The sequence below is a fragment of the Macrotis lagotis genome, chromosome 8, assembly GCF_037893015.1.
Source record: "Macrotis lagotis isolate mMagLag1 chromosome 8, bilby.v1.9.chrom.fasta, whole genome shotgun sequence".
Taxonomy (NCBI): Eukaryota; Metazoa; Chordata; class Mammalia; order Peramelemorphia; family Peramelidae; genus Macrotis; species Macrotis lagotis.
The window spans coordinates 9,732,966-10,014,363 of NC_133665.1; the positions used below are offsets into that span (position 1 = coordinate 9,732,966).

A 281,398-nucleotide genomic window follows, 5' to 3' on the forward strand; every position below is an offset into this window, starting at 1 on the left:
TTAGACTTTTCCTTCCTCATTACTCGCAACCTACAGGCTCCTTGGTTCATAGCAATGATGCTATAAGGCCTTGGTAGTGTATCAGAAACATAGAGTGACAATGCCTATTCAAACATAAACTAGGCCCTTTAAATTGAGAGTAGTTGATCATGCAAGCAGGCTTCAATAGTGGTTCTAAGTTATCCTGGCACAAAAGACAACAGAATTTCCTTCACAGTAGAGGAACTAACTATATAACTGATATTCTGTCATGGTGTTGAATCTAGTAACCCTTTAAAGCACTGATGAAGAAAGAGATTCAGAGGTGTTACTTGACTTTTCCAAGGCTATAATTCCATTCGATTCAATAAACATCTATTAAATACTTGCTATATGACAGCCAGAAACACAAAAACAAGGCTTCCTCAAGGAGCTTACATTCTACTGGAAAGGGGGGCTCCCAAGTGATACAACAAACATAAATATGAGTCAATACAGAACATATATATATATATATATATATATATATATATATATATATATACATATATATATATATATATATGTAATGATGACTAACCAGGCCCCTCCTCCCTGAAGACCAGCTTATATTTTAGCCCACCCCTAAAGTTCTCCAATACCTTTAAAAAGACCTGGGGGCATCTGAGCTTTCTACCATTAATTGTAGTTCCCATCTATAATATCCCCCCAATTTTAGGAAGACCCTTGCACTCTAGTTCCACTTAGTCATTTAACATATAATAGTTTACAGGGGTGGCTAGGTGGCGCAGTGGATAGAGCACCGGCCCTGGAATCAGGAGTACCTGAGTTCAAATCCAGCCTCAGACACTTAATAATTGCCTAGCTGTGTGGCCTTGGGCAAGCCACTTAACCTCCTTGAAAAAAAAAACTAAAAACAACAACAAAAAAAAAATAATAGTTTACAAAGGAATATTTGTTAAAAGATAAGAATAAACCTAAAACCGTCCCCTCCCCAAAGAACATATTATGCTCCTGGGAGCATAATCATCCCTATACCACTTCATACTCTAGGGAGAAGTTCACAGTTTAACTTAGCTCCTATATAACCCAGTCCTAAGTTACAAACCAAAGTCATTCTGACTTCTTATGGCTTCCCTATTGTTCTGGCTGTTTCAAATCAAGTCTTCAATCCTGCCTCCAAGATCACCATGATTCAAATCTGAAACTAGTGAGGATTTTATCACCTAAGCCTAGGAGCAAAAAAAGACAAAGAAATAAGACCCAAAGCAAATCCCAAGCTTTATTCTCAAGGGCTACAGGGTAAAAGGTAAAGAGGAGGGGAATATAACCCATATGTCTGAGGGACTTCTGAGTGGTGTTTAAAAAAGAAAATATGAGCTACAATGCTGAAAGATCTTACAGCTTCAATGTTGCTGAGATGGAAATGGGAAATTATAACTGGATAAAAGTAGGCAGTCTCTAGAATGATCATAAGGATTTGGAGAGGAAATCAATGCGAAGATTAGAAAAATTGGCAGTTCACTGAAAAGTGCAATGGAGTTGGGTATCAAGAGATCTGGGTTCTAAATCTACCACCAACTACCTGTGTAACTTTAGTAGTCAATCTTCACCTCAGTTTTCTCAACTTTATTTTTTTGGAGGCAATCAGAGCTAAGTGACTTGACATAGCTAGTAAATATCAGAAGCTGAATTTGAATCAAGTCCTCCTGACTGCAGGGACCGTGCTCTATCCACTCTGCCACATAGCTGTCCCTCCTCAGTTTTAAATTAGGAATACTTGTCCCATTCTCAAGAATATTGTTGAAAAATAAAATGAGACACATATAAATTTGGAGTGGGTGGAGGGAATGGAGCCCTTAGGCACAGAGGATCATAGGTTTAGAGCTGGAGGGACCTTTCAGGAATCCAATCCCTTCATATTACTAATAACAAAAATAAGGGCCAGAGTCACACAGGGGCAGAAGCAGAATTTGAACACACGTTCTGACTCCAACCCCTGTGCTCTTTCCACTGTCACTTGCTAGTAGGGAAAAATCTTATTTTTCTTCCATTCAATTGTTTAATCTACTAGATAATACTTGGACTGACATTTTACTTGCTAGCCATGATAAACTGTATGTTATCCTTTTGTTGAGAAGCTACACTTATCTGTAACCTTAGACATTAGAAAAGGCAGTGTTGCTCCTTGTAGCTTGAGTCAGGTTCAAGTTGCATTTATTGATGTTCTGATGAGCAGTCTGCTACCCTCAAGTTTATTTGCTACTCATTTACTGCCTGCAACACCTCAAGTGAAGTAGCTTAGGTAGCTCCATGAATAGAGTGCTGAGCCTCAAGTCAGAAAGATCTGAATTCAAATCTAATCTCAGACATTTACTAGCTGTGTGACTCGGGGCAAATCCCTTAACCTATGTTTGTCTTAATCCAATGGAAAAGGAAATGCCAAACTATTCCAGTATCTTTGCCAAGAAAATACTTTGGATTCTATGGTTGGGGGTGGGGGGGAGGTCACAAGGATTCTGACACAACATTACTACAAGAACATTTTTTTTCTTTGATAGCAATATATTTGGCGAGGTTCAAGAAGTAATTTGGGCTGGGGCGGCTAGGTGGCACAGTGGATAAAGCACAGGCCCAGGAGTCAGGAGTACCTGGGTTCAAACCCAACCTCAGACACTTAATCATTACCTAGCTGTGTGGCCTTGGGCAAGCCACTTAACCCCATTTGCCTTGCAAAAAAAAAAAAGCAGTAATTTGGGCAAATCACTTAACTCTATTGCCCCACAAAAACAGAAATAAAAAAAGGAAAAGAAAATAAATTGGGCAACTAGGTGATGTAGTGGATAGTGCACTAGCCCTAGAATCAGGAGGTCCTTAGTTAAAATCTGTTCTCAAATGCTTGATACTTACTAGTTCTGTGACCTTGGGCAGTCACTTAACCCCACTGCTCTACCATACCAGAGCTATGCATTGGTTTTAGAGTACACAATTGATTTTCACTATGAATTGGGTTTTTTGTGGGGGGTGGGGATATTTTTGTGGAGAAAGAGGAAGAAATGTTGCCCTGAATTTCTCAGTGAAATTTCTTATAAATCTCTAGGCATACTGAAAATGTTCATTTAATGAACACTAGTACTTAACAGAGGACTTGGTTCATAATAAGCATTTAATGATTTTTTGACTGTCTCCAACCCTCCTAAAACACACACACTATCATTATCATAACTACTATGATCTGGCTTTCTCAAATTCAACACTGGACAAAAATGTAAAGTGGAACTTTGTTTTGGGTCTGCCTCCATCTCATTTGGACTCTCTACCCCCTTTGAGGTGCTAAATGTTGCCCAATGGCTTCCCAAATTGTTTGTACATTGGAACCTAAATCTCATTAGCAAAACACCATGATCAACAGATTTCTTGATTCCTCCCTACCCTCACTCTCATCAAAACTGAACCATCTAATTTTTTGTTGTTGTTGCTGTAGATGAGTGACACTATTTAGGGTTTTCTTGGCAAAGATACTAGAATGGGTTGTCATTTCATTCTCCAGTTCACATGACGAAACTAAGATAAACAGGGTTAAGTGGCTTGCTCAGAGTCACATAGCTAGTTTGAAGCTGAATTGAACTCATGAGGATGAATCTTCCTGATTTCAAGTACTAATCAGTTCTTCAATAAACTTTAAGTATACCCTATGTGTGTATACACACACACACACACACACACACACACACACACACACACACACACACACACACAGACTGTATTTGGCACTGGAAAATACAAAGACAAAAATACAACTTCCAAACCCCCCAGAACATACATTTTAATAAGTAACAATATATAATCTTCCTAGGTAACAACTGCATTTTAATAGAATCCACAAAACCTTAGAAGTAAGCAGTATCTGAGGATTTTAGATCCAATCAGTAGGTACAATGGGAAAGGAATTTTGGAAGCATTTCATCATCCCTCAAGCCATTCTAGGTATAGGTGACTGCCTCATTTGCTTATGTGCAAGGCTGATTATATCTTTGGGTTCTTTCACTTGATTTATAGAAGCAAATGTCCTTCTAACAGTATATTATAAATTATGGAGGCATAAAGAGCTTAAAGACTTTACTAAAGATGATAGTGATAGCCCCCTCTCTGCCAGTGTCATAAACAATAAATATTTAAAGTGTAAAGTTTAAGGAGCACTAAACCAATAATAAGAGGCAGTAGTTATATAGCATTCTAAAGATTTCAAAGAGCTTTACAACTAACATCTCATTTTATCTTCAAAACAACCCTAGAATATAGATACTATTAATTTCCTCATTTTATGGAGAGTAGTAAGTGATTTGTTCAGGGTCACACAGCTCATAAATATCTTTGAACTAGTGGGTGGATTTGAACTCAGGTCTTCCTAAGCCCAAGCCTAGTGTACTATTCACTGTGCCATCTTACTGCCCCATATTATTATAACCACTTCCTTAATAGAGATTCAGATTCTTCTGTCCCTGTCATCAACTTACCATTTGATCTTTAATATGCCTCCATACTGTTTGATCTTTAATGTGCTTCCATTTATCCAGATGGTAACTGAACGTGATAACCTATTTCTAGAACTTTAAGGATTACTTACATAAAGTCTTTGAATATTTGATAAGGAAATAATTGCACAAGATAAGTTCTCCTCAGAAAATAATGAATGACATTCCATGCTAGATCTCTGGATCATATCACCACAAGATGGCAATACAACTTCAGAAATAAGTAGTGATCTCTATAGAAAAGTCTCTCTACCTTATTCACATTCTGAATCTTTGACCATCACTGCCATATTTCCTTTAATAATTTTAATGCTCAAAGTATGACCTGTGAGTTACCTCAGGGGGATCTATAACTTCATCCTGTAGAATTGTTTATCATAATCATAACTTTATTTTCCAGATTCTTTGCCGGATCTTAGATGTGGAAGTGACTTTGTAATCTTTCAATTTAATCTCCTCCTTTTAGATGAGGAGGATTGAGGGGGAGAAGAGGAAAAGAGAAAATAGACAATGCCTTGTCTAAGTTAATTTAGCAATTTAGTGGGGAAATTAGAACTCAGTTCTCTGGAGGGGCGGTGTGGAGTGGAGAAGTGGATGGAATGCTAGATTCTGACCCTAACACTTTTGTATAATCCTAGACAAGTAACAACTTCTCAGTACTATAGTGTCTTCATCTGTAAAATGAGAGTGAGCCTCAATGACCTCCAAGGTCATTTAATATATTATATTATCCTGAGTTCAAATCTGAACTCTGCAATTTGTCTCTTAATAGCTGTGTGTGACCTTAGACAAGTCACTTAACCTTGATTGCCTCTCATCCAAGGCCATCTCCAATAGTTCTGATTCATATCTGGCCACTGGACCCAGATGGCTCTGGAGGAGAAAGTGAGGCTGGTGACATAACATAGTCCCTCTCACTCAAATCCAGTCCATGTGCTTGTGCATCACCTCCCTGATGTCATGGTCTTCTTCAAGACAGAAGGACAAGCATCATTCTTATTACATGGTCTTGACTACTAAACCATTGCTCTTTCCAAAACAGTGTGCTGCTTTCACCCTCTGCTGATGCCATGTCTCTCTTATTCTGTCTACACTGCACGCTGTGAACCATGACTTGCTTAGATATTGATTCTGAATGGTTCTAGATTCAACATTCTCTTCACCATATCTACTCCCACAGCCACCAATGAAGCAATCTAAGGCCCTTAGTTGAGGATGTGACTAGTTCTTGATCCTAGAGAGTACTCCAAATTCAATTAATTCCATTGTTTCTCTTCAAGAAAGACAAGAGGCAAGGAGGTCAGCTAGTATCCAGAGCTAGGAGCCATAGGTTCAAAACCTTGATTTGACAATTATTACTGTATATAGACGAGAGTGACTGCAATCCTATAAGACTCAGTTTTTCATGTTTTTAATGAATATTATAATGCTTACACTTCCAAAGGAAGTCAAAAACAGAAAGACACCCAATATTGCAAAATATTACTAATAACATTCTATTTTGGTAGCAAAGATTATAAACAAAATTGATACTATCAACTGAGGAACCACAGTAAATTAGGTTAAATAAATAAGTCAGGCAATTAACACAAGCATGCATTACAGATATTGGTACATAATGGAATACTACTGCTTGAAAGGGTAATGATCAATGGGATCATTGATGGGAATGTGGGAGAACTGGGACACTAATGCATTGTTGGTGGAGTTGTGAATTGATCCAACTTTTCTGGAGAAAAATTTGAAATGTTGCTCAAAGGGCAATAAAACTGCATACCCTTTGATCAGCAGTATCACTAATTGGGTCTGTATCCTGAAGAGATCATGAAAAGGGGTAAAAATCCCACATGTACAATTCATAGCAGCTCTTTTTGTAGTGACAAAGAATTGGAAATTGAGGAGATGCCCATCAATTGGGGAATGATTGAACAAATTGTGGTATATGTATGTGATGGAGCACTATTGTTCTATGAAAAATCAAAAGGGATGGAAAAAAATCAAAAACTCCTGGAAAGACTTGTATGAATTGATGATGAGTGAGATGAGCAAAACCAGAAGTATATTATACATACTAACAACAGCATGGGATGATGATCTACCATGATGGACTTGTTCGTTTCAGTAGTACAATATTTTGTTCTCTGTTTTCTTTCTTCCTTTTGGATCTGATTCTTTTCTCACATGTTCACTATCAATCTATGTTTTTAGCATGGTTACAAATATAAAACCTATATCTGATTGCTTTATGTCAGAGGGAGGATGGAGAGAAGGGAGGGAGAAAAATTGTAAAACTCAAAACCTTGCAAAAATATTATTGGAGGCAGCTAGGTGGCACAGTGGATAAAGCATCAGTCCTGGAGTCAGGAGGACCTGAGTTCAAATCCTGCCTCAGACACTTAATAATTACCTAATTGTGTGACCTTGGGTAGGTCACTTAACACCATTGCCTTGCAAAAACAAAACAAAGGGAAAAAAAGAATGTTGAAAACTACCTTTACATGTAATTGAAAAAAAAAGGCAAATAGAGAAGTTTACATTTAATGTGAGCTACTAGAGTTCATTGAGTGGAAAATGACAATGGTAAATTCCCCAATTGACAAATGGTCAAAGGATATGCAAAGGCAATTTACAGATGAGGAGATATAAGCGATCCATAGTCATATGAAAAATTGCCCTAAATCATTACCTATAAGAGAAATGCAAATTAAAGCTTCTCTGAGGTACCACTTCACACCTCTCAGACTGGCCAACATGACCAGAAAGGACAATGATCATTGTTGGAAAGGTTGTGGGAAATCTGGGACACTGTTACACTGTTGGTGGAGCTGTGAACTCATCCAACCTTTCTGAAGAGCAATTTGGAATTATTCCCAAAGGACAATAAAAATGTGCATAACCTTTGATCCAGCAATACCATTACTGGGTCTATACCCTGAAGAGATGATGAAAAAGAGTAAAAAACATCAGTTATATGAAAATATTCATAGCAGTCCTATTTGTGGTGACAAAGAATTGGAAATCAAGTAAATATCCTTCAATTGGGGAATGGCTTAGCAAACTGTGTATTTGTATGTCATGGAACACTATTGTTCTATTAGAAATGGGGGGGGGGAGGATGGGAATTCAGGGAAGCATTGAGGGATTTGTATGAACTGATGCTGAGGGAGATGAGCAGAACCAGAAAAACGTACACCCTTGTTGGGAGCCAGGGTCTCTAAGATGTTTGACACAGTCGCAGAAAGAAGACTTACGGCAGTCACACTGCCTGATGGAACATTTCCTTCTTCAATATATATAGAGATTTCATGTATACCAATATTTATAGGTTTATTATTGATTACAATATTTACTCACCCTAATACTGGAATGACTATAAAGGAAGGATTTCAGAAAAATTCCTTGAATAAAACAGATTGTAAACTCTGTCCAGATTTAACAGGACTGCCTCTCTCTGAGGCATACAAAAGGCTTCAACATTATGAAATCTCTGGAAAACCCAACACTGGGAATTCCAAGGAGATGTCAGAATATACACAGGGAAAACAGATACAAGATAGGTCAGATAGAATTCCAGGAAAATTAATAGTTCTCCCCCCCCTTACCATACACAGGAATATATGAAAAAGATGATGAGAAAATAGTTAGTACAGGTGACCGATAATCTTAGTTTTATGGGAAAGAATAAAAAAGTCACAGAAACTGTGGCTTCTACCAACAAGGCCTGAAAGAAAAATTGGTTATTGTAAGAGTTAATGGATGGGTGAACAAGCATAAAGGCCTTCACTATAGATTGTTAAGGAAGTGTATCGAAAAACATTACCTACACAAAAAATATAAAAAACTTTCCATTAAAAGAATTGCTTAATTAAATAACTTTAAATGAATTAACAATTATACAATGTAGTAATAAATAAGGTAACAGACAGGTTAAGGTCATCATGGTCTGAGTAGGGATAAGAAATCAATTAACTATATGATTATTACTTAAACTTGTAATCACATGATAAAAACTTGTAACCATATGAACTATATGATTGATGATGAAAATTGTACACTCTTGTAACCAAGGAAATGATCTCAGCTTGCTTGTTTGCTTGAAACATTCATGATTCTGAAACTATAAAAATAAATACAAGCAACTGACAGTCAGTCAACCTGCTCCTGCCTTTACCCACTTGTTGACTCAACTCATTTCGCTGAATCTATCCCTCCTGTCAGGTTCCAAGGACCCCACAGAGGCTGGACCCCCACACACCCTAACAACAATATGGGGGTGATGATCAACCTTGATGGACTTGCTCATTCCATCAGTGCAACAATCAGGGGCAATTTGGGACTGTCTGCAATGGAGAATACCATCTGTATCCAGAGAAAGAACTGTGCAATTTGAACAAAGACCAAGGTCTATTACCTTTAATTTAGGGGAAAAAACTGATATCTTATTGTCTTGCTATCTCTTTTACTTTATGTTTTTTTCTTAAGGATATGATTTCTCTCTCATCACATTCAATTAGGATTAGTGTATTCCATGGAAACAATATGAAGACTGGCAAATTACCTTCTGTGGGGGATGGGGGAGGGAAGTTAGATTAGGGGAAAAATTGTAAAACTCAAAATAAATAAAATCTTTTTTTAAAATGACATGGTCAGACCTTTGCTAGTATAAAATCCTTTGGCAATTGTGTGAATAATAAATTGGAGAGGGAAGACAGGGAAAACATAGGAAGATTTTGCAAAAGTATAAACATAAAAAAGGAAAAGAAACTATTGTCTTTTTTAAAAAATATTTTATTTATTTATTTTTACAAGTGCATGCAATGATAAAAAGAACTTATCTCCACAAAAATATTTATGGCAGTTTTATTTTTGGTAGTAGCAAAGACCTGATAATCAAGGGTATGCCCATCAATTGGGAAATGGTCGAATAAGATGTGGTATATGATTATGATGGAATACTATTGTGCTATAAGAACTAACAAGCAGGTGGGTGGAGCCAAGATGGCAACAAGAGTGGATCCTCTCTTAGGTGCTCTTGCATAAAACTTAAAAACTAAGGACTCTAACTAAATTTTCAAGAGACAGAACCCACAGAGGGACCCAGTGAGGCAGTTCTCCAATGCAAGGTAACCTGGAAAAGAGCAGAAAGGCTCTGCTCCCCGGGATTGGAGGGGCTGCCCACCAGAGGGGTGGCCTGCCAGAGTGAAAGAACTTCAGCCTCCCGGAGGCAGCCCCAGGTTGCTGGGAGGCGGGGGCTCACAGCAGCAGGGCAGTTTCCTTGTCTATGCCCCGGGGAGCACCAAGCACAACTTGGGGGAACAGCGGGGGACCTCAGCCAGAGCAAACATGTGAAGTCCAGCCCTCAGGGCACACAGCAAGCAGCCCAGATCCAGAAACAGGAAGCAGAAGCTTGTAAGCAGGAGCCTCCAGGGCATGAGCCCATTGAGCTGAGGGATGGGAGTGAAGAGAGACTGCCGAGCTCTGTCCTCTGCCCCTGGAACAGGACTCTGGGGCTCTGACCACATTCAGATCCTGATTGCAATCTAGGCCCCCCATAGAACAGCAGGGCCCCCCCACCTCAGCCCCATGGCAGAGGGGGGGTGCTTATGGTCATTCACAGACCAGGAGGGAAGACAGAGCCTCACACACTGAGATCCTTGTGGGAGTGTCCCAAAAGCTCAGGAAGCACCCCAAAACCAGGCTCAGGCTGGGAAAATGAGTAAACAGAGAAAAAAAGAGGAACACCATTGAGAAATACTTTGCCTATGAGCCCAAGAAGGAACAAAACAATCAATCTGAAGATGAGGAAGCACAAGCTCCTGCATCTAAAGACTCCAAGAAAAACAGAAATTGGGCTCAGGCTATGACAGAGCTCAAAATAGACTTTGAAAATCAAATGAGGGAGTAAGAAGAAAAACTGGGAAAAGAAATGAGAGAGATGCAAGAAAAACATGAAAATGAAGTCAGCAGCTTAGTCAAGGAAATCCAAAAAAATGCTGAAGAAAATAGCATGCTAAAACCCAGCTTAGATCAAATGGATAAAACAGTTCAAAAAGTTATTGAGGAGAAGAATGCTTTAAAAAGCAGAATTGGACAGGTGGAAAAAGAGATAAGAAGGCTCTCTGAGGAAAACAAATCCTTCAGACAAAGAATAGAACTCAGGGAGATTGCTGAATTTACAGGAAATCAGGACTCAATACTTCAAAACCAAAAGAATGAAAAATTAGAAGAAAATGTGAAACATCTCATTGAAAAAGCACTGATACGGAAAACAGATTTAGGAAAGATACTTTAAAAATTATTGGGATACTTGAAAGTCATGATCAGGAAAAGAGCCTTGACATCATTTTCAAAGATTACTACAGGAAAATTGTCCTGATATCCTAGAAGCAGAGGGCAAAACAGAAATGGAGAGAATCCACCAATCTCCCCAAGAAAGAGATCCAAAAAAAAAAAAAAAAAAACAACCCCCAGGAATATTATAGCCAAGTTCCAGAACTCCCAAGTCAAAGAGAAAATATTACAAGCAGCCAGAGGACACAATTCAAATACCATGGAGCTGCAATCAGGATCTCACAAGACTTAGCAGCAACTACATTAAAAGCTCTCATAGGGCTTGGAATATAATATACCAGAAGGCAAAAGAGCTTAGAATGCAACTGAGAATCAACTACCCAACAAAACTGAATGTCCTCTTCCAGGGTAAAATATGGACTTTCAATGAACCAGGGCAATTTCAAATGTTCCTTTTGGAATGGCCAGAGCTGAACAGGAGGTTTGATCTTCAAATACAGGACTCAGGTGAAGCATAGAGAGTGGAGGAGAAGAGGAAAATATGAGGGACTTGATGATGAACTGCATGTATTCCTGTATAGAAAAATGACACTGATAATACTCATATGAACCTTCTCAGTTAATAGAGTAGGTAGAAGGAGATTTTATAGTTGAAGCACAGGAGAAAGCTGAATTTGAAGATAAAAATAGGGTGTAAAAATGGAGTCAATAGAAAAAAAGGGAAATGTAATGGGAGAAAGAAAAAGGAGAGGGGGGAATAGGCCAAGATATTTCATATAATAAGATTTTTCTTTATTACAATGAGCTATTGCAATGATATGAAAGGGGGGAAGGCAAGGGGGAATGAGGGAATCTTCGCTCTCATCAGAGGTGGCTAGGAAAGGAAACAGCACATATAGTCAGTGAGGTATAGACATCTGGAGTAAGAAAGAGAGGGAGGGGACAGGGGAAAGGGGTGGGGATGTGAATGAAGGAGGAGAGGATGGACCATGGGGGGAGAGTGGTCAGATATAATGCATTTTCTTTTTTACTTCTTGCAAGGGGCTGGGATTGGATGGCCTGTCCGGGACCATAGGGCCAGGTGGATGCTAGGCCTAAGGAGTGGTATGGGGGCTCAGGCCCTCTTGGCCCCAGGGCCAGGGATCTGTCTGCTGTACCACTCAGCTACCCTACAGCAGAGTCAGAGTGAAAGGAGAGAGAAAATATAGTACACGGTAGTGGAGAAATATGAAAGGAAGGAGTTGCAATCTGCAATGGCAATGGTGGGAAAATATGGAAGTAACTTCTGTGATGGACTTATCATAAAGAATGTGATCCACCTGCAACAGAGTTAGTGGTGCTGGAACACAGACTGAAGCACATTTATTATTATCGTTATTTTTTTTGGCAGGGTGCAGGGCAAATGGGGCTGGGTGGCCTGTCTGGGGCCACATAGCAGGGTGATCCTTGGGTGTCTGAGGCCGGATTTGGACCTAGGTGTTCCTGGCTCAAGGGCCAGTGCTCTGTCCACCACCCGGCCACCCCTACTATTATTACTATTTTATTTTATTTTGGGTCTTTTTTTTCTTTTTTTGGTTTTTGCTGGGCAGTAGGGTTGGGGTGGCTTGCATGTCACACAGCTGGGTGATTGTTGGGTGTACGGGGCCGGATTTGGGCTGGGGTGCTCCTAGCTCCAGGGCTAGTGCTCTGTCCACTGAGTCACCTGGCCATACCTACAATTATTACCATTATGTTTTTTATTTTGATTTTAATTTTTTTCTCTCCCCTTTACTTTATCACTCAAGCGAGTCTATATTTTTGGGGGGAGGGGGTATTTTGTTTATTCTTAAACAAGAATATTTTATTAATGTATAAAAAACATTATTTGTACAAAATGAGAATAAATAAATATTAAATAGAACAAAATAAATTTAAAAAAAGAACTAACAAGCAGGATGATTTAAGAAAAACCTGGAAAGACTTAATGAATTGTTACAAAGTGAAGTGAGAAGAACTAGGGGAACACTGTACATAGTAACAGCAATATTATACCATGAAGAACTATGAATGACTTCACTATTCTTGGCAATATGATGATCTAAGACAATCTCAAAGGATTCATGATAAAAGATGACCACTGCCTCTAGAGAAAAAATTGATATTATCTGAATACAGACTAAAGAATACTATTTTCACTGTTTTTCTTCCTTTCTTTTGAGTATTCTTGCACAAAATGACTAATTTTTCAATGTTTCATCATGACTATACATGTATAACATATCAGATTTCTTACTGTTTCAAGGAGAGAGGATGGAAGGAAGAGAATTTGGAACTCAAAGCTTAAAGTGCTAAAATTGTTTTTACATGTAATTGAGGGGAAAATAAACTATTATTCAAAAAATAGTATAAACATGAAGTGATGCAAGTCTGAAATAGAATGGCTGCTATTTGAGTAATGATAAAGGTATAAAGTCAAGAGTGTTCTGGGAGGTTTAAGGAGTGTAGAAAAATTTGCAATAGTCTCTATGGGGGAGGGGGGATAATGGGGAATCATTGAGAGAAAAAACTAAACAATTAAAATAAATGAATAAATAAATGAAATAATCGCCTTGCTTTGGAAAGATCCCACCCACTTCTGTTTAATAACAATATTTGGCAACTGATTGCATATGTAGCATAAAGGATGGTGAGGAAATTATAATGCCTAAGTTTACAATCTAGGATACTAGAAGGAAATAGTATACTTGTCAAAAATCAAAGAATTGGAGGGGAGGGGGAGATAATAAGGTCCATTCCAGACATGGTGAATTTGAAATGTCTTTGGGACGTCAATTTGGAAGTTGGAGTTTAGGAGATAGATTGGGGTTGGATATAGATCTGGGAGTCATTTGCTTAAATGTGATGATAAACTCATGGGAACTGATGTGCTTTCCAAGTGAGAGAATGTAGAGAGTATTTATTTTTAAAGGGTAAAAAAGACTTTAGTAAATTTAGATAACAGAAAAAGAAGATATATAGGGAGATTATAGATCAGAAGAGAGAAGGCTTGAGGAGGCAATTTGCTGCAGAACATAGGAGGGGATGGAATCAAGGGCATAAGTAGAGGATTTGGCCTCAATGAAGAGAAAGAACAGCTCAACTGATGCTAAAGTAAATGAGGAGAGAGTGGAACTTGATATCATGGGGTTTTGAGATAGAGAGAAGGAGCTAAGAGTAAGCTCACTGCAAATAGTAAAATATTATACAATTTTCTCATCTGAGAGATGAGGGCAGCAGTGAAGGTATGGGAGATTTAAAGAGATTAGAAAAAAATTACAATAGTCTCTATGGAGAGAATCATTGAGTGAAATAAAAGAATTGCCTTGCTTTGGTGAGATTCCCATCCATTTCTGTTTCAGTAACACTCTATCATGACCTTTCCTCCTCCCCCCAACCCCCTACTACTAATTACTCTCCTTTTTCTTCTTCCCTGTTCCAAAGGATTCATGCCTCAGAGTTTATTCAAAAGGATAAGAATAGTTTACAGAAAAAATAAAGAATAGAGTAGTTGATAATCAAAAGTACTCAAGAAGGAAAACTATCCAGTACAAATTTGTAAACTCTTTTCTAGTTAAAGCACTTCATACCTACATTGGTCTCCTGATCACCTAAACTAGGAGTTGACATTTCTTTTGCTCCTCACAGGCCTCTGACTCTGGAGTCAATGCAGGCTCACCTGTACACCTATATTCACTTTGACTTTCAGTTAACTTTTAATGATCTTTTTTGTCTTTCTCATTTGAGAAGAGCTAATTAAAAGTTCATATATTTTATCTCTTATGAGACTCACAACAATCCATACAAGCTTTTAGGGTAAAATATACCTATATTTTATCCAAGAAGGAATTAATAGCAATAGATAGATCTTTTATTGTGTTTATTATGAGCAAGAACACTTTGCTAATCACTAGGGATATAAATATAAATATAAGAAAGTGAGATGGTCATAGAGGCAACTAAGTGGTATAGCAGATAGAGTGCTGGGTCTTAAGTCAGGAAAATTAATCTTCCTGAGTTGAAATCTGGCTTCAGAAGTTTACTAGCTGTGTGACTCTGAGCATGTCACTTAAACCTGTTTTTGCCTTAGTTCCCTCATCTGAAAATAAGCCAGAAAAGGAAATGGCAAATCTTTCCAGGATCTTTTCCAAAAAAAAACTACAAATATGGTCAAATAGAGTCAGCCATGACTGAACAACAATACTTTCAAGGGGGTTACACTCTAATAGTTAAATAGTTAAAGAGTATTAGTCAGAGTTAGAAAATGGAAAGGGTTGTTGAGGGAAGTGGATACAGAGAAAGGAGGAAGGCAAAGAAGCTGATGGAGATGGAGTTTACCACAGAAGAAGTGAATATCACTACATGCAGAGATTCACCAATCAATTGAAACTCAGAGATCAAATTATTTTTCTCTTGCTCATCAATGACAAAACTAGGGTCTCAGGCCACAGATTTCTGACTCCAAGACCAATGAACTTTCCATAACACTATGGTGCATTTTGGACTTCTCTGTCAATAAACCCACAGGTCTGCCAACCTGAGTACCCAGTTTAATATAATAGTAGAAATTGTAGTAAAGTGTCAGTGGCTTTTATAGAGAAAAAGCTTATTGACATAGCTAGAAGGGACTTTGAAAGCAATTTAATCCCACCCCTGAGCTAAAATAGGAGAAACTAAGGTCCAGAAAAGGATTGGTCAACACCTCAAAGCTAACTGGTGGCTTTTCCAGAGTTGTATTTTTTTTAATTTTTTTATTTATTTTGAGTTATATAATTTCCCCCCCTAAGCTTCCCTCCCTCCCCTCCCCCCACAGAAGGCAGTTTTGTTAGTCTTCACAATGTTTTCATGGTATACACTGATCTAAGTTGAATGTGATGAGAGAGAAATCATATCCTAAAGGAAGAAAAATAAAGTATAAGAGATAGCAGAATTACATAGTAAGATGATGGGGTTTCCCCCCGCCAAAATTAAAGGTCTTTGGTCTTTTTTGAAACTCTACGATTCTTTCTCTGGATCCAGAGGGTATTCTCCATCACAGATATCCCAAAATTATCCCTGATTGTTGTACTGATGGAATGAGCAAGTCCATCAAGGTTGGTCATCACCCCCATGTTGCTGTTAGGGTGTACAATGTTTTTCTGGTTCTGCTCGTCTCGCTCAGCATCAGTTTATGCAAATCCTTCCAGGCTTCCCTGAATTCCCATCCCTCATAGTTTCTTTCTTTTTTTGGAAAGTGAAGTTTAATTTATTTTAACTATTATTGCAATAATTTTGTTATGAGTAAACATAAACCCCCCTCCCCCCCAATAAAATGAAAAACCTCAAGAATAGTGAGTGAGAGAGAGAGAAAAAAAATATACTTCAGTCTGTGTTCAGAGTCTAACGGCCCTGTCTCTGGGGTGAGTTGCTTTCTTTATCTTAAATCCACTAGAGAAGTTGCTTCAATATTTTTCCCATAGTTACCGTACCTCCACTCTATTCCTCCCCACTCTCATTTATTCTATTCTCTCTCTCTCCTTTCATCCTGGCCCCATCCAAAAGTGTGTTGTATCTGAGTACTCTCTCTCTCAATCTGCCCTCTCTTCCATCACCTATTCCCCCCTTCCCTCCCCCCATTCCTCCAATCCCATCCCTTTCTTCTCATTTTTCTCTAGTGTAAGATAGATTTCCTCACCCTATTAAGTATGTATATTATTCCCTCTCTGAGTCATTTCTGATGAGAATGAAGGCTCATTCATCCCCCCCTTGCCTTCCCCCTTTCCACTGCATTAAAAAAAAGCTTTTTTCTTGACTTTTATATGAAATTTATTAGCTTCTTCTTCATCTCCTTTCCCTTCCTCCCAGTACTGTCCTTTATCACCCATTCAATCCATCTTTTTACCATGTTATACCATCATATTCTGCTCCTTCCTGTGTCCTGTCTATATATGCTCCTTCTAACGGCACTTATAAATGAGAAAGTCTCTATGAGTTATCAATATATTCTTCCCAGGAATACAAACAGTTCAATAACATTAAGTTCCTCATAGTTAGTCCTTCTCATCTACCCCTTCTATGGTTCACCAGAGTCCTGTAATTGGAGATCAAACTTTCTGTTCAGCTCTGGTTGTTTCAATAGGAAAATTTAAAAGTTCCCTGTTTCATTGACTGTCCATCTTTTCCCCTAAAAGAGGATGTTCAGTTTTGCTGGGTGGTTGATTCTTGGTTGTAAACCAAGATCTTTTGCCTTCCAGAATATCATATTCCAATCCCTATGAGCCCTTAATGTAGATACTGCCAGATCCTGTGTAGTAATCCTGGCTATGGAGCCTCCATAGTTGAATTGTTTGTTTCTGGCAGTTTTTAGAATTTTCTCTTTGATTTGGGAGTTTCAGAATTTGGCTATAATATTCCTGGAAGTTTTTCTTTTGGGATGTCTTTCAAGAGGTGACTGGTGAATTCCCTCAATTTCTATTTTACCCTCTGCTTCTAGGATCTCAGGGCAATTGTATTATTTCTTGAAAAATGAAGTCTAGGCTCTTTTTCTGATCATGACTTTCAGATAGCCCAATAATTTTTAAATTATTTCTTCTGGATCTGTTTTTGAGGTTGGTTGTTTTTCCAATGAGATATTTCACATTTTCTTCTAATTTTTTTTCCTTTTTTTGGAAGAGTTTTATTTCTTCCTGATTTCTTGTGAAGTCATCAACTTCCTTTAGTTCCAAAAGGAGTTATTTTCTTTAGAGAACTTTTTTATCCCCTTTTCCAGCTGGCCAATTCTGCTTTTTTAAGTCATTCTTCTCCTCATTTGCTTTGTTTGTTTTGCTTTTTCCATTAGGCCTAAACTGGTAACATATTATTTTCTTCAGTATTTTTTTGTATTTCTTTCACCATGCTGTTGATTTGGTTTTCATGATTTTTCTGCATAGCTCTCATTTCTCCTCCCAATTTTCCCCTTAATTCCTTTTCAAAGTCTTTTTTGAGCTCATCCTTAGTCTGAGCCCATCTCATGTTTTTCTTGGAGGTTTTGGATATGGACGTTTCAATTTTGTCATCATCTGAGTATGTATTTTGATTTTCCATGGGACTAAAGTAATTCTCTAAGGTCAGATTCTTCTTTTTCAGTTGTTTATTCATTTCCTCAGCCCAAGACTAATTTACAGCATTTCCAAGACTTTGGAGTTTTGGTGGGGGACACCCCACTAGGGCCTTTATTCCTCCAAGATCTTATGCTCTCTTGCCTGTACTTTGATAAGTAGGTGATCCCCCCACCCCACCCCGGCACTTCCCTCTGCCTTGGACCTGTAAGGAGGAGTCCTGCTTGGCTACTTAGTATGGAAGCCCAAACTGCAACCTGGAACTGAGTGTGGGCAAACAGCAGAGTCCTACCCCAAGAGAGAGCAGAGAAATTTCTTCAGTCTTCCCTGACCCCCTTACCATCTCAGGGGTTGCAGGCTGCTCTCTCCAGATCTTCACTGCAGGTTCTGTGGCCAGTGATCCCTCATGCCACACTGATTCTGGTGTAGCAGAGTTCCTTCCCTGCTCCTTCAAGCTATTCAGGGGCTGTGCTGCAACCAGGTATTTTTCCAACTCCAGGTCCTAATGAAACACACATTTCCCACAGAACTTCTAAGTTATCTTGGACTAGGAAAACATATCACTCAGTCTTTCTCTGGATTCTGCCCCTCTAAATTTTGACTGTAGTCATAATCTGTTGGCTTTAGGAGTTTGGTGGGGAAGGAGTTCCTGGGAAATGCTGCCTTCGTGCCACCATCTTGGCTCCACCCCAAAGTTGCATTTTTTAATTATTATTACTTATAGAGGGCATTAAGGTCTTCAAAGCATTTTACATATAATCAGAGAGTATGGAGTATAGGCAAGAATCAATTGTTAAATTTTCATTCATTATGAACATTTAACTCTGGAAATCAGTAATCACTATAAATCAGAGTTTGATTTATTATTTTGCTGATTTTTCTATACTTAAGAAAGGGATAGGAAAAAATGTTAATCATATGTTGGGAGCCAGGGTCTCTAAGCTGTTTGACACAGACACGGCAAGAAGACTCAAAGCAGTCACACTTCCTGATGGAACAACATTTCCTTCTTCAATATATATATATAGGGATTCCATGTATACCCATATTTATAGGTCAATTATTGATTGCAAAACTTACTCGTCCTAATAGTGGAATGACTATAAAGGAAGGATTTCAGAGAAATTAAAATAGATTGTAAACTCTGTCCAAATTTTAACAGGATTGCCTCTCCCTGAGACATACAAAAGGCTTCAACATTATGAAATTTTTGGAAAATACAGCACTGAGAGTCCCAGGGAGACGTCAGAATATATACAGGGAAAACAGATACAAGATGGGTCAGATAGAATTCCGAGGAAACTAAAAGTTTTGCCCCCCTTACCATACACAGGAATATATGATAAAGATGGTAAGAGAATAGTTAGTATAGGTGACCAATATGTGAACTCTAACAGCCTTAGTTTATTGGGAAAGAATTAAAGTCATAGAAACTGTGGCATCTACCAACAAGGGCTGAAAGGAAAATTGGTTATTGAAGGAGTCAATGGACAGGTGGACAAACATAACTGCCCTCACTATAGGTTGTCAAGGGAGCATATCGAAAAACATTACACATGTGGCACAAAAACATAAAAGCATTCCATTAAACAAATTATATCAAAGATTATTATCAGGAAAATTCTGCTTAATTAATAACTTTACTATGCAGCAACAAACTAGGCAACAGACAGGTTGAGGTCATCACGGTCTGAGCAGGAACAAGAAAATTAACTACATGATTGATAATCACACTTGTAACCACTACATGATGAAACTTGTAACCATATGAACTATATGATTAATGATGAAAATTGTACACTTTTGTAACCAAGGAAATAATTTTAGTTTGCTTGTTTAATATGATTCTGAGACTATAAAAATAAATCCAAGCAGCTGATAGTCAGTCAACCTGCTCCTGCCTTTAATCCTGTGTTGACTCAACTCATTTCGCCGACTCTATCCCTCCTATCAGGTTCCAAGGACCCCACGGAGGCCGGACCCCCACAATCATATAGATTAAATTTAAAAGAGTATTGTAGGTACAGGGTTGAGTTTAGTTGTTTTTTTTTTCTTCTGAGAGATAGTTGTTAAGCATATGCCTACATGCAGTCCCATTTTATCCTTCCAAAAACCCTGTGAAGCAGGTGATTTTATATCCATTTTACAGATGAGGGAAGCAAGACTAACTTTCACAGTTAGTAAATGTCTAATGCCAGAGCTGAATTTACATTTCCTTAAATCTTAAGTCCTGTCTGTATACCATGCCACCCTGATCCAGATGTACTGAAAAGTTTTTGAAGTCATTACCTATAAGTAAAGTTCAGGATTTTTGAGTATTTCATCTCTTACTTTACCATATGATGTATAAATGACAAGTGGTTTTTATTATTCAAAAACTTCCCCCAAATAGGGGGTTGAGTCTTGATTTGGGCAATACAGTGAGGTAGATCCTTCCAGCAGGTGGCATCTGGAGCTTCCAAATGAGAGGAATGAAAACAATCTCACTGTGCTTTGATTTAAAATCAGTCTTGGTTAGAAAGCAAGCCACCTGGTCAATTTTGTTTTAAACTTTAATTTAACCTTAGCTACATGTGAAGGCCCCCATCCCATCTTCTTTGGACTCTATGCCAGAGTTGAGGGAGTGGTAACAGAAATGGGATATAACTCCATTCATATGTTTATATTCTATGACTAAAAATCAAGTGAAGGGATGGGACAGGAGGCAGGCAGTTCTTGTTGGGCTGCCAACCAAGTGTTTGACAGCATAGGTTAAAAACATCAATTTACTCATTTGCCTATTCCCACTGTGGGAGACAGATCTATATCCTCTTGATCTGGGTTCAGATTAGTAAACCCTCTTTTATAATCAGTTATTCATCATTCATTGGACAGAAAGAAAAGATTTAGGCTAAGTATATAGGAAAGAATGTAGATTCTGACTAGTCTACTAACAGGATATTCTTGAAACAGCTAGATACTTTTTACAGAAGTCAGAGAAAATCTGTCATAGTAGATAGGGAGGGGACTTCAAGGGGAAGAAGATCTGTGTTCAAGCTAGATGACCCCAGGTAATTCCTTTATATAAAAGACAGAGTTGATGCTTATCCACATTAATAGAAGTTCTTCACTAGGAGCTGTGGATATAAGTAAAGTCCTAAGTTCTTTTCAAAAATAAATAAATATTCTCTACTTTTTCATAATTCCTCAGAGCAATCCTTAGAGCAAACTTATAGCATAATATAGGAAAGAACACTGGAAGAGCAGTTTATTGGAGTGTCAGTAGGAAGACAGGAACACTAATGTTCTGTTGATGGAGTTCTGAAACGATTCAGTCATTCTGGAAACTAATTTAGAATTATACTCAAAAAGTCACTGAACTATGCATATTCTTTGACCTAGGAATACTATCAACAGGTCTATCCCACAAACAGATCAAAGAAAGAAAAAAGGACCCCCACATGTAAAAAAATTATTATAGCAGCTCTCTTTTTGTTGTAGCAAAAAAAATGAAAACAAATGGGCATACTCATCAACTGGAAAATGATTGAACAAATTATGGAATATGGATTGTATAAGAAATGATGGAAAGGACAGTTTTAGAGAAACCTGGGAAGACTTGTATGAATTAATGCAGAGGGAACTGAGCAGAACCTGGAGAACAATTTATAAATTTAAAACATTTTATCAAAAAAAAATTTTGAAAAACTTAACATCTCTGATCACTGCAACAATGGACAATGCCAGAAGACTGATTATGAAGCAATTAACCCACTAGCTGATAAAGCAGGGATAGATTTTAGGTGCAGAATGAAACATATAGAGTAGATATGGTCAATGTATGTATTTGTTTTGCTTGACTATGTTTATTTGTTACAAGTTTCATTTTTTGTTTTGTTTTCATTTAGTGGGAATAAAGAAGGTAACAAGCCATTACCAAAAACAACCACAAAAAAAAAAAAGAAAGAAAATATAGTCATTGAATTATTTAAAAGAAAATGCATAGAAGAGAACAGAAAGAAGTTCCAAAGGAACAGACAAGCAGGATAGCCTTGAAAGTAATGGAGAATATAATATGTACTTTTTAAAAAAAACAGACTGTGTGAAATCAAGATTTAAAGGGATATACAGTTGTTGTTTGGTCAATTGCTAATATGCAGCTCTTCATGATCCCATTTGGGGTTTTCTTGGTAAAGACAATGGAGTAGTTTGCCATTTCCTTTTCTGGTTCATTTATAAATGAGGAAACTGAGGTAAACAGGATTAAGTGAGTTGCCAAGATCTGGGAAGTGTCTAAAGTCAAATTTAAATTCAAGTCCTCCTGACTCCAGGGCCAGTGCTCTATCCACTGTATAACCTAGCTGCCTTGGGTGGTTGGAGTGGGATAGAGGTATGGTAGTAAAAAATGTACTCTCAAAAATGTACTCTTGACACACTTTAAATTTTAATCAATCTGCAATATTAACTTTTTTTTCTAATTTCTTGAGTCTGGAAAATCAACAAAAAATAAAGCAATCTCTGATCTATGTTATCTGTCAGTTTCCAGAGTGTAAAATCTCACAGTCACATTGAAAATGTAGCAATTGTTCTTCAGAAGCCAGTGTAAGCAGGCCCCAGAACCCTCCATTACTATCTTTTTCTATTCTAATTTGCAAAGAGGAATGCTCTTTCAGGGGAATGAGGACCCATGTTTAAGTGCAAAATTTTTTAAATAAAACATTGAATTTCAAATAAAAAAAACCCAAGGTCCAAGTCCTGATTTTGTCAAGTAACCTATTATTATTAATTAGCTTATCATATTATTATTAATAATATATTATATGATATGTTTGAACAAATCACATCATTTCTGAACTTCACTTTCCTCAACTATAAAATAAGTATAATAATGATATTTATGGTTCCTAGCACACAGGGATTATTTCAAAGATTTAATGAGATAATAATGGTATTCAAATTCACTTTATAAAGCTAAAAGCATGATACAAAAAAAGAAGTATCATGATACCAGCAAGTTGGAACTGCAGCTAATATGATTTCTTATTTTCTCATTCTCTGTTATCCCATTCCTTACTCCTTTTGGAATCTCTTTTGGAGGCTCACAAGAGAACTAGCCTCTCTGGAAATGTAATTCCTCTCTCATATATCCAACAATTCTTAGGGCCAAAATGACTTTCCAAAAAGGGGGAGCAGTGACAGTTGGCATGGTGTGAACTTAGCTGTATCTTATCTTCCTTTAAAAAGGAAAGTAACACTCAGGGAATTACCAGACAACTATTTGACTCAGCATCAGAAAAGATGATAAGAAAAGGTAGAGAGAGGAATTGGAAAAATACAAATGGAAAGGATTTTCTTTAACAATGTGGCATTTTTTTTTCACCATCAGTTCTACTACCACTAAGTAAGGTGCAAACCAGATGGTAAAATGGAGAGTAACTGATAAACCCAAAGATCCCCAAAACTAGGAGTAAGAACTCATTATTTGACAAAAACTGTTAGAAAACTAGAAAGTAGTCTGGCAAAAACTAGGCATACACCAACATCTCACACTATATATCAAGGGAAGTTCAAATTGGTTTTATGGTTTAGATATAAATGGTGATATCATTGGCAAATTAGTGGAGTTTAGAAGAAATTACCAAATTTCTGAGGCAGGTAAACTTGAGTTACTTTTCAGAGATCAAACATTTAAGAGTCTGAAGTCAAATTTGAATTTTGGTATTACTGACTCCAAATAAGTTCTCTTCAGGCATGTATGTACAATAATATTCTATGCACGCATACCAAATAAAAGATAGAGAGGATCACAGGAGGGAAAATGCATAATTTTGAGTTCATAAAATTAAAAGATTTTGCAAAGACAAAACCAATGCAGATAAAATTAGAAGAAAAGCAGGAAATAGGGGGAAATTTTGCAACAAGTTTTTTAATAAAGGTCTCATTTCTAAAGTATACATAAAACTGAATAAAATTTATAAAAATACAAGTCATTCTCCAATTGATAAGCAATCAGAATATTTTTTCCATTTTTCAGATGAGTAAATTGCAGAGAAATTATAGAGATACCAAAGAGGTTTCCCTTGTCCCCCTCTCAAAAATTAACAAACAATAAAAAACTCTCTCCCTTTTCTTTTCTGAATAGTAGTGGTCTCTACATCCTGAAGAAGTAGTCATCCAACTTCTGCTTTTTCTTTTCAATAAGGGAGCATTCATTATAAGATGAGCAGCCCATTACACTTTGGAGCAACTGTGATTGTTAGGAAGTTTTTCCTTATCTCTGATCCAAATCTTATGCTTTGCAGTTTATAAGTCAAACACAAAAACCTAATCTCATTTTTTTCTTGACAGTCCTTCAAATACAAGAATACAGCTATCATTCTTCTCTTCTTCCACTCATCCCACCCACTGTCTTCTGTAAAAATCTGCAGTTTCTTCAGACATTACTCTTATGACAAAGTCTTAGTCCTCTCATCATTCTGATCACCTTTCTCTGAACATACTGAACATAAAGTTATTCATGCATGTTAGAGGAGAAGAAAAAAAGAAAAGAAGGGAAGGAAGGGGAAGAAAGTAGAGAGGAAGGGAGAAGAGGGACTAGAGAAGAGAGGAAAGAGGAGAGAGAGGAGAGGAGAAAAGAAGAGAAGAGAGAAGGGAAAAGAGAAGGGAAGAGAAAAAATAGTCCAGTCAAAACAAAATACTTCAGAGATGATCGAAACAGTGCAAAGAATGATAGAAGTATAATCTCCCATGTTCTGACCTTGCTGCCTAGACTCTAGGTTAAAAAATTCTAAAGAATTCTTAATAGTTTTGTGTTATGGACCCTTTTGGTACTCTAGTAAAACTTTTAGACCTCTTCTAGAAAGATGTCTTTAAATTTATAAAATAAAACATAGAAAGGAAAAGAGAAGGCAGTTATTCAAATATACCTATATTCTCCATAAATTAAATGAGTTCACAAACCCCATGTTAAGATTCCTACTCTAAAATGTCATTTTCCTATGTAACTGTAGCACAGTGGACAGAGTGCTGGACCAGGAATCAGTAATACCTGAATTAAAATTTGACTTTAGATACTTAAATGGATGACCTCTGACAGGCCACTTAACTTTTGTCTCCCTTGGCTTTCTCACCTAAAAGTGGAGGTACTAATAGCACTAACCTCTCAGGGTTTTTGTAATGATCAAATGAGACAATATTTGTGAAATACTTTGTAGAATTTAAAACACTATATAAATGCTACCTATTATAATTCTTTTATTATCATCATCTTCATGATGCCAGGACACTGAACACTGCTAAGAATTCAGATCACTTCTACTCTCTATTTTGAAACAGGACAAACACATTAGCCTTCAAGTTTCTGTTAAGTCTCATTGTCTCCGAGAAAAGAGAAACTCAGTAAATGCGAAGGTCTTTTCTCAGTACAATGTGTTATCAGTAGTTATCCTACAAACTAATTTTTCTAAATGATACGTTTTGTTTAATATAGCAGATACATCCCTGAAACCAAGGCTACCTTTTTAACCTCAATATTCCTCTGCTAATGCTGTTTGGCTGTTTGGCAGAGTGCTGTGGGGGTACAAAAAAAAGCAATAATGCAGTCCTTCAAGAAGCTTAAATTCTAATGGAGGTGACAATATGCAAACAGCTATCTATACACACAATATACACAGTGTGTATGGAAAGTAATTTCAGAAGGAAGGCATTGGTAATGGAGGGTGGGGGAATGAGTGGAGCGGTACTGAAGTATGTCTCCTGTAGAAGAAGTTTTGAAGAAACTCAGTAATCTGAGTTTTGTAGAAGGATAGAAAGTGGAAGTAAGGAGAGAGAAGATCCCGGGCATAGGAAGGAAAGACATGAGTTCTTCTATAGGAACAATAGAACAACAGAAAATATAATTACTCTTAATCAAAGAGTATGTGGAGGGAAATAAAGTATATAAAACCTGGAAAGGTAGGAAGGGCAAGTTGCAATGAATCATAGAATTCCAACTCTAAAGAATTGATTTTTCAGGTCAAGCAAAAAGCAATAGAAATGTAATTGGTGGGTGTCAGTAGACTGCAACACATTATCAACTAAGATCTATGCAGGAAAGTATGACCAGAAAAGGAAGTGGACTTGTCATGTAGTGAAAGCAAAGGAGAAGAGATAGATGGCTTTCATCCTCTGTTGGTAAGCATGAAATTCATCATATGATAATAGAGGAAGACTTCCAGGATACTGGCTTGACCTTTGTGGAAAACTTAAAGAAAGATTCAATAAGTTCAATGCATATTATTTATTAAGTGTTTGCACTTTACAAAGCACTATAAGAGATATTAAACAATACACAAGAAAACAACAAAGTAATTCTTGCTCTAAAGGAATTTATATTTTATCCAAGGGTAGGGAGGATATAATATGTATAGAAATAATCCTATAAAATGCATTAAAAAGTTATTTCAAGAGAGAGATACTGATAATAATTTGTTAGGGTATAAAGAAAGCCTTTCTCAAAGAGATGGTTGCTGAAGTGGGCTTTGAAACAACCAAGTATTCTACAAAACAGAATTGAGGGAAAAAAAGTATATCCCAGACATGGATAATATTTGTATAGAGATATGGAGGTAGGATAATAACTGTCATGGAGTAGTTTGACTAGAATGGAGTATTTAGGAAATATGGAATAACTGGAAAGTTAAGTAGGAACCAAATAGTGAGGGAATATGTTTTTCCCCAAATAAGCAGTCAAATAGACAGACAGGAAGGTAGGCAGATGAGATAGAGAGAGAGAGAGAGAGAGAGAGAGAGAGAGAGAGAGAGAGAGAGAGAGAGAGAGAGAGAAACGAGAGAATGTAGGAGCTTACTGGCACTGTGCTAAGATCTAGAAATACAATTAAAAACATGGTAGACCATCTTTGCCCTCAGGGAGTTTACTTTCTAAAAGGGAAGACAGCACACCAAAGAGAGTGGTGGCCTGGAAGGGTATTTTACAGGAATGGTGACAGAGTTCATAAAGAAGTTCATCTACACACCATATCCAAGAATAGTTTCATAGTTGATACAATCCTGGTTAACAGTTCCAGAGATAGGGGGAATGGGGAAAGTAGAGAGGGAAGTCAGATAACTGACAAGGCTATGAAGAAGGTAGATGTAAAGTCAAGAATGAAATGATACATGACTGGGACTTTTCCTAAAATAATGGTCCAAGAGAGGCAGTCATCAATAAGGAGAGAAGGGCCTAGGGATTTTACCCTTAAAATACTGTTGGTAACTTTAAAGAAAGTAATTTTAGTAGAGTGGCAGAGTTCAAAGACAGTTTACAAGGAATTAAGTCATCTCCTTCCCAGGAGTTTGTCCCTAAAAGGGAGAAAGAAGGACAGTAATTTGAGGTTAAAGGAGAAAAGATATTGCCCTCATAGAAGACTTGTGACTTGCTTGCAGTGATCGCACTGGCCCTGGATTCAGGAGGACCTGAGTTCAAATTCAGCCTCAGATACTTAATAATCATCCTAGCTGCGTGACCTTGGGCAAATTACTTAACCCCATTGCCAGTCCACTAATTAAAAAAGAAATTAAACCAAAATACTGAAGTTTCACATCACACCTGGAAAATCAGTGAAGATGACAATAAAGGGGAATATTCCATGTTGGTGGGGTTGTGGGAAGACAGATACAGTTCATGGTTAGTAGAACTGAGATTCAGCAAAGCCTTTTTGAAAAGCAAATTAGAATTATTTTAATAAAATGACTAAAATATCCATTCTTTTTAACCTAGAGATTCCATTACTAGGTTTATATCCCCAAGTAGGTTTCTGATAAGAATTCCACATATATATTTATTCCACAAAATATTTATTTATTTATTTTAATTTATTTGCTTGCTTGTTTACTTATTTATTTATTTATAATTCCACATATGTATTTAGTCCACAAAATATTTATAGCAATTTTTTTGTGATATCAAAGAACTAGAGACACATAGATTGGGATAATGGATAAACAGATTGTGGCACATGATTGTAATGGAATACTATTGTATGAAAAGAAGATGGAACTACTTGCATGACCTTGTATAGAGGGAAGTAAACAAAGCCAAAATAACAATGTACAAAATAACTTAACAGAATTTTTACTGAGTCTGTTTCTAACCTGGGCAGAACAGAGCAGGCCAGACTCAGAGTACCCTTAAACAGGTAGCAGAATAATTAATTACTTTCATTAAAAAGGCCTGATTTGTAAATCATATTATTTCTCCTGATAGGAGCTCGATCTTACTGTTATGAAACTATACATATATACATATATATCTATCCATGTATCTTATCTATCTATCTATCTATCTATCTATCTATCTATCCAACTATAATCTTAAGTGGAAAGGGAAGAGGAGAAGATGGATCATAGAACAATCAGTATGGGGGCTTGAGTGATCTTCCCTAGACAAGTCCCCTGTAGGACAATACAACAATTACAACAGATATGAACATTTAGGTAGGACAACATAGGTGTCCTTGAGTCCCATGGGAATGACTAAGTTGATTGCATAGTAGTGGGAATGTATATAATTTTTACTTGGGTACAATACAGGATATACCGATTCACTTCAGTTAACACAAGCAAAAGAATGCAGGATTGTCAGGATTAAAACAAATTACTCTGGTTGGTTTATTTTCACTTTTTCCAGGGCCAGAACCTGCCTATGGAAAGGATCTCTAGAACTTAAATTATTATTATTATTATTATTATTAAGTTCATTACATATATCAATAAATATGAAAATCATAATTCTCTTAACTGACTACAATAATATAGATGAAAGAAAAACCACACTCAACAACAGCAACAACAAATGTGAAAGTTCTAAAAATTACAAAGAACAAGACTAATTCCAAAAGAAAAGTTATGAGATGTTCTGAGCTGTTACATCCTTAAATAGATGGTTTAGAGCTAATGGTTCCAGCTTCTATTCAGAGAGGAATGGTCTGTGACATGGTAGAATACCAAGGTTGATGAGATATTCCAAATGATGAGCTTTTCTAATGAGCTTAGGGCATGATGGAGAAGTGAGAGTATCATCTGCAGTCAGGTGAGAAATGCTAGTTCAGGTTAGTTATTAAAACAAAAATAAGGTCACACATCACAGAATATTTGCCCTAATACATTAGAATAAGCAACAAGGATACAGTGGAACTTATCTTCTCTAGATGTGGCCCCTCCTTATTTCCATCTGAAATGTATCTGTGTTCAGTAAGTCATCCAAATATGGTGACTCATGTGGATTCAGATACCCACCAAGTCAGAATGGTTTAAAACTATAAGAAAATGGGATTTTTTAAAATCCTCTCAACACAGAAACTGTGACAAGTAAGTGAGGGTCAGTCAGGTTGCATAAAGAGAGGAATCTGGGGTTAACAGATATTGCTGCAGGAAAATGCTGGTCCTATCACATGAATCCTTTGTATCAATTGGCCTTTCTTTGTGTATAAGAAATACATTCCTAATGCAGTGAATGCCTTGTATTCCCTACACATGGGGGCTCCTAGAAATCAGCCCAATTCCTAACTTTAAATCATTTCCTTCTTACCAGGCATAAAGATAAAGATGTATGGGGTTGAAAAGTGTGAGAAAAGAAAGCCTACCCCATCTCATTAGAGTCTAAACTCTCCCAGGACTGAACCTCATGACTTTATGCTTGAGATTAGAACAAAGATAACTCTTAGGGAGAAGGAATGAGTGCAATGCCCCAGTCCCAAGGACCCAGAATTTCTCTTAATGTTAGCTCTTTTGTTGTGGGAGCATGTTTTCTGCAAGTATTATTTGTTATTTACTTGTTTTGGGTTTGCTTATAGGGTAATTAGGAAGAAACTACCATAAACTGAAATTTCTTGTGAAATTTGTATTCTGGGCCAAATTTGTCATAAAGTATTCAGCATGGGGATGAAAGGGAAAAAAATTTTCAGCACTTAAAGAGTTAGACTAGAATTTCTGATGCTCCTGTGTTCTGTCTTTCTATGTTTCTGATTCCTTTAAAACCTTCCTACAATAAGAAGATGCAGTACCAGTCTACAGCAAAAACTGAACCACATACCAGGATGTTCCAAAGTTGGAGGAAATTTAGGAACAAGGCCTTTGTTTAGAACTTAGGTTAAAGTCAGCAGCTTTGGGCCTTTGAGGAGCTCCTTCTCCTCTTCCTTCTGATTTAATAGCTAGAGTACTGAACTTGGAGCCAAGAAGACCTAGGTTCAAATTCTGTCTCAGATTGGTGAAGGGAGACTAGAGTGATAGAGAGAGTAGGTCTAAATGTGGGAGTCCTTTACATAGAGATGATAACTGAATTCATGAGAGCTGGTGAGATGATTGAGGGAGGTCCTACTGTAGACTGAGCTTTCTGCACTTGACATTTGTATGATATACCAGGCAAATCAATGTCTCAATTTCCTTGATCCAGTAGCTGCTGGATTTGAAAGTCACTAAGTTTCCTTCCATCTCTAAATCTATAGTTCAGTGCTCCTGCCATTCCACAGCTGAGAGTCCTGGTTCTTTAGGCAATACAAAAGGAGGGTCAATGAGTGGGATATGGAAGTAGTGACAAAGCTAGAGTAGGTTGCAGTCTGATTGTGAGTATGTGAGTGAGGGGTAGGGAGAGAAAACATGAATGAGAGTCTGATCTAAGGAGGGGAAAAGGTGGAGACTGATGCACCAAGCTTAGGTATAACCTACGTACAGATAGGGGTGAAAGAATCAGCAGATTAAAACTCTGATCATAAGAGATTGGATATTTTCCTAAGGCAGGGAGGGGAAGAAGGGTGCAACTGGCTGGGGGAGGCAGCATGGTACACTGGAAAGTATGCTGAATTTAGGATGAAAGGACTTGGATTCAAACCTGTCTTACCTTAGGCAAATAGTTACTTCTCTAGGTGTGTTTCTTTCTCTAGAAATCGAAGGGGTTAGCTTCCTAGGCTTCTAAGGTTATCTGGCCTATAATTTGGGGACCATTGTGGTGGAGAGAACAGCCAGTCTGACTAGGGTGGGATATGGTGGGAGGCAGGGAGGGGCGACAGATCGGAGTGATTTTATGGGGGGGGGGGGGGAGAAATAAAAAGAAAACCTGTCTGGAATCTACCAGGGCAGGGCGGAGGACAGGTGGGAGCTGGTTAGGACCTGGGCTAGCAGAGGTGCACGAACCTCTCTTGCAGCTCTCTTTTTCTATGACATGTCTCCTCAGCAGCCTTGCTTCTTGGCTCCCCCCCGGGCCGGGCACTGGCCCGGAGGCTCCCCGGCTCCAGGCTGGACCTTGCCCCCAAGGCTGGCTCCCCCTGCATCCTCCTCCTCCTCCTTGCTCCTCCTCCCAGGGGGCGGCGGCCCGCAGCGGCCTTGCCCATTGGCCGTTGCCGGAGCGTGTTTTGCAGGCGCGGCAGTGATTGGCCGGGGCGGCGCGGCAGAACCGGGGAGCGGAGCCGCCGGGCCGGACTGGTGGGAGAGCAGCGCCCAGCGCCTGGCCCCGAGCCCCGAGCCTGTGGAGCCTGTCTGACCGTCCGGAGGCGGCAGCCCGGTGAGTGGGGGCGGGGGCCGGAGCACGGTCGTGGGGCCCGAGGGGCGCCGGGCGGAGCACGCGGGGAGTGCTCCTGGGAGAGGGGCAGGGCTCACCTAATGCAAGTGTCCCCCGCTCCCACCTCCGCCGCCAAGGAGACACCTCAGTCTGGGATGCGGACCCCGGAGATTCAAGAGGACTGTCCGGACAAAGGAGGGGCATGGACCCCGCCCCTCCGCGCCCCCACCCCCTCCGCGCCCCCACCGTCGGGAAAAGATGAAGTAACCCTTCCACATCTCAGATTGGTGGTCCTCCAGGGACGAGCCATGGGGTGGTCCCTCGGGGAGGGCAGGGTCACCGCCGCCCCCCACCTCCTACACACACACACACACACACACACACACACACACACACACACACACCCCATGGTGAAGACCCTACTCAGATCAGACCCTTACGTCCTCCTAGAAAGGAGAGGCAGAAGATTAGCATCATCACAGATGACAGGTTAGACCATCTCAGGAGCTAGCGGTCATCTCTGACGGTGTTGGAGGTACAAATAGAAGATCTGAACGTTCAACCTTAATACAGGTTCAGGACGCCCTCTATTTGGAGAGAAATTTTGATCCCCCCATCCCCAGATGTAAGAAATCAAGATGGAGACATGCATATCTCTTGACATTCTGCCTTAGAGATGGGATTAAAGTCCTTTCATTTTAGAGAAAGGGCCAGGCTCTCTCTCTCTCTCTCTCTCTCTCTCTCTCTCTCTCTCTCTCTCTCTCTCTCTCTCATGCTTACTTCCAAAAATACTGACTGCCCCCCCCAAAAAAGTGATAGATAATTCCTTAGAATTCCTTAGAATTTAATCCCAGTTTGCTTTCTAAGACTGCCCACCATGTTCCCTCTTGTGATAGATTTGGGATTTAATAGCAAAGCAAAAGAATTAATCCCAGTAAAGGACTGAGGTCACTTCCCAGAGAAGTAGAATCCAATCCAGGTGCTTTTCCCAATGGAGAAATGCCGGCTTCATCCTTGGGGAATTTCAGGAACAGAGCTGAAATGCTTGATTGTGGGAGGATGTTCTCTCAAGTCTGGCCAAGGCCTCCGGCCTGACTTCATTTCCATCCAGTGTTTTTGCTAGGTTCTAACTAGGAAATGTGATGTCGGTGGATATGATAGCAGAGGCCTGGCAGCAGGATAGAGACCGTACCCAGATGAAAGCAAGCAATTTCTTAAAAGGAGCTGCACCTGGCAGGGAGTGAAGGCAAGAAAGAAGGGAGGAAAGAGAGGTTTCCTAGAGCTGCTTTCCCAAGATAGGGGAGAAAAAACTTTTATCTGTTTTCAAAACAGTTCAGATTTAGGAGGGAGAGAATTCTAGGAAGTAGAAGATTTGTTTTGGGAGCCTAAGAAGTTGCCTTCTAACTGCAGATGATAGTCCTGAAGTTTTATTATTCTGCTTTGTTCCTTAGAATTTACCCCCTCCCCCTATTTTCTCTTGAATTCAGTGACCTGACTGTCTTTCCCATAGATGAACATAAAAGCAGGACCTCTATCCTTCCTTATTCTGATCTCTCTAATCCTTCCTTTCCTGCAGATATCTCTCCATACACTTTTTTTTTCCAGAAAAGGGGGAAAAAAGTAATCAGAACTCTGGAGCTTCCCAGAACTTCCCATCTTTTCAGGATGTATAGACTCAAGTCATACAAAGGGCTTGTATTCTCATGTCATTCCATTGCCTGTCTCCATGAGTTCAAGTGGTCCCGCTTGCATTCCCTCCTGATTTTCTATCCCTGACTTCCTAAAGAGCACAATTCCAATACCAAATCCTATGTGAGGCCTTTCTGGACCCCCCCACACACACGCCAAAAAAACCCACTATTCTTCTACTTCTTAAAATTACTTTGTATGTAATTTGTATTTACTTGTGAACATATTGTATTCTACTATTACCACCACCTCAAACTCCCTTTAATAGAATAAGCTTGTAAGAACTGTGACTGTATATATTTGGGGATTTTTTTTTTTGGTTTTGGGAAGTTTGTTTCTGTCTTATATAGTATGTGCTCAATAAATGAAAATTTATTTAAGGGGACAAACATAAACCAGAATCAGTAATGAAGTAATTTTGAATCATTGGAGAGTATGAGTATGGGGTTTGAGGCTCTCTCATCAGCAGGGAGATTAGATCATTTTGACCTAGAGCAGGAAGGAGAAGATAAGGAGTGTGAGTTTGGAGAGTGACCTTCTACAGCTTCCTATTACACTTTTTGTTGGATCTGTTAGAGAAAAGCTCCTTGAATTTGCTGATGGATGACCTAGATTATAATTGCTGAATTCAGAGTCAGGGTGGTGATTAACTCCTTTGAAAGCAGAGACTAGAGTGATCTCAGGATCTGAGAGCTGGAAAGAAATTTAGAGATCATCTACTAATCCAATCCCCTCATTTTATTGAGAGGAAACTGAAGCCCAGAGAGGGTAAATTACTTGGATTTTTTGACCTAGAACTCAGTGCCAAGATGAGGAACATGCAGTTCAGAGAGTGACCTATAGCTACAAAGGTCACATTTTGAGTATATAGAAAACTAGGATTGAAACCCAAGTATCTTGATTCTCCTAATGCTGTTGCTTGGGAGAATTTAGTCTTGGTCTCTATCGCAACTCTAAAGTAGAACCTTTCTATTCTTCCAAGAATTTGTGTGGCACTCTCATTCCTTTTGATATCCCAGAAGCCAATATGATCTTTCAATTGAAGCCTCATTTAAGATAAAGGGTGATTACAAAAACTACTGTTGCTTAGTTTTGCCACAGAGACCTTTGGTCTTCCTGTTTTCATTTCATTAGAATACTGTTGATCTCAGTTTGCATTCTACCTTAGTTACACAATAGACTTAGGCTAATACTATTCTCAGGTCTCTCTAAATCACCCCAGAAAGCACCCAACAGTGAAACTGTATACATTGGATGCCAAATAAGTGCTGTCAATGAGCTTCCTGAGTCTGACTTACTTACTCTGCACCCATTTTCCCAAGGAGGAATGTCATTACAACTCCATTTAGGGTTTAAATTAGAGTGACAGGGGCAATCCAAGCAGGGGTCAAAGATATATCGACTTAAGGCTAGAAGAAACCCGAGAGAACATCTAGTCAAACCCTCTCGTTTTATAGATGAGAAAAATGAAACTCAGAGAGAAGTGTTTTGCCCAAGGTCATACAGATGATGAGGGAAAGAGCTGGTAATCAAATTCAGGTCTTCAGGATCCAAATCCAGAGCTCTTTCCATCGCATTTCTTTTGCTGGGCCAGATGCTCAACCTCTAGAGAAAATACAAATCTCCTCCCAGGAAATTTTGTGACCTAAAAAGGGCTAGATGAGTTTGAGCCCAGTCACTACCAAAGACTTTCTCACATGATGGTAATCTGCTGTTTTGTCTAAGGTATGGGAATCTACTCAAAGACTTCTTAAAAGATCTGATTGAAATGGTGGCTAAAGTCTCCATAGCCTTTCCACTATTAATGCTTCCTTTCCCTGGACACCTGCCTGCCCTACTTCCAGGAAGGGATAGAAAAGGGGAAAGAAAGCTTAGTGAGCAGAAGCATTCTATTCTAGCAGCCCTAAAAGACTCGTTCAGCTGGCTGGATCAAGCCCCTTCCCATCCTAGCCAGGGAACAAGAGGTTGATCCCTGACCATTCAGGCCATTGTGTGTGGCTGATTTCATTTCAGAGCCACACTTGGATGTATTTGTCACCTTGGAGCCCAGCCCTTGTCCCTGGGGGACAAACGTGCTAGACGCAAATGACCCCATAAAACTTTTCTCTGCTGATTTGAGAGTGTCAAAGGACAGTGATTTGTATGGTCATTCCCTGTTTTGTAGAGAGAGGACACTCTCTTGAATGTAGAACTGGGACTTGTAAGGATTGTGACTGTATAGTTTTTTGTGGGGGGAGGAGGTTGGTATGTGGGATATTTTTTATTTGTTTATTTTATAATATACCCTATCTTTCATATAATAAATGTGAATTGAATTCAATTAAGGGGGAAAAGTCATGGACTTGAAATCAGGAAGATGTACACACTAGCCATGTATAACCCTAGTCAAATCATTGACCATCTGTGTCTCAGTTTCCTCATTTGTGAAAAGTCTTCCTGATTCTATCTACTCTGCCACCCAGTTGCTAGTAGAGCTAATAGAAATTCTGGAATTACAGATTTCTAAAGTTCCATCTAGTTCTAATTCTATGATAAATAATATTCCCAACTAGCTTCTAATAATTGGCATTTGCAGTGAGTATCATTCAAGGTTTGCAAAGTATTTTGCACCTATGAGATAGTATATTGATTTAAATCCTTTGATGTCATTTCATTTAACCCCACCCACTCCTATTTTTTTTCTTAAGAAAAATAACTAGATGACTATAGATAGAGCACTGACCCTGGAGTCAGGAGGACCTGAGTTTAAATTTGATCTTGATACTCAATCATCTTGAACAAGTCACTTAACCCTTTTGCCTTGCAAAAAAAAAACCTGCAAAGTGAAGCTCCCAAATTTCACAGAAACTGTTAGAATTCAGGTCCTTCAACTCCATATCTGATTCATTTGTCACTATACTCCTTTTACCTGAAAGGCATTCCTTTCTTTTTGTTCCTTTACTTGCTTGCTTATTGTTGTATGTTTTTATTTTGCAGGTAATATTTTATCTTTTGCCAATTAAAGGTAAAGATAGTTTTCACTGTTAATTTTTTATAGATTTTGAATTCCAATTTTTTTCCCTACCCTCCCTTCTAGCACTCTTCCCCAAAAATCAAGCAATCTGGTATACATGAGCAATTAATTGCAATCCCTTCTTATAGAAACTAATTGAATCTCTCCCTTCTTGTAAGAAATTACTTGAACACCATCTTCTCCATGACGTGATTCCTGACCTCTTCCAACTCCTTATGTTCTACTCTCAAACTACCTTATATTTAATCAGTGTGTAATTTGTTTTATTCACTTTATAGTCAAGATATTATATGTGTGTATGTTTGTGTGTATCTCTTACACTCCCTAGCTATACATGTTTATGCACATGTAGTACATACACGTGTGAGAAGCATTAGACACACATGTACATATACATGCATGTACATAAAAGCATTGGGTATGTGCTCACATATACATATATATATATCACATGTACTTGTCTTCAACATTCAAATGTTATAGTAGGAACTTAATAAATACTTGTTGGTTGGTTGATTGATTATCAAATCCCAGAAGCCCTAGAGAGTGATAGCCTTGTCTAAAGTGACCAGAACTATTATTTTGGAAAAAGCCTTCAGTCTATAGGAGCTAAATGCAGTCAGCCTTAAGAGTAGGGGTAGGACCTGCAAAAATATATAGCTAATTTTTGTTGTTATTGTCATTTTCAGTCATGTCTGACTCTTTGTGACCCTATTTTGAAGATACTAAGTGGTTTGCAGTTTCCTTCTCCAACTTATTTTACAGATAAGGGGAACTGAGGGAAAAGAGAGATAAGTGACTTAGCCAGGGTCTCACAGCTAGTAAGTGTCTGAGGCCAGATTTGAACTCATGAAAAAAAATCTTCCTGATTCTATCCACTCTTCTACCTAGCTACTGGTAGAGCTAATAAATTCTTCTTTTTAATTTTTTATTTAAATTTTTAAAAAATTTAAATTATTTAAAAGTTTTTAAATTTTAAATTTTTTATATTTTATTTTTTTAATTTTTTAAATTTTCTCATTAAATTTTATTTACTTAAAATTTAAAAAAAATTTACCACAGCTACATGTAAAAAACAAGTTTCCACATTTACTTCCAAAACCTTGAGTTCCAAATTCTCTCCCTTCCTCCCCACTCCCCCCATGGAGAAAGCAAGTTGCATGATATGGGTTAAAATTGTATAGCCACCAAACATATTACTCTAATAGTCTTGTTGTAAAAGTAAACATAATCCCCCCCCAACACACACACACACACACACACACACACACACACACACACACACACACAGAAAACCTCAAGAAAAATAAAGTGAGAAAAATGTGTTTCAGTCTGTATTCAGACATCAGCTCTTTCCTTGGGATGAACAGCATTCTTTATCATAAGTGCATTGGAGAAATTGCTTTAATATTTTTTCCACACAGCTGCTATTGCTAGCTTCATTGCCCTCCATTTTATTTCCCCCAACCCCATTCATTCTATTCTCTCTCTTCTTTCACCCTCTCCCCTCTCCAACTACCCTTTCTCATCATCTTCACTCTCTTCTATCACCTTCTAGCACCTTTACCCCTGTCTGCCTGTCCCCATTCTCCCCTGTCCATTCTTTTCTCACCCATTAATTCCATCTTTTTAATATTTTATACTTTCAAATTCAGCTCCCTCCTCTGTCTTGTCTATATATGTTCCTTCTAACTAATAAATGAGAAGGTTCGTAGACATTTTATTCCATCCCATGTAAGAATACAAACAGTTCAACAACATTAAGTCCCTAATGTTTCCCATACACCCTGTCTATACTTTACCTGAGTCCTTTACTTGAAGATCAGATTTTCTGTTCAGCTCTGGTTGTTTCATCAGGAAAGTTTGAAAGTTCAAAAGTTCCCCATTTCACTGAATGTCCATCTTTTCCACTGAAAGAGTATGTTCAATTTTGCTGGATAGTTGATTCTTGGTTGTAATCCTAGCTCTTTTGCTTTTCAAAATATCATATTCCAAGCCCTATGAACTCTTAATATAGATGTTGCTAATCTTGTATTACCCTGACATTAGCTCCATGATATTTGAATTGTTTCTTTCGAACTGCTTTTAATTTTTTCTCTTTGACTTGGGAGTTCTGAAATTTGACTATAATATTCCTGGAAGTTTTCATTTTGAGATGTCTTCCAGGAGGTGATTGATGGATCCTTTCAGTTTTACCCCTCTGCTTCTAGGATAGAAGGACAATTTTCCTGGATTATTTCTTTTTTCTTTTTAGTTTTTTAAAAAATAAGGCAATGGGGCTAAGTGACTTGCTCAAGGTCACACAGCTAAGTAATTATTAAGTGTCTGAATCCAGATTTGAACTCAGGTCCTCCTGATTAAAGGGATAGTGCTGTATCTATTAGGCCCTAGCTGCCCCTGGATTATTTCCTGAAAAATGAAATCTAGGCACTTTTTTTGTCATAACCTTCAAGTAGTCCAATAATTTTTAAATTATCTCTTCTGGATCTATTTTCCATGTCAGTTGTTTTTCCATTGAGATATTTCATTTTCTTCTAGTTTTTCATTCTTTTGGTTTTGTTTTATTGTTTCTTGATTTCTCACAAAGTCATCAGCTTCACTTAGCTCCATTCTACATTTGAAGGAATTATTTTCTTCAAAGAGCTTTTTTATCTCTTTTTCCTATCTGGCCAATTCTGCTTTTTAAGGCATTCTTCTCCTCACTGATCATTTGGAATGCTTTTTGCATTTGACCCAAACTGGTTTGTAAGATTTATTTTCTAAAGTATTTTTGTGTATATATCTTTCACCAAGCTGCTGACTTGATTTTCATGATTTTCCCACATCACTTTCGTTTCTATTCCCAATTTTTCTCTCCCTCCCTTACTTAATTTCCAAAATCTTTTTAGAGCTCTTCCATAGCATGAAATCAATTCATATTTTTCTTGGAGGCTTTGGATACAGAAACTTTGATTTTGTTATCTTCTGAATGTGTCTTTTGATCCTCCATAATAATTGTCTGTGGTTGTATTTTTTTCCTTCTGTTGTTTGCTCATTTCCTCAACCTATAACTTGATTTTAACTCTTTGTTAAAGTGAGACTCTGCTTCCAGGGTGGAAGACACAAGCTTTTGAAGGTTCTTGTAGCTGTTTTTAGGAATTCTCCCAGGACCCCAATTCCTTCAAGGTCATGTGAAAAACTCTGACTGCTCTCCTAGCCTGTGTTCTGGTCTGTAGATGACTACAAGCACTCCTTTCTGCCCTGGAACTGTGAGGAGCTCCTCCTTTTTCTGAGACTGGAGCCCCAGACTGCAACCTGGATCTGAGTATGGTCAAAGTCACAGAGTTCTGCTTCAAGGACAGCAAAAAGAACTCTGCTATCTCCCCCCACTTCCTTACCATTCTAGCCCAAGTGCTCTGGAGGCAGCAACAGGGTGGCTCTCTGCCAGCTGGCTCCCCAGGCTTGTCCGTCATCTCCTTGGGCCAGGGCTGTGCTGAGGCCTGAGCTAGACTAGGCTCCTGTCTCACTCTGGTATGGCAGAGTTTTCCCTGCTGACCTTCCAACTTCTACTTTGCATTCCCTAGACTGAGAGACCTGGAAACCTCCACCTCTGCCACTGACCCAGAAACCTCCACCTCTGCCTCTGACCCAGGTTGACTGTTCCTGGATAGCTAGAGCCAGTTTGTTCTGGTACAGTCTGGACTATACTGCAGACCCTTTCTAATCCTTATTCAATAGACCCTTCCTATGGATCTTCCAAGTTGTCTTGGGCTGGAAAATTGTTTCACTTAGTCTTCTTGTGGGTTCTGCCATTCTAGAATTTGATTAGAGTCATTATTTAATGGTATTTGGACTGGTCTGAGGGAAAGCTTGTGGGAGTTTCTGCCTTTACTCCACCATCTTGACTCCACTCTCCCAAGCTAGGAATCCTGAAAGAACCAACTGGCTTCTCTAGTCTTCATTCAGAATATAATTTTCCCATCCAGTTTAAACCACTGGCCCAGGGCATATTTTTTTTAATTGCATTCATCATTTCATCATTGAAAAGTATCTCAGTGTTGAAATATCTTTGGAGTTTCTATTTGAATTGATTTACCATAGGTCTCTATTTCTCCATCTTTGCCCAAAACTTTATTTGGGAAAAGATAAACCTTCCAGTTTACCCCCTTTGCCTTCAATGATAATAGCAATTTAAAAAACTTAACCATCATTCTAAGTGCTTTACAGATATTAACTTCTTTGATTCTCATAATCCTGGGAAATAGAGGCTATTATTATCCCCATTTTACAGTTGAGGAAAATGAGGCAGACAAAGATGAAGTGACTTGCCCAGAGTCACAGAGCTAATAAGTATAAGGAAGTAAGATTGTTACTAATCAGTAATGATTAAGCACCAAGTACTTGGTGCTGTGCTAAACACTTGTGATACAAATAAAAATAGGAAAAAAAGAAAGTCTCTGTTCTCAAAGAGTATACACTATAATAGGGAAAATAAAACACAAAAGGAAACTGAAAAGGCTAAGGGAAGAAGGTACCTGTTTTGGGGACATTGATGGAGAAGTACAAGGAAGTCCAGTAAAATGCATCTGGGAGGGATGGGAGGGGAGCAGGATGAAAAGAGGCTGACTTGAGCTCCCTCCTTAAAGGAAGGTTTGGGGGTTTGGGGCTCCACCCTCCAAATTAGAAGAGCAGAGGGTTCTGAGGAGATGTGAATATCAAGGCTGATTGGATCCTGCAAGATGATAGCATTTCCAGTGATGAGGTCCCTTGGGCATGATGACAATGGATATGGCCAAGGAAAGTCCAGTAGAGTGCAGCCAGGTGGGAAATTAAAGTAGAACTGAAGAAAAGGTAATGGACAGGTACCCCAAAGGCTTTTTCTACCTCATTGCCCAAAACATTGCCTTGGAATCTGGGAATTTCATAAATAACACCATAGCTAGAAGCAAATATTAAAGCTTTAAAGGGCTTTGCAAACACACCTTGTCTGTCCCCTTCATTTTTCAGACAAGGAAACAAAGACCATGAGAAATTAAGTGACTTACTTGTCACTTAATTAAGTGACAGAAATAAACCAGATTTCCAATTCCTTGTCCCATGCAATAAATCACTCTGTCACTCATCTAAGAAGCATTTTGTTTTAGATTCAAAAGCACAGCACAGTATAATGGAAAGAGTGTCGGAATCTGAGAACTGGTTAGTTCAAAACTTGTTATAGGATGATATCCGATCATATGATTTTGATGGTACCATGTAAGGCATCTGGGCTTTGTATCCTCATTAGCAAAAAAAAAGGAAGAACAATATTTGAACTACCTGTAATGAAAGAACTTTTCAAACTATAAAACAGTACACAAATGTGGGCTAGCTTTAGATTTCTAAGAAAAAGATTTCTAGTCTAATGCCTGCTAATGCTAGACAGATCCCAGTGATCAATACCTTTACATTTGACCACAAAATTCTTGTGGCTTTATAACACTCCTTGGAGAATATTTCTACGAACCAAGTTGCAGTAATAGGAGGTTTTCCAGCAGACTATCTTGGGCAGTAACTGAGAACATAGAGAACTGTGTCTTCCGGACCTCAATTCTTTATATGATAGTAACCAGCTCCTTCCACTCCTATATGAAAAATGCAAAAGACAAGAGACAGGAAGAGGAAAGAAAAGTTGATTAAGTCACACTCTACTAATTACTTTACTTGATCCTCCCAACAAACCTAGGATGGAGGTACTATTATGATCATCATTTTATAGTTAAGAAAACTGAAGCAAGTATAAGTGATTTTTCTTGAGTCAGATAGCCTCAAACAAAAGTGTCTGAAGCCAGATTTGAATTCAGGTTTGACCGGCTCTAGACCCTGTACTCTACCAGCTGTTGCTACCTGGCTGCCTCTAAGCTATAATTAATTGTGTGGGGGTTTTTTTTCAATTCAATAATAGGATTCAGAACTGAGAGAGACTTCATTGGTCAGAGGGTCCAAACTCCTCTATGTACAGATAAGGAAACTAAGCCTCAGAAAACTTAAGTGACTTTCTCAAGGTAATAGTAGCAAAACCAAATTCTAAACTCAGATCCTCTCACTTGAAATTTAACGTTCTTCCTGATGCCTTCTACCCATGAACGGGAGGAAAGTATTTGGGGGTGAAGAGCAAAGAACTGGAAAACTTTTTTCCTGGGACTGTCTCCTTTTCCTAAATAACATGCATCTTTCTGAGAGATCATTGTAGATATGTTTTTGTTTTCCTTAATTTGAGTCTAATGACCTTTCCCAAGTCTTAACTTTCACCCTTTATTTGAAACTCTCTGTTATAGATCACTGTCATGCACCTTATAAGCTTCATTATCTTAATTCTCCCCCTTATTATCCATTGTGATATTGTTCGATGCTCTTCTAAAAACAACTCTGCAGTGGCTTCTTGGGTCTGTCCTCTTTGGAAATTAGTTAATGATTGAGATCTGATTTGACTGGAGTTCAAGACCCTTGGCACTTAACTAAGACACCTTCCTGTAGGATATCTAAGGGCTTCCATCACTGCCCGAAGCTCCCTTTTAGAAGAATATAAATGCCTTGAGGATTGGAATTTTTATTCTTGTACCTTTCATACTTTGTATATAGTTGACACTTAAAATAAATACTCACTGATTTTGCATTGTTAATTCTGGTCTTTCTTTTTGAATCTCAAAGTAATTTATTCTCCCCTATATGAAATGCCCTCCAATTCTCTCTCTATTTCCTTGAAACCTGTTCATTCAGGTTCCACCTCCATATACTCTTTATTTACTTCCATATACCTTTTATTGATCAAACCACAGTGATCTCTACCACTGTTCTCTATGGGCCATTGCTAAGTAGTGAAAAAAGAGATTATTTGAATTCAAAGAACCTAGCTTTCTTAGTTGCTACCTATGTGATCTTAAGCAAGTAACTTTTCTTCTCTGGACCTCAGTTTCCCAATCCATAAATGGGATGGGTGGAGCTGACTAATCTCTAAAGATTCTCCAGATCTTCAGTCTTTATTTTCATTGCCTTCAATTGTTATCTTTTTCTTTGTATTTTTTGCATTTACCAACTATACTGTAAGACCATTGAGGGAAGGGATTATGCACTAAAATAATTGCTCATTAAATAACTGTTTATAACTGTCCCTGAAGGCAGCTATTAAAAATACAGGTGTTTTCTAGGCAGCATATCCCATGAAGCCACTATCAAGTGGATGAGGTGGAGAAAGAGAGCTGGTCTCTGCATTAGAAGAAACCAGAGTTCAAGTTCCATCTCTGATAGATACATTCTGTGTTACCTAGACTATTCATTTGACCTTCTCAGTACCTCCTAAGTGACTATATGTTGCAGAATAGTTGCCAATTTGCTACCTAGAGAGTGTTTTATTTCTGGGAGTTCTCTACCCTAATCAAATCATAGTTCTTTTTCTGTCCTCACCCCTCAAAAAAAAAAAAAAAAACTCTTAGCTAAGTTTAATTTATCAGTTCCTTTAGCAAAGGGCAAAATCCTGAGGGAAGGTAACAAAGGTCAACTCACTGGGAACCATATGAGGGCCCTTGAGTGTCAGAGAGCCTAGTCATAAAGTTTAGAATAGAGGACACAGAAAGGAACAAAGTGAATGCAGACTTAAGTTCACCTATGAGAATCCTAGATTGGCAAGTTTGGAAGGGCACTTAGATAAGATATGATCACTTCCAAACCCTATCATTTTGCAGATGAGAAAGCTAAGACTGAGAGAAATGAAAATATCCAACAAGTTAGCAGTATGATGTGGTGAGAAGAGACTTGAATTTTATGTCAGTACTGATACTCTCTGGTGATTTTAGGTAAAGAACTTTAATATCCTAGGTCATGTTTTCTTCAGCTACAAAATGAGAGTTTTACAATTTGAACTATATGGAGTTCTTGAGGTCCATAGATAAATTTCAAGGGATCTATGGCTTGGATGAAAATAATACATATTTTCTTTTAACTACTATCTAATTTGGCATTTTTTAGTACATTAATTCTGAGAGAAGGGCCAACTGTATTGCAAAATGGGGGTCCATAATGAAAACAAGATTAAGAACCCCAGAATCAGTTGATCTCAAAGGTTCTGATCAATTCCAAAGCCTGTAACCTTGAAAATTCAAATTCCCGACTCTTGGAAAAATTTATTTTCAACCATGCCATAATACTCTCTCTCCCAGTCAGCTATGGTAGTAGGGTTTTTTGTTCTATAAACTCCTGAATATCTTCATTTCTCAGGAAGGAAGATAAAAAAAATGATAATATGTTTGAATTACTTGAATTATTTATTTACCTAATGTTAGGAATTTCCATAGAAAACTAGTTGGGTTTTTTTCCTCCTGAGGGGTTATTGACAAATACATCCTTGGACTCTTAGCAATGAAGTAAGGGCTTAGAGAGACCCAGAGGTCTTGTTTTGTAGCAGAAGACTTCTAAACATCTGTTTTCTCTATGGAAGTCCTGCTAACAGCCTGGGATTTGGGGAGGGGAGGATTGGTATAGACCTATGATTGCGTAGATGCAGGAAACTCCTGCTGAGGAAATTCTATCTACCAAAGCAGAATGGCAATCAATGGTGGTGAAATGCTTAATCTTTGAGAGCTTCCTGTGGTTTAGCCTCACACAGCCAGTACGACAGAACTTGAACCCAGGTCTCCCTCTCTCCAAGGGGGCTGTCTATTCTATATGCTTCTTTAGGACTGCAAAAAGATACTTTTCCTGGATTAATTACATACATTCAAATGGAACTTCTTTGGTTACTGCTGTTGCCTTCAGCTCTCAATAGGTCTCCCAATTTTAAATCCCTAGTCCTGACTTTGCTCGAGATCCTTTCAAGGGACAAAGCTGAAAATTAGCAAACACGAGAAGCATTTGTACATATGAGTGATTGCATTGTTCCCTAGATTGTGTACAGGGAACATCTGGCACTTTTGCTTCAGGGCTTGATACACATAATCTTAGGTGGAGTTGAGACCAGTTCCATAAAATCATTTGGTTTCCATGTGCTTGACTCAAAAAAAAGTGGAAGGTAAATAAATTTTATAAGATACCCTCTTCAAGATAAATAGACTTTAGTTCTTCATTCTGCACTAAGAATGGTGTTTCAGTTAGTCTGTCAAGGTTTGAGACTAACTGACCTTAGGAAAACATCTGTTTCCTCCTCTCTAAAATGAAGAGGTTAGGTTATACCATGGATTCTTTTTTTTAAGTTATTTTATTTTTTCATTTATATGTAAAGATAGTTTTCAACATTCATCTTTCTGTAAGCTTTTGAGTTCCCCATTTTTCTGCCTTCTTCCTTTCCCTCCTCCCTCCCCATGACAGTGATTAATCTGATATAGGTTATACATGTGCAATCTTGTTTAACTAATATTTCCATACTAGACACATGAAAAAAGAATCACTACAAAAGGAAAAAATGAGGAAAAACCATAAAACAAGTTTTAAAAAGTGAAAATAAGTATGCCTTTGTCTACAACCAGATTCCATAGTTTTTTTTCCTATGGATGTAGATGGAATTTTTCATCACAAGTCTTTTTTTTCCTCCCATCATTATGTATTTTTTCCAGTTACACACAAAGTTAGCTTTCAACATTCATACTTTTGTAAGCTTTTGTGTTCCACATGTTTCTACCAGCCTCTCTTCTCTCCCCCACCTCCCCATTGTACCAAATAATCTACTATAGGTTGTACATATACAATCATCTTTAACATATTTTCATATTAGGGATGTTGTGAAAGAAGAATTAGAACAAAGGGGAGAAAAAAGATCTTGAGAGAGAAGCAACATAAAAGAAGTTTTAAAAAGTGAACATAGCATATTTTGCTCTGCATTCAGACTCCATAGCTTTTTCTGCAAATTTGTATGGCATTTTTCATAACAAGTCTCTTAGGATTGTCCTTAATCACTGAACCATTGAGAGGAGCTGCATCAAATATAGTTGTTCTTCTCACAATGCCATTGTTCATGTGTACAGTGCTCTCCTGGTTCCACTTACCTCTCTCAGTATCAGTTCATCCAAGTTTCTCCAGGCCCTTCTAAAGACTGTCTACTCATCACTTCTCACAGAAACACTAGCTGTGAAAATTGTCTTCCAGCCCTCTGCATGCCCTTTAATCTTGGCTACACTGGTTTCATCCATATTAAAAAAAAATCCCTTATCTTTACCCTGTTTGTACTTTTCTTTTTTCTTTCCCCTTATCCCTCCTCATCAATGTTTTCCTTTTGACTACTGCCTGTCTCAGACTATCCTTTCCCCTGTTTCTCTCATTACTTTCCTGTAGGATAGGATAAATTTCTAAACCCAGTTGGGAATGTATTTCATTTCCTCTTTAATCTGTAAGATTTTCTCCATGTTTTCACTCTCCTTATTTTCCCTCTACTATAAGAGGTCCTTCATCACAAGTCTTTTAGAACTGTCTTTGGCCATTGAACTTCTGAGAAGAACTGAGTCTATCAGAGTTGATCATCTCAGAGTTAAACCTTGGATTCTTTTTTTTTTTGCAAGGCAGTGGGGTTAAGTGAAGTGATTTATATACAGCTAGGTAATTATTATGTGTCTGAGACTGAATTTGAACTCAGGTTCTCCTGACTCCAGGGCTGGTGCTCTGTCTACTGTGCTGCTTAGTTGCCCTCTAGACCTTGGATTCTTAATCTTTTATGGATCTCTTATCACAGTAATGTTTTTAAATACATAAAATAAATAGAAATACAAAGGAAATAAATTTATATTGAAATAGTTGTTAACTTTCTTTCTGAAGAAATGATTTCATATCCCCCAGGTTAAGAACCCCTGAAATAGAGGATCTCCAAGATTTCTTCCCACTATGAATCCTACAAATGTGCATTTGCAGTGGGAAGAGCAGTGAAGTGCAAAGTTTACAACTGTGGACTCAAGCTGGGGTTAGGAAGATAGAAGACAAAGGAGGAGAGTAAAAACTTCAAATCCTGTCTCTGACATTATACTAGTTGTAGAACATCATAAAATTTTCTTACTATCTCTATTCCTCAATTTCCTTATCTGTAAAATGAGACGATTGAACATGTTGGCCTCTAAGATCCCTTCCAGAATAAGAATCTTTAGAATTAGTCCTGTTCTGTGACTCTTAATCTTTTTTATTACAAAGACTTCTTTTTAACATTTTAAACTCTTAGATTCCCACTGAACAATATATTCTCGTTGACTAAGAAAATATACAATATCAAAAAGCTACTAATAACTAATAATTTTAAATGAAGTTAACAATATTTATATTCTGTACATTTGAAAAAATTATATGGATATATAGAGACAAGGCAGTTTGATGGAGATGAGAATAGGAGGAAAGGAAGAGAACAAAATTTATTAAGAGCTTACTGTGTCCATATTAATGCTTTTAAAATATTATCTGATCTTGGACAGCTAGGTGGTACAGTGAATAGAGCACAAGCTCTGGAGGTGGACCTGAGTTCAAATCCAGCCTCTGACACATGATACTTAACTGTGTGACCTTGGGCAAGTCAATTAACCCCACTGCCTTGAAAATCACCTCCCCAAAATAAAATAAAATATTATCTGATCCTCTCAAGAATACTGGGAGGTAGGTGCTATTATTATTCCCATTTTACAATTGAGGAAACTGAGGTTGAATGATGTTAAATGACTTGCCCTAGGTAATACAACTAGTAAGTATCAGAGGTAGAATTTGAAGTCAACTCTTCCCTCTTCTTTATTCTTGGCCTAGGGTTCTATCACCTGTGTCCTGCCTCTGATAAATACTGCAGTATTTTGTTGAACAAATAATTTCACCCCTCTGTACATTTCATTCCAGGCAATGTACTAGGATTCCAAATTGCAGAGTAGTTGTCATGTGCATTAGTAAAGAGAGTTTGTTCATTTAGCGTTCCCTACATCAATGACATCATAGGTCTAGTTAACATACATGTGATAATATTCATATAAAATGTTATATAAATATATTTTTATATATTCTTATGTATTTAACTAGACCTGGAATATATTTGAGTGTGAAAACATTATTCAACCTAGAGAAGGTATGTTTGCTTGCTTGTTATACTGTTACACTATATATTTTGTCAGAGCTGGGTTAAGATGCTAGACCTTGATTTACTTGTGCATTTAACTCTCACAAAATTGGGAACCAGTGATGAAATTGAACTGCTGAAAGCCTAAAGAATTTAGCCACACAGCTACCAAGAGACAGAATCAAAATTTGAACCTTGATCTTGTGTCTACCAATTTCACCCTCTCTGATTTTAGCTTTGCTACTAACTTTTCCTGGCATTGGAAAAGGCATTTAACCTTTCTTTGTCTCAGTTTATCCATCAATCAAATAAAAATAATCTTCTCTGTCTTCTCTACCTACAGGGTTATTACTATTATATTACTTATTGTAATGTGAAACTGCTCTGGAGACATAAGGAGTGCTATGTGATGTGGACTAATAAAGCTTATATAACTTTATGATTACCACGCATATCTCATCCTTTATCCCATTTGATTCTCACGACAAACCCAGGAGGTAGGTATTACAAGCATCATTAACCCCATTTTACTGATGAGGAGGCTGCAGTGTCAGAGCCCAAGGTCATTTCTCCATTATTTCACCATTACTTCCAGTGACTCTTCTCCCTAATGGAGTCTTATGCTGTCACAAAGTAGAGTTAAACAAATATGTTTCATTCCATATCAACAGTACAGCATCTCTCAGACAAAAGGAGGGATTCATGTTTCACTGTCATTTCTCTGAAGTCATCCATCAATAAACACTTTATTAAATACCTGCTGTGTTTTTAGTACACTCTACTAAGCTCTGAGGGATACAAAGAGAGGCCAAAGACAACCCCTGCCCTCAAGGGGCTTAGCATTTAAAGTCATAATTGGTTGTTGCATTGATCAGAATTCCGAAGTCATTATTGGCATTTAGATGGATAGAGGATTAAACTTAAGAGTCAAGAAGACTGAGTTGTTTTCAGAGCATATGTGACCCTAGGAAAGTCTCTTAAGGTCTCTTAATAAGTTTCCTCGTCTGTAAAATGGGGATAGCAATAACACTTGTCCCAGAGTCGCTGTGAAGATCAAATGAGATAAAATATATGTAAGGTGCTTTTAAGAACTAAGCTATCCATTTAGTCTATGACTTCCTGCTTTGTTTTCAGTTCATTTCTATCTGGGAATCTTTCTATTACTACTAAGGTTTGCCAGTTCTGGCAAGAGTTCAGAATCACAGCCTTTCTGATATACCCTGGTATTCAAGCAGTACTTCAAGGGGTTCTCCCTTGATAGAATTATTTGTTTCTTTCCCCAGGATTTGACTTGCTGAAGCATAAAATTGTGGATGGAAAATTCTTATGGAAAGTTTTCAATGAGATTGGTTACCCTCATTTGGTTGCAGTCTTGTTTTTCTTCTGCCCAGTGACTAGTTAATTGATTTTCAGAGAAGGAAGAGACAATTGGGGAATGGGCAGACAAACAGCAGCACATCTTCAGTGATGCGTTTTTGGCTTCCTTTCCTGTGCACCCAAGGGAAGAATAAACTCATTTCTGAGACTTCAGTCCAATTCCAATGTAATCTTCCCACTCCAGAAATACCACCAAGAAGTAAGCCACTGATACTATCTGGGGTGTCTAGTGGCATTATAAAAACATCAGGTTTAAGAACCACAGTCTAGCTGCCCTTAAATTATTTTTATCTGTATCCCCAACTCATAGCACAATGCCTAATATATATAACAAGTACTTGATAAGAGTTTATTGATGGATTGAAAATTGATAGGCTGACTTCCTGCAGCTAGTTACTATCCTATAGTAATCTTGAGACCAGTTGGATCCTTGATGATGGATCCTTCTCCCTTTGAAGGTTGGGAGAGGGGCACTTAACAGTAACAGTAGGGAAGAAATATTATCCCACTTTGGTATGTGCTTCTACTATCTTCCTAGATCAGCAAGGAGACCTGACCCCTTGCTGCCCCATGGCTAGGGCAAGGCTTTACCTACTATCAGGTTTAAGGTTAAGAACATATATCCATGTGAAATAGATACCAAAAAGGTAGAGAGGAAATGCAAATAGCTCAATTGGGAAGAGAAATGGGCCCCATTTAGGGAGGCCAGCCCCCACTATAGGGCTGCTACCATGCAAGTGTCTGACTAAAGAGCTCAGGACATTGGCTATGGTAGAGAAAGGAGGAAACATGTTGAACTCTTGTAGTTTCTATGCCATTGGGCATGGCTCCATTGATCAGAAACCCTGAGACCTCTGAGAACTCTCAGTCTAGATTTGTTTTCCCAGTCTCTAAGAAGTCTGAATTCAGTAAAAATGTATTTTAATTTCCGCAACCATTTCTTGAGTAGCCACTATATATGCAAGGCATCATGCTTCCTTCTTCCTAATCCTTTACCCTTTTTAATTTTCCATTTGGCTGCCTTCTCCTTTCCTCCAGCAGTCCCACTTCACCCTCTATCTGGCAAGGAACCCCAAGACCCACAAACCATTAATAAGGGTAATAACAATCCTTTCCTTTTGTACTTTGATGCTTGAAGGATCCCCAATTTCATCCATTCCTTCAACAGACCTGTTCATACTTTCCTAACAATCAATATCCCAAAGAGGATCAACCCAACTCATTGGAGGCTTTTCCTGTATTCCTTCAATATGTAGCAGGGCAGCGGCTTAGGTTGTCCCTTGGTTGTCTCTCCTTCTTGAAAATAACTCCTCCTCTTCTCACCATTCATAACTTTGAGAATGACTTTTTCACCATTTCCCATAATGAAAACATGCTATAATGGGTTTATGCTTTTTTTCCTGTTTCTATTGTTATTTATAATTTTAATTCTTTTTGTACTGTTCTTAGCTATGATGGTCAAAACCTATATTTATGATTAAGATTAAGCTAAGCTGGGGCAACTAGGTGGCATAGTGGATAGTACTTTGAGGACTGGAGTCAGGAGGATCTGATTTCAAATTGAGCCTCAGACACTTAATAGTTGTATGACCTCGAGCAAGTCACTTTACTCTGATTGCCCAGAGGGCAGACCCACGCCTGAGGGAGGAGAACTAAACTGGCCCCAACCAAGAAGGATCTGAGTTTGAAGCTGCTTATTACACCCTAGATAAAATTCCTCTATCTAACCCCTTTCAACAATCAGTTTCTTCATTTGTAAAATGAGAGGTTTACAAATGTAAAATGAGAGTTAAGGGCAACTAGGTGATATAGTACATATCCCAGGGTCAGGATGACCTGAGTTCAAATTGGACCTCAAACTTACTAGCTGTGTTACCCTGGGCAAGTCACTTAACCCCATTTGCCTCAATTCCTTATCTGTAAAATAATTTGGAGAAATGACAAACCACTCCAGTATCTTAGTGATCCCAAATGACATCAGGAACAGTCAGACAAGACTGAAAAAAATGACTCAACAACAACAAAATGAGAGGGTAGGCTAAGTGCCTTTAAAGCGTCCTTCCACCCCATCATTCTGTCATGAGGATGATGATTTGACAAAGACCAAACTTCTTGGCATGGCATTGAGGCTTTCCACAATTTGATCTCAGAGTTAGTTTCTCACATGTTCTGTACTCCTGCAATATTATGCCAGATGCTTTTGCTTGAACACTTCACACTTCTACATTTGCTTTCATTCAACTCAACAGACATTTCTTAAGCAATTACAGGGTATGTGAAACAAGGATAAAAACTGAGGACACAAAAACCAAAACCTTCAGTCTTGAAGTGGGGATGAGAAGTACCCAGGAGGAGGCAGCATCAGAGATGAGCCTTGGAGGAAGCTAGAGATGCCAAAAGGCAGGATGTGTCTTCCAGGCAGGGGGGAGAAACTTATACAAATACAAAGAGATGGAATACCTGGTTGGACAAGAAGCAAATAGGCCAGTTTGTCTGGTACTAGGAGTATGTTTAACAACTGGTTCTCCTCCACTCCTCATCCCCAAAAATACTATTAAGTCTAATAATGCATTGGCATTTCTTCCATCACTTTAAGTTTAGACAATCAACAAAACAATCAAGCAAGACTGGTTTTTGTAGTTTTCCAAGGAATAAATGCTCACATTAAAAATTTAACAATTGACTGGAGCTATTCAAGCTGACTCTAACTATACCCATGGCTAGAACAAAACTATGTGGAATATCTAGAAAGTAAGATTAGAACCAGATAGTGAAAGGTTTTATGGACCAAACCTCTGAGGTATATACATTTTATCAGAGAGGGACTATGGAGCCACTAAAGACTTGTGAGCAAGGGAGTAATATATTCAGACCTCCGCAGAAAGATTATTTTGGCTTATAGAGAGTACACTAGAGAGTAGAGAGGCTAGAAGCAAGTTGAGCAATTAGGAAGCTGCTATAATAGTCTAGAAAGGCAGTTTGGTGGCACAGAAGATAAAGTGCTTCCTGACACTTACTGAATATATGATCCTGGGCAAATCACTTAACTCTGCCTCAGTTTCTTCATCTGTAAAAATGATCCTGGAGAAGGAAATGGCAAACCACTTCCATATCTCTGACAAGATGGAGTCACAGAGAGTCAGACATGATTGAAAATCAACAACAATGTAATCTTGACAAGAAGTGCTGATAGAATTGGAGAGGTGACCAATGGAAAAAAAAGGTTGATGAGAGAAAGAATTGTGGAGGGGTAATCCCTATGACTGGGAGAATGTCCTTTCTTCTATTTTTATTTCTGATTTTTGGTCTGTCCTTTATATCCACCCTCCTTGCCCCAAGTTGTTCTTGACCATCTGATGTCATAGCATTTTATGCTTCTTATAAATTTGTATTGTTATTTGCATTTCATCTCTCCATGAACATCATTATTTGTGTCATCATGTCCTATCAAAATATGAGGTCTTTGAAAGCAAGGACTCTTTTCCTTTTCTATTGTATGCATAATACTTAGCATAAAATAATGTTTCTGTTAGATAAATAATTTCATCAATGTGGGTAGTAAGTACTTTTTCATTTCTTTCTTGTAAATTATAGATTGTAAATTCTTTATTTTTTCATCTCCTTTAGCACCTAGTACAATTGTAGGTAGTGACAAGGGGAGTAGAATTTTTGTGGCTTGATGAGAGGAAGAATAAAACTTTAGTCTCTTTTCTCCCCACTCTTCTCCAACAGAATCTTTCATTCCTTCCAGAAGGGGAGATAGGAGGTTGAAGCCAGAGCTTACTGCTTTACTCCACTTTACTCTTTTCAAAGAGATAAGATTACTAGACTTGAAGAATATACATCTACTCCCTCAAATATTATTCAACTAGGGGATTTAATTGAGTTCCATCTAACTTTTTATGGCTTTGTCATTTCATAGAAATGAAGGCCCTAAGTTCTGTTTTCAAGACTTGATCTTTTTCATACCTAATACCAGTTCCACAATTAACACATATGGCAAATAGCAGAGAAATCCTTTTATCCAAATTATAACTAAAACAAAAATCAGAGAACATAAATATATATATATATATATATATATATATATACACACAGAGAGAGAGAGAGAGAGAGAGAGAGAGAGAGAGAGAGAGAGAGAATCTCCCATTGGGAGTGAGATAACTAAGCTTAACCAAGAGTGTATTTGATTTCACCCAGGGGAAAACTCCTGTTCCTCTCATGTCTTCCCAGTCTTTTCCTTTAGCAATCTGGTGGAGTTGACCTTTTTTTATCTTCTCTTTTGAAGCTGGAAACAGATTTAATGCTATGTGAAAAGATTCTTCCTTGGACAGTCCCCAAAGGGGTGCTGTCTGAAAACTGAAATTCTGACTTCTCATGAACTCTACCTCCTCCCTCACACAGGCCAGGGTCTTCATCTCCACCAATAGAGAGATGCATACCAATAGACTTTGAGAGAGACATGATATATTATTGATGATTTAAAAATGCATCTTGTGAATGAATGTTTAGGCCAGTATTCAAAATGTTTAGTCTAATCAGAATTTGTTACTGTGCACATAAAAAATAAATAATTAGTGGGTATAGAAGAGTATAACTGGGGTTCAGGTAACTACATTGTCTTAGAAATCTGTTCCAGTTTGACTTGACATGGTGTTTCAGTTTGGGAGAGAAGAAAGAGGGAGAGAGATAAAGAGACAGACAGAAAGATGAATAGAAGTAATGGCAGGGATTCAACATTATCCTCTTTGGAATTAATGCTCCAGTCCTTAGGGGACACACATTGTTACCCTCAAAGCAAAAGTTAGATTATTATTCTAGACATAGTCAAAACTAAAAATTTGTAGAGAATCAAACACAGCCTTAGATACTTTTTATGAGTTGGTAATTGTACCAGAGCCAGTCTACCAATGAGGCAGTGAGTAGTCTCTGATCTCTTCTACTTGTGTCAGAGACACACCCTGGTGACCGATTATTCTAAGGTCCTTGATTAAGATACAAGTCTGAGTTTTAAAAGAATAAAACCAATTCCATACAAATTGAAACAAAATCTAATTAAACTGCCCTTCACTCTCCCAAGACAGGACTCCCCAAAGCTGTTTTTAGCCCAGAAGATGGATGTGGTTTTCATGAATCTAGGCATCCATTTCCTCACCCACTTTGACATTCTCAATTTTTAAAGAAGTGAACTCATTAAGATTTTTTTTAAAAAGGCATTACAGAGCTCTAATAAAATAAATTTCCCTTATTCCCAGACCCACTCTGGTTTTCAGTATTATTGGGGTTGTGTAATACTTTGTAAGGTTTTTCTGAGACATGCAGAGGAATTGGAAAAATGGTTGCATTTTTTTCAATAGAAATTTGGGGAGGATGGGTTCTAGAGGTTCCTGCAGTAGAGAATTCTAGCAAGATATTGCTTTGACCAGAAAATATTTCAGGTGGTTCTGTTCAATGCCATATCTTTTCTAGTTCTTCTGATGATTTCACAGAGATATCTTCAATTAGGTTTTAGTCATACTGTGTTGAAGATTTCATAGCTCCTCAAGCTACCTGACAAATGGATGATGGACTAAAAAATGTAGAATGAATCATAATTTTGGGCATGAACAACATAGTAATTTGCTTTGCTTGATTATGCAAATTTGTTACAAGGGTTTTGTTTTGCTTTTGCTTTTCCCCAAAACTGGGAGAGGTAATAGGAAGACAAAGGAGATTTTTATTTGTTGAAAAAAAATTGCAATTTTAAAATACTTCGTAGCTTTTAATGATCTCCATTCAAGGAGGTTTACTATTGTTCTTTTTACTTTACAATTATTTTTTCAATTAACAAGCAATTAATATTTCTTCCTCTTGTCCTTCCCTTGTGAGAAAAAAAAGAAAAATAAAACTTTGTAACAGTCAAGTGAAGCAATTCCCATATTGACATGTCAAAAAAATATGCCTCATTATGTATATTTACCCATCCCTCTGTCAGAAGGTGGGAAGAAATATTCATCAGTGATTCTCTGGAATCATAATTGTTCACTGCATTGATAAGAATATTTAAGTTATTTGGTACTGTTTGTTTTTATGATGTTGTTGTTTAATGTTCTCCTGGTTCTGCTCACTTTACTTTGTAATAATTCATACGTGTCTTCCCAGGTTTTCCTGAAACCATACCCTTCTTCCTTTCTTATAGCACAATATCATATGTCATGACTTATTCAGCCATTCCCTAATTCATGGGCACTCCCATATTTTCTAATTCTTTGGACACACACACACACACACACACACACACACACACACACACACACAAATGAGCTGTTACAAAGATGTTTGTACATACAGGTCCTTTTCCTCTTTCTTTGATCTCCTTGGGATGTAGGTCTGATAAATAATATTATTGAGACAAAAGGCATGCAAAGTTTGGTAACTCCATGAGCATAGTTTCAAATTGTTTTCAAGAATGACTTAACCAGTTTTCAGCCCCATCAACATATAGTGCATTAATGTATCTGTTTTTTTACGACCCCTCCAATATATGTCATTTTCCTTTTTTTTGCCAATGCCAATCTGATGAGTTTGAGGTAAAAACTAAGTATTTAAATTCATTTTAATTTTTTCCCCCTCATGGATTCTTTTTGAAAATGGAAAAACCTTGGCCAGTCTCATCTAAATTTTCTCATACAGAAAAAATTTGTTGAATGATCTCTTCTCCGGAGTCATATTTATTAGATATATGATGATATGTGCAAGCACTTAATCATTTATTCATTATCACTTATCTCTCTTTATTAGATTTCTTATTTACCTTTTTAGCACCTGCTGGTAGTAGATGCTTCATAAAAGTTTATTAAATGAATGAATGCTTAGATCAGTATAGACTAATCAGGCTCATATTGTGAAGACCAGCTACAACCCATTTATATACATCCTCACCCTATAATTCTTGTTCATATCTTCCCACAAATATTCCATAAGGGAGTCATCCAACAAACCTTTCTTTTACTAGGTCCTTGTTTCTTAACCTTTCAAGTGTAGGGACTCCTTTTTATAATGTCAAAAAATGTCATGGACTCCACACAAAATATTAATTGTACTATTTAGTAGCTGTTGATAGTAAAAACTACATGTCCATTTATGGACCCCTTGCCACAATATTTCAGTACCATGGGTTGGGAATCACTGTTCTAGATCTTTAAACATTCTCTGACTCTTAGTTCACCCTTTTGTTATCTTTCAGGCACAAGATCTTAAATTCAAATCCAAAAGGGATCTCAAAGATTATCTAGTACCACCTCTCATTTTTGCAAATAATGAAGCTATGTCTAAGAGAAAGAAATTAAGTGATTTGCCCAAGGTGCCACACAAAATAACCAAACTTAGATTTGAACTCAGGTTCTCAGTCTAATCCAGTATATTATCTACTGTACCAAGCCAACCTACCTTCTTTTCAGATCACACAATTAAATTCCATTTGGCAAGCATGTTTTAAATGCCTGTAGGTGCCAGGTACTATCTTTGGAATGGGGAATACAAAAATTAAAAAAAAAACAGTACCTGCCCTTGAGAAGCATTCTACTAGATGTTACTTTTATATAATTGCTTATGGAAGTTATCATTGCTAATAAGATGAAACTACTTATACCCAATATTTTTCAGTCATCTGCAATTTTGATTCTTCAGAAATTCTGATTGATTTATGATTTGTAGCCATATAGCAACATTGGAAGAATATTATTGCTAAATAGATTGGTTGGCTTTTGTGGATAGAGATTCTCAAATCTCCAAAACCAGTGCCAATAGTCTTCATGGCATTAATAGCCCTCGGGGAGGCTCAGGCTTTTTGTATTTCAGCTTTTAGGCAGGAAAGAGAGTTAGGATACAAATTAAGGAGAGAATGAGGGTCCTCAGAACAAAAAATTTAAAAGAGAAAACTTGCCAAGCATCTTTTTTCCTTTAAACAGGACAAATTTCTTTGAAATGTAGGCCCTCTTTTCTTGGCATTCTTGAAATATAGCTCAAAGCCCAGAACCCCTGTCTATTCTATACTCATCAGAATGAAAAAGAGATTGGTTCTTAACAGTGGAGCAATTCAGAAGCAACACAGCCTATAGGTGTGTTCCTGGAGCTCTTTCTTCCCCTGGGATTTATGTGGTGACCTTGACAAAATTATTTCTCCTCTCTCTGTCTCCTCCCATATATGAAATGAGCAGAGTTATGACTCTGCTTGGATAAAAAGTACTCTGTTAAAATAAAATTCTGGGTAAATGCAACATTACCAGATTTAGTGAAAAAGAAAGTAGTGTTGTGCAGGAGATGATTTGGGGTTTATCGAGAAAGAGAGAGACAGAGAGACGGAGAGACAGAGAGAGACAGAGACAGAGAGAGACAGAGAGAGAAGAAAAGACTTCACCTAGATTTTAGTTCAGTGACTGGAGTGGGAAGCAGATGGACTTGACAGGCTTCAATAAGAAGTTTATGCCTTGCTTTAATTTTAGGTTTCTGCAGGAACCAAGTGATTGAGTTTCCTTCCCACTGCAGCATGACAGCCTTCTCATGAATTTGATCAAGCTTCTTTTCCCAGGACTTTATAGGCTCTGAACAACACCTAAGAATGGATGTAACCCATAGACCACAAACCCACTTCTATTGCAGACACAAGGTAGATTTGATATTTGTGCTCTCTGCATATTAAGAATTTTAAATGTCATCTTCTAATAGACCTTAGAGACTACTAAGTACAATCCCCTCATATATCACATGTAGAAACTGAGGCCCAGAGAGAAGGGTTAAGTGATTTGTGCATATACACAGAAAGTGTATGAGGTAGAATTTGAATTCAGGTCTCCCTGACTCCAAGTCTAACATTCTGCCTACTACACATCACCTAGCATTTTGCTACAAGCAGTCTCCTGTACCTGGAATTTACTTTCTCCTAATCTTTCCCTTTTATAAACTTTACCTCCCCGCTTCAAGACAGTCTGTAGAATTCTTATCCTGATCCCCTCAATTGTTAGTACTGCCCTCTTCCCTCCATATGAAATTACTTTATATCTACTTTGTACTTACTTTTGTAACATATTGCCGCCAGTAGGATGTGACTTTCTTGAGTGCAAGAGATTTTTTAATTTTTGTCTTGGTATCCCCAGTTCATGGTACAGAGTAGATGCTTAATGTTTGTTGAATAATTGAATGAATAAGAATGAATGAGACTCCTCTGACAATAAGCCCAGACAGAAAAAAAAAAACATGCTTTGTAAGAATTAGAAGAGACCTTAGATATAAATTCCTGTCGTCTCATTTTTGTACAAGGAAACTAAGGCCAAGAAAGATGAAATATTGTTCTATAGATAATTTACAGAAAGGCATAGACAAGAATTACTGTATTGTTGAAGGAATCATCCACTTCAGTGACATGAGGAACTGAGTCATCAAAGTATTGGTTTGCAACAATGCTTCTATCAAGTCTATTTTATACTAGTCTGTGAGATGCAAGAAGTCAAGGACTGTTTATCTCTATTTCATAGGACCATAGTTGTAGAATCAAAAGGTATATCAGAGCCTATCCACTCCAACATTTTTATTTTACAGATCAGGAAACTAAGACTTTGGGAAATAATGATTACCTAGGTTAGTGCCTTATCTGTAGTAGACATTGAGTAAGTGTTTTTCAAATGGATGAATGATTTTAATGCATATGAGTTGAATAATTCATCATCTATAGATATTCATCTTTCAGTTATTCGCATTAATGGAGATGGACAGTGAACTAGATCATCCAAGTCACTTGATAATGGAAAAAATTATATTTGAGTTTGGAATGCATGAATTATTTGATTCTTTTGGAGGAAGACTTGAGTAAGCTTTGAGTGGCACTCTGAGAGCCAGGAACTGGTCCCAAGGCAGGCACCTGAGCCTATTTTTCTTTCACTCTAAATATGATGGTACTCAGACCTTTTTTGTTCAAAGACTTCTTTGAAGACCTTTTTTTATTCATCCATGTGTGGTTGGCACTGGCACAAAAAAACCCCTCACCTAAATGCATAGGGAAACTGAGGATGTCTGACAGTTTTTCAAGTAGGTCAACATCTTACTTTAATTCAACAGTAAAAATTAGTAAGTGCTTACTGTGTTCAAGTTACTGTTGGTGCCTACCCATACAAGTATTTCTCAGACAAGTATACAAATAAATGATACTAGACAGAGTAAGATAAGTATAAAGGAGAAGTTCTGGGGAAAAAAACAGTCTGTAAGCAATATGAAGAGGCAGAAATCACTTAATGTAGTGCTATGTAAAGATCGTTGTCTTCTGAAGACAGGTCCTGTGTTCACCACTTCATTCTTACCATCTCTGTGACATAGTACAAGTCATTTGACTGCCTTGCCTTTGGTCCCAGTTTCCTCATCTGTCAGATCAGGAGTTGAACTATATACTTTCTGAGATTTCTTTTGAGATCTAGGATCATAAGAGTCTATGACCTGGGGTGCTTTGGGGAAGAAAGTCAGGAAAGTAGTGGAGGGAGTAGCATCAGAGTTAGACTTCAAAAGACAGAAACAGAGTTAAGCCAATAGATAGTAAGAGGAAACTATTCCAGGCCTGGAAGAAATCATGAGTCAAAGTACAGAATGGGAGATAAAGGCCAAGATAAGCAAAAGGGACAGAGAGTAATCCAATTTGCCTGAAATACTTGAAGGGAAGTAGTATAAGATAACACTAGGCATTTGGATTGCAGCCAGGTTATGAAGGACCTTGAATGTCAGCCTTGAAAATTTATACTTAAATATACTAAATTACTAACTATTTTAAGTTATTTTTCATCAGCATCAGAAATGGACATAAAGGCATTGTCTTATTAGAAACCAGCTCATGTGAGGGGCCTTTGTGGATGAACAGCACTGTTATCATTATTATAATTCAAGATTTTTTTTTAGATTTTTCAAGGAAATGGGGTTAAGTGGCTTGCCCAAGGCCACACAGCTAGGTAATTATTAAGTGTCTGAGGTCGGATTTGAACCCAGGTACTCCTGACTCCAAGGCCGGTGCTCTATTCACTGTACCACCTAGCCTCCCCTTATAATTCAAAAATATTAATGAAAGCACTGAGAGATGAAAAGTTAGGTGAGGAAGAGATGAAGTTGAGCTATGATTGATGACTTCTTATCCAAGAGGCTAATTGGGATGGTAGCAGTTACATATTCCCAGTTACCAAGTCAGTTCTGTGATACTAGGGCTGCTAGAGAGGCAAAATTTGAAAATACTGCCCTTTTCCCACCTTAGACATTCCCTCAAAGTCTACTACTTCCTTGCTGCTATACTGGATTGAAAGAATATTAAGATCCAGCAACATTCATAATTTGGGAACTTATGATCTTGTGAGAGAGAGGAGACATGTACACATTCAATTTAATTCATTTCAAATTAGCAAACATTTATTTTTTTAGAGAGATTTTATTTATTTTGAATTTTATAACTTTTCCCCTAATCTTGCTTCCCTCCCCCCCACCCCCCACAGAAGGCAGTCTGTAAGTCTTTACATTGTTTTCATGGTATGCATTGATGTGATGAGAGAGAAATCATATCCTTAAGGAAGAAACATAAAGTATGAAGTATAGCAAAATTATATAATAAATAACTTTTTTCTTTTTAAATTAAAGGTAATAGTCTTTAGTCTTTGTTCAAACTCTTTCTCTGGATACAGATGGCATTCTTTGTCACAGATACCCCAAAATTGTGCCTGATTATTGCACTGTTGGAATGACCAAGTCCATCAAGGTTGATCATCACCCCCATGTTGCTGTTAGGGTGTGCAATTTTCTTTTGATTCTGCTTATCTCTTAGCAAACATTTATTAAGCAACACCTATAAGTAAGGCACAATTCAAGATTGTAGGGATACAAAGTCAAAAATTAGACAATCCATATGTCCTCAAGGATCTTACATTCTATTAGAGAGATACAAGCATATATAAAAATAAGGACATAAATATATCACTTCATTTTCAACAAAACTAATTAAAAAGCATTTATTAAGAGTGTATAATATGGAAAGCTCTGTGCTAAGTTCTGGGAATACAAATACAAATCATGATTTTTCTTGTTCTCAAGGTGCTCACATTCTAATTGGAGAAAGAACCTATATAAGAGGTTTCAGCTGCAAGTCCCATGTTTTAAAGTGTACAAAAGCAAAGCAGATATTAAAGTATCTTTAATGTCTTTTCTGTTAATACAATCACATCTGTTTCTGGTGTTGCAATGTTGAGTCAGATGGCAGGGTTAAGAATTTTGGTGGTCACTGTGGCTGTTGAGAAAGCAAAGGACTAGAGTACTTGCAGGGGATTTCGTGTCTTATCTTCATAAGATAAGCTATTTCTGGGAATGATTGCCAATGAGGGCCTGGATAGAGAAGTAGGGCAGTGATCTGGGTAGTTGCTGCCCCTCCTGGGGTTCTTGAAGTACATACTCATTGATATCAACTGGTCAGCAGTTGTTCTTAGTATCAAGAAAAATGGACTCCTCCATAGTGATTGTGCTTAATTATGGCTACAAGGCTTAGAATGAAAGTAGGGATGGTACTTGGGGGGGGGGCATTTCTATTCTTAAGGTTCTTGAATTCTATACCTAGGGCCAACTCCGTTAGGGTCTGAGGAGAGGTGGCAGTTAAGGTGGTAACTTGCCTGGCATATACTACCTCCTTGGGAGTCTCTCCCTCTTGGTGCTTTGTTGTTTCAGTTAACCTAACTCACCTATCCAATAGATGACAGTCAACAGCTAGTGAGGATGACTGGTCCCTCATCCATAACAGTTACTTTCCAGGTACTGGGAAGAGTAGTCAGGAAGATCCTTGAGAGCTGTACCATTATGGAAGACAGGAATTCTACAAGGCATAAGTGAGGACAAAATAATTCCAGACATGGGGAGAAAGAATGTATATGGAACATCAAGTAATCTGGTTTGAGTGGAATAGTGAGTGTGTGAGGAGAGCAATATGAATGAAAGAAAAGTAGGAACCTGATTGATAGTCAAATGGTTGAAAGTTTTCAATTCCAGGCTGAGGAGATTATGTTTTATTCTACAGGCAACAAGAAGCTACTGAAGATTTTTGAATAAAGGGAGGGACATGATCAATTTTGTGTTTTAGGAATTTCAATTTGGCAACTGTGCAGAAGATGACAGTGTGAGAGAGAGTAGAGTTAGGGAGGCAAATAGGAATCTATTGCAAGGGGAGACATGATGGGTTCTGAACAAAAACAAAGATTATATTAGTGGAAAGAAATGTGAAGATATAATGGAGTTAGAAACACTAGAATTGGACAATATATTGAACATGGGAGTTGAAGGAAAGGGAAGGTAAAGGATGACTCTAAGGCTGTGGATCTGGGTAACTTGAAGAATAGTGGTGCCTGCAATAGAAATGGGACTGTTTGGAACAGGGAAGGATATAGGGGAAAATATAAGTGCTATTTTGGTTACATTGAATTTGAAATGCCAACAGAACAAGTTTGATGTTGGTCTGGAGCCCTGGGGAGAGAGAGACAAGGGATCTTCTATAAATTTGCAAGTCTTCTTCTGAGAGATGATCATTAAACCCATGGGAGCTGATGAGCTCAGTAAGGAAGATCATTTAACTACAATACGAGGCAGTACAGAATATGTGCCATACACATAGCTAGTAAATGCTTGCTTAGTGGGAAAAGTCCCTGAATTAAAAAGCAGAACTGATTTTGATCTCTGCTCTAACATTTATTAGCTATGTGACCTTGGGTAAGTCATGTAAGTCAGATGCTTTCTGAAACACCATCCCCCCATCAGTATAATAAACCAAAGAAGGCTTCATAGTCTGTCAGCAAGCATTTATTAAGTATCTGCTGTATACCAGATATTATACTAAATTCTGGGCATTACAAAGAAAAGCAAAAGTCTCTGCCCTTGAGGAGCTCACAGCCTAATGGAAAAGACTATATATTTGTTTGTGTGTGTGTGTGTGTGTGTGTGTGTGTGTGTAGCTAAATACAAACAAGATTCAGACAGGATAAACTGAAAGTAATCAACAAAAGAAAGGTTCAAGAATTACTTGGGACTGGGAAAGACTCCCCTTGGTAGACGGTGCAATTTTAGCAGGGACATGAAGGAAGCCAGGCAAGACTGGAGATTAAGACAAAAGGGAGAGTATTTGAGGTATGGGAAACAATTCTTGGAAATACACAGAGATGAGAAATGGAATGTCTTGAACAAAGAACAGCAAGAGGACTATTGTCATCACTGATACTTTCAAAAAGTATGCTTTGAAAAGTCCCAGGATAGCTAAAGTAATACTCAGCCACCAACCAGAACTCAGCAGTTTTATGAAGATTAAATGAGATAAAACAAATTTCCAAAAGGGGAATTGACTAACTCAGAAGTGATGAGCAACCCAACAGGAGAAGGCTTCAAGCTGCTGTTGGAAGAGTTAGGAATGTTGCATAGAGGATTTTTGTTCAGTTAAGGGTTGGATTGGATGGATTCTTCATACTCTGAGATTCCAGACTTCTGAGTGTCTTTAAAAGCACTTTATGAACTGTCAGGTGTTACACTGTAGCCATCTCACAACACTGTTTCTCTAGTAAGATTATATTAAAACATAACTCAATAAATGCTTGCAAGTTGGTTGACTGGTGGGCAGACTTTCTAATATTTAAAGAATACTATGAAACACCCTGATCTATGCTGCTTGCTGGTAGTTCCTATGAGATTTGGGAATAAGCGGATTTTTATCTTCTCTGAACTTCATCCAACTGTTATCATGCCTAACAGATGTTAATGTGCTGACTGGGACGTTGGCAGGAGAGATGATCAGACTTTTCTCAGAATAGAGATGTTTTGGGCAGCAGGTGTAACCATGAGCAGCAGGTATAATCATGTCAAGGTTCAATGGAACAAGAAGATACTTCCCAGATGTCCTGTGTGCCCACTAAAATGCTAGGGTAGATGAAAAAAAGTGAGAGAAGAGAAGTCTCTCCAATGAGATTGGCTTATTAGATTGGTTGGGATTAATGTCCATTACCCCAAGTGTCTGGTTACCCACAGTCTAGGTCCTGAGATGGTAGGGAAAAGAGGGAAGAGAATAATAATTTATATAGTGCCTACTCTGGACCAGGCTCTATGCCTGGCATATTGTAATAATTATACTATCATTTGAGCCTCACAGCAACCTTGGAAGGTAGGTATTATTATTTTTCTTTACAGTTGAAGAAACTGAGGAAAATAGAAGTTAAGTGACTTGCTCAGTCATACAACTAACTGATAGTGAGTGTCTAAGTCTAGATTTGAACACAAGTCTTCTGAACTCCAGGCCCACATAATCAAGTGCCACTAACTACCTCAGATGGCTGAAAATCAATAGCTAGTTATTACTTATACTGGCTGTCAGCTCAGGGAAGGTATCCTTGGATCATAAATTTAGAATTAGAATGAACCTTAAAGAAAGGCCTTTATATCTGACCACCTCATTTTACAGATAATAAAAATGAGACCTGGAGGTTAACTAATTTTCTCAGAGTTGCATAGCTAATAAATAATTGCCTAAGGAAGGATTCATTTTAAGTCTTTTTGATTCAAATCCAACAGTGTATCCATGTACTAGACAGGCAACTAGGCAAAATAGTGAATGGAGCCCTAGATTTAAAATAAGAAAGATCTGAATTCTAATCGGCCTTAGATAGTTATGAGCTGTAAAAACCCTAGAGAAGTCACTTTACCTCTCTCAGCCTTGGTTTCCTCATGAGGAATTGTGAGAATCAGATGAGATAATGTGTGAGATGCTTTGAGAGCCTAAAAGCTAGCTCTGATTATACCTTACTGCTTCCTTATCCTGTTGGTTCATAGTTCTTTCCAATAGGCAGCCTACTAGCTGGTAGTCCCAGACTCTCTCATGCTGAGTTTTTTGTTGGGGAAAAAAAAACCAAGCATATTCTAAAACCTGAATAAGGAAATGGTTGGGGATTTTTTTTCTTTTCTTTTTAAAGTAGGAAATAGAAAAGATGTACTGCTGAGCTCCCTATTGGAATTGGAACTGCCTGGCTGGCAGGCCACTGTGTGGGGGAGTGAGTGTTCCCACTGCTAAAGAGAGCATGAAGGAACAAGTGAACTTGGAGTTCTGCATCAGCTCTGCCTTCATTTGTCCCTCTCCCCCCTCTCTCCTTCACACACACACACACACACACACACACACACACACACACACACACACACAGAGGACCATCTCCCCTGTTCTCAAAAGAACTCCCAGTAGCTCAGAGCATCCTTCAAGGGAAAAGTCAGGTAAGGAGGAGCTATTGTCCTGGACTGATCTCCTGGTTAAAAAAAAAAAGAGGAGATAGATCATAGAATGATATCCTTAGAGACTTTAAAGATGATAAGTCTTATCTTATTCCATGTGGCATAATGAAGAATAAGAATTTGTAAGCAGAAGAATTGAATTTAAATTCTGCCTGAGACTGTTTCCTCATCTTTGAATAAGGAGTTGGACTAGAAAGCTTCTTCCAACCCCTGGATCTATGATACCAGTATCTCCTTTATTAGACTGTAAGATCTTTGAGGGTAGGAACTATCTTTTGCCTCTTTTTTGTATTATAATAAGCATAGCTGGTACATATTAAATGTTGATTGATTGGTTGATTTTTGAGTCTGCAAATACTTTCATGCCTTAGTTTCCTTCTCTGTAATATAGGGTTAATACTATGAGAAGCAACCATGGTATATGTTCTGCTGAAGGGTGTAGCCAAGATAGGCTATAGAATTTCCAATGAAGTACATTTGACTTTTTCTGGATGGTGGGGGAAAAGAAAAAGGGAAGAAACTTGGGGCTGGAGGTTATCTATTTTAATGTTTAAAGGCACCTTGGAGCCAAATCTGTCTAACTTCATCATTCCAGAAAGTCAAGGCATCCATGAAAAGAAAAATACAATCTAGAATTGAATTTCCATAGCTTACAAGACTGTGGAAGCAGGATACTGAAATGGTGGGGGCAGCATCAAGCTTCAGTATGCTCTCTGCTCCTTGTACAACCTCTGATTAACCTCCTTTAATGTTACCAATCACTTAACCTCTATTCCTTTCATTCTCCCCCTTTAAATTGGAATGTCAGTATTTGTCCTGATGATGTAAGGATAGATTTATATAAAAGGATAGGTTTATATAAAAGGATAGGTTTATATAAAAGCAAAGTGAGCTTTTCAAATAAGCAAATCTGTTTGAGCTCTCTTTTGTGGTTTCCTTGGATGGGCATTAGGTTGAAAATATGACCAAAAGCTGAAAACCAGAATTTTCCTAGCTGGCATATAATGGGTTTTTTTTTCAAAATTTAAAATCATGTATATACTCAAGAGTTTATATTTGTTTTCAAGGAGCATTCAGCTCAATGATTTCAATTCAGCACAGAAAAAGAACCTCAAATGCCAGGCTGAAGAGTTGTGACTTTATTCTATAGATTTTCCAGGAATGTCAGATTTTCTTTGAGAATGAACCAAGGTCCAAGAATTGTTTCTCTTTTCTTGTCTTGGGGAAACTTCTGGCCTCCATTCATATCCCCAGCTGGCTACTTCTCTTTCTCCTCACTCACCTGTCTTCCTCTGATATAGTTGAACCAAGAAAAAGGCAACTTGACGTGAATTTGAAATGCACTGAAGTTTAAATGGAACTGATTGAAATTCAACTTTAGACATTTCCTTCTGGGTCCTGAAATCTAATTTTAGCCAAAAAAAAGTTAATTCCCCTTTTTTTATGATCCACTTTGAAGCTTGTTTCTTATTTCCACACCTTTGGAAATTCAATTGAACACAGATCAATTTTCAAGTGCCTCTGGGGTTCTCTATTAACGCTGCATCAAGTTATTCAATAATTGTTTTCCTGTAATTAAATATCTAGACATTCTCACTGTGATCAGCTATTGCTTTCAAACATCTTCTTTTGTAGTCTCTTGGACTTGAGAGAGCTTGACTTCTTGGGGGGGGGGGCAGTTAAGTGGTCATTCCCCCACTCTCAGATTCACTGGATTGTAGGATCATAGATCAAAGATCTAAGTTTTTGTTGGTGCTATTTAGTCATAATCTCTTCATGATCCCATTTTGAGTATTAGAGACAAAGAAGTGGTTTGTCATTCCTTCTCCAGTTTATTTTATTTGTAAAAAAACAGAGACTAACAGAGTTAAGTGACTTGCCAGGGACACACACACAGCTAGAAAGGATCTGGGGCTAAATTTAAACTCAGGAAGAGGGGTCACTTAGCTGAGGTTCAAATCCAGTGTTTTTTTCCTATCATGGAAGTCTTGTACCCAAGTATGCAAATATTTGAGTGCCAATCTGCAGTCTTGTTTGTTTTTACCGTGAATTTCTCTTCTTTCCTACCTTTCTCTGAGTGATGCTGTACCAATCACCCTTACTTTGAGAGTTCTTGAATTTCATAAAACAGTTTTAAAATAAGGCATTTTTAAGTAGCCATTGCTATTATAACCACACACACACACACACACACACACACGCACGCACACGCACACACACGCACATGCACACATGGGCGCTTCTTACCCCCTCTTCCATAGTTTTTGCCTGATACTTCATATTTTCTAGCTGTTCATTTACTTATTTGTAAAATGAAGGCAGAGAGGTAGTACATAGTTGGATTGTAGATCAAAGAACTAGAAGAGTCCTTCAGGTGGTTCTCAAACTTTTTTTTTTAGGTTTTTGTAAGGCAAATAGGGTTAAGTGGCTTGCCCAAGGCCACACAGCTAGGTAATTATTAAGTGTCTGAGATCAGATTTGAACCCAGGTACTACTGACTCCAGGGCTGATTCTTTATCCACTACGCCACCTAGCTGCCCCTTCTCAATCTTTTTTGATTTTTTTTTTAATCTCAGGTTGAAGAATTGCCAATAGAGTGTAACCTCCTCATTTTATAGGCGAAAAAATAAACAGGTTATAAGATCATAGACTTTATTTAGTACAACAAAAGATCTCATAGACTTAGAAATGAAGAATGTTGGTTCTAGAGAGTTCAAATTTCAATTCTGCTGCTTACTATCTGTGTTACCCTGGACAAGTCACTTAATTTCTGTCTCCTTCAGTTTCCTCAAATGTAACGAGGAAGGTTGGATTGAACCAGAGGAACGAAAAACACAGCCCATATAGAGTTAGGATGCCCACAGGTATCTGATGTACAGTTTAATAGACCTCGTTTCCATTTGATTCTGATACTCTGACCTAGATGATCACTGAGATCCCTTCTTGGTTCAAGAATTTTTCTGCTTGGTTCTGGAATTTGGGTTTGTTTCATTTGCAGAATCCCTCATCATTCTTCTCTCTCCCTACTCATTTCTATTGTCATTTCTGGAACCACCTAGGTTTGGAGGAGTTTTATAATGAATTTCCACTAAAGGGAGCCAATTCCAAATCTGTCTATAACCCCTCTTCTGCAGTTCTCAACTCTTGTTCTTTCTGACTTTGATCTTTTAATTAAGGGCTAATTCCAAAGGGATAGATCAAGTGTCTGAAATGACCATAAATGCATGAATCTATTAGTCAATTAACAGGTATTTTTTAAAGAGATATTCTTTGCCAGGCAAGAGAGAAAAGGAATTAAAAACTGTGTTATTCACATAAGGATCTTATTAAACATTAGAGGAATTCTAATTCCATATGAGGAAACTCCATTTATCAATGCAATTATAACAACATATAACTAAGAGGTTAAGTTACTTGTCTAGTGTCACACATTCTATAGATCAGAGATAAAACTTGAATTCAGGTCTTCCTAACTCTTCTTAACAGGGAGCAATTGGTGCCTTAATTATTTTGTGGGGGAAGAGGGAGCAAAAGAAAGTAGCAACTGGGCTGTTTTTCCTTAACATGATTATGTTGAAAGATGAAACCACTCATTCCATATAAAAGAATAATCAAATGTGAGAGGGAGAGATGAAAGAGAAAAATCATTGACAAAAGCAACTGTCTGGTGAATTACATGTTCTAGAGACTGAGGATTATTAAGAAATTCTGAAGTCATTTAAAACAGACTAATAAAGAGATTTTTAAAAAATTAAGTCCTCATGTCACACTCATCCCTTTGACATTTAGAGAAATAAAGACTAATATGTCTGAAAGATGTTTAAAAGTATTCATACATTTTTCCTGGCCATTTCACCTTGCCACCTATCTATGACCATCATCCTTATCTCCCTCCATCAGAATCTTAGACTCTCCTCCTTCAGCACCCCACCCCATTACACACTCTCTTCAGCTCCCCTGAATGTAAGTTTTCAAAGGGCAATATTATCTTACTTGCTTGTCCTTTTGTTTCCAGGGATAACTTAGCACAGTAAGTGCTGGTACATAGTAAACTTTCTAAATGCTCATTTTTTTGTGTAAATCTGATCTGAACATTTAGGTTTGCCTTAGTTATGTACTTCTAACATGCTTCTAATTTTGTTTTGCTTTGAAATTTTTAGTGCTCTATGGAGTGATAGGTTAACCTTCAAAAAAACCTGATAAATGAATTTTTAAATCTTTTAACCTCCTAATTAGTGAAAAGAATACCAGACCAAAAGTTAGGAAGCATGGGATCTGGGTCTGACCTTATCACTATCTAGCTATGTGACCTTTGGATAAGTCCTTTTCCTTTTCTAGGTCTCATTTTTCACACCCGCAAAATGAGAACTTGAGCTATTGATTAACTTTAAGATTCTTTTCATCTCTAAAAAAAAATTCTGTGATGTATCTTCCCCCTAATAAAAAAAAAATTGTGGAGGTTTTCTTGTTGTGTTGAGTCAACTCTGATTTTTGTTTGGTTTTTTGCAAGTTAATTGGTTTAACTGATGTACATAGAATGTACTGCTTGCTTGCCCTGCACTCTTTTGATGCTGTGTTCCATTTCCACTTTTCTCAGGTCCAAATGACATTTGCCATTTTGCCATTTTGGCTTTAGCCCTAGGAAAAAGCAGTGGGTTCATTTCAGGCTTTTTGACATGTTGCTTTGCAAGGTGCATTAGGTTTCTAAAATGTATGCCTGGATAATACTTTTAAATATACATACATATATGCATATATATATGTATACATATATATATTAACATGCAAAAGATGGAAATTAGCCAGGCTTGCAGGTACTTGTTTTTTTTTTCAAACGTCCAAAACTTGGCTAGTTTTCATGTAATATAATGAGCCCTATTTCTTCTGTACAGCTAAAGTGCCTAAGAAGGTGATTTATTTTTTCTTTTACATAGTATTTTATTTTTTAAATTACATATAATACAATTTTTAACATTCATCTTTTAATTGATATTTTATTTTTTTGATTGCATGCTATCATAGTTTTTCAACATTCATCCCTGCCCTCCCAACAGTCTGGTAAATGATGTACATGTACGTTTATGTTTAACATATTTATGTATTAGCCATTTTATGTAGAGGAATTACATTAGGAGTAAGGGAAAAGAAAGAAAACTATCAGATAGGAAGGGAAAAAATTAAGAGAAGTTTTAAAAAAGTGAACATAGTATACATCCGGATTCTGTATTCCCCCCCGCCCCCAGATATGGATGGCATTGTCCATAACTGGTCTCTCAGAGTTGTGCTTGAACTCTGAACTTCTGAGAGGAACTGCATCCATCATAGTTGATTAACTCAAAGATGATTTTCACTAACATTCATGAATTGTGTCTCTATTTACTCTACTGACTACCAGTCAATCAAGTCATATATTCTAATGGGATGAATGTTATGAAAAAAAAAAAAGCATTGGCATTAGATTTTCAGAGGACCTGAGTTCAAACCAACTTCTGATGTTTGGTTCTTCTAGGACCAAGTTACATTAGCTGGCCTTTGAGGTCCAAACCAATGAAATCTAAATCTGTGATCCTATATGATTCTCTTCTGTCTCATTCTATATATAAAACAAATACTAAGTAATTTTAAAGGGATGGAACTTGTGGCTGAAAAAATCAAGAACAGCCACATGTAGAAAGCAGAATTTAAACTGAGATGAGTTTAAGCTGAGAAATTCAAGAGGCCAACTTGAGGAAGAAGCACCCTGCAAGCTTGAAGAACTGCCAGTAAAAGGGGGGAAAGAGATAGAAGATGAAGTATTGAGTGTGCCCAAAAAGCAAATTCATTCATTAGTAATTCATTACTATACTAAACTGAATTTTCCTGAGAGAACAAAGAAGGAAAGGACCCACATAAACAAAAATTTTTAGAGCAGCACTTTTGTCAACACAAAGAATTGAAACATTTCAAAAAGTCCTTTCTATTTCAAAGCAAAGGCCTATATTTGTTGAGATAGGAGATAGGAGACACACAGTTTCTTAACCTCACTAAGTTTATAGTCTACTTAGGAAGACTGACTATACCCCAATATTTATAGATCAGTAATCATACAATACAAGGATGATGACATTAGGGGGCAGAGTGCTAGTCTTAAAGTGAGGGACACCTGTGTTCAGGTCATGTCTTCGACATATACTTTGTTGTGTGACATATGTATACATGCACATATCCATATATATTTGTGACCATGGGCAAGCTTCTTAACCTTTGCTGGTCTGCTCTAATGGAGAGAAGCTCCTCCATCCAGCCACAGCCAAGGATCATGGTTTTAGAACGCGAAAGGACCTCAGAGACCATTCACTGAAAGGTTAGGCCACAAAAACAAACAAACAAACATCAACAGAAGGTTTTGTTTGGTGTGGGCATGATGAGCAGTGACTCCAGTGCTTCCACCCCTCCTCTTTTTTAAAACGATAAAATCTGTTGCTCTAGCCTGATCCTTGCCAGTTTTCATTGGGCCCTGGGATGTAAACAGGTCTGGCTGGTGTGCCTCTTCTCTGGCTGCTTCATTCCCCAGAAAAGGGGACTCTCATCTCGGTGTTCAGATTGGATCACTAATGTGCTGATTACTGCACTGGGTAAGTTAGGATCTGGCTTGTAATAATTATAGATTTCCTCTGCGATTTTCTTCCATCGGTTGCCACAGCAACCCTGTAATAGCTCTGCCGAAGCACTGTCACAGTGATTTCAAGCCAAAATGGCTCAGGCTGCACAGCTTCCCCATGGCCGTTTCCTCTAGTATTCCGCTCCTCCATCCCCAGGCAGTTGTCATGGCAACTGATTAGAGGCACCAAAGTCCTGCAGTGTTTTTCAGCACCAGAAATACAGCAGAAAGCTCTGGATCTCACCTCTATCTCTTCCTCACCACCCCAACCTTAAGCAGCCCCCACCCCCTCCCTCCCTTTCCAGTTATATCCCTCTCTCAGGCATCCAACGTGGGTAGGAGTCGATAAGGGCCCTCAGTCAGTGATGGATGGGTGCGGATGAGGCTCAGGAGCCTCGATTAATCAAACTCTGGGCAGGTTGGGATAGAAGGAGCAGGATGGTGGGAACTTCTTCCTCTTGGGGGAGGGCTCGATGGATGTGTTCAGCAGAATGCTGCCAGATGCAGGGAGCTGATAAAGGCTGCTTTTGCAGCTGCTGGGCTCCTGCGGAAGACTCTGAGAAACCCAAAGACTCAAAAGCCCCGTTGTTCTCATCAGGGGTTCATTATTATGCTAGTTGACTTCCTACTGGGGAAGCGAAGAAGCCACAAAGAGAATCTTTCGAAAGCAAGGGGGAGAGGTGGGAGCAAATAGGGGGTAGAGAGGGGAGGAGAGACCATGTATTGCAGTGGGGTGGGATGTCTGTGACAGAGTACATGTGAATCTTCATAGTCAAATGAGCAGGGATTCGATCTCATGACCCCCCCCCATCCCTTGTTCTTTACCCTTCCTCTTTGGGTCCTGGCTGAGCCCAACAATTTTCTAGAGCCGGGTTGGTTCAGATAGGTAGTTATCCTTTCTGCCCGCTGAGATGTCGGGTGGCTGCTGTGTGACTCCCCCTCCCCCTGTGAGTGATCCACGTTCTCAGGACTGACAGTCCCAAGCAGCTCCTGAGGGGGGCTGAGAGCAAAGATCTCCCTTTAGAATGCACCCCACATGCTGCAGCCCTGGAAATCTCAGGAATGAAGCAGAAGAATTAATGTAAACTCGGCAAGCTGCCTGCTGGAAATCTTCGACCCAAGCCACATCAGTGTCTTGGATCCCTTCTGTGAGTGTGTGTATGTGTATGTGTGTGCTCAGGGGTGATTGTGTCTGAAGAGGGAAGATGCTGCCAGCCAGGGCAGAATTCCTTAAGTAGGGGAGGGCTTGGGTAGGCACTCATTCCATGAAAAAAGCAAGGGGGGAAATTTTTTTAAAATGTGATATTTGCAAATATTATCCATGTGGAATTTGCTTATATTTGCCTGCTTACAAAAGCAGTGGGTGAGATGGAGTGAGGGTCACCTTGAAAGATGTGATGTTAACCTTCTGAAGAAATATTTCACTTCTCCAACAATTGATAAATCCCAGCTCTCCATTTAGGTGTGCTGAGGGAGGCTTCTAGGTTTTTATTTGTTATTTTTAAAATACATGTCCCCTTTTTCCTTGGGATATGACATGGATATGTTTCATTAATTCCTTTCCAATGGGAGGGTGCTTATTGACATGACTTATTTAAAAATATATATATATATATATAGGTTCTAGTTCTGCTATATAACTTAGACTTTTTTTAACATTTGAGAAACCAAGAATAAGTTTTAGGAATCTTTGGGCATTTTCCTTACCCTTGCTTGGCCTTATAAGTTATGTGATCATGTTAATCCTTTAAAAATAGCCAGGTATTTTCTTAACTGAAACTTCTTAGAGCCAAAGAAACAGCATGGCCTGGGAGAAAGAGCTCTGGTTTGGGAGTCAGAAGATCCAAGTAATTTTTGACAGTTTCCTTGGAATCTCAGTTTTCTCACTTGCAAACTGGACAAATAAGACAAGGGTCCTGGACTTGGAGTCAGGAGAGTTGGGTACAAATTCCTCTTCCAGTACTTACCATCTAGCTATGTGACCTTGGGCAGGTCACCTCTCCCAGTCTCAGTTTTCTCATCTGAAAAATAGGCATAATTATGTTTCTACCTCCCTATCTTTGGGGGCTGTTCTGAAGCTAGCATTTTGAAAAGCTGAAAAGGTTATGTAAATATAACTTATTGTTTTGTTTTTTTATCTCCTGCCCATCTCAGTAGGTTGGTGGAAAGATCAAATGAAATAATACAAAATAATATAAAACTTCCTGTGTTTCTGCCATTGATCTGGTAAAGAAATAAATGATGTATTCCTGTCCTCTGGGAGTTTACAGTCTAGTTAAAAAACATAGTATATTAGTACTCATAGATGGGATATGGTGCTCAAGGATCAGTTTTTTGTTTTGAGGGGGTTTATGGGACAAAATAAGTTTACTTATTGCTCGTGTTAGCAGAAGTTAAGGGAAAGAAAGGGTACAGGCATCTGGGGCAGTTGGAAGCCGCTGATCTACTAAGGGGATTAGTAGCAGCAGCAGTAGGGAAATAAGCAGCATAGAGTTATAGGAATAGGAGAGGTTATTTAGGGAATTACACCCCCCCCAGAACAGGTTGGCCTCCCCCCCAAAAAAAAAAGATGAAACAAGGATCAGTTCTTGATGACGATGACAATGGTACTATGTGACCACAGGCAAGTCATTTAACCTCTCTGGGCCCATTTTCTTCCCCTGTAAAAATGGGAATAATACTGACAATACTTCTCATGCTATATACCCCAAAAGAATGTTGTAAGAAAAGCTTTGTGAGATATTGTAATGAGTTATTATAAATGTATCCAGGGGCAAATGCAGCTTTACTATGGATGTGTAAATTGAATCTGGAGAAACAGCTTTATTGCTCTGATGTTGTAGGATTGGAAACCCCTTCCAGAAATCTCCTATGAAGGATTGCTCCTAAACTGCCCCTTCTTGACATTTTAAGGCTTCCCAAGGGAAAAAAACCAAATCATCCTAGATTATATAAGATATGAGTTCAAGAACCTGCTTCAGATGCTTACTAGAAGAATGACATCTTTTAACCTACTTGAGCTTCAGTCCCCTCATCTATAAATTGAGGATAATAATAGCACCCATTTAAGGGATATTGTAAAGCTCAAATGAGATATGCTGAGTTCAGATGATCAAGTGAAATATCCCTATGCAAAGCTTAAAGCTATAAAAATGTGAATTGTTGTTATTATTAATATTACTATAAAAGCCTATTAGTAAGAAGAAATTGACAACCCCAAACTGTAAAATCAGAATCTATCTTGAGGCTTTGTTATTATATTTTTTAACTTCTCCCTTTAGATTGGAATTTCTGAGATTACTCAAAAACCTAGAAGGTGAAAATATGACCTCAGTCTATCTCTGCTTTTGAACCTTGAGGAAAAGCCAGTCATTCAAGGGACAGTGAGAATTCAATTCACTTTCAGGTTACATTCATTATGTGATCCTGGGGAAATAATTTTCTCTTACTAAGTCTTCAGATTCCCCATCTGTCAAATTAAAGTATTAGATTAGATCACCTCCAAAATCCCTTTACAGGTCTGATATTTGATCAGAAGTTTTGAGTTTTCATTCTGACTCTGCAATTTACTTTCTTATGAACTTGGTAAAAACAATGTGGAGTAGCTCCATTTGTAATCAAGGGAAATGGGTTCAAATCCCAGCTCAATCCCTGACTGCCTTTATGATTTTGGATTAGTGACATCACCTCTCCAAGTCTGTCTTCTCATCTCAAAAATGAGGTGAATCCAACTGTAACTCATCTGATCAACATTGAAAAAGCTTGTTGAGCAAAATATAAGTCTCTGAGGGGAAGAAATTATTTTAATTTTGTTTTCATGTCCTCAACCCCTAACAAAATAGTAGGGGCTTAATAAATAAGTTGTTGATGTGTTTTAAACTTTACCCATAAAGATGTCAAAATTATGCTAAGATGCTTAGCCAATTAAGTTATAAAAATTATTTACTCAGTGGGATGGTCTCAGAAAATCCATGTAAGTGGGACATAGATATGGATATGACTGGCTGGCTATTGGAGGCCAAAATTGGGAATCAATTCTAACTCCAAAATTCTGGTTCATCTGCTTATCTCATTCTTCAGTTCTGTAGAATCAGAAACTGGATTTTCTCAGTTCAGTAATCTCTTTGGTACTTAGGCTCACCAGAGTTACCAGGGATGAAAAGAAAAATTGAAAATTAATAACTTTGGAGTCAAAAAACCTGGATTCAAATCATCCCTCTGAAACTACTATGTAATTTTGGGCCATTTAATCTCTTTGAGCATAAAGGGTTCTGTAAGAACTATAGAAATGCTAGCCATTATTATTATTATTATTATTATTATTATTATTATTATTACTATTACTATTATTGTTCTTAGTATCTCTAAAACCAATGGGGTTAGGTTAGATGACCTCAGAGGTTCATTCCACTTGTCCACTAATGATCCTGAAAAGACTAGGATGATAATGCCTTTATTTCCTGCAAAGAACTTTCTTCCTGGTGTCAAAGTAGGTTGGAAACCAAATTTGTTGTCAGGCAATGGGAGGAAGCAGTTGGGCAGGGGGGGGGGGGGGGGTAGATAGAGCACCAGGCCTGGAGTCAGCAAAGCAAATCTTGAGTTTGAGTTCAACCCTCAGACACATCCTAGTTGTGTCATGCTGAATAAATCACTTAATTTGTTTGTATCAGTTTCCTCATCTGTAAAATGAGAATAATAACATTACCTCACTTTCAGGATTGTTGTAAGGATCAAATGAAATAATAATTGTATAGCCTTGGGATGGCTAGGTGGCACAGTGGATAAAGCACCAGCCCTGGAGTCAGGAGTACCTGGGTTCAAATCCGGTCTCAGACACTTGATAATTACCTAGCTGTGTGGCCTTGGGCAAGCCACTTAACCCCATTTGCCTTGCAAAAAAAAAAAATTGTATAGCCTTAGCACGGTGCCTGGATCCTAATAAGCATTAAATAAATATCAGTTATCATCATGTTCAGTAGATGATTTTGAGGGATATCTTATCCAGATTTTGGTTGATTCTTGATGATTATCTTTGATCCCTTTATTCCTTCTGTAGCCAGTAATTGCCAGATAGTCTCTATCCCCAGGACCCATCTGGAGGCACTAAACTCTGTGGTTCTAAATTCTATGTAGACCCCAATCCCTCCTCCTCTTCCATTATGTGGCATTGTCTTCCAATAAACCTATTGCAGCTAATTTGACCACAGCTTATTTTACCTCAAGAGTGGTAATTCCTTAATGAAATTTTAGGAAATTTTAAGGCACCCTGGTCATCTTATAACTTGAGTTTAAATTCCAACTCTTGCGTAATAACTGTGTGACCTTGAATAAGTTTTTGGTTGATTGGTCTTTTGTGGTTCTTGTAGATTATTTTTTCTTTTTTATTTGTTTTTATTGTTACTATTCTGATATTATTTGTATAGGGAACTTGCATTGAAGAAACTCCCTCCACTAGTGCAAATAACCAGCTGTTTACAGTCACTGAATTTGAAAGTCAGAAGGGACATACATCCATGACCATCTGTTTTATCCTATGTACCAAAGGAATGTCCACCTATCCAACTGGTAGTCATTCAGCCTCTAGGGAGAGGCTTTTTGGATGGCTAGAATTATTAGGAAGTTTCTTTTCCTGAGAAGTTCAAATTTGCCTCTTTGCAAATTTCACCTGCTTCTCTGCTCTTTTAGGCCAAACAAAATAAATCTAATCCTTCTTCCATTTGACATCTATCACATCCCCCAAGAATCTTTTCTTTTTTATTCTAAATATACCTGATTCCTTCAACTAATTCTAGTATTTCATAGTCTTGATCCCCTTCACCATTTGGTTGCTCTCCTCTGAACACTGTACAGTCCATGGCTCCTAAAACTTAACATAACTCTCCTGACAAGGATAGATGAGTGCAGTGTATTGTGAAACTCTAACCTCACCTCGGTCAATCCCAAGGTAATATTAGTGTTTTTTGGCTGTCATATAACTCTGTTGACTCCTACTTAGCTTGAAGTCCAATAAAACCCCCAGCTCTTTTTCAAAACAACTGATAACTGTGGCTAACCACATCTCTTCTATGAATTTTTTACCTAAGCACAATACTTTGTATATTAACATATTTATATATGAACATATGTTCATAGCTAAGTATATATGTTCTTATTGAGTTTTATCTTATTAAATTAAATTCAACACTCTAGCCTATGGATCCTGATGGTTTTCCACTGTGTTAGATGTCCCTATGAGCTTTTGTGCTACCTATAAATATAATGAACAGCCAATAGCATGTGCTTTGGAATTTTAAGTTTTAGAGAGTAGTCTAGGATCCCGAGGTATCAAGTGACTTACTCAGAGTCACATAGTAAATATATCTGAATTGAACCTAGGACTTTCTGGCTTCAAAGTCAGAATTTAGTCCCCTAAATCATATTGGTATAAGAGTTGAAAGGGACCTTAGAGTTTATCTAATCCAATTTCTTTATTTTATAGGTGAGGAAACTGAGGCCTACATAAATTAAGTGACTTTTGCAAGGGTCACAAGTGACAGAGCCAAATCTTAAACTCAGATTTTTCTGAATGCAAATCCAGTGACCTCTCCTAGCCTCAATTTCATTTGTAAAATGAGGAAATCTATAATTATACCTGGGAAGAATACTCATTATATCAAAAATATTTATAAACCATCTCTTTTGCTTATGTAGCTGACTAATGACATATTTGACTTTATTTTTCACTTTCAGAAATAAATTTTCTGACCTTATCTCCAGATTCAGAGGGTACCCTTCATTTGAGACCCTGTTCAGGATTTCTCTACATAATAACCTTAAAGGATTGATGGACTGATCTTTTCCAAGCTCCTAGTTGCCAAAAAACCAAAGCTAAATATTTAATGCCATTTTCTGCCCATTTTCCTACTTTCCTTTGTTAAGTGTACTCCAAGGCATTGAAGGACATTTCAAAATTAATGATAAAAGCCATCTGCCTCAGGCACCACATGGGAAGCCTCCCAGTTCTCCCTGAATGGACAGATTAGGGTTTATAGCTCATAAAAATAGGTTGTATGACAAGCTTGACAAGGCATGGGGTTTTAGAAACAGACATATCTTCTACCTAGCAGACAAATACTGGATAAATGTATAGTTAAGATGTGTTTGACTGCTTATTATGCAATTAAAATAAGTTTACTGAGGGTAATAAAGATTTTTGAAAACTATCTCTTCCTTGTTACAGAAGAGGAAAAGGAGCAGAGGAGGAGAGGGTTCTATTTCACCAGATTTTTAAAAATTATTATTGTTATTAATGAAGTTTATTTTGAGATAGTATTCTTCTCAATAAACACCCAAAGAATCCCCCAAAATACTTTCTCTCAAAAGAGTTAAAAAACCCCTTGGAGATTGATTTTGATTGTTAGTGCATGGTGCTTTACTTTTCTGTTGTTCACCAATGGCTCTAAGAAAGGAAGGATGCAAGTTTTCATTTTAGTCATAGAATCATTTGAAATTGAAAGGGACCTTTGGTATGATCCTGAGTTTTGTCACCTTTTAATGTACTCACTTACATTGCTGCGTTCATTTTTTGCATTGTTCTTTTCCCCTGCTTCCTTAGATGTCTCTTTATACATTTCATCCCATATATTTCTTAATTCTTCATTTTCATTGTTCTTTATTTTATATTTCAATGAATTTGTGATCCCACTGAAGTCATGAGTAGGTTATAATCCAGATCCCTTGGTAGACAATTCATATTGGTAGAGCCATCAAAAATGACTTTTTATATTTATATTTAGACCATGGCTCCATTAGGAATTTTTTTTATATATGGCATAACTTGTTTACTGTTGAGTTGCTCACCAGATTTCCTATCATTTCCTGCCAAATCAGAAGTCCTTTTCCTCATAGTTATATTTTAGGGTCTATTAAACACCAAGCTACAGGATACATTTGCTTTCAGATCTTGCTTATATAATCTATGCCTCTTTGCTATTCTACTACTTTAATTTTTTCTGAAGTGCTAAATAGTCTTTCTAAATTACTGTTTTCTAACATAATTGTTATCTGATTATACTTAATTCCTGCATCCCTATTTATTTTTCATTATTTCCCTTGATATTGACCTTTTTACTCCTTCTAATGAATTTTGTTATTTTTCTCTACTTCTATCACGTATTCTTTGGTAGTTAGTTGATAGCACTATCAATGAACATTTAATATCTTTCCAACTAATTAGGTCTTTATTTCTGCGAAAAGTCTTGTATAGTTTTGTAATCATATATGTTTCTGGTTAGGAGCTCCCAGATAATTAATGCATTTTTTTGTCATTTTTGAATCGAATCTCTATCTCTACCCTCTGGTTTTTTCCTAATTATAAAAATAATAATGGTTTTGGATTTATTTTTAATATTGCTAATTTATGGAAATAATCTCAATTAATTTTTTTATGTTTTTTTGCAAGGCAAATGGGGTTAAGTGGCTTGCCCAAGGCCACACAGCTAGGTAATTATTAAGTGTCTGAAGTTGGATTTGAACCCAGACACTCCTGACTCCAGGGCCGGTGCTTTATCCACTGCGCCACCTAGCTGCCCCTCAATTAATTTTTTATAGATTTTCTAGAGTTTTCTAAGTAAGCCATCATACATATCTTTTACAAATAGATAGTGTTCCTACTTCTTTGCCTATGCTTATTCTCTTAGTTACTTTTTTCTTTCAATCTTGAAGTTAGCATTTCTAGTACAACATTATGTCCAATAAAAATGATTTACCCTGGGGCGGCTAGGTGGCACAGGGGATAAAGCACCGGCCCTGGAGTCAGGAGTACCTGGGTTCAAATCCAACTTCAGACACTTAATAATTACCTAGCTGTGTGGCCTTGGGCAAGCCACTTAACCCCATTTGCCTTGCAAAAACCTAAAAAAAAAAAAGATTTACCCCTGATTCTCTTAGGAAAGCTTTTAGTATTAATATCATAAATAATGCTAGGTTTTAGACAATATTTGTAGCATCTTAAAAACAGTCCTTTTATCACTGTTTTAATGTTAATATAAATGGGTATGTATTTTTGAAGGGTTTTTCTTTTTCTTTTATTTATTTAAGGCAAGTGATTTGCCCAAGGTCACACAGTTAGGCAATTATTAAGTGTCTCAGAGCACTTTTGAACTCAAGTCCTTCTGACTCTAGGGCTGGTGCTCTATTCATCGCACTGTCCAGCTGCCTCCAAGGCCTTTTCTACATATATTGCTAGAAATCGTATTTTTTTAAAGTCATGACAAATTTTACTAAGAATTTCCCTAATATTAAAACATCCTAGGAACTTTTGGGCCTTTATTAGTCAAATTGATTTTTACCTTCAATGAGGAATATGTGTATAATTTCATTTCACCTAGTTTCATTTTTTCCAAAGAGAAGTCATTTCAAAAGGAATGACATTTATTCAATGCATACTATAAGGAAAACATTCTACTTGATGCTGAAGGTTATATAGTGTTTTATGATACAGCAGTAAGACTGATGGATCCATAGTCAGAGGACTGGGATCCAAATACAAATTCGTTCATTTTTACCAGCATGATTTTATATGGTATTTATCTGCTCTGAGCCTCACTTTCCTCATGAGCAAAAAAAAAAAAAAAAAATAACAGGAGTTGGACTAGATTATCTCTAAACTTTCTTCTGTCTGAAAAGACATGTGCCCCCTGCTTTCACACAACTTATCATCTAGTAATAGGATAAGACAGAAACAAGACACAATACTCATAGAATAAATGCACTAGAAAACTGAAAAACCAAGGGCCTTGTAAAGTTTCAAGGAAGATCATAACTGACTAGTGAAATCAAAGAATATTTCATGGAGAAGGTGATATTTGGATTACCCTAAAGATGAGAAGAATTTTAATAGACAAAGTCATTCTAGGCACTGGGAACAGTGTGAGCAAAAACAAGGAAACTGAAAAATTCAGAACTTATTTGGGATGAAAGAAATATATAAATTAGCAAAGAACATACAGCCCAGAGCAATATGAGATGTGGCTAAAAGTGTGGGTTTACACAAGTACCAAGGAGAAAGGAATTTTAATTTTACTCACTAGATAATAAATACTACTATCCTTAACCACTAAGGATTTTTTAAGCAGAAGAGAAACTTAAGTAGATTTATGAATAAGAAATAATATTCTGACAATGGTACTATCAATAGATTGGTGTGGAGGAGAAAACAGAGATAAGAATGCTAGGCATCTATTGAAATAAACTTCCAAATCCCATTTTGTGTCACTGCTCTACATAATAAAGGGTCTTCATCTGGTGTAGTTTAGGGAAGACTTTTGAGAGCAAGGTAGGTCCTTACTTTGTGTACTAACCAAGAACCAAATCAAACTTCAAGGTCAGTCTTTGTCAGATTTTTCTTTAAGTCTCACCCAGCATCAGGGGCATCCTTATTGTACGTTGTAAAAAAGAAACAATTGCCTGGCAGTTGTTGATGAGAAAGGTTCCTAGAATGTGGCCACCCCAAAATTTCTTTTCCAATCTATCAAAATGACTGTAATTCTACCTTGGGAAATTATTCTTTAGGGTGAAAGCACTGAAGTCAGGGACAAATAAGTTCAAATAGGAGCTTAGAGGGAATAATGAGGTCAGAACAGAGTACTGACTTGAGTAGACAGGTTTGACTGTAAATCAACCCTAGGGGTCCTGAGCCCCTGAGATTTAGGGGAAAGTTTGACAGTGTGAAAACACTCTTTGAATGTTTCCCAATTTTATCTTTTACCTAGCAAATTTTAACCAGTCCGGCATAAGTATTTGGAAAGTAATAAGGCTTTTAAGGCAGAACTGGGTTTTCTGTATCAGTGTGATGGTGAAAAGCCCACCCAGGGGAACTGATTTTCTTCCCTCTAGAAAAACCTGTTCCTAATTCAATGAAGCATGTAAATCAATGCTGATAATGGGTAATTCAGCCTCAAACTGAGAACTTACCTGAAAAATCTCAGCTCCTGGTTAATGTTTGTCCTAATTATTCTAATCCTGTCTGTAATTTTTTTCCTTATAGGGATTCAGCATCTATCTCTGGAGGGAAAAGACTGGGGAGAATTTCACATAATTATCAACTTTTTAATATGTTTTTGAGAATATTTACCACTATGAGGAGCATAGAAGCATAAAACAAAATAAAATAGGGTGCTGCCCTTGTGGTGTTTGTGATCTACTTAATATCGCAAATTTTCCCACTCACAGAAATGTAGCAGACATCATCCAAATTAAATGTGTCATACAAATTAAATGATGCAGGGCAGCTAGGTGGCACAGTGGATAAAGCACCAGCCCTGGAGTCAGGAGTACCTGGGTTCAAATCCAGTCTCAGACACTTAATAATCACCGAGCTGTGTGGCCTTGGGCAAGCCACTTAACCCCATTTGCCTTGCAAAAAAAAAAAACCTAAAAAAAAATAAATGATGCATATCTGTGTATTCTATGTTATATCCCCACCAGGAGCATGTAAGTAAATTCCTTGAGGACAGGCACAAATTAACTTTTTATCTGTATCATCAGTGCCTAATAACAATGCCATATATATATATATAGATATAGATATATAGATATAGATATAGATATATAGATATAGATAGATAGATATAGATAGATATATATAGTAGATGCTTAATAAATGCCCTGTTGAATTGAATTGTGTGTAGAGATTGTGAGCACTGTAGGAGTTCAATTCTCCTATTATCATGAATAAAATGTAGTTGCTTTTATCTTTTCCAAGAATGGCGATGATGCACCAGAAAGCAACTAGCAAGGGAGGAAAGGATTTAGGTGCATGCTCCAGGGAAAACAAAACTGAGACTTCTGTGTAAGTGGAATGAACTGGGGGGGGGGGGGGGTAAACTGTGGAGTTAAAGCCTTCTGTCCCAATTGCATCAATTAAACCAGCATGAATGTGGGACTCTTAGCCATCTGTGAAAAGCAAAAAAAAAAAAAAAAAACCCAAACTGTGGCTTTGTGTTGCTATGACAACTCATGTCCTTGACAACTGAAATGCAATTACTGGGTTTGTAATTATGTCCAGTTCTGTAGGAAAGCTTTGAGGGCTGCTATAAACAGAACAGGAAGTTTAACATTTTTGTCCCCTCCTTTCTGTAGAATTTTCATAACTCTTAGAAAGTGCAGAAGAAGAATGCTTATTCAGGTCTCTGGGATGATTGTCCTTGATTCTGGGTATTTGGTAGTCATACTTCTCATGAGCTTCTTTAGATATTTAGCTTACTTTGAGTTTTGGAAGTAAGAGCCAATGGATCATCTGGGTGACTGGAGATGTGGAGGGGATAGGGGAGACTGTATCACTGTTATAAGGCTCCCTTGAACATATCAAACTTTCCAGATGACCCCCTCTTCTCAGCTGACCTGAAAGGGAGCCCATTTTCTCTGCTCCTCCCCTTACACACTCAAAGCAAAGACGTTTTTGCTGACTATGTTTGCTCAGTGCTAGCAAGAAAGTTAGACTCTTTTGAGATCTGCAGTAAATTCAGGGTTATCTGTGTAGTGTGTGGTGAATTTGAGAAGGAGGCTCACTTGTCCTGAAGTTTTAGCATTGGTACAGTGAAAGGTGTCAGTCAGAAGGCTTGGATTCATGTTCAGCTACTTACTAACTAGGTGACTACTTACTGACTAGGTCATTTAAACTCTCTGGGTCTTTACTCAAGTATAAACTGAGGCAGAATCAGATCCCTGAGATCCTTTCAGCACTAACTTCATTTCTCTGTACCTTCCCACTTTCCAAAGGAAAGACAACTTCCTTCCTTTGCTACAGTCATTTTTCAACCAACCAGACCAAACGTAGGAGGTGTTTTCCACAATCGTCAAACAAGAGCCAACTGCCAGTGTAACAGTTGGATCACAGTGAGCCAGCTGATGGGATTCCTGACACTTTTCTGATATAAGCCATTCCTAGATTATTTTGGCCCCTAGCCTGATGTTGTGGCTTTCACATGAGTCTTAATCATCACTGTATTTCCTACAATACCTAACTAAATGCTTTACACAAAGGTACTCTGCAAGTATAGGATGAATGAATAATAATAGCTAACATTAAGAAGATTTTTTTTGGAGTTTTGTCTAAGGACATTTAAAAAATGAAGACAAAATGACAAGTAATAACAAAAACAAAAATACAAACTTGTTCCTAGCCTCAAAGAGGTGATGAATGTCAAACGGAGATGAAGCATGATACAGAGGAAAGAATGCTATCTTTGGAGTCAGAGCCTGGGTTCACATCCTTCTCTGATGCTTTTTTAGTATTTTTTTTCTTTTTTGATAGTAAATGTTTTTCATTACTTTCATTTTCTAATATGTCCTTCCATCTCCTCTACAGTGACAGATTTAAAAAGAAGACAAAAAAGGTAATTCAGTAAAACCAACTCACACATTGACCAATATAGGTAATGTTCTATACCCACTGTCTTCTAGCTTTGCAAAGCAGAGGAGGTACATTTTTTCAACTTTTATCTAGAATCAAACTTGACCATTATAATTACATAGCATTTAGGTTATTTTGTTATTATTATTGTTCTTTCCATGTGCATTGTTGTAGTCAATATTTTCCTGGCTCTGCTTCTCTGTGCATCATATAAATCTTCCATGTTTCTCTGAATTTACATTTCTTACCATATTCATGTAGCCCAATTTGTTGACCCATTCCTTAATTAATAGGCATCAACTTTCTAGTTCTATTTCTTTGCTACCAACAAAAATAAACAAACAAAATTTTAAAGAATATTTGGAGCAGCCCTGTTTGTGGTAGCAAAGAATTGGAAATCCAGTAAATGTCCTTCAATTGGGGAATGGCTCAGCAAACTGTGGTATATGTATGTCATGGAACACTATTGTTCTATTAGAAACCAGGAGGGATGGGAATTCAGGGAAGCCTAGAGGGATTTGCATGAACTGATGCTGAGTGAGATGAGCAGAACCAGAAAACACTGTACACCCTAACAGCAACATGGGAGTGATGTTCAAGCTTGAAGGACTTGTTCATTCCATCAGTGCAACAATTGGGAACAATTTTGGGCTGTCTGCAAAGGAGAGTACCATCTGTATCCAGATAAGGAGCTGTGGAGTTTGAACAAAGTACAAGGACTATTCCCTTTAATTTAGAAAAAAAAACCAGATAGCTTATTGTCTGATTTTGTTACCTCTTAGACTTCTCTTTAAGGATATGATTTCTCTTTCACCACACCCAATTTGGATCAAGGTACAACATGGAAACAAAGTAAAGACTGACAGAGTGCTATCTGGGGGGGGGGGGGGAGAAGCAAGATTGGGGGAAAATGTAAAACTAAAATAATATCTTTAATAAAATATAAATTTAAATTAATAAAAAAGAATATTTGGAGTCAGGAGAACCTGAGTTCAAAAGTTCAAAACCAGCCTCAGTCAATTAACACTTACTAGCTGTGTGACCCTGGATAAATCACTTAACCCCAATTGCTTTGCCAAAAAAAAAAAAAGTGTGTGTGTGTGTGTGTGTGTGTGTGTGTGTGTGTGTGTGTGTGTGTGTGTATGTCTTTGATGTCTGTAAGACCCCAGAAGGAGAGTCTCTGAATCAAAGTATGACATTTTAGCCAGTTTTTTAATATGATTTAAATTGTTTTTCAGAATGAAATGGGATTTACAGAGTTACAATCTATAGTATCACCAACAATGAATTGATATGCCTATCTTTCTGGAACCCTTTCAACATTGGTCATTTCTTTCATTTATATATTTACTATTTTACTGGTATAAGGTGAAACCTAAATTGTTTGTTTACATTTCTTTTTAGTTATGTGGAGCAATCTTTAATTTGCTTGTTAATTGTTTACAATTCTTCTTTTGAGAACTGGAGTCTTATCCATAAGTCACAACCAATGAGAAATAGCTCTTGATTTTTACATATTTAAATTACTTTCCTATATATCTTGGGTATCAAACATTTAAAGAAATGTGACACAAATGTTCTTCCCCAGTAACTTCCTTTCTTTTCCTAGTTGCATTGATCTTATTCAGGCAGAAGCTTTCCAATTTCATGTTCTTGAAAGGATCTGCTTTCTCTTTTTTAAAAATCCTCTCTAATTCTCCACCTATACATAGCTATGAAAGATACCTTTTCTCATTCTCTTTTATTTTTTTTTACTTTTATGGTGTGACTTTTTCCATCCTGATGATTATCTTAAACAAATAAAGGCCAGCAACACAGTACACTTAGAAGAACCCTGATTCTAAATGCCTATGCATTCTTGGCTTAAGTCAGATAATTTCATCAGTTCTTCAGTTTTCTCATCTTTAAATGAAGAGGTTGAAAATGATAGTCTCTTAAGGTCCTGCCACATCTAAATCTTTGATCATTAGATATATATGCAATAGTATATAAGGAAGAACATCAAAAAATAAAATGTTAAATAAAGAAGTAACAAACATAGCATTTTCCCCAAACTCCAGAAGTACTGAGAGCTAATTTTACCAAATGCTTTACTGAGATCAGCAATTCATTGATGGGTTATTTGCATATTTATTCCAGAGGTAGAACCCCCCCCCAAAGGTGCAGTGACTTAGCCGAGATCCTTTATAGATGTGATAAACACACTGGCGCATCACCCAATCCCTCCTGGAATAGTTTTACAATCCCAGGATCTAGATTGAAAGTCTTACTGAGAACTTAAAACCTCTCAGAGAAGAGGGAACAGTTCCATCTTTTGATTGATAGTGTGGTCATTGATGATCAACTGGGTGACTTTGAAATAAATCCCTAATAGATACTTGTCGATTGATAATTGATGAGATAATTCAAGTACTGTGTTAGGAACTGGTGACACAAAGACAGAAATGAAAGCATCCATGCACTACACATATACAAGAACATGTGAAATAAAAAAAAGAAAGTTGGAGAAAGTAAAGTTCCAGCACCTAGAAGGAAGCAAAATATCTTCTTGTAGAAGGTAGCATTTGAGTTGAGCTTTGAAGAAAACAAGACAATAAAAACAAAACAATAAAAAGGATGGAGTGCATTACAATGCAAAAGAAGCAGGAAGGGAAATATATGTGAGGAAGAGCAAGAAGGCCAGTTTGTGTGGACCATGAAGTAATGAAACAGAAATAATGTATATTAAGCCTGGAAAAGCAAATTAGAGCTAGACTGCAAAGGACTCTAAGCTCCAAATAGAGGAATTTTTTACTTGCCCCTTTAGAAAATAAGGAATCACTGAAGTTTTGAGTAAGATAAGAAGGTCACATGCAAAATGAAGTGAGTAGAACCAGAACATTATATACAATAGCAAGAATACTGTAATACAGGCAGCCAGATAATGCAGTGGATAGAGTCCTGGACTTGTAGTCAAGAGGACAGGAGTTTGAATTTGGCCTCAGACACTTGACATTGCATGACCTTGATTAAGTCACTTAACCCTGATTGTCTCACATCCAGGACTGATTCATATCTGGCCATTGGATTCAGATGACTCTGAATGACAGTCCCCCTCCAATCTAATCCATGTGCTTGTCAGGTATCACCTCTCTGATGTCATAGTCTTCTTCAAGAATGAAGGACAAACTTCATCATCAATATTATAATAATGATCCACTGTGAAAGACTTAAATTCTCTGATCAAGACTCTGATCCAAGAGAATTCCAAAAGACCCATGATGAAAAATGCCATACATCTTTAAAGAAAGAACTGATGAACTCTTGAGCACAGATGGAAGTCTCCTTTTTTTACTTTTGTTTTATTTGTTTTATAACATGGCTAATAGGAAAATATATTTTGCATGATTTCACATGTGTAATCAATAAAGCATTGCTTTCCTTCTCGTGGGGTGGGGGAAGGACCAGAGTAAGGAAGATAAATCAGAATTTGAATTCTTAAAAATGAATAATAAATTTTAATGTAATTGGAAAATATTTATTGAAATAAATGAAATACATTTTTAAAAGATCATAAGTTCATGGAGAGAGAGTTGGGAGGATTTTCAGAACCCATTAAGTTGAACCCCTTCATTTTACTGATAAAGACACTGATTTATCCAAGGTCACACAAGGTAGTAAGTTTCAGAAGCATGATATGAACCCAAATGCTCTTACTTATTTATTTATTTATTGCTCTTACTTATAAAGATAGAGACATGATCAGAGCACTTTAAGAAAATCATATTAGCAGCTTTATGAAGGGATGAAGTGGATAGTGGAGGAAAAAAAGAGTAGAAGGGAAAGGGAATAGGCACACATATAAAGCCTACTGTACTCTATAAAAAAAACTGTGTTAAGTTCTTTTACAACTGTTTCTCACTTGATTCTCACAACAACTCAATTAAGCAGGAGAGGGGAGAGAATGAGCCAGGGAAACCAAGTAGGAGGCTATTATAGTATTCCAGGTAAAAAGGGCTGAGAACTTGAACTACAGATATCAATGTGAGAAGGGGAAAAGGGGGAAGATGGCAGGGATGCATACATAGAACTAATATGACTACAATGGACTGGGTTGGTGGAGGATAGATAGGAAGAGTGAGGAGATAAGACTGACTTCAAGATTGAAAGTCAGGGTGAAAGAAAGCATTGGTGGTACCTTTAATAGAAACAGACAAATTTAAAAGAGGGTTGGATTTAGAGGAGAAAGATAGCAAATTCAGTTTTGGACATGTTGATTTTGAAGTGTCTTATGAGACACCAATGAGAAGTTGATGATAGGGCAATTTTAAACTCTGGAGAGCCATGACTAGGATCTGGGAGTCATTAAGATAGAAATGATAATTAAATCTTTTAGTTCCTAAGGTAAGCAAAAGAAAGGAAAGAAGACAAGGCAAAACCAGGGGTGGCTAGGTGGTGCAGTGGATAGAGCACTGGCCCTGGAGTCAGGAAGACCTGAGTTCAAATGCAGCCTCAGACACTTAATAATTACCTAGCTGTGTGACCTTGAGCAAGTCACTTAACCCCATTACCTTGCAAAAAAAAGGCAAGGCAAAACCTTAAGCTACACTTAGGATGAAGATAAAACAAAGGAGCATGAGAAGTAACTAGCAGTTATGAGAAGAACCAAGATAGGGTAGAATCATGAAAAACTAAAGAGTAGAACTAGATCCACAATGTCAGATGTTGTAGGGTTAAGAAAAGATGAAGGCTATTACATTTGTCAATTAGGAGATAGAAGGAGGGGGCAGAAAGAGAGAATTAATAGTCTGCTTATAGAGTTGAAAATTAAAGGACAGGAAGGGAGGGAACAAGTATTAAGTGTCTTTTGAGGGTTTTTTTTGGTGGGGCAAGGGGTTTAAATGGCTTGTCCAAGGTCACACAGCTAAGTAAGTATTAAGTATCTGAGGTCAGATTTGAACTCAGGTCCTCCTGACTCCAAGACCAGTGCTCCATCTCCTATGCCACCCAGCTGCCCCCTGTTTTATTATTTTTGACATATTTCTCATTCAAGATTCTAATGTTACCTCAAATTGTTTTGAGTTAGAGGGATGGACATGGCGAGGAGGAAAAACATAAAGAGATTATGTCAACTGGCAAGTTTTTTTCTCTTTAAGAAAAAAATGCTTGGATTTAGAATAATGTAAAATAATTTTTTTAAAAAAACTGTCTCTGGTGTACTTGTGCCAAAAGCACTAAGTATAGAATTATTTTTTTTCTTTAACAGGGATATGACATTTAAGCATATAAATACAAGTTCAGTTGGTGCTGCAGTCAATGTCAGTGATAAACAGTGAGGCATTTCTAGAACCAAAATGTATTGATGTGTGACTGTTCACCTTCTTACAAGTAAATAAATGCTATGAGTGTTAGAGAAAGATTCAACTTAATTAAAAGTAAAACCATGGTAAAGGAAATATTTTATAGGAACCATTTTGACTTTTTTCACAGTTAGAAATTAATAGATTTGTAGTGACATGGTTAATCAGAAAATGCCACCCCCCAAAAAAAATTTTACCTAATGCTAATAATAAACTCATATTTAAACTTTTTCTGAGATGTTTTATTTTCAGGCCATAAAAGTCAACAGAATTAGCTCTTAGTTAACTAATATACATCTGGTTATACATACCCATAATTTTCAGAAGAAACTTTATAATTGATACTCAAGTGACCTGAGGTCAAATCCTGGGTTGGTGGGTGGGAACATGAATGGTGGCATAATGAATATGGCATAATGAGAGCAGAACTAGATCTTAGTTCATATCCAACCTCAGACATTCACTACCAGTGTAACCCTAGGCTAGTCACTTAATTTTTGTCTGTCTCAGTTTCCTAATCCATAAAAATGAAAATATCACCTGCATCCCAGGATTTTTGTGAGGGTTCAGTGAGATAATATTTGTAAATAGCTTTACAAACTATAAAGCACAGTATTACTGCTGACTATAGCTACATCTGACTGTAGTAACACCTTTGAATCATTATTTGAACTTGGACAAGTTATTTCATCTCCTTGAACTTTCATCTATTAGATCTAGATAGTAATCTGATAGAAAGAAAGCTTTATTTCAAAGGACCTGGGCTTAAATGCCAGATTCACCACTGTGACCATGTAACCTTGGGCAGGTCACAGCCTCTTTAGACCTTTCACTTTATATATAAACTGAGAAAGTGGATTAAAGCCATTCATTTTCACTTCCAGCTCCAAATCTGATTCCTAAAACCTCTACGAGAGTGAACATTTCATTATTCTTTTAATGAAAAAAGAGAGAAATCTGATGTCATTTCCATTTACTATGCCCCTTCTCTACAATAATTAAATGGATAGATTCTTAGATACAAGCATTAAGAATAACAGTATGGATTAGTGGATAGAAGACTGACCTTGATATCAGAAAGCCTTAAGTTATATCTTGCTGTTGACACATTCTAGCTCTGTGACCATGTGTATGTAAATCACTTTACTTTCTAGTACTTCTTTAAAACTATAAGTTGAGGGGAAGCTAGATGGTACAGTGGATAGAACACTGGTCCTGGAGGCGGGAGAACCTGAGTTGAAATCCTGCCTCAGACACTAAATAATTACCTAGCTGTGTGATCTTGGGCAAGTCACTTAAACCCATTGCCTTGTCAAAAAAAAAAAAAAGAATAAAACTATAAGTTGCAGCCAGCAGCATAAACTCCTAGATTTATAAATGGTAGGAACTTTGTAGAACATTTTGTCCAACCCTTTTGTTTTACAGATGAGGAAAATAAGACCCGTAGGGATAGAGTGACTTGCCCTTGATCATCCTGATAGTAAACATCAGAGGTAAGATTTTGAGCCCAGATCCCTTATATAGGATCCAAAATCATAGGTCTAGAGTTATAAGGGTCCTAAAAGTCCATCTTCTCTAATGCACAAAATCCTTTTGTAAATGAAAATACTGAAACCCAAGGAGGTTAACTTGCTCGAGGTCAAACAGTAAGCACAAGGGGCAAAATTTGAATTAATGTTCTCTGTCTCAAGAGCCAATGCTCTTTCTAAGGTACCTCCTAGGGGTAATGGAATTTCTCTTCACATAAAATCATAGATCAAAAAAAGAAAAGAGATTAAATATCTCAGTTTTATTTTCTCAAAGCAAGACTTGCATATTTTATTTCCATTTCAGGAGTGTGTGGGAACCATTTGTAGGACTGTTTTGTATTATACTATCCTCTGCTCTAGGATTTTTATTTCTTTAGCCTTTGTTTGAAGTTTTGGAGGCTGTGACAGGTGGGGAATGGTATTAGCCATTGTACAAAAAAAATGCTTTTAACATTTGCAGTATGATTGTTCTGTCTCACAAAAGCTTTCATTTTTATATTGTTTCAGTTCATAAGACACTTTCTTCATAAATACTGAGAAAGTGAGGTCCCTTCCAGCTTTAGCTCTAAGAGCAATTAAGTCCATTTGACAGATGAAAAAAACTGAGGCTATAAAGGAAGTGATTGTATTAGATTTTCTATTTGAATTACCCCCAAAGGGAAGCAGTTTCAAGTCTGTTTATTGACCTGCACATACAGAGAAAGAAAAATTAATACCAAGATTGGAAAGGGACCAATTCTTCTGCCTTCAGGCAGAACCATCTCTAAATCATTCCAGTGAGAATGGGAAATGTCACTTTGGTCATGGGCAAGTCACCAAACGCAAAGCCTCAGTGTCTTTTTATAAAGAGGGTATTATAATATTCTTACAACATAACTCACAGAGTTGTAGTGACCTCAAAGGAGCTTTATAAAGCCAAAAATTCATGCCCACATATGTAAGACAGTTTTATGAAATAATGAAAAACTTCACTGTGATGAAAATATTCTCTACCAAACCCTAACTGCCTTTTTTAGCTTATATTTACTTAGCTCCCTTCTAGAAAAATTCAGATTCAACAGAGTAGAAGCTTAGTTCTGCACCACAGGAATCCTTGATTCATTCTGGCATCCCTGTTCATCTTTCAGCTTGACTAGTGAATTCTGGGAATCTGTTTTTTGACAGGTTCCATGAAGAGCATACAACTCAAACCCAGGGAAAGATCTTAGACATTATGTTTTTTTCTCAAGCTAAGAAAACCAAAGTCCAAAAGTCAGGAGGCAGGATCTGAACCCATGTGTTTGGACTCTAGATCCAGGATTTTTTTCACTAAACCATGATGACCTCTCAGGAATAAATTATTTGATAAGTTGCCAGCCTAGAAGGGTTTCTCATTATTCCCCTAGTGTTTCCCTCATGCAGTGTTCAATGAGCCAAATCATGACTCAGAAAAGCAGTCTTATGAAAGATGATACTTCAGATAACTTTTGTCTAGGCTATGCGCCAAAGATTTGTTTTGTAGCAAAAAGTACCATAATATTCTGAATGTAGGCCACACACTTTCCCATACCTGTTTTTTTTAATAAACTGAATAGAAACTTATGTTTAAGACTTATACTTCCCCATTTTATAAAATAAGATCATAGATTTAGAACTGAAAGAAACCTTAGAGTCTATTTAGAACAAACTCATTTTACAAATGAGGAAACTGATATTCCAGGGAAATTAAGTAATTTGCCCAAGGTCATATAAGTTGTATTAACAGAACTGGGATCTGAATCTGACAAATCTAAACTCTTTCCACATTTTCATGATCCCACTAGTATGACCATTCCTTTTATCAGAATAGCTCACAGCCCAGCTACTTCTTATCACATGTGGTTCTTGTCCATGTTCTTGCATAGGTCCTTCACAGACTCTACCTAAAATTCTGAGTACCATTTTGTGAATACCAATATATCATCAGAACTATCCATCTGTTATCCCTGGCTTGTGTTATACATGCAACTGACCCAAATTTTTTCCCAGGTATGCATTTCTTCAGTGGTATCTCATAGATCACCATGGGAAACAATCTACTTACATCCATCACATATTTCTACAGTTACCCATTCAGTTGCAATTTTGAGTCTTTGGAGATTGTATTATGCCATGTTTTACTACCATATAGCATGATTGAAGATAGGTTTTTTTAAATAAGATTTTATTGGTATCTTTTTGTTTTTAAGTAACCTAAATTCCCCTTCTTCCTCCCCCCCCATAATTATCCCTTGTAATAGAGACAATTTTTATGAAATGAAAATAAAGGAAGAGAAAAACAACTTATCAATATTTTTTAAATGATGACAATACATGTGATGTATTAGACACACCTATGCACATACAGAAGATATTACCCTTTGTCTCCCTACATATGCAAAGAAGTAGGAGAAGATGTCTTTTATATTATCTCTTCTAGGCCAATATTCTTCTTTTAAATTCATTTTTTAATTATTTTTATGGTTTAGTGAACTTTCCATTTATATGTTTATAGTTACTGTATATATGATTTTCTATGCTTACTTCACTTTCCATCAATCATGCTGGAGTGTTTCTTACATAGTTCCTGTTTCTGTTTTTTTACATAGTTTCTGTTTCTTACAATATATTTTATTCAATTACATTCATATACCACAGATTACTCAATCAGAAAACTCTCCTTTGTTTATAATCCATAGTTCCTCAAAAAAATGCTACTATAATTATTTGTATGTGGAGCCTTATTTTTTTATCTGGGACTTCCTTGGGGTACACACATGTAGCAGAATCTTCAGGTCAAAGAATATGGATATTTTAGGCACCTTTATTTGCATAATTTCCAAAGTGTTTTCTAGGATGGTTGTACAGCTCCACCAGTGGCACTTGTCTCTCCATAAGCTCCAACAATCACAATTCAAGGGAAATATTTTTGTTTAAAGTACAGGGTTTTATGTTGAGAAGTAGCTTGGAATGGTTACATATACTGCACAATTTCACAAATGGAATCTAATCTTTTCTCTTTCTCCCTCTAACTGCGAGGTCCATGGACCATCTACACTCCATTTGGGTCAGCCAGAACACACAATTGTTAGAGCATTGGTTTAGATTCAGGAAGATGAGTTCAAATTTGAACTTGGGAAGTCACTTAACCTTTGCCTGCTTCAGTTTTCTCAACTGTAAAATGGCAATATTAAATAGTACTTACCTTATAGGATTACTATGAGTATCAAATGACATACTATTTGTAAAATGTTTAACAAAGTGTTTGGGATGCAGTAGGTACTTAACAAATGCTCATTCCCTGCCCTCCCCTTTTGAAGATTTACATACTGAGAGGCTGTTTTTTAACTGCCTCTCAAATTCTAAATATTTGGTCTTTTTCATCCAGTTAGTTTTTTTTTTCTCTCTATGGAATTACTAAACTAAGATTTTTCAATTAACCATAGAGTTCATTGTTGAGCTCTTTCTGGTTCAGAAGCATGATGTAATCAGCACGGTATCATCTGCAAATAATATTTGGATGACTTCACCATCTATAGGGAAACCCTCTTCCAGTGTAGAATGTCCTTCATAAAATACATCTCTCTGTTTCATGAGTTATTTTACTATAATAATCAGAGAATGTAGCAATATAGCTATATGACTCAGTAAATAGTCTGAAATGAGAAAGACCTGAGTTCAATTCCAGTTCAAATGCTTATTAACTGTGTGACTCTGAGCAAGTCACTTAACCTCAGTCTAAGTTTCTTCATCTATAAAATGACAATAACACCTACCTCTCAAAATTGCTGCAAGGATCAAATGAGATAATATTGGTTAACTACTTTGTAAACCTTAAAGTGTTAAATAAGTGTTTGCTATTAAAATAATATCTTTACTGATGTTAATGTTCTAGACTGGAAATTAAGAGAAGCCAGGTTTAGAATCTCACCTCCTACCTTAACTAGCTGTTTTAGCATAGATAAGCAACTCAACCTCTATGGAAACCTTTTCTTTATCTTCCTTAAGATGGGGAATAATAACAATTCTACTTCACAGGATTATATGAGGATCAAGTAAGGTAAAGTGGGTAAAGTATTTCAAAAACCTTAACATAGTATAGTAATGCCAACTATCATTATTACTACATGTAGTAGCAATTTAGTAACTCTGTAGTTGTATTTTCCAAGGAATATTATATGACAGAGGAGAAGCTAGGTGGTACAGTGGATAGAGCAATAGTCCTAGAATCAGGAGGGTTCAAATCCAGCCTCAGATTCTTGCTACTTCTTGCTAGATGTGTGATATTGGACATATCGCTTAACCCTGATTGCCTCACGTCCAGGACCAATTTCAATTACCCTGATTCATACCTGGCCACTGTCCAGAGATAGCTCTGGAGAAGAAAGTGAGACTGGTTACTTAGTACACCCCCTCCATATTCAATCCAATTCACTTGCTTGTCATGACATCACCTCCCTGATGTCATGGTCTTCAAGAGCAAAGGACAAACATCATCATCATCATCATATATGTGTATGAGAGTGAGAACTAGTACAAGGCAGAATCAAACATATTATCTTGGGTTTATTTAGCATGGAGCTCTAGTTTCCAGAGCTAGCAAATGCTGACTAAGAAATGAACAACTTAGTCCCCCTCTCTGAGTTTTAATTTCCCCAACTGTAAAATGAGGTGCTAGATTAGGTGACCCATGGGATCAATGTAGAGCTGGAAAAGATATCAAAGATCATTTTGTTCAAACCCTTCATTTTACACATGGAAGCCAAGGAAGATGAAGTACCTTGCTCACCAGGATCACAAATTCATGAGAATCAGAGGCAGTATTTGAACCCAGACTCTCTAACTCCAGAATCAAAGATCCTATGAGGTCTTCAATGCAGGTTTCTTATTTTAAAGCACTTTGGTGTAGATCATGACATCTCTTCTTCAACCACAGTGTTCAACAAGGCTGACCATCATGGACTGAGCAGGCTAGTCACTCACTATGATGTCCTAGTGAACTTTTCCCTAAACCATGTGGTCAGTGAGATTTTAGGAGTGGGAAAAGAGAAAATTACATTGGGTGAAGATGAATGACCTGAGTGCTCCCATTCATTTGTTTGAGGACCTAACTCCTCTTTACCCCACCTTTTCCTTTTCACCTAAATCCTTCTAATCAAGTACAGAAAGAATACTTCAAGACTTTTCTCTGTGATAAAGGAAGGAACAAGGAGTCTCCAGATTTTCATGATCTAATAATTATTATGGGGTGAAGTTTTTTAGATCACTTTTTAAAATTTCCCACAAAATAGTGGTTGAACTTTGTCCTGCCTATAAATAGCACAGTATGATACAAAGAACAATGGAAAAAATAATTTACCCAATGAATAGAAAAACAATTAAAGACTTAAGAACTCTTGATTAATGTAGGAAACAATTGTGACTTGAAAAGGGTCATAGGATCATCAATTCTTAAACTGGAAGGGATTGTAGAGGCCATCAAGTTAAACCCTTCCCCCCATTTTAAAGTTCAGAAAATTGAGTCATAGTTTTAAAAAAATTTCCAAGGTCAAACATCTAGTAAGATTTGAAGCCTTGTGGTTCATCTTTAAACCTCTTGACATTTATTGACTGGCTAAGTGCCTTGATCTCTTAGTGGACTCTTTAGGACATTAATCTGCAGAGTAGGGAAGAGGTACAGTCTGAATTCATATAAATTTCCTTATTGGGAGGCTACTTATAGCAATAAAAATCATAGGTTCAATTTTAAAATCAAAAATGCATTTTCTACAAAGGAGGTAGATAGGGAGGAAGATACAATTAAGGGTACTATTGTTAAGAAACAAAGATCATTGGGCTTAGTCGACAAGGCTTCACTAAGAGCTTCCTATTTGCCAAACGCTGTGGCTAGGGAACAGGTTTCTTCTTTTGACTCTGCTAAGAGATTTCCTATGTGACTTTACTGAGTGACCATGACTGTGAACAATTTCCTTGTTCCCTATCTCTTCATCTGTATCAGTCTCCAATGAGGAAACACCCCTGTAAAGGAGGTTTGAAAAGAAGAAAGACAATTATTGCAAGGGATTAAACCTCAGGGGAGCTTTCATTTCTCTGACCTAGCCCGCAGGACCTTTCTCAAGCCATGGTGACCTAAGTGAGGTTTTCTGGTTTCTTTCTAGGATCACTGCCAGCAAAGGAATTCACTGTAGTTCCTTTGCATCCTCTGATTGAAGAAGAGGATGGCTTCCATGCTGCTCAGTCGACAGCTGACCTGTGCAGTCCAGCAAAATTGCCGACTGTTTGTATCTGGTAAGTACTTGGGGTATCTCAGCAAAAGCATTGATCCTCTAAGTCTGGAACTTCCTTGACATGTGTATCTCCAGAAAACAGTGTGTTCTGGAACCTAGCATGACACGTAATAGATGTCTAATCAATACTTGTAAAGTTGAGCTGGACTGAACTGAATTCATTTAGGCACAAAAGAACCACTTGCAATCAATCAATTGAAAAGCATTTATTGAATTGTTGAGCACTGGATATACAAAGAAAAAATGTTTCAAAGTCCTTATACATTCTAATTCGAGAGACAACTGAAAAATCAATTTGTGTTTTGAAAGGGGGTGGACTATAAATGGAAAGGATATCTGTTAACCACCAGCTCTTAATTCAGAAGCCCTTATGGTATAGCTTCTTGGTATGATGGGTATCAGTACATTTTTTTTAATTTTTTTGTTTTATTTTTGTAAGGCAATGGGGTTAAATGTTTACCCAAGGTCACACAGTTTAAGTAAGTGTCTGAGGCTGAATTTGAACTCAGATCCTCCTGACTCCAGGCCAGTGTTCAATCCACTGTGGTACCTAGCTGCCCCTCAGTCACTTAATTTAATGAGGAATAAATCTGTACAGATCCCTTCTTGAATAATAAATTTGTCTGAAAAATGTTGATGGTCAGTTGTGTTTAACATATATTTCCATATTAGACATGTTGTGAAAGAAGAATGAAAGAGAAAAGAAAAACCATGAGAAAGAAAAAAACATAAAAAATTTTAAAACATGAACATAGTATGTTTTACTCTACATTCCGACTCCATAGTTGTTGGTTTTTTCTAGATGTGGATGGCATTTTTCTTAATAGGTATCTTGGGATTGTCCTTGATCACAGAACTGCTGAGAGGAAATAAGGCCATCATAGTTGATCATCGTACAATGATGTTGTTACTGTTTTCAATGTTCTCCTTCTTCTGCTCACTTCACTCAGCAATCAGTTCATGCAAGATCTTCCAGGTTTTTCTAAAGTCCAGCCATAGATCATTGCTGATGGCATAGATACCCCATAATCTTTGCATTCCCTACAGAAGCATGGGGAGAGAGATCACATGTTTACTAGTCAGTCAATTGCAACTAGAATTTATTAAGAACCTCCTATGTGCTAAGTGGAACAAAAGAAAGGCAAAATTTTTCAAGGATTTAACAGTCTAATGGAGAGGTAACATGAAAATAATCATGTACCATCTGTGTCTATATCTGTATATTTATGTATATAGGTAGATAGGATAAATTGGGGGTATGAGCTCAGAGAGAAAACACCAAGATTAAGGAAGACTTTGAAAAGCTTCTTGCCCAAGAAACGACTTCAGCTGAGGCTTGAAGGAAGCCAGGAGGTAGATATGAGGTAGAAGAGAGTTCCAGGCAGGGAGGACAGTTAGTGAAAAAGACCAAGGTCTGAAAATGGAACGGTTTGTGGAAGAGCAGCAAGGGGCCTCACATCTTTTGCTTTAACCCCAGGATACTTTCAAGCTGTTCTCTATCTCTTCTTATTATTCCTAAATAAACTCTTAACTTGAGGAACTTCCATTTCCCCTCCTGCTCACTTCTCAGAAGCCTTTTTTAATCTGGTTTCTGGACTCACCAACTCATGCTCTCTTCAGTTACAAATGATCTCTCAATTCCTAATCCTCATCATTGATAATTAGTGCTCATTCTTCTGAACTTCTCTGCAACTTTTGGCACAGCTTTGAAGTAGAGATATTAGTATGAGATATTAGAAGACTAGAAAGGAAAGAATCTAGGACACTTGAAAGGGAGGCAGAGTACAATGAAGTTATATAATTTTGACAAGATAAAGAAATCCACCTTACTCCTCCTCAGTAAGTACTAAGTTAATCGAAATATTTTTATAGACTTTTATTGATGTTTTTTGTTTTACCCTTGCCTCAGTTTCCCCCATTTCCCTTTTTCTCCATCAGAAAGTCGTTCCATATAAATTTTTTTAAGAGAGAGGGAAAAGTTCAGCAAAAGTAATTAGTACTGAAAAAAACACCAAAGTATATGCACTGTTCTATCTTCCCCTTCTACCCACACACATACCCCATCTTCCAAGGAGTTGGGAAGAGATATCTCCTCTTATCTCTTCTTTAGAGCCAAACTTTAAACAAGAATTTATTAATGTTTTCCTCATATTGGGCAATGGAGATACAAACAGAAAAGAGAGACAGTCTCTTAACTTCAAGGGGGCTTACATTCTAATGGAAAATTCCTATTTTCTGATTAGGCCTATATTCTGAAAAATGTTCCAAAGAGTAATTCATTTCAGGAGGGGAAAATATAGACTAAAAGGAGTAAAAAATATATGTATGCATATTTTTAATCTCATATCAAATTGACTAATTCAAGGAGGTGATCAAAATCATAGTAATTCAAGTACATTCCTCTCTGCACAGGACTTTTCCTGCCCAGGTATAAGCAGGTCAGAGATAACTGTGAAAGAGATTCTTAATTTGTAGCCTCAGTATCTCAGAGAAGTCAACAGATCTAAATGAAGAGTGCTTTTTCAGTTCATTTTATTATAGAATGTAAGCATTACATATTATTTATTCAGGCTTTTGTTTTGTTGATTATCTCCACTATAAAGCATTGGTTTGCTCAGGGAAAGGGAAGCCCCCTTGATTCAGGGATTCAGGTTTCCAAGTTTCTTCTGTTCACTGCCTTCATATTCTTTGGGGATCTTCCAACTTAAGATCTTAGATCTTCATTTATTATTAAAGTTCTTTTTTTTTAGGTTTTTGCAAGGCAAATGGGGTTAAGTGGCTTGCCCAAGACCACACCGCTAGGTAATTATTAAGTGCCTGAGACCGAATTTGAACCCAGATACTCCTGACTCCAAGGCCAGTGCTTTATCCACTACACCACCTATCCACCCCTATTAAAGTTCTAATGTGTGTCAGATGGAAGCAACAAGGTGGTTGAGTAGATAGATGCTGAGACTGGAGTCAAGAGTACCTGAGTTCAAATCCAGCCTCAGATACTTACCAGCAGTGTGATCCTGGGCAAATCATTTAACCTCTGTTTAACTTAACTCAATAGAGAAAGAAAGTGCAAACCACTCTAGTATCTTTGCCAAAACATCATGGAGAGTATTGGCACACTGTGGTCTATGCTAAAGAGTCACAAAGAGTCAGATACGACTGACCAACAGCAATCTGCCAGATGCTATACTTAGTCCTGGGGATATAAAAACTAAAATGGAACAGTCCCTGCCCTGCTCAAGGAGCTTACATTCTGGCAGGGGGATCCCACCTACAAGTACATATACAAAATATACTGTGTGGCCTTGGGCAAGTCACTTAACCCCATTGCCTTGCAAAAACCTAAAAAAAAAAAAAAAAGACAAAATATAACCAAAGTAAACATAAGGTAAATTTTAACTTTAGTATAACATAATACATTCAACACCAAAAATGGTTATTCTCCTATTTTCCCTACTTTGGGATGTTGTTTACCAACCATCATCCCCAACAATGGCATGTTCTGGTCAGAGAGTACTGCTATCTTCAGTGTGGTCAGGTTACTCCAGTCCCAGCCTTATTTTTCATTTGGCTAAACTCCAAAGGACAGTATGATCTCAGGGCTATGGTAGCCTCTGGTTATTTGGGGAATATAGGACAACTGTAATTTATCAGTCTAGTGAGACACCTAGGAGACATGGTAACCTGGAACTCTTAGTTCACATCTCCTTTTGACCCTGCACCTGTGCTGTTAGGCTTTGACTTGCTCTGCTTCTGATCCTACCATCAGAGGTATGTTAACCTAATGACCACAGTCCCTGACTCACATCTTTTGCTTTAACCCTAGGATACCTTCAAGCTGTTCTCTATCTCTTCTTATTATTCCTAAATAAACTCTTAACTTGAGGAACTTCCATTCCCCCTCCTGCTCACTTCTCAGAAGCCTTTTGTAATCTGGTTTTTGGACTCACCAACTCAACAAAACATGCTCTCCTCAAAGTTACAAATGATCTCTCAATTCCTAAGGCATATCCTCATCATTGATAATTAGGGCTCATTCTTCCGAACTTCTCTACAACTTTTGGCACTGTTGACCACCCCTTGCTCCAGGATTCTCTCTCTTCCCTGGGTTTTGAGGACATTGTTCTCTTCTACTTGTCCTCAGTCTCTTTTTCATCCACCTCCTAAATCCTAATCATGGGCATCTCCAAGGTTCTATCATTGTCTGAATCTTCTCTCTTGGAGATAATTTCTTCATTTCCCTATGATTCTATCAACTTCTTCCATCTCTCTCTCTCCTAAGTTCCAATTCTGTATCACCATATACCTGTTTATTGCCAACTGGTTGCACCTAAGTATTTCAAACTCAGCCTGTCTAAAATATAATTCAAACATTAATGCACTGTTAATGGAACTGTGAATTAGTCCAACCCTTCTGGAGAAATATTTAGAATTTTGCCTGAAAAGTTATAAAAACAATGCATACTTTTTGATTCAGCAATGCTACTACTAAGTCTATACCCCAAAGAAATCAAAGGAAAAGGGGAAGAGACTCATATTATTAAAATAATTATAGCAACTGTGAAAGACATAATAACTCTGAACAACACAACAAATGATTCATCACAGCCTTGAGGCTTCATTTTGCATTGCAAATAATGACTTATCAATTGCTGGAAGTGTAAACCAAAGACTTGGTTAGATGAGCTGTCCTAGTCAGAAGTCACAGAGTTAGTTAGTAGCCTTGTTTGGTTGCTATCCTTCATTCTTTTTTTTTTTTTTAGGTTGTTTTTTTTTTTTTGCAAGGCAAATGGTGTTAAGTGGTTTGCCCAAGGCCACACAGCTAGGTAATTATTAAGTGTCTGAGACTGAATTTGAACCCAGGTACTTTTGACTCCAAGGCCAGTGCTTTATACTATCTTTCATTCTTAAAGAAGACATCACTATGTTGGAATCAAAGTACATTGTTTCTGACTGTGGTCTACCAAGTCAGGCACACATGTGAACATTTGGACTAGAGATATCTCTAAATTTGTGCCTTGCATTTCTTTTAAGCATCTACAATCCTTCTTGGCTCATAGAGCACAGCATCTTCTTTGATACAAGCATACCATGCTGGGTGGTTCTGTGCCAGTGTCTCCCGTGCCTCAAAATTGATAAAGTTCTTCAAAGACCTTGAGAGTGTCCTTGAGAGTGTCCTTTTGACCTCCATGTGATGTTTGCCTTGTGTGAGTTCTCCATTTAAAAAAAAAAAAAACCTATCAAGGAGTTCCAGAAGATGGATTTGAACTCAGATCCTCTTGTTCCCCATACAGCAATCACTGCCTCCTATAAAGCATCTCCTCAGCTTCTTTCTAAATAATCCTGTGTAGCAGGTTCTACAAGGATTGTTATCCTCTCCCTATCCTGAGATAAAGAAACTACAGTTGACAGAGGTTGAGGGGCTTACTATGGTCATATTCACTAAGTGTTGGAGGCAGGTTTTGAACCCAGCATTTCCTGATTATAGGTCCAACCCTATTGCTACACTATTTTTTAATGATTTTACACAAAAAAAAAAAAAAGAATGGGGCATCTGGGTGGCATAGTGGGTAGAACACCAGCCGAGGAGTCAAGAAGACCTAAATTCAAATTCAGCCTCAGTCACTTGACATTTACTGTATGAACCTGGGCACTTAAACTCAATTACCTCGGGGGTAGGGGGGGTGGAGGAGAAGAAATAATGACTCCCTTTTTGACTATGGAACATAGACTCCAGGAAGTGGAAATGAGAGGTCAGTCCTAACCCCTTTCAATCTGAAGGAGAGTAATGTGAGTAAATCTAGAGAGATAGACTTGATTCTGATGTAGTTGGATTTTTAAGGCCAAACTCAGAGGCAATAGGGGAGCCACTGAAGATTCTTGAGAAGTTACCTAGTAAGACTTCAGGAAGATTATTTTGGTAGCTGTGTAGAGAATTTAAATGGGGAATGGAGAGCGATTGAGTCAGAGAGACCAAGTATGAGACTATGAAATAGTTCAAATTAAGATGTGATGAAGTAGTGTGAGGTGGAGATAAGGGAACAGATACAAAAAGTATTGTGGAGGTAGAATTGATTGTGACTTGGCAATTATTTGGCTAAAGGAAGCTGTAGGAAGGAGAGTAAAGAGTCAAAGATGACTTTGAGATTATAAAACCCAAGAGACAAAAAGACCCAGTTTGAAGCAGAGAGAGAGAGAGAGAGAGAGAGGGAGGGGGGGGGAGAGAGAAAGAGAGAGAGAGAGAGAGAGAGAGAGAGAGAGAGAGAGAGAGAGAGAGAGAATCTGTTACTTCTTTCCAACCACCTGCAAAAAAGGACCCTGTAGGTCTTCAAAAAAAATCTATGGATACTGAGTCTCCACTTATTTAATCCACCCAGCCTACAATATGCCGGGAACCCTCATGTTGCAAAAGAAATGGGGAAGGGAAGGGAAGCAAATCAAATCAAATCAGGACAATTCTGATATTGATCACCTGCTGATGTGCATGTCCCTATGCTTTGAGGAGGTGTGGTGTAGAGGAAAGAGGGTAGAACTTGGAGTCAGAGTACCTGAGTTCAAATCCTGCTTCTGACACCACCTCTACAACCTTCCTCAATTCACTTCCACTTTTCAGACCCTCAGTTTCCTCAACAGTAAAATGGAGGAGTTGGACTAATTGACCTCTGGGGTTCCTTCCAGCTTTAGATCTATGGCTCTTTAAAACTCCTTATAGGGGCGGCTAGGTGACATAGTGGATAAAGCACCGGCCTTGGAGTCAGGAGTACCTGGGTTCAAATCCGGTCTCAGACACTTAATAATTACCTAGCTGTGTGGCCTTGGGCAAGCCACTTAACCCCGTTTGCCTTCCATAAAACCCTGAAAAAAAGCCCTTATAGATATGAATCTATGGTTCTATGATCTTAGGTTTATGGTTCATCAAATTTGTTCAGTGAACTCAGGCTTGATCCTGACTTTCTGCTACCCATGTGAGTGCCCTGCTGTGGCAGAATGCTTACACTAGGGATACAAAAGACAGGAGGAGTGGGAGCAGAGCAAGTGTCAGTTTGTATTTGAACTCTAGCCTTGTCCAGCTGTGTGCATCCAGCCCCATGGGGCTCAGAGGCATAATTGCCATGCCTGATTAGTTCCTCTTCCCATAGCCAGTGGATGAGAATTGGCGCAGCTGCCCATCACCCAAAGACTGAAACTGGGCTGGGGTGAAGGGTCACCCAGTCACAAAAAGATTGGGTGGGGAGGGGGAGTGTGTTTCAGCTGGGAAGGCAATGCTGGCCTCCTTTCCCACAATGGGTTAGAAGTGTCCAGATTGAATAGTTCCATGAGCTCAGCTGAGGCCAGGGACTGCCTGCATCTGAATAGTCCCCTCTCCACTAAATATTCCCTCCTCATCTTAAGGAAGAGTTTATAGGATCACGGATATGAAGCAACCCCAGAAGCCATCTAGGCCATCCTCACTATATATCACCAAGGCCTAAAGAGGTTAATTGACTTGTCCAATGCTATACCATAGCTAATTAATGTTTCTGAGACCAGATTTGAATTTAGGATGCCATATGCAACTCTCTAAGCACTGTATCCCCTACCTATCCTGGAAGACCTGAATTCAAATCACTTCTCTGACACCAAACAGCTGTGGGAACATGTACAAGTCAATTAACCTCTCTGAAACAGTTCCCTCATCTAAAATATAGGGATAATGTAAATGGCAAGAGATATAGTTTGATACAGGACCAATCTTGGAGTCAGGGAGATCTGGGTTGAAGTCCTGCCATTCACACAAATCCAGCAATGAGACTAACTTTTAATTGCCCCAGGGAGTCATCTAGACTAAAAAGAGGAAATTTTTTAACACTAGGAGGTGTAAAACTATGGTACAAGAACCCCTCCCCAAAAGTTTCTACCTTACGGGCTTCTTAGGAGGCTCTAAAGAAATAATATGTGTAAAGAACTTTGTAAAAATTTTATAAATGCCAGTTATTATTATTGTTTTGGAACCTTTCTGTGGCTACAGTGGAGCTAAGTAGAAAAAAAATGGTTGGAACCCAGCTGTAACTACTAAGACAAAACATGGGGGGAGGGGGGTGTTGATGCTATGAAGACAAAGCAATAAATAGCTTTTGTCACTGGACTGAATGTAAAGCTGGAAGAATTGAAAGCCATACATTGGAAAATACATGAGCCTAGAGAAAGGAGGGGCTCTCTTCTATCCAGCTTTCCTTTTATCCAAACCCATATCTAGAACCTCATATTCTAGCCCTTCGTTCTTTGATCAAATGAGATATTTGTAAAGTCTTGACACAGTTAATGATAAATGGTAGACATGTTAGTACATGCCTCAGACAAGGATTTTTGTTCTAGCTCTGACACTAACAGTGTGTGACCTTGAACAAGTCCCTTTTCACTGATCTCCCCAGATTCTTGCTCTATGACTGTAAAATGAAAGGTTTGGACTAGGACTTTTTTCATTTTTAAGTATTAATTATAAAACAGAATCTATAATATTAGAGTAAGTTTCTTGAGGGGAGGGAACCATGTTTTAATCATTCATTTTTACCATTTATTGTTAATCACCTCACTATACCTCAGTTTCCTGTAAATAAAGGGTATTGAGTTGGCTTATCTTTAGAGATAACTTTAAGAAGTTCCTCTAATAGGAGCAGCTAGGTGGTGCAGTGAATAGAGCACCAGCCTTGGAGTCAGGAGTACCTGAGTTCAAATCCAACCTCAGACACTTAATAATTACCTAGCCCTGTGGCCTTGGGCAAGCCAGTTAACCCCATTGCCTCGAAAAAAATCTAAAAAAAAAAAAAAAGAAGAAGTTCCTCTAACCTTAAATATGTGATCCCAAGATCCTCTTTAGAACCTTGTCCATAGAGCACCCTTAGAAAGTACTCTGTTGAATAGGATTGATATTCAGGCTCAATTACATTTATAAACCACTTTCATAAGCAAGAAACCCCAAACAATAGCTGTTTCATTTGGATATCATAAAAGAGGCCTTCTAAAGGAAATAACCTTTTTTTTTTCTCATTATAGCCTCTGATTCGGTCTGTGAGTTGGGTTGACGAAATACATTTAAATCAGAACAATATGTTTCCAATTTTGGCTCTGGCTTACATAAAGCACCTGTGCATCTCATTATACTTTTCCCCAATTATTGTCACTCCTTTCTTTGGCATCAAAAGAATCCCTGCTGAAGGGTTCATTTGTTTACATGCTAAAATGTGGTAATTAGAATAGTGATAGCCCTCTTAATGCTACTTATTCCAGGCATTTAAAAGACCAGGCACTTCCTCCTCAGGAGGAAAGTTATCAATTATGGGATCCCCCCCACCAGAAGAGAAGTCTATGGATATTGAAAACAATGAAGAATACACTCGTTGTTCTGATATCAACTTAATCAAAATAGGAGAATTAGCCATGTTTGATGCAGACCCTCCCTGAAGTTTCATGGGTTGCAATCATTTGGTATTTTATCCAACAAATATTTGCTGAATGTTTGTGCTAGTCACTTTGAAGGATCAGATCATATTCTATCCCTAGTGATGGAATATTGAGTATGGTAGATAATGGGTAAGAGCTAATTTGGTATTTTTAATATTATAGTATTTTAGAATTATAAAGCAATTAAAGAATTATACAGCACCTAGGTACCAATCCAATCCCACAGTGATCTGAATGGAAATTTTAACCTACTCATTGTTTCTGACTTGGGCCTATTCTCCCATGTTTACAAGCCCAGGGGTCTTCCAATCTCAGGGAGGTGACAGGATAACCAATACAATATTGGATTTAATGTGGTCATCTGATAGGCTTTTTCTGTTTTGCAACTCATATAATTCCTGAATTTAAGCAACCCAACCACCTCGGCTTTTCCCAGTAGCAGAGATTACAAGCGTATCACCGCATCTGACCTGTGAGATGACTGCTTACAGATCAGGTACCAACTGCATTGGTAGAGCATTTTCCCCACTTAAGGTTACTATTAGGGTTCCAGTTCTGAATGAAATCCAGGTTCTGAAGAAATCAGATCTGATGCAGAGACTGTCACATTCACTCCATGTATAAATCAAAGCAAAAATTTGTTATGGGCCACAGGTAAATTTATCATCTCAACAAGCTCAGAAGTAGCTATTTCTGAACAACAGGAATGTTTATGTGAACTTTTTTCATTTGACACATGAGTCAGTCAGTCACTTAATAAACTAAATTAAGCACTTTACTATGGGCTTACTAAGCACTAGGGAGGTAAAGACAACAAAACAACTTCTGTTCTCAAAGATGTGAGATGATATTTCAAAATGTAATATGATGAGCAGTATAGAATGTCAAGATGAAAAGAGTATTCAAGATCATTTATTATAAAAAATTTTTTTATAATCTTTTTACTATTTCTCAGAAAAGTAAGGATATGAGAAGTTCCAGTGGTGTTCCAAGGCAGTTTCTTACATAGTATGATTTAAGCAATCCATCCTTAAAAAAAAAATCACTTTTCCTCCAGAGTCTCCACTGGTTCACCAGATAACTAAAATTCTTACCCACCAGGGATACTTATTAGTTCTACATCCACAGCATTGTGGGTTGAATAAGTTTTTGTGGACTAGCCTGGGAATCTATTATCTATAACAGTATTTATATGGAGAAGAATGCCTTCCAAGTTCCAACCTCTCAGAGAAAGAGTGCATGTGGGAGATCCAGTTCCTGTGGGTGGAGTCATTGAAGGTTAAGATTCATATGATTGGAAAGGCCAGCAATCCATTAACCCATTTTAGTCACTAACATGTTGCCAGAATTAGCTTAGTCTAGTCCTAGGAAAAAAGTAGGCCCTCAAGTTTTTGAGGGTGCAGGTGTTAACCAAAAACTTATCATAAGTCCATGAGACATTGAGTTGTAACTAGATTTAGTATAAGAGAAATGAACATGCATGTGAAAACCAAAGAGTTCACATCTATGTAGAATTTTGCACATTTGTGACAGTACAACAAAGGAAAGAGGAGAAAATAAGATGGGGCTTGGAATGGGAGGGCAAAAGTGCAATAAAAGTGAGACAAGTACAGAAACCCCTTCCAAAGGGGAGGAGTAAGTCAATGGAAAAGGGGCTTTTTTCCAATTAATCCATTTTCCTACTCCTGCAAGAAAACTAAAAACAAACTCTTTTTTATTTAATATTTATTCTCATTTTGTACAAATAATGCTTTTTTACATTAATAAAATATTCTTGTTTAAGAGTAAACGAAATACCCCCTCCCTCCATAAATATAGACTTGCTTGGGCAATAAAGTAAAGGGGAGAGAAAAAAATTAAAATTAAAAAAATAATAGTAATAATTATAGGTATGACTAGGTGGCGCAATGGACGGAGCACCAGCCCTGGAGCCATGAACACCCGAGCCCACATCCAGCCCCTTACACCCAACAATCACCCAGCCATGTGACATGCAAGCCACCCGAACCCCACTACCCTGCAAAATCCAAAAAAAAAAGAAAAAAAGAGTCAAAATAAAATAAAATAGTAATAATAGTAGGGGTGGCTGGGTGGCTGACAGAGCATTGGCCCTTGAGCCTGGAGCACCCGGGTCCAAATCCGGCCTCAGATACCCAAAATCATCCTACTATGCGGCCCCAGGTAGGCTACCCAGCCCCATCTGCCCTGCACCCCCCCAATAATAATAATAATAAAATGTACTTCAGTCTGTGTTCCAACACCACCAGCTCTGTCGCGGGTGGATCACATTCTTTATGATAAGTCCATGGCAAAAGTTACTTCTATATTTTTCCACCATTGCCATTGCTGATTGTAACTCCCTCCTTTCATATTTCTCCACTACCATGTACTATGTTTTCTCTCTCCTTTCACTCTGACTCTGCTGTAGGGTAGCTGAGTGGTGCAGCAGACAAATCCCCAGCTCTGGGGCCAAGAGGCCCTGAGCCCCTATACCACCCCTTAGGCCCAGCATCCACCTGGTCCTATGGTCCCGGACAGGCCATCCAATCCCAGCCCCTTGCAAGAAGTAAAAAAGAAAATGCATTATATCTGACCACTCTGCCCCCATGGTCCATCGTCTCCTCCTTCATTCATATCCCCACCCCTTCCCCCTGTCCCCCTTCTCTCCTTCTTACTCCAGATGTCTATACCCCATTGAGTATATATATGCGGTTTCCTCTCCTAGCCACCTCTGATGAGAGCAAAGATTCCCTCATTCCCCATTGCCTTCCCCCCTTCCATATCATTGCAAAAGCTCATTGTAATAAAGAAAAATCTTATTATATGAAATATCTTGGCCTATTCCCCCCTTTCCTTTTTCTTTCTCCCATTACATTTCCCTTTTTTCTACTGACTCCATTTTTACACCATATTTTATCTTCAAATTCACAGCTTTCTCCTGTGCTTCAACTATAAAAGCTCCCTCTACCTCTATTAACTGAGAAGGTTCATATGAGTATTATCAGTGTCATTTTTCTATGCAGGAATACATGCAGTTCATCACCATCAAGTCCTTCATATTTTCCCCTTCTCCTCCAATCTCCATGCTTCACCTGAGTCCTGTATCTGAAGATCAAACCTTCTGTTCAGCTCTGGCCATTCCAAGAGGAACATTTGAAATTCCCCTGGTTCATTGAAAGTCCATCTTTTTACCTGGAAGAGGACATTCAGCCTTGCTGGGTAGTTGATTCTCAGTTGCATTCTAAGCTCTTTTGCCTTCCAGTATATTATATTCCAAGCCCTATGAGCTTCCAATGTAGTTGCTGCTAAGTCCTGTGTGATCCTGACTGCAGCTCCACAATATGTGAATTGTGTCCTTCTGGCTGCTTGTAATATTTTCTCTTTGACTTGGGAGTTCTGGAATTTGGCTATAATATTCCTAGGGGTTGGTTTTTTGTGATCTCTTTCTCAGGGGGATCAGTGGATTCTCTCCATTTCTATTTTGCTCTCTGTTTCTAGAATATCAGGGCAATTTTCCTGTAGTAATTCTTTGAAAATTATGTCAAATATTCCAATAATTTTTAAATTAAATCTGTTTTCCATGTCAGTTGTTTTTTCAATGAGATATTTCACATTTTCTTCTAATTTTTCATCTTTTTTGGTTTTGAAGTGTTGATTCCTGATTTCTGGTAAATTCATCAGTCTCCCTGAATTCTATTCTTTGTCTGAAGGATTTGTTCTCCTCAGAGAGTTTTCTTTCTTTTTCCATCTGGCCAATTTTGCTTTTTAAAGCATTCTTCTCCTAAATAAATTTTGAACTGTTTTATCCATTTTTAAGCTGGTTTTTAGCATGCTATTTTCTTCAGCATTTTTTTGGATTTCCTTGACTAAGCTGCTGACTTCATTTTCATGTTTTTCCTGCATCTCTCTCATTTCTTTTCCCAGTTTTTCTTCTAACTCCCTCATTTGATTTTCAAAGTCTTTTTTGAGCTCTGTCAAAGCCTGAGCCCAATTTCTGTTTTTCTTGGAGTCTTTAGATGCAGGAGTTTGTGCTTCCTCATCTTTAGACTGAGTGTTTTGATCCTTCTTGGGCTCTTATTCAAAAGATTTCTCAATGGTGTTTCTCTTTTTTCTCTGCTTGCTCATTTTTCCAGCCTAAGCCTGTTTTGGGGGGTGCTTCCTTAGGTTTTGGGACACTCCCACAAGGGTCTCAGTGTATGAGGCTCTGTCCTCTCTCCTGGTCTGTGAATGACCATATGCACCTCCCTCTGCCATGGGGCTGAGGTGGGGAGGGGGGGGGACTGATGTTCTATGGTGGGGCCTAGACTTCAATCAGGATCTGAATGTGTTCAGAGCCCCAGAGTCCTGTTCCAGGGACAGAGCTTGGCAGTCTCTCTCTCTCTCTCTTTACTCCCCTCCCTAGGTTCAATGGGCTCATACCCTGGGGGCTCCTGCTTACATGCTCCTCTGCTTCTGTTCCTGGAACTCCGCTGTGCTGGCCACTTTGCTCTCCGTGTGCCCTGAGGGCTGGGCTTCACATACTCGCTCTGGCAGAGGTCCTCCACTGTTCCCCCACTTTGTGCCCGGTGCTCCCCGGGGTGTAGCTCAGGAAACTCCCCACTGCTGTGAGCCACGGTTCCCAGTGCCCTGGGGCTGCCTCCAGGAGGCTGAAGTTCTTTTGCTCTGGTGGGCCACCCCTCTGGTGGGCCGCCCCTCCAACCCTGGGGAGTAGGAGAACTGCCTCACTGTGTCCCTCTGTGGATTCTGTCTCTCGAAAATTTAGTTAGAGTCCTTAGCTTATGAGTTTTATGAGAGAGCACTTAAGATAGGAGCCATTCTTGTCACCATCTTGGCTCCGCCCCCCTAAAAACAAACTCTTATAACACCTATGTATAGTCAAGCAAAACTAATGCCTACATTAGTCTTGTCCAAAAAAATAGATTACTTTTTCTACAGCTTGAGTCCTATCTCATGAGTTGAGTAACATTATCTCATCATTGGTCCTCTGGAATTCTAATTGGTCACCACACTGATCAAAGTTCTTAAATCTTCAGAGATGTTTTCCTAAATATAATAGAAAATTTGCTATCACTGTACCAATTTTTCTCCTGGCTCTCCTCCATTCACTCTGCATCAGTTCATATCAGTTTTCCCAAGCTTCTCAGCAACCATCCCTTTTATCATTTCTTAGAGCATGATAGCATTCTGTTATATTATTCAGCCATTTATCAATTCAGAAATAATCCCTTAGTTTCTAGTTCTTTATCACCACGAAAAGAGCTTCTGAAATATTTTTGTACATAGGGTCCTTTTTTCTCTTTGATTTCTCTGGGGTATAGAACTAGGAGAAGCATCATTTGAATTAAAGGGTCTATATAGCTTGATAACTTTGTGGATTGATGCCAAATTATTATTAGACCAATTAACAGGTCCACCAACAATGAATGATAAATGTGCAAAGTCCTTCCAACATTTGATATTTTTCTTTTTTTGCCAACTTTGTCAATCTGATGGATGTGAGATAGAATGTCAGCATTTCTTTAATTTGAATTTCTCTTATTATTACTATTTGAAGCTTTTTAACATGGTCATAGATATCAGATTTCTTATTTAGAAAACTGCCTGTTTATATTCTTCAATTATCAGCTGGGGAATATTTGCCTTTTTATTCTTATAAATTTGAATGAGTTCCATAGATAGATAGATAGGTAGATAGATAGATAGATAGATAGATAGATAGATAGATAGATAGATAGATATTGAAATGAAACCTTTATCAAAGAAACTTGTTATGAGGATTTTTTCTCAGATATCTTTTTTTCCTTTCTAATTTTAGCTGCATAGGTTGTATACAAAACCTTTTTAATTTTATGTAATAAAAATTTCCATTTAACTTCTTTGATCCTCTTTTTTTCCCTGTTTGTACATGAACTTATCCCTTAGCCATAGATCTGAAAGAAAATTTTTTCCCTTAGTCCTTTAAATTGTTTATGATAGTCACTCTTTTTTGGTCCAAGTTACATATCCATTTAGAGGTTATGATGGTATCAGTGTAAGATTGTTTTTGGTTTTGTTTTTCCAATAGGGTTAGGAGTACAGGACAGAACAGAGATGAGATAAGGAAAGGAAAAATCAATAAGATTGGTGGGCCATTTTTTTAATGTTTGGAACAAAACAAAAGGAAGGCTAGAAAGAAGTACAGAAGTAGGATATATTCTAAAACCATGGATCCAAAAGTCTAATTGAAATTTTAAGCAATTAAAACTTTGGAGATATATTTTTAAAAAAAGAAAATTGCATATTTTATATGTACAAATATCTCTTTTTGTTCTATCATATATTTGGAAATGCCTGTAGAATAAAACCAATTTTATGATTTTAAAAATTAACAAAAGTAGAATCAAAAAGTGGAGAGTTTTCCAGTGTTAGCACACACTGTTAGCAAAGTTTGAGAAGAATATTTTAAAACAGCAAGTCATAATATTTTTCATAGCCTTAACTATTTGAATAAAATAACCAATTTCCCATCCCTACCACATATGCCATCTCCAGGTGATCCTGAATTCTCAAAGACTATGCAGCCAACTTTAAGTTCTGACTGTTTCTACCAAACTAGGAAGGTTTTGAGGATAGATCTCAAAGGTCACTATCATATGACTTTAGAAACATAAAATTTACATCACTTCTTTTGATATTCTACCCCAAAATCTCCTTTTTTGGCATAGTCTGTATACTTACCATTTGAGGACCAGTCTAAATAAACCAGAAGGGATTGCTGTGTTATGAAATTTTAGGTCCTAGGGCCTCTTAAAGATCATCTATCGACCAAATCAGAGTAGGGATGCAGTTTTCATTGGTAGAGGGAATACTCACACCAAGCAAATCATTTATCTTCAAGTATTCAAATACTCTTTTTTAAAAAAAAAACCTCCATTTTTTTTAAAGTTTCCTATTCATGGATTAAAATAAGGCAGGTGTTCAGTTTTCTACATCTATTAGGATACATACTATTACATTGTGTGGTTCATTTAAATGCCTTCTTTGGTATCCCCCAAAAAAATGATTTTGTACAGGGAAATTGAAGTATAAATTAAATATGTTACTGTCACCTTAGTTTGTTATTGTCCGCTCTAAATCAATTTTCCCTCTTACTCACTTTATTTTAAGAGAAGATAATCATCTAAGATTTTTTCATTTTATTTTGAGGTCACTAGCAGGTGATTTCTTTTTTGTCTCTCTGATAATTTTGTTCCTCTTCAAAAACAAAGATGAATTCTGGTGATTTGTTGAATGGACAGACTCGTAATACTTTTATCCATTTTGGAGAAAAAAAATGGAGGAAGGAAGAGAGGGAGAGAGGAAGGGAAGGAAAGAAAGGAGGAAGGAAGGAAGGAAGGAAGGAAGGAAGGAAGGAAGGAAGGAAGGAAGGAAGGAAGGAAGGGAGGAAGGGAGGGAGGGAGGAGTCAGTCACTATTTTAAGTAAACACTTTACAAATAAATCTCATTACAACAGTCTTGGTAGTAGATTTTGTTCCAGAGAGAAATAAGGGGTGCTGGACAGTAGTGGGGGGGTCTCTAGGGCATCTGTAATGGCAGTGAATATTAAGTTGCCTACAATCCATTATGTATGATTCTTCACTTCATTAAGCATTTAGTAATGCTTATGCACAGGACCCTGTGCTCTAAACACTAGAAATAATCTGTGACCTCAAGGAGCTTTCATTAGAAAGGGAAAATAATACATGAGTAAAAATAAGTGAATAGAAGAAATTCAGTGAGTGAAAGAGTAACAAGTAGAGAATACTAAACTGACCTACGGGTAAGTTTAGTAAGCTTAGTCCTTTTTTGACTTTCTGTGGTACTATTTGATAGTTCTTAGGTGGGAGCAGAGAAGTTAGAAGGTGAAAAATAAAGTGAAGCTGGAGTTTGACAATGCCTAATTGGTGATAAGAAAGGAAGGGTAAAAATTCAAAGATAGAAGACAACATATTACTGAATTAGTTAAGTATATAGGGTCAAAACCACGAAGGGACAAAAAGGAAAACAATAGTTTGAAAGGACAAGCAGAGATGAAAGGCCTAGAAGTCACAATAATGATGAGGAATAAACTAAGGATAGATAAGAGATTATGAATAGATCCAAGGTTATGGAAGTATGGGAATAATGAATGATGGTAAGCATTAACATCCATTTTTTCATATTTTCTGGGGCTTTAGTGTGTCTAAAACTTTTTTCTTTTAATATCTCTAAGGTACTCTTTTATGGTCAATTATTTGTTGTTATTTATTCTCATTAGGTAGCCAGTATATATCTCTCTTTTTTATTATACATGTATAGAGCATCTATAGTATTTTTGTGCAAATCATTGAAATAATGGTGCATATACTCATTAGACCAATTTCTTTTTCATCATTGTCAGTCTCACTAACTAGGCTTGTTGTGTTTCTTGAATAAGAACTATTGAAAAACTTTTCCATCAACAAAGTATCAAAAGAAGTGATGCGAATTTTATGTTTCTAAAGTCATAGGATCATGACTCTAAGGGAATTCAGAGACCATCTAGTCAAAGTCCCTCATTTTCCAGATGAGGAAACTGAAGTCCATCAAGATAAGTAATTTCCCCCATATTCATACAAGTAGTATATGTCTTCAAGTGGAAACTGGAAGTCCACTTATTGAGTTTGTTGTAGAAGATGTCCTTAGTTCACATACAGGTTGGATTAGATGATCAAAGGTCTTTTCCAGTCCTGAGATAAGTTTGAATATCAAGGATCCACTTCTTAAAGAAAAGAGTTAGACTGAGAATTCAGAATGAGACATATCTTTGAATATGACCAATGTGGCCATTTGTTTTGCTTCAATATGCATATCTGATACAAGAATTTTTGTTTTGTTTTGTTCTGTTTTCATTTGGGGTAGTGGGAGAGAAAATACAAATATTCCTTAACTGAAATTTTTTAATTTTAAGAAGAATGTTGAGAGAAAGAGAATGAATGATTGGTTGGTTCAGCTCATTTTTCAAATGAAATAAAATCTTTTAAACTCCTCTCACCCCAATCTCAAGGGCACCTCTATGATTTATGAAGCCTTAAGTTAACTATAAATAACTGTTGAATGTGTGACATTGGTCTCACGTGAGCTTATCACTCATGCAGGATGCAGATCTATCAGCCAAGTTGCAGCCAAAATTGATGTTGACTTTGATTATGATGGACCTCTGATGAAGACTGAAGTCCCCGGACCTAGATCTAGAGTAAGTTAGCCATATCTGGCATGTTTAATTTGGAAATGAATTTAAGAGAGGAGAGCATGAGGACTTTGATGCAAGAAAAATGATAGAGCTCAGATCATAGCTGCCTATACTGTCAAATCCTTGCAGAATGGCCTGTATAGAGGCATTTAATGTTAGATGCGGCCAGTTTTTAGTAGATCATCTTATAATCTGAAGCCACCTCCCATCCCTTTTAAACTCAGGTCCACATGCAATAAAGAACATAAATAATAAACAAATGCAGGGTTGGAATTATAAACTAATGAGGGCTTTCTCCATTTGTTTTGACTTTTACAATTAAATTCACTTACTACTCTTCAGGGGCTTTACTTGGGTTTACTAAGGTGCACCATTCATGTCCTTTGCTTCCAGTTTCTTCCTATATATATTAGCCTTTCTCTACCACAGAATGGAAAGGAGAAAACCAAAGCAGAGGAAACACAGACTTATCGGTTTTGTTGCTTATTAGCAGCAAGCACATAAGATGTGTTTGGAGGCTTGTTCACCTAATCAGTAATAAAAGAGGAGTGTTATCACTTACTTACCTATAAATGTTTTGAACAGTACATCTAATCTCCCAGATATGTTTCCTCACCTTTACAATGAGTGGGTTGTACCACATAACCTCTGAGCTTCTTCCACTTCTAGATCTGTGATTCTTTGAATACCAAAAGATAGTTAAAGGCCAATCCTCTTATCAACAGAAGATCAGTGATTTCCATCCCATTTCTGAACAAATTATCTAAAGAGTACTTTTGAATCTGAAAGGGTACTAGGGTTGGATATGTTTCTAAAATAGGTCCAATCTATGTTTAGCATGGTTATACATGAGTAGCTTATATAGATTACTTTCTGTCAAGGGTGGGGGAGGAAAATGTGAAACTCAAAACCTAGCAAAAAAAAAGATTGTTGAAAATTACCGTTGTATGTAGTTGAAAAAATAAATATTAAAAAATATATATAAAATAGGTCCAAGACCTGGTGACCCTGAAACTGACTCTTTTCCCCTCCTCCAACTTTAAAAGGGATAAGAATTAGAAAGAATCTCTCTTGGGTGACTTCACTGTATTCTTTGTCAAGGAAAAGGTACTTTTTGAAAACTACTGTCAGTGTCTTATGTTCTCTTCCATCTAGTTTCTCCCACCCATTTTCAATTCGGTTTATTTTATATTATATGTAAAAAAGTTTCTGAAGGGCAAGCTAGGTGGCACAGTAGATAGAGTACTGACCCTGGAGTCAGGAGGACCTGAGTTCAAATCTAGCCTCAGACACTTAATAATTGCCTAGCTGTGTGACCTTGGGCAAGTCACTTAACCCCATTGCCTTGCAAAAACCAAAAAAAAAAAACAGTTTTTGGCACAGAGTCCTAGTTAATATTAATTTTCTCAAATTCTCATCCTTCCTCCCTGAAACTTCTATAACTACTTTTCATTGATGTGTTGTTGGCTATTGGATTATTTTATATATAGTCATTTCTTCTGATAAAGTCAGGAAAGTGATATACTATTTCCTAATAAAAGTCCTGATTCATTTCAGTTTTCTGCAATAATGATTTCTGGTTTTGCCTTCAGGAATTAATGAAGCAGTTGAATGGAATTCAGGTAAAGTGTCCATGGACCTTTCACTTTTTTACCAAAATTTCATGTTCTAAATTTACAATTTAATTGTATGCTTATGTAATGACTTTTCCAAATGCTCCTAACTGGAGAGTACCAGAACTGTTTGATTTGTTGGAATAAACTCCTACCACTAGCCCCAGTGAATGTCCCTGCCTATCTCTCAACTCTGAATGGACTCTCTTGACTCCTGTTTGAAACTCACCTATTATGTCAAGACTGGTTTTAAAGCTTTGTATTATAGAAGGAGGTGAAAGCAAGAAAGTCGGGAAATTTTTTTGAGGCCAAGCAGTCTGACTGGGGGAAGCCAGGGCAGGGGATGTCAGATATACCAAAGTAGCCTATATATCTTTGTGTTGACCTGTAAAACAAAGGATTTGATTATTTGTGAGAAAGTTGTTTATGATAGGTTTTGCTTCTGCCTGAGGTCTTAGGCTCAGTGATAGACATAGTGATGATAACTTGTCACAAGGTCATAAGATATATATTTTACTTGTTCTCTTGTGCATGCTTTTATCATGTTGCTTCCAAAATTCTGGTACTTTTTAACCACTCTGCCTTCCTTCCCCAGCCCCAAAATATATACTTCATACACTAAGATGTCTCATGTATGCCCAGGAATAGAGTCATCTGTTTCTAAATTAAAAGATAAATGCACTAAGTTTTACTATTGCAAAAATAAAAAGGAGGCATTTGACTCTTGGAGTTTTGACCTGATTCAAATTTTAGCAACTATATACATTCATTTTCTGCCTTTTAGATTAAGTATAGATTTTGGGTATATGTAAATCCAAGGGTCATAGAGATATATCACATATGTAGAAGAAATTGGGGGGGGGGGGGGTTAGGGACAGAAATAACCTTGAAAGAAAAGTTGCCATCATTATCAGAGCCAGAACTGCGTTAGATGAACCACTGATACTATACTGTGTGACATTTTTGATACCCTTATTTATATACCAGCTTTTACAAGTAAGAACTAAGAATTTGAGAATATTTTCTATTTGGCGAAACAGAGTCACTACCATCATTTTGTGTGATTCTCTGGCTATCTGGCACAGTCCATTTCTTTTAGACTCAATGTAGAAAGTATCTGAAAGAGCCATAGATATTCATGATAATTATTCAGCAATGTAGGCTGGATCTTACAGTATATCAAAAGTCTGAATAAAACTAAATTATTAAAGTTTAAAACTACACACAGACTTTTGAGAGAGAACATTGACCAACATCCATTCTGAATTTGTGTGGTGAAACCATGTCCTCTTATTTAAAACTCATTTGATTAGAACATAAATTGTAATGATTTTTCACTAATTTAAAAAAATACAAGGTAGATCTTGAATAGACCTGAAGCTACAGGATTATGATGAGACTGAATCAACTTTTCCTCTTTTCTAAAAGAATGCAGAATCTGTTCATTTCTTCTGCAACTACAATGAGAGCCGAGGAAACTACCTGGTGGATGTGGATGGCAATCGGATGTTAGATCTTTATTCTCAAATTTCCTCCCTTCCTATAGGTAAGTCTCACAAAATATGGATATCATTGGTTATAAGGGGGGGAGTATATGAAGGAATATAGATGAATTAGTATAAATGGAAACCAGTTCAGCTACTGAAAAACAGTTTAGATGCATGCTGTTACTGATGAAGCAAAATAGTTCCATTTTTACCAGGGACTAATGATTTTTTTTGCAGATTATTCAGGTTTTGTTCCAAGCTATTTGACCTTAGACAAATCCTTGAACTCCCTCAATGGTAGCAAAGGAATGTTGATATACCTCCATCAACTGTCATTAACTTTATTAAGTATATACAGTACAAATTAAAGATATAGTCTCCAAAAAGCAAGAACTTAAAATTTAAGTTAGGTAATATTGGCAAAACCTACCGATTTGACTTGATATGACTAAAACATTTTTAACAAATGTGTTTGTCAGGGCGGTTAGGTGACACAGTGGATAGAGCACCAGCCCTGGAGTCAGGGGTACCTGAGTTCAAATCCAGCCTCAGATACTTAATAATTACCTAGCTGTGTAGCCTTGGGCAAGTCACTTAACCCCATTGCCTTGCAAGAACTAAAAAAAAACAAATGTGTTTGTTAAACAACTGAATTTCAAGCATAAATATGTATATTTAATTCAGTGCAACAAAATGATGAGTTCTAGATTCGTTACTCAAATAATTAAATCCTAGGTCTGGCTAGTTCATGTGAGCAAATCATTTAGCTATAGTAAAGGTTGAATAATCTTGTCTCTTTGTATTATGCATGTGCAAATTTTTAAAGGCAAAGGGTACAGATTTCATTTAAATATATGTAATTTCATGTTAAGTTGATATTGAGTATTTGAGACATCCTATAAATAGTCTTTAAAGCATTCTGAAACTTAAAAAAGGAAAAAAAAGGTATCAAATTGACCCTTTTCTCAATCCTGCACATTGATCTAGTTGATAACCCCTTACTGCAAACCATATCCTTGATCCTGAGCTATACTATTATTGTTTTCCATTTTATAAGTTTGTCTTAGTATTGCTCAAAAGTCTAACTAAATATGGGATATGCAGTTCTCATGGAAATGCATTTCGCTCCATGAAACTATAACGTTAGTCTCAGCTAGGAGACTTGCTTTAGGGTTATTGAGTACTTTTTAAACATTTTTTAATTGGTCCCTGCTAAATTTAAAGACCTGTAGACTGAAGAGGGATGAAGCATATGTCCTCAGAGATAGTACGGGATGGTTGATAGCAGAGATCATTCTTGGCTATCCTCCTACTCACCATTACACCCCCATACTGGCCCGAAGATATTCCTTCTGAAAGATATTTTGCCTTCCACAGTTCTGCATTTATTGAGAATGACCTCAAACACATTTACTTGCCAACAAAAGATGATTAGACAACAAGAAGCTACAGAATAGAGAAACTGAGATGACATGGCAACTGCTACAAATTCCCCCGAGAATCTATCATAAACTGAGGGTGTTTAGATCATTGCAAAACTTTTAAATTTAACCGTTTATATATTTCTTCTGTTTTTAAAAACTCAATTCATTGAATTAAATTAGTTTAAATTAAAAAAATTTCTTCTCCAGTTTGCAGATAGCTTCCACTATAGAAACATAGATTTAGAGTTTGAAGGGACTTACCTTACAGGGCCATTAGTCCAACCCCTTCATTTTTATAGAGATGGAAACTGAGACCTAAAAAGGTTAAATGACTTCAATCAATCAATGTGTCCTGCACTGCCATAGATAGTAGGGATGCAAAAGCAAAAAGTAAGATAGTCTTTGTCCTCAATGGAATTTATCCAAGGAAATAAAGGCAGTAAGTGGCAGAGATAGAATTTGAATCCAGTCATCTGACTCTAAATCTAAGTCTCAAGATTTGGTTGATTCAATAGTAGAAAATAATGACTGAATTATCTAGCTCTCTTCTGGATCTACTCTTCTTATAATTATAAAACTATTTTATCTTAGGGTTGAAAGAAATATTAAATGTCATCTGGTTCAATCCCTACCTGAAATAGCAACCCTGACAACTGGTCACTCAGTCTCTGTTTGGACACTTCTAGTGATGGGATAGTAATTATTTATTGAAGTAGATCATTCCATTTTGGGGGTGCTCTGATCTTTTGTTGAGCCAAACCATTGAAACAAACTGTTTTCAAGAACCATTGAATCCTTTCAATCATAATTAAGCATCATTTATATAAAACCTTATGAGACCATGCACAGTGACTTGGGGAGGCTGAGCAAACATGGTTATCTCCCTACTTCTTGATACCTTTTCATTGAAATCTACATCCTCATCCTCAAAAGTCTATCCAGACCACTATATAGAGGATTGGTGGGCCATGCCACATCATGGAAGATTAGGATTTTAGTTCCTGAAAAGGAACAAAGGGCAGATCTCCAGCGTCATATACTTTCTATAGGGCTTTCATATCCATCATTTCATTTGATCCTCATAACATCTTTGAGAGGAAGGATTATGTGATGATGATGTTTGTCCTTCATTCTCAAAAAAGACCATGACATTAGGGAAGTGACAACATAACATGCATGTAAATTGTATTTGAGTGAGGGGGGTGCTCAGTCAAGTTACCAATCTCCAGAGCCACCTGGGTCCAGTGGCCAGATATGAATCATGATAACTGGAGATAACCCTGGATGTAAGACAAGGTCACACAGCTAATAAGTATCTGAGACTGAATTTAAATTCAGATCCTCCTGACTCCCGGGCTGGCACCAGCTAGCTGCCCTATGTAGATATGTGCACATGCATGCCCATATTCTTGTATGATTCATTTTTTCACTGAAGACTTGCCCTAAATTTTGACTCTGGAGTTTTTCATTTCCCATTCTGGTATTTCAGGGGCTCATAGCTCCCCCTACGTAACACTGAGAACCAAAAAAAAGTTCATTTTGTAAAATCATAGATTGTTAGTTATGTAATGGAAATTACTAGCCTCTTAGTTTAACTCCCCTCACTTATAGATGAGAAAACAGAGACCTAGAGAATGGAAGGCACTTTCCCAGAGTCACAAAGTAAATTAGTAATAGAGACAAAATTGTTTTTGTTCAGCCTCTTATCTTTATCCTTCACCATCTAAAGGATCAAATAACTTTGCTCTAAATTCATTGTTATGAGCCCCCTGAGTTCACATTTCATTATTTGTGTCAGGATACAATCCATGAGAAATGTTCTAGTAATTGAAAAGCTTTGAATTTTGCCCCTAGAGGGCAGCAAAAGCATGGGATATAGACAGAGGGTCTGAGTTCAAGTCCTAGCATTGCCACTGAACTGTCTGTGAACTTGAATATTTCCCTTCACCACTCCATGCCTCAGTTTACAAATCCATAAAAGGAAGAGGTGACCAATCCTGCTGCCAGAATTAGATTAAAATACAATTGGGAAATATAATAAAATTAAATTTAAAAAACAAAAGAACATAGATAATGTTAATATATGGTTTTCTAAGTCATATATGACCCTCAGGGATTCTTATGGAAGGTTTGGAGGTCATTTGTATTTGAGTTTGACACCACTGGTTTGGATGACCTCTAAGGTTCCTTCCAACTCTAAATCTATGAGCCTATGAACAGGATCAATAGTTCTAAATTATAGGGAAATAAATAAACTGTATAATTACAATCATAGTAATTAAATCTGTGCATTAGGGAAATGAGCTCTATTGAGTAGTGATGGTCTTCAAGTTGAGTTCACAAAGAACAGCTATGCTTCTGCCACTTACTGAGCTACAGAATTTTGCAGAAATTTCAAACATTCTCCAAACTTCCATTTTCTTATCAGTGTAGCCAGTGATTGGGACTTCTTTGCTGAAATGACCCAGGGAACCCCTCATTATCTCCCAGTTGCAACTATAAACAGCAATACCAACATATTGGTGATCTGGGAAAATCATCAATCATACTTTTAAAGCTGGAAGGATAATGGAGCTAGAGTTGGAATGGACCCTTGTTCAAGTCTTTCATTTTACCAATTAGGTTCAGAGAAATTAAGTGACTTGCCAAAGATAACTTGCCAAAGATAACATAGATAGTAGGTCATATTCTTTTTTTCTCTACCTCCTGTGAAAAATGACAATGGGTGTTTGATAGATCACCTCTTAGGTGCCTCCTAACTCTGAATCCTATAATCTTATAACTGAGATTATTTATTTTTTTAAGGTTTTTTTTTTTTTTGCAAGGCAAATGGGGTTAAGTGGCTTGCCCAAGGCCACACAGCTAGGTGATTATTAAGTGTCTGAGACCAGATTTGAACCCAGGTACTCCTGACTCTAAGGCTGGTGCTTTATCCACTGTGCCACCTAGCTGCCCCAAGGTTATTTATTCTGTGCCCATGAAACAAGTGATGTTACCTCTCAGAGCCTCAGTTCCCCCATTTGTAAATATATATATATATACATATATATACATATGTATATATATATATACATATATATACACATATAGTGCACAGGATTGTTATGAGATACAAATGAAGTGATACAGGGATTGTCCCTGTTTTATATGGAAAATATCAAAATATCAAAAAATGAAAAATGGATTTTGATGACTGTTTGACATAGCTTGGAAAAACTGATCGTGGTCTTCAATTTGAAGGCATGAATATCCATAAAACACAAAGAGTAAAATGATATGAACAACTCCAGGTGGCTGTGGGTTTTCTGATCTCAGATTAGGGTCTCAGCTGTATCTTTCCTATGGAAAGCAGAAAAATTATTTGAATCTAACAACTAGATTATACACCCTTAGAGATTTAATAGGACACTTCTTTGCCAGGGCACACTTATCAGTCAAGACAGAGAAGTCCCACTAACTGCCTGAGCAGGGAGATAAGGGATTAATTTGCAAAGACCTTTAGCTAAAAAAGAGGTATCCTACAAAAAAAAAGAAAGAAAGAAAAAAGGAAAGAAAAGAAAAAGTCCCAAACCAGTAGACTCTTTCCTCAAAGTGACTGAAGAGTTATAACCCTGGGTCATTTTCTACCTCCCCTTTCTCTTCTTCTCCTAGGAAAGGAGGTTGTCTTGTAATATGATCAAGTGTGGATCTGGATTAAGAGAAAATAGAGTTTAACCCTATATTTCAACCCTCATAAATTAATCATTCTGGAAAAAAAATAGCTCAGATGGTAAAAGATGGTAAAATCCCACCTGGGGATTATTCCTGGGCCACAGCACAGGAATTGTAATGTTCCCCAGAATTAGGGTCATAAGATAGAGTCCTAGAATGAACCTTAGAAACCTTCTGGTCTTTATTTTGCAAAGAAAGAAATGAGGCCTAAAGAGGTGAAATAAACTGTATGAGTTCATAGAGGAACAGAGTTAGCACTTTGAACTCAAATAAAACAATGTTGCTGCTTCCACTGTAGTATAGCTGAGACAGAGTCTCAACAAGCTTTTAATAAGTTCTTGCCATGTGTCAGGCAATTTATGATGTGATGAGGATACAAAGTCAAAAATTAAAAAACAAATCTCTGCCCTAAAAGATCTTAAATCCAACCTACACACCAATTAACTGCTATGCTTCCTACTGGTTTGTTATTGAACTTTCAAAAAAATGCCAAAAATAAACTTTTGTTTCCCATTAAAATAGCCTACCAGAAAAAGTACTGGACTGAAAGCAGGAAAACTTGGATTATGATTCAGAATTTCATACTAATTAATTGGATTGTGTAATATTTAACCAATTACTTCATTTCAGGGCCCTAGTTTCTTCATCATCATCATCATCAACAAATATTTAGTTCCTTTTCTATGAACCTATGCTCAGTAATAAAGGGTTACAAAGAGAGAGAAGGTATGGTTTCTGCTCTTACCAAACTTATCATCTAATTAGGGAAACATAGAAGGCATAAGAATCCTGGGAAGATGCAGAACACTAATTTAGAATCAGTAAATGTAGGTGCTACTTTGAACTTTGCAATTTGCTGCTTCAATAACCTCTGTCAAGTTATTTATCTCTGCACCACATTTTTTATATCTGCTAAATAAGGAGGTTGATTAAAATAATCTTTAAAAATGTTTCTTTTTCTAAATCTGGGATTTTATTTAACATTTACATTAAGATAATAATACAAGGCTAATAAATGTCAAATGAATGGTAGAGGGCTACTGACTTGCTTTGTAATATGTGCCAAGTCTCCTACCTTCTCTGATTTTATATTCCTCTTATAAAAAGCTAGGAAAAATCATGGGATTATAAATAGGTCTAGAGCAGGAAGAGACCTTATTGGTCATCTAGCCCAACACCTTCACTTTGCAAATTAAGAAATTGATGTCTGAAGAAGTTAAGTGACTTACGCAGGATCACATAAGCACTAAGAACTGAAAGAGATGGAGTTGCCCCGACCCATCTACCTTTGTTGTCTCTACAGCTTCCAGAGGTTTTTCCTTGATATTATATGTAATTGTTTCTGGTTAATGATATTAGTGGAAAATATGGCATGCATATGAAATTAAAGCAAGAGGAAAGGGGCTGAATTGGGTAGGGAAATACAAAGTGGAATGAAAATCCAAAAGTATTTTCAGACATTCAGAAAATCCACAAATATTAGTAGTATTTTGCTAGAAGGGAGCTTAGATAATCATGCTATGGTCAGCCCAATTATATTTTTAAAAGGAATTGGATTCTGATAGTAAATTTAGGATGGCAGAATTAAGCATATTCAGCAAGGAATCTCTCTAGTTCACTTGGTAATTAATCATGGACCACTTGTTGACATAGCTCCTACTGTTTTCTCCGGTGGTCAAGATTTAGATGAGAAATAACTGTTTAATATTTTCCTATTTTTACCCAGTCTCCCTAGTGAGGCTGACTCTATGAAGCCAGTGATCTTACTATCCTCTACAATTCAATTTACAACTTTTATTAAGCATCTACTATGTACAATGATCGAAATGCATTCTTTTGCTAATCTAATTTTTATTCGCATCTTTTTTTTCACATTGTCATTTCCAAACATATTCCACCTCCTCTTACCCATCAAATGACCCCTTGTAACAAAAACTTTTAAAAGAGAAGGGAGAGAGCAGTTAGATGTCACAATAGATAGAGCACCTGACTTCCTGGAGTCAAGAGGACCTGAGTTCAAATTTGACCTCAAACACTTAACTGACTAACTGTGACTTTGGGCAAGTCACTTAATCACATTGCATTGCAAAAAAAAAGAAGAGAGAAGGGAAAAGAGAGATTCAGTAAAACCAAACAACATATCTGACAGCACATGTAACATTCTTTATAGTCCCACACTTCTGCAAAAAGAGGGAAAAAGGAGAGGAAGAAGAAGATGAACCCTTGTTTATTTTCTCCCCCATCAAACTGTAAGCTCCTGGAGGGTAGAGGGTGTCTTTGTCTCATATTATAGCTACAAAATTTAGCACAATGCTAGGAAAACAGTAGGCATGTAATAAATGTTTATTGACTGACAGCTCATCTCCATTTCCAAGCTTTATCTTTGCAATTACATAGCATTCAGTTGCAATTACATAACATTCAGTTTCTGTCTTTTGTCTTTTCCATATACATTGTAATCATTATTGTCATTTTTGTTTTCTGGTTCTATTTAGTTTTGCATTAGTTCAAGTAAGTCTTTCTCTGGAGCTTTTGTTCTGTATATAACAGAACTGGACATGTTCTGTGTCTGGGCAGTTCTCAACAGTTGTTAATTTAACTTTGGAAAGGTGAGGTTGCTAATAGAAATCTGTTTAAATTTATTTTTTGTACCTATCAGGTTTTTCCCCAGCACCAGTAACATTATAATAATAGGTAACACTTACTTGGAACAGCTAGATGTTACAGTGAATAGAACACCGGTCCTGGAGTCAGGAAGACTCACCTTACTGAGTTTAAATGTGGTCTATTAGCTGTGTGATCTTAGGCAAGCACTTAATCCTGTTTGCTTTAGTTTCCTCATCTGTAAAATGAACTGAAGAAGGAATTGGCAAACCCCTCCAGTATCTCTGCCACAAAAACCCCAAATGAGTATATAGTGCTGAGATCTAGGGACTGGTATGCCACATTCATAGAACTGGGCATGTCTGAACAACTGGTTTCAACTGATATTCCAAAAGTCTTAGTGTAGTGTTTAAGCTACTAAAATTTGCAAAGCATTTTTAATATTATCTTATTTGATTCCTCTCCCAACCCAAATACCTCATGAGGTAAGTGTTATTTATCATCCCTATTTTTACAAATAGAGAAACTAAGTCACAGAAAAGTTAAATGATTTGCTCAGGGTCACATGCTATCTGAAGTAGGATTCAAGCCTAGTCTTTCTAAACTTAATTCTAGTGCTCTATTATGCCACCTAGCTGCCACATAATAAGTAAGCTCAGTAAATGCAAATTGAATTAAATCATATTTCAAATCACTAAATAAATATAGAGAAATACTTTTAATAATCATAGATTTTAGATTTAATAATTATTTCTTAGCTATTTTACCTCACCTTGGTCCATATAAGATATGGGGTTATAAGTATAGGATAAATGCTTAAAAAGATTCTTGATTTCATTAGTGCAAATATTCCCTCTATCTATATAGATCAGAATAGTCTGTACTTTAGTTAGTGGTTTCATGAATTACTATGGTCAAAAGATTTATCAGTTCTAATATTGGGCCTCTTTGAATTTAGGTAGGCTGCTCCTAAGACTGAAATTACACAATCTGGCCCATATTCTAAACAGTTCCCATTTACTAAGCATTTCCAGAGCTGGCACTCTGCTGGCATGGACTACAAGAACCCCAGGGACACTCCTTCACCACAGGTAATCATTAGAAAAGGATCTTATTGGAATTATATAGTAGCTGAAAGAACACTGAATTTGGATTCAGAAAGACTGTGGTTCCAGCCTTGGCTCCTTCTACTTACTAGCATTGGACAATTGGCTAATCCTCTCTATCCTCCACTTGCTAATCTGTGAAATGATAATAATAGTAGTCATGATGAGGCAAGAAGGTTTGTATTGTGGATAGGGCAGGAAGCCCTAAATGAGAATCTTGTCTCAGACACATAATGAGCTACATGATGTTAGGAAAATCACATATCCTCTATCAGTCTCTGTCAGTGAGGCAGTTAGATGGCATGATAAAGACAGAGTACTGGGCCTATAATCAGGAAAACTTGAACTCAAATCCAACCTCAGACATTTACTAGCTGTGTGATACTAGGAAAGTCACTTAACTTCTATTTGCCTCAGTTTCCTTAACTGTAAAATGAGGTTGATTTGAAGGCCTCTGAGTTCCCTTCCAACTCTTGCTCTATGATTCTATGATCTCACATTTGTTTTGAATAAAAGATTCATTATAGTCTTCAGAGAACCAGTGGCCAAACTAAGATAATAAATACATGGCTAAAAGGAAGCAGATTAGGGAAGTTTGGATGTTCTTCTGGACTCTAATCTCATCCTCTCCTTCTCAGGTTACAGCCACCCAGCTTTGGTAAAGCTTGTCCAGCAGCCCCAAAATGTGGTAAGTCACTTGACTTGTAGGGGGAAAAAGATTATATTTGTCTGGTTTGAGCATGAACGTGTAGAGAGATCAGCAGAGCAGGCTGGGACTCTTGGAGTTTATTGGGTGATAATGCAAAATGAAAATTTTTCCTGCTCAAAAACTTCTCCTTCTGAGCAATGTGAATGAATCAGATTGCACATAGATCTATTTCCTAGTCCTCTTCTTTATGAATTAGCAATCCTCAGTTTGGAATTCTTTTGACAGCTGGGTGGGTGGTTTTTAGATTGTTTTTTTTTTAACCAGTTGCAGCTTAACAAGCTCAGCTCTATTTTGTTCCTTTAAGAAGGAACCAAAGTCCTTAGGAAGGTTTCTAATGAGGCCTATTTTGGGCAGTACTGCAATGAGTTTATTTACTTTTGAAGAGCAATTTTTGTTTCTAAACTTTGTATAGATACCAGATGCTATACCATTTGGTGCCAAATGAATGTGTCAACAAACATTTCCAATACATTTTGTGATGTCAGCTGTCAGTAGGGATGGCACTATACTGAGCAGGGTTTGAGTGAAGGCCTTCTGAGGGGAAACAAACCTGATTGCCCACTCTGAGCTATTCTGCCCACCACCAGAGTATTCATCTTATCCTTTCCTGTTCAGTAGATACTACTGAGATCTAGTGACTGTTGTACCATATGCACAGAATATTTTTAGAGTACTTTCTTCACAACTCTGTACAAATACTTGTACAAGTATTTGATAATAACTATCATGATAATAATAGTAATGATGATGGTGTCATCCACTTGAAAGGCAAGAATACCTGAGTTGAAATTCAGGGTTTGTGATCCTGAACAAGCAGTCTAAAGGACAGAGATTCTGCATCTCTGAATGCCCAGTGATCTCCAAAGCTAACTGTAACTTCATTCTATTTCAGCCATCATGAATTTTCCTCCTCCCTTTAGGAAAGGAACTAAACAGGATGAGTTCATTTGTTTGGCTCTTTATTTTTTAGGGGGTGGTTTGGGAGAAGTTGTCAGTCTATACTCTGTAGGGAACTCCCAGTGAGAAAGTTCCTTCTACCAATGTAGTTCAGAGACTGTTCTGCAACTTAAGAGTCTTAGTGACTTGCCTAGGGCAGAGATATAAAACTCATAGCTGGGTCTAGCAAAAATCTCAGGGAAAAATTTCCTATTGCAGCCAGAACCATATTAACATATAATTAGAGGGCGGCTAGGTGCCGCAGTGGATAGAACACTGACCCTAGAGTCAGAAGTACCTGAGTTCAACTCTGGCCTCAGACAATTAATAATTACCTAGCTGTGTGGCCTTGAATAAGCCACTTAACCCCATTTGCCTTGCAAAAAGAAAAACCTAAATACATATATATAATTAGGAAATATTTGACAAAACCATAGATAGTTAATATAATATAGATAGTTAATCTGTGGTTGATTTTCTAAATGCAGTCAGCAGGGATCTCTTTCTATTTGAGCTTGATGTCATTGATCTAAAACACTTAGGGATTAAATAACTTGTCTAGGTACATAAAGCAATATAGGACTTGCTGGTTTTGAGTTCAGCTCACTAATCATTTCACCACACTGCCTGATTTTAGTTATAAACGTGCTCAGAGATGCATTGTATGCAGAACATTATTAGGCTAGATGCTGGTGAGACACAGGAGACATAGTCTAATAATGGACACAAGAAACCAGCTAAACACACAACAATAAACTATTTTAGGAAATGTTGAAGGAAAGATTTTCACACACAAAAGGAAGGTGCCTCAGGAAATTAAACCTAGCAGCTAATCTTGACAGAGGAATGTGCTTAGTCTCAAATTACCCATAATCCTTTCTCTTCCAATGAGTTCTTTGTTAAAATGAACTTTGCAGTTAGGAGAGTTACTTTACAAGTTAAATACAACCTTTTCTTTTAGTCTTAAAGAAAATGAGTATATTAAAATTGAGTAAAAGGGATAACTGGGCTACATGATTTACTGAGTAAATTAAAAATCACCCAAAAAAATCTTTGACATGATGAGATGAAATTTCTTCACATTTTTCAACCACCTGAGGCAGTTTCACTAACCCTGCTAGCTTAGTTTTAATGCTCTAGAGAGCCAGATTCACCTGCAGAAATATTATTCTGTCTAGGAGATCTGTCCTATAGGAGTAGTATTGCTTTCTCCCATCATGTGGCTCTTAATGGGGAGAAATAAACTTTTATATGTAGTTTCAAGGATATTATTTATATCTTTCTGTATCGCAGAGGATCTAAAGCTTGGAAGTTACCTAGGACTATTCCTTCATTTCCATAGATGAGGTATCTGAGGCTATGTGGTTAAGTGTTCCCCAAAGTCATATATAGAGAGTTAGGAAAAGAGTATGAATTTAAACCAAGCTTATCCTTTTCCAAATCTAATACTCATTGCACTTCATCAAGATACTGATTCCTGGGGAGCATTGTAAAGTTAGTTACAGGTAATCCTAATTGATGAAACAATACTTACAGAAACTCACCCAAATCAGGAAACCCCAAGAGTCTAGTCCATTTCCAGGGATTAAAAAAAGGGTTTGAGAGGTGACTTAGGAGATTCCTTGTTTCATTGTCACCTAGGATTTAAGACTCTTTGCTAAAGGCAATGACCTCTGGATGGTAGATTTCTGTTTAACTATTGCACCTTATAGTAAGAGAGACCCTCCTCATTTTACACATAAAGAAACTAAGCCCCACATATACTACAAATCCATAACTAATGTTCTTTGAACTAGTAATACCACTGCTCAACATAAACCACAAAGAGGTCAAAGACAGAAAGATTCCATAAATCCAAAAAAAATTGTAACACTTGTGTGCCAACAATAATAACAATAAAACTCTAGACAGTATGATTAATATGAAAGGAAATATCATATGGTAAGATTGGAGTCAGCCAATTTGAGTTCAAATCCCAGCTATGCTTTGAATAACTCACTTGACTTCACTGGGTCTTGATGCCTTCACTTGTAAATTGGGAGATTAAACTAGATGATTTCTAAGGTCCCTTCCAACTCAAGATCTATGATTCTATGATGTTATAATCTATATGGACTGTTGGGAGAGTATGATAGATATTAAAAATTGATGGGGTGGCTAGGTGGCACAATGGATAGAGCACCAGCCCTGGAGTCAGGAGTACCTGAGTTCAAATTTAGCCTCAGACACTTAATAATTACCTAGCTGTGTGGGCTTGGGCAAGCCACTTAACCCCATTGCCTTTTAAAAACTTAAAAAAAAAATTGACACTGAATCTGGCTATGTGTATTTGGCCTTCTGTGTTTGTGAATACCTCATTTTCTGTACTTTAAGACCTGGAAACCTTTTTTCTTCAATTCAGGCTCTGCTAGGTAACCTAAAAGTTCCATTTCTCTTGCTGTTTTCCATAAACCCAATATACATAGAGCTGGTTGTGCATTTTGCTTCTGTATTATCAGCCATTCCCCTTCAGTACAGCTCTTTCCCTATTAGAAAAGAACAAATTTCACTATGTATCCTATTGTAATGCATTGAACTGGACAAACTCCATTTTTTAGGATCAAGAACTTTGACTATCACTTTGAGAAAAAGTGTTTTTCAAGATTAACAGGGGTTAAAACAATTACAAAACACTTCTCACACAAATAAATCAGATTTTAATAACTGGGCAAACATCAACTGCTCATGGATAGGCTGAGCAAATGTAATAAAAATTACAATTCTACCAAAATTAAACTACCTGTTTAGTGCCCTATCAATCAAAATTCCAATAAATTACTTTAATGAGTTAGGAAAAAATTGTAAGTAAATTCATATGGAGAAATAAAAAGTGGAGAATTTCCAGAGATTTAATGAAAAAAGTGCAATAGAAGGGGGCTTAGCCCTACCAGATCTAAAATTATATTATAAAGCATCAGTCATCAAAACTGTCTGGTAATGGCTAAGAAATAAAGTGGTAGATCAGTGGAATAGACTAGGTGCAATAGCAGGAAGTGATTATAGTAATCTGCTGTTTGATAAACCCAAAGAGTCCAGCTATTGGGATAAAAACTCTCTCTTCGATAAAACTGTTGGGGAAAATTGGAAGTTAGTATGGCAGAAACTTGGATTAGATCAACACCTCACACCCTATACCAAGATAAAATCAAGATGGATAGAGGATCTAGACATAAAAAACAATATTGTAAGCAAACTAGAAGATCAAGGAGTAGTTTGCCTGTCAAATCAATGGAAAGGGAAGCAGTTTATTACCAAGGAAGAGATGGAGAACATCATTAAAAACAAACTAGACAATTTTGATTACATTAAATTAAAAAGCTTTTGCACAAACAAAACCACTGTAACCAAGATCAAAAGAAATGTAGTAAATTGGGAAACGATTTTTACAACTAGTATTTCTGACAAAGGACTCATTTCTAAAATATACAGAGAATTGAGTAAATTTCTTTTAAAAAGTCAAGCCATTCCCCAAATGACAAGATATGAAAGGCAATTTACAGATACAGAAATTGAAGAGATCCAGTCATATGAAAAATTGCTCTAAATCACTAATTATTAGAGAAATGCAAATTAAAGCATCTCTGAGATATCACCTCATACCTCTCAGACTGGCCAATATGACCAGAAAGGACAATGATCATTGTTGGAAGGGATGTGGGAAATCTGGGACATTAATACATTGTTGGTGGAGCTGTGAACACATCCAACCTTCCTGGAGAGCAGTGTGGAATTATGCCCAAAAGGCAACAAAAATGTGGATACCCTTTGATCCAGCAATACCACTACTGGGTCTATACCCTAAAGAGATTATGGAAAAGGATAAAAAATCACTTGTACAAAAATATTCATAGCAGCCCTGTTTGTGCAAAGAATTGGAAATTGAGTTGGGGAATGGCTTAATAAACTTTGGTATATGTATGTGATGGAATACTATTGTTCTATTAGAAACCAGGAGGGATGGGAATTCAGGAAAGCCTGGAAAGATTTGCATGAACTGGTGCTGAGCGAGATGAGCAGAACCAGAAGAACATTATATACTAACAGCAACATGGGGGTGACAGTCAACCTTAATGGACTTGCTCATTCCAACAGTACAATGATCAGACACAATTTTGGGGTATGTGCGACAGAGAATGCCATCCTTATCCAGAGAAAGAATTGTGGAGTTTGAACAAAGACCAGAGATTATTAACTTTAATTTAAAAAGAAAAAAATGTTATCTTATTATGTAATTTTGCTATATCTCATACTTTGTGTTTCTTCCTTAAGGATATGATTTCTCTAATCATATTCAATTTAGATCAATGCATACCATGGAAACAATGTAAAGACTAACAGACTGCCTTCTGTGGAGGGTGGGGGGGAGGGAAGCAAGATTAGGGGAAAAATTGTAAATAAAAATAAAAGTGTGCATAACCTTTAAAAAAAAAGATTTACAGGGGTTTCCTGATAGGGCAACCTAAATCCATAGCCACCAACTAGGCTAGAGGATACAATTATATTATGGATATAATTTTAGTGCAAAAGACTAGACACTCCTACTTTCCTCTTCCCGTGATGACTTCTGTCAAATTTCCCTGGTGGTAGCCACTTAATTAGAAAAAAGACTTGGGAAGATAATTCTCTGGGAAGCTATTTGGCCAGCCTGTAGATGAATGGATGGATGGATGAGGATTCGTGAATAAAGACTCAAAAATAGATGCTTTTAAGAAAATTGCCACTGTTATTTTATTCCCAGTAACGTGTAAATAATGTTATAACATTTAACAGCTTATGTGCAGAACAATGTGCTAAGTACTGGGGGAGCTAAATAATGTAAAGACCCAGTCCCTTATATAAAAGAGCTTACAGTCTGGGAAGGAGCTAAGAGACAAGCATAGATGACAACAATATTACATGATAAGTGCACTAGAGAGGTAGAAGATAAAGTGCTGTGTGAGATCTAAGGAGGAAGTCACGACTGACCAGAGGCTCAGGAAAAGCTTGAGGGATGAGAAGGCATTTCAACTGGGTTTTAAAAGTTGGGTGAGAATTCAATATGTTAGGAAGAAGAGGAAAAACATCCCAAAAGTAAAAATGCCACAAGCAAAGACATGGAGGTGAGAAAATAGAGTAAACATAAGTGAATGTGAAGGGGGAGTTGTTTTGCGGGAACTTTTTTTTCAGTAATGAGGTGAGAGTTGTTGCAAAGAGTGGTACCATTTTGGTTGAAACACAGTATTATAAAGGGAGTTTCCTGATTCAAGAATTCCCTATGTCGATGAAAACAGCTCTAAACACTATCCCTATATATGCTATAGTGTGTTACCCATAACATTAGGCTGAATGAGGTGATACCATGACATGCACATGAATTTGAATGAAGTGGCTGTTGTGCTAAGTCACCAGCCATCTAGCTGCCCTAGTGGGAAGAGTGACAGTGGCACTCACTAAAAGACAAGTGGCAGTGGGAATAAAGAGGAAGGGACAGATGAGAAAAGTTGTAACTGATTGGATTTTTTTCTTTGAGAGTCTGTACAGCATTGAAGCAGAGATAACAATTGATAATAATTGAAATCCAAGTCAGGAACTCAAGGACAAGGACACAAGGCCATTGTGGGAAATATAAACTTGGGAGTCACCTACACAAAGGTGTCATTTGAAACCATGAAATTACATGAGGTTGACAAGGGTGAGGATATAGAAGAAGGGAAAAAAGCTAAGGAGAAACTCTTGGTTATTATTCATACTAAGGCATCACAAACCAATCAACCAATCAGCAAGCATCTATTAAATGCTTATTGTATGCAAGACACTATATTAGATGTGAGAGATGGTTAAGACATTATTAATGTTTCCTGCTTTTATGAAACTTACATTCTTCTGGGGTGCTACAAAACATATACAGATAAGTGAATATAAGAGTAATTCCAAGGGGTGGAGCACACAGGACTAGCAACTATGGCATCTGGAAAGATTTCATGTAAGAACTAGCTATTTAGCTGAGCTTTGAAGGGAGGTAGGAATTCTAAGGGTTAGTAAACAGTCTGGGCAAATGCATAGAGATGGTAAACGTAATAACAGGAAATAGCTGGCAGAGGATGAGAAACCAAAAAGAGTGGTTAGAGAGGCTGGAAATGAATCTGGACTGTAGGGCCTGTAAAGTCAAAGGAGAAAAAATTATCTAGCAATCAAGGATAAGAGAAGAGGTGCTCATAATTAAAAAAAATAACATAATTTGGGGAGGTTAGGTGGTGCAGTGTATAGAGCATCGGCCCTGGAGTCAGGAAGATCTGAGTTCAAATCTGGTCTCAGAAAATAATTACCTGGCTGTGTGGCCTTGGGCAAGTCACTTAACCCCACTGCCTTGCAAAAACTAAAAAAAATAATAATAATTCAAAACAGATGGTGGGGAGGATTTTTTGATTGACTTGGGAAGGGAATTTTAGGACAGTACTGGTGGCAGAGTACAAATACAAGGGATTGAAGAGAGAACAGGTAATGAGGAAGTAGAAAGAATGATTATAAATATTTTTAGGAAAATTAATAGTAAGAGAGATGAGAGAGGTAGCTAACTCAAGGAGGTTAAATAATTTGCCCAAGGTCACATAGATTGTGAGCATCAGAGACAGAATTTGAATCCAAGTCTTCTAACTTCAGTGCCAGTGCTATTTCTACTATATCATACTGCCTCCATAATGGGCAATGATTGCCTTTTTAAATTTTGCTTGTAGGCAGATGGAAAGGAGCCAGAGGAACCGGATAAAGGGACAAAGGAATACCATGTTATCACATGCAAATTTTTTTCATTCCATGCCAGTGATTAATGGCATTCTGAAGAAGAATGCTTTGATGATAGCTAATTTCCATGTCATCAGAACCAAAGAATACCAAGTTTTATATTCATTATAGAAAATGCCCTTCTCTTAGTTTCGATACAAATCATTGTTCAGGTCATTTCATTTTACTTATATGCCTAACAAAAGGGAGCTCATAACCCTTAGGTCACAAGAATTTTTTTAAATGCAGTCCCTAATTGCCCTCAAATCAGGAAATATAAATTTAGTAGTATGTTTCATGTTCAAGCAGCAGCTCCAAATAAGGAACCAAGCAGATGAGAAAGTCCCTAATGTTGAGGAGGCTAATGAAAACCAAAAAGACCCCAGGAAGAAAAGGAAGAGGGTTTGGGGAAGGCCTAGTTTAACTGAAGACCTTTCCAAGGTAAATTGCCCATTGCAAGAAGAATATCCAGGGAACTCAAGCTCTAGGAAACCCATGTTCAAAATGCAAAGGAAGGGAGTCTCTGAAGCCTCAGGACCATTGCGTGAGTGATTAGAAATGGGTTTCTCTGACAAGACAGAACTGAAGTTTTCAAGAGCCTAGTGAGGTAGCTCCCCAACAGAACATGCACTAATAGGTAATATAAGTAATAATTTCCTGCCTTGCCACATCATTATATGCCCTCCTCACTCTCTGAGCTTACAGCAGGCTCAGAACTGGGAGAAGGGAGGAGGGAAGGTGATGGAAAGGAACTTTGATGAGAAAAGGAAAAAAAATGTGTTCATTTACTCATTTTTTCTCCAGCTTTGGAGCTAAGTACTTTGATTCTATTTAGTGCTTATGGATACACCCCAGTACAGTATCATACAAAGTACTAGATTTGAAGGCAGAGGAAGTGAGTTTCAAGGCCCAGATCTCTCCTTTGCTGTGTGACTTTGGGCAAGTTCCAGTCCCTTTGAACCTCATTTTCCTTATTTACATAATGAGGATAATGATTCTTATACTTGATCAGAAGAAAAGGTTTAAAGTATGTGCCCAGGAGGTTGATCATCTAATGCCAGAGTTTATGCCTTAAAGGAGGACATTCTTCTTTAAAAAATTGCCTAAAATTAAAATTATAAACTGCATTTTACAATTATGCTCTTGAATTGAAGTGCAACAATCCTAAAGTTCCCAATGTGTTTGTGTGGTGTTGTATTATTTTATGACCCTGAATTATAACTTCTGTCTATGCCCATGAAGATGGGGATGTTAGAACAGTAACAGAAGGTATTCCCTACATGACCCACCCAGGGAAGCTCATCTCCCGCATTTTGAGATATGTTCATCAGAAATATTCCCATAGTCAGTTACTAATAGGACAGCTGAAAACAACTAGAATTACAGTGAATCTGTGCTTGTCATTCCAAGTACATCTTGGCCAGGAAAAGAAAGGCCCTCCCATGGTATCTTGATGCACAGTGAAAGCAGGTGTCTTCAGTGGGTTTTGTTGGCAACCAAATTGCTTCAGAGAGCTTTGGAGCTGGTGTGATCAGTGCGAAGTCAGTTATTCCAAATCATTTGTTCAGTCTCCAAGCCTTTGTTAATTACTTCCTGCAGCCAGGATTGGTCAAAGGCAAAACTTATATAGTAGATGAACGGTTGCTCTTCAAATTAGTTCAAAGTTCCCTTTTCAGAACTTCTTCCATCCTCCCAGACTGGCTGATCAGGGATAACCCAGTTAATTTAATTTGATTCAACAAATATTTATTAAGTAAATTTGGTCATCTTTTGTCTCAATTCTTATCTTGCCCTTAGTCATTGAATGAGTTGTCTTTGGAAAATTGAGACTTGGAAAACTGAGACTTTAATTTAGAAAGTCCAAAGTCAGCCACTGCACCCCAGACCAATCAATCCCCCTTGTCTTGACTTGACTTTTGGTTTGCCACTAGACTTTGATAACTCTGGAGGAGAGAGTGAGACTGATGTCTTTGTGAAGTTCTGCCTCACTTAAATTCAGTTCATGCTCAAGTCAAGACATCATCCCGTGATGTCATTGATCTTCTTTAAGAACAAAGGATGAACCGCAACATTCTGTTCAGATTCTGAGTTATAAATCTTATTCCCCATCCCCACCCCAGCACAGTATCATACAAAGTACTAGATCTGAAGGCAGAGGAAGTGAGTTTCAGGCCCAGATCTCTCCTTTGTTGTGTGACTTTGGGCAAGTCCTGGTCCCTTTGAACCTCATTTTCCTTATTTGCATAATGAGGATAATAATTCATATACTTGATCAGAAGAAAAGACTTAAAATATTTAAAAGCACTACACAAACTTGAGTTTTACCCCATTATCTGTGCTAATGTGATGATGGATGCTCTCCTGAATAAACAAAGGTCAGGCATGTCCTGGAAACATGATGTCTGAGACTAAAGAAGAATCTTTAAGACCACACTGGACTTTATGCCCTTCAAATCATAGCATACAAGCATCCACCTGCTTTACTGATAGCATCATATCCTGAAAGAAGGAAGAGATTGTAGAGGACATCTAGTTTATCCTCTGCATTTTAAAGATAAGGAATCTGTATTGAGAGATGTTAAATGCCACAGAGTGAGCAGGGCAAGGATTCAAACCCAAGTCTGCTGATTCCAAATCAAACATCCTTTCCCCTACTACCACACTTGTCATTATGCATTCAGTATTGTTTATACCCTTACTCCTAAAGTATGAGTAACTGAATAATGAGAACAGCTTTAACAACTTGGCATATTGCAAATTTAAAAAAAAAATTCTGTTGTTCCTTCTCACCCATCCCTGCAAAAATAAAGTACATCTAAATATGTATACAGTAGACTGATTGGCAATGGTAACTAAAAACTGTTGGTAATTCATTTAACATGATATAAAAAAACAGTGAGAAAATTGTTGCTGTCAAGAGATGTGCTGAAAGGCTATCAATAGTCAAATTTGGAGAATTTACTGTTTCTGTTTTTCAGGGCACATTCATCAACAGACCTGCCCTTGGAGTATTTCCTCCAGAAAATTTTCCTGAAAAGCTAAAGGAATCCTTACTTTCAGTAAGTTCAGCATGAATACTTTGTGTTTGTTAAAATAATATCATACTTGATCTCTTTTAGATACCAGCTACTCTCCTAGTATATAAAAAAATTCTTTATGGGTGAGAGAGTTCATATATTGAGTTTAAGATTGGCAACTGATTGACCTGTGGATCATTTTTATGTGACACAAGAGATAGTTGCCAGCAGTAAGTCACTAACTTGAGAAAGAACCTACTGCCCCCCCACTTTCTGATATTGGAAAGTCAGCATCTCACATCCTCAGCTTGTCAAGGTCTTGTCAAAATCAAGAGATCTCTTCTACAATTATACTCAAAAAAATAGAAAAAGACCCAAAAGATGTTAAAGATGCAACTGTTGCTAATCTTCTGACAGATTATCAACATTTAGCCCTTTGTTATGCTCTGTGTCTCACAAGACCTCACACAAGTTATAGCATAACTCAGTGAATAATACTTATCTTGTGGCATAGACCCCCAAAAGGAATATAGACACACAGGTAAAATCTACCAAGTAGCCAGAGCTCCCAGATCTTTACTATCCTTGCCATTAAGATTTCTCACCTGATTGACTTGCTTTTTCTCTATAACGCCATTTAGCTCCAAAACCATAGAAAAGGAGCAGTTTAGAAATAATCGCTTAAAGTTTGGGGTCCCTCTGTTTTATATCCTGTCTTCATGATACAAGTTAGTTGTTTTCCTGCTCATATAAATTAGTTTTCTGTCTCTCTTCCTCTCTGGGTATATTAACACTCAGTGGTTTTAAGAGAATACCACTTTTTTACAAATATTAATTCTCAGTTCACTGCCATATAACTTCATATCAGAAAGGCAGGAGTCAAGAATCTTCGATTCATTTCAGTAAATAATACATTAGCAACTTCCATGTTCAAGGCATTATCTTATATACTCTGAGTCTCCAAAAACAAAAATGAGCTAGTCATACAACTTTAAGAAGTCTCCTTTCTACTGGGTGATATAATAGGTACATAAATAAGAAAGCAGAATATTATCTGAGTAGAGAAAAAGCACTAACTCCTGCAAGAATTGGAAAGGGCTTCACAGAGGAAATGACACTTAAAGCTGCACCTTGAAAGAAAATAAGAATTCCAGGTTAAGGATCCAGTACATTTCAGGCCTAAGGGGACAGGTTGTGAAAGTGTATGGAGACAGGAAATGGAAACAGCTAGCCAACTAGTTTGGCTCTACTATAAAGTATGTGAAGCTTTAAATGTCAGGCTAAGGTGTTTGTGTTTTATTGTAGAAGCAATTGAGAACCACTAAAGATTTGTGTCCATGGTAGTCACATGATCAGACCTATATGTAGGAAGATATTTTGCCAGCTGTATTGGAAACTGGAGTTCCAGTAAGGCCACAGTCCAGGCAAAAGGTGATAAGGGGCTGGTTGTGTTATTAGACTGAAGGAGATGAACTGAATTGATATGTTGAGAGATAAAATTATTTTTGTACGTAATTTAATTTAGGGATGAACAAATGGAAAGACATCTCAGATGAGTCTGAAGTTGCAAATCTGGGTGGTGGTGGTGTCCCTCATCAGAAGTAGGAACATTGGTAAATAAATTGGAAAAGATTGATAGCATTCAGATTTTGATGTCAAACCAAAGAGTCTATTTTGTCCTAAAGGCATTACAGACCCACTGAAACTTCTAGAGCCAAAGAGTGAAATGATCCTGGGTTTTAGGATTATAAATTTGGCAGCTATGTGGAGTGTAAAATGCAGAAGAGAAATAAATTATTAGGCCATTGGAATGGACCTAGCAAGAAATGATGAGGGGCCCGAATCAAAATTTTGACTCTGAAAGAAGAAAAGGTGACATATATATGAGTGATGTGGTGAGGTAGAATTGACAAACACTGGCAACTGATTAGACACAGAGGTAGGGAAGAAAGAGAGTGAAGAATTAAGGATAACTCCAGATTACTAGAAAGATGGTGGTACACTTGACAGAAACAAGTAGTTAGAAGTAATAGGAGGTTCAGGGAAAAGACAATGGGTTTTATTTTGGACATAGATGTTTGAGATGATTAAAGGAGATGCTTAATGTCCATCAGGCATTGGTGATGTGTGACTAGAGCTCAGGGATTGTAGATCGAGACATCTGCAGAAAGGCTGGAAATGAACCAGTTGGAGCTCATTAGATCATAAAAGGAGAGAGGTTAGAAAGACCATATAAGTGGGCTAAGGAAAGAGCTCTGAAGAGGGAATTTCTACTAAGTGTATGTGAAACTGATCATGATCTAGCAAAGGAACTGAGAAAAACAACCAGTCAGGAGCAACATCATAAAACTAAAGAAAGAGGGTATCTAGAAGAAAGGAGTCAACAGTGTCAAAAGCCACAGAAAGATCCAAAAGGATAAGGACAAACTCAGGCACTTAACCTTGGGAAACAGAAAATAAAGATTGATGGGTTTAATATTCACACCTATTTCTCACAACTTGGTTTGTCTGCCTTTTCCTAGGTGGCCCCAAAAGGCCTCTCCCAGATTGTCACAATGTCCTGTGGCTCCTGCTCTAATGAAAATGCCTTCAAAACCATATTCATGTGGTATAGGGTAAGTCTTTTTCACATTCACAAAGACCTCATTAATTTTCTCAGCTTTAAAATGAGAGAGTTGGACTAAGTTCCCTTCCAGCTCTAGAATTCTATTTTACATTATGATTTGAGGAGTACAAATAGGAAACAAGCACATACACATACGATGTGTTCTATTTCCAAAGTAATGGCTACAATTGGGTCAATAAACAATAAAGCAAGCTAAGGCAGAAGAAGGAACTTCACTTGGGTTAATTGTGTGAGGTTTCCTAAGGATTAATTTAAAGCCCTAACATATTTGAATTTATAACCAAATGATACTCCTCAAGGAAAAAAAAGTCTGAATGTGTAGAGAAAGGAAAGAAAATGGATTAGGTCCATTGGATCATCAACATCTGAGTAAGAAGGAACCTTGGATTACCTCTAAACATTTTGCAAATGAGGAGGCTAAGGGGAGAAACAATAACACCTATGAAGGTAGTTCGGAGATGCCTAGAGAATGTATGGCAGAGGGGCAGCTGGATGGTGCAGTGGAGAGCACCAGTCTTGGAGTCAGGAGGGCCTGAATTCAAATCCAGCCTCAGACACTTAATACTTACTTAGCTATGTGACCTTGGACAAGTCACTTAAGCCCATTGTCTTAACAAAAAAAAAAAAGAAATGAATGGGGCAGGGGAGAATGTTTGGCAGAGGACTCTGAATGCTAAGACAGTAAAACCCACTCAACTATGAGTAATTTGACTTAAAGGAGTCTCCACATCAACACCAGCAAAAGATAAGGAACTTTATTGCCAACTAAATAGCCTGTATTAGCCTGAGAAGTTTGAAGTGTTAATTCTCCAAAGGCAAAATAGGTGAATAGAGCAAGAATCCATCGTCTCACATTTTTGAGAATGCATGATCCTGACACAGATTGTATTCTGTTTCTCCTGGGACCCTATTTTTTTCTTCTTTCATCTCCCTCCTATTGCTCCTTGATTATTGAAGATGGCTGGAATTTCATCTCTCTTCTTTTTGGTCATGTCAGGGTGAGGAAACATGCAAACAAATGGTCTTTTAGAGGAATTGAACAGCTGCCATGAGTAGAGAAATTGGTCAGAGATGAGGTCATGTCTCAGCAACATGAAATTTGGTCGTTTTCCCCAATGGGTAAAGGACCCATAGTTTTTCTCCCTCTTTTCCCTTTCTCCAAGGGTCCTAATAGTGATAATGATAATCCAATAAAAGTAAAGCTAATATTTATAGGGGACCACATATATATGCCAAATATATACTATGCTGAGCATTTTACAGATATCTTATTTTATCCTCACAACAACCTTGGGTTGAGGAAACTAAGATAAACAAAGGTTAAATGACTTTCCCAGAGTCATACAGATAGCAAGTGTCTGGAACCAGATTTGAACATAGATTTCCCTGACCCATTGTGCCACCTAGCTTCGTTATCTCCACGTATGCCCCTTATAGCACAAGGCTTTATTTCCAGTCTCAAACCTTGGAATACACAGTAAATACTGCTTGCAAAATCATATTGGGCCAGTCCTGTGATGTCCTCTTGTTCTTTCCTGATGAATAAAATCTTTTTGGTTGGTGGTGGTGGGAATGTTTTTGCTTTATTTCAGAACAAGGAAAGGGGTCAAACTGGTGCCACAAAGGAGGAGCTAGAAACATGTATGATTAACCAGGTAAATGGAATTATACTTATTTTCTCAATTCTGGATCAGAAAATATTGTTGACACCCAATGGCACTCTAAACCCTACCCATATACATCCAAATATTATGTCTAAATATGAGATGATGAATTTCCTTGTCCAGTCCCTTTCCATCTGCCTGTACATATCCATTGACACCAGGCAAAGATTCTTGGCTTCCTGTAGCATCTACATACGGATTTCTCTGGGAAGCTTCAGGAATTTAACTGGTCTAAGAATATGGTCAAAAACTGAGTGTTTCCTGACATTAATGGATATGAAGAGGCAGAGCTAACTAAGGACAACTGGCTCAGAAAGGTGTCTTTTGCTCTTAAAAGCAACCCAGACCTCAGGTTCCAGGATTCCATCCCAAGTCCTACTAATATCTCCAGCTTGAAACAGGAATAGTGTCTATATTCCAGACCTTTTTAACTCTAGTGGGGGGACTAGAAAGGATCACGGACAATAGCTATTATGTTTTACTTGGGGTTGAGACATGCTATTTTGGGGAACATCTTGCTTTCTAAAGAGCAATTGATACCTTCCTAGGGGGGCACTGTGAAGAATCTGAAGTTTAATTTCTGATGAGCCTGATTCCCCTTTTATCCAGCTCAACTCTCCTAAAGGATTTTAATTTAACCTATGGGTTTTGATGGATTGTCTTTCACTTTTATTTGTCCTAGAGGGATAGTCATCTCAATTGAAGTTATGAACCACCCACTCCAGGTCCCCCACATACATTATTAACAGTAATATGTGCCTCAATGTGACTGTCATTTGTGGTTTTTTGGAATCTACACATTATATGGTCTTCTAAACTTTGTATGAAAGGTTTTTCTAGCTTATCTAATTGGCATGAGAAGCCAAATTAATCTGCAATTGGTGGGGGGTAGAGGTAAGGATTGGGAAGCTACTGCTAAGTTTCTTAAGTTCTAAGAGACTAATCTCTGGTTAACTCTAGACAACAAAGTATTCTGGCCCCCCATGAGGGCATAGTGACTGACTGTTTTATGTTTCTAGTACCCAGGTTGCCCAGACTACAGTATTCTCTCTTTCATGGGTGCATTTCATGGGAGAACAATGGGTAAGAATGCCACCATTACTTATTTCTAAATTGGTATTTCTTGAATTGGCAAAAAAGTTTCCAGAATTCAATATTCTGAGGAAATTTATCTGCCCACAGGAATCTGGGGAAGAAAAGGAGCTTTTCTAAAGAGGGGTGCTACTATAGGCCTTCTCCTGACTGTTGATGACTCTGGGGGTATTAAAAGAGTTGGGCAAGGAACTTCCATCTCTTTTTCAAATGCTGCTCCTCTTTCCACAGTGAAAGATTTTAATTCTTGGGTTTTGGGGGGTGTTTTGATTTAGGTTGCCTAGCTACTACTCACTCTAAAGCCATTCACAAGTTAGACATCCCTTCTTTTGACTGGCCCATTGCTCCATTTCCCCGACTAAAGTATCCTCTGGAAGAGTTTGTGAAAGAGAATCAACAAGAAGAGGCCCGCTGTTTGGAAGAGGTAACAATATCCCCAAAGCACATGTACTGGCCTTCCTAACTTTGCTCCATTCCTTACTCTGAACCTTGGAAACATCTTATTGGTCAAGTCAGGGTGAGGAAACATGAAAACAAAGGGTCTGTCTGAGGAACTGAACAGCTGCCATGAGTAGAGAAATTGGTCAGAAATGGGGGTAATGTCTCAGCAACATGAGATTTGGTCCTTGTTTTCTCCAAATGCCAGAAAAAGCCCAGATGTAAAATCAAAACATCTTATAGATGAAAGGGACCTAAAGCCCATCCAACTCAACCCCTTCTTTTGCCAGATAAAATTTGGAAATTGAGATTCAGAAAGGGCCAGTGACCTATCCAGTGTTATACATCTTTTCTTCTTCCCTAACAATCCTCAGTTTTTTCATAACCTTTTCTTCTCCAGACTTCTATTAAACCCCTAAAATAATAGTAATAGTAATAATAATAATAATAATAATAATAATAATTTATCATTCATATTATTGTACTCTCTATATATATAATTCTCTTTCCTACTTTCTTCATTATACAACTTCATAGAAATCTTCCCATATTTTTCTGATTTCCCTAATATTCCTTACAATACAAAGATATTCATTATATCATATACAATTTGTTCATTTTTTTTTACAATTTTCTAATTGTAATGGCCTCTTTCTACCTAACTTTTTACTAGGTTAAAAAAAAGTGCTGGTATGAATATTTTATCATAACAAATATTTTTCTTTAGGTACATGTTCAGGGCAGCCAGGCATCAATGCAACTATTAAGCTCTCATTCTGTGCTAGGAATTCCACTAAGTACTGGGAACACATGTAGAAGCAAAAAGAAAGGCTTTTCCTGCCCTCAAAAAACTTATATTCCAATGGGAAAAGGCAGCATATTAAAGGGAAGGGGAAGAAAGTACCTGCACAGGTACATAGTGGTAAAGTACAGTGAGAGTCAGGAGCACAGCCAGGAGGGGAATGAAGCCTGGTCGGCCTGAACTATCCCAAAATGGAAGCCGTAGAAGGAACTCACCAGTGGAAAATAGGACCAGCAAGGTAGAATGATGTCAAAAGTGCTTCAGCCCCAGAATCTATGAGAAGTTCCAGGGTGAGAAGGCAACTAAATCATGAAGGACAAGACTGGAGAGAGTCAGATGCATAATCAGAAGGGGAATGACTGGCCTGGCCCATCTCCAAAACAGAAGCTCCTGAAAGGACTCACCAATAGGAGAAGGGGCTGGCAGGGAAAAGGAGTGTGCCAAGGTGAAAAGAGACCTAAGTCGTGTGGTGAGGAAGTCTGAAGAAATCAGGAAAGAAAGAGAAGCATGGTTCAATATGTTCACACGATCCAAATTGCTTTCTAGAATTGGTTTAGACCAATTCACCTCTTCATTGTATATGTCATCTCACAAGCATACTAATGTTAATTGATTCTGTTTGGCATCATCACTTCCAATTTAATGATTATGAGTTGTAAAAGTTTAATGCTTTTGACACTGAATAAAGGAATTGTTTGTGAATCAAGTATCAAGACGCTAGCCAAAGGGTTGTAGTTCCTGATATAGAGAAGGGGGTGAGGGAAAAGGACCTTAAGAGAGCATGAATATGGGAAGAGTTATGTGACATAAAAAATAGCCTTCCTGGGGTTCCCTGATACAGTTCCTCAGATGATTAACAGCCAGAAAATACCACCTGGTACTGTCAGCATTCCAGAACATCATACACAAGGCTTTGTGGACTAGATTCTTTTAGAACACTAGCCCTTTTTTAAAAAAAAATGCCCTTTTTAACACCAATATTTAATATTTAACACTACTATTCACCTTAGAATAAAGAATTGGTCCACAAAACCATAAAATACAGTGACCATGTTTTATAGAGCCTCCAAACCCATTATAACTCCATCCATACCTGGGACTCCCATGCCTCTACCAAGAGAAGGGCCATATATTTCATGCTCTTTTCTCCAAGACCAAAATTAGACACTGGAAATCATTGAAATTCAGCTGCTTTGGGGCAGCTAGGTGGTGCAGTAGATAAAGCTCCAGCTCTGAAGTCAAATCTGGCCCCAGACACTTGATATTTACTAGCTGTGTGACCTTAGGTAAGTCACTTAATCCTATTACCTCACAAAAAAAAAATCAGCTGCTTTTTGGCAAGGGGTTTGTTATTGTTTTATGAGCATATAGTTTGCCCGGGTCTCTTTTCTTTGCTCCACATCAATTCATACAAATCTTCTTACATTTCTCTGAATATTTGAATGTACTCTCAGACCTCCCTGTTTTTTTCTATTGATTCTGAGTTGTTGAGAACAACTTACCATTTTAAAACACTGTAGTTGCAGAGGATGGTATGTTGCATAGTACCTAGTATTTGGTAGGTGTCTAATAAATGTTCATTAATTAATTGATTGATTACTCTTTTGAACAAGCTTATTTCTCTCACCCTTTTCCCCTGACAAGTCTTCATAATTCATAAATAGTAGAACCAGATAAGCTTTTCTTCTTCTTATAGGATGGTAAAGGTAAAGATCACCATTGATTATAAACTTCTCTTTATTCATTCAGTTGGATACTGGCAATATTTGAATCTGAAGCACAAGAATAAGCCTAAAGGATCAATTTGTTTGACTTTTAAAATGCACATTTAATGGGATCCTGGAGTTTAAAATACAAACACAGCTTAATCTGTCACTATCTGTATGATTTTGGTATACTGATCTGTTACTTGCAAGTTGGACTAGATGACATTGAAGGGCCCTTCCAGCTCCAAGTCCTATGTATTTAAGATATAGTGACCCAGAGAATATTTTAAAATAAATCCAGTATGTTAAATTATATTCCTTTTTAATCTGTTACTTATATCATATGGGTTTGGATTTGGAATTTTTTTGTTTTGTTTTTTATTTTTGCTAACATGTCTTTATTTTTTAATAAGCATATATGCATATATATATATATATATATATATATGCAGGAAGCTGCATTGTATCTAAAGTGTGATAACAGGAGCATTTTTCCTTTTTACCCAAAGGAAACTGCCTTTTAAGAGACTTTTTAAATTGATTCATAGGCATTAGGTAGGTACATTTGGAAATGAAATCATCCATCAATTTTCTTAACAGAAATGATAAATCTAATTTGAAAAACTATATGACACAGACTAGGATTGTGTGAGAACTGGGAGAATAAGCATACCTGTTGAGGAGCCTATGTTGAAATCAACCCAAAATTGTTCAGTGGAAAGAAAACTGAATTTGAAGTCATAGAATCTTGCTTAAAATTTGACTATTTCACTCACTATTTTTGTGACTTTAGACAAGTCAATTCTCTTCTTTAGTCCTGTTTTCTTATGAATAAATTTAGGAAATGGACTAACTGACCCTAAGATTCCTTCCAGCCCCAAAATCTAGAGATCCATGACCAGTGACCCAAATGATAATGACCAATGACAGTGACCAATAATGATAATTGATCTATGTCTATAAGTTTCCTTGAGGAAAGCCCCAAGGAAACAGGATATCATTTATTCTTTTTCTGTCCAGGTTGAAGACTTGATTGTGAAATACCGGAAAAAGAAGAAGACTGTGGCAGGGATTGTTGTGGAGCCCATCCAGTCAGAAGGTGGGGACAACCATGCATCTGATGACTTCTTTAAGAAACTGAGGGACATTGCTAGGAAGGTCAGTGAAGCTTTTATATGAGTAATAATAATATAGCTTTAATTTCCAAAATGCTCTAAGAAATTTGTAAGATGCTTTATAGATGTTATTTCATTTGACCCTCCCTTCTACTCTGAGATTATCCCCAGATTAAAGATGAAGAAACTGAAACAGATAGAGAATTAGTGACTTTCCCAGGGTAATGTGCCTGAGGCAGAATAAGGTGTCCCATTTTTCTGATTCAAGTGTTCTATCTGCTATAATGTGACTCCTCTGATAAGGTCACTATGATTTTTCAGGCTGTTTTCGCCTCTCAAAAGGAAGGTTTACAGGGGTAGCTAGGTGGCACAGTGGGTAGAGCACCAGCCCTGGAGTCAGAAGGACCTGAGTTCATATTTGGTCTCAGACACTTGGTCTCAGATCGGTGTGACCTTGAGTAAGGCACTTAACCGCATTGCTTTAAATAAATTTTAAAAAATTCTGAGTTCAAAAGTAAGATTTAAAAGTATTTTTCCTTTTACCTTCTTGGTAGAAGATCATAGAAACGCTAAACCTTCTTTTAAAACTGACTTTCAGAGGATAGCTCAGGCATAACACAGGACCAAATCTTCCCAATTATTAGCTCTTTCTCCTTTTGAAGATTTTTTTTTATGCTTTGTATAATGTTTTTGGACTTGATCTGTGATTTCATTGGTTTAGGGTAGAGCTATCAAACTCAAAACCAGCAAAAATTCCCAAACAGAAGTCAGTTTAAAATATAATTTGGAAATGTTTAACAAAATGAATAAAACTATAATACAACACAGATAGTGTTAATCTGTGGTTTTCTAAGTCACTACATGACCCACAGAGATCCCTTTCTATTTGATTTTGACACTACCGATATAAGGAAGGTGAGAAAACTCAATGCAAATTATTGACTACTCTGCAATCTATCAACTTCGGTTAACTGAATGTAGAGAAGATTAGTGAAGAGTATTCAGATTTTTCCCCAATCCCCAAGTCTACCATTTCTATTGAGGACTTTGTTCCCTTCTTTCTGGAGAATTCTCACAGGGATTCTCTGTGAATGCTGAGAAATGTGAGAGTTTTTGTCCCTGCCCCACCCCTCCTGATTATTTTCCAATTAAAAAGAAGGTTCCTGGAGTGCTCAGTTTTTTTTCCCTTTCTTTTTTGTCTTTGTGACCCTAGCAGCTTGCATAATATCTTTGACATATTAGGCATTCAACAAATGCTTTTTGAATGAATAAATCAATGGAAGTTTTGGTGAATGTATTTTATTTTCTCATGAAGATCAAGATCAAGGACTTCAGCCAGATGAAATATCGATTTGGATTTTTGGTTCAGTAAATATTTAATATTCTAGTTTTGTTCCAGTTCAGCAGTTTAAAGAAATATATGGGGATGGTGCTGTTTCAATCTAATTCACAAGATGTATGGGAAGAAGCGACAATTTTTGCTTGCTATAGGGTTCAGTAAGATGCTGATATTAGGATTTTGTTTAGGTATGACTCAGTTTATCTGCCTTTTTGGTTCATGGCTTAGTTTAAGTTAAAATTCTACCCAGTTCTCTTTGCATAGTGTTGATTTATCCTTTCCTCTAAACATATCTTCTCTTTACAAACAGCATGGCTGTGCCTTTCTAGTGGATGAAGTACAGACTGGAGGGGGCTGTACTGGCAAATTCTGGGCCCATGAGCACTGGGGATTAGATGATCCAGCTGATGTAATGACCTTTAGCAAGAAAATGATGACAGGAGGATTTTTTCACAAGGAGGAGTTCAGGCCCAATGCTGTAAGTACTTGAATGGTTCTTATTTTCCATGTTTAGGGGCAGAGGAAGGGAACTTGTAGAATGATTTATTTTAGTATAGTCTCATTAAATGCATAATAGTGGGAACATGTGTTAAAGTGGAATTTCACTATAGGGTAACATATATTTGAAGAATAAAAAATCCTAGTGAACTGGTTCTTTTTTTGGTGGGTAAGTGTGGATATATTTTTGTATACATGTATTTGTAGGTGTATATAGTACAACAACTGAAATTAACTGATGCAAAGTGACAACAACAAGGGTTAGGCTTGATGTTTTAAATAGCTAGACTTGGACTTGTATATTCAAAGTCCTGAAATCCTTGATTGCTCAATTTTCACTGATATGAAATCTCCTACTTCCTTCAAAACACAATTAAGGTGCCTCTTGAACTCTTTTCCACATCCAATCATTAACATTCTCGAAAATATTATGTATTACTTTGTATTTTTAAAAAATTCCATGTGATTTCATTGGTGGAGGGCTGTGGTATCAAACTCAAATGGAAACATCCTTGGGGCAGCATATTAACTTAGAAAACTACAGAATAACATTATATGTGTTGTTTTGCATTTTTATTTATTTTGTCAAATAGTTCCCAATTATATTTTAATCTAGTTACCAAGAGTTTGACACCTTTTCTGTAGGAAACTCCCAGTGAGGAAACTCCCAACACTATTGCAAGTCAGCAACTATTAACTGAAGGGTTAAATGATTTGTCCAGTAACATATCTAATATGTATCAAAGATCAGATTTCGATGCACTATGTGTCTATATTGCTTTGTATAATAATATTCAGTTTTATGAACCACCTTCTTTTTCTGTTCTGTTTTGTATATAGAAATCTTAATTTATTTACACATATCATATCATATAAAATACATATTGCTTTGCAGATGCTTTGGGAGAGGCAATATGTCACATGGATAGAGTTGACCTTGGAACCAGGAAGACCTGGATTCATGATCTGCCTCTTGTACCTACTCTTTTAGTGCCTCTGGCAACTTGTCAAAGCTATATAAATTAAAAAATAAAATGCATTGGTCTAAGGAGTTTCCTCACTTGAGAGCTCCCTATCCTAGTGAAACCCCAAGTCTATCACCTACTCTTATCTGCTCTGTGTATGTGTGTTGCTTTGTCTAAACTTTTATTTCTTTTCTTGTGAACATGTTATATGATGGTAGGGGGACTTGGGTCATTGCATCCTTAGCAGCTCCAATACAGTGCTTTACACATAGTCAGCATTTAGTAATAAATGTCTGTTGAATAGGAATGAATAAATCAGATAGTGAACATGCATTTATTAAGTGCTTACTATGAAGCAGGCACAATGCTTAGAGCTTCTGATACAGAGAAAGAGAAAACATTGTCCCTGCATTTAAGGAGTTCAGATTCTAATGGGGGAGACAACAAGCAAATAACTCTATATTATATATCTGTGTGTTTGTGTGTGTGTGTGTGTGTGTGTGTGTGTGTGAGAGAGAGAGAGAGAGAGAGAGAGAGAGAGAGAGAGAGAGAGAGCGCACTAGGGGAAGGAGAACTAGAAAATCTTCCTTCATAAAGCAGAATTTTAGGGCAGCCGGATGGTACAATGAATAGAGTACTGGTCCTGGAATTAGGAGTACCTGAGTTCAAATGTGGCCTCAGACACTTAATAATTACCTAGCTGTGTGACCTTGGGCAAGTCACTTAACCCCATCACCTTGAAACCCCCCCCCAAAAAAAAGAAAGAAAGAAAACATAAGGTAGAATTTGAATTAAACTGAAAAGGAGGAGAAAGAGCTTTCCAACTAGGCATAGGGAATCCTTCACATTGTAGGAATTGTGGTGGACTGCAAGTGAGAATCCATTGCAGGAAATATAGAGGCTAGTACTATCTTTTGAGGTTTGACTATAGGTATTTCTTAAAACTTGTGCCTCTCTTTAAAGCCTTACAGGATTTTCAATACTTGGCTTGGAGATCCTTCCAAGAATCTGTTGATCGCTGAAGTCATCAATGTCATTAAGAGAGAGGACCTCCTCAGTAATGTTACCCATGCAGGGAAGGCACTGTTGACAGGGCTGATGGATTTACAGGTAACCAACCTTGTATGGGAATGCAAAATCCAAAGGGGTTACTTAGAACCTTCAAGTACTGGGAAGAAGACAACAACTCTTAAATTGAAACTTTCTCCTTTGACCCTGGCGGTACTCTTGATCCTTTCATCTCCTTCTGCCTGATACTTCTTGCTCCTAATGATACCTAGATCTGTATAGCAGACATAATCAAAATAATAATGGCAACCTCACTAACCCTACAAGCAACCCTGAGTCAGGGACCATTCAAACTTCCTTAATTCACAAACACCTTGCCTCTTAGTTTAGCATACTTAGGAGGGTTTTGTGTTAGACTAAAGAATGACAAAAGAAGCTCTACTTCCAATTCACTGAAGTAATAAGTTCTACATCTAAAAGACTGTCTTGCCAGTTGGTCCCTCAAGAGACTTGGAGAATGCCTAACTTACTACATGGGTAGCAATAGTGTGCCTAAACGTATTTCGGCCCTATGTATTCCTGAGTTCTCCATTTCCTTCCTCTCTTCCCTTTGGAACTCTGAGGGCCCCCGCATCCCACATCATCTCAACAATGTAATTCCCATTCTAAGAGTATTTACATTCACACCAATTTAAAGACTCAAAATAATTCACAAAACATTCGCAAAACTGAAAGTCTGGTGGAGAGACAGCACTGCTTCGAGCTATGACCAGAAAAGCCAAAAGATGAAAGTGTATTTCATCCTTCACTGACTTAGAAGGTTGTTTTTACAATCTGTGTAAATACTGAGTTCACCCGATCTAGAAGCATCTAGTCACACATGACCGGGATTGCATCTGGGGAGCTGCTAAGCTGTGCAGGGCTGTTGGACTGCATCAAGAAAACATCACACAGCCTTTAGAAGGGGGGAAATTGCTGCTGTTATTACATCTAAGCAAATGCCTTCAATGAAAGCAAAATGACACCAGGCTTTTTTTCCCCCTTTAGTTGCTTTCTTTGGATTTGATTCATGTCCAAACAGAGGCAGAGGAGAGAATCAGGGAAATGTCTTTGCAATGGGTTAAATCATTACTCCTTGCTGAGATCCTCTTTAATCTTCTAGCTAGCCTAAATAGGAAAAATGACAGAAGTAGTTTATTTTCCCATGTGATTTATGACCCAGCTCAGAGTTGTTTATGCTGCATTTCAGACTACACGACATGTACCTAACCCAAGTCAAGGAGGATAGGCTCAACTTACCATGTAGCTGCCTCAGGGTCATGAGCTAGGTAGGGTCTCTGGGAAGAAATGGCAATTTTGTGCTACTGAGGGGTGGGGAGGATTATAATCAAAATTGGGAGAATAAACAAATAAACAGTTATCCCTGGAACCAAACAAAGTATGAGAGAAATTATGCAATCCAAGTGTAAGCTTCAGGGCATGGGCTGTTTTGTTGGGAGTATTTTCTCCCCAGCTCTATCATGCACATCGTTGACTTCTCTGTCTAATGGAGCATATCCACAGTCATTGCAGCTAAAACTGTGGTTTGTCCTGAAGAGGAGGAGAGAACTGAACTCTCACTAATTAAGGTCAAATTTTGCTCTCAAAGGGGGCCTTGTACCAGCTGCCAAGAAACTTAAAATAATAACATGTAACTGTCTTTTTCTCTGGCAGAGCTTTGTGAAACTGCCAAACCTTTGTCCTCTCATGCATGGGTTAGTCAAGAGTTTGATTTGTTGTTGTTTTTCATCTCATCTATACTTATGCTTATTAATACAAACCCATTACCATCAGTCTAAAAAAAAATCTAGTTCCGGATAAACTGAAATTTCTATAAACATGATCAGAAAAACAACTCTAGCATTGTTTAATGAGTCACTAGCTGCTTAGTTATATGGGACACCCCTTCACTGGACTCTTCCAGACAGGGTAGGAAATATTTGTATAGTTGGTAGATTGATCTGACCCTATGAGTAAGGCTATCTTGGGGGAGAGCTGGAGATATACCCACTGACCATATACTAAGGTAATAAAATAACATAACAAAAATTTTGGGATACAATCAAAGCAGTCCTGAGGGAAAAAAAATTTATCTCTAAATCAAAAAAGCAAAAGAACAGCTCAATGAATTGAAAATGCAACTAAAAAAGCCAACACATTAAATAACTCCAACACATAAAAAAACCACAAATTAAGAATCCTGAAAATCAAGAAGAAAATTTAAAAATTAGAAAAAAAATTAATTTATAAGTAGAATTGGGAGCTATTTAAAAAAGATAATTTAATTTAAAAGAAAAAAGAGAAAACCAAATTATCAGTATCAAAAATGAAAAAAGGAGAATTTGACAAATAAGAAAGGATAGAAATCATTTTGCCCAATTCTGACAAATGAAATAAAATTTACAAAAATATAAAACACCAATGAAACCTTAAAAAAATTAAGGGTCTTGAGATACACAATAGACTGAAATAATACAATTCATAATCATGATTTTGGATTGTCTATCCCTTGGAATCATTGATGCCATAATAAATCTTTGTGGAAGAATACCTGCCAATAACTATATGTCCATCTGTGACCTAATTTGAAGGAAGTTTGCCTTTTCCCCTGTTCCCATCATTCTTATTCATATGACTTCCCTCTCCTATGTCTTCCCATATTGCAGGCCCGATACCCACATCTCATCAGCAGAGTAAGAGGTCGGGGAACATTCTGCTCTTTTGATGCTCCAGATGAAACAACAAGAAACAAATTCATTTTAACAGCTAGAAACAAAGGTAGGGGGCCAGTGAGCACGTGGTGTATAATCCTGGGATTTTATTTCTTTCTTGCACTGAAACACATATTATGCTTTTTTATCTGTGCAAGTTATCATCGGACTATCATATTAGAAAACTATGTAAGAAATTTCTTCAGTTTTATTATATTATTGTTATTTAGCATGTGTCTAGAAGGTGATATTTGACAAGCTCGGGGATGCCTTATTTTTCTTTATTGTTTCTTACTTCAATAAACTTGCAGTTGGGACAACTGAGTTCTAATACTGGCTCTGAAATTAACTAGCTATGCGACCTATATGCAAGTCATTTCATCTCTTGTGGATCACAGTTTCTTTATCCTTAAAATAAGAAGGTTGAGAAAGAAGATTTTTAATATCTTTCCCAACTCTAACATTCAAGTGACACCAGTAGCTAGTTTAATTCAAGCAGATTTATGAAGTATCTTTTGTGTAATTCTCTATGATAAGTCCTGGAGATACAAAGAAAGAACTCATAGTTATAGGAGTATAAAACATTCACACAAATAACTAAATAGTATGTTAGAATGTGATCAATGCAGGGAGCTGGGCTTGAGAATGGAGAATGAGAGATTGGGCAAAGCAGGATCATTTCAGACATTAGGAAAGACTTCATGAATTTAAGCCTTGAAGGAAGAGAAGGATTTCATCAGGTAGAGATTTGAAAGGAATCCATTCCCTGAATAGAAGAGAGCTTGTGTGAAGAACATGAAAGGGAAGAATGAAAGCAGAGAAGAGGAGTAAGTCAGCTTAGCTAGAATACAGAATCTGCCAGAAAGAGGAGTCTCAAAGAAATCTGAAAAAAAAATTAGCTGGAGTTAATATTGTATTAAGAGCTAGAATAATGAGTCTGAATTTTGTCCTAAAGGCAATAGAGAATCACTAAAAGTCTTTGACCAGAGAGCATCAAGATTAGAATAATATGTTATAAGGTATCAATGTCCTTAGGCATCAACATCATGTAGAATGGCTTGGAGAGGGGATAGATTGGGGACAGACCTGTTAGTCTCCCTGGCCATCCCAGTAGTTAAAATAAAGGTCTATCTAAATAAGAATGGTGGCCATGGTGGTCAAAAAGGACAAGAGTTATTGTGGAGGTAGAATTGAAAGAATTTGACCAACTGAGTGAATACATAAAGTGAAAAGAGTCAAGTACAACTAAGGTTTCAAGCTTAAATTATTTACCAAGTCTGGTAAAACAGAAAGAGCACTAGATTTGGAGTCATAGAAGGTAGGTCCTTAGGCAAGTTATTTAACCCTCAATTTCTTCATCTAGAAAATAAGAGTTGGACTAGATGACCTTCAAAGTCCCTTTCAACTCTAAATCTATGATTATGTGATCAAGGAGGAGAAAATTTCAATTCTGCATTTCAATCCAGGTAGAGATTATTATCTGGTAGAGGCAATTAGAGATCAGGATTGGAAGTCATGAAGGAGGTCAAGGCTGACGGTAAAGACTTGAGAGTCATCAGGATAGAAGAGATCATGGAAAACTGAAAGCAGATGAGATTCTCAAGTAACAGAATGTGAATAGAGGAGAGAATGATATAAACACAATTAGAGAAGACAGAACAACCAGAAGAAAAAGATCAAAGGGAAAAATTATTTCAGTAGGAGGAATAGAGCAAAAGCAAGGATAGAACAGAGTATCCAGAAGGAAGCTGATGTAAAAAAAAACAAACAAACAAACAAACAAACAAAAAACCCCAAGGCTTCTAGATGTAAAAGCCTTGTTCAGAAGTGCTTTATTTTTTGGCAGGCTGGTGAAACTTCCTGGACAACAGATCAAAAACCACCAGTCTAGTTGGTGGTATAGAATACCACAACTTTTAGGAAGAAACCTAAGAACTCACTAGTCTAACCTCCTCATTTTTTAGATAATAAGTAATCCCTATGTATTAAAAGACAATAAGTTTAAGCCATTCTCTTCTTGCAATAACCTGTGTTATAGGCATTAATTTTACAGATGAGAAAACTTGAGTCCCAGAGAGGTGGAAATAGGTTGCCTCAAGATCATAAGATCCAGCAAGTGCTGGAGCAAGTTTTCAAATTCAGGTCTCCTGTATCTCAGTCATCCATTACAGCAGGCTACCTGCTCATAATCATCTGGCTTTGTAATGTACATTCACCTGAAAGAGGTGTCTTAAAGTAAAATAGGAAAAATACTGTTGTCCCCTACCATGTGACCAAAGAAATAAGCCATTATCATTGGGAGTCTGTTGTTTGGGGACAGAATTTGTTGGTTTCAGAACCAAAGCATGCCACAAAAACACAAATAATTGACAACTATTTATTAAACATTATTCTGGGGAATGCTCTGTGTTAGACTCTGAGACATGCACTAATCTTTTTTAGGAAAATACATTAAAAACAAACATTAAATATCACTTTTAAAATAAGTTTTCTTACTATTCATGCATTTTATGTCTCTGAACAGTCTTTTCTTTCCTCTGTGCTTTATAGTATTTTTCTGTGTTTCTAAGTATTTCAAATTTGGTTTCTACTCTTTCCTTCCGAGTGAAATTATTCTCTCCAAAGTTACCAATAATCTCTTAATTAATGAATCCAGTGGCCTTTCTCAGTCCTCATTCTTTTTTTTTATTTTATTGTTCCAATAACATGCAAAAATAGCTTTCAACAGTCATCCATATGCAAACTTCCACATTTTTCAACCATCCTTCCTTCCTACTCCTCTCCCCTTAACAGTGAATAATCTGGTAAAAGTTGTACATGAGAATCATGTTTAATATATTTCCATATTAGTCATGTTGTGAAAAAGTCCTCATCCTTCTTGACCTCTCTATAGCATTTAACAGACTGGCTACCCTCTCCTCTGGTTAACCTCTCCTTTCTAGACATTTGACACTGCTCTTTTTTTGGTGCTTTTCCTATTTGTCTGATTGTACCTTCAGTAGAGGTGGCCAAAGGCTCTGCCATGGGACCTCTTCTCTTCTCTCTCTTTCTTGACTTCTCAGTTACCTAATCAACTCCCATGGGTTCAATTACTATGTTCCATATGTATACTATCTAACTTTCTCTCTCCTGAGTTCCAATCTATAATCCTTAGCTTGTTTTTTTAATTTTGAACCAGATGTCCCATAGGCATTTCAGATTCAACATATTCAAAATTAAACTGCCTCTCTTTCCCCAAATAACCATCCTTCTTCCACACATACTACTTATGTCAAGGACACTACTATTCCTAAAGACATTCAGGTTGGCAACCTCAGAGTCATTCTCATTTTCTTATTCTCCTTCATGTCATATATCTAAAGTTGGCAAGTCTTATAATTCTACCTCTAGAATATCTCTTCCATTAATCCCCTTCTCTACTCACATGGCTACCACCCTGTCCAGGCCTTCAGCATCTGTCCTTTGGACTATTGCAATAACCTACTGGTCTCCCTGTTTCAGTTAACTGTCAAATTGATATTCTTAAAGCATAGGTCATACCATGTCACTCTCCTCTTCAATAAGTTCCAGTAACTCCTTTTTTTCCTCTACAATCAAATATAAATACTTTTATTTTGCATTTGAAGTCTTCCGCCATACTGGCTCCTATCTACTTTCTCAATCTTATTATAAATTGATTCCCTTCACACATTCTATGAAAACTTTAGAGTATTTTTAAAAAATGTAAGTTATTGTTAGTTTAGTGCTCTGGCTTGTTTTCTTCCATGTACAGTAGAAATAAAAGAGGATAGAAGTGGGGCGGCTAGGTGGTGCTGTGGATAGAGCACTGGCCTTGGAGTGAGTAGTACCTGAGTTCAAATCCGGTCTCAGACACTTAATAATTACCTGGCTGTGTGACCTTGGGCAAGCTACTTAACCTCATTGCCTTGCAAAAACTAAAAAACAAAAAACAAAAAAAAAGTAAAAATTAAGAATGTTCTTAACTTTTCCTCTTTCTTTCCTTACAGGTGTAGTGCTGGGAGGCTGTGGTGATAGGTCCATCCGTTTCCGCCCAACATTGGTCTTCAGGGATCACCATGCACACCTTTTCCTCAACATTTTTAGTGACATCTTAGCAGACTTCAAGTAAAGGATTATTTTAATTGCACTGAGAAGGTCTCAACCTCCACAAATGTCAAATTGCTTAGTTTGCCTATTTCATATTTTCACTTAAAGTACCAAAAGGTGAATCCATAAACTGGAGGGCTGTTTTTTGTTTGGTTGGGTTGGAGTGGGTGGGTGGGTTGGGTATATTAGGTGGTTTGGGAAGACAGGAGGAAGAAGAGGGGATTGGTTTGGGTCTTCTCTCCAAATAAGCCAATATCACATGCTGATTTCAACACTAAATTCCTCTAGTGCCCTGAATACAGTCAATCTCTGGGTAGGCTGTCAGCACCCTGCCTAAATTTTTCTTTTAAAGCCAGGCATGAGACCTATGCATGGGAATAGGAGTTAGAAAACTCCTGAGTTTCAGGTCTGATGTCCGATCCCTTCAGTGGCCAGTTTAACTTCCTCCCTATGCAAAATAACAACAATAAAATGGGATCATTCTTGTCGAGTCTTACAAGTAACCTGGGAAGGCTCCATTCTTCATTAAGATACAGAATTAAGGGATACAATTGTATTTCAACTGAGAATGGAAAGGTCTGGTCAAGATAGAGGGGCAAATAGAATCAGTTCAGTCCCAACTATGACTTGGCCTCAGGGGACTTCATCTGGCTGGTTTGATGGTCAGCTTTTATTTTACTTCTCCCATTAGTGTTCAGCAGAGGGCCAGGTACTTGAGGCTTGCCAAAAGGTCTGCCATCAGAGGCCAGGGAAGGTCCCAGGTCTGATTAGTTGGGAAGAACAGAAGGGGATGAGGAGGGAAAGAGCAAAGGAAACACTGCTGCTGCCTTGGTCCTCAGACAGAATCTCATTTCCATATGCATCTGTCATTCCAATTGCTTGTTCATGATGCTTATGTCATGTAATACATACATACACAAGAAATTCCCATTTCTAAGTTTCCATAGGGATATAAGGGAAGGTGTAGCACAAGCTTGCAGTCTCATTCCTGGGAAGACAACACATGGAAACAGCAGCCAAGGAATTACTTAATCCTCTTACCTCGAATACACTATAATTTTAGAGGTCTTTCCTCTTATCCCTACCCCAGACCCCTTCCCATGAAAACATTGTTCTTCATCTACCTGTTGTTTCTCAACATCTGCTCCATTTCTGAGGAGCTCTGTGAAAAGCATAGCTGTTATGCAGAGTAAGTCTGTTGCTTGACTAGATTCTTCTTGAGGGAAGCATTCATATTAAAGAGATTTATTGATTAATATGCAAAAGATGTAGATGTGGAATATTAACATGTTCATTGCTAGTTTGTTTTGGGTGGCTTCATTATTTTGCCATTCAAAATGTCTCCTAGAAAGATATTTTTCTTAAGATGTAGATTATGCTAATGTTAACTTCCTTTCTCATACATAATTGGATGGTGCCCAAAACTAATTAAGCATTATTTTAATTTGAAAACATTTTGAACTAACTAGCTCTAGATGGTGATTATCATCCTAAACAGTCTGATCAAAAGGAAGCATGCAACTGTAGTTGGTGGTCTAATTTCTATCCCTGAAAGTCAGTTGTTAATTGTGAGCTAATCATTTCACTTTCTGGTGCCTCCATTTAACATATAAAATGGACATAATAAGGCTAAGCACTTGGCCCTTTTATAACTTTTCACCCAAAGATCTCAAAACAGTATTAAAGTCTCTAGAGACCAACAGATATTCATATGAATACTGTTGCAGAAGACTGAATGCCAGCTATTATCTATAGTCAGGAAGAATTATTAGCAAATTCATAAATTATGACTGTTGGCATTTTTATCCTAAAGTTGTTTATAATTTTTTTAAGTATATAAAGTTCTGCCTTAATTAGAGCCATTAGCACCCACAGAAAAAATGAAAATGTCTGACTTCTCCACCTTTTGCTTTTAATACCAGAGACCCAAGTTCAACCTATAGTTTCATATGCTGACATTTCTAATAAAGGCATATTGAATTAACTATACATATAAACAAAAACAATTCATGAATTTGCTAAGTGTTTTTCCTATTATGGACTTTAGCCAACTTTTAGCCATAAATGAAATACTCCAGTGAATGAGGTTGTACAACTCTCTCAAAGGCTTTCTCAGCCAGGGTCTAAATGATAATTTCATTTTCTTGGTTGACAAGATTGGGTCCAGTTTTATACTGTCTTCCAACTGGGGGTTGGCCTGGGAATGTAATCATTCACCTACAAAGTAGTTTCCTTGGGTATTATTAATTTATTACCAAGGAAAGTTCCTTCTAGCATATATTTTTAAAGGCCTCTTTATTAACAGGTCTATATTGACCCAGGGCACAATGGATACCTTGGAAAGTCAGTTGAGGAAAAATAGTTAATAGAAGCTAGAGGAAAATAATTATATATATATATAATAAAATTATATATATAATCAAAGACTCATGAAATACAAAGGATTGTGATGAAATCAATAGGAAAATTCAACAAACCTGCTCTCATAGTAGACCTAGCAGGCATGCAACCATTAAGGGCAGATCAAGTGAGGAAGACCTTCCTTGGTCAACAATTGGAAATTAGTTCGTAAAACATATCAGTTTAGTAGATTTTAGTGTCTCTAGCAAGTCATGTACTTTTACAGCAAACAAGGTCCAGTAATATCAAGTTCTATTCACATCCTCACTTTTATTATAAATGGGTGTTTTTTTATAATTTTTACTGACACTCAGTAACCATGTAAAATTGTGCACAACATACATATATATACACGTATATATGTATATATATATATATATATTTATCAGATCATGATAGAAAACTTAATAGAGAGCACTGCATATTCAAGCATAAGAAGTGATATTGTTTACAGTGTTCTGTGGACAGTGCCAAATAAATGTCAAAGAAACTAACTACACTTCACATTGTAACTACTGACCATGTACACAATTCCATGAATTAAATTCATTTCCTGTGTTAATCAATATTCTTAAATAAAATATTTATAATTGAATATCTTCAATGTAAATGTGACCTATTTCACAACAGCAACCACTTGGGCTTCTAAAATCTAAGGGTATGGTAGTCAATGTCAATATATTAGGTGAGAAGACATTAGCATCTCATCAGGAAGATCTTTTTTTTATTTTAATTTTTATTAAAGATATTATTTGAGTTTTACAATTTTCCCCCAATCTTGCTTCCCTCCCCCCACCCCCACCCCACAGATAGCACTCCATCAGTCTTTACTTTGTTTCCATGGTGTACCTCGATCCAAATTGGGTGTGATGAGAGAGAAATCATATCCTTAAAGAGAACAAAATTCTCAGAAGTAACCAGATCAAACAATAAGACATCTGGGGTTTTTTTTCCGAATTAAAGGGAATAGTCCTTGTACTTCGTTCAAACTCCACAGCTCCTTATCTGGATACAGATGGTACTCTCCTTTGCAGACAGCAAAAAATTGTTCCCAATTGTTGCGCTGATGGAATGAGCAAGTCCTTCAAGGTTGAACATCACTCCCATGTTGCTGTTAGGGTGTACAGTGTTTTTCTGGTTCTGCTCATCTCACTCAGCATCAGTTCATGCAAATCCCTCCAGGTTTCCCTGAAATCCCATCCCTCCTGGTTTCTAATAGAACAATAGTGTTCCATGACATAGATATACCACAGTTTGCTAAACCACAGTTTGCTAAACCATTCCCCAATTGAAGGACATTTACTGGATTTCCAATTCTTTGCCACCACAAACAGGGCTGCTATAAATATTTTTGTACAAGTAATGTTTTTACCCTTTTTCCTCATCTCTTCAGGGTATAGACCCAGTAGTGGTATTGCTGGGTCAAAGGGTATGCACATTTTTGTTGCCCTTTGGGCATAGTTCCAAATAGCTCTCCAGAAGAGTTGGATGAGTTCACAGCTCCAGCAACAGTGTAATAGTGTCCCAGATTTCCCACATCCCTTCCAACAATGATCATTATCCTTCCTGGTCATACTGGCCAATCTGAGAGGTGTGAGGTGGTACCTCAGCAAAGCTTTAATTTGCATTTCTCTAATAATTAATGATTTAGAGTATTTTTTCATATGGCTATGGATTGCTTTGATCTCCTCATCTGTAAATTGCCTTTGCATATCCTTTGACCATTTGTCAATTGGGGAATGGCTTTTTGTTTTAAAAATATGACTCAGTTCTCTGTATATTTTAGAAATGAGTCCTTTGTCAGAATCATTAGTTGTAAAGATTGTTTCCCAATTTACTACTTTTCTTTTGATCTTGATTACATTGGTTTTATCTGTGCAAAAGCTTTTTAATTTAATGTAATTGAAATCATCTAATTGGTTTTTAGTGATGTTCTCCAACTCTTCCTTAGTCATAAACTGTTCCCCTTTCCATAGATCTGACAGGTAGACTAGTCCTTGATCTTCTAATTTGCTTATAGTATTGTTTTCTATGTCTATGTCCTGTAACCACTTGGATCTTATCTTGGTAAAGGGTGTGAGGTGTTGGTCTAATCTAAGTTTCAGGAAGATCTTAATAGTAGCTTAGGGGAGGCTGGAATCACCTAGAGAAAGAAGCAATACACAATAGTAAGCACTTAGTAAATGCCAAACAGACACTTCAAAAAAATTTAATTGACAAACTGCCTTAAAGATTATCTGCATTGAGTTTTTAGTGCTATGGTAATATACAACACTAGACTGGTGGAGATCATCTTATTCAGTGGTGTCAAACTCAAACAGAACCCAAGGCGACTAATTCATTCATAAGGATTCCTGCAGGCTGCATTTCATAAGAGTTTTAAAATTAATTGTATGGGGGCAGCCAGGTGGCACAGTGGATAGAGCATAGGCCCTGGAGTCAGGAGTACCTGAGTTCAAATCCCGTCTCAGACACTTAATAATTACCTAGCTGTGTGGCCTTGGGCAAGCCACTTAACCTCATTTGCCTTGCAAAAAAAAAAAATTAATTGTGTGACATTGAGTTAGCAATTTTTCTTCTCTGGATTTCAGCCCCCTCATTTGTAAAATTAAGCAGGTGTACCAGATGATTTCTAAGCATTTGGGCTGTATATTGACTTGGTTTTTAAAATGTTATTATTTTTCTTATATTTTATTTAAATATTTCCCAATTATAATCTGGTTTGGACCAAACTAAGCAGTGTTAGACCAAATTGTTGACACCTCTAAACCAACCTTCTCCTTTTTAAAGCTAAGGAAACAGACCTAGGGATATTAAGCAGCTTGTCACAAAAAAAAAATAAGTAGCAGAAATAGAATTTGAACTCAGTCCTCTTTGTCCCCTCTATTAACCTGGATAATTAGATATATTTCTTCTTGTCCTCTAAAACAAATACATGATATTTCTGTAGAGATAATTTTTACTCTTAAATTTGAATCCTCATATCTGAGCAATTTATAGCACTAAATGAACTGCAGAATAAACTTATGCTGTTAATCAGTAAAATGACTGTTCTGTAAAGAGTCTATATAAACACAGCCAGAGGTAGTAAAAAACCTGATTAATTTTAATAACACAGGATTTTACAGTTGAATGGAATAAGATCAAAATAAGGCCATAAAAAATTGGACTCTAGTGTTTATATTGGGGAGTGGAGAGGGAAGCATATTAAAGGGTGCTATATTACTTTCAAGGTACAGACTTACAAGTCCAAATGCCATAAAATACTAATTAAAAGTCCTTAACCATAGTAACTTTTTAACTTTAGCAAATTCACTCTAACGAACAATAACTAGCTTGCCAAGTAAGTGCTAGTCCATGGGTGTTAAAGGTCCACATGTCTATTGAATGATAGTGGTAAGCCAAAACATTAAAAGTCTGGTCCTGCTCCTAGAAAACAAGTCTATAGTATTTTTTAATAAGTGTTTTAAGTCTGCAAGGCGATTTACAATTCAATCCTGAGAGCAGGTATGTTCAGGATTACATAGAAAGTGAGTGTCTGAGGACATATTTGAACTCAGTTATTCCTACTCTAGGCCCAGTGCATTGTGTCACATTTTTATTTATGCATACCATCCTATCATCAAATGAATATTTATTAAATTCGACACAAATTGATAAAGTCTATTATTGGCTAATGCTCATCCTTGGCAAAAATATGCTGTCATTACAGTCCCCTTTGGTTTGATATTAAGGATCTATTGTGTGCAGAGAATTCTGCTGAGGCAATTACAAAGTTCAAAAAAGGCAGTAGTTAATCAAATAAGAGGGATGAGGTTTGCAATTAATCATCAAGCCTTTATTAAGCACTAACCACCTGTCAAAATGTGCAAGGTGTTAAAAGTGAAAAAGGAAATAGTCCATGACCTCCAATAACTATAATGCAAGTGCATTGGAGAGATACAAAGCAAAATACTATGGGAGAAGCAAAATCAACTCAAAAATCAAAGAAGCAGCATTTGAGTTAGGATTTGAAGATGAAAGAAATTCAACAGGTTAACAAGAGAGAAAATTCCATGCATGGGGAATATTAGAATGAATAAGTGTGGCAAACATGTTAAATACTGGGAATACATAAGTGAGATGGTCCCAGCCCTCAGGAAGCTCACACTGTAACTGAAGGAAAATAAGGAAAATAATGCATCAAACAAGTTAGAGGGTAGATGGATAGGACTGAAAGTCCTAAGGATGTGGCAGCATTTATCAGTGCAAATGGCAGGACCCAGGGATCCTTGGATTACCTAAACTAGGTCATTTTAAAATGCTGAGACCAAAAAAATAAAAGTCAGTCATGTGATAAGGTCAAGCCTAAAGGACCTTAGTAAGTCATGTCAGGGCAGATGGTAAGGCCTGATGTTCCACTATGTCACCAGCGAGCTGTTAGATACCATCTAAGTCAGAGTTGAAGGGAGAGGGGGGAGAGGAGAAGGCAAGGAGGAAAAGATCGTTTCTGATAGTGGCATGTCTCCTCTTATCCTAGTCATACAGGTTTTATGAACAGAACTGGAGTATAAAGGTGGGAGGAAGAGGGGAATAGTATGAGATGAGACTGGAAAGATGATAGAATGTTGTCTTTTTCTGGAGGGATTTCAATGCTGGGATTTGGATTTTACTCAGGAGACACAGGAATTATTTCAATCAACAGCATAGAAGGTATTATGACCAAAAAAAGGAAACCATCCCAACCTTCAAGGAACACCAGGACTGAAACAACCAGTAAGAGAGCATCTGGCTTCTTAAGTCCTCCTCTCCCCCTCCCAGGCTAGTACTTCAGTGCCTAGGAAGAGGCTGCACCAGGACAAAAGGAGGTCCCAAACCCAACCAGGGTACAAGGACAGATCCAAACTGGCAGCTTTGTTGCCTACTACCTAGTTCTGGGTTACATATCCAGAGGGGATTGAGGAGACCTGCACACAAGGATGTACACATTTCCCTTGGTGGGAAGGCTTTTGGGCAGTGTACCAAATGAGGAAGAAATTCAGGTGAATTCAAGTGAAGAGACCCAATGACATGATGCAGCACAAGCAGATAAATGGTCCAGTGCAGAGCTAGGAACTTGGTCATTGGAAAGATAGGAATTCAGAACCAGCCTCAGACTAACTCTATAACCTTGGGCAAGTCACTGAATAATTCTCAGCCTTAGTTTCCTCATCTGTAAACTGGGGATTTCACACAAGGTCATTGTGAAAATGGCATGCAATGTTTGCTAACCTTGCAGTACTATGTAAACACTAGGTTTCATAAATTATCACAATCAAGTATGCCTGCAAAAGACCAAACTTTGGGCAGTATCATAGGATCATAAATCTAGAGCTAGAAGGAAATAAAGGAGGAATTATCTAATACAACTTCCTTATGTTATAGATGAGGAAATTAAGGTCCCAAAGTTAAGTGACTTCTCAAGGAGATGTATCTAGTAATTGTCTAAGGAAGGATTCAAACTGATGTCTTCCTGACTTTAATCCTATTGTCTTATGTTCTAGGCTGCACATTGATAGTAGAGTCTACTTGAAACAAAGGTCCATACATAAAATTAGGTATACTAAATTGTTCTAAATATTACACAAACATATTGATGTAATATGGTCATCTATAAGCCAACTATTATTCTTGTCCTCTAAAAGTAGGGCTCCTTCCCACTGTACAAAGGACAGTTGCTGATGTATCACAGAGACAATTTGTTTTTCCATGCTTTTTTATAGTTCATGTGTAAAGCTGGTTTAATAGCTTAAAAAGTAACCCATTTATTGAAAAAGAATTCTTCAGACAGTTGATCACATCCTTTTTTTCAGACTGGATCTCATATAGGATTTATGAGCTGGGTAGGGGCTGGATTAGATCTCAGAGATAGTGTAAATGATAAATTGGGACAATTGCTAGAACTGGGTTGCAGAAACCACAATTTCCTTCCATTTGGTTTTTTTTGTTTTGTTGCAAAATCAGGTTTAGTTTTAAATGATGGATAATTTGCATTTTTGGCGCCCTCTGGTGGTACTGCATGAACCTCAGTGACAAAGCTCAGAATTTAGGAATTTACACAATTCCTTAGCAGCAGAGCTCAGATTAGCATTTAGAGCACCTGACTGCTAGAGCACATTTGTCCAGTCCACATTTAGGGTCAAATCCCTCTAGAAAGATCATATCTTTAGAACTGGAAAGAACCTTAAAAGCCATCATTTACAACTTCTTCATTTTATAATGAGGAATTACAAATTTTGTAATTTTATAAATGAGGAAACTGAGACAGAGTTTCCAAGATCATTACACCATGACCCACTACTAAAAAGTAACCTGGCATGCCTTGCTAGTTAATATCAACTTCATATTTGAAGGACTTCATGAAAAGAAGTGCTTCTGACTTAAATTATTCCTGGAATCCATAATTCTAAATCCTGTACACCAGTTACTATCTTCTCAAGTGAATGTTAAGAACTAAGAGTTAAGCAAATAAACATGACATTCCATTTAATCAAAATTAAGTAGAGTAACATTTTTCCTTTGTCCTTTTAAACTATTTTTTTCACAGTTCTCCTCCCCCCCCCCATACTTACTCTTTCCTTGATTGGCTTGTGTTCTTTTGCCTTCTCTTTCCATCTATTTGACATACAGCAAATTCACCAGTGTTAAGTCCCTTTACATGTCATGATTATTATACAAGTAACTGAAATAATTTAAGATCACTTGAAATGCCACTATCAGATTTTACAAGCCAATACAATCTCATGGTTTGCTTGAAGTAGCACTCTTTTGAATTCTTCTGATCATAAATAAGCAAATTACTGCAACCCTCCCCTATTCCTAAAACATGAGTCTGGGGTATTTAGCATGTGTTGAAGACCTACATTAAAACCACTTGGCAGCCAATGATAGTTTATCCCTCTTACCAAGACACCTCTATCATTATCCAATGGGCCATGCTGCCCTGCTGAAACTGTGTTAACAAAAAACCAGAAATACATGAAAAAAAATGACTCAAACCCCAAAACTATTTTTATTAGACTGTGATACTGTGTATGTTTAAATCTCTGAAAAAAATAAAAAAAGAAATCACAATTGTGATGTTTTACTGACCAATGATTTCAATCCTATTTCTGAGGAGTGCAACGAAGTGCCTTTCTGAGGGGAATTAAATAACCATGTTTTTATACTAGTCATGTTTTCCTCAAGTACATACTACGTATCAGAGTAATATTTTCTTTTTGACAGATTGAATGTCATTCACATACCATCATGGACGTTATAATCAGTCAACAGAAGAACAAAGATCCACTGTGTCCTGACAATTTTCTCTCCATAAAATCAAACTGCCTTTTTCCAGAAAAAGTACACAAGTGGAAAATCAATTTCCACTGGTACCCTAAAAGCAGTTTTTCAGTTCCACTGGGCATTCCCTTTTCAAAAGAAGTTCAGTATTTATTTTACAAGAAACTTACACCTACTTCTAGTTCATTTATCTCTTGGCTTTGAAAGATAAGTGCCAGACACACAGTAGATCTGTTGTCTGAACTAGACACTTTAGTTCCTTGCCTCTTAACCTCCCTCTAGTTTAAGCCCTGGGAGATATGCTTGGCACACTCAAGGCCACTGTGCAATGCTCCAGTAAAAGCTCATTCCCCTAAGGTTCAGGGGTTTTTCTGCCAAACCATCAATGCTTTTCACCAAGATTTCCAAAAACTTGCACAAAGCGTTTCTTATCCAGGATGTGTCCAAAGCGCAGTGTTAAGTAGAAGGTCTGATCGCCATCATACTGTTGGATCTTCAAGAACACATCAAAGGGATGTTCCTTGGTCTCAGATACTGGAATTATGTTGGCCACTGGGCAAAATGTGTCTCGACGCCGGCCCCAGAAGGTCAGGTGTGCCACTCGCAACACAGTGCCAGCTTCATTCACATAAAGGATCCCAACAAGTCGACGAAAGAAATAGCTAATCCAATACAACATGGCTAGCGCAAAGCTAGCGACACCCCCAGTGAAAAATAGGGAGTCCAGAGGAATGAGGCCCTGCATGTACCAATAACAGGTAGGTGGCAATATTAACACTGTAATCCCTGTCTGCAGAATCTTCAAACGAGACACAGACCCACAGAATCTGATGCCAGGAAAACGATAAATCATCTGGAATTTTTCAGCCTCCATGGTTGATGGTTTATCGGGGGATGTGGAGATAGGCTTGCCCACATTCAAGTGGGGAATCTGCATCTTGCAAAACCAAGGCTGACATCGCAACATTATCACCCTACAGACTGGGAAACCAGCTTTGAAGAAGGTAACCTGGAAGGGAAAAGAAATAAATACCTTCTCTCACAAAACCCAATATAAAATAAGAGGGAAGTTTAAGTCCTTGCCCTCAAGGGTATGTAACAAAATAACAAATAAATAAATACAAAGATTCATAGTAATAGAAAACACAAATTCCCCAGGTTCACAACCTAGATGTTATTCTCAAACTCCTAACTCTCACTTTCCATATCCATTAAGTTGTCAGTCTTGTTGGTTCTATCTTTGCCAACAACTGTAACATTTGCTCCATTATCTCCTCTGACAAAGTCAAAGCTCTGGTTCAAGTTCTTATCACAATTCACTGAAACTACTTGCTTGTCCGTAGGTCTCCCTGCCTCGGGTCTCTCCCCACTCCACTCCATTCTCCACGCATCAATCTTCCTGAAAGCTCAGGTTTAACCTCATCACTTCAAAACTTGGCTGCCTACCACTATGTGATTAAGTCACGCTGTCATGCTTTCCTCAAACAAAACACTAGAAATTCTTTCCTCCTTTATCTGTCTCCTGGCCTCCTTGGCTTCAAGTTCCAGCTAAAACCCCACCTTCTGCAGAAAGTTTTTCCCAGTCCTTCTCAATTCTTCTTCTGCTGATTTTTCCAATTTATTCTGTGTATAGCTCATTTCTACAAAATGCATGGCTTATATTATCTCCCCTATTAGACCTCGCACTCCTTGAGAGTAGGGTCTATTTTTTTTTTTTTGCCTTTCTTTACCGAAAGTATAGACATTTGATGTGGAAGACATTGATAAGTGAGGTGGAAGGGATTATTCGAATCTGGAAAGGCTTTCCTTAAAAGAAGACATCTGAAATGGCCCTTGGAGGAAGCGTGCCCTCACTTTAAACGACTTTCCACGACTCTCGTCTATCGCTTGCTTTGTTTATATGTTTGCATGCTCTCTCTCCCATCAGACTGTGAGCTCCGGGAGGGCAAGGCCTATCTTTTGTCTCTTTTTCTATGCCGATATCTGGCACATGGAAGGCGCTAAATAGCTTATTGATTTGACTCAACTGAACTGACATCGTGCTGTGGAGAGGAGACCAGGCGCCGGGGGCCTGAGCAGTCCGGAGGAGGGGCAGATAAAGTGCCTAAGTTCGGACTCCCGGCTAGAGGCCCTCCCCGGCCGCCCCGCTTCAGAACCCCAGCAGCTCCGGCCTCCCCAAAGACTCGGCCGCCAACTAGCAAGCTCACCATGTTACGGCCGTGCACTTCCGGAAGCGAACCCGCTTCCTCCCCCGGAAGCACTCGGCTCCTTAGTTTGCGTGGCCTGACCCCTCTATGGGGCCCAGCCCAGGGAGAGATGGGAAATGTTTGTGGACGTTGCATTCTGGGGGTTGTAGTTCCATGAGTCGTTATGGGTTCTAGAAAGGGTGGCGACTCCCGACGTTCCCCGCGGTTCACGCGACGGATCCCGGAAGCTTCCAGGCCCTGCTCGTCTCGTCGCGTCTGTGAGCGGAGGTGCCGTCATGGCGGCCCCGGGACCTGTTCTCTGCCTCTTCGACGTCGACGGGACCCTCACCGCCCCGCGACAGGCAAGCGGCTCCCTCGCCCTCCCCCACGCCACCGCCCGCTTCTCAGGGCCTCAGTTTCCCCGGGGGGCGGGAGCGGGAGGTGCTGAGAGCCTGTCGCCGCCGTTGGAGGGAATGAGGTTTTAGAAAGAGCGCCTCGGCCTCCGGACCCAGCAGCCCCGCCGATGAAGAAACTGAGGCGCCAAGGGAGCCCGCCCAGGGCCCCGTAGCTAGAAGCAGGAGCCCCGGCTCAAGTGGGAGACTGAGCCCCGCAGCCCCCGGACGCCTCCTTCGGCCCAAATAGAAACGTGTAGCCGCCTCCCCTCCCCCATGCCCGCAGGCACCATATAGTAGACACAGGCCACGGACCAAAAAAAAAAGGGAAATTATCCGTACTCTCAAGGTTCGTGCATTTTACGTCGGAAAACAGCACGAACACAGAGTGACGAGTGTAAAACACGCAGAGAAACGTAGCGTGGAACACTAATAATTAGGGAAATCTCTCTCACGTTGAAGCAGAAGTAAGAAAAGAGTAAACACAGGCACGGATGACAGACAGCCTGTGCACTGGAAGTAAAGTTGTCTTGTCCAGGATCCCAGATTGTGAAAGTCTTTAATTAGAGGAGGTCTTTGTTTTGTTGTTTTTCCCTAAAGGGAGAGACACCCCCCCAAGCATCTTGAAGAGAGTGATGTGGTCAGGTACATGCTTTAAACGTATCGGTTTGGCATCTGAGGAGGATTTATTGGGAAGTGGAAAGGAAGTTTTTTCAGTAATCGTGGTGACATGATGAAGGCTTGGGTTGTTATGGTATTTTTAAGTGGAAGGAAGAAGCAGAAGGCTTCAAAAATAGAAACAATAGGTATTGATAACTGATCGCATATGAGAATGGGGACCATGTGAGGAGGTTTTCAACCCTGTCAGACTGAGAAAAGTAAAAGGTTAGTATATATCCAGACAAAGAACTGTGGAGTTTAAACAAAGACCAAAGACTATTACCTTCAATTTTTTTTAAGTGTCTTATGTACTACATAATTTTGCTATCTCTAATAGTTTATTTTCTCCTTAAGGAGATGATTTCTCTCCCAACACATTTAATTTTTTTTCCAGAGTGATTAAAATGGTTTTTATTAAAATATCTTAACAAAATGGCACACCTCTCTCATGGTGGGAGAGAGGGATGGGGAAATCCCAACATACAAGCTCTTTTATGCACTTTGACTTTGTTCCTGCCCCTTCATGCCAACCATAGGCTGGAGTCACAAATCTAATTGATACATTGGTTCCTATGTTTCCCCACCCTGCTCATTATACTATAGAGTTTTGGGGGTTTTTTAGGTTTCTGCAAGGCAGTGGGGTTAAGTGGCTTGCCCAAGGCCACACAGCTAGGTAATAATATTAAGTGTCTGAGGCTGGATTTGAACTCAGGTACTCCTGACTCCAGGGCCAGTGCACTATCCACTTGCCACCTAGCAGCCCCCCTGCTCCTTATACTAATGAGCAAGAACAGATAGATCTCTTTGAGCATGTCCAAAGGAGAATGTCAAGACTAGGTTATTCTAATCTAGTTTGTCATTTTTGGAATGGGATTAGGAGAACTCTCCCAGTTTTGCCAACACATTTAATTTCAATCAATGTAGAACATGGAAACAATGTAATGATTATCAGACTGCCTTCTGTGGGAGGATGGGGGGAGGGAAGGGGGGGGATTCAAAACCTTACAAAAAATAAGTAGAAACTACTATTGTATATTGGAAAACAAATAAAATATTAATAAAATAAAAAAGAGTATATAGCTTGTAAGAACTCTGTTTAGATAAATTAACTTCAGATTGTAGTAGACAATCATCAAGGTTGTAACTTCCTTGCAGAACTTGAATAGGAATAGTGAAAGTAATCCAGGGTTGGGATTTAGAAAGGATTGAGCAGTAATAATAAAATGAGAGATTCAAAGATACAGGGCAGTATAAAGTTGAACCAAAAGGATCAGGCTTCTGAAAGGAAAAAAAGTGAAAACAGACAAGGCTGATAATAGGAAAACAGGAAAGAGTGAAATGATTAGAGGTTGCACTGAGGATAAGTTTAGAAAAGGGAAAGAAGAGGGGAAGGAAGAATCATAGGAGGTTGTGATCAGAGAGAGCAATCTGAGAGTTAGAGATTATGAAAGTGAGGGATAATGAGATTGGAGGCATAGGAACATTCATTAGTACGGAAACTGAAGTTGCTAGGTAGATCAGAGGTTAGAATGGAGAGAAAGACTCTTGGAGACTGACTTGGAAGTCATTAGATAACTAGGTCCCTAGCTGGAGATGAGCTGGCAGCTTCCTGGAAGTTTGTGAGGAACAGAGAGAGCTATTATTTCTCTAAATTCCTTTTGAGCTCTCATTGATGCTAATGTTCATGGAACTGGATACTCAGAGGCATATACTTGCTGAATATAAATTCCTAGGAGTTTGTTCCTGGAGCAACTAGGTGGCATAGTGGATAGAGCACTAGTCCTGGACTCAGGAAGATCTGAATTCAAATGTGACCTCAGACACTTAATAATTACTTAGCTGTGTGACCTTGGGCAAGCCATTTAACCCCAAACAGAAAGTTTGTTCTTCTCTTGCCCAGATATTAAAGACAAATGATGAACTTCTCTGCCATAGCAACTCTTAAAAGAGGACCTACTAAATCAGAGTTCCTTGAAGTCTGCATTGGACAAGGGAATAGTAAATAGATTGTGGCTCATTGAAGTACTGAAAATTGTAGAGCTATCAGGGAGTAGTTGGATTAGCAAATATTTACATATGATAGCATTATCCAGAGCTTCAAACTTTCCTCAAGAGATATGTGGTACATTGTAAACTAGGTATTAAAATGGGCAGGACATAAGTCTATGAAGTTGAACCTTACAACTGTATTCATTTACTCTTTTTCATTCAGGTTTCTAGGAGAGGTATTATTCATATTTATTCAGGTAAGGAAACCAAAGGACAGACTGTCTAGGAGATTCCTCCAAGATCATTCAGTTTATGGTAGCTATATCTGAAACAGGACTCCAGGTCTCATGACCCATAGACACTTTGACATTAGCAGAACATTTAATGAGTGCTTTCTATTGTACATCTAAATAGTAGTGTATTATACTAAGGTAGGGAGTCCTGAAATGCAAAAGAAATATATAATACAGTTGGATTTCAGGAAGTTAAATTTACTCGAATAGATCACCTTCTTTGTACATTAAATATTTTCTTCATGATTAAACATACGACAGTTTTGGGGGGGAGAGGAAGGGAAATTTGCATGTTATAATGGCAAATTTCCAGTTGTTTGGAAGTGGCTTCCTAGAGGACGAGGAGCTAAGAAAATTGAAATTAAAGCCGGGATATAGGGGCAACTAGGTGGTGCAGTGGATAGATCACTGGCCCTGGAGTCAGGAGTACCTGAGTTCAAATCCATCCTCAGACACTTAATAATTACCTAGCTGTGTGGCCTTGGGCAAGCCACTTAACTCCATGGCCTTGCAAAAGAAAAGAAAAGAAAGAAAAAAAAGCAGGATATAGCATTAAAAGAAACACTAGGTATTAGGTAGTGCAGTGGATAGAGCATCAGCCTGGCTCAGGAAGATCTGAATTCAAATCCAGCCTTAGACTTCTTAGCTATGTGACCCTGGTCAAGTTATTTTACTGATTGCCTCCAAAAATAAAAGAAACACTTATTGTTGATTATATGAATTATAATTATTAAAAATAGAACTCTTTTTTTCCCCTTTAAAATATCCCATGAGTTAGGGAGAATTTACTTTATTATTCAGTAATTTACATTCCTTGAAACAGATATTATTCATTTTTTTCTTTGTATCCCCAGTACCTAGCAGGAGGTTTTTCATTTTGTTTTGGTTTTGTAGGCACTTAATTTAATTGATGTAGGAAAACTCCCTTGATAAAGATATGCTTCTGCTAATGAAAATGGGCAATTGCTCTGTGATTTGTAAGGCATTGAAGGTCAAGGAACTTGCCTAGAGTCCCACACCCAATTGTCAGAAGTCGTGCTTGAATTCATATCTTCTGATTCCCAAGAGCATTCTCTGTTCCCTGTGATATATAGTTTCTCCACTTGGAACATAATAGATGTTTAATAAATGTTTCCTGAGTGAAGAGAGTCCTCATTTTACAGATGAGGGAACACAGAGATTGAATGATTTAAATCAATTAAAAACTATTAAGTGTCAGAGCCAAAAATCAAACCAGGTATTCTCACTACAAGTTCCAAATTCTTTCCACTCTACCAGGCTGGCCCTCAACTCATATTAAAATCTTTTTCAGTAGAATAATCTTTATGTCCTCCAAAGATTTTTTTGCCAGTAACTATGAAATCAAAGGTTTTGCACTCTGTTAAAAGGATTCTTGACTTCAGGAAGCCTCAGTTTCTTTATCTGTATGAGAGAATTGAACAAATAATTTCTAAGAGCCCTTCCAGCAACACTCTATGACTTTAACAGGTATGGGAATTTGGAGAAAACTAGTTCTTTTTTCTCTCCACCAGATGGCCTCCTGTTCCTCTGGGAAAGAGAAACTAGGACTTCTGGTGAAGCTGCTCCTAGAAGGCTGTTTATTTCTAGTTACTATTTAGAGGAGCTGGTGTCCCTTGTAACACAGGATTAGGAATCTTACCTGGTCATATAGCGTTGTTATAGGAAAATTATTCCTCTTCAGATCTTATATTCCTAGTCCCTTCCTTTGCCTGAATACAGAATCACCCCTTTTCTCCTAATATTAGAAGAAATATCTCTTCTGTCCTGATTCTGCATTTAGATTTTTTTCCAGTGATATGATTTTACCACATCTGACATTCTGAACAGAGTTTTACTTTTTTTTCAATATAACATGATTCTTGGCAAATTAAAAAAGTAGAAAGTAACTATAACAAAAAAAGCAGTAGTCATACTACTTAGAAATTTTGCTCAATTATTTTCTAAACCTCTTTTTGTGGAGAATTTGTTTAGAAACTAGTTGGTTAGTGTCTTGTGCCAACAGAAAATGTATCCACAGGGCAGTTAGGTGGTGCAGTGGATAGAGCACTGGCCCTGGAGTCAGGAGTACCTGAGTTCAAATCTATCCTCAGACACTTAATAATTACCTGGCTGTGTAGCCTTGGGCAAGCCACTTAACCCCATTTGCCTTGCAAAAAACCTAAATAAAAAGAAAATGTATACAAATATGATACATGGACTTTTGAAAGCCTTGTTTTACATTTGTAGTGAGAATTCCTTGTAATGATCAGTAATACATACTTTACGTTTAGTGCTTCCAACTTTTCAAAACATTTTCTTCACACAATCCCTGTAAAATAGTAAAAGTAAATATCATTCTTATTTTATACATGAGGAAATGGTGACCCAAAGAGGTTATTAGATGACTTGCCTGTGATTGTGTTATTTATAGGGGATGAGTTGGCATGGGATTCAAATAAGGTCTCTTGATTCATTCTATCATAATATGCTGCCTCAACATATAAAGTGCTGTTAATTTAGAACATGGAAGTAATTACTTATGCAAAAATCTTTTTATGGTATCTAGGATTTTTTATCTAGGAATTACGCTTGTACAAAGCTGGACATTGCTTTTAGTCTGATTAATAGACTATTTGTCTATCACCACCCTATTACCTTATATATGTCCAGGTATTTCATTCACTTTGTTGTGAGATTAGGTTGTGGAAAACTATACATTAGCCTCCATTTGGAGAAGGAATTAAGTTGAATTTCTGATATTTTGCAACTACAGTTAACTTTTTTTTGCTTTTTTTCCTAATCTAACCAGGGCATAATAAACTACTTTAAGGCATTCTCTTTCAATAGCTTTAGATAAGTACTAAATACATGGTTCACACCATTTTGAATTTTAAGGTATTTATTTATAGTGTAGTTTATATTCTTGAACTCCTAATTTTATATATTAGAGTTGTATTTTATACTTTGTAAGTTTTTAAAAGTATGACATGTATGTTATAAAGTTGATTGATAAAAACAATGAGTGTTAAAATTATTAAAGTCTTTTTGTTGTACCCTAATGTGTATATGAGCAAATTTTTCTCTGTTATATTTTAGTTTGATTTGGACTATTTGAGCTGGTAACCAATAAGAAACATTGAAGCATTTAATTGAAATTAAAATATTTGGAGGAGGGCAGAGTCAAGATAGTGGAGTGAAAGTAGGAAATCCCAGCTCTACCCCAGACCACTCCAAATGCCTTGAAATTATGACTAACCAAATGTAGAGTAGCAAAACCCACAGAGAAAGACTGAGTGAAACAATTTTCTGGCCCCAGACAACTTGGAAGATCTGTGGGAAAGGCCTATTCCCTGGGGTTGGAAAGATCCAAAGGCCAGAGCAAACCACCTCCAGCTATTCAGGAGGAGCCCACCTGGTGCCTGGGTCACTTAGGTCCTCAGCAGTGGGGGAGGTTTCCAGATCTCTCAGTCCAAGAATTGCCAAGGACAACTTGGAAGGTCAGTGGGAAAACTATTGAAGTAGAGTGAGTAAGGGACACAGACTTGCGGGAACCTGTGGAGTTACCAGGCAGCTGTTTCTAGAGCACTCAGCCCACTGACAGTAAGGGGGTCAGGGGAGACTGCAGAGGTCACTCCATGTTCCCTGAGATAGGACTCTAGTGCTTTACTTATACTCAGATCCAGGTTTCAGTCTGGGGCCTTATATTGCCATAGTGAAGCATGGACCCTCCTCATAGTTCGAGGGCAAAGGGGAGTGCTTGCGGTCATCCACACATCAGAGCATAAGCCAGGAAGGCAGTCAGAGCCTCTCATAAGTCAAGTCATGGGCTGGGGAAATGAACAAACAACAGAAGAAAAAGATTCTGAGCATAGACAATTTGGTCCCATGGAGTATGGGACTCAGAAGATGACAAAGTCAAAACATCTGTATCCAAGGCCTCCAAGAAAAATATGAATTGGTCTCAGGCTGTGGAAAAGCTCAAAAAAGATTTCAAAATCAAGGGAGGGAGAGGAAAGAGAGGGAAGAGAAATGAGAGTGATGTGAGAAAATTATGAAAACCAAGTCAGCAACTTAGTGAAAGAAACAAAAAAATAGTGAAGAAAATAATATCTTAAAAATCAGTTTAAGGGGCAGCTAGGTGGCGTAGTGGATAAAACACCAGCCTTGGAGTCAGGAGTACCTGGGTTCAAATCCAGTCTCAGACACTTAATAATTACCTAGCTGTGTGGCCTTGGGCAAGCTCACTTAACCCCATTTGCCTTGAAAAAACCTAAAAAAAAACAGTTTAGGTCAAATGGAAAAAAAAACAGTCCAAAAGGTCAATGAGGAGAGGAATGCCTTAAAAAAGGCAGAATTGGCCAGATAGGAAAAAGAGATAAAAAAACTCTCTGAAGAAAATAATTCCTTCAGATGTAGAACTGTGTTCTATGTAGAACCTAAGGGAAGCTGATCACTTTGTGAGAAATCAAGAAACAATAAAACAAAAACAAAAGAATCAAAAACTAGAAGAAAATGTAAAATATCTCATTGGAAAAAACAATTGACCTGGAAAACAGATCCAGGAGAGAAAATTTTAAAATTATTGGGCTACCTGAGAGTCATGACCAGGAAAAGAGTCTAGAATTCATTTTTCAAGAAATTCTCTAGGAAAATTGTCCTGATATCCTAGAAACAGTAGGTAAAATAGAAATTGAAGAAATCTTATCAATTACCTCCTGAAAGACATCCCAAAATAAAAACTCCCAGGAATATTATAGGCAAATTCCAGAACTCCCAAGTCAAAGAGAAAATATTATAAGCAGCCATAAAGAAACAATTCAAATATGGAACTGCACTCAGAATTACACAGGATTTAGCAGCATCTACATTAAGGGATCATAGGGCTTGGAATATGCTATTTTGGAACACCAAAGAACCTGGATTACAACCGAGAATCAATTTCCCAGTAAAACTGAACATACTCTTTCAGGGGAAAAGATGGACATTCAATGAAATAGGGGATTTTCAAACTTTACTGTTAAAACAACCAGAACAGAAAGTTTGATCTTCAAGGTGAAGCACAGAGAGGGTGGACAAGAAGGGCAAATTATGAAGGATTTAATGATGTTGAATTGCCTGTATTCTTGCTTGAGAAGATGATATTGATAACTCATATGAACCTTCTCATTTTTTTAGAGCACTTAGGAGCATATATAGACAAGCATAGGAGGGAATTGAATATGAAGATATAACATATTAAAAAGATGCAGTTAATGGGTAAGAAAGGAATGTACTGGGAGAAAAGGAAAAGAGTGGTAGAATGGACCAAGTTATTTCATGTAGAAGAATCAAGAAAAAAACTTTTGCATTGGAATTGAAGAGGGGAAGGTGTGGGGGAATGAGTGAGAGCCTTCATTCTCATCTGAAGTGGCTCAGAGAAAATAATATACATAATTGAGTATAGAAATCTATCTTACCCTAGAGGTTTTGGAGAGGAAAGGCATGAGAGAAAGGGGACAAGAGGAGGGAAGGGGGGGGGGGCGGTGTAGATGATAGAAGAGAGGGAAGATAATAGGAAAGAGTAGTCAAATACAGCACACTTTTGAGAAGGGACAGGATGAAAGGAGAAAGATAGAATAAACAGAGATGGGGAGGAATAGAATGGAGGAAAATATAGCTAGCAATAGCAATTGTGGGAAAAAATATTGAAGCAACTTCTCTGATGGACTTATGATAAGGATGCAATCCATCCCAGAGACGGATCTGATGGTATCAGAACACAGACTGAAGTACACTTTTTTTCTCACTTTATTGTTTTTGAGGGGGGTTATATTTCCTTTAACAACAAGACTATTGTACTAATATGAAAATCAATTTGAAAAAAAAAGAAATTAAAACATTTGACTTGAGCCCATCAAATAGGAAGGAAGCCCTTCATAGTTGTAGCTGTAAACTTCATTTCTTTATGGCACTGTTAAAAACACTTGATCCTATATACACTGATTTTACCTATCCACAAGACAGTCATCTGGACCTGAAAATAAATAGTTATATAATTCTATTTTAATTTTATGGTTATCTTGTATTTAATTGGTTTGTCTTTTCTTTTTTGATTTACAGAAAATCACCAAAGAAATGGATGACTTTCTGCACAAATTGAGGCAGAAGATAAAAATTGGAATAGTTGGCGGCTCAGACTTTAAGAAGGTACAGGAGCAGCTGGGAGACAATGGTAAAAAGTGACTACTGTCCTAGTTAAAATATTGACTTCTTTTGAAAAAATTATGTTAAAAAATATTGTCATGTACAGCTCCATTCCTAGACCTCCATATGGTAGATTCCTGTTTCCTTGTTTATCAGATATCTTAAAAATAACTGCAGTTACCAGCAGGTAAGTAAATTTGGTGCCCAAATATTAGTAGTATCACCTTAAAAATAACAAACTGGACATAATTTGAATTACTGTTGACCCTAGCCCACTTAGAACTGGAGGCTATACTTTTAAGTCTAATTTTACTTTGCAAATTATGGTTTGTGTAAGTTTTAGTGTTTTGGCTTATAGATGCTGAGAATCAAAGGTTATATCTCTCCTGTAAATGACTGTTTTCTTCATTGTTTAGTGTTTCTTATTATTTTCTGAGATACATTAAATCTCTAAAATGATCGTGATATTCTTCCCTTCTCCCTCTTTTACCCTAGACTAGTTAGCATTTTCTAGGGCTTACCACAGGAGAGTATTCTAGAAGGGGGATCACAGAATTTTAAAGCTACCAAAATTAATGAATCCAACCCTCTCTTCTTATCGATGAGGAAACAGATGCAGAGACATGAACTGACTTGTCCAACTTCATATAGCTAATGGCAGAACCCAAACTCAATTCCAAGTCTTCTAATTCCTAGGCTGATGTTCTTTTTATTACATCACTTGTAGTTTTTTAAAAATCAGTCTTGAATAGAAACATATAAATTAGTTGCATTATGATTTGCTACTCATTTTTATTTTTAGTGCTTGAAAAATATGATTACGTCTTTCCAGAAAATGGTTTGGTAGCATACAAAGATGGCAAATTTCTGTGTAAGCAGGTAGGTCTGTTTCAGAGTCTCCAAAGTATTTTTTTTTGCACTGTTATACTAACAATTTCTAAAATAAAATTTTATATGATAGCCTTGCTTTGTAAATAGGGTTAGAAATACAAGGACTGACTTTAAATAGCATATCCTAATGACTTTTTTAGACATGTAGTTCAAATCCTACAACAGCTAGTTTTAAAATGACAATTTTGGAGGAAAATGATAATATGTTGTACTTGGATTCTGGGAGCTATTTGATGGTGTGTATTGTGCAGCTTGCTTCCCCTTTTGATTTCATTGGGACTTTAACTGAGTACTATTTAAGGAGGTGTAAGTCTTTGGGTTTTTTTAGGAAGCATTTTGCAAGTCCATAAAAACAGAATCCAGAGTAATGAAGCAGAAAACACTTTTGATTAAAAAGTGTTCTGATTAACTAGACTTTGTTTGATCATGGGAAAACAAAAGGAAAGGAAGCTAAAAAAGATAATGGCATACATTAATCTTATACACATTTGCCTTATAATCATATAATTTTAGTTGATTGGAAAGCCATTTGGGAGATAGATCATACTTAATCTGGTAACTCCAAAGTGTTTTGTTTGTTTAGAATATTCAGGGTCATCTGGGTGAAGACCTAATCCAAGATTTAATCAACTATTGTCTGAGTTACATTGCCAAGATTAAGCTGCCAAAGAAAAGGTAGGTGTATGTCTTTATTAGTGATCAAAATATTCATCATTCAAACAGAGCAAAGATCTGATGTCTTAGACACTGATATTATTAGTTGATCTGATATTAATTTTGGTCAGAAAACTGCCATTTGAGTTTCAGAACATATATTCTATTGGAACAAATTCACACCTATTAAAAGGTAGAAGGGTAGCTTATGAATTACTCTATTTAGTGAACAGAGGTCTTCTCAGTTGAAATATCTACCAGAATTGGGATAGAGATAAGGGATAGGAATTGGATCTCAACCTATGAATTGGCAGACTAAGATTTTTTTTTAACCTTGCTAAAAACTTTTCTAAAGCATATCAGCATTCCTTTCTGCCTTAGAAGTAAACTGTACATTACATGAATTAATTTTAATCTTTCTTTGATAATTTAGGATCTTATAAGACTTTATAATTTTCATTATGAACATTACTTCTTATATATTACTGTAGGGATAAATGATTGGACCAAATGTCTAGAGTTGGTTTTTAATCACTAAATCTTGAATAAGGCTCATTTTTTTTTATGTTCTAAAGAGAAAAGGATCAGTTTAATTGAGAGTTCTTATTGTATGACTTATTAGTTAAGGTTAAGATGGTCTTATAAAAAGTTGGTGGTAATACTTAAAGATTTAATTTATTTAGACTATAAATTAGATCAGGGAAAAAATAAAAAAGGGTTCTTTCTGGGAATTATCACATTTCATCATAGACTAATATTCACTTCATGAGCATTATTGGATTCTGGAGGAAGCTTATTTTGATCATTCTGAAACAACTCTTTTTCTAAATAGGAATTTTAAAAATACAGAATAATTAAAATTCTTACCTATTTCAAGGCAAATTCAGGCTATTTCCTAGAAAACTCAAATCTGGTGTCACAAAGAATGTACTACTTGGGGGCAGCTAAGGTGGAGCAGTGGATAGTGCAACAACCTTAGAGTCAGGAGGACCTGAGTTCAAATTTGGCCTCAGATGCTTAATAATTATCTAGCTGTGTGGCCTTGGGCAAGTCACTTAGCCCCATTGCCTTTATTATTAAGTGTCTGAGGTTGAACTCAGGTCCTTTTGACTCCAGGGCCAATGCTACACTACACAATCTAGCTGTTCCCTAAAGTGAATTTTTGTTAAGACTTTCAGAACTATAATTTAGGATTACTATCTCCCTGGATGTTTTTGGTTTTTCTCATTATCCCAGCACTTAGAGAAGAGTTCTGAAACTCTTTTTAGATTGCATTTCTAGTAAAAGCAGTGTATCCAGAGTCTCTCTTACAAAATAACTATCTGGAACTGAGCTCCACAGTCTAGGCATATCTAATGTGTTCTTTTATTCAAATATTTATTGCTGTTAGGTGTAGTGATATCAGTAGTGTTACTGTTTACATAGTGCTTTTCAGCAAAGTTTTATGTTGCAACTTTGTAAACAGTATGTGAATTTAAACCTCTAGTTGAAACTTCTTTGGCATTGATTTGTGTACTAGAAATGTGTCCTCATCTTATCTAACATGACTATTCTTTGAATTTTTTCAAGTTATCCAACATCTCAGCCTTTGTTTATGCAATCAAAAAATGCCCAGATCTTATTTCTCAGTGAACCTTTTCTCCAGCTTTTCTCTTTCTTCAGGGGCACTTTCATTGAATTCCGAAATGGGATGTTAAATGTTTCCCCTATTGGAAGAAGCTGCAACCAGGAAGAACGACTTGAATTTTATGAACTTGATAAAGTAAGTCTTTCCTAAATGTTCTTGGCTAACTATTATACTTAATAGAAGTGAGCTAAGATGCATTCCTTTGTTACCAAGAATATAATAGAGGAAAAATATTTGTTCTTTTCAAATTGTATTTCGAAAATCAATTTCCGTCAGTAATTTGTCTTTTTTTTTCTCCACAGAAAGAAAATATAAGGCAGAAATTTGTGACTGATCTGCAGAAAACATTTGAAGGAAAGGGCCTTACATTTTCTATAGGTATTTTCTATTTTAAAGTTTATTTGGAATTTTGGTACCCTTGAACAGATCTTGTTGAATTCAGTAAATATTTATTAAACCCCAGTTGTTTACAAAGTAGTGAGCTAGATGCCAGTTGAGGCTTAGATAAGACACCATTTCAAGCCTAATTAAGTCTATAATTTAATAGAAAGATAAGACATATAACTAAAATATATTGTAATGTATTATAAAAGTGCATGAGCCTCCACCAGAATCCCACTTCATTCAGAGAAGAAGTCTACAGACTGCACTCAGGAGTGATACAAATCACATATAGCCTGTGTGTTTGATACCTCTGTAGAAGACAGAAAACTCTAGATTTGGGAGTCAGGAAGACCAGAGCTTGAATCTTGCCTTACTTCTAACTAGCAATGTAACCTTGGACAAGTCTCTTAATCTCTTTCTCAACCCATTTTCTTCATCTGCAAAATGGAAATAATAATGGTACCAACTCCACAAAGTTGTAAGGAGGACCAAATAAGATAATATATGTAAAGTACTTTGCAAACTTTAAAGCACTATATAAATATTAGCCATAACTCATCCTATTCACTTAAAACAAAGCTGCAATTCCTTCTTTCATCCTCCTTTTTCTCCTAATTACCTAAAAAAAAAATTCTAAATCTTTTTTGTTTTCCTTATCGTCTATTGCCAGCCTCATATCATTTTGAGCTTTAGTATTCCTACCCTTTGCTAACTGGTCTCACTTCCATCTTCTTTATATTTCTTTCTAAAATCTGAGTTAATTCACAAGTTCACTCTCCATCCATATTTGTCTTTTCAGAGAAATCCCACTGTTCTCATTTCAGTTATTTCCTTTAGTTTTTTCCAATATTTTGTACTTGAGTGTCTCCCAAGAGCACTGGCCTTGGAGTCAGGAGAACCTAAGTTCAAATCCGGCCTCAGACACTTAATAAAATTACCTAGCTGTGTGACTTTGGGCAAGTCACTTAACCCCAATGCCTTGTAAAAAAGAAAAAAAAGCTACTCATAGATCCAGTTTATTGAATGAGTAGATGTCAAAGTTGGAGCATTTGGGATCAAATAGATTGACAATTACCTGGTTGGACACAAATAGTAATAAAAATAATATTTTGCCACAGAGACATGGAATATTTTTAAATTGAGAGTCGTTTATTAAAAAAATCAGAAGCTACTCTTGCACCTTCTTTGAATTAAATTTATAAATGTGTTTATACATTTATTTATCAGTTTACAGTAAGATACCCCTGATCACTTCCTTTGCATCTCTTTGGATTTTTGCTGAATATACATGAACCTTTCTAAGGATACCCACCTCAAAATTATATAGTAGTTTTTGCTCTGTTTTTATTTTTAACACTGTCATTATCTCATTGTTCCTCCAAAAAAATGTGATATAGAATCTTACATTTAAAATTGCAAGAGATCTTAGAGGCCCTCTAGTCTAACCTCATAATTTTACAGATTGAGGGAAATTGAGAGGTTAAGTTAAGCCCAAGATTAGTAAGTAGTCCAATGGCTCCAGAGACAAATGCTTTTCCCTGCAGTACTTTCCCTATTTGTACCCACTTGCTTCTCCATCAGGGCAAGAATTAGTATCCCCATTTTACAGAAATTTTGCTCAAATTATCTGATGCCTTATCATTAAGTGACTCTCACTCCCAAAGTTCTCAGCTTATGCTGGTAGAACACAAGCTCTGGAAGGTCCTACTTCCCATTCTGGAAAGATTTAGAATCTAAAATTCCTCATCTGTTTTCTCTTCTATTCTAGTGATCAATTGAATATGCTGATTAAGCTATTCTCTATCTCCTTTTAGTGTGTGTGTGTGTAAGTATAAATTAAATAAAACATATCCTTCCGGAACCATTATGTAGTAATGGGTATCAGTATTATTCCACCAAGCCTCAATGATGCTCATTATGTCCATTTTTTCTTTGTTTGTTGACTAAGCTTAGAGTTTTTATGTTTAGATGCTTGATCCCATAGTTTGCACCACTGATTTACTTTTTTTATTTTTCCAAATTCATGTTATGAAAGTTTTTCAACATCCATTCAACATCTATATGCCTGTGTATATTTTTAAGTTACAAAATTTTCTTCCCTCCCTTCCCAACCCACTTCCCTCACGGGTGGTCAGGTTAATATTGTACATATACATTTGTGTTAAGCATGTTTATAGATTACTCTTTTTTGGTATGAGGAATTAGGATTAAAGGAAAGCGATACCTAAGAGATATTTTTTTAAAAAATGTTTAAAAGTGTTTATCAAATTCTGAAGGATTTTGTTTTGTTTTTCTTCCCCTGGATGGGGATAGCTCCATAGTCTAATAGGGTTGTCCTAGCTCTCAACTGCTTAGAGCAGCTGCAACCATCAAGGTTGATCATCTCATAATGTTGTTAATGTGTACATTGTTCTCTTGGATCTCCTCCCTTCACTTAGCATCAGATCCTGTAATTCATTCCATGTTTCTCTAGAGTTCAAACATTAATGGTTTCTTACAGAACAATAGCATTCCATAATATTCATGTACCATAAACTTGTTTAACTATTCCCTAAATGATCATCAGCATTTCTGCATATGAAAGGATAAGTTCAAAAGAAATAGTAGTAAATAACTGCAATAATCTACTGTTTAGCAAACCCAAAGACATTAGCTTCTGTGATAAGAGTTCACTATTTGACAAAAATTACTGGGAAAACTGTAAAATAGTATGGCAAAAACTAGGCATAGACCCACATCTCACACCCTCTACCAAAATAAGGTCAAAATGGGTACAGGATTTGACATAAAGGGCAACGTCATATATAAATTAATAGAACAAGATCTATCTATCTGATCTATGGAAAGGGGACACATTTATGACCAAAAAAAAATTAGAATACAGTATAAACTGCAAAATGAATGATTTTGACTATATTAAATCAAAAAGTTCTTACACTAATAAAATCAATGCTGCCAAAATTAGAAGGAAAACAGAAAACTGGGAAACAATCTTCACAACCAGTAGTTCTGATAAAGGTCTCATTTCTGAAATGCATAGAGAACTGCATCAAATTTATACAGTTGCAAGTCATTTCCCAATTGATAACGGGTCAAAGGATATGAATACACAGTTTTCAAATGAAGAAATTAAAGCTATATACATATATATATATATGTATATATATATATATATGAAAAATGCTTCAAATCATTATTGATTAGAGAAATGCAAATTAATAACTCTGAGGAATCACTTCATATCTATCAGATTGGCTAAGATAACAAAAAAGGGAAAATGATCAGTGTTGGAAAGGTTGTGACACTGTACACCCTAACAGCAACATGGGGGTGATGATCAACCTTGATGAACTTGCTCATTCTATCAGTGCAACAATCAGGGACAATTTTGGGCTGTCTGCAACAGAGAATACCAACTGTATCCAGATAAAGAACCGTGGAGTTTGAACAAAGTTCAAGAACTATTCCCTTTAATTTAGGGGGGAAAAACATATCTTATTGTCTGATCTTGTTATCTCTTATACTTTTTGTTTCTTAAGGATATGATTTCCCTCTCATCACACTCAATTTGGATCAATGTACAACATGAAAACAAAGTAAAGACTGACAAATTGTTTTCTGTGGGGGGAGGGAAGTAAGATTGGGGGGGGGGGGAATTGTAAAACTCAAAATAAATAAATAAAATTTTAAATAAAATGAAAAGTTTGTGGGTGGATTGGAACATTAATACATTATTGATGGTGTTGTGAAGTGATCCAACCATTCTGGAGAACAATATGGAATTCTGCCCAAAGAGCAGTAAAACTGTTCATACCCTTTGACCCAGCAATTCCAATTCTAGGCCTATATCCAGAAGAAATCATAAAATAAGAAAAGTCCCACATGTTTCAAAATATTCTTTGACTTCTTTCTTGAATTTTGTCTCCTATAAATTTGTGAGTGGCCCAGGTGCTATTTTTCCTCTTTGTAGCTACTCTATAGATTTTCAAGGTACCTAACAAATACATTCTTTTCAGCCTTTATCCTGCATGCTCCATCTCTGACCAGGAGTCTTGTCCTATACTCCTTGATCTAAAAATCTAAATCCCATCCTCAGATGGGATTCTTGGATTCATGCCCAGGAAACAACAGACCTTTCTATTGTTAACTACCACTACTCTTCTCTTCCTCTGCCTCTTATTGAATGATCTTTCACCTGATAGATTCTTTGACTGGTCTATCATTTATATGGGACAAGCAGCTTCTTTCTAAATCAGAACATCCAGTTCATTCCTCTTTAAAAGAAGGTGTTTTAAAATCAGTTTTTAACATCTAATTATATAGTGCCCTTTTCCTTCCTTTCTCTTCTGTGTAAACTCTTCTATTCTCCAGCATCCTGACAAGGGTCAGTCCCTCAAACCCTCTACTCAGAAATTTTTATTCCCATCAAACCCTTCTATCTCCTTTAAAATTGTTTTGTCCTCCCTAACAACCTGGAAAGAGGAATGGCATTCTCCCAGCCCCCTCACCTTCTCCAGGGGAGAAGTCAGCCTACACTTAGAACAGAGCTAAGTCACTCCATTGTGGCAGAAACATCAAAGTTGAACACTCATTACAACTCCCTGCACGATTTCTCCCACTCTTCATATTGGTTGTCTTGAAAATACTTGGTGAGTACTTGTACCTCAATCCTAAGCACTTCATGAAAACCTTTTTGTGCTCATTTACTCTTCATACCAATCCATTCTAATGATATACCTTATCATCTGTTTTTTTTCCATTTGCCTTTTTATCCTCTCCTTGGCTTGCCTTATTTTGCCAACCACCTTCTTAATCTTTTGAGTGTACCCCTTCTCATTCCATTACCTAATTCCCCTCTTACCTCTTAAATCCTTGTATGTCTTTCTTAACTATCCTTAATCTAGCTTTCTTACTGCTTGAGGAGTTGAATCTAGAACAGAATCTAAGTTTAGAGATTTTTCTCCTTCAAATTTTCTTCCATCTAGGGGCAGCTAGGTGATGAAGTGAATAGAATACCAGTCCTGGGGTCAGGAGGACCTGAGTTCAAATCCAGCTTCAGGCACTTAATAATTACCTAGCTTTATGACCCCACTGTCTTGCAAAAAAAAATTTTCTTCCATCTCTCCTGCAGATTCAATTTCTGACTTACATCATCTTCTCATTCCACCCAAGTTTTCTGCACTCCTTCTTCCCCCAACAGAAGCAGGAAGCCAAAGTTCAGATTTATGGGGTTGTTTTGAACAAGGCCTGTGAATACTGGTTTGCTTCCCCATCTTTAGGCAAAATACCAGGATGTTCTATGGGAAAGAATAGAGCAAGTCAGAAAAAAAAATACTTGATTTTAAATGGAGTAAAAATTCCAGCTTCATTCAATCTACTGTTGGTCATTATTTACATCTATCTCCCTTTTTCCGTCTTTGATAAGTATTCTGGGTTAACAGTGTTAGAGAAAGGGATCACAGTTGAATAGACTGGTGCTTAAATATTCTCCCACCAGTAAGGTGAACATTCATATGATATATTTTTGTATCTTCTAATTTTAAAACATTCATGGTTTTAAAAATCAATAACTTGTGTCTTTAAACCTAACTTCTGATTACTTTTAAGCTGACTAGATAACTTCCCCAACAACTTGAGCTTTGTATGCCTCAGGGTATGCTCAGTTCAAAAGTCATTCTTATCACATGTTATAGATATGCTTCACTTAATGTCTACTTCCTTGACAATATTTAAATGCAAATGTATTTCATTCTCTGAGTAGACCCTATCTCAGGATTTTAAATAAAATATTAAAGTGCATTCATGAGAGTGCAAGTGACAAAAGTGGAATATTGGGAAATTAAATATGGCACTTTAAGCACTCTAGTAAATTATCTTTTTAAAAGATTACCTGTCAATGACCCTTTTCATCTTGTCTGTCTTTTATGAAGGAGGACAAATAAGCATTGATGTATTTCCTAATGGATGGGATAAGAGGTACTGTTTGAGACTTGTTGAAAATGATGGCTATAAGACAATTTATTTCTTTGGAGACAAAACCATGCCAGTAAGTATTAAAACATTTTTATGTTTTTTTTATTTTTAGCATTCTTCTCCAAATAGAAAAAAAATTATCAAATACATATTCTCATCAGAGCAGTGCTGAATTCTTGATCATTCCCTTTGACTTTGTAGCTATGTTTAGGGATGGTGTCAGTCACACATATTTCTAAGCATTTTCCAAGAAACTCATAGAAACTGATCACAAGAAATTGGGTAAGAGAAGTATAGATGAGGTTTTTTCTTTTACCTACAGAAACATAAATTTCCACTATAGGGAGATGAAGCAAAGCAGACTTAGATCTGTTTCAGTTTTAGTCTTTAAATTTTGTCCTCTTACTTGCTTAACATTGTTTCAGTCCTACTACTGTTGAAAACCTACCCATAGCCAAATCTGGTTTGTATGTTATAAAAATAATATCTTATCAGTATGTGTACTTTTTAAAAATTTATCTTTTATTTTAAACTGCATAGGATTTAGCACTAGAATAGACCTTAGACATCATGTAATCCAACCCTTTTAGTTTACAAGTAGACAACCAGGACCCAGAGGACAAGTTTCTTGTCCAAAATTGTACAGGTAGTGATAGCAGACATGAGATTTGAACTCAAGTCCTGCGACTGCAAATGCACTATTCTTTTTCTTATACCTTGCTTCCATTTACATGAAGTTTTGTGAAATCCTTCTCTAAAAGTTAGATATGATTTGACTCATATCATTGGCAAGAAAGTGAAGAGTCTCATTTAGAGGTGTTGCCATCCTTTTCCTTTTTGTTCTTGATGTGTGGCATTCACAGAAAAGGGGACATAGGAAGTGATTGAAAATAGCCAAAATTATGGAGAGAGAAGAGGGGAGAACCTACTCCACCTTACTCCCTAGTCCCAGAATGTTAATTCCTATCACCCTAAGGGTCTTAGGTTATTCTTAGGTATCATATCACAACCAAGTAATTATTAATAGGTTTATCTGGTTAGGCAAACAACTCAAGAACCATGCCCTGTATTCCTGGCATAAAGAATAGATTGGCATTTAACAGTGTAACTCTTGCTTGAGAATATCATTGCTAAGCAGGCCAGTTTGCTGTATGACCAAGATCCTAATGAGATTGCTTACTCTGCAGCATATAATAGTCATTTTCATAATCTATTATCTTCCAGACTGTCATAAGTCATTGATTTTTCTTCTTTAATAGTAAGGCAAATAGTATGAAATATGAGAGGGAAAAGGTGTTAATGGAATGTGGTTTGGCAGCATGTTACCTTCACTTAGTGTCAGCTTAAAAAGTGAGAAAATTAATGAAGTGTTTTGCCATCAGCAATATTGTTGCTGAAAAAAAATCAACTTATATAGTGAAAACCTCATCCTTTGAGCCTTACCAATATAGATTTTGTGATAATTTATAGTATGATAGATTTAGAAAGGATGTGAAACATTATCTAATCCAATTCCTTCCATTTGGTAGATGAGGAAACTGGGACCTTTAGAGGTAAAATAACTTGCCTGAAGTCACATAACCAGTCAGTAGCAGAATTAGGACTTTGAACCCAGGACTTAGATCATCTACTTTAGGGTCCTTTTTGCTAAACCATACTGTCTCATATTGGGGGATACAGAGAATGAGTAAGCAATTTGAGGGTGAAAGCATGGGGAAAAGATGATATTAACCCTACCTAAGAGAATAAGGTCAAGACTTATCTCTGAAAAGCTTTTTCTGACCAGACAGCCAGCTGGAATCTCTGTCTGCACTGAAGTCCTATATCACATAATGCCCATATGACAAATTTGGTACTTTTCATGACTTACATTGTTAAGTATGTTTTTTGTGTAGATCTCCTGTCTTCCTGAATAGATTATAAGCTCCTTAGAGACAGAGACCACATCTTAATCTTCTTGATCCCTAGCATCAAACACAGTACATGGCATGAAATAAGTACTCAAAAAGTGCTTTATTGCTTAAAGTCATTTGCCCAAGGCCATATAGTTGGTAACAGAAGTGTCTTACATCTCTTGACTCTAGTTCATGAAATTTTATTTGATAGCATGTTGTAGAGTACCTTTCAATGAAGATAAATGAGAAGAATTTTGTTCTTTTCATCCTCATGATGTATTTTTATATAAAATGTGTACTTTATATTCTGTATGGTGGTGAGTAGAAAAAATTTATATATGGCAGCTCTATCTGGGTATTGAAATCATTTTCAGGATAATATTCATTTAATAGCTTCCATTTAAAAAATCCATTGCAAACTGTCACTCTTATTTCATGCTATTTTTTTTTCAAAAACAACTAGGAAGTATAATTATATTCTTTTCAGATGCTAAGTAACTCTCAGAAGCTTACTCATACCTGCCTACTAAATGTCATTTTCTTTCATATTAAAGTAAGAAAGAACTTGTTAAGACTAAATGAAAGCTTACTTTGGAGGAAAGGTAGCCTTCAGATAGTCATCTGAAGAGGGTCTCATTTGTTTATTCCATCTTCACAAAATGGAATCTTATTCTTAAAGCCAATAAAAATCAACTATAGATCTTTTTTCTAGCTCTTATTCAGGGAGCCCTCAACTTTCCCATTTGGGAGTCATTACCACTCTCCATCTCCTACTAAGTACCAAAAGTGAGTTAGATTCCTACTTCCAAGGGCAGCTAGGTGGTGCAGGGGATAGAGCACCAATCCTGGAGTTAGGAGGACCAGAACTCAAATTCGACCTTAGACACTTAATAATTATGGGTGACCTTGGGCAAGTCCCTTAATCTCATTGTTTTGCAAAAACAAAACAAGATCTCTACTTCCAACTTGAGTATTCTTAGCTCCTGCTTCCTTTGTATAAACCCTCTTTATCAGTATCAACTTCCAGAGGTTCCAGCTCATGTCTCTCTAGCACCTTGTTCCAGTGACCATCTCCTCCTTCTCAGGACATCTTTCCATGAAGACATGAAATATGCAAATGTTTTATCATTCCAAAAAAAAAAAAAGCCACTCCTTAGCATTTACTTTTCTTTCATCCTGCTTTCAGTTCTGTATTTGTCCATAACAGTGCCATCTTTACCTTGACCCCTTGTGATCAGTCTTGATACTACTAAGGCTTCCTTGTCTAGAGCCGTTTGCTTGTTGTCTCTCTCCCTTAGACTCTGAGCTCCTTGAGGGCAAGAACTGTGGTTTTTTAATCCTATTTTGTATCTCCAGTACCTTATATGGTAGCTGACACATAAAATTACTCTCGATACATGCTTGTTTACTGATTCTCTCCTATTAATCAAATTCAGGTGATTAGATTCTTTTCCAATCCTGTTACGGTTGACCACCCAGATACTGGATACTCTCCTTTATTGGTTTCAGAGCTCATCCTCAATATTGATTCCACCTTTCTCCCTGACCTCCTGCTTTGTCTCTTTAACATTAATGGCCTATTCCTACGTAACCCCTTAATGTGATATTCCACCTTGGCACTCTGGAGTTACCATGGTAATGTTATTTTTCACCTGTGGCTTTTAGGCATATAGCATAACTAGCTCTTTAGTTTTTGCAGTCTTCTAATCTATCTATTTCTCCTACTGCCCTTAGTACATTTCAACCTGGATGGTCCCCCTAGTGTCCCAGATATAACAAACAAAACTGCTCATTATTTTCTTTTCTACATCTGTTTCTCTCTCTTGAGTTCACTATTTTATTCTGTTGTACCACCACTCCATTTGTAATTTTTTTTATTCTTTTTCACTCACTTCACATATATAATCATGGGAATATGAAATCATAGAATCAGAGCTGGAAAGGTCCTTATAAATCATCACTTCAATATGCAAATGAAGAAACTGAGGCTCAGAGAATTCCAAACCAACTTGTATAGCTATAAGTAAATTGAGGCAGTAGCAGAAGGTAAAATTAGTTTTTGCATTAGCTTTTACTTGTAAAAATGCTCTTTAATATATCATCATCAACAACAAACATTTAGCAAACTTTGTACTTTGAGCACTGTTTTAAGTTCAATGAATTTTTAAAATATACTTGCTATAAATATGTCAGTATTAACGAGGTAGTACTAATTCAGACTTCCTTGGACTTTTGAAGAGATTTAGGTGACTTTTATCATTTCAAAAAGCTCTGCTAAATTTTAAGATCTGCAGTTGGTCTATGATCTCATCAATACAGGTAATCCCTCAAAGATAACCAGACTTCCATTCATTTTCATCCAGTGTGACTCTCATTCGTGTCCTACAATGAACTTTTCACAGGGTCTTCATTGAGAACTCTATATTCCTTCAAGATCTCTTGCCAAGGGGCGGCTAGGTGGCGAAGTAGATAAAGCACCGGCCTTGTAATTGGGAGTACTTGGGTTCAAATCTTATCTCAGGCACTTAATAGTTACCTAGCTGCGTGGCCTTGGCTAAGCCATTTAACCCTATTTGTCTTGCAAAAACCTAAAAAAAAAAAAAAAAAAGATCTCCTGCCATGCATTTGTTCCAGCAGGCACATGGGCTATCAGTTGTTTAGTTGAAACTTTTGCTACAGTACCAACCTACCTCTCCTGGCTACATATGTGTTTTGGATAATATGTTTTAATCCTATTTCTTTTTCTTCTCTCATTTCTTCACCAATAAGTTAAACAGCTTATTCCTACCTTCTATGCATCTTTGTATTGTCTTTTAGGTGATCTGCAGTATTAATTCCTGAGAAACTCATATTCCATGCCTCATATTTATATAGCATCACCATAAAGATTCTGACATTAAGAAGAAAAATTTTCAGTCTTGCAGTTTCCCACAGGAATTCTCTCCCATCTTTTTCTATTTACTTTTTGACTTGGCTCATTAGCAGTGTAATTTCCAGTATTAAATGTAGATGGATTTGCATTATGGGCTGTCCAACTGCATACCAAGGTTGATAATCATTGTGTCAGGGACTCTTTCACAATCTGATGAAATCTGTGAACTCCCTTCTCTGGGTAATATTTTTAAATTTATAAAAATAAGAATTATAATGAAAACCAATTATGTTGGGGTAAGAATATAGTTTGTGGACCCCCTGAAATAGATCCCAGGTAAAGAACCAACCTTGGACAATCGTTATTCTTTATCCATGTCTTTCCTGTGTGGATTGTTAAAGTGAAATCTTTTAAATGATTTTGGATCTCATTTTGAAAACTCTTGAGGGTTTAACTTAATCAGCATATCATCCTCAAGCAAGAGTATTTAGAGGACCTTGCCATCTATAGGAATCCCTCTTCAGTTTGTACTTTTACTTGACTGGTTCCCACATGTTTATAGACAGACTAAGAAATTATATTATTCTTAACACCCTATGGCTATAATTTTTTTTCCCCACTCTTTCTTTATCACTGAAGAAACAAAGAGATTAACTGGATAAGACTAGGCCTATTTTTATTCATTTTTGTTTTCATGAGTTGCCATTTACTTTCTAAGAAGACAAGCAAAGTTGATTTATTGAATGTTTATTTTCATGACTATATTAGTTTTAGATGAGCTATTTAAATAAGATTTATTTCCCAAGACTCATGCATGAATACACTACAAAATAAGATGATAGGATAAAGAACAAAGGGAATTCTATTCAGCCTTTCAGGTTAAAGTACAAGAAGAGGGATTCATCTATAGAGGATGATAATGCAGTAATACTTTCCATTTCTATGATAATACACAAAGCCCTTTTAATATTTATTTCATCTAATCCTCATATAATAGCTCTATGCATTAGGAAGAGAATAGTTCCATCCACATTTTATAGATGAGGGCACTATGACTCCTACCTATCTTGTTCCAAGTCCAATAATCTTATGGTGGATACAGAAAAGAATACTTCAAAAACTAGTATGGACAAATTTTGCTGAAAGTCACATTTACTATTTGAAAACAAGTTTATGTGACGATTACATTGTGACTAATTAGGTTATCAAGCCAGCAAACAGCTGCCCAGCACTTAGTAGATTTACTGGTTCCAGTGTTTCCCAAGAACTGTAATCCCACTGTACTATGACAACTATAAGATGAATAGGCATTGAACAGACTCTAGGGAATTAATATCAACACCCACTGTAATGAGGTGCAAGATTTTTCCAGGTTCACTGTGCGTGGTCTTTTGCAATGCAGAAGAAAAAGCATGAATTGTTAAATTTTTCTATAATTGGTTTGTTGAAATCAGTCTGCCAGATCTTATCATCAAGTATCTATGTACTTCTGAACCATCTATGAACTACAGATACAAATATTTAATTCTGTGAGCTAAGTGTGAGTTAATATATAATAAAAAGCTCAAACAGGAACCACAAGATCTGTGACTCTTCCAAGTTCTACCACTAAACAATCTGATTTTGGTGCTCATGTTGAATGGCCTCAGTGAACAAGTCATTTCCTGTTCTGGGATCCATTTACTCCTCTTTAAAATGAGGGTATCTTAAGTTCCCTTATTTTGATATTCTATACAGTAATCTTCCACATTAACACAATTGATATGTAATCCATCTTTCATCATAATCAACATCAAAATGGTATTCTATAACTCAAATTATCAAGAGCATATGTAAGGGGCAGCTAGGTGGCACAGTGGGTAGAGCACCAGCTCTGGAGTCAAGAGGACCTGAGTTCAAATGTGGACTCAAGACACTTAATTACCTAGATGTATGACCTTGGACTTAACCCCACTGCCTTGTCAAAAAAAAACACTTGGAGCAACTAGGTGGCGCAGTGGATAGAGCATTGGCCCTGGAGTCAGAAGAACCCGAGTTCAAATCCAGCCTCATTTAATAATTACCTAGCTGTATGACCTAGAGCAAGTCACTCTTAACCCCAGTGCCTTAAATAAAAAAAAAAAATTTTTAAAAAGGAATGGCAAGAGCACATGTAAATGCTGGAAGAAAAACAAAATCTTAAGAACCCATCTCGATATCCCCAACCTCCACCAAATGTTGAGTTTTCCCAGCCTCAGGGCTAATTACTCTAGGCTTTAAAATAAGTTGATTTTACTGATAAGATTCTTGCTAACCCAACATATCAGATTCATGGCAGTGTAATATAACCTCTTCTTTTTATCCGCTCCTTATTTCTCCAATTTTCCAGTAAGTATTAAGTTAAATCTATCCCTCCTTCATTTAGAGCAAATTTAAAAAACAAAGCAATGAAAGCAAATCCTTTATACATATGTTTAGTGCAGCAAAACACATTCCAATGTTAGCCATAGCTAAAACTGTCACTGCATCTTAATTTCATCTCTTTTTTTATCAGGAGGTGATGTTTTATCTTTATTCTTTTGGACAAGGATTATCACTGCACTGAGTTCTAAGGTCTTTAAGTTATCATTGAGTAAATTGCTCTACTAGTTTTACATTTTGCTTTGCATCAGTTCATAAAGGTCTTCCCAAGGTGTCCTTTGACATGGTTCATTTCATTACTCAATTACATTCACATACTACCATTTATTTAGCCTTTCCCCAGAAATCTCTCAGATTTCTTTTGAAGTGTATTTGTATATTTGTAACTTTTTCTTTTAACCAAAGTGTCTTTACCCCACCTCTGCCAACACAAGGAAGCAGCAGCAAATAGGTAGACTGATCCCAGTTCTCCTGCTCTTTACAGCTCCTGTCTTCATTCTTTTGGCAACTGTCATCCTTACCTATCCTCAATCTTCAAACCCTTCCCCTTTTCTAGCAAGAATGCCACCATCACAGGAATGAAAACACAATTGCTTTTGAAAAAACTGAAGGACAAAAAAATTTCAAGACCCCTCCCTTGAGAAGGATAACCAAGAACTGCTGAAGTTCAATTGTTTTATAATGCAAATATTATTTTTTAAGCCCTAAATGAGAATATGGCAGAGGCATTGGTAAATACTGATTCCATCTTTCCCTAACATGCTTTTAGGGGTGTTTTAACCTGCCATGTCACAGGTTTATTTGACCAGTGTTTATTAAGTGTTCAGTTGTACATAACCTTTTCAGTGAATTAAAACATAAATCCACAATCCCCATTAACACACACACACACACACACACACACACACACACACAGAGTCTTGGAATATCATAGAACATCTATAAAATTGCCCTACTTTTCACATGAATTAAAATATTGTATCTATATAGGTACATAACATTCAGTGGTTTTCATGGCAGGAAAATTATCAGAGCTCTTAACTTCTCTTAGTTCTTCTCTTCCTAATGGTCCATGTAAATACCCAAGGCCTAATGCCTTTTCTATGGCACTTTAACTTGGTGAATATAAGTTGTATCTTTTTACCCCCAGGCAACTGTAACATAACTTAAGAAGTTATATTGGAAAAGAAGTTGTGAAAAATGGCAAAATAAACCAAATAATGTTCCAAAATTTAATAAAGCCTTTTTTTTGAAAAAACTATAGTCTTGTTAAATTTAATATAGGTTTAAAAAACAAATTATTTCATTAACAGTTCATTTTTTTGTGTTTCATATGTAAAATGTTCGTTTATTAATGAATACATTCATAATAAAAAAAGAAAATTTTTTCAAGTTATGTTGAAAAAAGGATGGATTTTAATCCATTTAACAAACTCCTCTAGAAGTATTAGACTTGTTTACAAAAACAGTTTGTCTTTGACAGATGTTAATTTCCATGGACAGCACAGCAAGATTATTGTTCTTTTAGATTCTTCTTATCTACCACTCAATTCCTATATATACTTAATGGGGGGGGGGGGGGGTTGTTGAAAAGACCTCTGTCCAGAAGTGAGATTTGATATCAGGAGATAATTCACAGGGCTTAAAAAAATATCATCTTCAAAAAACTCAGTTCTTAAACCTTTTTTCAGTACACAGGTCAGACTAATTGATAGGGGTTACTTTTAAAAATTGAATTAGATATGGAAAATCTTCAGTGAGGCTTCACAGAAGAATTTATTCACCTTGTGTTCTAGAGATGTGATTAAGGTTTAGGATGAGTAATCTCAGGAATCTACTCAAAATAGGTGAATCTTTAAAAATTTCAATTTTTAAGTTATAATTTGTGAAACAGGGATATAGCGTGAAAGTAGACTTATTATAAATGAGAATAAAATTTTAATTTTAAGTATTAGTCCTTTAAAAATGCCAGATGTGCCTATATATTTTCCCTTTTTTGTTTTTATTGCATCTGACTGCAATTATCTATAATGCTGTTAGTTGAGTTAAAACCTAGCTGACATTTTTCAGTTTTGAGTGTGACATCCAGTTTTCCAAGAAAATTAATTTTATTTTAATTTTTTAATACATTGATGGACTGAAAATAATGTTTTTGTCTTGGGAGGAAATCACTTTTCTGGACCTTTTCTATAAAAATAAGACAACAGAAAAGATAGATAATTTCTGAGGGCCCTTGCATCTCTAAGCTTCTATGATTAATACTTTATCACAGTTTTGTGAGTAAAAGAAATGAAACTAAATCAGTCTGCACAATAGAAACATGATTTCCTTTATAAATATAATTGCATGTTCCAAGTTTACCTATGGTTCATAGAAAAGGTTTGTGTCTTTTTTTTTTTCAGCTCAAGTAATAACCATAACAAGTTATGTTTTGTTTCTTGGTTAATTAAGGCCTTTTTAGGGGCCAGCTAGGTGGCACAGTGGATAAAGCACTGGCCCTGGAGTCAGGAGTACCTGGGTTCAAATCCAGTCTCAGACACTTAATAATTACCTAGCTGTGTGGCCTTGGGCAAGCCACTTAACCCCATTTGCCTTGTAAAAACCTAAAAAAAAAAAAAAAATTAAGGCCTTTTGGGGGAAAAAAAGTATTAATGAATTACTAGTGTGTTTCCTCCCATCTCTGTTAAGACTGAGATCTTTGATTTCTTGGGGAATTTTTGACTCTAAAGTCATGTGCTAAAAAGAGGTCATGATAACAACCAAACTTATTTATGTCTTTCCTGTGTTTATAGGGTGGAAATGACTATGAAATCTACACAGATTCCCGAACAGTAGGCTATTCAGTGACCAGCCCAGAGGACACACAAAAAATCTGTGAGGAGCTTTTCTTGTAGTCTTTTATTCCCTGATTCTTAAGCCTGAAAGAAAAAAAAAGTCATCTCAAAACTAGAGAAGGTAACAAGCCTCAGAAGACCGGTACACATCACCATTTCAAACTCAAGAAATCCTCCCCTGCCCACCTCCAATTCAAACATTTAGTGGAGCCTCATAAGCATGTCTTGCATTACTATGATGAACAATGGGTCAGTACCTTCAGAAAAGAAGGAGAAACATATCTCTGCTCCTAAATTAAAGTTAGATCCCATCTTTCTTCTTTGTATCTGGAAAAACCAAGGAAGCAGAAGAGTTCTGATACATGGGTCCTAAGGCAACAGTTGACTCAAAGGAACATCCAAGACATATTTTCCCATTTTCCAGGGCAAAACTAGGATCCTCAATTTTGGTGTACACTTGTCTCTCTGGAGAAGTTCTTAAAACGCAAAAGGAAAAGTGACAATTTAGCTACAAGATACATTCTACCCTAACAGAGATCCTGTGACTGAAGGGTTTTTTACTGCTTCCCCAAATTTAAAGTTGTGAACATAATTGGACCTCCAAAGCAGCAGCAAAGGACAGATGATTGACTGCTAATTTTTCTTACATGAAATATTGTGTGGTTTAAAACTTAAACCCACCACTAACTAAATGAAAGCTGCTCTTGCTGATTTTGGGGTTTAATGAAGGCCTCTTTTTTGCCAAAACTCCACTGACATACCTGTGATCAGGGCTTTATTCAGGTTGAATGACTGTGTCCTCCTCTTAATCCCCATTCCTTTCTGTGAAGCTGTTTTCATATGAACAGCTAGATAAATGATCAGATGACAGCCCATAGAAAACCTGTCCTTCAGCCCAGCATTACTGGAAACACTGGAATTAACTTCTATTTGAATAGGGCAGCAGTTTGGCTGCTGTATAACAATTACCCATCTGTCACCTCCTGCCTTTGATGGAAGAGAATGGAAACCATCTAACTAGCAAGTGGTTGCTGAGGCCAAAGTAGTCCTCTTCCAGGAGCCTTCCCTTATAGTTTACAAAATCCAAGCTGGTCTTTTGAATATCCTGAAACAAAACGGTTCTAGAAACCAGTCTTTAAGAATCATGTCATTCTTGGTTAAGCTGGCTAAGAAATACTGTAAGTTAACTACCTCCCTCCCAGCTACTTTAAAGTTTTAAAAAGCCACTTAACTAACCAATTAGCAGTGTGAAGTTTCTCATTCTCTCTACCATTATTTATTAGTAAAAAATGCTATCTACTATTAATAAACCCTGACAAAGAATTGAATATTTTCTTTAGAAGAAATGAGAACACCGTAGTTTCACTTTTAATTAACTGCTTTAGGACTTCTTATTTAATGAAAAATGGGACAAAATCAGAAATCCCTTTATCCCTTTTTTGATCTTTCAAATAAGACAGTTAAAATGTCTTTTTAAATTTTTTCAATCTTAAAAAAAAAACTCAAGCACTCCCTCTTTGCTGCTGATAGTCATAGATGGCAGTAGCACAGCACCTGCCACTAGGTCTTTACTGCCAGGACTTTTTGCTCATTAGATTTCTTATTGACCAACTTCCTCTCCAGTGCCAGTGAGAACACTGATACTAATGTGACCAATCACATTTATGAGAGGGGGAAGACAGCCCTGACTAATTCCTTCCTCCCAAGTTAGACTGGGGCTGCTGTTTTGGGTGCCTCACTCCTAGGCATTGGTTTAAGGAAAAGATTGGGGGTGGGATTCATGAAAGTGCTCTGCTCCCCCCATCCACCCAAAGATTTCATTTCTAATTAGTGACATTCAGAAAAATGACCAATTCAAGGCTTGTTTTCTTTAACATTGCAAATGAAGTAATGATGTGCAAAAAAATTTCTTTTCAAAATCAAAAATAAAATTTTACAATTTTTATCAAAAGCACCACAGTGTTGGCATTATTGATCTTAGCTAACATGAGTTCAGGAGTTGAGGTTTGCAGGTATGCCACGCAATTACCAAGTGAGTCATTTGATTGCTTGTGTTCTACAGATGAGACAGGCTAAGTGCATCTCTCATCCCCTTTGGTGTTTGATGGAACTGAAAGAAGAATGTAGTTCTTAGAGAGGTTTTAGAAGCAGTTCTTTTCACTACTTCCCTCCATTTTTATTACTTTTTAAATAATAATCAAATTTTACCTCTAAGTACTTGCCAACAATGACTGACCAATGGCTTTTTAAGACCTGCATTAATTTCTACTATGGTCTTTGACTTCTATCAGTCTTTCATTCTCAGTTTAACACCAAAACAAAGGAAAATTTCCCTTATATTTTGGTTTTTCTACAAATCAAAATTTACTGGGCAACAGTTCTTGTGAAAAAGGTTTAAACTGAAATCCAGGATAACACTATATTCACAGAAATATTTAATAACTGGAAAAGACCTTGCCAAGATTAATAATTAGGTCTTCTCAGTATAGCACTCTTTGCAGCCTGGTAAACCATTCCTAAATGCTGTAAGGGGTGGTTTTTTTTCAAAGCAAAATGCAAACTTTATCCCAAATTATCCACCTTTCCACTTTTAACTACTTGCCTCCTAGATAAACATTTTAATACAAAAATAAAACCCCAAAAAAGAATTTTTTCTAGCTTCTCAAATCCAAACAAAAAATAACTGTGAATCAGATTGTTCCCCTAACACATGCCCAGCCCTTTAGGACAAACCTATCATTTAACATCCTTTAATTGGGATATTGCTTTTTGCATGACACCTTTTTTAAATGACATCTTTTTATGGGCCACATTTCACTTGAAAAGGAAGCTAGCACATGGAAAAATGTTAGTAGATGACAACAACTGTTCCCTAGGAAAAATTATACCAGGTGAAGCAAACCATGTAAAGGACAACATCTGTCTATAAACCTTACAGAATCTGTGAAAATTAAAGCTACCTTATTCTCTATAGGAAGGAAAGGATAAGGGACGGCTAGGTGCTGCAGTGGATAGAGCACCGGCCCTGGAGTCAGGAGTACCTGAGTTCAAATCTGGCCTCAGACACTTAATAATTACCTAGTTGTGTGGCCTTGGGCAAGCCACTTAACCCCATTTGCCTTACAAAAAAAAAAAAAAGCCAAAAGAAAAAAAGGAAAGGATATAATGTAGGAATAACCACTCTCTTTGGAGAAACAGGGCCTTGTGTTCAAATCCCAGGCCCTTAATATCTCTCTTAACTTCAGTCAAGTCACACTAATCTCTCAGAGCCTTAGTTACTACATTTGTGGTAACTCAGCAAATTGGTACACAGCAGTGTGTAGGCTCAATTACATCAATGAAAACATTTTAGAAGCACATACCTGAATGGCAAACAAAATCTGGAAAAAGCAAGGACCTCTTAGAATTTTCTAGAACTTGGACAAAGTAACTTTTCTTTCTAGGCATATTTCTGTTTGAAATATATCTTTTGCAAACTGAACAAGCACTGAATTTGTTATTAGAAGAACATGGTTCAAATCCTAGGTCAGTCTAACTGAACTTAACTTGGTTATCAGATAAGTAAATAGTACCCCTGTGACCATGGCATGTTGTTTAAGTGATCTGAGCCTCAGTGTCTTTATCTGTAAAGTGAGAGATTTAATGGTCTGCTCTAGGACCTGTCACCCTTCAGGTTAAAAAAATACAGGGCAGAGGAAAAATGTACATCTTTGACCCAGAATGCCAGTATATGTATCTTATGAAGCAAAGAATAAGAAAAGGAGCTTGAGAAAGACAATGTATGAACCTGGGATGAAGCAAATATAATTTGCACAGTGCTTTGGTTTACAAAGTGCCAACATTCTGGCTTCCCAATATTTCTGAAAGCTATTGTGGTCATTTCCCACATAAGGTGACTGAGGCACAGGAAAGTGGGACAAATTAACAGTTAGATGTGACAGTTTGCACATTCAACCACACACACACACACACACACAGTAGATGGGGGGGTGTCCAAACTCAATTAGGAAGAGACCACTGGAATTTGAACAGAGGCCTCTGACTCCAATCCTACAGGCTTTCCACCCTACCACATATTACCACTTCACTGACATAAAAGATGCTCACTTCGTCTACCAATGTAAACAATTCATTCCATAATTTTTCTTGGCAATCTCCACTTGCTGCTAGGATCCAGAAGTTCCTTACCTGGTAGCCAACATTTTAGTGATGATCCTCTAAATGTAGCTGACCTTGCTTCTAGACACCTGTCTCTATGTAGTATGACCCAAGTCTCCATTTATCCTCAGGTCAATCATTCTAAGGCAGAGACTACATTTAAAAATGATCTACTCTTACTAAAAAATGTCTGTTAATGACAAACCCTTTGTCTGGTACAATGCAAAAAATGTTGAATTTAGACTCCAAGACCTGGTTACTTACTCTCTCTTGGCCATTCCTACCCATCATTGAGGGAGGGGTTGGTCTAGATCAGAAATGTCAAAATATCAGCCTGCAAAACTCAAGTGGGGCTGAGCCAGATTAAAATCTAACTGGGAAATGCTTAATCAAACGAAGGTACAGGGCAGCTGGGTGGCTCAGTGGATAGAGCACCAGCCCTGGAGTCAGGAGTGCCTGAGTTCAAATCCAGCCTCAGACACTTAACAATTACCTAGCTGTGTGACCTTGGGCAAGCCATTTAACCCCATTGCCTTGCAAAAAAAAAAAGGTACAATGCAACATAAATAATATTAATTTTATGGTTTTCTAAGTCAACATGCAGTCCCCTAGATTCTGAAACAACTTCCATTTCAGGAGACTAGAGGATATCTGAGCTTTTTTCCAACTCTAAATTTCTAATCCTATGACTGATAGTCTTTATCACAGTGTTTCTAGCATTCAACCCCTTTCAAATAGGGTGCAGCTTACAGAATAAATAAGAAACAATAACAAAAGTTAAGAAACTTTACTTTCATCATTTTCAACAAAAGTTAATAAGCAGTTAATTCTTGAACTTCAGTTTAAATCATCAGCAAATAAGCATTATTTAAAATGTTTTTTAAATCACAAAGTTCAGAATATAACATACATTTTTCCTTTTAAAGAGCAATCATTGAAAATGCAGAAAACCAATTACAAAGAAAATCCCAAAACCTCATTTGCCTAAAAAGAATATTATATATATATTTACAATACTTGCAATCTTGTAGCAAGATAAGCACACACATGCAGTTGCATCTGGTTTAAGATAGAAACCTAAATCACTAAAAAAAAATTACTAAACTTTTAATATATCACATTTAAAATAAGACATCATCCAAAATATGTTTAAAATGTTCATTTTAACCAGGTTGTCAGAAAGCAAACAACTACTCCTTAGTAAGCTAGTGTTTCAGAACAAACCTTAAGAGATAGTTTTGTTTTCTAAACAGGAGCTACCATTGTTCTACTTTTCACAGTATAATGGTTCAAACAGAGTACAAAACAGCCAAACCAGAGATGTGGATCCAAACCAACACTTCAACAAAGCCCAGAGGGTTTGCTAAGAGCAGGAAAGTACTCATACATGTTGAAAGTTTTACAGGAGAATGAGGGATTCTGTCTCACAGTTCAGCACAGCTAAAATGACATAATCATCCAGATGGGATAGTCTGGGATTCACATAAGGGCTGGGCTGCCCAATCTCCAAACAATTCCTTTTCTCTGGCCAATGGTTGGAGCCTCCAGTTTCTCCATCCAGAGAATTATACCCTCTAGAAAGGCACAGAAACAAATTCCTAAGAATCCAGAGATTCATTCCCTGAACTCAGATACTTCTCTTGTCTCCATCATCCTCAGGTTAATCCCATTCTAATCAATCAGTAATTCTGGCTGAAAGCTAAGGCAGAAGCTAACATCTAAGAATAACAAAGGACACTAAGAGGTGACAAGCTGAGTCATTATAGGATTGGGACACATCAGGGAATAAAATCCAAACTTCCTAACATGGTTCTTACTGGGCCTCCCAGAAGTCTAACTTTGATGGTATAAAGTACCAGCAAACACAGGTACAGGTAGACAGTCTTATGTGGAGACTGGGGCTAATAGTTGCCCAGCCAGAATGGTAGGAAAATAACACATCCCAAATTACCCTTTCTACATCTCTTTGGGCTCAAAGTTTAATCCTCCACTCAGCTACTGAGCCTCCTCTTTTTAAAAAATTAATACATTTCAGGTGGAAAGGAATCAAGACCTTGTTCCCTCCTTGCCCCTGATCCTCCTTTCTTCTGGAGATAAGTCACATCTAACAATTTGACTTTTGAGTTCCCAGTCCCTTCCCACCCTTTGGCCAAAATTTACTCATAACTCATCTATCTGTCCCCAAAACTTGCCCCACCTCCCCTCCCAGAACAGTGTCCTTTGAGAGAGCCAAACTGGGGAGAAGAGAGGAAGCAGGGGTACCAAGAGGCTGCCTAGGAACTGATGACATGTCCCGACCAGGTCTCATGTTTGGTGCCTGGTGCCAGGTGAGTGATAACAACTTCCACAGCCTGGTGCTTCTCATTCTTTGGTGGAATTGAACACATCTTGTAGGTGACTTCATCTCCTTCCATAGGCACGTACTCTCCTTCAACACTGTCAGGGAGTGGGGGATAGTGGAAAGGAAAAAACTCAATGGTCAGACATGAATATGCCATAGTGGGCTTTCCCCACTCAGTCTCACAATAGGGAAGCCAGGTCTCAAAAGGCCCATCAGAACAAGGGACAGGATTTAATCCATCCCATCGTGGAGACCAGACAATTATGAACTAATACAGTAATTGATTTATAATTTGGCCTATGGATGTCATATTTCAGATGCACACAAGTGTAAGCCCCTGAGAAACACTATAATAGAAACAGGGTTTCCAAAACTAGCCAATGAGGAGGCAATTGTTTACACTGAAACTTGGCTACTTACTGAGATCTTCTGATGTACCAGAAAGAAGAACCTGATTTAAGGAGTTAAAAAAATACTTTTTTTTCTGGATCATAACTATTCCATAAAGTAGAATTCACTTGCAGAACCCTCCCATTGTATGGAATGTTTTTATCTGCATAGGTATGTACATATATTACTAAAATAACTACATTAAAGACATGCATAGAGAACTAGCCTCAGAGTCAAGACGAGTCAAGTCCTGCTTTCAATATAAACAGGCTGTTATGATCCTAGGCAAGTCGATCTCCCAAGCCCAAGATGCTAAGCAAGTGCAGAGAGAATCAAGAGGGTCCCCCATACCAGTGAACTCAAAAGTCTGATCCAAATAAAATGGTGCAAACTATTTTCAATTTTTTAAATTTCTCTTGTTTTTTCCTTCTCATGGTCTTTCACTTTTGTTCTCATTCTTTCACAGCATGATTAATATAGAAATATGTATAACAAGATAGTACACATATAACACATATGAGATTACTTGCTATCCTACAGTGGGGGCAGAAAACTTTGCAAAAACGAATATTGAAAATATTTAACATATAATTGGAAAAATAAATAAATTTATTTTTTTTAAAAGGAAAATGGCTACCAATTACCCTGGTGTTGGTGTAAGCTAAGTACAAGATATCAACCTTTCTATAGATAGAAACTTTCCCTCAGGCCCAGCTTAGAAGTGGAAGGAAATGGACAGTGTTTCTGTATTCTTTGGGTCTAGGACATAGAGACTTTCTGTGATTACAAAGACTGGCTGGTGAGGACCTTGCAAAGACAATCATTCCTCAAATGTGCATGGATGAGCATTTACATGCATATACACTCTCCCCTTTCAAACACCCCTCTCCACCCCTCCACCCCCCCCAGAAACCCTCTTGATAACTACCTTTAAGAACAAAATATATCTCCATGTACCCTTCTCACACATGTCCACATACCACATGATATGTGACACACTCATTTAGCTTATGAAATCCTTGATCTATACACTGGAGATAATAACAAATTGCTTGCTGTGTGTGTATGTGTGTGTGTGTGTGTGTCTATCTCCCCCCTCACTTTCCCCTATTGTCTCTCCCTCCCCTTCTTTCCCCAGTCCCCTGGTCCCACATACTTGTCTGCCCACATAGTATTTATCTACCTCCTGGCCACTTACTCAGAGATATGAAGGAAAATGTCTGGGCCACCATCAGCTGGTGTAATGAAGCCATGCCCCTTGGAGCGGCAAAAGCATTTACAGACCCCCTTGTAGACAGGTCCCTCAGATGCCCGCACAGTCCTGAATGAAGGTAAAGAAAGAGAATGATATGAATGCCTCACCTCCTTGTTCCCACCAGACCTAGACTCAAGAAGAAGAGAGATGGAGCAAAGTAACCTCAGGCTCTCTCTGAGAGCCTGTGTTTTCTCTGGAGACAGTGAAATCTTAAACTTTGTGGATAAGGACACTCATTTCAGAGTTGGACCCACTCACCCAATTCTTGGGGGTCACATGCCTAGAAAGCAGGGACAAAGTGTTGAAAAGCATAGCTGACAACTTTAAGAGAGGTGAGAAGAGCTAGTTTCTAGTTCGGGGTTCTGATCTCAAATGACCTTGAGAAAGTGAATTAATCTCAGGGTAAAGCTTCTTGATCTATAAAATTGAGATTACTAAAATTCCCTTCCAAATGAACAGTTTCAGAGGTAAGTTGGAAAACTGAGAATTGGTACAAAGTGAAGAAAGTAGAATAAATCATTCTACAAAAACAACATTATCAAGAAAAACAACTCAAAACAATTTTAGAACTCTGACCAATGCGGTGACAAATCACAATTCCAGGACCACAGATGAAAGGTGAAGGCCTCCAAATACACAACCAGACATACAATTTGAACACAGTCAATGTAAGGTTTTGTTTTGACTGACGAGGATATGTTATTAAGGTTTTCATGTTCTTTTTTTTTTAATTGTTCCGTGAGAGGAGATGGAGAGAGAAAATAAAAACTTGAGAAAAAATTAGAAAAATTTTAAAGTTTAGAAAGAATAGAAAAAATAAAATTTAAAAACCATAATGAAGCTCTTTTCCAGTTTTGACATTCTGTGATCTTATGATCGATCACACACACACACACACACACACACACACACACACACACACACACACCCCATATCCCCAAACCATCACCACCTTGTAGCTAATCCAGGCTTAAAAGAATTATCTTTCTATGTTTAGCATGCATTTGATATTTGCTCTATGAGTTAAGCAAGAAAGTCATTTTTAATCACTATTTTACAATGGGGAAGTCAGAGGCTCAAAGGAGTATTGAACTGACTTGATGAAAGTCTGGAACCAGGTCTAGAACTGAGATGTGTGATGAATTGTCAATACCTTCTTCATCACACCTCACCAAGGAGAAATAACACAGCACATTAGGTTGGTCATTTTGGGCCTTCAGCTAATTGGCCTTTTCCACAAGAAGAGTCTCCAGCCTTTACTCTCCTTTTCTTTTTCTGGTTACTCACGCTGAAAAGGTTCTGGTCCGTCGGGTTGGCAAGGGACTGGGAATGAGGTATCCTCTCATGGGAGATGGTGAACGGTCCCTTTCCCGGGAACCATCGGGTAGACAGAGAGAGGCTGGATGGGTGGGGGGCTTTGGTGGTTGGGGAGGCTCGGCTGACATAGTTTACCTGAAGGGAGAAATGGAGGTTTCTGAGATTCTATTGGCAGATTCCCAGTACAAACAACATATATGCAAAGATGGGAGTTGGGCAGTCACACAGAGTCATTCATACCTTATGTAAACAAATCCATATTTATATTAACTACACACACACACAAACACACACACACACACACACACACACAGACCCCACATATCCACCTACCACGTCTCTTCCCCAACCCTGGAAACTATAACACATTATGATAGTTTATCCTAGAGTTGGCTTACCCCAAGACTAAAGTCAGTCTTTAAACAAAAACTTAAGACAAAGATCACAAAACAGATTCTGCCCTCCAAAAATAAAAACTGAATTACCACTTGCTGGATATGATGTAGATGAGAGATCCTGGCTCAGTGATGGACTGGACTAGGCAGCCTCTGGGGTTCCTTCTAAATTCTGACACTGTGATCCTGAGGTCACAATCTAGTCGAGGCAGAGAGAAAAGCAGGAATCCAGGGTAAAACAATGGCAAGAGCAGGGGTGTGTAAAGTGCTTAGGGAGATAGGAACAATGAGCTCTGCGCTGTAGAGACAACCCCCCAGAGAAGGCGGGCACATCCCAAACCTGCTTCTCTTCCTCCTCCCCGCCCTGACTTCCCTGTTTCTGCTGACAGCTCACCATCCTGCCACTCATTCAGGCTGTCCTCGAAAATGCAAAGGAAATCATAGCTGACTCAGGTGCTGACATTCAGCCTTCTGACTAAATGGTCTGGGTTGCCCCATCCTATCAGACATCTACTATAATCTCTTTTGCACATCTGCCCCCTTCCTTTTTCCTTTCACTGATACATCTCAGGTCCTTATCACTTCTCTCCAAGGCTACTGCAACAACCTAACTCATCTGTTTCTATTCTTTCCTTCCCCAATTCATCCTTCACTCTGCCAGTAAGTCTTCTCAATCACAGTTTTTATCCTCTTGCTCAGTGACTTTTGGGGTTTTCTAGCTGTGTGACCCTAGGAAAATCACTTAACCTCTAAATGTCATAGTTCCCTCCTGTAAAAATGAACAAACTCTCTCGGAAAGCACTTCGAAAACATTAAATAATCTATCTATGTGTGTGTGTGTGCATGCACATTGTTACTGTTGTGTTGTGTCTGACTTCATGACTACATTGAGGTTTTCTCACAAAGATATTGAAGAGTTTTGCTATTTCTTTTTCCAGTTTATTTTTCTGATGAGGAAATTGAGGCAAACAGGATTAAGTGACTTGCCCACGATCACACAGCTAATAAGGGTCTGAGGCTGGATTTGAACTCAGATCTTCCTGACCCTCCCACACACACACACACACACACAACACCACACAGAGCTTATATTCAAGGCTTTCCACAGACAATATTAAACATTTATTAAACACTTACAATATGCTAATTAATGTGCTAAGTGCTGGAAGTACAAAGAAATGCAAAAATATTCCCTGCCCTCAAGGACTTTCTATTCCATCAAGCCTCCATCCAAATCCTCTAACTCCTACATACAAACATGATTCCTTACAAGTCCTCAAGGATCCCCCAAACCAGTCCAACAGTTCCATAAGCACACCTGTACATTCCCACATCAACACCTCTGTTCAATGCTTTCCCTATCCTGGAAGTCCTAAAGCCTTCCCACCTCAAATGCCACCTCTTCCTGAGGCCTTGGCTATTGTCCCCATAGCAGTTAAGCTCTCAATTCATCTTCAGGATGTTCATGTCCTGCTACTTTGTACCTTTCTCATCTACTTACTTTTATATAGGGAATGACCTACAAGCGATGATCAATGCTATCTATTTACTTTCTGACCAGAAGTGTTGGACATAGGATACACATTGTGGCTTTCATTTTTGGACATAAACAACATAAAAATTTGTTTTGCTTGATTATGTATGTTTGTTACAAAAGTTTTTATTTTTCTTATTTCCTTTTAAATTAGAGAGGAAGACTAAGAGAAAAAAAGAAACACATGCTTAGTTGAAAAATAAATACAATTTTTCAAAACAAATTTAAAAAAAAAAAAGGATCTTAGGAGTCCTCTAGTCCAACCCTCTCATTTTACAGATGTCCTTACCATATTCTTTGAGATTAAATAACTTATTCATGGTCATAAAAGTGTTAAGTAGTAGATCTTTCTAATGATTTTCAAATAATAACAACAAAAACCTTTTCATTATTTTGTCATAGAAGAGATGAATTACAAAACCAGAAAAATAAAAATTAGAGGCTGGGCTACACTTTGCAAGCACTTATCTACCCTCCCCCCCCCCCAGCCCCCAAGGGAAGAAAACCTTGATGCTTAAAAGCACCAAAACAACGGGCTTTCATTCTTCTCCAAGCTTGCCTCTCAATCCCCAAAGACACATAGGCTGCTGAAACTGAAAGGAACCTTAAAGACCATCTGGTCATAGTCCACTGAGACCCAAAGAGGTCAAAATGATTTGCCCAAGATCCCCTAGAATTAAGTCTAGAGTCCAGGTCTGTCTCACCATTCCATCCAGTTACCTCTCTGGATCCTGAATACAAACAGAACAGCTTTTGGTGTGATCCCAACGCTCAGACTTTAAACTCAAGGAAACCAAGAGAAGTGCTTTAGCTTCACAGGAAGGAAACACCACCCAGGGAGGTGGGGTTAGGGAGGGGGGATTCCCCAAAGTCTCACAGCCTCATATTCACAATTGTATGCAGTTTATCCAGGCAAACTGCTGTTCTCTCCACACCAGGAAGGAAAAAAAAAATAGCAGCTTCTCCCAGGTCTCTCCCTTCCTTTGCCCTTCCCATCACCCCTCCAGAAAGATAAATTCCCCAACCCCAAGGGCACCTGCCTCTCCCCACCTTTACTGGAGACCACAACTCTTTTGGCCAGAAAGGGAGGAGCAAAAGGGGAAAGGAGTATAGAGGAAGTAGCCTACAGCCTACAGCCTACAGCTTCCCTTGACTTTGATAACTGTTGCCTGTATCCATATAAAAATCACTTCTAGGAGGAAGATGGAAGGAGGGAAAGAGATCAGCAAGGGATATCATATCTAGGAATATTATATCTATGATATATGAATTCAAAACTCCACAGGGAAGAGTACAGAGAGAATGAAGAACACTGGCAGTGTGGAAAGAATACTGGACTGGGATAAAGAAGGCCTGGGTTCAAAACTGATTCAGCTACTTATAACCTATATACTACCTGTGTGATCTGGGCAAACCATTCCTCATCTGTAAACTGAAGGCCCTAGGGTTCCTTTCAGTTCTATATCAATGATGAAAAAGAAGGTTTCAAATATCTAACCACCAGAGAAATAAAAATCAATTCTGATATACTACCAGGCTTCCATTAATTTGGCAAAGATGACAAAAGTCATCAAAATTAAATGTTGGCAAGGCTGTGTTAAAACAGACATGCTAATACCACACTGCCATGGAAATGTAATCTGACTCAAACTTGTAAGGAAAAAAGTCATCACACAAAAAGCGTTACAAAAATCCCCTTGGGGGGACACCTAAAAAGAAATCTTAGGTTACATTGACAGAATCATCATGTCTAGGAAAAGCAGACTCCTTTCCTCTGCATTCTACTCTGGTTAGACCACATCTGTAATATCTTCTTCATATAATCTGAGCCCATTTTAGAAAAGATATTGATAAGGTCTAGCGAAAGGCTACAAGAACAGTGATGAGCTTCAAGTTCCCTGAGATATGATGATCAGCTGAGGAGATGGGGATATCTAATCTGGAGAAAAGAAGATTTAATGGTGACATGATAACCATATTCAGAATTTAAAGAGGATGGATAAGATTTGGACTGCTTGGCTCCAGGGAACAGACTAAGAACAATGGGTGGAAGTTGCTAAAATACAAATTTAGGCTCAGTGCAAGGAGCAATTTCCTAGCAATTAGAGGAGCTATCTTAAAACAAAATGGGAAACCTCTAGAAGGTGTTAAAAATCTGAAAGTCTTCAAGCACATCAAGATGGCCTATATGCTGGATTTGATGTAAAAGGATTTCTGGGATGGCTAGGTGGCACAGTGCATAGAGCACTGGCCCTGGAGTCAAGAGTACCTGAGTTCAAATCTGACCTCAGACACTTCATAATTACCTAGCTGTGTGGCCTTGGGCAAGCCACTTAACTCCATTTGCCTTGCAAAAACCTAAAAAAGAAAAACAAACAAAGGAAACAAAAGAATGAAATCCCAAATAATATACTTTCAAATCTGAGCTCCCCCCAATATCATTCCCCAGTTAGGCTCCTCTGCCTCTTCTCCCTATTTCTGCTCCCAGGTAATTTCTTTTGGAGCTAAAGAAGAAGAAACATAACTTCCAGAAATTCTTCAGCAGTAGTAGACAAAACCTCATAAAAAATACCAAGTATTTGGATGATCAATAGTCCACAGGGGAAATGACTTGTCAAAGATCATAAATACAAATGAATCATTCAAATTAAATACAAGACAAAATAAAATAAAATATGCCACAAAGTTTTGTGTGGTGAGAGTGAAATGAGTGGTATAGATAGGAAATACTCTATGGTTCAGGGGAGGAGGTTCCATTGTGGGCTGACTGGGATGGTCAATGTAGGTTTCCTGGGGAGGTGGGGATGAAGTTAAAAGATGAGTAGAATTAGAACCCACATTTACATGGCACTTTCAGGCTTACAAAGAAGTTTCCTCACAATAATCCTTTACAATAGAGGTCTCAAACACATGTGACTTAGTCCCCAAGCTTATTTAAGTAGAAATGGGAAAAATTTAACAAAATAAATAAAAATATTATGATTTCTACTTAAATTTGACTATACTGCTTTACAACATTCTCACATTTTATACATTAGCAAAGTGAGTTTCAGCAAAATTAAGAAACTTTCCTGTGGTCATGTCAACAAGTATGACCCAAAGTTAGAAGATTTAGTACTCTTTTAAACATTTCTTTTTAATTTTTAAAATAAGTTTTATTATAACCTTTTTATAATATCAGTCTTTTAAAAAAATTTGTTTAGTCATCAAGCATTTATTGAGCCTTTCCAATAACACAAGGGATTCATATACTAGTAATAAAAAAAAATGGTCTCTTCCCTCAAGGAAGTTACATTCTAATTTTTATCAGATATTACTCTTTAATTTCATATTCCCCAAAGGCCATCTTTTAGTTTATGATGTAATCATGCAACTAGATCTCTCCATCAAAACAACTAAAAAAAGCCTTAGTTTAAAAATCAGTATTTTGAATTAAGTCTTTTCCTCTCTCATATTACTCTCCACCCCCCAATTTACTTCACACAGAGTCCATCCCTGGGAATTTAACCCCCCCTTCCAACAAAGAAAAAAAAAACACTTAAAAGAAAAATATCCAGTAACATGACTATGATTGATAATGGACGCAACATTTTGCCCTAGCCATCCCAATTCTTTGTCAAGAATAAGGAACTATATTTTATCATCTCTTCCCCAAAACCATGATTGGTTATTAGAATGGAAATGGTCTTTTCAATGGCATTATAGAAATTGCATATAAGTTCTGCTTATTTCCTACTGAATCAATTTATATAAACCTTACATTTCTCCAAATTCCTTAAGTTAGTCATTTCTTGTTCTACAACATTATTCCATTACATTCATTTATTTCCAGTGCTCTTCTTCCTAGTCACCCTGGATAGATGTCCCATGTGGTTAAAACAAAACAAAATGCCTCCCCTCCTGTGTACACACACCAATCACCTTTCCCCTTCTGTCTTTTTAAGAGGGACCCTGGAGACCTTATGTTTAAGGGTAATGGGGAGGGGAAATCAGGGACCCTAGGTTCCATTTTTTATAATGAGAGATTTCTCAATCTCTCCTAAACATTCCCCTCACCCCAGCCTGACAATCGGAATCCCATCTGTCCTTCGAGAACTAGCTCAAGGCTCACCTCCATGAAGAATTTCCTGACCATTCTAGCCCACAGTGATCTCAGGGGACCTCAGTTTCTTTATCTGGAAAATGAGAGAATTGAATAGATAACCTCTAAAGACCTTTCAGCTCTAAAAGCTATGCTGCTAGGATCCCTCCTCTGAATCACCACAGCTCTTACTATTTTGTAACCCAATTTGGCCCAGATCACCAACATCTTGATGACAATAGTTATGTTTTCCTTGTAACCATGAGTCCTGTGTCCTAAATTATCCTGCAAGTTCCTGGGCAGCATCCTGCTTGAACATGTTTAAAAAAAAAAAAAAAAAAGATTTGTTTAATGATTGATTCCACTAGATCACCTTTGAGGGCTCAGTTTCCTCAACTGTTAAAAAAAGGGAACTGATATACACCCCAGGATCCCTGATCCTACAACTCCCTGCAGTAAAATCTGTTTCCCATCCGGCCTCGTAATTACTGCTGCTCTAATTAGCAACAAAGCTTAATGTCAGGAGTTGATCCTGCCCCAGGGGTAAGGGATGGGGGGGGGGGGGGGAAGGGGAATCTCTCAAACAGCACTAAAGGCTTTATCCCCCCCAAGACCAGAACCCGCTTCCCCTATTCCCCTTTCCACTCAAATTCCCAAGATTGTTTTTATCAGTAAGTAATTTAAGGTGTATTTAAAAATAGCTTGACTTTTCATCCCCTATTTTTGGACCTTCTGCCTAATCCCAGAAATGAGCAGACTGTTTCATTTCCTTAACATTCACAATCTACATCCTTACCTTTCTGCTTCTTACAAAACAGTTTCAGAAGCAGATCCCCCAAAATATCCTTTTTTTTAAAATGTTCTTTTTTATTTTTTCAATTACATGCAAAGATAGTTTTCAACAGTCATCTTTTTAATAAGCTTTTGAGTTCTACATTTTTCTACCTTCATCCCATGAAAGTGAGTGATCTGATACAGGTTATGCATGTGTCAACAATATTCTTTAGTCTCAACAAGTTTTTTGTTTTTGGTTTTTTGGTTTTTGTTTTTTTTTTTTGCTGGGACAATGGCTGATGAGAATCTCCCAAAGCAGACCTCAGAAAACTGGAAATGAGCAGTGGTATTTACACCATGGGGACATCTAATTAGGATGGTATCAAGAAAGGCTCTCTTCCACAAATACTCTAGCAATGATCAAAATAGGCATAGGATTGGATAGTGTTCAATAAATCCAAAAAGAAACATCAGTAAATTGCTTCATTCATCGCAGGTCTGCACAAAAAGACAGTCAGAAGCTCTAAGTCCTAAAATATCCCACCAGAAAAGTAAAGAAGAACTCAAGTAAATCAAGTATCTAAGCAACTAAGAAAGGGATGAAGTATAGGGAATTATTTACATTCTTAGAAAAAAGAAGTATCCCTTCAAAATCCTAGTGTAGTCAAGGTTCACAGAGGGAACTAAATAAAAAAAATCAAGAGGAATTAGGAATTGTTTTGTTCTGTCCTGATGATCTTGAAAGGAAAGAAAAGGAAGAGAAAAATGAAATACACAAATGGAGAAATGAGAGAAAAGGGGGTAGAATTTTTGTCTCATAATTGGATTATACAAGAAGAGCACATAGGGAGAAGAGGTAGAGGAAGGAGGCACACCATGTGAACCACAATTCTTATCTGAACTGGACAAAGGGGAATTGAATACATATCAACACAAAAAATTTATGTAACATATTAAATTAGGCATGGGGATAATTAAGGACAGGAAAAAGGGGACGTTTTAAAGAAAGTAAAGTTCTGAATGGTGGATTGTCGAAAGAAAATGTTAGAACCACTAACCAAGGTTCTGAGTGAGGAAAAGAGATCATTTCAATTACAATTCACTAGCATTGACCCCATTACTTCTCTTTTACCTCCCTCCTCTTTGAAAATGGGACAAAAGACAAAAAAAAAAGAAAAATTATAAGAGGATGTGATGAAGGGAAATAATCAACAGTAACACTGAATATGAATGGGATGAGTTCACCCATAAAGCAAGAGGGTTAGAAGAATGGATTAGAAGTCAGAATCCAATAATATGTTGTTTAAAAGAAATATCTGAAACAGATATTTATACTTATTTAAAATGAAACACTGGAACAGAATTTATTATGTTTCAGATGAACTTGAGGCAATAGTAAAAAATAGACATTGAAATATATAATCACAGAAATTACAATATGCTTAAAAGCATCATAAGCAAAGAAATAATATCAATACTTAATATATATGTACCAAATGACATGCCAAGGTATCTAGAATATGTAAATATTCCCACTAAAAGTTAATCCAAAAAAAAGCTAAATCAAAGTACAGAAAGTGATAAACAACAAAACTGTAATAGTAGTGACCTCCATGTATTCTCTCTCTCTAACCCTAGATAAATTTAATTTTTTTATTTATTTAAGGCAATTGGTTAAGTGACTTGCCTAAGGTCACATAGCTAGGCAATTATTAAGTATCTGAGGGTGGATTTGAACTCAGGTCCTCCTGACTCCAGGGCTGGTGCTCTATCCACCGCACCACCTAGCTGCCCTGACCCTAGATAAATTTAACAAAAAACAAACAAGAAAGAAAGAAGTTAAGGACATGAGTAAAACTTTAAAGGTCAGGAATTTAGTTCTCTGGTGATTAGATCTCTGGTGATTACTGAATGTGAGCAGAAAGGAATATGCATGTTTCTCGGCATACAAAAATTGACCATGTATAGGGGCCTAAAAATCTCATCAACATTCAGAAAAGCAAAAATACTTAATACATCCTTTACTGGGCATAATACAATAAAAATTACAATCCATAAAAGGTCTTTGAAAAAAGTATTCTAGTTTAAATGGAGAATAAATAACTTTTATCCCTATTAAATTTCATACTGCCTTTGGAAATCATTAGCAAGTATGAAAACAGCCTGAGGGAGTTCTTGAAAAACTACCTTAATCTGTCAGAGTTAACAAAGGTAGTTCTTTTTTGGGTAAGATAATGAATGAGTTGATAATGCTTAACAGCTCACATTCAAATGGCACTTTAAGGTTAACAAAAAAGCACTTTCTACAAAATAAAGCTGAGAGTTTATATATCTAATCCCAATTTTTGATGAGGAAACCAAAGCTTAGCTAGTTAAAGTTTGTTTGGCCATAGTCATATAGGAAGTTTTGGAGGAGAAACCAAGGATCTTCTAGCTCTACTGCTCTTTCCACCAAATGCTTCCTTTCTAGTCTCTAAACTGCCTTAGTCTTAAGACAAGGCATAGTAGCCTCAGTCTCTTTGAACAACACATGCCTAACTCCCTGTATCTGGCTTCTTACTGTGACCCCTGGGTCTGGACCTTTCTCCTTATACACATTATGCTCTGTTAGAGCTAGTGGATATCAGAGAGAGAGAGGGATGAGGATAAAGTCCAGGTAACTAGTAGCAGACATAAACAAATTGAAAGACATAAGAGAGAAATTACATCATGTTTAATGGCACCTGCTACAGCTTTAGGAGCATAACAAATGAACCTGAATAGGAGGGAATGAGTAAGGGAAGAGCAAGTATGATACTCAGTGTATTAGAACATAAGCAATGATGAATATGTAGAATCCAGAGATACATGAGAAAATATGCAGGAATGATTACAAGATAAAAGACAGCAAAATGAGAAACAAAAGGTATCCCAAAACTCTTGTCCCAAAAATTTTAGTGCACTTTAAAGTTTGTGTCCTTTTTTGGAAGCTTGAAAGCTGCACTGAGATTTTTGGGAACCCCTCCACATAATGATTACAATAATATAAATGAAAACCATAATAAAAATAGCCTAAATTATTAATTGTAACATACAATCTTGCTCCCAGAGAACAGTCATTCAGCAGGCATTTATGTTTACTATATGTTCTGAGATACAAAGAAAGACAAAAAAGAAATCCCTTTTCTCCCAGTCTAATTAGTAGTTGAAAGGAGTGGGGGGCTATAGATGGAGAAAGGTACAGATGAAGAGAGTCATTTTAAATAAAAATTTGTATAACTTATGTTTTTGTTACTGGAGAAATTCTATTTATATGTATGTGTTTTATATGAAAACAACAGGAATCAAAATGGGGGGGGGGGTGACTTGCTCTCAGATTCAGTGATCTTACAAGTCTTAGGAAAAATTCACTGGACTGCCCTCAACACATAACCTCCTAGTTCTGGATACTTGGTCTCATAATCCTGTACATTTGTATAGCTATCAATGCTTTTCTTTTTTTTTTTAAAGATTTTATTTGAGTTTTACAATTTTCCCCCCAGTCTTACTTCTCTCTCTCCCCACCCCCCACAGAAGTCAATTTGCCAGTCTTTACATTGTTTCCATGGTATACATTATCAATGCTTTTCAATATGCTTGTATATATATATATACATAGATGGATACTCATGGATATATGCATATACATGGATACATACATACAGGTGTTTATATAAATATGTATTACACAGTCTCATGACAAACCCATGAGTCAGGTGGGGGCACATAGGGCTATCCCATTTTAAAGATGAAAAAACTATGACAGAGCTTAAGAAATTTGCCCAAAGGCTATTATAGATGGTTAACTGCAGAAATGGGAGAACTACTGAGATTCCTTCTGGCTTTAAATCTAGGATCCTAAGATCCTTTGAGCCTATGACTAGAACTTGTGTCCTCTTCCTGCCACTGTTTTGATTTCTCTACTCTGAATCCCTGAGTAGGTTCAGGCTGTTTCTGCCTTAGGATTGAAATTAGATCATTTCTTCATTGACTCCTTAAGGTTGTGAAGCCCAATATCCTACCTTCTTGTTTGACCAAACATTGGGACTGGGGGGGGGGGGGGGAGCATGAATCTAGTCTTCATTTTTCCTAGGACTTTCTGTATGAATGGGTCCAATATGGTAGAGAGTTAAAAATGTATTCTCCAGGGGGTTGTTCCTGCTGCCTCCCACCAATAGATATACCTGCCAGAAACACTGGAGAGATAAGGATTCCCTTCTAGAGTAAAGACTAGAAAACCTGGATGCACTCCTTTGGGATCAATTTTAATGGCAGTTCAGGTGCTCCTCTGCTTTTTTCTTGGAACCAAGAGATCTCCTATTTTAGTAGCCTCCTAATTGTTCTCTCTAGCCTCAAAGTTTTCCCCATTATAACTCCACAATCTACCAAAATGTGGCAGATCTGACCATGTCACTTACCTTCTCAAAAAACTCCTGAGTCCATATTATCTCTCAGATCAAATATGAACTCCTGTTTGACATTTAAGACAATTCTTTGGCTTGGAGAGGACAAGCTATCTCCTAACTGAGAAACTATGAAATTACAAGAAGTTCCCACACTAACTAGTATGCAGACTTGGGACTGGAAGACGAGGTCAGTGAAAGTGGATCTAGTAGGACCTAGCCCAGGGTGTTGATTTTGAATTAAAACCATCCTAGAGGCCAAAGACACACAGAAAATAGACATCTAGGGTGGGAAGAGGAAAAACTGGATTATTCTAGTCTGTAGTTAGAAGGCAAGGAGTCAGAATACTGCCAAGAAACCTAGGCCCCAGGGACCTGCTGGGTATCAAGCCTGAAAGCAAATTCCCAAACCTGGTTAAAAGCCTGGGAAAAGTCAGAGTAGAGCTAAAATAGGCTCCTCTCCATTTCTAAACCTCAGCCCTGCCTCCTTCCAAGCTACTAGCCAAAGGTAGAAAAAAGAAAGTAATTCTTAGGGAGGCTGGAAGACAATTACTTGGGACAGGATCAAGGATGTGTGTCCTTAAATGTAGTCCAGGTATATTTAGTGATCTCTATTCATGATATCACTGGTGTTGGGCAACTATTTTGCAATTTATAATTTTAGAGAGTTCCATAGAGCATTGAGAGATAGTGACCAGGTAGACGGCTGTACAATTATAAAACAGAAAAGACCCACAAGTTAGAAGCCCTTATGGCAGGAATGGCCAAGAGAGGGAGAATGGGAAGAGAAGGGAATAATAGCATCGTAGAACAGTTAGAAGAAAACCAGAGGGTCCTAAAATGTTTTCTTCTTTTCAAACATTAAAGGCAGGTTAATTGGTTTGAAATTAGGGTAAAGTGAAGGGAAAGGTGAAATCTAGGAAACAAATGACCACCTTATTTTTCCTATGTCATGACTCTATATAGAAAGAACCTTTCTCTGCAGTCTTTGAAGTCCTTCAGTCTATCAGTTCTGTCCTTCTCCAAAACTCTAAGGTGGACCGGGTTTTTGGAAGAGATTAATAGGGGTGTAGAGGGAAGGGAAAGGAAGGGGAATATGAATTTATTAAGTGACTGCATGTGCCAGGCACAATGCTAAGCACACTTAATTATCTCATTTAATTACGACTGTACAAAACAGTTGCAGAGTTATTAACCCCATTTTACAGTTAAGGAAACAGGCAAATAGAAGTGCAGTGATCTGTCCAAGGTTTCATAGTTAATGTCTTGAGGTTGAATTTTGAATTCAGGTCTTCCTTAGTCCAGACTGGCACTATATCCACTGAGGCCTGCCAGTTGACCTAAATGATCTCCTTTGGAAACTTGGTTGCAATGACAGTTAACCAACAATTTAGAGCTCCTTTCCCTGAATCACTAGACTTTTGCAATAGCCTTCTAACTGGTCTCCCTATTTCCAATCCACCTTCAGCATAGATGTCAGTTTCCTAAAGCACACTCCCTCCTCCCTGATAAACACAGACTACCTCTAAGATCAAAAATAAACTCCTATTTGACTTTTAAAGCCCTTCACAACCTGGTCCCAATCTAACTTTACAGCCTTAAAAAGATCACTCTCTTTCACAGTCCCTAAAGTCCAAACAAACTAGTCTTGCTTTTTTTTTCCCACATATGGCAGGCATTCCACCTATAATCTTTAAGACTATGTACTTTCTATCCCCATACCTGGATCCCATCCTGTTTTAGAATCCCTAATCCCTAGTCTCCTTCAAAGCTCAGCTCATGCATGTTCTAGATGGTAGTGCCAGCCTCTCATTTTCTTTTTTTTAATTTTTTTAGGGTTTTTTTTTGCAAGGCAAATGGGGTTAAGTGGCTTGCTCAAGGCCACACAGCTAGGTAATTATTAAGTGTCTGAGACCGGATTTGAAGCCAGGTACTCCTGACTCCAAGGCCGGTGCTTTGTCCACTACACCACCTAGCCGCCCCAGCCTCTCATTTTCTTGTTTTTTTTTCCTTTCTGTCTATCCATCTAATTATCTATCTCTACACATATCATCTCCTTCAACAGAATCTAAGCTCCCTAAAGACAAGGCTGTTTCACTTGTTTCTTTTTATTCCCACCAGCATTAGTGCTTGGCAAATAATAGTAGGCACCAGACAAAGATTTGATGATTTATTGACTTTTCTGTAAGTAGAAGATTCCCTCCCTCCTCTCTCTCTCTCTCTCTCTCTCTCTCTCTCTCTCTCTCTCTCTCTCTCTCTCTCTCTCTCTCTCTGCCTGTCTCCCTTTCCTCTGTCCTCCTACATAAAGACCTTTCCACTGGAATGAGCCCCTTCAGAAAACCACACAACCAGTATTTTTCTAAAGAAATTCTGAGCAAATGAAGCCCCCTCCCCCCTTCAAGCATCTGGAAAACAACCTGAACTGTGGGAGAGGAATGAGGGGGCTGCTTTGGAAAACAGGAGTAACAAAGTACCATCTACTTCAAACACAGATTTCCAGTCATTGTCCCTGGTTGGTTCCAGGGAAGGGAAAGCTGAGATTTTAAGGAGTGGGGGGAGAGAAAGGAGGTGTGCAAAGCTGGAAGCAGAACTGTACTGAAAATGTCGCCAATGCCAACAAACATGGAAGGGACTGAAGAAGGGAGAGGAAAAATTACACTTTCATCACCCTCTGACCAGAGCTTTCTTAGCCAAGGGGCCAGAGCTGGGGAGGAGGAGAGGCCACTATCCGAGAGGTAGGGATGGGGTGGGGGGGTGAGACTGGAAGGGAGGAGGAGAAACAAGGAAGTTCCCCAAATCACCTCTAACTGGGCCCAAATTGACTAAGCACGATTAGGCAAAGGGAATCCTGGGGCTAATGGAAAAAAACCAAGCATCTTCCTCCTGGTCTAAGCCTCCCCATCCCCCTTCCTTTCCTCCCCAACATTCCAGACTCCCCAGCCTCAGGCATTACTGGTCACAGCTAGAGGAGGAGTCATCAGACCCTGCCTTAGAACCCTCCAGTCCAGCCCAGTTGTATTTTCCTACTTCAGAAAAGGCAGATAGGAGGCAGGATTGAACTTCCTATTTATTAGGAGATAAAGTTGACCACCACCCTGGTTTGATTATTCATCACCTGGACCAATGACTGCAATAGTCCCCCCTCCCCAATCCATGCTCCATTCCACTGCCAGAACAAAATTCCTAACAAAATTCCTGGTCTGAATGAATCATCTCCTGGCTCAAAAAGCTCCAGAGACTCCCTGTTTCCTCTCAGATCAAATACTAGCTCCTCTGTTAGGTATGAAGCCCTTCACAATCTGGTCCCTACCTACCTTTACAAGCTTATTTCATATTCCGTTTCAGTCATCCATTTCATATTACTCTGCTTCATTCAGTTTACACACAATCTACAAGTCTGGTCAAACCCAGGAGCTGGTTCCTTCCCATCTCTAGGCTCCATGCTTTTGCAGCTATCCCTCATGGCTGGAATGCTCTCCTGAATCACCTCTGCCTCTTAAAGCCCTAGTCTCTTTCAAAGTTCAGTTCAAATGCCACTTCCCTCAAAAGGCTTTTCCTAACACCCTCAGCTGCCAGTATTCCCTCCATTACCTGATATAAATGCTGTATTTACTTATGCATATACCTATCTCCATCCATAGAACATTACATCCTGGTTGACAAGGAATGTTTCATTTTTGCCTTTGTATCATCCCTGGTGCCTAGCAAACTCCCTAGCACATAATGGGCCTTTATGAATGCTTGTTTATTGACTTTATGTCATTCCCTCCATCCTATAAACTCATTCACAATAAGGAGATTGTGATTAGTTACCACAGTGGTGGTTGGAGAAGAAGCTAATGTGGGTAGTGGTCAACCCAAAGTAATGAAATGCTAAAAAAAAAAAAATAGGATGTTGGGCATTGAAGTGATATTTTTGGACAGTAAAAAAAACAGTGAATCTTGGGAATTATCTTTTCCCTTCTTCCCACAACTCTTACCCTCTTGCACAAGTAGAAGGGAGGGATCTCTTCCACACAAACAGCTGGTACTTCAAAAGAAACTTAAGGAATGAATGAGGAAGTGTCTTCAGGAAATTTAATGAGTCACCAGAAGGTCCATCCTTCCCCAAGAACCTGCAATTTGGGATGTCAGCTCCTAATATGGGTCCTTTCTTCAATAGAAATTATGATTCTGATGGTTGGCTAGTTGGCTGTTTCCAGTATACCCCTCTCCCCAAACTGGTCCCATTCCACCACCCACACCAAATATGACCATTTCTCTCTTTTTTTTTAATAAAATAATTCTGTTTCAGTCATCCAGTTCAAGTTGTCCCCAAACTAAGACTGGGAATGCACTGAAGGACCGCTGGCGTTGGCTGTGAACATTCCTTTGACCCGCTCTCGTCTCCAACCCCTCTTGGCCCCACACTCCTTTCTCCACTGCCCCTTGCCCTTTCCCACTCACATTCCCAATACAGCTGCTTCTTCTTTCACAGATGTTCATAGATAGATACTGGCTTCTCTTTCTGTCTCACACACAAAGACCAGACACAGTTTCTGCCACATTGAGACCCCATCTGGAAAGTTCAAGTTTGGCCCGGTGTTACGCCTCTGGAGCAGCTGGAACTTCTGGCCCTTCTGACTCTCGTCCAAGGAACCAGGGTTCCTCAAGAACCACCTCCACAGCACAATAGACAGTCCCTCCTTCCCTCTGGAGTTTCGAAGTCCTCCCCGAACCCCTAGCCTGGGTGAGGGTGTCCTCCCCGATTCTCAAGCAACAGTGGCCGAGGAAATTCCACAGAAAGAAGCCCCGGGGCTTCTCGATTGTGGAGGGGAGGGAGTTCTGCGAGTGTCTGGCTGGGGCCGGATTAACTAGCTCTTCTCCGTCATTAACCCCCCCCCTTTGATCAGCAGCACCCCAGTTTGGCTTGAACTCATTCCCAAACAAACAAGAAGCCCATCGGGGGCAAATATCTCTGCCCCTCTGCGGGGGGGGGGGGGTCCAGATTGGAGCCATCCACTCCTCTGACCCCCCCAAAACAACCGCCAGAGAATAAGGGAGGGAGGTTGGTTCAGGGAGCGGAGGGGTGACTAGTGGAAAGAGAGATCTCGAATCCTCGTGGGAAAACCTGTTTGAATCCACTGATCCTGGGACCCCCGCCCTGTCCCGGGGAAGGGTGGCAAACCCCGCCACCGCCCACCTGGCCGCCCCCCCCCCCGTCCTCACTCCGGGGGTGTTCGGGGCAGCCGGAGGCTCCGGCCGGAGAAGGGGGGCGGCGGCCCTCGGGCTCCCCCGCCCCGCCCCCGCCCCCTTACCTGGGGATCTGGCACCGGGGCCGAACCGCTCCACTCGGGCTCAGGCGGCGTTGGCGGGGGCGGGGGCGGGGAGGGCGAGAGGAGGGAAAGCCTGTGGGCGGGGCGGGGCGGGGCCGGGCCGGGCCGGGGCGGGAGGGCGAGAGGAGGGAAAGCCTGTGGGCGGGGCCGGGGCGGGGCGGGGCGGGGCGGGGCGGGGCGGGAGGGCGAGAGGAGGGAAAGCCTGTGGGCGGGGCGGGGCGGGGCGGGGCCGGGAGGGCGAGAGGAGGGAAAGCCTGTGGGCGGGGCCGGGCCGGGCCGGGGCGGGGCGGGGCGGGGCGGGGCCGGGCCGGGCCGGGGCGGGGCCGGGAGGGCGAGAGGAGGGAAAGCCTGTGGGCGGGGCCGGGGCGGGGCGGGCCGGGCCGGGGCGGGAGGGCGAGAGGAGGGAAAGCCTGTGGGCGGGGCCGGGAGGGCGAGAGGAGGGAAAGCCTGTGGGCGGGGCCGGGCCGGGCCGGGGCGAGGCGGGGCCGCAGGCGGGGCTCCGGGCGGGGCCCAGCCGGGTCCCCCTAAGCCCAGCCTCTCGGGTGACCCCCGGCACCGCCCGCTCTTACTCGGGTGGGGCGCTAAGGAACCTTGGAGCGGAGCCAGCCGGCGGGGAGGCGCCCGGTCTGGCCGGGAGGGGCCTGACGCCCGGATGAGAGGGCGGGGATGGGTCCGGCCGGCGGATGGGCCCCGGGGGCTGGCTGCGCCCCGACCCGGGGGTCCCGGAGTTGCCGCCCGCCGCGGCCAGTAGCTCCTCCCCTCCCCGGCATCTCCTCCCGGGCAGCCGCCGACCCCGGCCCCGAGGCCCGCCCTCTGCCATCCTCTCTTAAGGCGCCGGCATCCCTGGCGCGGGCCCGGACCAGGCGGCCCCGGACCAGGCGGCCCCGGACCAGGCGGCCCCGGACCAGGCGGCCCCGGACCAGGCGGCCCCGGACCAGGCGGCCCCGGACCAGGCGGCCTCGGACCAGGCGGCCCCGGCAGCCCCCCGCCCCGCCCCGCCGCAGCGGGCGGCTGAGGTCAGCCTGGGGGCCGGCGGCGGCGCCCGGACTGGGGAGCGTTTCCCGCCGCTCTGGGGGGCCCCGAGGGGCGCTTGGCCCCGGTGCGGCCCAGGGACCCGCCGCCGACACCGGTACGAGCGGAGCCGAGGCAGAAGCCGGGGAGGTGGCGCCCGGAGCGGCCGACATGGCCGGGCCCACAAGCCGCCCCCCTGAGCGGCGCCCCCCCCAAGCTGCCCCCCTGAGCGCGCCGCCCCCCGAGCCCACAAGCCGCCCCCCTGAGCGCGCCGCCCCCCCCCAGCCGCCCCCCTGAGCGCGCCGCCCCCCGAGCCCACAAGCCGCCCCCCTGAGCGCGCCGTCCCCCCCAAGCTGCCCCCCTGAGCGCGCCGCCCCCCGAGCCCACAAGCCGCCCCCCTGAGCGCGCCGTCCCCCCAAGCCGCCCCACTGAGCGCGCCGCCCCCCGGGTGCACAAGCCGCCCCCCTGAGCGCGCCTCCCCCCCCAAGCCGCCCCCCTGAGCGGCGCCCCCCCCCCAAGCCGCCCCCCTGAGCGGCGCCCCCCCCCCCCAAGCCGCCCCCCTGAGCGCGCAGCCCCTCCCCACGTGTCCCAGAGTAGCCCGGCCCCGAGGCGCGGGCGGGGCACAGAGAATGGAGACCCAGCCAGCATGGAGCCCAGGCCTCTCACTTCACTGGCCTGGAAGCGGAGGCCCCAGGATGCTGAGACATCCAGGAAGACTGCAGTTCAAAGCCACATTCAGACGCTGCCTCAGTTTCCTCAACTGTCCGGTGGAAGGGTCGGTGTGAAGATTAAATGAGATACGTGAAACCGTGAAGGCGCGGTACATGCCACCTCATAGATACCCACTCACTAAAGCTGATCCCCTCATTCCCTTGCCCCTGCCCCGTTACACAAATCAGGAGACAGGGGTCTTCCAGTCCCAGTCCAACTTCCTTCCGGTCCAGGCAACTGCGCTCAGGTAGGTGAAGAAAGCAAGCACCATCAGGATCACAAATGACCTTAGGCTTTTGCCGGTGTAGCTAATGCTGGGAAACTTAACCGCTCACACATTTCCCTCGCAGCCCCAGAAAAAATCAAATGAGGGGCAGCTTGGTGGCGCAGTGGATAGAGCACCGGCCCTGGAGTCAGGAGTACCTGGGTTCAAATCCAGTCTCAGACACTTAATAATTACCTAGCTGTGTGGCCTTGGGCAAGCCAATTAACCCCATTTGCCTCGCAAAAAACCTAAAAAAAAGAATCAAATGACCAGTCAGGATAAGGTGGTATCCCAGGGCAAGAATCCTGCCCAGCCAGAAGTGGCAGGTGGGAGCCACAAAAAAGGACAAAGAATCCCATGCTGGGACAATCAAACAGCATCTGCCTGAAGAATGGATCTTGCTCCCATTTCCTCTGTGTAGTTTTTTTAAAACCACTAATATCTTTTGATCCTTTCAGGTCTGACACCCATTGCATCTCTCTTTCCTCTTTACAGGACAGAGCCAATGTTACTGTGACTTGGAACTGGTCTGCTTAGGTACACAGCACTTCTAAAGTCAGTGAGTCGACAAGCATCGATTCAGTGCTTACTGTTGTACCAGATACTATGCTCAGCATTCAGGATTCAAAGAAAGATAAAAACTTTCAGGGAGCTCAGAGGTTAAGGGAGGAGATAACAGGCATATAATTGTGTACAAAAAATCTACATAGACAGGCTAAAACAAAGATGATCAACAGAGGGAGCTACATGTGGGACAGAATGGAGACCTAAACAACATCGAGTCCAAATCTCTCATTTTACTGTTCCAGAAACTGAGGCCTAAAATTGTTGAGATATCCAGGAAGATCTGAGTTCAAAGCATTGGATTTGAGCATTAGATTGAGAGCATTAAGCATTAAGATTGAGAGATCAGGAAAGTCTTAGAGAAGGGAGACGGAGTTTAATATGGGACTTGAATGAAATAATATGGGACTTGAATGAAGCCAGACAAACCAGAAAGTAGAGAAGAGGAGGGGGAGAGCATTCTAGGTTTGGGGGATAGCCATAGGAAATGCCCAGAGTCTGGAAATGAATGTAGCAAGAGTCATATCATTGGATCCAAGAGTACTGTAGAGGAGGGAGGTAAACATATGAGAAGTTTGAAGGTCTTTGGATACCAAACAAGACTTTGATTTTGGAGGTGGTGGGGAGCCACTTTATTGATTGAGAGGGTAAGAGAGTCAGATCTATGCCTAGAAATTTTTGTGACAAAGAGAACAACCAGCAAGCTATCAGATAGTCCTGGTATGAAATGAGGGTCTGAAGTTATGAGAGTGTTCATCATCTTTGACCATACATTTCCATCCTTCCATTTCTCCAGAACTAATTCTCTTGACCTCCAGTATTCCTCCTTGAACAAAGTAACTTATTACTTGTTGACTGTTTCTCCCAGTCTGTTATGCCTGTTCTGACCTTCCTTCCCTTTTTCTTTTTGCCCCTCTTGATTTTTTCTCCTTTCCTTTTCTTTCCTGTTTCTGTCTTTTCTCTTCATTCTTCACAAATTCTTTCATCCCTCCCTCTCAGCAGAGAAACTCACCTTATATTTGACTGGAAAAAGCATCCATGTGAGCTCCCTCAACTGACCTCTTCTGCTCTCCTTCCTTTTCCCTTCCCCTATTCTCTCTTTTTTGCTAGTCTCTGATGAAAAGGTGGCTTTTCTTGTCAAAACTCATCCTCTGCTTGTGTTGTCCTTTTGATTAACATCTCATCTTCAAATTCTTCCCCTGCTACCTATCAACATATTCAAAACTTTCCCATCCTTAAAATTCCCACCATTTTACTCCAGTATCAGGTTCTTCAGGTTTTTTTTTTCACTTTTGTATGACCCTTTATAATACCATTTGGGGTTTTCTTGGCAAAGATACTGGAAATGATTGCCATTTCCTTCTCCAAACCCTAATATCATCATGACAACTCTGAAAGAACTAGGCATACATTCCTGTGTGAGTGACTAACTTTAAAAAAAAAAAAAAAAAACACTGATGTGTTTAATCCTTTCAGAACTGGAAACATTCAAACAAAATCTCCTCTTTCCAGTGCAGACAAAAACCTATATTTCTGTGATTTGGAGTTGGTCTGCTTGGGCACACACTTCTCATGAACTTTGAGCAAGTCATTTAAACTGGTCCTAGTTTCCTCCTCTGTAAAATGAAGGGGATTACACAAAATAACCTCTAAAGTTCTTTCCAATTACAAATCTTCAATCCCTTCCAGCTAGTCTTGTTGCTCTCTTTAATAGTCAAAGTCCATGGAAAAACTGTCTAAATTTTTTTGTTTTGATTTTCTGAGCTCTCACTCACTTTTCAACCCTTTATATTCTTCCTTATGACCCTCACGACTCAGCTGAACCTTTTCTCTCCAAAATTACCAATTGTTAAAACGTGACATATTCTCAGTCCTTTTCCTTCTTGAATTCCTTTTGACACTGTTGACCACCCTTCTCCTCCTGGACATTATCTCTAGGCTTTTGTGACATTGCTTTCAATCCCTATATGATCACTCTTCAGGCTCCTTTGTTGAGTCATCCTCTATGTCCCAAGAACAGCTAGGAGGTGTTGTGAATAGAGCACTGAACTTGGAGTCAGGAGTCTGGGAGTTCTGAATCCAACCTCAAACACTTGATACTAGCTGTGTGACTTGGGCAAGTCACTTAATACTGATTGCCTCAAATCCAGGGTCATCTCCAGCCATCCTGATTCATATCTGGCCACTGGACTCAAATGGTTCTGGAGAAGAAAGTGAGACCAGTGACTTAGCACAGCACAGCATCCCTCACTCAGATACAATTCATGTGCTTTTTATGGCATCAGCTCCCTTGATGTCATGGTCTTCTTTGAGAATCAAGTACAAACAACAACATCATCATCATCATCCATATCCTATCTGCTAACTAAAGAGGTCTCCAGAGGTTCTGTCCTAGGTCCTCTCTCGGTTTTTTTTTAATCTCCATCCCCTCTCTTGGTGTGATTTCATCAGCCCCCACAGGCTTAATTATCACCTTTTAAAATTAGCCTTTCCTAAATGGATCTGCCTTTCTTGACTCAGTGACCAATTCTCTTAGATACGAGGCATAATGGGAATAATAACTGACTTTGGAGTCAGAGGACCTAGTGTTAAATCTTATCTCTGTGAGATATTGAGCAACTGACAACCTCCTTTGGCCATAGCTTCCTTCTCACTGTAAGGAAAGGTAATAAGGGAATCCTCTACCCTCTCATCTTCTCATATGCCATGTGCCTACTTGGCTTGGCTCCTAGGCCACTTCCATTGGCTCATTACTGAGGGATTTTCACTTTGGAAAGACATCACAACTCTTTATTGGTACTTTTAGACCCTGTGATGTTGTGATGGAAGGAGTTTTAATCTAAGAATATCAGTCACAGAGCCAAGAAGGACAAATCTCAGAAAGGGCTAACTTTTTTTTTTAATTTTTTTTAAGGGCTAACTTTTAAAGGACTTCCCTCTTTTCAACTCTCTTCTTCCTGTCTTCTTAAATAATATGACTTGGCTCTCCATTGGACTTGGTGGGAGGGATGTCTTTCTCTTTACCCTTTTCTTCCCCATTGGTATGGCAGCAATGAGCACATGATAGATGTACTTGTCCTGGTATACCTGAAGATCACCTTCAAGCATGTGGCTGACTCTTCTGCTCTATTTCTTTTCCAGAGACTAGAGATCTGAGATGGTGATTACTAGCCTTGGTGACAGCCTTGTGAGTTTGAGAAAGCAGGAGCTCCTGGGCCTGGGTACTAGTTGCTCAAAAGGAAGTACGCCTGATGCAGCTTTTTTCCTTAAGAAAACCACACAACCAGTATTTTTCTAAAGAAATTCTGAGCAAATGAAGCCCCCTCCCCCCTTCAAGCATCTGGAAAACAACCTGAACTGTGGGAGAGGAATGAGGGGGCTGCTTTGGAAAACAGGAGTAACAAAGTACCATCTACTTCAAACACAGATTTCCAGTCATTGTCCCTGGTTGGTTCCAGGGAAGGGAAAGCTGAGATTTTAAGGAGTGGGGGGAGAGAAAGGAGGTGTGCAAAGCTGGAAGCAGAACTGTACTGAAAATGTCGCCAATGCCAACAAACATGGAAGGGACTGAAGAAGGGAGAGGAAAAATTACACTTTCATCACCCTCTGACCAGAGCTTTCTTAGCCAAGGGGCCAGAGCTGGGGAGGAGGAGAGGCCACTATCCGAGAGGTAGGGATGGGGTGGGGGGGTGAGACTGGAAGGGAGGAGGAGAAACAAGGAAGTTCCCCAAATCACCTCTAACTGGGCCCAAATTGACTAAGCACGATTAGGCAAAGGGAATCCTGGGGCTAATGGAAAAAAACCAAGCATCTTCCTCCTGGTCTAAGCCTCCCCATCCCCCTTCCTTTCCTCCCCAACATTCCAGACTCCCCAGCCTCAGGCATTACTGGTCACAGCTAGAGGAGGAGTCATCAGACCCTGCCTTAGAACCCTCCAGTCCAGCCCAGTTGTATTTTCCTACTTCAGAAAAGGCAGATAGGAGGCAGGATTGAACTTCCTATTTATTAGGAGATAAAGTTGACCACCACCCTGGTTTGATTATTCATCACCTGGACCAATGACTGCAATAGTCCCCCCTCCCCAATCCATGCTCCATTCCACTGCCAGAACAAAATTCCTAACAAAATTCCTGGTCTGAATGAATCATCTCCTGGCTCAAAAAGCTCCAGAGACTCCCTGTTTCCTCTCAGATCAAATACTAGCTCCTCTGTTAGGTATGAAGCCCTTCACAATCTGGTCCCTACCTACCTTTACAAGCTTATTTCATATTCCGTTTCAGTCATCCATTTCATATTACTCTGCTTCATTCAGTTTACACACAATCTACAAGTCTGGTCAAACCCAGGAGCTGGTTCCTTCCCATCTCTAGGCTCCATGCTTTTGCAGCTATCCCTCATGGCTGGAATGCTCTCCTGAATCACCTCTGCCTCTTAAAGCCCTAGTCTCTTTCAAAGTTCAGTTCAAATGCCACTTCCCTCAAAAGGCCTTTCCTAACACCCTCAGCTGCCAGTATTCCCTCCATTACCTGATATAAATGCTGTATTTACTTATGCATATACCTATCTCCATCCATAGAACATTACATCCTGGTTGACAAGGAATGTTTCATTTTTGCCTTTGTATCATCCCTGGTGCCTAGCAAACTCCCTAGCACATAATGGGCCTTTATGAATGCTTGTTTATTGACTTTATGTCATTCCCTCCATCCTATAAACTCATTCACAATAAGGAGATTGTGATTAGTTACCACAGTGGTGGTTGGAGAAGAAGCTAATGTGGGTAGTGGTCAACCCAAAGTAATGAAATGCTAAAAAAAAAAAAATAGGATGTTGGGCATTGAAGTGATATTTTTGGACAGTAAAAAAAACAGTGAATCTTGGGAATTATCTTTTCCCTTCTTCCCACAACTCTTACCCTCTTGCACAAGTAGAAGGGAGGGATCTCTTCCACACAAACAGCTGGTACTTCAAAAGAAACTTAAGGAATGAATGAGGAAGTGTCTTCAGGAAATTTAATGAGTCACCAGAAGGTCCATCCTTCCCCAAGAACCTGCAATTTGGGATGTCAGCTCCTAATATGGGTCCTTTCTTCAATAGAAATTATGATTCTGATGGTTGGCTAGTTGGCTGTTTCCAGTATACCCCTCTCCCCAAACTGGTCCCATTCCACCACCCACACCAAATATGACCATTTCTCTCTTTTTTTTTAATAAAATAATTCTGTTTCAGTCATCCAGTTCAAGTTGTCCCCAAACTAAGACTGGGAATGCACTAAAGGACCGCTGGCGTTGGCTGTGAACATTCCTTTGACCCGCTCTCGTCTCCAACCCCTCTTGGCCCCACACTCCTTTCTCCACTGCCCCCTGCCCTTTCCCACTCACATTCCCAATACAGCTGCTTCTTCTTTCACAGATGTTCATAGATAGATACTGGCTTCTCTTTCTGTCTCACACACAAAGACCAGACACAGTTTCTGCCACATTGAGACCCCATCTGGAAAGTTCAAGTTTGGCCCGGTGTTATGCCTCTGGAGCAGCTGGAACTTCTGGCCCTTCTGACTCTCGTCCAAGGAACCAGGGTTCCTCAAGAACCACCTCCACAGCACAATAGACAGTCCCTCCTTCCCTCTGGAGTTTCGAAGTCCTCCCCGAACCCCTAGCCTGGGTGAGGGTGTCCTCCCCGATTCTCAAGCAACAGTGGCCGAGGAAATTCCACAGAAAGAAGCCCCGGGGCTTCTCGATTGTGGAGGGGAGGGAGTTCTGCGAGTGTCTGGCTGGGGCCGGATTAACTAGCTCTTCTCCGTCATTAACCCCCCCCTTTGATCAGCAGCACCCCAGTTTGGCTTGAACTCATTCCCAAACAAACAAGAAGCCCATCGGGGGCAAATATCTCTGCCCCTCTGCGGGGGGGGGGGGGGTCCAGATTGGAGCCATCCACTCCTCTGACCCCCCAAAACAACCGCCAGAGAATAAGGGAGGGAGGTTGGTTCAGGGAGCGGAGGGGTGACTAGTGGAAAGAGAGATCTCGAATCCTCGTGGGAAAACCTGTTTGAATCCACTGATCCTGGGACCCCCGCCCTGTCCCGGGGAAGGGTGGCAAACCCCGCCACCGCCCACTTGGCCGCCCCACCCCCCGTCCTCACTCCGGGGGTGTTCGGGGCAGCCGGAGGCTCCGGCCGGAGAAGGGGGGCGGCGGCCCTCGGGCTCCCCCGCCCCGCCCCCGCCCCCTTACCTGGGGATCTGGCACCGGGGCCGAACCGCTCCACTCGGGCTCAGGCGGCGTTGGCGGGGGCGGGGCGGGAGGGCGAGAGGAGGGAAAGCCTGTGGGCGGGGCCGGGGCGGGGCGGGGCGGGGCGGGAGAGCGAGAGGAGGGAAAGCCTGTGGGCGGGGCCGGGGCAGGGCGGGGCGGGGCGGGGCCGGGCCGGGGCGGGGCGGGAGGGCGAGAGGAGGGAAAGCCTGTGGGCGGGGCCGGGCCGGGGCGGGGCGGGAGGGCGAGAGGAGGGAAAGCCTGTGGGCGGGGCCGGGCCGGGGCGGGGCGGGAGGGCGAGAGGAGGGAAAGCCTGTGGGCGGGGCCGGGGCGGGGCGGGGCGGGGCGGGGCGGGAGGGAGAGAGGAGGGAAAGCCTGTGGGCGGGGCCGGGGCGGGGCGGGGCGGGGCGGGGCCGCAGGCGGGGCTCCGGGCGGGGCCCAGCCGGGTCCCCCTAAGCCCAGCCTCTCGGGTGACCCCCGGCACCGCCCGCTCTTACTCGGGTGGGGCGCTAAGGAACCTTGGAGCGGAGCCAGCCGGCGGGGAGGCGCCCGGTCTGGCCGGGAGGGGCCTGACGCCCGGATGAGAGGGCGGGGATGGGTCCGGCCGGCGGATGGGCCCCGGGGGCTGGCTGCGCCCCGACCCGGGGGTCCCGGAGTTGCCGCCCGCCGCGGCCAGTAGCTCCTCCCCTCCCCGGCATCTCCTCCCGGGCAGCCGCCGACCCCGGCCCCGAGGCCCGCCCTCTGCCATCCTCTCTTAAGGCGCCGGCATCCCTGGCGCGGGCCCGGACCAGGCGGCCCCGGACCAGGCGGCCCCGGACCAGGCGGCCCCGGACCAGGCGGCCCCGGCAGCCCCCCGCCCCGCCCCGCCGCAGCGGGCGGCTGAGGTCAGCCTGGGGGCCGGCGGCGGCGCCCGGACTGGGGAGCGTTTCCCGCCGCTCTGGGGGGCCTCGAGGGGCGCTTGGCCCCGGTGCGGCCCAGGGACCCGCCGCCGACACCGGGACGAGCGGAGCCGAGGCAGAAGCCGGGGAGGTGGCGCCCGGAGCGGCCGACATGGCCGGGCCCACAAGCCGCCCCCCTGAGCGGCGCCCCCCCCAAGCTGCCCCCCTGAGCGCGCCGCCCCCCGAGCCCACAAGCCGCCCCCCTGAGCGCGCCGCCCCCCGAGCCCACAAGCCGCCCCCCTGAGCGCGCCGCCCCCCCCCAGCCGCCCCCCCTGAGCGCGCCGCCCCCCGAGCCCACAAGCCGCCCCCCTGAGCGCGCCCCCCCCCCAAGCCGCCCCCCTGAGCGCGCCCCCCCCCCAAGCCGCCCCCCTGAGCGCGCCGTCCCCCGGGTGCACAAGCCGCCCCCCTGAGCGCGCCTCCCCCCCCAAGCCGCCCCCCTGAGCCGCGCCCCCCCCCCAAGCCGCCCCCCCTGAGCGCGCCGTCCCCCGGGTGCACAAGCCGCCCCCCTGAGCGCGCCTCCCCCCCCAAGCTGCCCCCCCCCAAGCCGCTCCCCTGAGCGCGCCGCCCCCCGGGTGCACAAGCCGCCCCCCTGAGCGCGCCTCCCCCCCCCAAGCCGCCCCCCTGAGCGGCGCCCCCCCCCCAAGCCGCCCCCCTGAGCGCGCAGCCCCTCCCCACGTGTCCCAGAGTAGCCCGGCCCCGAGGCGCGGGCGGGGCACAGAGAATGGAGACCCAGACAGCATGGAGCCCAGGCCTCTCACTTCACTGGCCTGGAAGCTGAGGCCCCAGGATGCTGAGACATCCAGGAAGACCGCAGTTCAAAGCCACATTCAGACGCTGCCTCAGTTTCCTCAACTGTCCGGTGGAAGGGTCGGTGTGAAGATTAAATGAGATACGTGAAACCGTGAAGGCGCGGTACATGCCACCTCATAGATACCCACTCACTAAAGCTGATCCCCTCATTCCCTTGCCCCTGCCCCGTTACACAAATCAGGAGACAGGGGTCTTCCAGTCCCAGTCCAACTTCCTTCCGGTCCAGGCAACTGCACTCAGGTAGGTGAAGAAAGCAAGCACCATCAGGATCACAAATGACCTTAGGCTTTTGCCGGTGTAGCTAATGCTGGGAAACTTAACCGCTCACACATTTCCCTCGCAGCCCCAGTAAAAGAATCAAATGAGGGGCAGCTTGGTGGCGCAGTGGATAGAGCACCGGCCCTGGAGTCAGGAGTACCTGGGTTCAAATCCAGTCTCAGACACTTAATAATTACCTAGCTGTGTGGCCTTGGGCAAGCCAATTAACCCCATTTGCCTCGCAAAAAACCTAAAAAAAAGAATCAAATGACCAGTCAGGATAAGGTGGTATCCCAGGGCAAGAATCCTGCCCAGCCAGAAGTGGCAGGTGGGAGCCACAAAAAAGGACAAAGAATCCCATGCTGGGACAATCAAACAGCATCTGCCTGAAGAATGGATCTTGCTCCCCATTTCCTCTGTGTAGTTTTTTTAAAACCACTAATATCTTTTGATCCTTTCAGGTCTGACACCCATTGCATCTCTCTTTCCTCTTTACAGGACAGAGCCAATGTTACTGTGACTTGGAACTGGTCTGCTTAGGTACACAGCACTTCTAAAGTCAGTGAGTCGACAAGCATCGATTCAGTGCTTACTGTTGTACCAGATACTATGCTCAGCATTCAGGATTCAAAGAAAGATAAAAACTTTCAGGGAGCTCAGAGGTTAAGGGAGGAGATAACAGGCATATAATTGTGTACAAAAAATCTACATAGACAGGCTAAAACAAAGATGATCAACAGAGGGAGCTACATGTGGGACAGAATGGAGACCTAAACAACATCGAGTCCAAATCTCTCATTTTACTGTTCCAGAAACTGAGGCCTAAAATTGTTGAGATATCCAGGAAGATCTGAGTTCAAAGCATTGGATTTGAGCATTAGATTGAGAGCATTAAGCATTAAGATTGAGAGATCAGGAAAGTCTTAGAGAAGGGAGACGGAGTTTAATATGGGACTTGAATGAAATAATATGGGACTTGAATGAAGCCAGACAAACCAGAAAGTAGAGAAGAGGAGGGGGAGAGCATTCTAGGTTTGGGGGATAGCCATAGGAAATGCCCAGAGTCTGGAAATGAATGTAGCAAGAGTCATATCATTGGATCCAAGAGTACTGTAGAGGAGGGAGGTAAACATATGAGAAGTTTGAAGGTCTTTGGATACCAAACAAGACTTTGATTTTGGAGGTGGTGGGGAGCCACTTTATTGATTGAGAGGGTAAGAGAGTCAGATCTATGCCTAGAAATTTTTGTGACAAAGAGAACAACCAGCAAGCTATCAGATAGTCCTGGTATGAAATGAGGGTCTGAAGTTATGAGAGTGTTCATCATCTTTGACCATACATTTCCATCCTTCCATTTCTCCAGAACTAATTCTCTTGACCTCCAGTATTCCTCCTTGAACAAAGTAACTTATTACTTGTTGACTGTTTCTCCCAGTCTGTTATGCCTGTTCTGACCTTCCTTCCCTTTTTCTTTTTCCCCCTCTTGATTTTTTCTCTCCTTTCCTTTTCTTTCCTGTTTCTGTCTTTTCTCTTCATTCTTCACAAATTCTTTCATCCCTCCCTCTCAGCAGAGAAACTCACCTTATATTTGACTGGAAAAAGCATCCATGTGAGCTCCCTCAACTGACCTCTTCTGCTCTCCTTCCTTTTCCCTTCCCCTATTCTCTCTTTTTTGCTAGTCTCTGATGAAAAGGTGGCTTTTCTTGTCAAAACTCATCCTCTGCTTGTGTTGTCCTTTTGATTAACATCTCATCTTCAAATTCTTCCCCTGCTACCTATCAACATATTCAAAACTTTCCCATCCTTAAAATTCCCACCATTTTACTCCAGTATCAGGTTCTTCAGGTTTTTTTTTTCACTTTTGTATGACCCTTTATAATACCATTTGGGGTTTTCTTGGCAAAGATACTGGAAAAATGATTGCCATTTCCTTCTCCAAACCCTAATATCATCATGACAACTCTGAAAGAACTAGGCATACATTCCTGTGTGAGTGACTAACTTTAAAAAAAAAACAAAACACTGATGTGTTTAATCCTTTCAGAACTGGAAACATTCAAACAAAATCTCCTCTTTCCAGTGCAGACAAAAACCTATATTTCTGTGATTTGGAGTTGGTCTGCTTGGGCACACACTTCTCATGAACTTTGAGCAAGTCATTTAAACTGGTCCTAGTTTCCTCCTCTGTAAAATGAAGGGGATTACACAAAATAACCTCTAAAGTTCTTTCCAATTACAAATCTTCAATCCCTTCCAGCTAGTCTTGTTGCTCTCTTTAATAGTCAAAGTCCATGGAAAAACTGTCTAAATTTTTTTGTTTTGATTTTCTGAGCTCTCACTCACTTTTCAACCCTTTATATTCTTCCTTATGACCCTCACGACTCAGCTGAACCTTTTCTCTCCAAAATTACCAATTGTTAAAACATGACATATTCTCAGTCCTTTTCCTTCTTGAATTCCTTTTGACACTGTTGACCACCCTTCTCCTCCTGGACATTATCTCTAGGCTTTTGTGACATTGCTTTCAATCCCTATATGATCACTCTTCAGGCTCCTTTGTTGAGTCATCCTCTATGTCCCAAGAACAGCTAGGAGGTGTTGTGAATAGAGCACTGAACTTGGAGTCAGGAGTCTGGGAGTTCTGAATCCAACCTCAAACACTTGATACTAGCTGTGTGACTTGGGCAAGTCACTTAATACTGATTGCCTCAAATCCAGGGTCATCTCCAGCCATCCTGATTCATATCTGGCCACTGGACTCAAATGGTTCTGGAGAAGAAAGTGAGACCAGTGACTTAGCACAGCACAGCATCCCCTCACTCAGATACAATTCATGTGCTTTTTATGGCATCAGCTCCCTTGATGTCATGGTCTTCTTTGAGAATCAAGTACAAACAACAACATCATCATCATCATCCATATCCTATCTGCTAACTAAAGAGGTCTCCAGAGGTTCTGTCCTAGGTCCTCTCTCGGTTTTTTTTTAATCTCCATCCCCTCTCTTGGTGTGATTTCATCAGCCCCCACAGGCTTAATTATCACCTTTTAAAATTAGCCTTTCCTAAATGGATCTGCCTTTCTTGACTCAGTGACCAATTCTCTTAGATACGAGGCATAATGGGAATAATAACTGACTTTGGAGTCAGAGGACCTAGTGTTAAATCTTATCTCTGTGAGATATTGAGCAACTGACAACCTCCTTTGGCCATAGCTTCCTTCTCACTGTAAGGAAAGGTAATAAGGGAATCCTCTACCCTCTCATCTTCTCATATGCCATGTGCCTACTTGGCTTGGCTCCTAGGCCACTTCCATTGGCTCATTACTGAGGGATTTTCACTTTGGAAAGACATCACAACTCTTTATTGGTACTTTTAGACCCTGTGATGTTGTGATGGAAGGAGTTTTAATCTAAGAATATCAGTCACAGAGCCAAGAAGGACAAATCTCAGAAAGGGCTAACTTTTTTTTTTAATTTTTTTTAAGGGCTAACTTTTAAAGGACTTCCCTCTTTTCAACTCTCTTCTTCCTGTCTTCTTAAATAATATGACTTGGCTCTCCATTGGACTTGGTGGGAGGGATGTCTTTCTCTTTACCCTTTTCTTCCCCATTGGTATGGCAGCAATGAGCACATGATAGATGTACTTGTCCTGGTATACCTGAAGATCACCTTCAAGCATGTGGCTGACTCTTCTGCTCTATTTCTTTTCCAGAGACTAGAGATCTGAGATGGTGATTACTAGCCTTGGTGACAGCCTTGTGAGTTTGAGAAAGCAGGAGCTCCTGGGCCTGGGTACTAGTTGCTCAAAAGGAAGTACGCACTGATGCAGCTTTTTTCCTTAAATTTTTCCAGTTCTCTGTAGAATTTTCAACATCCATTTTCATAAAGTTTTCTCCCTCCCACCCTAGGATAATAACTAATGTGATATAAGTTTGCCAAAAGATAGGATCTCAAATGAGATCCTAACATTTACATAGCACTTATCATGGACCAGGCACTGGTCTCATTTGGTCCTCACAACAATCTTGGGAGGTGGGTGCCATTATTATCCTCATTTCACAAAAGAGGAAATTGAGACAGAGTTTAGTTGACTTTTCCAGGGTCACACTGCTAGTATTTGTGGCTGAGGCTGGATTTAAACTCAGGTTTTCCTGACTCCAGGTCCAATACTCTGTCCCCTTCACTGTAATGAAGTGGGGGAGGTGGTGATCTTATACTTGTCTGCCTTTTATATGAAGTACTTTTCTAGATGTGGTGCTGTTGATATCTTTTGGACAGACTCTAGATATGAGCAAAACACCAAAGAAGTGCTTTAAAAGCCAAAGAGAAGACTTTATATTGAAGAGATATGAAATAGGAAGATCAGTCAGCCGACTATTACAATAATAAAGGCATGAAGATATGGAGGTCTAGATGTTGGCATCCTTGACAGTAATAGGGAAGGTAGGAACAGAAGACGATTTTGGCGGAAAGATAATGAATTCAGTTTTGGCTACGTTGAGTTTAAGATGTCCACTGGTCAGTTAGAAAAGCAAGACAGAAGATCAACAGAAAGATCTACTGGACATGAAGAACTGAGAATCATCAGCAGAGAGGTGATACTTGAATCTATGGGAATTGATGAGATCACTAAATGAAATTTCACTAAATGAAATAGTGAGAGAAAAGAAGAAGACCTGAGACAGCGCTCTGGAATGCCCATAATTAGTGGGGATGACCTGGATGAAGATCCAGTAAAAGAGACTGAAATGATTCCATCTCAGATGGGTAGGAAGAGAATCAAGGGAGTATAATGTCCCCAAAACATAGAAGAGAGTATTGAGGAGAAGAAGATTAAGCAATGGACAGTGTCAAAGGCTTCAGAGAGTTCAAGGATGAGAACTGAGAAAAGACTGTTAGATTTGACAATTAGGAGAACAGTAACTTTGAAGAGAATGGTTTTGTACGATGAGGTTGAAGGCAGATTATAGGGACTTAAGAGAGTGAGAGGAAAGGAAGTGGAGGTACCTATCATAGAAAGTCTGTTCAAGGAGTTTAGTCACAAAAGGGAAAAGAGATATTAAACTAGCAGGTATGCATAGATTTAGATTGGATTTTGAGAATGGGGGAGACATGGGCATGTTTGTAAGCAACTACTAGACAAAGAAGACTTGAAGATAAAGAAGAGGGGTAATCTGCCAGAGGAGACAGGATGGAAGGAGATCACTTGGACATATAGAGGGTTAGACCTTGGTAAGAAGGACCACCTCATTATGAAACTCTTGAGGAGGAGAAAGTAGCTGAAAATAGCAGAAGGTATCTGAGTGATGGGAGATGAGATGAGGCAAGAAGAGGGAGCCCAGCAAATGGCCTCAACTTTTTCAGTAAAATGTGAGTTCAGGTTGTCAGATGAGAGGGAAAGGAGAGAGGAGGGCAGCTAGATGGCGCAGTGGATAGAACACTGGCCCTGGAGTCAGGAGTACCTGAGTTCAAATCCAGCCTCAGACACTTAATAATTACCTAGCTTTGTGGCCTTGGGCAAGCCACTTAACCCCATTGCCTTGCAAAAACTTAAAAAAAAAAAGAGAGAGAGGAGCCATAAGCATTCACCTTACTGAGGTCAGGACTTGTATATACTACTCTGAAACAATTTCCCAACATTATAGAATAGACTCAATAAAAGAGTCCTAGGTAAGGTGCTGAGAGCTTCCCAGTTCCCTCTCCTAAACTGATAGCATGTTAAAGTAGGGGAAAACATGGAGATCCACTTGTTTAACCCATTTCATTTTACAGATAGGAAAACTGAGACCTGGAATGTATTTATGTGTGGGGGTGGGGGTGGAGTCAGGACTAGCACCCAGGTCTCATCACAGCTAGGCCAAGTTCTTCCAAATAACAATTATCCCTTCCACATTGTAACTTTCCCTATCATGGTTTCAATATATCCCAGGTTGGCATAAGAAATAAAATGGAAATTTTTTGATAGTTTTGCAGAAGTCACAGACAGCACTCAAAGACCAACAGATGACACAGAAAAAAGTTTAGAGACCAATAGATGACACAGAAAAAGTTTAGAGACCAACAGATGACACAGAAAAAGGTTAGAAACTCAGAAATGCATAAAAATATGTATGACATTATATAATATCAACATATTTTATCTCTTAATACCATAATAATTCAGATTTCTTCTCTGGTACAAAGGGAAGACCAAAAGGTTTTACATAGATTTTCCAGTTTGCAGGCGCTACAGGACTAACCCCCCCAATGTTATGAAAGTGAAAGCTGAATTTTTTTCTCCTCAGTGGACTCTCCTGGCCTATCTTAGTACTTTCCATACCTCCAACATTTTCTTTCAGATATTTTGTGATACTTTTAAGCCTCGTTATGGGGAGATTTGTTTAGAGGAAGAAGCCATAGATTGGTCAGAAGGGAGGTCAGTTGCCTTTTTTTTTTCATCTGCAGAGTAAGCCAATTTCTCTTTACATAGTGAGCAGACTGCAGGACTTTGAGACAGGAAGAACTAGTTCCCAGTCTCAATTTCATCATATGTAAATGGAGTTAATTAACAATAATACCTCCCTCAGAAGACAATTGTCAAACACTATGTGTATGTGTGTATGTCAACATATATGTTGTTGTTAATTACACCAGACTGAAAATCCACCTCTAAAGTGGTATAGGTTTTGCTCACATCTCTCAGTTTGCAATTGATACCTGGAAGGTCTCTGAGCAACAGTGGAATTAAATGATCCAGATAAATATTCAGGTTCAAGGTTTACTAGAGAAATAAATATTTTAAGGGAACCCATTCATTTATTTTTATAAGGAACTTCCCTTTATTAACACAGATCTACATTTATCCTGTAATGTAAGATCTTAGAAAGTTCCTTGGTACAAAAGTCTTGTCTAGGGTTGCCCAACTAGTATATATCAGAGGCCAAATAGGAACTTGAGCTTGATTTTTTTATCTTCTACTTCCAAGCTCTCAAAAGATGAAACAAAATTAATCTTCATGTCAGTTGAAAAGTAGTTAACCTTTTTTCCTATGCAGTTAAAAAAGGGATAAAACTCAAGGAATAATGACTCTCCAACTTCTTCCTCTATAGTCCTTTTCTCTTTCCTGTGTTTCTCAGAAATGATTTGTCTTCTTCACCAAAAGCAAATACTAGTAAGCCTTCTTGCATTTGAATTCTAAGTCTATCTTGGATGCTAGGAAATCCATATTAGGGTAAAAGTCATTTACAGTAGCTCTCCAGACATAAGTTTTAAATATATTCTCAAGAAAAAAGACTAACAATTATCCTTCATTTCTGACTCTTCCTTTCCACCTTATGTCTTGTCTTGCTTCTCTTGCAACCTCACAAATTCCTTGTACATGTCTCTTCCTTTCCCACAAACCCTATCTGTTCAACATCTTACTAAAATTCATCCTTAGGCTGCTGGAATAGATCAAATCAATTTTCATATAAAGTAGGTTTTTAGACTGCTCCTGAAAAAAAAGAGAAACAACCTTCATGATACTTTTGAGGCTGCTTCTCCATTCCAGAGTCTGCAAAGAATGGAAAGAAATATTTAGACATTTCACCTGGAATAGATGTCAATGGGGTAAGACCCTTTACTTTGGAAGAAAATTCCTTGCATCTAATTTTTTATCAAAATGAGACATCCTAATTCACTTTTTAAATTTGGGGCATCTTAATTAGAATCCTCAATGTTTTGCTTTGTGTTTATACATATTTTGTCCCTTCACTTTTAAAATTCAAAATAATAGATTTAGAGGTGGAAAGGATGTTAGGAGTTAACTAGACCAATTTCCTATTTAAAAAAATTTTTATTGAAGCCTTTTGTTTTTCATCATAGTCATTTACAAATAAACCCTCCTCCTTTCCCCTACTTTTTTTTTTGTAACATTTAATAAAAATAGCTGACTTACAAACTACATCTAACTGATGTACATAGTAATCAATTCATCACCTCTTCTCTGGGCATAGGCTTGGTTGTCACTACCCATAATTCAGCTTCTCAATTCCTTCGTTTTGCAGAAGAGAAAACCTGAGACCTAAAGATATTAAATGATGTTCCCAATGATCTTAAAGGCAGTCAGTGGCAAGAATTCAAACTCAGGATCCTGATGCCAAATCCAGCAAACTTCTTTCTTTGACATTGGTTAAAGGAAGCATTTAAAAGAAAATTTTGGGGCAGCTAGGTGGCACAGTGGATAGAGTACCAGCCCTGGAGTCAGGAGTACCTGAGTTCAAATCCAGCCTCAGACACTTAATAGTTCCCTAGCTCTGTGGCCTTGGGCAAGCCACTTAACCCCATTGCCTTGCAAAAACTAAAAAACAGAAAATTTTGTAGGAATTTACCATGAGAGTGAGAGTAGGAAGTCAGAATAGCATTTTCTTTCCAGAATGTTCCCTAGTTATTGGAAACTTCTGCAAGAACATCTGCTTGGCATAGATCCAGGTGGATCCCAGGCTTGGACCACAGACCTTCCTGAAAATTCGATTTTTTTCAGGTATATCAAGACTTGGGAGAGCATAGGGGGAGAGAGGCATTTTTTTTCCTACAGAAAGTTTGGTTTCTGTATTGAATGGTTCTTGGGGCATCTCCCCATTTTTAATATATATATATATATATATATATGTATATTTACATATACATATATATATATATATATTCATAGTGGCAATCTCCTGAGTTTCTTGAACTGTCAGAAAAGCCCTTTCTCTATAAGACAGAACCTTCCAACTTCTTCCAAACTCTCTATCCCTACCCCCTTCAAATATTCATACCAATAAAAGAAATCCTGAATTGATGCAGCCCAATTTTGAGACAGGACTGTGTGAGTATCATAATACCTGGAGGACCTTGCCTACTCTGTGATACTAAGAAGTCTGTTTTTGTTACTTTCTCCATCTCTGTCTCTGTCTCTATATTTCTGTCTCAGGACAGGGTTCTTACCAGACAGAGGTAATCCATCAGGGAGATCCTTATCTTACCAGGGTGTGAAGTTCTTCATTTCTCTTGGAACTGTAACAGTATCTCAGAACTCTTCATTTCCTCAATACTTCCAGATCTGACTTCCAGTATTGCCTTAGGGATCTAATTAACTGCACTTGGGGTTGGGGAAGGGGCATTCTCTTAATTCATAAGAAATTAAATCATTGGCATAGGTGCTGACTAAATATGAAATAGTAATTTCCCTAAGGACAATGGAATAGGGGTGAGGGAGAGGGGAGCATAAATATCAGGAAGGAACTGGGGATGGTTTGTTTGAGATTTTAAAAAGGAAATAAGCATTTATTTAATACCAAGACAAAACTAGGCAACCGCCAAATTTCCAAATATCTTATTTGATTCCACAATCTTGCTAGGAGATACTATTACTGTTTCTTACAAATGGGGAAGCCAAGGTTAAATGACTTGCCCAGTTAGTGTCTAATTGGATTTGAATTCAGATCTTCCTTGACTCCAGGCTCAGCATTCTATCGATTATGCTACCTAGCTGCCTCAAGCCTGTTGGAATCTGGGAGGAAATTTCAGGGGAGAATATGAGGTAGGACCTTTTTATTCTCAGATTGTAGCCTAAAGCTCTGGACATTGGTTTCCTGAGCAAAGAGCATTTGGCTATATCAAAGTTACTAAGAGCATATAGTTTTGTCCTTCTTAGCTCAAAGTCACATTGATTTTAATATTCTGCACTTCTACTTTTTGCCATAACAACCTGAAGTAGGTATTCACAAGACTCTAATTCTTCCCTTAGGTCAAATTATTTTTACTAAAAAAGTATCTTCCCATCCCCTTCCCTGTTTTATCTGAAGACTTCATTACTCTCCAATCTCTGATAAAGAAGCCAGGGTGTGGGGTGGGGGTGGGGACTTTGGGTGGAAGAGTGGTGCATATTCTTTAGTTGAAGGGTGCTCAATTCTCTATTATGGGGTTTTCTCTCTAAGAGGAGGCTTAGCCTATTGTAGATGGAGCCACAACCCCCACAAAATAAGTGATAAGCTGCTGTGTTGACTGAACAAGATGTACCCTGACCCTGCAAACTGGGAGTAGAGACCACTGCAGGAGACCTTGATTCTAGGCCTGACTCTGCTACTGACTAATTGTGTGACCTTGGGTCAAACATAACTCCTTTCCACAACTCTGACACTTTAAAAATCTATGATCATCTAGAAATAATGAGGCTCTGGTGTCTCCCAGGTGCCCCAGACTCTCATTTACTAAGAGAAGAAATAGAAATATGGCATAATCTTTCCTAACTTCCCTGTCTGACCATGGTACTGAGGCCTTTCAAGGGTCTGGGAGTCACACTAGATGGGTCTTCAAACTGAATGAATGAGTAAATGGGTAATCAAGCAAATTAATTTTCTCCAAAAGCTTTATTATATGTATCCTACTACTACTCCCAGAGTGAAAGGCAGAGGTTTGAGGCCAGGGTTGCAGGAATATGTTCAACTGTTTTCAAGCCCTTCATGTTCCACCCTTTCTTCCTAATACTATTATATCTTCCTATACCTTATGTGTCAAACACATAATCCAATGGCTGCACGTGACTGCTAGAATAGATTTATATATATATATATATATATATATATATATATATATATATACTGACAGGGATACTTATATTTTGTTTAATGTCCCATTTCTATTTGAGTTTGACCCCATTGCCTCGCCCCATTCTCAATTATTGGCACTGTTCTCTTTGCTGTTGCTCTAAAAAGAAACCCCACTGGGGGGGCAGAGCCAAGATGGGGCATGAAGGCAAGAATAACTGGAAATTTATTCCCCCAAAATCTCCAAAGGCTGTCAAATTATGACTCTAGCTAAAATCTACAGGGACAAAAGCCACAGAAGGACTGAGTGATACAATTTCCCAGCCCAAGACAACTTAGAAGTTCTCCAGGACAGGTCTGTTCCACTGGGACTGGGGTTGGAAAAAGCCACAGCGCAGCCACAGGCCCAGTACAGCACAGCTGAGCAGGCACCTGGGTCCATGCCAGAGGGGGTGGTTTAATCATTGGGAACAGACAGAAGGAGTGGTGAGAGGACTCTGCTGCACCAGAGTGAGTGCAGACTGGAGAACCGGCCTCGGAGCAGCCCTGCAATGAGAACCTGCAGTGGGGAGTCAGCAGAGCCACACAGCCTGTCCAGAGCTCTCAGCACACAGATGGTAAGGAGGTCGGGGGAATCTGCAGAAATGTCTCTGCACTCCTTAGGGCAGGACTCAGCTGTTTGCCCACACTCAGATCCACATTGCAGTTTGAGTTTCCACACTACCATAATGGAGCAGGGACCATCCTCACAGCTTCGGGGCAGAGGGGAGGGCCTGAAATCTCTCATAAGACCTTAGAAGACTTAAGATCCCTGTGTATTATCCCCAAAACCCCCAAAGCCTTGGAAGTGCAGTATGTCAGACAAAGGCTGAGGAAATGAGAAAACAATAAAAAAAAAAGAATTAGACCATAGAAAATTACTTTGGTCCCATGGAGGACCAAATACATACTTGGATGATGACAAAATCAAAGCTTCTGTATCCAAAACCTCCAAGAGAAATAGAAAACGGGCTCAGGGTATGGATGAGCTCAAAGAGGACTTTAAAAAGCAATTAAGGGAGGTGGAGGAAAACTTGGAAGGAGAAATGGGAGTGATGCAGATACATCATGAAAACCAAGTCAGCAACTTGATGAAAGAAATACAAAAAAAAAAATTACTGAAGAATAGAACATGTTAAAAATCACTTTGGGCCAAATGGAAAAAACAACACAAAAAGCAAATGAGAAGAATGCCTTAAAAAGCAGACTTGGCCAGCTATAAAAGGAGATAAAAAAGGCTCTATGAAGAAAATAACTCCTCCAAGTGAAGGAACTAAAGGAAGTTGATGACTTTGCAAGAGTCCAAGAAGAAATAAAACTGTACCCAAAAAAACTAAAAATTAGAAGAAAATGTGAAATAATATCTCATTGGAAAAACAACTGATCTTAAAAACAGATGCAAAAGAGATAATTTTAAATTTATTGGGCTACCTGAAAGTCATGACCAGGAAAAGAGCCTAAACTTCATCCTTCAGGAAATATATACAGCAAAATTGCCCTGAGATCCTAGAAGCAGAGGGTAAAATAGAAGTTGAGGGAATTCACCAATCACCTCCTGAAAGAGATCCCAAAAGAAAAACTTGAGGAATATTATAGCCAAACTCCAGAACTCCCAAGGCAGAGAAAATACTAAAAGCTGCTAGAAACAAGCAATTCAACTACTGTGGCTCTATAGTCAGGATTACACAAGATTCTGGCAGCATCTGCCCAATTAAAATTCTATCTTCTATAGGAAGCAATTGCCTGATCCATCTTAATTCCAATCCTGCAGGGGTCCAGCCTCCGTGGGGTCCTTGGAACCTAACAAGAGGGATAGAGTCAGCAAAATGAGTTGAGTCAACAAGTGGGTAAAGGCAGGAGCAGGTTGACTGATTGTCAGCTGCTTAGATTTATTTCTATAGTCTCAGAATCATATCAAACAAGCAAACTAAAATCATTTTCTTGGTTACAAAAGTGTACAATTTTCATCATTAATCATATAGTTCATATGGTTACAAGTTTGATCATGTAGTGGTTACAAGTGTGATTATCAATCATGTAGTTAATTTTCTTGTCCCTGCTCAGACCATGATGACCTCAACTTGCCTGTTGCCTAGTTTGTTGCTGCATAGTAAAATTATTAATTAAACAGAACTTTCCTTATAACAATCTTTGATATAATTTGTTTAATGGAATGCTTTTATGTTTTTATGCTGCATATGTAATGTTTTTCGATACGCTCCCTTGACAACCTATAATGAGGGTAATTATGTTTGTCCACCCGTCCATTGACTCCTTCAATAACCAATTTTCCTTTCAGCCCTTGTTGGTAGACACTATGGTTTCTATGACTTTTTATTCTTTCCCAATAAACTAAGGCTGTTAGAGTTCACATATTGGTTACCTATACTAACTATTCTCTCACCATCTTTATCATATATTCCTGTGCATGGTAAGGGGAGGCAAAAATGTTAATTTCCCTGAAATTCTATCTGACTCATCTTGTATCTGGTTTCCCTGTATATATTCTGACATCTCCCTGGAACTCCCAAGTGCTGTATCTTCCAAAAATTTCATAATGTTGAAGACTTTTATATGTCTCGGGGAGAGGCAACCCTGTTAAATTTGGACAGAGTTCACAATCTGTTTTATTCAAGGAATTTCTCTGAAATACTTCCTTTATAGTCATTCCACTATTAGGATAAGTAAGTTTTGCAATCAATAATAGACCTATAAATATGGGTATACATGGAATCCCTATATATATAGAAGAAGGAAATGTTGTTCCATCAGGCAATGTGACTGCCTTGAGTCTTCAGCTTAGAGACCCTGGCTCCCAACACAATCCCTTCATTTTGTTGATTACTTCTCCCCAATTTAATCTATAACTTCTTTACTGATCTGTGAGGATGGTCCCTGCTCCATTATGGTAGTGGTAGGGCTTGGATTATGATATTCCAGAAGGCAAAAGATCTTGGTTTACAATCAAGAATCAACTACCCAGCAAAAGTGAACATCCTCTTTCAGGGGAAAATATGGACTTTGAATGAAACAGGGGACTTTCACACTTTTCCTATTGAAACAACCAGAGTTGAACAGAAAGTTTGATCTCCAAGTATAGTACTCAGTTGAACCATAGAGCAGATGGAAAAGGATTAATTATGAGGAACTCCATGATGTTGAACTGTTTGTATTCCTGCATGGGAAGAAGATACTGATAACTCATATGAACTTCCTCATTCATGAGAACAGTTAGAAGGAGCATATATAGATAAGGCACAGGAGCAAATTGAATATAATATAGTAATAAGATGGAGTCAATGGGTGATAAAGGAATGTACTAGGAAGAAAGGAAAGGAGAGGAAGAAGGGGCTAAGACATTTCACATAAGAGTCAAGGGAAAAAAAGCTTTTTCAGTGGAGTGGAACAGGGAAGGCAAGGAATGAGTTGAACTTTCATTCTCATCAGAAATGGCTCAGAGAGGAAATAACGTACACATTTAATAGGGTATAGAAATCCATCTTACCCTGGAGAAAAAAGAGAAGAGATGGGATAAGGGGGGAAGGGGGGAAGGGGTGTTAGGGTGAGAGAGGGCACTCAAATGCAACACACTTCTGAGCAGGGACAGAGTGCAAGGTGAGGGAATAGAAAAAAGAGTGGGAATAGGGTGGAGGGAAATACAGCTAGTAATAGCAACTGTGGGAAAAATATTGAAGCAACTTCTTTGATGGACTTATAATAAAGAAGACAACAGAGCCGTTGGAATCTGAACAAAGAAGTACATTTTTCTCACTAAAAAAAAAAATCTCATCTGCCCACTCCAGGAATTTCCCCTGTCTACATCCTTTATTACTGGAAAGGTCTCTTGATTTTCTTCAAGACCCAGTTAAAATTCTATGACCCAATTAAAATTCTATCTTCTATAGGAAGTCATTGCCTGATCCTTCTTAATTTTAAATCCCTTCATTTTGTTGATTACTTCTCCCCAATTTAATGTATAAATAACTTGTTTGTTGAGCTCCTTGAAAACCAGAAATATTTTGAGATTTTTTTGTCTTTTATATAGCCAGCACAGTGGCTGACCCATAGAAAGATCTTAATGTTTATAGACTGACAGAGATGGAGGAGGAGGAGACATGGAATCACTGCTTCTTAGAGCTATAAAGGACCTTTGATGCAGACCCTCTAATCCAGCCAGGGCAGTAACCAATACCTTTTCTAGACACCAACACAGACATCTCTTCCTTGACCTCTGTAACAATTGACTCTGTTAAGTACCTATTCCTTCCAAATGATTCTCTTGATTCTCTTGATTTCAAATTCCTTACTCCTGGGTTCTCTTACTTTTGGACTGCTTCCTTCTTGTGTCTCTTTGCTTTGTATTCTCTCCCTACCTTCTGAAGTGAGATATGCAAAGTTGTCTTCTTAGACCTTGTATAATCTTTCTCTAGCTATATTCCTGTTGATTCAGGAACCTTCATAATATTGTTTGCTCTCCTGATAATAGTTATGTCCTGAAGATGGTTACTAGTCCCACTACTTTGTGAAATGTTAGACTTACATCTTAAATTGCCTAACTAGCAAACCTACCTGAATCTTGACAACATACGTTTAAAACTAAAGTCTAGGGGCAGCTAGGTGGCACAGTGGATAAAGCACCAGACCTGGAGTCAGGAGTACCTGGGTTCAAATGTGGTCTCAGACACTTAATAATTACCTAGCTGTGTGGCCTTGGGCAAGCTACTTAACCCCATTTGCCTTGCAAAAAACTAAAAAAAAAAAAAACAAAACTAAAGTCTACCACCTTTTCCTCACAATTTATTACTCCTTCTGACTTCACTATTTCTGTTCTATTCACTTAATCTCCTATATTCATACCCATCTAAATAATCTTTGACTTTCCTCCTCTCACATCCACTCAGTTACCAAGGCTTGTTCCCTCTATATATCTCATATCTACATCCTGCTCTCCATCTTCATTGTGATCACCCTAATGTATTCTCTTCATTACTATCCACCAAGACTATTGTCATTACTTCCTAATGGATCTTTTCCCCACCTCTCTCTGCCTCATCCAATCCATTTTTTGCCACTTCTAGAACGATTGACGTCAGAGAGGAGATAACTTCAGGAGGAACTCCAGATGCCAATAAGACTGGAAACAAGCTGGAGACAACTGAAGGTGATTAGCCCAAGGCTGCATCAGGATGGGCCAGCAAGAAGATTTAGAAATGAAAGGGACCTGAGAGGTTAATGAATCCAACTTCCAAATTATCCAGATGAGAAAAATGAGTTCAGGGAGATTTTGCCCAGATCACACAGGGAGTAAATATTAAAGTCAGAATTTGAACACAGGTTCCACACCCAGCATTCTTTCTGCTATGTCTTGCTGTCTCAATGAGTTTGACCTCAGTTCAGTTGCAGTTCCTTTCTCTCCTGGCTTCCTCGGAAGGCTTAGGTTTTTGGACTTCCCCATTTCCAATAAAGGTTTAAATCTCAATTCCTTTTCCTCTCTACCTCACGTTCAGTCACATAGGAAGAAGGATTGGAAGAGTGAAAAATTTGATCTTAACAGCAACCCCTGCTAAATGGCAGATTGTTGACAGATCAAAGAGCATACTTGGTAGATGATCCTTGAAGTTGATTGAAGTATGTGAAAAAAAAAATGGGTCTCATACAGATAAGCAGTTGAAAAAGGAGAGAAAATTTTGAGATGCAAATAGCATCATAGTACTATTATGAATGTATTTTGACCTTGTTGGGCTTTCTGAAGGACCTCCATGGTGTCTAGGAGTCCAACTTATTCATATTCTGAATCTTGTGAATCTATGCACTTGTAAGGGATATAACTATATTCTTTCAGGAAGAGAAGTATGACTACTTCCAAAGAGAATACTAGAATTTTTCAAGTTATCTGAGCTAGGGAATTAAGAATTCCCCCCCCCCAAAATACTTTAATATCTTTGTGTTGGGAAGTTCACACAGCACACAAACATCATTGGTGCTTAATTTTTAAACATCAAGAGGGAAATAATAGCTATTGGTTCCAGACACCACTGGACTTGATTGATGTTTTTCTTGGACACAGTCACATTTTAGCACCCCACTCTTATTCTCGGGATACACCAACCAATCATCTTTTAGGTGGAGCAGATTTCTGGTAGCAGATTTCTGCCTGAACTCTGGAGAGATCTACATAGACTTCCTTCTTTTACAAATTAGAACCTCCACATTAGGACACAGACTGGAAAACATTTACTATCATTGATCCTTCCAGAAAAGGGGGCTATTGTACAATACATGAAACAGACACAGGTGATTCTAGAAAATATTTTTGTGCTACATAGGATGAATGTGCTTGCAGTTCTGACTAATACACAGTTAATAACAAAACATAAGCACCCAAGTCTCTTGATTCCACTACCCCCATCTACTACAGAAAGATGGGCTACCTACTAGGCAGTATGCCTCTTCTCTAAATAATACCTTTTCCCTAGCAAAAATCCCCTTTATTCCCCATTAAGGATCCAAATTTAGCAATCAATAGAATCGTTATATGAATGTTTTAGGTGAAGACTGCAGGAAGATGATATACCAGTATCTTCTCTGTATATCTGATGGTTTTCTTCCTCCGAATAAAAACTGCTGTTTGGTATCATAGATGTGAGAGCTTTCTCTGATAGTACAGATCAAAACAATCAATGTAATCAACTTATCCTGTGAGAATTTTGTCCACACTTCCCATGAATCTTTAATATGCTGGTGGCCTTGTGCTATCACTTTAAGAATTCCACTGCAGATTTGTGTATTCCACTTGCCATCCCTTGATTTCATAATGTGAGTGACCCATCTCCTTTTCCAAGGGTACATTAATTAATCTTTATTTGTTTCACTTTCTTCATAATAACAGCACTTCCTCCCAGGATTGTTGTGAGGATTACAAGAGATAGTTATAAAAAGTGCTTAGCATAGGACCTCATACTCAGGAACTTTTTAAATGCTTACTCCCTTCCCTTGCCTTCTCCCACAGGTCAGACTCTTTAGGCTCCTGTCTCTTCCCAATAACTTTATATTAGTGTCTCTGCCTCCCTTCTTCAATCTTCCCTAAATCATAGCTTCTAAAACGAATTTCATTAACTGAAGTTCTGTCACTCCCCATTTCAATAAACTCCATTGATTCCTTATTGCCTCTAGGATCAAATATGAACACCTCTGTTTGATCTTTAAAGACTTTCATAACTTTCTCCAACCCAATTTATCAGTCTTTTTATATATTAATTCCCTTTCAACATTCTATATTTATGTCTTTGGTGTTCCTCATCCCATTTCCTATCTCTGTGACTTTGCATGGGGTTGTCTCCCAAGTTTGAACTGTGATAATTCCTCAACCTTTTACAATCCCTCGATTCCTTCATGGGTCTGCTCAAGTATCATGTTCTGGGCAAGGCCAGACTCAAGTCTATTTGGTAGTTCAGGTTTAGGACTGGAATGAAATTACACTTGACTCATGTGAACTCTAACATTTAGAAAAAAGGAAGTTGACTTGGCAGTGGCATAGAAAGCATATTCACCTCTACTCCAAAACGTATTAGATAAGAGTGTATGTGGACTCCATAGGCAATGGGATATCATCAAATCTGAGGAGTTCTGACTGTTCTTGGGTTGTTTTTAAGCCTGAAATGACCAGGAATCTGTATCAATGGCCAGAATCCTAGGCCAGTCAAGTCTTCAAATGGCCACACTGCCTATCAGGGAAAAACTAACCTGTCAGAGACCCTATAAAATGCTGCTCCTACCACATTGCCACGGTCTTCTTTAGTCACTTCTGGTTCCTCCTGCTACTAGTACTCTGCTCACTTAAACAACCTTGAATTTGCTTTGTGAAAGTTTTATAGATACTTATGTTTTCTCTTCAGATAAAAAGAAGGATTGTTTTGCCTTTATCTTTGTATCCCTAGTGCTTAGCATAGTCCGTGGCACACTTTTAAATAAAGCATTTAATGCTTATTAATTGACTAATTGATTCTCATGCCTAAACCATTGCTAGAGATTTGTTTGACCTAGATGGTACAGTGGATAGAGTAAAGTAGCTGAAGGCAGGAAGTCTGGAGTTCCCATCCAGCCTCAGTCACTTAATTAACTATATAATCCTTGTGCAATGCACTTTGACTTTGCCTCAGTTCCATCATCCCTACAATGGAGATAATAAAAGCATCTTCCTCTCAAAGTTGTCACATTATCAGAAATAATATTTGTAAAGCTCTTGCCAACTTTAAAGTGCTATTTGATGCCAGCTATTGTTATATTACTGGTTTTTTGGAGATTCTGGCATTCCATGATTCTCAGCTATATATAATCTTATAGGGAAAATAAATCCACATGCCAAGGATTTGTGATTTTATCAGTACAAATATTGTTTCCATAGATGCAGATCAAAACCCCTCTGAAAGTTTGTCATAGATGGTCTTCATGATCTCTATTGGATGCCTCATCTTTTTTTTTTGGCAAGGCAATTGGGTTTAAGTGACTCGCCCAGGGTCTCACAGCTTGTAAATATCAAGTGTCTGAGACTATATCTGAATGCTTCATTTTGTGGTCAAATCTGGTGATGAAATTTCCAATTTATTTCTTCAAGCAGCTTCATCAAACCCTTTAATGAAGTCTTTTCAACTTGAAAGAATCTGTCAGAATTTGTATAGGAATCATCTGTGAGAATTCAGGGTTGCCTCTACACCACAATAAATAGTCAAAAGTGGAATGGAGGGGAGAATATTGGTGTTTAAAAAATAGCCAATGTTTTGTAGGAAGGAGAATTGTGACTTATACTGGTATATAGTTTCCAAAAGAAAAAGTGTGGTTTTTATTGGAGAGATGTTCAATAATTTTCTGAGGTTCTGGAGAGTATCAGAGATTATTTTAGAAGTGTCACAGCTCAATAGGAGGGAGTGGCAGATTAACAGAACTCCTTTTAAGATAAATACTACTTACTGATACTAGTAGAATGCCAAAAGCTATTTACTTACATTTTCTCATTTAACTTGTAAAAGCCATGTAAGGTTGGCAGGTTAGGAATTATGAAACCCATTTTATAGAGGAGATGAGCCTTAGATATGTTAAATACTTTGCCCAAGGTCACATAATGATATATTGGGAACTGAATTCAGCTTTTCTAATTCCAAGTTTGCCACTTTTGTTATGCCAAAGTTGTTTTGTTGTGATGTATTTTGAAAGCAGCTTTATGAATATTATATGGAGTGATACTGGGAACTGAGACTTAGTAGATAGGGCACTGACCTTGGTTTCAGGAATATCTGAGTTCAAATTTGACCTCAGACACTTACTAGCTGTGTGAGCCTAGGCAAGTTACTTAGCCTCTGTTTCCTTACATTGGAGATGAAAATAAGCAAACCAACCCAGTATCTTTGCGACCATATAGACAGTGTGGTCCATGGGGCCATGAAGAGTCTGGCACAATTGAACAACAATGGTGAAAAATAGGGTGGTTATTGTTGTTTTCCCTTCAACTCTATATTTTCTGTAAGTTTTAAAGTGAGCAGATTCTATGTTGACCTGGAGCACATTGAGATAGAGGTGAAAAGTGTAACTAGGGGCGGCTAGGTGGCGCAGTGGATAAAGCACCAGCCCTGGAGTCAGGAGTACCTGGGTTCAAATCCAGCCTCAGACATTTAATAATTACCTAGCAGTGTGGCCTTGGGCAAGCCACTTAACCCCATTTGCCTTACAAAAAAAAAAACTTAAAAAAAAAGTGGAACTAGAGAGGTAAATAGAGCTGTAGAAGAGATACCAAAATACCCTACCCCTTCCCTTTCCTAGCCTTTGCTCCCTCTCCCATGGTCCCTAAGTCCCTGATCCCTTCTAGAACAATCCCCAAATTTCTCAAATGTTCCTCTCTCTCAAGTACTCCCCTTATCCAACCAGGTTTCTTTTAGGTTATTATTCCTTTTCCTTTAAGAGTCCACCAGCTCTTAGACTTCTGTGTAGACCCTGCCTTTCTCCTCATTGCCTTCCTACACCCTTTCTCATGTTTTGATTTTTAAACTTCTTAGTGATTTCTGATATATTCTTCCCTCATTGAACACTCTCCTCTAACAAGTTTTTCTAAGCAAAGTTGTTGTCATTTTTAATCATGTCTGACTCTTTGTGACCCCATTTGGGGTTTTCTTGGCAAAGATTCTGGAGTGATTTACCACTTCCTTTTCTAGCTCATTTTACAGATGAGAAAACTGAGGAAGCAAGGATAAGAAACTTAACTGGGGTCACCAACTAGCAAGTAATTGAGGCTAGATTTGAACTCTGGTCTTCCTGACTGCAGGTCTGGCACCAAAATGCCCTAAAGGTAAATAAAACCACCTCAAAAACAACTATATTGGGTCAGTTAGGTAGTGCAATGGAGTCAGGAGGACCTGAGTTCAGGTCCAGCCTCAGACAGTTAATAATTACCTAGCTGTGTGACTTTGGGCAAGTCACTTAACCCCACTGCCTTGCAAAGACCAAAAAAAAAAAATCCCCCCCTCAAAAAAGGTTAACTATATTTACAGTTTACAGCATATATAAAATTCTTTTCTTATCTTCCCCCGCCTCAGAAACTGGGATGGGGAGGAAGAAGCACATATAAAGTATCTACTATGTACCAGGCACTTTGCTTTACAAATATTATTTCTTTGTGATTTTCGAACAGTCCTTCAAATTAAGTGCTATTAACCGCCCCCCCCCATTTTTACAGTTAAGGAAACTGAGAAAGAGGTTCAATGACTTGCTCAGGGTCATATAGCTAGGAAGCATCTCAGGCTGAATTCAAACTCAGGTCTTTCTAACTCTAGAACCAGTGTTCTTGTCCCCTAGGTGCCCTGAAGGAGGGCAGTATGTTTTATCCTCTATGATCTGGAACAGAAGTTGTTCATTACAATTCATTTTAATTCAATTGTCTTTTAGTATTTTGGAAGACTGCCTCATTTTGAGCTTGCAGATTTTTTTATCTTGATTTATGTATCTCCATACGGCATCATATTATGCAAGTTTCCTCATTTCTCTGAGAATTCTTCTTTTCATTTTTTTCAGTAAAATAATATTCCATTCTATTAATATTTGTTTAGTGATTCTCCAGTCCATGAACACTTGTTTTGTTTCATTTTTTATTTTCTCTTGCCTCACTTGCCTTCCTCCTTTTCAAAAATTCTGAACTTATTAAACAAAATGGGCATTTCAATATTCAAAGAACAGTGATCTCCACTAAAAACAGTTTGCTTTTGATTTTAAATATGTAAATTCAAACTGGAGCATTCAAAGATGTTCTGCTTCTCTATCTGTGCTTGTTTCTGGCCCTCCTCTGCAAAAAAAAAAAAGCCTCAATGACCCTCTTTTCTTTTTCTTTTTGTTTTTTGCTATTGTGTTTTTATTTCCTATCACTCTCCCCCTTTCCCAACTCCCAAAAGTAAGAAAAAGAAAAAAGAAAAAGAAAGTTCTCAAAATATATGTATAGTCAAAAAAACAAATTCTCCCACTGGGTTATGTCTGGTTATGTCTAAATCTTGAGTCCATCAGTTCTTTTGTGATAAAGGTGTTTCCCCCCCTCCTTTTCTGGACTTTCTTCTCTCCCTCCTCCACTTCTTCCTCTGATGCTCCTAATATTCCCTTCTACCCCTGAACCCTTTCCCATTTCACAACCTCCAGCCAGGGCAGGTACCTAGTAGAATAAATCACTTTCTCTTTCTGCTAAGAAGAGAGAAAGGCCATTTCACAGATGAAATGGCAAGGGAGATCTCCTGGGGACAGATAACAAACCTATGTCACTGGATCTTGGGGATGACTGGAGCAAGGCAGTACCACAGCAGTTGAGGCAGCCAGGGACATCCTGGAAAGTGGTTCTAGCTTTTGATTCTCAGACCCAAAGCTCATTTGGTACATTAGCTAATTAATGGTAACTGGAGGGTCAGAGAAAGAAATACTTCCTAATTGAAATTACATATTCCCAATCTCCATGATTCTTTCTCCCTTCCACTGCCCCTTCTACTTTTCCCTGGTTAAGTTAATGAGAAGTAAATACTATAACCCCAGCCTTGACTGATTAGCAAATAAAATAAACATTTAGCAGAGATTTTGGAGACCTGGTCATGAAAAGGATATCTCATTTCAATCTTGGTCTTGCTTTGCCATCTGTCTTCTAGCTCGATGATAGGAATCCTTCCTGGAATAAGCTTAGTTCATACTCAGGAGGCAACTGGAACAATTTTCTAGGGATTCAAGCCATGATTATTTCTTCTCCTCCAGGAATAAAGCATTATAGGCAGTCAGCTCCTAGGCATATGCAAAGAAGCAATATCATAAAAGTGGTTTACCTACCCTGGCACAGGAATAAAGAAATTGGTCCCTGATAATGTAAGAACAACACTGAATTGGGGGAGGGGCAGAGGACCTGGGTTCAAATCTCAGTTTAGGTACTTACTATCTGTGTGACGTTAGACAAGTGATTCTTCTCTAAACCTCAGTTTCCTTATCTGTAAAATGAGAAGGCTTAGCTAGATGAATTCTATTTTCCCTTCCATTTCTTTTTATTTATTCTTATTTTGTACAAATAATGTTTTTATACATTACTAAAATATTCTTGTTTAAGAGTAAACATAATACCCCCTTCCCCCAAGGAAATATAGACCTGCATAAGTGATAAAGTAAAGGGGAGAGAAAAAAATTAAAATTAAAATAATAATAATAATGATAATAACAGGTATGGCCAGGTGGTGCAGTGGAAGGAGGACTGGCCCTGGAGCCAGGAGCACCCGTATCCAAATCTGGCCCCAGACACCCAAAAATCACCCAGCTATGTGACCCCATGCAAGCCACTCCAACCCTATTGCCCTACAAAAAACAAAAAAAAAAAAGACCCAAAAGAACATAAAATAGTAATAATAATAATAGTAGGGGTGGCTGGGTGGTAGACAGATCACTGGCCCTTGAGCCAGGAGAACCCAGGTCCAAATCTGTCCTCAGACACCCAACAATCACCCAGCTGTGCAGCCCCAGGCAGGCCACCCAGCCCCATTTGCCCTGCAACACCCCCCAGAAAAAAATAATAATAATAAAAAATGTGCTTCAGTCTGTGTTCGAACACCACCAGCTCTGTCACGGGTGGATCACATTCTTTATGATACGTCCATCACAAAAGTTACTTCCATATTTTTCCACCGTTGTCATTGCTGATCGCAACTCCCTCCATTCATACTTCTCTACTACCATGAACTATATTTTCACTGTCCTTTCACTCTGACTCTGCTGCAGGGTAGCTGAGTGGTGCAGCAGACAGATCCCTGGTCCTGGGGCCAAGAGGCCCCGAGCCCACATACCACTCCTTACTCAGCTTCCACCCAGCCCTATGGTCCTGAACAGGCCATCCAATCCCAGCCCCTTGCAAGAAGTAAAAAAGAAAATGTGTTATATCTGACCACTCTCCCACCATGGTCCATCCTCTCCTCCATCACTCACAACCCCTCCCCTTCCCCCCCATCCCCCTTCTCTCCTTCTTACTCCAGATGTCTATACCCCATTGAGTATATGTGCTGTTTCCTCTCCTAGCCACCTATGATGAGGGCAAAGATTCCCTCATTCCTCCTCTCCTTTGCCCCTTCCAAATCATTGCAATAATTCATTGTAATAAAGAAAAATCTTATTATATGAAATATCTTAGCCTATTCCTCCTCCTGTCCTTTTTCTTTCTCCCATTACATTTCCCTTTTATCTATTGACTCCATTTTTATACCACAATATATTTTCAAATTCAGTTTCCTCCTGTGCTTCATCTATAAAAGCTCCTTCTACCTGCTCTATTAACTGAGAAGGTTCATATGAGTATTATCAGTGTCATTTTTCTATACAGGAATACATGCAGTTCATCATCATTAAGTCCTTCATATTTCCCCCCTCTCCTCCAATCTCCATGCTTCACCTGAGTCCTGTATCTGAAGATCAAACCTTCTGTTCAGCTCTGGCCATTCCAACAGAAACATTTGAAATTCCCCTGGTTCATTGAAAGTGCATCTTTTTCCCTGGAAGAGGACATTCATTTTTTCAGGGTAGTTGATTCTCAGTTGCATTCTAAGCTCTTTTGCCTTCCAGAATATTATATTCCAAGCCCTACCAGAGCTTTTAATGTAGTTGCTGCTATGTCCTGTGTGATTCTGACTGCAGCTCCATGATATTTGAGTTGTGTCCTTCTGGCTGCTTGTAATATTTTCTCTTTGACTTGGGAGTTCTGGAACTTGGCTATAATATTCCTGGGGGTTGATTTTTTTGGATCTCGTTCTCGGGGAGATCAGTGGATTCTCTCCATTTCTATTTTGCTCTCTGCTTCTAGGATATCAGGGCAATTTTCCTGTAGTAATTCTTTGAAAATGATGTCAAGGCTCTTTTCCTGGTCATGACTTTCAGGTATTCCAATAATTTTTAAATTATCTTTCCTAAATCTGTTTTCCATATCAGTTTTGAAGTATTGAGTCCTGATTTCTCATAAATTCAGGAATCTCCCTGTGTTCTAATCTTTGTCTGAAGGATTTGTTTTCCTCAGAGAGCTTTCTTATCTCCTTTTCCATCTGGCCAATTCTGTTTTTTAAAGCATCCTTGTCCTCAATAACTTTTTGAACTGTTTTATCCATTTGACCTATGCTGGTTTTTAACATGTTATTTTCTTCAGCATTTGTTTTGGATCTCCTTGGCTAAGCTGCTAGCTTCATTTTCATGATTTTCCTACATCCCTCTCATTTTTTTTCCTCAATTTTTCCTCTATCTCGCTCACTTGATTTTCAAAGTCTTTTTTGAGCTCTGTCATGGCCTGAGCCCAATTTCTGTTTTTCTTGGAGTCTTTAGATGCAGGAGCTTGTACCTCCTCATCTTCAGATTGAGTGTTTACATCCTTCTTGGGATCACAGGCAAAGTATTTCCTCTATTGTGTTCCTCTTTTTTCTTTGCTTACTCATTTTCTCAGACTGAGCCTGGTTTTGGGGTGCTTCCTGAGCTTTTGGGACACTCCTACAAGGATCTCAGTGTGTGAGGCTCTGTCCTCCCTCCTGGTCTGTGAATGACCATAAATGCCCCCCCTCTGCCATGGGGCTGAGGTGGGGGGGCCCTGCTGTTCTATGGGGGGACCTAGACTGCGATCAGGATCTGAATGTGGTCAGAACCCCAGAGTCCTATTCCAGGGGCAGAGGACAGAGCTCTGCAGTCTCTCTCTCTTCACTCCCCTCCCTCAGGTCAATGTGCTCATGCCCTGGGGGCTCCTGCTTACTGGCTCGCCTGATACTGTTTCCTGGATCTGGGCTGCCCTGGCCAAGCTGCTCACTGTGTGCCCTGAGGGCTGGGCTTCACGTGCTCACTCTGGCAGAGATCCCCCGCTGTTCCCCCACTTTGTGCCTGGTGCTCCCCGGGTTGTAGGTCAGGAAACTGCCCCCACTACTGTGAGCTGCGGCTCCCAGCGCCCTGGGGCTGCCTCCGGAAGGCTGAAGTTCCTTTGCTCTGGCAGGCCACCCCTCCAATCCTGTGGAGCCAAGCCTTTCCACTCTTTTCCAGATTGGAGAATTGCCTCATTGGATCCCTCTGTGGGTTCTGTCTCTTGAAAATGTAGAGTCCTTAGTTTATAGTCCTTAGTTTATAAGTTTTGCTCCAAAGCAACTGAGAAAAGGTCCTCTCCTGTCGCCATCTTGGCTCCACCCCCTTTCCTTTCCACTTCTAAAACCTGTGAATTCTTTGAGTTATTTGCTACCTTTTTAACTTTAGGCAAATAATTTCATTTCTCTGGGTGTCATTTTCTTCATCTGTAGAATGGGAAGGTTGGACAAGGAGATTGCTAAATTCCCTTACAGAGAATTGGGCAAAGAGTGAGAGTAACTTTTAAATTTTAGGACAGTGAAGTATAGTGGAAAGAGTTCTAGGTTTGAATTCAGAGAATGGTTTCAAATTCTGTTTCTGCCACTTACTATCTGGGTGACATTGGGTAAGTCACAAACTCACTGATCTTCAGTTTCCTCAACTACAAAATGAGAGGAATTGGACTAGATGCTAGTTCTTCCTACTCTAAATGATGTCATGATCCTAGGGCAGTGTCAGAACAGTCTTAGGCATTCTATATCATAACCCCTTGAGAGGGATAATCTGTCTATGAACAATGACCTTGATGAGACTCCAACAGACTACAATGAGGATTCCGAGCCTATACCTTTGTGGCTACTCAAAGAAGAAAAAGAGCCAGATGTGTTGGATTTTCCTGTAGCATGCCACAAATACCTCCCTAGGCTCACAAAATTCCTTAGCCTTCAGTTGGATAGTGCCCAGAAAATCTAGTCTTATCCTCATCTCCAGTTCCTGAATTAAAGTGGGACAACAGCTTCATGCTTCTTTAATCTCCCAACTCTACACTTCATCCTTTATAGCTGCCTAAATAATATTCTTTACCATATCACTCCCTGCTCAAGAGCCTTCAATGGAAGGGCAGCTAGGTGGCTCTATCTAGTGGATAGAGCACCAGCCCTGAAGTCAGGAGAACCTGAGTTCAAGTTCACCCTTAGATACTTAATAATTACCTAGCTATGTGACTTAATCCCTTGCAAAGGGATTGCCTTGCAAAAAAGCAAAAAACAAAAAACAAAAAACGTCAATGGATCGCTATCACCTTAAAGATTAAATATCAACTACTAAGTCTGACATTTAAAAACCCTTTCACAATAAACTCCAGTTGAATTTTCAAAGGCATATTTCCCATCAATCACTTTTATGCAGTTCCTGTTCCATCTACACTAATCTACTTACTACTTCTCAATATCCCATTTCTTGTTTCCATGTTTTTGCCTTTGTTTAGATTGCTTTCCCTTCCCACCACTCAAAATCCTTAGCTTCTTCAAGGTCAACTTGTAGGCCCCCTAAGGGAAGTTTTTCTTTATTTCCTCTATTTTGTTTGTACTTGGTCTTCATTTCTCCATACCAAGTAGACATTTATTAAAAGCTTTTTGGTTTGGACTGGTTTAGTTATGAACCCCTGGGTAAATTACCTTCTGAACCTAAGTTCATTCATCTATATTCTGTAAAAAGAGGGAGTAATAATACTTATAATAATTGTCTTATAGGCTTGTTATAAGAATCAATCAATATATTAATAAGCACTTAATAAGTACTTACTGGGTTCACAGGGCAAAAAAATTAAAGACCTTACCCTGAGGGAGCTTATATTTCAAAAGGGAGAGACAAGTGTCCCAAATAATATAAAGCAAACACATACCAATACAAAATTAGGAAGGGGGAGCACTAGCAGTTGGGGTAAGAGAGAAGAGCTCATATAAAGTTATTTGAGCTGCATCATCTTGAAGGAAAAAGTAGATTCTATGAAGTAGAAGTGAAGAGGAAATGCATTTCAAGTATGGGGATGGTCAATGTAAAGACACAGAGGTGGAGATGGAGTACAGTCTGTGGAGGAGATGAAGAAGACCAGTATGGCCAGATCATAGAGTTCAGAAAAGGGAGTAGGTTAGAATCAAATCAAATAACATGTGCAAAGTATTCTATGAATATAAACTGTTATTATCACTGCATACTCAATTGCCCCCTGGAAGAGGTGATAGTGGCACAATAAAAGCAGCAGGCCTGGAGATGAGGCTGAATCTTAGGTGAGAGAGGTCATGGAAATGTGATCCTAGGTGTGGTAACCTGAGGACTTAACAAAGGTAGTATTATTGATGCTTTGAAATGAGAGGCTATATGAGAATCTTAAAGCAAATGAACTGCAGGACTACCACAGGTGAGAAATTATTTCCTAAATGTCTTCACCCTAGGGGAAAGTCCAGTTGCCCAATTCTAGTTAAACATGAGTTAGTGTTTATATTGGAGATGTAAAAATACTTAAGACACATGAACATACAGAAATATAAATATTTCTTTCCAAGTTTAAAAAATTTACTATATACATAAACATATACACATATTTGGGCAGCTACATGGTGCAGCGGATAGAGCACTGGCCTTGGAGTCAGGAGGATGGGAGTTTGAATTCAGCCTCAGACACTTGCCACTTACTAGCTGTGTGACTTAAGTCACTTAACTCTGATTTCCTCCCATCCAGGACCATCTCCAGTTGTCCTGATCAATATCTGACCTCTGGACCCAGATGGCTCTGAAGGAGAAAGTGAGGCTAGTGAATTAGCACAGCATCCCCTCACTCAAATCCAATTCATGTTCTTGTCATGGCTTCACCTCCCTGATGAAATGGTCCTCTTCAAATGAAGAATAAAAAAATTACACATTTTCAATAATTTTTAATCTATTTACTTAGTCATTTATTCATTTGTTTATTTGTTCATTTTTTGTTTATTTCAGTCCAGGCAGGAAGAAACAGTTGTGTATAGCAACTACCCAGGTTCTTTCAATCCCTTCCCCACCCCCACTGGAGGTGACAGAAGGTTAAGAAATCTGAAGAGAAAATGAAACAGTTCAGTGCTATGTATGTTTTTTCAAGGCAGTAATTTATGGATTTACAAATGGGGAAAAGGAAAGGCTCTTCAGTGATTCTAAGTAACATTGCTTGGAATATTCTAGGTGCCTTGGGGCAGCTAGGTGGCCCAGAGTACAAAGCATCAGCCCTGGAGTCAGGAAGGATCTGAGTTCAAATTTGACCTCATACAACTAATAATTACTTAGCTGTGTGACCTTGGGCAAGTCACTTGCAAAAAAAAGAAAAGAAAATTCTAGGTGCCAAGGTAAGACCATTTGAATATAAAATGAGACACCTGGACTAGATGACCCCTAAGATTCCTTTCAGACTATATTCTAGGATCCTATGATTTAGTGAATCTCTTTCATCTGATAGATGAAGAAACTGAGGGCCAGGGTAGTAAAGTGATTTATTCAGGCTGCAGAAGTAGGAAACAAAAGAACCAGGATTCCAAATATAGCATTTAGTCACGAACTAACCATGTGACTTTCCCTGGCTAGGCTATATTGCCTTCATCTGTATTATAAGAGGACCAGGGTTAGACTGAATAACCTTCAAAATCCTTTTCAGCTTCAACACTCCAAGTACTGTATATTTAAGCAGGCATCAGTAAGAGACGGATGCTGCTTTGATGAGACAGACACTTTTTTGAAAGAAAAAGCGAAAGTAGCCTGTCTTTCAGACTGGAGCCGTTTCCATTAGTTCACATTCTTTTGTGTGGTGTTGTGAGACTTTGCCTGGCCTGCTCTGGTGATAATTGTAATCATGAGCAGTCATTAGCTTCAACCATTATTCAGAATCACCCTGCCCCCTTTCCCCATCATATCACCCATTAGAGAGCTCTCTGGATAACACACACACACACACACACACACACACACACACACACACACACACACAGACATACCCCACACCACATCCCTCCCTCTCCAGGAAGAAGAGAGGGAGCAAGTGGCCATAGGATATTGACCCTGTTTAGCTTATGATGGGAAAGGCAAGAGAAAGCAGGTAAATGTTTTTTAGTCTGGAGGAAGAAAAGGAGTCCAACTGGGTTTTCTCTGATAATTATTTAAATAAAGTGAAATAAAGTGAGGTATAGTATCTGCATTTTAAGAGTTATAAAACTAACAATAATAATTGCAACCACATAATAACTTTTCATTTTTCACAAATGGCTTATCTACCCATTTATCACTTCAGAATAATAATGAAAAGCTCTTGGGCAAGGGAAGCTCATTGTTATAGAATAAATGGATTCCCAAACTCTAAGGTCTGTGGTTGTGACTCTCTACCCCTCTTTCCCCCCATTTCTCTTCTGCAGAAGTAGGAAAAAAAAAAGAACTGAATTCTTTACGTGCCCTAATTATAGTTGAACCACCACGACTTTTCTCTACCATGAAGACGTACAGTACAACTACCAACACTATGCCTTTAAGGAGCTCACCAAGCTCACCAAGAAACAAGAAGATATAAAATAACAAGACAAGAAGGTAGATTTCAGATCCATATGAAGCAGAACACTCTGATAGTTAGTTATCCGACAATGGAATAGGTAATCTCCAGAGATAGAGATCTCTCTTTCACTGAATTTCTTCAAGATAAAGTTGCCTGACCATTCATTATGGATGAAATTCGTCTTTTAGGTAGCTGTGAAAGGACTTGTCCAAGATCATACACTCAGGCCGTGTCAAAGATGGGAACTGAATATCAATTTTCCTTTTACCAAGACTGGCTTCATAGACACAATCAATATCATGATACTTCTCTGTATGTATGTGTATATATATATATATATATATATATATATATATATATATATACACACATGTGTGTGCATACATTCACATATTTTTTGAGGTCTGTCAGTCAACCTGGGTTAACTATATCTGCCAAGACAATTTTACTGGAGTGTAGCTACTATACATACTTCAGCTTCTTGGAGACACAGGGAGAGGTGGGTGAAGGTTGACACAAGAGATGGATGACCAATCCTTAAAAGAGCTTGGAAATCTTAACATCAGTAAAAATAATTCTCTCTGAGCAACCCATACACAAATGAAAACCTGGAAACTCAGAGGCATGAAGTTACTGGTTAGTTGGTTATTTCCCACCAAGCTCACATGGTTTTGTCAATAGATTTAGAACCTAGGTCTCCTGATTTGCAGAGTAGTACTACTCCACTGGGCTGCCTTCTGGAGACTCCTGGATACTAACTTCAAAGTTACTAGTCTGATCTCTGGGTCAGCAAATATGTCAATGCTTGGTTATTTGTGGATACTCCATTTTTAAGCAGGTCATTCCTCCTCTTTCCTTTACTTTGTCATGCCCCGATCAGGGAACTGGCAATTTTTTTCATTTCTGTTTCTTCTTCTAGGAAAATTCCCAGCATTTCTGGATCAGCAGGGTGGGGCAGGGATGCAAGAAATTATCTTTATTATCAGCATCCTCTCCTTCCAGGCAAAGAATTATATCCCTTCACTTGTGACAAGAAAAATAGGCATGTGTCTGACTGTATCCGATTCAACAGAAATAAAGAAATCAGCCTAACTTGGTGGGGAGGAGCACGTTTTGGGTGAGAAAGTGAAGGATGCTCTCCCTTGGCCTTGGGTTGGAGTGAGGGGAGCTACAGCCTTTAGAGAACCAATCAAGGAAGGTAATAAATACTTTGACATTCTCCTATTACTCTGAGCATCCCACCCTCACACCCCTAACCTTTTCCAGATTGCTACCAGGGTCCCAAGGGCTTTCTCCAGTTATTATTCTCAGATTCGGCTTCCTTCAGGGAAGTTTGTGGAGGAAGTTCATCCACAAGGGTCGATTGAAATTGCCTTTTAACATTTAGAGCTGCCATCACGTGGTCATGGGTATAGTGATCCAAGACAGGAGGTGCCCCCTCAGAAACAAAGAAGCTGATCATTCATTCAGTACATATTCATTGAGTACTTGTGAATTATTTCTCGAGTCTCATTCCATCTAGTGACTTAGATCAGTCTCATGTTTTGAATCTCTCCTAAGTTCTTCCCACTGTTTTCTCCATCTCATCCTCCATAAGGTGAGCAGAGGAGAGAGGTAATGAAACAAATAGACCCATGGAATGTCAGAATTAGAAAGAAAATTAGAGATCATTTTATACAACTGTATCATTTAATAGGGGATGGAAACAGTCAGCACATACCCACTCTTTGTGTATCTGTTTTTAGTTTTTATCTATATTCATATTTCTTAATTATATTTTTCTAATTTTAATATTTCTTTATTTTTTTAACAATCATTAAAATTTTTCTCCTCCCTCCCTCCAACCTCCATTGAGAAGAAAAGAAATGTGATAGTAACCATACATGTGAAAATATTTCTATATTAGCCATGTTGCCAAAAAAAGGCAAGGAAAGTAAAGAAAAAATTATACTTCAGTCTGAACTCAAGAACTTCATTAAATCTTTCTCTGGAGGTGGACAGTATTTTTCTTCATAAGACCTTTGGAACTGTCTTGAATCACTGTATTGATCAGAATAGCTATTCATTCTTAGTTAATCATAGTACTTGGGGTGTTACTGTATGGTTTCTTATGGTTCTACTCACTTCCCTTTGCATCAGTTCATATGGCTTCCTAGGCTTTTCTGAAACCATCCTGCTCATCATTTTTTATGGCATAATAGTATTCCATCATAATTATATACCACAGCTTGTTCAGGTATTCCCCGACAGATGGATGTTCCCTCAATTTCCAAATCTTTACCACCAGGAAAAAAGAGCCGTCATAAATATTTTGGTGCATATATGTCTTTTTCCTTTTTCTTTGATCTCTTTAGGGTATAGATTCAGTAATAATATTGCTGGATCAAAGGGTATGCACAATTTTTTATCCTTGTCCAAATTTTTCTCCAGAATGGTTGGATCAGTTTACAATTCCACTAACAATGCAATAGAGTTCCACCTTTCCCACAACCAATACAACATTTATAATTTTCCTTTTCTGTCATATTAGCCAATCATTAGTTTGTGTGTGTGTGTGTGTTAATACTTCAGAGTTGTTTTAGCTTATATTTCTTTAATCAATAGTGATTAGACCATTTTTTCTTCTGACTATAGATAACTTTGATTTTTTTTTCTGAAAAGTTCCTGTTCATATCCTTTGACCATTTATCAACTGGGCAATGACTCATATTCTTATAAATTTGACTTATTCTCTATATAGCTAAGAATTGAGGCCTTTATCAGAGAAATTTTGCTGTAAAAAAAATTTTCCCCATTTCCTGCTTTCTTTTTAATCTTGGTTACATTGGTTTTGTTTGTGCAAACCTTTTTAATTTAATGTAATCAAAATTATCTCTTTTACTTTCTTTGATCTGCTCTGTCTCTTGTTTGTTAATAAATTCCCTTATCCACAAACCTAACAGGTAAAAATTTCCATGTTCTCCTCATCTGATTTTGATATCACCTTTATGTGTAACCCTTGTACCCACTGTGACTTTATCATGGTATACAGTGTAAGATATTGTATATTCTTAGTTTCTGCCAATCTGCTTTCTAGTTTTTCCCAGCAATTTTTCTCAAATAGTTAGTTCTTGTCACAAAAGCTTATATCTTTGAGCTTAACAAACACAAAATTACTATGGTCATTTACTTCTGTACATTGTGTACCTAATCTATTCTACTGAACCACCACAGTATTTCTTGGTCGATGCCAGATTGTTTTTCACAATTACCACTTGGTAATACAGTTTGAGATCATTCGAGTCCTTAATCTATTCTTGGCCTTTTGTTTTTCAGCTGAATTATTATTTTTTCTAGTTCTGTAAAATAATTTTTTGATAATTTGATTGTTATGGCACTGCAAAATTAAATTAGTAGAGGTGGAATTGTCATTTTTATTATATTGGCTTGTTCTATCCATGAGTAGTTAATATTTTTATAATTGTTTAGATCTGAATTCATGTGAAAAGTGTTTTGTGATTGTGTTCATATGTTTGTATAATATTTAATAACAACAAAGTCTTCCATAGCCATTACTTGTTTATCTTTCACAGCAAAAGGTTTCTATAATCATATATATGCTCTCTCATTGAGAGAGAGAGAGAGATAATTTCACTTCAGTTCTGTCTTACTCTGTAATTGAATTCCATTTGGAGTTGTCTTGTCTTGGCAAAGATACTAGAGTGGTTTGCCATTTCTTTTTTCCAACTCATTTTATAGAAAAAGTAGAAACTGAGGAAAGTGGGGTTAAGTGACTTGCCTAGTGTCTGAAATTGGATTTGAATCTGACTCCAGATTCATTGTGCCAATTAGCTGCTCACATAAATTATCTATCTATCTATCTATCTATCTATCTATCTATCTATCTATCTATCTATGTCTGTCTATCTATCTGTCATCTATCTATTCTATTATCTACTATCTAAAGTCAATGAATTCTCTCTTTTTGAGCAAGATATCTTAGTTCAACCAAGACAGAATGCCAAATCTCATGCAAAGGGAAATTCTCAGAAGTCTGTAGTGTAGTTTGTAGTAAGCTGGTAAAAAGGAAATGACTGAGGTACCTCTAAATATGGGCTTCTTCTCAAAATATTTTTCTCCCTTCAGAGACCTGAAGATAATTTGGAACAACATGTTTTCTTTCTTAAAACTAGAAACCAGAAGACCAGAATCCTCCTATGCTCTCAATGAATCTTCCTTCACATAAACACAGGGCACCAAGTAAACAACCTACACCAATAATGAGAGTCCCATACAATTAGGAGCATCTTTGACATATGTCTCCAGTTTCCTCATTCCATTTGGTGACTTAGTCCAGTCTCAGGATTTGGAGTATGGTAAAGATAGTGCAAGAATGGAGTGATATTTAATCGTGTCTATACGTAGTAAAGTGCTAAATAGGAGTCACTCAGTAAATACTTTGTGGAAATCAGATGCTAACATATCTACTTAGCTTTGGACAGGTATTGAAAATATTAGAGGCAGATCTAAGGCATCACACACACACACACACACACACACACACACACACACACACACATATTTCATACTTTTAACAGGAGTAGTTGTGATGTCCAGATGTCCCAGGAATTGTCTTTCTACCTTGGTGACCTGGAATATTGGGAATTTTCATGCCCCAACTTATACCATGTTAAAAAAAATCCTTATTTTGAATTGTTTCACAGGGCAGATTAGAATTTATGGGTGGTCATGGAGGGGCTGGAGATTTTACCTTACTATGGGAAAGAACTTTTAAACTCAAAGCTTCTAACAATAGAAAAAGCTACTTAATGAGAAAGGAAGTACCCCCTTCTATTATTTTTCCACTACAACCCAGCTGCCTCCCTTTTCTAGACCAATTTGTCTCAGACCACTTTTCTCTCTGCTCCCCTCCCCCTTCCCCCACTGCTCTGTGAAGCCTAAGAGTCTCCAAGCTATTCTAAATTTATACTTTAAATACCTTGGTCCATTACCCTTTATCACCACCATCTCCCATATCATTTATATATCTGAGTCCCAAGGGATTATGTTTTTTTTTTTTGTCCATTACATAGAAGAACAAATCAAGGTCCCTAAATAGAGTTACTCATTTGCTTAAGGAAGTATTCTGAGATAGCAATGAATCTGAGTAAATAACACATAATCTGCTTCCTTTGATAGCTCTCCTGGTAAACCCAATTATTTAATCTATAGTTTAGTATATAAAGCTATTTCTTACCTCCATGTGGCACACTGACCTGGAATGTGACTTACCTCCATGTGACACACCTGGAAGGCATTACCTTTTCAGTTCCACTATATTCAACCTTATCATATTCCTTTTCCAATCTTAAACTAATCAGTTGTTCTATAGTCAGTTCTAACTGTGCTGGGTCTGCTTATCCTTGATAAAATGTGGTCTCTAGAACCCAATATTTCGATATGTGATCTGACCAGAGCAGAGTACAGCAGTTATAGTCCCTTGGACATTTTGCCTCTTAATGCAACCTAAAATTACATTAACATTCTTGACTGCCCTATCATTTTGTTCACTCATATTAAATTTGCAGTCCATTAAAACTTCTAGATCAATGCAGCTGAAATATTATCTAGGAAAATGACTGAAGGATGTTTAATAAATAGATTTTAATAATGCCTGGTACATAGTAAGAATTTAATAAATATTTATTAATTAATACAATGGACAGCAACCTATAGAGCCAATCTTTCAGTATCTTTAAGTCTTGAATGTACATGGAGGAGGTGAGAATGGCATGGGGGAGGTGAGAAGATCAGTTTGTCTTTGTGCAATTGTGGAACAATCAGGAAGCCAGTTTTTACACAAAGATTACATGTCAGGGAACAAACTATATAAAGACTTGAAAGATAATCAGGATCTAGATGAAGAAGATTAAGAAGGAACATTTGGTATATGCTCCTGGAGGCAATAGGGAGCCACTGGAGTAACCTGTAGGTTAAGAAAATCATTTTAGTGTCAGAATGGAGGATGAATTGAAGAGGGGAGAGATCTGACAGACCTGCCAGCATGCTATTGTAAAAGTTCATATATGAGGAGATGAGTACCTGAACTAGATTGTGACAATGTCAGAGGAGATGAAGGAACTTCTCCCCTTCCCTCATTTAATGCTTTATTCTTTTTTTTTAGATTAAACACAAAGTTTTATTTCTCTGGGTTTTTATCCACCACCTTTAGGTAATGGAGACCATCTTAGAAATTATCTCCTAATGTTTTATTCTTAAAAAGAAAAACAAAAATAGATAATGCGAATCTGCTTTAATTTTATATTATACATATATATATATATATATATATATATGAAATGTTCCCTTCTGAATCTCCTTTTTCTTCTTTTCTGTGCATTTCCAAATATTTCTTCCTTTTTTTGGTTTTTCTGTCACTACCATCCACTTCCACTCGTCCACACCCTTGCTCCCAATCCAGAATTATTTTGTAGAAAATAATTCAAGGGCAGCACAGTGCAGATGGCACAGTGCAGAAGCACCAGCTCTAGAATCAGGACCTTAGTTCAAAACTGACCTCAGATACTCAATAATTGCCTAGCTGTATGACCTTGGTCAAGTCGCTTACCCCATTGCCTTGCAAAACCCAAAAATGTTTCGTCAAGAAAAATAACTTAATACAATGGTCATACCTAAAAATGTATGCCTTATTTTATTTTTCTAGTTTATCACTTCTGTCAAGAGGTAGAAAGCATGCTTCATCATTATTTTCATAGACTCATGATTGATCATTGTATTGCTCAAAACAAATTCAAAGTTGTTTCCACTGGAAGCCATTCCTGATCTCACTTAATTCTAGTGCTTTTCCTTTTTGTTTTATTTTTAATTTATACTTTCTATAGCTTGTTTGTAATTAAAAAGACTGAAAGGAAGGACAACTATTATCTCTTTTTGAATCCTAGTTCTTAGTACAATATCTGGTACAAAGCAAATGTTTAGTAAATGTTTGTTGAATGACCCGACTAACCTTTGATCTCATTGGATCACAAGTCTAATAGTGATATTTGATCAAATGTTAGTGAATTTTAGTTGCAAACTGCTTTCTAGAATAGTTGAGCCAATTCACATTGAAATCAATAGCATATTAAAGTTCTTTTCCTCCCATTATCCCCATTTAACCACCATAATTTTTTTCTTTTGGTCATCTTTCCAAAATGAAGGATGTGAGATATAAAATATTATATTATTTTGATTTCTATTATTAGTGATTTGGACATTTTTTAAAATGGTTGTAGTTACCATGTAATTCTTACTTTTGAAAACTGCCCATTATATACTTTGATTGTTTGTCTATTGGTAAAATGACTCTTTTATGTATTTATTATATCTGCCTTTATTTTTGTTGTATGATCACCTCTATTTATTGTTTGGTCAAGAATTCTCCCCTATCAATGTTTGTGAAAATCATCTCCTTTTCTTGTCCTCTAATTTATTTATGATATGATCCTTAAATCTAGGCCACATATCCATTTGGAGCATATTTATGAGATTTATACTACTTTTAAAGACCATAAACTTCATGAAACAAAGTAAATCATGGTTTTTGGTCAAAAATAGAGGAAAGAATATACCCAAAAAGTATACCCAAATATCTAAAGCAATTTGTTATTGCAAAGAACTGGATACAAAGTGATTATTTTAAAGACTGAGGAATGTTTGAATAAATTATGGCAAATGAATGTAGTTGGCATAGTGTTACTCTATAAAAAATGATGAATATGAAGAATTCAGAGAAACTTGAGGAGACTTCTATGAACTGGTGAAGAATTAACAAGGAGAATAATTTACATTATGAGTAAACACCTTGAAAGGTGTTTGATGATCAATGACCAATCATGGTTTCTGAAGACTGATGATGAAGCATGAAATTGTCTACCTCTTAGCAGAGAAGTGATGAACTAGAGGTGAAGAAAGAATGTATTTTCAGACATGGTTAATAAAATGGTGTGTTTTGCTAGGAAAAAATATGCATTAGTTATTAGATTTTCTTTTTGGAGAGATGATAAATGGGATGTCCTCCACTCTTTTTCCTCCTCTTCCCAAAAAAGAAAGAAAACAGCACCAAAAAAACAAAAGGCAACAAAACAACAAAATACTTTGTTCCTAATTTGTTAAAGGCAATATACACTTTTTAAAAGTGTATGTAATTGAAGTTCATGTTTTCAGTCCTCTTTTTACTTTGTATGAAATTTTTGCTTCTTGATGTTCCCAATGAAAAATTTTTAAAAATCATAATTTATTTTTTATGTATTTTTAATTGATATTTTTTCCAATTACATGTTATGAAGGTTTTTCAACATTCATTCACATGCATATGCATATTTTCAAGTTATAAAATTTCCTTCCACCCTCTCTTCCCATCCCTCTTCCCTCAGTGGCAGTCAGATGAATATTGTACATACACAAAAAAATCATAATTTCTTATTGACATTGTGGGTCATCCAAGAGCAAATGGAAAAACAAATAAAGGGTATGATTAGGCTGTAAATGTAATTTATAATTTTATTGATGTTTTTATGGAATGGTAAGAGTCTTGAGGTAGGCAGATCCATAAGCAGGCTATTGCAATAATGAAGGCATGAGATAACAAGGTCCTTCACTGTAGTGCTGGCAGTAGAGGAGAGAAGGTATATTGGAGAAGTTACAAAGGTAAAATCGGTAGGCCTTGGCAATAGCTTGGATTTCGCAGCAGGGGTGAGAGATGGTAAGGAATTCAGCATGACTCCTGGGTTGTGAGCCTGAGGAACAGGGAAGATGGTGGTGTTGTGAATGCTGGGTCTAGGCAAATCATTTAACCCTATTTGCCTGTTTCATCTGTAAAATGATCTGGAAATGGCAAACTATTCCAATTACTTTTGCCAATAAAACTCCAAATGGGATCACAAAGAGTTGTATATGACTGAAATGACTGAACAGAATCTTCATGAAATAATGGTCACTAGTTAGAGGAAGCGCTGCAAGGGCAGAATGTATCATAGGTGGGAAAAGTCACTAGTATGGTAAAAGAGGCCAGAGAGTCAGGAGTGGATCCAAGTGAAACATGTTACCTAGAAATGTCAACTTGGGAGTTATCTAGCCCAGTTAATTATTTAGATTTTTGGAATTAAGACTTTCCTGAGGAGGTTACACTGGTAGTAAATATAGCAGAACCAAGGATTCAAACCTAGATTCTGATAAATGATGGACACAAGGTACAGAAGCATACAATTCTGGACATGGCCATTGTGTGAATTTATTTGATGAAATTTATGTTACAGAGGCTCTTTCCTTTTTTCTTTTGAGTTAATGGAAGGAAGAGAGTAAGGAGAAAAGATCAGCAAAAAAAAGGGGGGTCAAATAACATTTTTTTAAAAGCCCAGAAGAAAACAGAAAAAACTTCAGAAAGAAAGAGGGCAGTTTTGAAAAGGGACTTAAAAAATTTATTGTATACTTTTTTAAGCAGCAAGAGGTATGAAATGAAGATTCATTTCATATAGAATTCTTTTTGTTGTGCTCTATGTGTGGAAATGCATTTTTTGCTTATAAGCAAAATATTATTTTAAAAGTGAGAAGGCAGAGAAATTGATTTAGATACAAGAAAATTCTTTCTCTGAAAGATTTTACCTTGAATCCGAGGCCTAAAAATTTTATGTTAGGGATAGAGAGAAAAAAATAGATTATGACTGCTTTCTAACCTTGGGGTTTTAACTTTTTACCTATAATTTACTGAATTTCTTCCCCTTTTTATTTTGATTCATAGCTAGAGGTGTGAATTGGTGTGCAGGTTGGAGGCAAAGATTATATTTCTCAGCTTCTTGGAAAAAGATAAGTTGACTTTCATGGAACACTATTGTTCTATTAGAAACCAGGAGGGACGGGATTTCAGGGAAACCTGTAGGGATTTGCAGGAACTGATGCTGTGTGAGATGAGCAGAACCAAAAAAACTCTGTACACCCTAACAGCAACATAAGAATGATGTTTAACTTTGAAGGACTTGCTCATTCCATCAGTGCAACAATAGGGAACAATTTTGGGCCGTCTGCAAAGGAGAGTACCATCTGTATCCAGATAAGGAGCTGTGGAGTTTGAACAAAGTGCAAGGACTATTCCCTTTAATTTAGGGAAAAAAACCCAGATATCTTATTGTCTGATCTTGTTAATCTCTTAGACTTCTCTTCTCTTTAAGGATATGATTTCTCTCTCATCACACCCAATTTGGATCAAGGTACAACATGGAAACAAAGTAAAGACTGACAGAGTGCTTTCTGTGGGGGGTGGGTGGGGGGAGGGAAGCAAGATTGGGGGAAAATTGTAAAACTCAAATAATATCTTTGATAAAAATAAGTTTTAAAAAAGAGTTGACTTTTCCAAAGAGCCATAGGTTACTAACTGACCCCTCTCCCCCCCACCCCATATAGTGGGATTTGACAAGACATTCAAAAAGCCTGTTTCCCCCTCTTCCAATTTTCTCCTATTAAGAATGGGATTAAAATGAGCATTGGCTCTGGAATAAGAGTTGGGTTAAATTTCCATTCCTTGACATTGTCTAGATAACCTTCAGGAAGTCATTAGTCTTCCAGAGTTTCAGTTTCCTAATCTGTTCAATGAAAGGGGTTGGGCTAGATGTGTCCTGAGCTTTTTAATTCCACTAAGTCTATGACTGTATGATCTTGAGAAGCCCACAGAGGTTAAATGACATCTCTAAGGTCACAATCTTTTCTGTTTGTCACAGGTCAGATTATCTTGGAGGTCCCTCCCAAGTCTAGATTTATAAATTAAATTTTTTTTAAAATAAATATTCCTTGAATGAACTTGGATTTGAATCATTCAGGATTTCATGCAAAGTAATTGTCAGTCTTTTTCTACTAAGCTTTGTGGGATCTCTAGAGGCACTTTTCAAGCATGGAACCAAGGTCAAATTGTTCAGTCTCTCTGGATTTCAGTTTATCTATAGTACCATGAAGATAGTGATCTTCCAGTTCTAGGGTAATAACTTGGAATTAAGCTGGGGATGCAATGTGAATCAAATAAAGGGTAAAAGGACCTCTTCCTTTCAGAGTGACTTGGATTACCCTAAATCTCTAAGACATCTTCCTGTGCAATTTCAGGTCCATCCTGGTGGGCAACTTGGTACAATGGACAGAGCCTTGGATTTATTAAGTATGTATTCAGCCCCTATGATGTGCCAGATACTGATAAGTATTGGGGATACAAAAGCATAGTCTCTGCTCTCAGAGATCATAATCTAATGGGAGAAGAAAACATGCAAATAACAGTATGTAAGATATATATGATTGTATATATACAAGTGATAAATTTGAAATAAATCAAGAAGGCACTAGTATTAAGGGATATCAGGAAAGGTTTCATGGAGGTGAGGCTTCAGCTGAAACTTGAAGGAAACCAGAAGGCAGAGATGAATAGGGTGACAATTACAAGCTTTGGAGACAGTGAGTGAATATCTTTGGGGAACTGCTAAGCTAAGGGCAGATGATAGAATGTATAGAGATTATACTAGAAATATAAGAGGGGATCAGGGCAAACAAGATTTTCTATTTGATTTTGAAGACAAGGAGCCACTGGAATTTACTGGAATGGGGTTTGATATGGTCAACTGCACTGTCCTGAATTCCCTTATATTTCTCATCTAGCTCGCTCATCCTACCATCTAATTTATCTCCTAGTATTTACCAATGTATGTATTCCTAAAAATCTAAATCCCATCTCAGTGCCTTCCTTCCCTGTTTATTTTGTACTTTGCATATATTAGTTTATGTTGTCTCCCCTTAGATTGTGAGTTTGAGGGCAATTGTCTTTGGTTTCTTTTTGTATCTGAGCACTTCTATATGTCCTTCATTTTCTAAGAACATGGCATAATGACATAACAAGCAGATGAATTGAATTTGAGTGAGGAGGTGCTGTGCTACATCACCAGACTCACTTTCTCCTCCAGAGCCATCTGGGTCTAGTGGCCAAATATGAATCAGGATGACT

General features: G+C 38.4%; 4 protein-coding genes and 1 long non-coding RNA gene across 16 annotated transcripts; 2 read left to right on the top strand and 3 right to left on the bottom strand.

Moving 5' to 3' along the window:
- The first annotated feature begins 31,309 nt into the window (after positions 1–31,309).
- On the top strand, positions 31,310–164,156 carry ABAT (4-aminobutyrate aminotransferase). 3 transcript variants are annotated; one of them, XM_074196347.1, is made up of 17 exons: positions 31,340–31,409; positions 48,468–48,621; positions 98,857–98,986; positions 117,558–117,655; positions 119,245–119,274; positions 120,694–120,811; positions 130,236–130,285; positions 141,019–141,099; positions 143,580–143,672; positions 145,276–145,338; positions 146,367–146,430; positions 146,715–146,863; positions 150,406–150,543; positions 152,150–152,317; positions 154,266–154,412; positions 157,016–157,127; positions 161,068–164,156. In XM_074196347.1, the coding sequence occupies exons 3-17, from the start codon at positions 98,917–98,919 to the stop codon at positions 161,187–161,189; spliced, it is 1,503 nt and encodes a 500-aa protein (XP_074052448.1). In that variant the 5' UTR covers positions 31,340–31,409; positions 48,468–48,621; positions 98,857–98,916; the 3' UTR covers positions 161,190–164,156. The 3 variants fall into 3 exon arrangements, with proteins under 3 accessions (XP_074052447.1, XP_074052449.1, XP_074052448.1); XM_074196346.1 differs by lacking the exon at positions 48,468–48,621 and having other exon boundaries at positions 31,310–31,409; XM_074196348.1 differs by lacking the exons at positions 48,468–48,621; positions 141,019–141,099 and having other exon boundaries at positions 31,310–31,409.
- Positions 164,157–165,279: 1,123 nt separating this feature from the next.
- On the bottom strand, positions 165,280–173,167 carry TMEM186 (transmembrane protein 186). The gene is made up of 2 exons (XM_074196350.1): positions 173,077–173,167; positions 165,280–171,878 (listed from the first exon to the last, which is right to left on the bottom strand). The coding sequence occupies exons 1-2, from the start codon at positions 173,077–173,079 to the stop codon at positions 171,252–171,254; spliced, it is 630 nt and encodes a 209-aa protein (XP_074052451.1). The 5' UTR covers positions 173,080–173,167; the 3' UTR covers positions 165,280–171,251.
- Positions 173,168–173,291: 124 nt separating this feature from the next.
- PMM2 (phosphomannomutase 2) lies at positions 173,292–204,053 on the top strand. Its single transcript, XM_074196349.1, has 8 exons — positions 173,292–173,417; positions 182,489–182,600; positions 183,375–183,451; positions 184,047–184,138; positions 185,780–185,879; positions 186,047–186,122; positions 192,059–192,174; positions 202,061–204,053. The coding sequence occupies exons 1-8, from the start codon at positions 173,352–173,354 to the stop codon at positions 202,160–202,162; spliced, it is 741 nt and encodes a 246-aa protein (XP_074052450.1). The 5' UTR covers positions 173,292–173,351; the 3' UTR covers positions 202,163–204,053.
- CARHSP1 (calcium regulated heat stable protein 1) lies at positions 191,436–228,150 on the bottom strand. 10 transcript variants are annotated; one of them, XM_074196354.1, is made up of 8 exons: positions 228,066–228,128; positions 227,215–227,326; positions 226,749–226,883; positions 212,049–212,157; positions 211,534–211,698; positions 210,190–210,312; positions 208,523–208,696; positions 191,436–202,578 (listed from the first exon to the last, which is right to left on the bottom strand). In XM_074196354.1, exons 5-7 carry the CDS (start codon positions 211,689–211,691, stop codon positions 208,534–208,536), a joined length of 444 nt encoding a protein of 147 aa, XP_074052455.1. In that variant the 5' UTR covers positions 211,692–211,698; positions 212,049–212,157; positions 226,749–226,883; positions 227,215–227,326; positions 228,066–228,128; the 3' UTR covers positions 191,436–202,578; positions 208,523–208,533. The 10 variants fall into 10 exon arrangements, with proteins under 10 accessions (XP_074052455.1, XP_074052454.1, XP_074052456.1 ...); XM_074196353.1 differs by lacking the exon at positions 191,436–202,578 and adding an exon at positions 204,029–204,212; XM_074196355.1 differs by lacking the exon at positions 191,436–202,578 and having other exon boundaries at positions 204,222–208,696; positions 226,749–226,810.
- Positions 228,151–233,965: 5,815 nt separating this feature from the next.
- Positions 233,966–236,981, bottom strand: LOC141494702 (uncharacterized). The gene is made up of 3 exons (XR_012470543.1): positions 236,866–236,981; positions 236,016–236,127; positions 233,966–235,684 (listed from the first exon to the last, which is right to left on the bottom strand). It is a non-coding gene; the product is annotated as an uncharacterized LOC141494702 (long non-coding RNA).
- Positions 236,982–281,398: the final 44,417 nt, after the last annotated feature.

Coding starts and splice junctions, on each gene's coding strand:
- ABAT (XM_074196346.1), top strand. CDS start 98,917: ATGGCTTCCATGCTGCTCAGTCGACAGCTGACCTGTGCAGTCCAGCAA. Junction 146,431..146,714: donor ATTTCATGGGAGAACAATGG/GTAAGAATGCCA, acceptor GTTTTGATTTAG/GTTGCCTAGCTACTACTCAC. Junction 150,544..152,149: donor TGAGGGACATTGCTAGGAAG/GTCAGTGAAGCT, acceptor CTTTACAAACAG/CATGGCTGTGCCTTTCTAGT.
- PMM2 (XM_074196349.1), top strand. CDS start 173,352: ATGGCGGCCCCGGGACCTGTTCTCTGCCTCTTCGACGTCGACGGGACC. Junction 173,418..182,488: donor CCCTCACCGCCCCGCGACAG/GCAAGCGGCTCC, acceptor TTTGATTTACAG/AAAATCACCAAAGAAATGGA. Junction 182,601..183,374: donor GGAGCAGCTGGGAGACAATG/GTAAAAAGTGAC, acceptor TTTTATTTTTAG/TGCTTGAAAAATATGATTAC.
- CARHSP1 (XM_074196354.1), bottom strand. CDS start 211,691: ATGTCAGCCGAGCCTCCCCAACCACCAAAGCCCCCCACCCATCCAGCC. Junction 210,313..211,533: donor CGGACCAGAACCTTTTCAGC/GTGAGTAACCAG, acceptor ACCTTCATTCAG/GACTGTGCGGGCATCTGAGG. Junction 208,697..210,189: donor ATTTTCCTTCATATCTCTGA/GTAAGTGGCCAG, acceptor ACTCCCTGACAG/TGTTGAAGGAGAGTACGTGC.